The sequence below is a fragment of the Anastrepha obliqua genome, chromosome 5 (genome assembly GCF_027943255.1).
Source record: "Anastrepha obliqua isolate idAnaObli1 chromosome 5, idAnaObli1_1.0, whole genome shotgun sequence".
NCBI classification, from domain to species: Eukaryota; Metazoa; Arthropoda; class Insecta; order Diptera; family Tephritidae; genus Anastrepha; species Anastrepha obliqua.
The window spans coordinates 69,442,719-69,731,076 of record NC_072896.1 but is presented as its reverse complement, the minus strand read 5'-3'; the positions used below and the strand labels follow the sequence as shown (position 1 = coordinate 69,731,076).

At 37.6% G+C, this 288,358-nt stretch overlaps 8 protein-coding genes across 10 annotated transcripts; 1 reads left to right on the top strand and 7 right to left on the bottom strand.

Annotated features, from left to right (window-relative positions):
- Nucleotides 1–150,146: 150,146 nt before the first annotated feature.
- On the bottom strand, nucleotides 150,147–153,159 carry LOC129248284 (protein sly1 homolog). Its single transcript, XM_054887771.1, has 5 exons — nucleotides 153,016–153,159; nucleotides 152,695–152,854; nucleotides 151,944–152,635; nucleotides 151,176–151,885; nucleotides 150,147–150,969 (listed from the first exon to the last, which is right to left on the bottom strand). The coding sequence occupies exons 1-5, from the start codon at nucleotides 153,041–153,043 to the stop codon at nucleotides 150,640–150,642; spliced, it is 1,920 nt and encodes a 639-aa protein (XP_054743746.1). The 5' UTR covers nucleotides 153,044–153,159; the 3' UTR covers nucleotides 150,147–150,639.
- Nucleotides 153,160–157,480: 4,321 nt separating this feature from the next.
- Nucleotides 157,481–276,457, top strand: LOC129248411 (out at first protein). Of its 2 annotated transcripts, XM_054887952.1 has the most exons (6): nucleotides 157,481–157,628; nucleotides 157,832–158,087; nucleotides 176,049–176,162; nucleotides 176,277–176,595; nucleotides 180,945–181,537; nucleotides 275,582–276,457. In XM_054887952.1, the coding sequence occupies exons 2-5, from the start codon at nucleotides 157,938–157,940 to the stop codon at nucleotides 181,220–181,222; spliced, it is 861 nt and encodes a 286-aa protein (XP_054743927.1). In that variant the 5' UTR covers nucleotides 157,481–157,628; nucleotides 157,832–157,937; the 3' UTR covers nucleotides 181,223–181,537; nucleotides 275,582–276,457. The 2 variants fall into 2 exon arrangements, with proteins under 2 accessions (XP_054743927.1, XP_054743926.1); XM_054887951.1 differs by having other exon boundaries at nucleotides 157,481–158,087.
- On the bottom strand, nucleotides 167,107–169,154 carry LOC129248410 (uncharacterized). Its single transcript, XM_054887950.1, has 2 exons — nucleotides 167,377–169,154; nucleotides 167,107–167,312 (listed from the first exon to the last, which is right to left on the bottom strand). Exon 1 carries the CDS (start codon nucleotides 169,035–169,037, stop codon nucleotides 167,532–167,534), a length of 1,506 nt encoding a protein of 501 aa, XP_054743925.1. The 5' UTR covers nucleotides 169,038–169,154; the 3' UTR covers nucleotides 167,107–167,312; nucleotides 167,377–167,531.
- LOC129248815 (ATP-dependent DNA helicase pif1-like) lies at nucleotides 197,240–198,892 on the bottom strand. Its single transcript, XM_054888429.1, has one exon. It carries the CDS (start codon nucleotides 198,890–198,892, stop codon nucleotides 197,240–197,242), a length of 1,653 nt encoding a protein of 550 aa, XP_054744404.1.
- LOC129248814 (piggyBac transposable element-derived protein 3-like) lies at nucleotides 228,661–229,668 on the bottom strand. The gene has a single exon (XM_054888428.1). The coding sequence runs from the start codon at nucleotides 229,666–229,668 to the stop codon at nucleotides 228,661–228,663; it is 1,008 nt and encodes a 335-aa protein (XP_054744403.1).
- Nucleotides 242,181–243,457, bottom strand: LOC129248413 (uncharacterized). Of its 2 annotated transcripts, XM_054887954.1 has the most exons (4): nucleotides 243,114–243,457; nucleotides 242,808–243,043; nucleotides 242,587–242,740; nucleotides 242,181–242,514 (listed from the first exon to the last, which is right to left on the bottom strand). In XM_054887954.1, the coding sequence occupies exons 1-4, from the start codon at nucleotides 243,217–243,219 to the stop codon at nucleotides 242,405–242,407; spliced, it is 606 nt and encodes a 201-aa protein (XP_054743929.1). In that variant the 5' UTR covers nucleotides 243,220–243,457; the 3' UTR covers nucleotides 242,181–242,404. The 2 variants fall into 2 exon arrangements, with proteins under 2 accessions (XP_054743929.1, XP_054743928.1); XM_054887953.1 differs by having other exon boundaries at nucleotides 242,181–242,740.
- Nucleotides 244,257–245,664, bottom strand: LOC129248813 (uncharacterized). The gene is made up of 3 exons (XM_054888427.1): nucleotides 245,300–245,664; nucleotides 244,324–245,240; nucleotides 244,257–244,265 (listed from the first exon to the last, which is right to left on the bottom strand). The coding sequence occupies exons 2-3, from the start codon at nucleotides 245,212–245,214 to the stop codon at nucleotides 244,257–244,259; spliced, it is 900 nt and encodes a 299-aa protein (XP_054744402.1). The 5' UTR covers nucleotides 245,215–245,240; nucleotides 245,300–245,664.
- Nucleotides 255,097–258,804, bottom strand: LOC129248812 (uncharacterized). The gene has a single exon (XM_054888426.1). It carries the CDS (start codon nucleotides 258,802–258,804, stop codon nucleotides 255,097–255,099), a length of 3,708 nt encoding a protein of 1,235 aa, XP_054744401.1.
- Nucleotides 276,458–288,358: the final 11,901 nt, after the last annotated feature.

Sequence of the window (288,358 nt, the reverse complement as noted above, 5' to 3'; positions counted from 1 at the left end):
ATGGCTAAATCGACTTCGCTCAGCATTCTAAGCATTTTATTTAGTATTTACGTATATTATATATTTATATCCATGGTACCCTCGTACAGAAGTGCGTGGGTATAAAAATAAGAAGAACAGCAACGCGGATGCACATACACGCAGTATTTGCTCAGCAGCAGCAGCAGCAGAAATTTATGCACATTGCACAGCCAGCGAATTTTCACAGCACAGACTTGCGCCGAAACAATGGAAATTCCGCAAGCCAAACGAAGCGCTGAAAAAGAGTGAAGTGGAGCTGACATTTTGCATTTCGCATTGCGCATGCCCGCATTCCTCAGGGCGGTGGGTACGGATGGTGTGGTGTAGTGTGGCGTGGCGTCGGCACAAGCGTCACACGGGCACTTTGTGGTTGCTCTTGTTGTTGTTGCTGTCGGTGCAGTACATACCTTGCAAATCCAAATGACACTGATGAGCTACACTTTAACTGCTACGCTTAAATAGTTGTTTACATTTTTTCGCTTTTATTTTATTGCTGTTTATTGTTGCTGTATGTGCTTTTTTTGTGGTTTTTATTATTATTGCAGCTATTATTGTTGTTGCTGTTGTTGTGCTCTTTCGACTGTGCTGTTTGTTCTGCTGCATTGCTGGCAGTCGATCGTGTCCGCAGGCTTTGAAGTTGCATGTTGCATCTGGCAGGTAGTAGTAAACCGCCGCTCGCGCTCGCTACCTTCACCAACACCATGCAATCGTCTGACAATGCCACAATTTTAGACCACAACACGCACTCGATTGTGGCCTGGCTGCTCGGTTAGCTACGAGCGCAGCAATCCAGAGAGCTGCCCCATCCGCCAGTTTGTCTGTCTGCCCTGACCGTATGGTCAGCATGTCTGCCTGGACTCAGAGGCTGTACAGCAGTGTTTGGGGGCTACGGCCGCACGGTCCGTTGATCGGTCGATTGGTAGGTCGACTGGTCGACCAGTTGCATTGTAACTTCGTAAAACAATAAAGAAATAAATTACTTTCAATTCTGTGCGCCTCAACGCGGCGGTCCAACAAGCAAGCAACACGCCTTACAGCGCATGTGCAAGAGGAAGAAGAAGAGGCGCTGAAACAAAAGTAGCATAGCAAAGGAAGAAAAATAGCGTAGCAAAAAAGAGCCAAGTGAACAGAACTGAATCAGCACGGAACACACACAAAATGCACCAAAAGAATCAAATTGTAAAGGAAATGCTAAAATCAAAAAATAAATAGCCAATAATTCGCATAAGACACGATGAAGCTCTGTAATCGTGGTTTGTCAGACGCGCGTGCGCATCGCTGAAAAGTAGCGCTGACCACCATCAACAAGCCACCCTCCGCTTGCTCATTTTCGAAGTATGCCAATAAACACTGGACAATCATTTTCGTTTTCGTTCATGTATATGTATGTGTGTGTGTGTGTATTTTTCTGTATATTTTATAAACTCACAACACTCCACCCAGTACTGTTGGTGAACTTTGTGCGCCAAAATTGCAATTTTAATGCAATTCGTGAGTGCGGTCAGCAGTAAAAGCTTGTAAAGGTAGCATACTCACACACACATATATAAAATGCATACAAAATAGCAACAATTGTTTGCATTCGCGCGAAAAATAAAGGTAGCAAAAAAGCATGCTGCATATTGTCCAACAATAACAATCATTTCCAAAAGAGAGGTAGCATACAAAATGGCCCACCAAACGGCACATAAAAAGGACCAACGAGCTGCAATTGGTGGTGCAGCCAAATCGTTTCGAATGAGTGGACCACCCTGAATGCCAATGGTGATTGCCGTTGGCTGCCATAAGGCGCATGGCACTCAAACAAACGAACATATTTACGAGAAGCTATGCCAGTTGTATGTACAAACTGTGGTTAGGCAGTGGTGTGAGTGTGTGTGTGAGTTACAGCCTCACAAAATTCTATTCGAATAAACAACAAAGCAATATAATGTTGGCAATGATGTGGCGGAAATGTAACAATAAAATAAAGGCGATTATATAAATTCAAATTGCAGCATAAAAATCCAAGAATAATAAAAACAGAAACACTGTACCTGTCATAAAATATAGCATTCAAATGTACAGCTGTGATCACAATAATAGCAGCAGCTGTGATCACAAAAATTTTGAAATTGGAGATTTTCTGCACTAATTATTTTAGGCCATTTTTAACTGAACATGTCAATATTTATATATTTCATAACTGATCATAATAGATTTTGAATGTGGCACTTTATATTTCGACCTTAAGACGATTTTACTCTGCTGACCCTCCCACACTGCCCGATCATCATGGTGATGGTTCTTTAGGAGAATTAAAGAAAAGGGTCAGCTCGGGTGACCTAAGTATCTTCGCTTCCACGAACTTTGGCCACCCTTTTGGGACCCACTAAATCCCCGACTGGGATGTCTGCCAGAGGGCTTCAAACTAAGAGGGGAACTTAAGGTTCAAACCTGATTGAAAAATAATCTAAAGGGATAGTTGCACCGTGGTCCCGCCGCGTAGGAAGAGCGGTCATAAGAACTTTTGGCGTGATAAATGACTTTTTAGTACGTTTTTAAGTTGAGACATGTTTTTATTTGTTAAAAGAACATTACAACATATAAAAAGTAATATATATATAATAAGAATATATATAAGATATAATAATAATAATATACAAATTACAAATTAATTTCAAGGGTACATAAGATGTAACAATTAAACTTCCATCTTCCGTTCTCGGATCAGAAAAACTTTGCTTGTATTCGCTCTGTCCAGTGCTGCCATCGAAGCCCCATTTACCTACTAATTCATACTCAGTGCAACTTGATTGAGATATATTTACCAATACTGGTTTTTGAGATTCGAGAATTCGAGAGCAAGTGTGGTCCAACAAACATTTTAAATTAATTTCGGCAGATGATTCTGTAACGCCAATTCCTGTTGGGTAACTCCGTTTTTTTGTGTCAAGAACTTTTTTATAAGATGGTAAAGCGTTAGGCAATTTTGAACGAATAAAGTCTCTCAATAACAAATACTGATTTTGGTGAGTTTTGCCTCATTAAATAGAGACAAAACTTCGTCCGTATTGAATTCTAAAGAATTTGAATTTGATTGCTTTGAATTACTTAGCATTGCATGAATAGCGGAACTATCAAAATTAGCTAGATCGGATAACCTGCGACTCTTTGTCCTCTTGCTGCAATCCTCAAAATCTTTTCTGTGTCTCTGCCTGTGCTCGCTCGGAGAAGGATTCGTAGAGTTTGTTACTTCGCCCGACTCCCGCTTTTTCAACACACATAATTCGGTTTCAGTTAACCAATTACTGTACTTGGCAATCAGCCTTGTTTTTGATCTTTGCACTTTTTTCCAGTATCGAGAAATCCGTGAACAGATCCAAGAAACACGATTTTCAACGTCTTCTAAGGTTAAATTGTCAGAGTTTGGTAAAGCTTGAATTATGTTCTTCAGTACGTGGCGACATCTATCAACATCATTTTTAATGCTATTGTTACATAACCACGTGTCCAGAATATGCATGCGCGTAAATGAACACTTCAAATTTACACCTAAAACAAAAAAGATCTTTATTAGCAATCTTGGTAGAATCACATTTTTCAAAATCCTACACATAGGTACAGATTAGACCATATATCAAGCGCAATCGCAGGTCATCGCAGCTGGAAATTATTTTTCTTTAAAGAGGGCATACGTAAGAATATTTTAATGTATGTTTCATTTGTGCAGATTCGTGCGAATTTAGTTAAAATTTTACAAACTTCTTATAAAAAAAAATAAACGGCAAATTTTAAAGTACGTATTTCGTACGGTCTGAAAACCTATTAAATAATAATTAAAAAAGATAACAAAACGTTTAACAAGTCGTACATACCTTCAACTTGAATTTCCATTGTACAACAGGTCATAAACACAGTAATGCTTAGAAAAATAACACTTCACGGAACTGCGTAAGTACGGAGCGGAGACCACGCTAACTATCACTTTTCAAATTCTCTTACTTTGGAGGCACAATTATAAGTGAATTGTTTGTGCAGTTGAAATTTCTTTTGTACTCTAAGTTACTCTGACTAATTAACTAACATTTAGCTAAATATTGTTGCATAATTTTAACATGACTATTTTCATCCAATGTCCTATGGCGGAACCACTGTGAGTTGGAACCAAAAGGTGACAAATATTTATAAAGTGGGTGCTTCATTAACAAAACATAGAGATAATTAATTATTTATTATTATTATTATTAACATAGGGTTAATAACCGATTGATCATTCCGACGATGTAAAACAATATCACGGGACTCCAAGTTTTCTCCAACTACAACGATGGCAACTTCATCAATAGTTGGTGCATTAAAACGTCATTCATGTTGGCCAACAGGCGTTTTATCAGCTCTGATTACAATTTTGTGATTATCAGATGGCATCAGATCCAGTGCAGTTTTAAGCAACATAATCAATTGCGTTCATGAAAAAAAAATTGTAATTGTTCTACAATAGACCTCTTTAGTGAATTGTTATGCGCACAACGCATATCAATTTCTTGTGGTGAATTACCCATGAAATAAATTTGCAGGAATTTGTAATTGCTATCTGACACGGGCAACATTGAACCTGCTGTATGATATATTTCGCCTTGTATCTGTAAATTAAAAAAAATTATTCGACCAAATATAAATAATATTTGTTCTTAAAGTATATCTGTCTCCTAATTTGAATCACCAAATAATAATTGACATGCTTAGGTATGTCAATATGTAATAATTAATTGTAACTAATACCCATCATCAAATACTTCTGTAAATATACAAGATTTTGCGAAATTTAGTTTCAACATAGGATCTGTGCTATCTGTACTGAAATTAATTGATTCTTGTAGTGCATTTGAATTAATTTTACACTGTTCTTTGGTGAAATCGTGCCCAATTTGGTGATTTGTATATTTTCTACTTAACATTGACCAAACGAGGCGCCATCAAAATGTGACAGCTGCCAAAACAACACACTGCTCAAAAAGAAACTCGAACTTGAGAGGCACTATATATGTAGATATGTATGTAAATCAAAACCTCAAATTAGCTACCTGGATAAGACAAAATTTCGACCGCAACGCGTGGACAAATTTAAATTCCCAAACCGCAAAATTAGCGATAAACGTCAAAATTATTTCAACGAATAAAGTAAATAAAAAATGGCGTAATAAGCAAGGCAGCAGAAGTTAAAATGAAATGAAAATAAACAAAAAATATAAGATAAAATAAATATTAAAACTTAGATACGAATACAAGTGAAAAATATTTAAAGCAAAATCTTGAGTAATTAAAATAAATATTTTTGTAACGAAAAAAATATATTTTTATAAAACATATAACAGAAGTGGATAGAGCGACAGGCAGTATATGCCAGGAAAGCACTAAACATCAACTGTGCAGGAAATCGTGCTTATGAAGGCTACAAAAATAAAAAACAGAATGAGTGAAAAAAAATATTGTTACAAAAACAAAATAGCGAAAATCCACATAAACTACAATACAAAAGCAATTACTATTCCATATCAAATTATGCATGAATGACAATTACAAAAACAAAAGCTTAGGGTTTGCTGATTAGCCATGACAACAAATCAGCTTAAGCGGCATTCAAAACAGTCAAAAACAATAACAACAACGACAAACAAAAATCCAGCGCAATTCCAGCTTTGTTATCTTAAAAGAGCCAAGAGCCAATGTAAAGCGACGAAAATGGTTAAATAGACAACTGATGAATTGCGTGAAATAGATTAACCGAAATTGTCGGTCAATAAATTTCGTTTTTGTGAAGCTTTCGGCAGCTTGGCATTAAGCCAAAATAGGAAAGTGGTTGTAGCCAAATAGAGGAAAGAGGTGTGCGAATAGGTTAAAACGTGTACCGTTACATATCATACATGGCGAAAAAGCATACTTAGTAAATTAAAATTCAATTCACTAAAGCAGCCAAACGAAACTGTTGTCGGTTGTTGAGGCACGCGCGCGCAAAAGCCCACACCAGACACATTGGCTCCTCATACACAGACACATACGCACGCATACATACATATAAATATAGACACTCACGCGAATACACATAGAAATCACGATTTTACTAAGTTTTAAAATTTTTTTATGTTTTTTCTGTTTTGTTTCTTGCCTTTGTTCTACTGCCTCTGGAGCGCTCATCGAAACGCTAATGGGAGTGGCGTTGGCGTGAGGAAGCGTTGACAGGTTAGCAACATAGTTAGTAACAATTTAAAATAACTTTGAGCTTTAGCATTGACCGAGCGCAAAGCAAAAAAAAAATTATATATGCGAATTACCAGTTTATTAGTCTAAACGCTTCACTTCCCACTGCCACCACGGCTTGCCTCGCGAGCTACTCCCCAATTGGCCATTGTTGATGGTTGTGGAATTGACATTTGATGGCCAGACGTTGGCAGCAGCACTACCGCCATCGGCCACCACAAACTAACAACAATTAGCATTTGGCTACAAGCAGCTTTCAGCAACAACAACAACAGCACTTATATACCTACAGCCAACAGCTCTTAAGCCGCTTAAGCTGTTTTCAAAGTCAAAGCCTTGACTGCGAGCACACGTCTTTTGTTTATGACAAATACAAATATAAACATTAGGGCGAATATATGCACTCACATATATTTGGGTATGTATACATAACTACTTACATATACATACACATGAATTGTGTGCGCTCATATATTAAAGATTTGGTCCGAACCTCCCAACTGTCTAACTGTCAGCGTGTTGATCTTCTCATTTCAAATGGCTAGCAATTTATTGATTTTATCTATAACCATATTTGTGCTTATATGTTTGTAAACGTGCGCGTGTGTGTCTTATTTATTGAGCTTAATTTATTGTTATTATTTCTTTTCTGTTTTTCTTTTTTTTTCAATCCAAAATTTTGTCAGCTTTCTTGGTGGTAGGTATAGCAAGTATTTGAAAATTTAGCACGCAGTAATGACGGTTTTTATATCTACATACGCTGGTATACCTGAGTTTACAACTTCATTCACCTGAGAGTCGCTTTCAACAACATAAAGGAAATATGACTGATATAGAAATAGAATTCCAATATATTTGGAATAATGGGAATATTCACTCGGTCTATTTATCCGTAACGCGAAAACGTCAACAAAAATTCAGATATTTTACCAAAACTTGCTAAACTGGTTAGCTGAAAATCTCTGTAACCTCTTCGCTAACATAACTTCAATCTTTGCTGAAAGTACTGACAATGAGAGTACTAAATGCAAAATTTTACATCACTAGTTACATGGCTTTCGACTACGGGCTAGTATCTACAAATTACAATCTAAATATTTTATTCATTCACATATATATTTACATACAGTGAGGGTTCGACTTCGATAAAGAAGTTGGAAAAAGTGCCTCGTTAGTTCTACGGTTTCGCTATATTTATAGAATATCAATCGGTATCATCATCGGTAAAACGAAAAATGGCTAACAAAGAGCAAACTTTGTTTGTTCAAAATTAGCTTTATTCATCAACGTAATTTTCATAAAAAACAACGCACACATTCCAGCGCCACTCTAACATTTCAATACCAGTTTGTAGAACGACTTATCTTTTGCCTCAAAATAGGCCTCAGTTTCAACCATAAACTCTTCATTCGAGAGAAATTTCTTACCGGATACAAACGCTCCTGTTCTGAAGGTATTCTGTGCGGTATAAGCTGGTAGCAACAAAGGAAGAGGAAGGCCTCCTCTGCGTTGGAAAGATTAGGTTGAGAAAGATTTGGCTTCACTAGCGAACTGACACCCGCTAGCATGAAAAAGAAAACAACTGGCGCGCTTTGTTAAACTCGGCCAAAATTGCGTAAGCGGTTATCGACCCAACCAGGAAGAAGTGTTGATGGCGAAAACTTTAAGTCCAATGAAACTCCCTTGCTTGATTTTTGGGTCTTATTTCTCCAAAATTAATTTTTTACTAAAATACCGAATATTCGATGTATGTGCAGTTAAATTTAAATCACCATTCCTTAAATTATTTTTATTGGTATTAAAATAATAGGCCAAATGAGGCGAAATTAAAGACAATACACAAAAAATGCTCGGTTAACTCGTTGTTAGCAATTGTGACTTGGAAGTTGTGAAGGACTTTGTTTACTTAGGCCCCTACATAAATACCGCCATCATCGTCCACCTTGAGATCGAGTAAGAATAACTGTAGCGCAACATGCACCATTTTCAACTCGTTAGGCAAAAGAAATACAGAGCTCTTTCTTGCCGCACTTGTCACATCTCACTTTACAAGTATCTCTCATCCCCGTCTAGCTATGTAATTTGTTTGGGATTTTATTGGCTCCGAAAATTTCGGGATCTTTTTGTAATGTCGGCATCCCGGGTTAGTCCTGAAATGAATAGATAGGTTCTATTGGGTAGGGGAATAAGTTCATAGCGTTTTTTACTTCCATTGCAGTTTTTTAGCACCTCCGAGCGGCAAATGGTTTTCATGAGCCCCTTTCTTTTGACAGGATTGCACTCGGAAAGGGAACATAGCCCGTCATATGCCACATCGGCAATTATAAAAACAAGTAAGCATGAACGTGGCACCAACACTCGACTACGGCGGCTGTCCTACACTACCCTATACCATTTATTTTTTATGCATACACTTTTTTCAAACGAAGTTAACAAAACTAAATATATAAATGCAATAAATATATGCATTTTTTCAGTGCTAAAGTTTTTCTATTTTTTTATTTTTTTTTCATTACAACCGCCGACATTCTTTGTTGAATTCTATACGTATATATGTACATAGATTTGTATTTATGAAATATGTCCAGGAAATCAAGCGCGCTTTTGCATCTGCGTCACTGGCACATTATTGGCCTCACGTCCATATATGGGCATATTCGCAAGAGCAAGTGGCTGACAGGTAGATATTTTATTGTATTTTAATTGTCGGACCACACTAGTTATTTTCGCGCGTCATTGCTGCAGTGAAAGAAAAAGTTGGATCCAAGAAGTTAACTAAAAAAGTAATGCATAAAGTATAATATTAAGTGCATGAATTTATTTCAAAAGCTCTTAATCGAACCATATGACTGCAGGACCACCCGGAGAAAAAATTTTATTGAATTTTATATTCCTGAAATTATCGAAAAGTGGCTAACGGTATTTTTTATAGCCGATAACCAACTTTTTACATATACTTTAACCCAAATAAAAAAAAAACATTCTTACTAAAATATTTCATAGTTTGATTCATTGGTCCCCCAAATATTCTTCCAAATCATAATCGGAAAAAAGGAAGTAAAAAATCCACTTTCAACAAAGAATAAAAACTTTTCGCTCAGTGTACATATGAATGCTTCAGATGTCAGTCTAAATGTCAACAACTTTGACATTAGTGGCGCGATTCTCGAGTGTCACATTTATAATCAGACAAACGTTTACAAATAAGACAATAAAATGTGGAATTTCTGACGACGATTTATGTGATAACAACCTCACCCACAAATTGTGATCAACAGCAACAGCATTAAAATGAAATAAAAGTCCATATAAATATGTAAGTAGGCAATAACTCTTGGCAAAGCCTAAGCTCAGGTGGCGTAGAAATTTTTTAAGATGAATGCTTAAATAAAAAGGAAAATAATATTTTAAAAAATATATTAATCAAAGCGATTGGGTAAATAAATATTCAGTATTTAATTATTACATATGTCCAAATAGACTTTAGTATCTTAAAGATAAAATGAAACATAATTTTTTCTTTTTTTGTTTGTAGTGGTTGTGATTGTTCTAGCAGTTCGTCAACCACTGGCAATGCGAAATAATCACCGTTTGTCTAGTTCTAGGTATGTTCAGTCCCCACACGGCTGACGGAATATAGAGAGTTTCGCATTTCGCGATACCGGTACTCAGCTCAATGAATTTGACAGGACCAACTGTTTTTTGTTTAAATTTTTATATTTATAAACAACTTACTTACCTTTTATTCTCACTTCACGAAAAAGTTACACTAGTTTTCTATTAAAACTGGTCAATATTGTATTCTGTCCTTCTTGCTCCCCCCTTTTCTCGTTTCCTTGTCCCACTCTTTGGTATTCCATTAATCTCTGCTTTAGGTTGAGTTGAGGTGAAATATTTGGTGGAAACACGTAGATAAAATACCTCTACTTCTCTTAAAACCTAAGGGCAAAGCGAAAGAACTGAAAATAACACCAGCGCCTTACAAAAGTTTGTCCGCCTTCTCCACACACGACTAAGAAACAAACACAGATGAAACCACAACAGATAGCAACCGGAAGTAACCTCAAATATTTAACCGGAAGCACATGTAACCTGGCTAAAGAAATGTTGTCGTCAAAATACTAGCCACCAGTACCAAATTGTGTGCGGCTATTTGATCGCTAGGGACTATGGACGTGGCAAAGCACCGTCTTTTGGTACCCCAATGAGTTTATTGCTGATATCTCCATTTGTATACAGCATAAAACCATGCTGTACAAGCAGTTCCTTCTGGAATTTTACTGCAGAGACAACCCGAACAGAGCCTTTCTAAAATTGAAATTGAACCAACTCCTACATATATCAGAAGATTTCGCTGAATACAGTACATCTACTGGTCTTCCAGACCATTAACTGGGAAACAATTACCAATTCGACCGAGTCTGCTCCGATTAGTGCCGTAAATAGGGGCCAATCGCCTCGACTTGCAGGCAAAGTGCTTCAGCTGTCCCGTGAGAGTTGCGTTACTATAACAGATTAAGCTGCTATCTATCCAGAATTACCCCGAGGAACTCAGTATAAAGTACATATGTCCCACTTGTAAATCACCTCCCACATTTCCTGCAAACTAAGAAACTTTTCCCTTTTCCGACCCAGCCAAACCATTGTGTTTCTTCTGCCCGTCGATGATAACAACACTTTCAAAGGGTTTCGAAACTGCCATTTTCTTCCTGTTTTGCAGGCAGCAAAATTTATTTTCTTAGCCAAATATATAGAATTTAGCAATAAGTCCGCAACTTGAAAATTGCACTGAATTGTAGATCAATTTGACCATACGTGCTTCCGCAGAACCTCCGCAGAAGAAAGCCGGTGACATATAACCTACGTCTTTTACTAGGCTTGGTGAATATTTTAGAGTTAAAATCTCTAATTGCGGACTATTGTCGACTGCGTAGGAAAGATCCTTTTACGTAAGCATCTAAAAGTCATCCATCCTCCTTTTAATTCTAACTGGTAGTAAGCGGTGTATTTTTTAAGATACTATAAATAATGCATGTTTTGGTCCAAATCTTAATTAAATTTTATTTCTTCCTGTCGGATTATTGGTTCACATGTTGCCTATTCTCAAGTATTGTGGGCAAATTTTTGTGGGCTTTGAAAATGCGATTTTCCACGATTTTATTGAATTTTTTGTTTTAAACAAGCCAGCTTAAACAGAATTCTTATGATGTCTTTTCTCCACTTCACTCGGTTATATTCGACTCTGACTTCCATACATAAATTAAACTTATTTATAAGTTTCTTAGTCTAAGTCTCTAAGAGCCTAAGTTTAGAGGTGTCTAATGAAATTATTGAAAATCTTTAAAAGCTAAAAAACTCGTGGACAAATTAAACACAGTACTCGGGAGTCATATCGACAGATCGTCTGAGAATTTAAAAAATATACATACCTAGAGTATTTGCTTCAATCTCCTCCAAAGTGCTCATCTGACTAGTTTTGCTCGCAAGTGGAGTTGACCATATGGAAATTTATATTTCACATTCTACAAAATAATTAGAATGATCTACAACTGACTGGTGTCGAAAAGTCATCAGCTCGATACATAAATAAATAGTCAGACACTGCAAATATACCAATGGAAGGTTTCCCATAAAAATCAGCTATCGTTCGTGGGAGTTACGGAAATTTAGTACGTTCACTTATGGGGGAACATCAAGGCGTTTGTTATATAAATATTTCAATAAAAGATCAGCTTGCACCAGTATTTTATTATTTATACCTCAATTTAAATATTTAAACATATGAACGAAATAATCTTCGGACACTTTAAAAAAGATTCAAATCACAAGCGTACTCTATTTATACTATCACTAGCAAGAAGAAATTGTAGAACTATGATAGGCATGTTGACGGGACATAGCAACAAATGCTTATAAGATAGGAGTCTCGGGCAGCGAGGAATGCAGGAAATATAGGGAGCAGAGCTCAAGGGAAATTCTAGAGCATCTCATTTGCGTATCTCTTGCGTTATTCGAAATACGCTTCAAAACTTGAAGGCACCACAGTTTAACGGATTGGAAGACATCTCAGCAGTTGGTTGAAAATCCCCCTTTAAATTCGTAACACAAACAGGCACCACTAAACCGGTATATATGGGAGACTACAAGTTAACCAGGAGAATCTAACCTAACCTTAAAAATGATTCAACAGCTCTTCAGTATGACGGGGGCTTAGCTCAACAAAGTAATGATTTTGGCTTGCTCATATGAAAAACGCATAAAACTGGTCTTGTAAAGGGTCCGCCATATAACTTTACGGAATTAAAAATGCTATAAAAAAGAAACTACTCAATATTTTTCCAAACTGTTTTTTTTTATTTTGAAGTACAATCCTTCCGGTTAATGATGGATCACAACTTCGTTCATATGGCTGCCTCGGCTAGCCATGCACTATCCCATACGGCATCATACCAAGGTCTTTACGCAAAATTCGTCTCAATGATGTCTCCGAAATGTCCAATTGTTGAGAACGACGGTAAACTGATGTTCCTGGTGATTCACGAACACTCTCGGCCACAGCAGCCATATTTTCGGGTGTACGCACGGTTTTTGGTCGGTCACGCGTTGGTTTGTCAATAAGCAACCCAGTTTCTCTTACTTTTTTCGCAAAGTAACGCACATACGCTTCATTCGGTGCTTTTCTTCTTCCCATGATTTTCAAAGTAATGTCGCAATATTTCCCAGCTTTCTTTGAGCGTATACACAACCATTTTCGTTCAGCGGAAGAATAAAACTAATTTTCTGTCAAATCAGATGATAGCTAAGTGTTACCATTCTTCAAATAATACCTAGTTCAAATCCGTAACGATAGATGGCGTGCCCTGTATATGCACCTGAAGCAAAAACTTTACACAATTTTTTCCCACTAAAAAATTAAAACAATTATCCTTATAAAAATATTTCCAAAAACTTTTCTGACTAATCGATCAGACTCGACGGGTTCCATGACTTAACTAATCTATTCAACGATTGTTCTACTAGAACGGATCTGTTAGAATCAGCGTTTTGCTATTGTTCTTAAAAAGTAAAATCTTTTTTGAACGCCTACTTCGGCGTTTCATGTCGGCCGCAGAATGCGCCGAGTTTTCTCTTTTTTACCTCCACTTCCAACTGGATGCATCAAGCACAAAACTGTCAAAGAACTTTTTTTAAAGATTAATAACATATTTAAATCGACATAAAACCGATGTATTAGGTATATAAGTCATGAGATATGGGTCACGAAAGACATGCAGTGGAAAACATTCAGAACTTTTTACTTCACCTAATACATACAAACATACATATAATACAGCGTGAGTCGTGAAAAACTTAACAATTTTAGAAAAATTAAAACAGCAGAAACGGCATGCATATATGTGTTATACATGTACCATATAAGTAATATGTTGAGCAAATTATTTTTCACGAGCATGTTGAACAATCGTTAACAAGTTGCACGTATCGATAATATGTCAAAATAGTGACGGCTCGTTGCAATCGCAGAATAGTAATGCCGCCAGCTAAACAACTATAGCAATAACAATAAAACGAGCAATAGTAATAACTGAGAACAACAACAAGAACAATAAATTTCTCAGCACAGTAGCAGCAAAAACAGTAGCAAACTAAGGCATGTTGACAACAATCGCGCGGTGGAAAAGGCGACAAAATCTGTGACCCTCAAGCTACGAGCGACACGAGCATTTAGTGAGTAGGCGTGTGTGTGATTTGTTGTATTGCCGCTAATGTGACTTTCGTTATTACTAGACTTCTGAGCTTTTGCACCTAACAATAGTCAACAATTAGAAAAATCCATAAAATGCAATTACGTGTGAATGGTATGCGCCGGTGGTCAATTGGCTGGTTAACAGCTTCGCAGTCGTACTGGCTAGGCATTGCGAACTTCTGGGTAGGTGCGAGATGTGCCTTGAATTTTCCATACCTTGAACGAGTGTGCGTCGAATTTAAATAAAATTGAATTGGAAGCCATTCAAAAGCTTTTGGCTAGCGCCAACAATTATAATTGTACCCATTTAGGGTATGGAATTTTGCAATGGCAATGTATAGGTTGCGCAATTAATTGAATTGCAATTGTGGGTGGTTGTCCCTTTAAAGGGAGGAAGACTAGATGGATGATGTAAACTTTGCTTGAACTCTGAAGTTATGTCATTGGAAGGGTTTAAGTCTCCGTTCATAATGGAAAAGTGTTTTTGCGCGTACGTCGACAGGTGGACAAATTTGGCCATCAGTTCCGTGGTCAGTCCTTTTTGTGTTTTTTGTTGAATGTTGTTTTTTCTCATATTTTAAAAAACCAAAATATCGACAAAAGCGGCTTTAAAGTTATTGGGTTTTAAATTCTCTCTAAGCAAAAATAAATACATAATTTTTCTAATAAGCAATTCTTGGCATATATCTACGGAAATTTTTATACAGAAGTTTCTACATATATCACTATGTAACTTAACGGATCTGTTCTGTGGTTCGGTACCAAGGCAAGCTACATAGGTTTAACCCTTGACAGCAAACTTTCACGGAAGCTGAATGTTCAGGACAAAGTAAAGAAGGCTGCTACGTCGCTCTACTCATGTAAAAGAAGTGTAGGCTTGAAAAGGGGACTAGCCCCCAAAATAGTTCACTGGCTACATACAGCTATTATCAAAGCAATCATGGCCTACGGAGTTCTAGTCTGCTGTCCAACCTTTGCTAAAAACACGGCAATCATGAGACTAGATAGTATTCAATGGTCGGCAACCCTCAGTATTACTGAGGCGCTAAAAACAACGCTACTTCGGCTATAAATGTCAAACTGCATTTATTGCCAATAGACCAACTAGCCGTCAAAGAGGCGCTAAGATTCAGGGAAGCATCAATGCTCATGACAAACAATCGGGGACACTCGAACTTAGGTGGCGTAAATCAGTCAGAGAAATCTTCCTTTACTCCGATAGTCGGGCAGTTATGAAATCGGTCCTATCATGGAAACACTTGTCTAAGGCATTAAACGAGTGTTACAAATTATTAAAAATAAGTACTTCCACAGTATTTTTCCATTAATCCAGTTTGGGTGCTAGGACACAGTAACATTAAAGGTAACTGTAATTAAGTTGAGTTAGATAGATTGGGCTCCTCACTGGCTCAGAACATGGCTCGCACTAAGAGTATACTTAGATTAAGTAGGAGGGATCTAAGAATCGTATTAGGTATCCTATCTGGGCACTGTCTAATAGGAAGACATGACAGTCAATTATAAGTACCATCCAATGCCTATTGCATAAACTGTCATGATATATGTAGAAGAGGAAGAGACAGTCGAACACTTTCTATGCGGGTGCATGGCTCTGTGTAGAAGATGGTTGAGATTGCTCGATCTCGCTTTTCTGGACAAAATTGTGGATGTAGCGAATCTCAAATTGGCTAGTATAGCTAGTTTTTTTAAACGGTTTAAAGAGGACAATGTAGAGTAAGGATAGAAAAGTTCCACTTGTATCACAAGGGGCCTACAACTGGCCTAGGTGCGTTGAATGACAACCACTTCAGCTAACCTAACTCAACCTATTTTAAACGAATGTGTTTTTTTGAACAAGACAATCTTGCTGCAAATACGCGATAGGGTAAAATGTGACATAGTTTAGTACAGTAAGGTATGGAATTTGCATTCACCATTTTGAATCTCGTAAAATTGGTGTCGGATTTGTAATCACTAACCCCAAAAATCTCCGAGTAGTAATTTTTATGCACTTACCTCACAATAATTTGCAAGTCGATCGTAATCACTGGGCCTTAAGGGGTTAACCTCATTCAAATTTGTTTATATTTTTATTGCGACCTACAATATGATTATTATAATGCAAGATGCAAGCCTTAAATTTACTAAAGATTTCAGTCTCTAGCAATTAAGGGTTTTTAAAAGAGTAGAGGTTAAAACCCATAAAAACGTATTTTTCGGGTGTTTCTGCACCTACTTTTCTCCAAAACATGAAGTGCTAGACGAAATTTCGACGTTGTGTAAGCATTCGGATCCCAGTACCGTATTCAGTGCACAAGACTTCAGCGGACACCCGTTACATATCAAAAAAAAAAAAGAAAAGAGTTTTGTAGGCCTGTGGACACCAGTCACCATCATCTTTATTCTTGCAAAAAATCGCCCTGGCTTTAAAATCTTCTGTCTAATATTTTAGTAGAAAATTTCTGCTCTCAAATTTGTGTCCTCTCGCCTCTATTATTATTAAACATCGTACTAGACGTCATAATGAAAAACACTACTTCTAGGGCGGAATCACCCAGCGGTTTCCAGCGCCAATTAATGGACCTTGACTACGCGGACGATATCTGCCTGCTGAGCCATAGTTTTTCAGATATGAGTATTAATAGTTTTTATTCATGGGAACAAACTGAAAAATGTGCAATCTTTTTGTTATATGGGCAGCATTATGTCGGCATCAGGTTGCTCAAGTAAAGACATCAAAATTCGCATAAAAAAGCATCAGCGACATTTGGTCTGCTTCAGTTAGTTTGGAATGCTTCTCTTCTTCTTAATTGGCGCTATAACCGCTTACGCGATTTTGGCCGAGTTTAACAAAGCGCGCCAGTCGTTTCTTTCTCGTGCTAACCGGCGCCAATTGGACACACCAAGTGAAGCTAAGTCCTTCTCCACCTGATCTTTCCAACGCAGAGGAGGCCTTCCTCTTCCTCTACTACCACCAGCTGGTACCGCATCGAATACTTTCAGTGCCGGAGCGTTTGTATCCATTCGGACGACATGACCCAGCCAACGTAGCCGCTGGATCTTTATTCGCTGTGCTATGTCTATGTCGTCGTAAAGCTCATACAGCTCATCGTTCCATCGTCTGCGATATTCGCCGTTGCCAACGTGCAAAGGTCCAAAAATCTTGCGCAGAATCTTTCTCTCAAACACTCCAAGCGTCGCTTCATCGGATGTTGTCATCGTCCAAGCTTCTGCGCCATACGTAAGGACGGGCATGATGAGAGTCTTGTAGAGTGTTAGTTTTGTTCGACGAGAGAGGACTTTACTGCTCAGTTGCCTACTTAGTCCAAAGTAGCACTTGTTGGCAAGAGAGATTCTACGTTGGATTTCAAGGCTGACATTGTTATCGGTGTTAATGCTGGTTCCTAAATAGACGAAGTCTTTTACAACCTCGAAATTATAACTGTCTACAGTGACGTGGGTGCCGATACGCGAGTGCGCCGACTGTTTGTTTGAAGACAGGAGGTACTTCGTTTTGTCCTCGTTCACCACCAAACCCATTCGCTTTGCCTCTTTATCCAGTTTGGAGAAGGCAGAACTAACAGCGCGGTTGTTAAGGCCGATGATGTCAATATCATCGGCATACGCCAACAATTGTACGCTCTTATAAAAAATTGTGCCTGAGCGATTAAGTTCTGCGGCTCGTACGATGCTCTCCAACATCAGGTTAAAGAAGTCACACGACAGCGAGTCACCCTGTCTGAAACCTCGTTTGGTATCAAACGGCTCGGAGAGGTCCTTCCCAATTCTGACGGCGCTGCTGGTGTTGAGCAACGTCATCCTACATAGCCGTATTAGTTTTGCGGGGATTCCAAATTCAGACATCGCGGCATACAGGTAACTCCTTTCCGTACTGTCGAATGCAGCTTTGAAGTCGACGAAAAGATGGTGCGTGTCGATTCTTCTTTCATGGGTCTTTTCGAAGATTTGGCGTATTGTGAATATTTGGTCGATGGTAGACTTTCCAGGTCTGAAGCCACACTGATAAGGTCCAATCAGTTGGTTGACGGTGGGCTTCAGCCTTTCACACAATACGCTCGCTAGAACCTTATAGGCGATATTTAGAAGACTAATCCCGCGGTAATTGGCACAAATTGCAGGATCGCCCTTCTTATGGATTGGGCAGAGCACACTTAAATTCCAATCGGCAGGCATGCTTTCATCCGACCATATTTTGCATAGGAGCTGATGCATGCACCTTACCAGCTCCTCGCCGCCATGTTTGAATAGCTCAGCCGGCAGTCCGTCGGCGCCCGCGGCTTTGTTGTTCTTTAGCCGCGTTATCGCTATTCTCACCTCGTCATGATCGGGTAGCGGAACGACAATTCCGTCGTCAACGATTGGGGTATCGGGATCTTCACTTTCTCGGTGACATGCGCAGCTGTCACTGTTTAATAGGTTCGAGAAGTGTTCCCTCCATAATCTAAGATTGCTCTGTACGTCAGTCACCAGTTCGCCGTCTTTGTTCTTACAGGAAAACGCCCCGGTCTTGAAACCTTCTGTAAGCCGCCGAACTTTCTGGTAGAATTTTCGGGCGTTGTTCCTGTTGGCCAGCATCTCAAGCTCTTCGCACTCACGTATTTCGGCCTCTCGTTTCTTCTTTCGGATAATACGTCTCTCTTCCTTTTTCAGCTCTCTGTAGCGATCCCACATGGCTCGCGTTGCGCCCGATCGCAGCGTGGCTCTATAGGCGGCATCCTTTCTTTCTGCGGCAGCATGACATTCCTCGTCGTACCAATTGTTTTTTCGGGCTCGCCGGAATCCGATTTCTTCTTCGGCGGCGGTACGTAGGGAACGAGAAATGTTGCTCCATTGCTCGCGCATGCCGGGTTGTTGGGCAGTGCTCTCCGAGAGCAGGAGTGAGAGTCGAGTGGCGAATCTTCTGGCTGTCTGTTGTGATTGCAGCTTTTCGATGTCGAACATTCTTTGCGTAGGTAGATGTACGTTTTTTGCTGCACAGAGGCGGGTGCGCAGTTTGGCTGCAACAAGGTAATGATCCGAGTCGATGTTGGGTCCTCGGATCGTACGTACATCTAATACACTAGAAGCGTGTCTTCCATCTATCACAACATGATCGATCTGGTTTCGCATTTTTCGATCAGGAGACAGCCAGGTGGCTTGGTGAATCTTCTTATGCTGGAATCTGGTGCTGCAGACTACCATGTTTCGGGCCCCGGCGAAGTCGATCAGCCTCTGTCCGTTACCGGATGTTTCGTTGTGCAGGCTGAATTTTCCGACTGTGGGACCAAAAATTCCCTCCTTGCCCACCCTGGCGTTGAAGTCTCCAAGCACGATTTTTATGTCGTGGCGGGGGCAGCGCTCATAGGAACGTTCCAGGCGCTCATAGAAGGAATCTTTGGTCGCATCGTCCTTCTCTTCCGTCGGGGCGTGGGCGCAAATTAGCGATATGTTGAAGAAACGGGCTTTGATGCGGATTGTTGCGAGACGCTCGTCCACCGGAGTGAACGACAGTACTTGGCGACGAAGTCTCTCTCCCACAACAAATCCGACACCGAATTTGCGCTCCTTTACATGGCAGCTGTAGTAGACGTCGCAAGGTCCCATGGTTTTCTTTCCTTGCCCCGTCCATCGCATCTCTTGGATGGCAGTGATGTCAGCCTTTACTCTCACGAGGACATCAACCAGCCGGGCAGAGGCACCTTCCCCATTAAGGGACCGGACATTCCAGGTCCATGCCCTCAAATCATAATCCTTAGTTCGTTTGCAGGGGTCGTCATCAGTATAGGGAGGTCTCATCCGAGGCTTTTTAAAACTTTTCATTGGGGGCGATTTTTAAGTGGCGGGTCCCAAACCCAACGCACAACCAGCTATCCTGGAATGTTTCGCCTTCTCACGTTAGCTCACTCCCGAACGGATGTTCGGAAGCTACCCAGAGGATACGTGGGCTAATCCCGGCCGTTGTGAGCTGCTTGAACCATATGCAGAAGAATCGTCCTGGCCATTCCCAAGTGAATGGCGATCAGTAACTTTCCCCACTTGCGTGGACTTCTACACATGGAACCATCCTCATTGGAATGCTTCACATAATTCAAAAACGCACGAAATTGAAAATCTTTTCACCCCTGCCTGCTTTATGGAATGTCTCAACAGCTCACAGGCGAATCTTGAAAATATTCTGGATGAACCTTATATCAACCGTGGACTTATGGAGAAAAACTCAACAAACGCCCGTTATTCTTAGGATACGAAAACGAAAATGGGGCTGGATTGGCCATGTCCTGCGCCTCTTATGGTAGCCGCGGACAAAAAAAACAGAAAATACTTGGAGACGGCTTCTAGAACTGGAAATATGCTTCACGAACCTGAGCCGGGGTGAAGTGAAAGCTTTGGCCTACAACCGATTCGAATGGAAAAGTCTTGTTATGGCTCTTTGTTCCAACTTGGAACCTTAGGATATCCATTATTTTTGCGTAACATTTTGCGCAAATGATTTAAAACTGTTTTATGGTCGATCCTTATCTCTTCGGCGATACTACGACTACTAGCATGCCGGTGAACTTCGATTATTACTGGGATTTTATCGGCATTTTCTTTTCGGCCATTCACAATTTCAGCAGCTTGGCTTGCATTTTCGCCTTTACCAAAGAAAAACTGTTGACTTCCATTATTAACACCCTGTAACTCACAAGTGAATGGAATAAACAAAAAAAGCAGCATATGTTTTTTAGTGTGAAATGTCACCTTGACTACGAGCGTAAATTTTAAATTGTTTTATTGCTACTTTACGAAATATCGATCACTAGAGCCATCTACCGATAAAATAGGGGATTTTTCCCCCAAACCAATATGTAAATCAAACTATTATTTAGTCAAATGAGGGTTAAATGCGTCAGACAGTTAATTGTACTTGTAGATGCCTCTCGTACCATTTTCAAAATCCATAAATCTCATACTATTTTTTTAACTATTAACAAGAATAACCATAAAGATATTAACAGCAATAACAAGGTTTACAGGTTAGTCGCCCGACAATGCTGGTGGTCTAATTCACATGCAGTTTCTTGCCTCATTTATTTCCCCCCATTTGAGGTTTCAGTCATTTGTGTTGCTCACGATTTGCGCATTCGAAGACAATTTGAAGTATTTCAAAATCTAATAAACCAAAAACAAATAGATTGCGGCAAGCAATAAACCAATAATCACCATCATCATCATCTGCACTGAAGCAAAGACACCAAACCAGCCAATGGTAGCGGCAACTAATGATGAAATGTGATTGAGGTTGCCGCTGGCAGCAAAAGCCTTTTCGTATAAGCAGCACTCACATTTGCATCATACAAAAAACAGCTAGCAAACATACGTATGTATGTATGTACTTGTGTGTAACAAAATCGTGATCACTGCAGCATGTTGCACGCAAATGAGTTGTGGCATTGTTGCTGTTCGCTGCGTCGTGCAGTGCGCGTCAATGTGTGGCATGTATGACATATATACTTGTGTGTAGCTATATTTGTAGGTACATATGTGCATGTATGTAGGCAGGTGAGTGGATCTGAGTACGTTCAGTGCGAACAACAGCAACGTCAGCAATCAGCAACAATGTTGCCACCACTCAGTAACTCAATTGTGTTTATGTAGTACTTCCTCTCTCTCGCTCTGTGATTCCCCTTTCTACTATACATACACTGCATCTCAATTTTTTGTACTTGCATACATACATTTCCCCAACCCCTGCTGTTATTACAATATTACAGCTTTTCTTTTTAGCTGCAAATAATTTAACTTGAATGCTTTCGCTTTGCCAACTCCATACTGACGACTTGTTTATTTATTTTTTTAAATTTTTTCTCGAGTTGATTTGTTTGCTTGTCTGTGGAATCGCTGAGTTGTGGAATTGTTAGAAACGTTCACCATGTGCCAGTACTTAAACTCAGCGCTTGAGCGTATTCGTGGCGCTGCTGCGACATTTGCAATCAGCAGCGACTAACACGCTTTTGATTTTTGTTCAGCATTTGGCGCGCTTACAACGCCACAGAGCCACGCTGTCTCGCACAAAGTGCTGGCGCTGCCGCAATTGCTGTTGTCGCCTAGGCTAGCCATAATGGCAACAACGGTTACAGTAGAGCGTTTTATTAAACTTAATAGATAAATTATAAAAAAAAATAATTTAGAAGAAAAAGAGCTTTCATAAACTTTCGGTAGGCTGTCGGCATTTACATTGATCCGCTTTGAATTTTACCAGTATTGCCGTTTTACCAATTTTATTGCCCGATTTCTCTTTTCTCTTGGCAATTTAACTATAGAAGTTTGACTAGCTATTAACTATTTTTTAGCTTTTTTTAAATAATTTAATTTTTCAATGTTCCCAAATTTCACGCAAAATTTCATTACTTATGTTTTGAGATCACATTTTTTCACGCTATATACAAGTTGGTATCCTAGCAAATCTAATTTATTGAATATACTCGGTTCTTCAATAAGTTTTGTGGTTCAATATGAGAGGACATTGTTAATAGCCCAATTTTTGAAGTTTAGTGTATGTGATATTTCATTGCAATCTGTCAATTCATTCTTTGTTTACAAGCCATTTAGTATCGACTTGTCACAGTACTTTCTACTTATATATGTGTATGTATGTAATTGGCGCGTACACTCTTTTTGGGTGTTTGGCCGAGCTCCTCCTCCTATTTGTGGCGTGCGTCTTGATGTTTCAAGCCAACTCCAAACTGCAAATATTTTTATGAGGAGCTTTTTCATGGCAGAAATACACTCGGAGATTTGTCATCGCCTGCCGAGGGGCGACCGCTATTAGAAAAAATGTTTTCTTAATTTTGGTGTTTCACCGAGATTCGAACCTACGATCTCTCTATAAATTCCGAATGGTAGTCACGCACCAACCCATTCTGCTACGGCGGCCGCTTCAATGGAGAATATCAAGTATCGTGCAGTGATTGAATTTTTATTTTGGAAGGTTTAAAAGCAAAAAGAATTTATGAGCGAATGTTGGAAGTGTTCAACGACTTTTCGTCATAAATTAAATTATTACAGTAGAAAGATGGGTCGCTGATCGTACTAACCTTGAAGGCGATCCACGTCAAGGACGCCCAAAAAGAGAGACAACTACAGAAATCGTAGAAAAAATGCAGGATAGCTTATTGGAAAATCATCGAGTGTCTGAACGACTGAAAGGCCTTAGACATCTCATTGGGCAGTGCAAGCAATATTTTAACTGAAGTATTGGGTTTCAGAAAACTCTATGCTCAATGGGTGCCGCATTCGCTAACAATGGAACAAAAAACATTCGAATGCGACTTTTTCAGCAACATTTAGAGCATTTTCGAAAAGAAAAGTGTGTTTTAGGCATCGATTTATTACTATGGATGAGTCCTGGGCCTATCACCATGATCCTAAATCAAAACAAGAGGCTAAAGAGTGGTGTGAACCTGGTTCTTCGGCTCCCAAACGAATTTGTGTCCAGAAATCGGCTAAGGAGATGTCAGCATCAGTTTTATGGGATGCGAAGGGAATTTTGTTTATGGATTACTTGCAAACTGTTAATACAATAAATTCTTAATATTATTGTAGCCTGTTTGGACCGGCTTAAGGAAAAGGAATATATATGTACATAAATAATTGGCACGTACATCCTTTTTTTGGGTGTTTGACCGAGCTCCTCCTCCTATTTGTGGCGTGCGTCTTGATGTTGTTCCACAAATGGAGGGACCTACATTTTCAAGCCAATTCCGAACGGCAGATATTTTTATGAGCAGCTTTTTCATAGCAGAAATACACTCGAAGGTTTACCAATGCCTGCCGAGGGGCGACCGCTATTAGAAAAATGTTTTCTTAATTTTAGTGTAGTCACACACCAACCCATTCGGCTCTGCGCTACAGCAGCAATATTCTCGATAGAACATCCCGTTTTTGGTCTATCAGTCTTTTTTCCATCCTTCAAATTCAGTTTCATGAACATTTTTCACTAACCTTTGAATTGTCGAATCGTTCGGATGATTATTTCCACCAAAAAAATTACGAATTTTGCAATATGTTGTTGTTAAAGATCGAACATTTTCATAATAACTTTCAATAATTTTAACGCGTTGTTCTATCGTGTAAAGTTGTACATCAACCTAGTTGGCAAATGTCAAAAATGACATAAAAACATATAAAAAGTATTCACTACTTAAGTCTACACAAGGGAAACAAAAAGCCTGGTGAACCCGAATCTTATCGACCGATTTACTTACTAGATACTATGGGAAACAAGGAAATCTCGCTCAACAGTGGAAGTTATCAAATGTGCGGTGAAATAGCAACAGACAGTGGCGTAACAATAGGGTGGCATCGGTGGCAAAATGCCACGGGCCCCCGACCCAAGAGGGCCTCGGGCCAACAGGCCGCGAGCTGAAGTTTTTTTATATTGTACATGAGTAATTTATTTTATGTGAAAAGAATATTTTTATAAATTCTGCTTAAAATCCAATCAATAAACCGTTAAGCATTTCAATCGAACTTAACAAAAAGATGTTTATTCATTTTTAGAGAAGCACGCGTGCCGAGTAATTTTACTTACTTATGACCGTGAAAAATCCGTCAATCAAAATACCGATAATTGCAGGTTCGTATTCATTTTAAAATTCATCCATTGGTTTCTACATATTTTGGAGCGAAACGTTGGCAGCGCGGGTGAGCATTAATAATCGGGGAATTCCCCATTTAGTTTTTTTTTCGTCTCGCTACTGCGGGGGTGAGTTGGCCACACTATGTTAGGGGAATTCCGGATTTGATATTTTTTTATAAGGGCTTCACTGACTGCGTATTCTTTGTGCGAATATTTTAACGATTCGTGATTTGTATGTTTGATTTTGTTATTTTATTGAATATGAAAATAGTGGCAAAGTAAAGTTTATTGTGAAAGTTAAATATTAAAATGTCTAGTTCCAAAAATATTTAAGTGGGAGCGAAAAAGGAAAGAGAATGAAGGAAACTGAAGAAAAAAATAAAAATCTTTTATAGAAAAACATTACTATACTGTTTCCAAGTCTGGCGTCAAGCTTGAACGTACATGGCTTTCCTATTCTTTAATACTTCAGAGTGCGTATTGGTAACCGTGTTGGTTATTCGCAAATCGGGCATCTAAGAATACACAAAATGTTTGGATTGAGGGCTATGACGACTGGAAACATATTGTAGATGGCATACAAAGACACGAGACATCAAAAATTCATCTGAATTCCTGTCTTACGTATCAACAGTGGCGACTACATGGAACACTCGATGAAGAGCAAGAGTCTATAATCAAAAAAGGAAAATCCTTTTGGCGACATATACTTTCTAGGCCCCTTGATGTTACTCTGATACTTTCAACATGTAATTTAGCCTTTCGTGGTCACAGAGAAAACGCAGATAGCAGTGATCCAAGCTCCAAAGGAAACTTTTTGAGTATAGTTGAGTTATTAGGAAAATACGATCCGATTTTGCAAGAGTTGTTAAATAAACCAAAGGGCCAAACAAAATATAATACTTAAGTCCGAAATTACAAAATGAGTTAATTTCTGTCCTGGTTTTAAAAGTAGAAAATGCACTTATAAATGAAATAAATGAAGCACCATTCTATTCTATCATATTCGATACAACGCAAGATATTTCAAAAATTGATCAAATGTGTTAACTTTACCGTTATTGTATGATCGCAAAAGATTGTAATGGGATCCCTAAGGCACTTGTCATTAAAGAAACATTTTTGGGATTTCAGGAAGTTAAGGATCTAACTGTCTTAGCAATGTCCAAGCAAATTATTAAATCCGTAAATGACAAAAACATTCCTCTAAATAAGTGTCGAGGACAAGGATATGATGGTGCTAACACAATGAAAGGGACTTATGGTGGAGTTCAAAAACTCATGAAAGATGTTGAGCCAAATGCCATATATGTTCACTGTGCTTCTCGTAATTTAAATCTAGTACTCAATGATGCAGTGAGAGAGGTTATTGATATGCAAATTTTTTTTGAAACAATTCAACAAATTTATAATTTTTTTGGGCATAGTATCAACAGATGGAATATTTTATCAAGTTTGATATCTAATGAAGAAAGTGAGTCTTCAAATTCAATAACATTGAACACCTTAAACCCTACTAGATGGGCAGGACGTTATGATGCTGTTTTTGCTTTAAATGTTTGGTTTGTTGAAATGCCAAAAGCGCTAACGAAAACAATCCTGTTAAATTACAAATCAGATGAAAGAAATGAAGCTGTTTCACTCAAAAAGAAGATCGAAAACTACAATTTTGTTATGTTACTGGTTTTCCATTATGAGATCCTACTTACTATCGATGCAGCCTCTAAAGCACTTCAGTCTAAAGCCACCGATCTTTCAAATGCCGTAAAGCGTTTGAAAATCTGCCTAGAAGTATTGGAAAGGTATCGACATGAATTTGAAAATTTGAAGATGGAAGCAAATAGTGTAGCAGAAAAATTGTCCATCACCTCCATCACGTTAAAAGTTTTAAATGACACTGATCTATTAAAGAATGCTCTAGAATTTGTTGAATTTTATAAAAAGGACATATCTGAATCATTTGGCAGAGAAATTCTAAGTTTTCGATTCACCTTCAGAGACGAAATAGAAAAATTGTCGTGTATTAGAGACCTTGCTGATTTATTAATAATAAAAAATTATTTTATGTCTTGCAGCTTTCCTGAAGTATGCATTGCATTAATGTTATTTTTCACAATTCCTGTGACTACAGCTAGTGCTGAACGATCATTTTCAAAACTAAAATTGGTAAAGCCTTATTTAAGAAACTCTATGAGACAAGACAGGTTATGTAACTTGGCTATTGTGTCTATTGAAAATTCTATGGCCCGATTTCTAAACTTCGATGATGTTATAGACACTTTTGCGGAACAGAAATCTCGAAAAAAGATGTTTCTTAATAAATAACTTATTGAAATTAAATTGTTGTTTTGTTTATTAAAATCAGCTGTTAAAATTAAATTTGTTTCTTTTAATCAAACTGAGTACAACGTGACGATTTTTATTGATAGGACCCCATCATAAGAATTTGCCACGGGCCCCAGATGTTGTATAGGGTTTTTCAGTAAGAGCGCTTCAACTTTTGAACTTTTTTGAATAAAACACAAACGGTTTGACTTTTTTAACTAATTTTTTTTTATTATCGAGTTTGAACACATACATTTAAGTATGAAATTCGATTTCTTTTGCATGACCACCGCGTGCACGTTTTACGAAGTCCAATCGTTGAACCCAATTTTCGACCACTCTTTTGCATAAATCGGCCGAAATTCCAGCTATTTCGCGTTCAATATTGGCTCTGAGCTCACAAATCGTCGCCGGCTTGTTACTGTAGACCAATGACTTCACCTAACCCCAAAACGGGACGGAAAAGCGACAAGCGAAAAATAAAAAATATTGCGTCGTTCGCCCTCCCTATCGGAAAAAAGTTGAAGCGCACCTATTGAATAACCCTATAGTTACGCCACTGGCAACAGAAGCAATTGAGGGCAAAAGATGGGGTAGCAGGAAAGAAGAATATTGCGCTATGGTTACTCTGGACGTTAAAAATGCTTTTAACACAGCTAGATGGCAACGTATACTAGAAGCTTCCAGTAGGGATACCTAGTTATATTATCAGAATAATTGAGACCTATTTTTTCGGATCATAAACTGAGGTTTAGATCCGATAAAAGTATTAAGAATTACAACCCAATAACAGGAATAAGCAAAATACATCCAAGATATTGAATCAAGGCTTGGATGACCTCCATGAACCTAGAATTAGCTGAGAAAAAACTGTTGCGGTTTTAATAAGCAGAAGAAACGCAGTAGAATATATAAAAGAAAATGTAGGGATTGTAATTAACAATTCAAAACTCGCTTTTAAATACCTTAGGGTAATCATTGATAGTCGTTAAAACTTTAAAACTCACCTAGAATATGCTGTGAAGGAGCCCCTCGTTACGGGCGTCTTCCCGAAAAATAGATTTTCCTAGAGTACTATAAAACAACTTCAAAGTGTATGGATCCAAAACAGAAGAGATTCAGAAATATGATAACGCGTAGATAACGGTACAAACTTTACGGTATATCTAATATGCGAGCATTTACTGATATTCAGAAAAAGGAGGATTCACACGTACCAATCATGCAGTTTAACTAGTTTACCTTGAAAGACAAAGGAATCACGCATGCTTTTAACGGCGGCGTAAGTCCTGAAGAGAAACAGAATTCAGTGTACTCTCTCCTAAAGGGCACCTCTCTTAAGTGGACATCTCCCATAAGCGGACACTTTTTTCAGTACATGTCACAAATCCTTAAGAATTTTTTTTTTTAATTTTTTTCGCTTGAGAGGGATGGTTCCCATAAGAGGACAAATTTTTCAGCCCCTTAGATGTCCGCTTAAGAGAGAGTACACTGCACTAATTCAAGGGTCATTTAAAAAGTCCGTGCAAAGTCAGCGAGATGACACTACTGGCGCGTATTGAGGTTATGTTTAGTTAGAAGGATTTCTTGGAAGAACTCATACAGCCAGATTGGTATATTTCTTTGTGTTTCGCTTTCATTTGAATCGAGGAAGTCGAGTGTTTCCTTTTTCATTATGACAACTCACCAACTCACGCCTCTGCAGTTGTGATCGCAAAATTAATGAAAATAGGGTTTCAACTCATTCCACATCCCTCTTATTCTCCAGACTTGGCTCCTTCGGATCCCTCGGACTACTGTTTGTTCGCCAATTTGAATAAATGGAAAGGGTTTGTAGAAAATAATGGCTATATTTCAGACTTGGACAAATCCTATTCTTCTAAAGGGATCAACAAGAGCAGCGTTGGACGAAGTGAAAGGAGACTCTGCCAAGACCTAAAAAGGTTTGCCCCAAAAAATTAAGTAGTTTTTATTTTCGCGTGGACTTTTCAAACGACCCTCGTATCATTAATAAATAAAGTAACCTGTAGAGGTCCCTGTTTACTTCTCTGAAGAACACCCGAAGTCGCATTATAAAATACTATGAATAAAACGCGTCTCCTCTGAAGAAAAGTTTAGTGGAAACCCATGCTAAATAATTTTCACACAAAGACCTTGTGGGAAACTCTGTCGAATGCTTTCGCAAAATTAGCATAAGCTGTGTTGACTTGATAATCATCTTAAAAAGCGGTCATACAGTCCGCCGTAAAAATTGCAAGATTGGATACTGCAGACCTACCGATTGAGACAAAATGAACTGCTAGCAGAGAATAACAATTCCCCTTCGAAAATTTGCATGATTCTATTCAATTTCTATATCGGATAGTAAATAGTTACATAATTTTTATAGTCAATTTGATAAATCTGGTTTATATATATTATAATAAGTTTTCATCCGGTTGTTCCTTTTTTTTTTTCTTTTTGTCAAACCATCTGCTAGGCATCCTGAATACTCCTTATGCTGATACTACAAGAATTTCGAAATTTTTTTCGTAGCTATTCGAGTTCGAACATGCACGTCTCTTCGAATTTAGGAAAATCGAATCAAAATTCGGATTCAGTGAATCAGTTGTAGCTCTCTACCGTCCCACCAATTTACGTAATTAACAACCAATAAAGAGTTCTAAATGTTACACTGTGCAGCAGCGACGCTCTAATGTCTGATGAATTAACAATAAATGCATTAGCTCGCAATATTATTAATGCCGTTGTTCGTTTTTTTCCTGTTTTCTTATTTTTCTGTTTTTTGCGAAAAGCTACTAGCACGCGTGCACTTACACATACATACATACAATTGTGCTTATGTGCATACCTACATAAATATTCTCGTTATGAGTATTTACCATAATCTACGAACTTGTTAAGTGCATATTTTGTTTAGTCAATAATTACTGCGGCTTTTTCGCCAATTAATTTGTTTATTTTCAGCATTTGTTATTTTTATTAGCCTGTTGTGTTAAGTAAATACTCGTACACGCTTTAATGCCCACAAGTGTTGTTGCTATTGTTAGTGCTATTTATTGCATACTATTTATTGTATTTATATGGAAATATGTGAATATGTATGTGTGAGTGCGCGCATATTAGTTGTGTTGCACATTCTTTGTTGGCACTCTTCATTTGTTTTTGCGCTAAAGCAATAATAATATTTTGCATAAATATTTAACAGCTCATATTTCACTATAAATCTGTGCATTATATTATATGTTTTTGCGCTTGACTCTCAAGCTAATTCTCTGTAGGTTAGACGTACACGTCTTTATATATTTGAAGTGATATTGTTGTTTCTTTTAATTAAAATTAAATTACTGCCAATTCAGGGACATTTACGCATACAAGGTGGCGCAAAATTTAAGATCTAACCGGAAGATTTATAATTTTCCATACTAGCAACGAAAACAACTGCAGTATACAAGCAATGAAGCGCATAAAGGTCAAAATAACGTTTCAGTCAGCTAAAATTAATTTTTTGTTTTAGTAAAAAACTTATTCAAAAACAAATTTGGATTGTTTCAGTTTGCGTCACCTTGTAAAGGGTGATTTTTTAAGAGCTATAGGAAAATTTTTCAAAAAAGCACAGGTAAAATTTAGAAAAATGCATGGAATTTTTATTTAAATCGATAGAACAGTCCATATATATTAATTTAATGTTTGAAGATTATTTCATGCAAATGTTGACCGCGACTGCACTTCAAATGCTCCATCCGCTTAGTCCAATTTTGGCATACTCTTTCCAATGTTTCGGCCGGTATCTCACATATAAATGTTTTAATATTGTCTTCCAATGCGTTAATTCAAGCAGGCGTATCTGAATAGACATGACCTTTAACATAGCCTCACAAAAAATAATCTAAAGGCGTTATATCGCACGATCTGGGTGGCCAATTGACAGGTCGCGAACGTGAAATAAAATGTTCACCGAACTCGCCTCTCAACAAGTCCATTGTTACACGTGCTGTGTGGCATGTGGCACCGTCTTGCTGGAACCACATGTCATGCAAGTCAAACTCTTGCATTTTGGGCAAAAAAAGTTGGATATCATTTCACGGTAGCGCTCACCAACTCACCAAACTGTGACCTTTTCTGGATACATTGATAACTCTTGCAATTCTTCTGGCTGATCTTCACTCCAAAATCGACCATTCTGCTTATTTATGTACCCATTGATCCAAAAATGAGCTTCATCGCTGAACACAATTTTTCTATAAAAAAGTGGATCTTCGGCCAACTTTCCAAGAGCCCATTCACCAAAAATTCTGCGTTGCGGTAGGTCGTTCGGCTTCAATTCCTGCACCAGCTGTATTTTGAAAGGCTTCACACCTAAATCCTTTCGCAAAATTTTCCGTCAGCTGTTTAAACCAACTGATTAAAAAGATAATAGCTAAAAAATCACCCGTTACTTATTATGTAAGGAAACTCTATATGGCGAAAAATATAATTCATCTTACAGTGTTAGCAGCCATCTTCTTCTTCTTTTTGATTGTCAACTGTTTACGCGACTTTGACCCAGTTTATTAAAGCGCACCAGTCACTTCTTTCTTGTGCTTACCGGCGCCAGTTGGACACACCAAGTAAAGCTAAGTCCTTCTCCAACTGACCTTTCTAACGCAGAGGAGGCCTTCCTCTTCCGCTGCTACCACAACTTGAAATCGCATCGAATACTTTCCTAGCCGGAGCGTTTGTATGAATTTGAACAGCATGACCCTGCAAACGAGCCAATAGATCTCAGCTACGATACTCGCAGCGCTAACGGGCAACGTTCCAAAAATTTTCAAATACTCCAAGCGACGCTTCATCGGATACTGTCATCGTCCACGCTACTGCGCCATACGTTACGACGGGCATGATGAGACCCTTGTAGGGTGTTAGTTTTATTCGTCGAGAGAGGACTTTACTACTCAATTGCCTACTTAGTCCAAAGTAACATTGTTGGCAAAAGGGATTCTCCGTTGGATTTCAATAAAGTACCCTGGCGATCTAGTTTAAAAATTTTCTAGTTAAAAGCAACAAGTGAAGCTAAGACCCTTTCCACTTGGTCCTTACGTATCAAACGATGACTTTAACTTTATCAACTTCCACTAACTATATTAGTTCCGGAATCGCGTGACTGTAACAACCATACTCCCAAAATCTCGGCATTGTAAATATTTTAAAAACTTGCATTCCTCGTATAATAATAATAATTTTGTATCTATATGTGCCTAATGGCCGACACTTCGACCTAAAAAAGTGTGTGTCCTCTATATGATTTAGAGGTAGTTAATACTAGGCTTATTGACAGGTGCCTTAAATATTTTACATCAGATTATATTAAACTTAGATGTTCCCGACCAAATTCTTTCAGTCCCTTGCGGACAAAGTTCAGAAAATCTGCAACATTAGCATTTTTGATTTCATTCGGATCCATTTGATCTCGATGAAAGATGTGCTGTTTTATCTTTGCCAAGGCAATACAGTTAAACAAGATGTGCTCTGTGGTTTCATCATCCTCCAAACAAAATCTACACCATGTTTCATTCCCAATGTGCATTTTCGAGAGATGGTTTTAAAGTCCTATTTTCCTTATGTCTGCTTTACGTATATTAAGCAATTCCCTATTTTCGATAGGTGAAAGGTCTTATGTGCCTTTTGACTAGACGGAGCTCTTGTCCGACTTCCCAATGGATAATTCTTTGAGTGCATTTAGCTTCTGCCCAATTGATACCACAGTATGGTTCTGGACCATAAAAATCTGCAACTGACCCCGCGATTACGAGTTTATCAGCAATTTCATTACCTTTTATTCCAGATTCGCACGGAACCGAGTAAAGTACGATTTTTTTTTGTTGCACTGGCTTGTTAAGACATTCGTGCACTAGCTTCGATTCCACAGAATTTGAAGCGAATGCTTTTAATGCAGCTTGGCTATCCGGGTATTTAGCTATTTTTGCACCCTTTTTGCCCCTCATATGATTTATTCTCACACAGAATTGCTTGAATTCCAACCTGAAAGACGCTAGGCCATTTTCTCATTGGTTCGAGGACTCCAGTATACGACTACCATAAATGTTTCGATGTTTTTTATCCGGCTTCTACGACTATTAAGGGGAAGTACGAGTATGGCTAAGCATTAGATGTATTAGATTTTGAACTGCTATTAAAGGCATTCATGCTAACGGTTCCATTCATACTTTTCACTCGGTTATGGAAGTTCAGGAGGTGGGTTATCTTTCATATAAAAGCGCGGTAGAGTTTCGTTGTAAAAGCCTATTTGACATTTATGCTGATAAGCTGACTTTTGAGGATACGCACCTACTTATATATGTATGTCCATATATACAGCGTTTTTTTAAGGCATCTGCACATACAAACTTGTCACCGGCTACAAATACACAGCCTGCGGCCTTCAAACTGTTGGATGAGCTATGGATTTCTATCCATCATTTTATTTAAACGCAACTATCATATTTTTTCAAATCCAAATCAAATGTTTTATTGGCGAGTTACTGACTAGACGATTTGGTTAAGCTTATTTCGGTTGATGGCCAATTTATCAAAATTCCTAATAGGAGTTGAGAATTCCTGGCTTTTAAAAATCAGTTATTTTCTAACTAAATGTTAGTAGCTCCCATGCGCAAATCAAAACGTTAGCAAATAATATGCAAAACTTATTATTATGCATCTTTATTGCAAATAAATATCATTTGAGCCATTAAGCAGCTCCACGGCATTTTATTTGTTCACTTGCCACTTAGAGCTTTTACCCCCCGTTGAGATTCTTTTGAACAATACTCGTAACTCAATTCACCCATAACTTCCTTATGCTCACACACGCATGCACACACAAACATACGTACATACATGTACACATGCATTCACACACACACTCCAAGCTGCCGCGCCTATTTTAGTTTTATTTATAACGGCGTGCTTCATTTTTCATATTTCATTTTCATTTTTGATTTATTCATATTTTTATTTTCTTTTGTTTCTGTTGTTGTAAAACATTAGTACATACATACGTTGCATGTCACAAATATGCTTGCATGTGAAATATTGACTGTCACTTGTGCGCAACCACTTTTCAAATTGATTCTCAGAATAATCCAATAATTCGTAATGGTTTTCAATCGAGCAATGCAGTTTTCGATTTCAGTTGTAAACAAGTTCATTTGATCGCCATAGAAGTCAATGTGTTGTACATTATTTACTGCCAGTCACAATGGAATTTCCTATTCCAAGGAAATAAAACAAAAATCGATATTTTAATCAAATTGTCAGCGAAAACATTTACTTTCTGTTACGGAATTGCGAATTTCTAATGAGCCATTTGAGTTTTACTTTTATTGTGTAGAGTGGAAAATGTTTATTAATTCTATTGAAAATGTTTGTTTACCTCATTAAAAAAGTGCACAAATCTATTCCAATGGAATGTTATATAGAGAACAATTTTCCGGAAAAATTCAATGAATTCTAAAAAACGGATAATTTTTGGCGGTTAAAGTAAAATCTGTAAAATATGTAGCCCCAATGGCTACGATCAATACTAGGGTGGCTACGTAAGTTTTGAGTTAAGTAACTGAACATAAGTATCCATAATTCAAGATAGCTTCACTTTGAATATCAATACTTTTGCAAGCATTTAAACCAAATTTCGTAGCAGTTTTCCCACGCCGAACGTGGACTAAAATGCAAAAATCGAAAGTCTTGGAAATTGAATCTTGATTGAATTGTATCATTTGAAAGCCGATTGAGGTACGTAACTCTTCATATGTAATTTGAGCGCAACAACAACTTTTTAAGGTATCGTAAAGTTACCTTTACATTTATTTTTAATCTACATCAGCACCACGATAGAGAAAATAATGAGATGGTGCCTATTGTGGTTCTGTTACTTTGCTCTCAGCGAATTTGACAACGAGTTACGTGATTTTAGCTGCAGTATGGCCAGATTACCATTTTCGTAACTTGATTTAGCATTTTTTTTTTGTTATTTAGTCTCGGAGTTTTAGTTCTTTCTTCATGACATTTTTCTAGCCTGTTCTAATTAAAATGTAATGTTTAAAATTTTTAAGAATTAGTTAAATAATTCACTCAGTTTTATTTAGCTTTACTTTTTTTTACATCTGGTGGCATTGCCCGCGATTGCAGGTGTTGTTGATGTTCTTCTGCTTTCGGCAGTCAAATCTCTCTCTCGCTACTGCAGAGTTGCCTAGCTTTGGATGTAAAAACGTACTAAAATGCCCATTTAAAGAAAATAAAATATTAATTTTTTGTTAAATTACTTCAAGAAATTTGAATGCGTGACAAATTGTGTTTAAATTGTGCGTTTTTTTAAATAAATGGTTTATAGTTATGTACAATTTAATTTATGAGTTTTTTGTTAAGAGAACGACTTTTTTGATATATTTGAGGTTATGTAACAATATAAGGTACTCTTTTTGTAAAAATGTCATTAAATCATTAAGAATTAAGGACTGGAAGAAATGATTACACCTCTATGGTTTTAATTCGCATTTAGTATACTCAAACACCTTTTAAAATGTGTAAAAAGGTTTTCAATCTTAAGAAGAGTTGAGAGAGGGACATTTAATACTCTTGCATAATCTTAAAAGGAGCAAACAATTAAATTCACCCTTTCAAAATATCTAATTTAATAAGATCCAACTAATTTTCATTAGCACTAAACTCTTCTCAGAGTGGCATTTTTTAACCTTCCTTTGTATAATAATACAGTTTTTTCTAACTTAAAGTTTCGGTAGCTTTAAATTAAAAAAAAAAGAAACAAACACGAAACTTGAAAATGTTCGCATTTTCGGTATGAAAAAGCACTAAATTTATTGCGAAGAGCAAATGGTTGGCAATACTGCACAACTTGGAAAAACGTGACGTCACGCACTCTTGATGGGCGCAATCTTCTTTCTATCATTCTTGCATCAGCACTACACTACTTTAAAAAACTAATAATGAAACGACTTATTGACACGTTTTACCAACTTATTTACTTCTCGTACAATCTAAATATACTTTTTTGAAAAAATGTAGTTCACAAAAACAATATAAATGTGAGTAGAGAGAAATTTACAGAAAAAAATTTTAGTTTTCATCAAAATTTTACAGTTTTCGATCAGAATTTCTAAAAAATTTCACGTACGCAGTATTTGGATTTTGGTATAGTAAAATGCCAGCTTGAAGTGGCTCAAAGATTGTGTTGATGTTTCTCCTGGGTGTTTCTTCCATAAAAAACAATTTTAAAGTTTTTCGTGAATATAATCCACTAAAAATTTTGTTTCAAAGCCTTAGCAAATGTGCCAATTCAATTTTTGTCAAAGCATTTACATTCTTGTATTCGCAAAGTGATGGTGCTGCACTTCATGAAAATGGGTCTCCTAATATCGGTTTAAGTAAAATCTAAAAGACAAAATGAGTTCCCATTTGAATTCGCCCATATATGAATACATACAAGGTGGCTCAAAATGAATCACCCAATTTTGTTTTTGAATAACTTTTTCACTAAATAAAATCAAATTACTTTGAGTGATAGAAATCTTAATTAATCAAATATGATTGGCGTACGGCGCCATTTACAAAAATTAAAAATCTTCTGATAGGATAATTAGTTTTTCCCCACCTTGTATATTATATTTACTTCTACAGCATTCAGAAACTTAACTATCGCATACGATACTCACCTTAGGATGAAAACGTCAGCGTCGCAAATGTTCGCTAGTTTCACACAGACGGCTTGTAAAGGAAAGTCGATCAGCTCCGTATGGTTTCTGCGTGCATCACTGCTTTACAAAGAAATTTTAATTTCGGTAAATATTATATGTAGCAGATTGTAACAACAAATGGAACAATACCAGCTCCAACTTTCCTCTCATACGAGGTGTGTTCACAAAGTATCGCGAATTTCGTATATTCGGATTTCGATCTTTTTGTGGCGATACCAACCAATCGAGTTCGGCCATTTTGAATGTTCAGTTAATTGTTGACCGCTGCTTTGCTTGCACGTGTTTCGGCTATTCAAAAAGATGGATCAAAGAACCTGTATAAAATTTTGTGTGAAAATATTGACTGTGTCATACAGAGAAGCTACTTTGGACCAAAGCAATGTTTATCGGTGGTACAAATGTTCTCAGAAGGCCGAGAAGATGTGAACGACGAAAATCACTTCAACAACAGACGAAAAAATTGATGAAGTGGGGAAAATGGTCGTCGAATAACCGTTAGAGAAGTTGCTGAGGACCTAAACATATTGATTGGCTCGAGCCATTCGATTTTTTTCAATGATTTGGGCATGAAACAGGTCGCCGCAAAATTCGTACCAAAACTGCTCAATTTCGACCAAAAGCATTGCTCATTGCTAATGAGATGTTGGACTCTGTCCGCGACTACCCAAATTTGCTGCAGAGGTTCATAACTGGTGACGAATCGAAATCGAACCAAAGCTCAATCATCCCAGCGGAAGCTGCCGCACGAGTCAAGACAGAAAAAAGCGCGCCAATGTAAAAGTTTTGCTTAACGTTTTCTTCGATTGCAGGGGCGTTGTGCATCATGAGTTCTTGCCGCAGGGTAAAATGGTCAATAAGGAATATTACCTGCAAGTTATGCGCAATTTGCGCGAAGCGATCCGCCAGAAAGGCCCGGATTTGTGGAAGAACAAAAATTGGCTCTTGCATCACGATAACGCCACTGCTCACACTTCGCTGCTTGTACGCGAAACTGAAGAGGCCCATGAAAGGACGACGCTACGCTACGATTGACGATATAAAGACGGCATCGATGGAGGAGCTGAACAAGATAAAAAAATGATTTTTTGGAGTGCTTCGAAGATTGGAGAAAACGTTGGCACAAGAGCATAATATCTGATGGGGATTACTTTGAAGGGGACAAAATAGATATAAATAAATACTTTTTGAAAAAGCACAAAATTAGCGATACTTTTTGAACACACCTCGTATATCCTGAAAGAGCCGCTGCCAACATCCAACATTGAAAATCACAGAAAACTTTATGAACTCAGCAAAAAATGGAATTACAAAAAGGCTAAAACCTTTATTGCCGAAAAATGCCGAAAGATTGCTTGTGGGCAGCCTTCTAGATTTCAGATTCGCGTAAATCTTTGTGCCTTTTATTCATTATTTCCTCCTTTGTAAATATGCAGGCCACGCTGGCTGCTTGTTTTTTTCATTCAAACGGCACACCACTGCACCTCTCAAACCGCTTATGAAATAGTATTTCATATTGAAAGCTTACAGTGTTTGCACAGTACATCTTTATCTTATCACGCTTATCCCTTTCAAGAAAAATATCCCTCACAGAGTCACTTCGCTGCAAGGCAGCCGTTCCCATGACAGTCGGTTACCGGACCGCTTGACGTTACCGGAATGACCCGGATTTACGAGTATATCCGGCCAAGGACTGTCAGACTTGTCAAGATCGGGCCAGATCGGAAGAGAACCAAGTTGTATGCGGAAGAGAACCAAGTTGGCGCATATTGGTTAATGTGTCTACGTTAATTGTTTTTAATTAAAAAATTAAAGAGTATAGCTTTATTTAAACGACTTTTAATTTAGATCATAAACTGATTGCCGTGTATTTCACCTGGAAAAATAATATCTAAAATTCTTATATATGGGTTCAGTTCTTTTTAGTATAGTTTTAAAGACACATATGTGTTGTCAATGCTTTGTCAAACGTACCGAAAGTAGCAGAAATTGTTAAAATCCAACAATTAAGTTGAAAATACTAACGTTAAGCTGTATTTTATTTCTAAATGGGGTGGTCTATTTGTAAAACAACACCAAGCCGCACGCCACAAATAGGGCAGGAGCTCGGTCAAACACCCAAAAAGGGTGTAAGCCCCAATTAAATATGTGGGAGCTAGTGTATAGCGAAAACGATGTGTTCAACGAGACCGAAAATTATTTCGTTTATTAGCTCAACAGTACAAAGCAAAAGAATGAGAAGTTAAAAGCAAATGAAAAGTCACACATGGTTGCATTTCAAAGTATTAAGAATGAATAAAAGTATTTCAACAAATTAAAGGATAATTATTAAGAATGTAATAAGCTTAAACTAGTTGTGGTGTCCCCACATATGGACTATGAATAAGTTCGTGCGGTTTTTTTCGAAATTTGAAACTTTATTGACGTAAAATGGTTACAAATTTAATATTCAAAGTATTGTCCATCGCTTACTACTACTTTTTCCCATCTTTCTGGCAATTCACGGATTCCCTTTGTGAAAAATTCGGTCGGTTTTGCCGCAATCCACGAATCGATCCATTTTTTGACTTCATCGTAATTACGGAAGTGCTGGTCAGCCAGGCCATGTTGCATCGATCGGAAGAGATAGTAATCGGATGGCGCAAGGTCTGGACTATACGGCGGGTGGGGTAGGACATCCCATTTGAGCGTTTCTAAGTATGTTTTGACCACTTGTGCAACATGTGGCCGAGCATTGTCATGTTGCAAAATAACTTTGTCGTGTCTATCGGCGTATTGCGGCCGTTTTTCTCGCAGTGCTCGGCTCAAACGCATCAATTGTCGTCGGTAGACATCCCCCGTAATCGTTTCATTCGGTTTCAGTAGCTCATAATACACAACACCCAGCTGGTCCCACCAGATACACAGCATAACCTTCAGGCCATGAATATTCTGCGCCGACGTCGATGTTGAAGCATGGCCAGGGTATCCATACGTTGCCCGACGTTTTGGATTGTCGTAATGGACCCACTTTTCATCGCCAGTCACAATTCGATGCAAAAAACCCTTTCTTTTGTGCCGTTGAAGCAGTTGTTCGCATGCCATAAAACGGCGTTCAACGTCTCTTGGCTTCAATTCATACGGCACCCAATGGCCTACCTTTCGGATCATTCCCATGGCTTTTAAACGTTTGGAAATGGTTGATTGATCAACTCCCAAAGTTTTTGCAACCTCTTCTTGCGTTTGAGCCGGATCTTGATCGAGCAATTCCTCCAATTCGGTATCCATGAACTTTGGCGGCGCGGCCAAAATCACCACTTTTAAAGCGTGCAAACCACTTCTGGCACGTTCGCTCAGCTAGAGCATGCTCACCATAAACTTCCACCAAGATACGATGACTTTCGGCTGCTTTTTTCTTCATATTAAAGAATTCCCCGCAAAAACACATTATTTGGCATTTCGACATTTTCAAGTGTGGTAAAAATATTGTTGTTTACGCTTCAAATAAAAAACTTATACTGACGTTTGTGCCTTACGACAGTAGCTCTCCAGTGAATGTTTGGAAATGTGGATCGATGGAATAATAATAAAGTTACGCCATCTGTTGTAAAACCGCACGAACTTATTCATAGTCCTATTATATGTACATGGGTTTGGATATCACAATTGTTTGGATATCACATAGAAAATTCGGAAAACATTACTAAATTATAGCTGGCATTGTCAATAAATGTACATATGTATATGCGACAAATCCACCTCTTCAGAAAGAGGATAAGCTTATGCCTCTTTTTCCCCTTACACAACCTTTTATTACTGAATCATGCTAACGAACGAAATATTTTACATATTGGCTTCTCAGCTCTTTCTTGAAGCTCTGAAAAGGTGTAAATTGTCTTAAGCTATATATTGTAACAGGTGGCGCTAAAGTAATCCTCCTATCAGAAAATGCTATAAATTTTGCGATTGGCCCCTAATGTCAGTTCTGTTTTGATATTTGTGTAGTAAACACATGCGAAATACACGTTAATAAACAATGTTACGCTACACTGCTCCAGACTGACTATTTATTTGACCAATAATCGGTCGGTGACTTTGACACAACGTGAATTTCGTCACAGATTTCCTCGCCGTCCAACGCCTACTGGTGAAACACTGCGACGTTTAGCCGCACGCCTCGAAGAGACTGGCACAACACGAGATGCTGCCAGGTGTGGCAAACCCCGGAGTAGCCGTTCTGCAGAGAATATTGCTGCTGTAGCCGAGGATGTCATGGAAGCGCCGTCGACATCGACCAGATGACGTGACACGCAAATGGGTATCAGTCGACGGTCTTTACAGCGAATTTTGGTACAAGATTTGAAGATATTTCCGTACAAAGTCCAGACGGTGCATCAGCTGTTAGCTGCTGACCGCCAATCGCGTCTAACATACGCTCAAGCCATCCTTAATCACTACCAAGAGGAAGATGATTTTTCATCAAAAATAATCATGAGTGATGAGGCCCATTTCCATCTTAGCGGGTACGTAAATAAACAAAATTTACGCTTCTGTGGCACTGAAAATCCGCGTGTAACCCACGAAGAGCCATTACACCCGCTCAAAGTCACTGTATGGTGTGCCGTTTTCGCTGGAGGAGTCACCGGACCTTTTTTCTTCGAAGACGGCGCGGTCCAAACGGTTACTGTGAATGGTGAGCGCTACAGAGCAATGATCAACGAGTTCTTTTTGCCGCAACTTGATGAATTGGGATTGGAAAGCATGTGGTTCCAACAGGACGGTGCAATGGCACACACTGCACGTGCCACAACCGATATGCTGAAGGATGAATTTCCCGGGCGCCTAATCTCCCGTTTTGGCGATTTGCACTGGCCAGCAAGATCGCCTGATTTGACCGCTCCAGACTTCTTTTTGTGGGGCTTTTTGAAGTCGCGGATTTATATCAACAGCCTTGCAGCTCTTAAAGACAATATCCGTCAAGAATGTGAGGACCTATCGCCGGAAGTTTTGGCCAAAGTGATGGAAAATGCCATAAAAAGGACTCAAATGGCAATCAACTGTGGCGGCGGCCATTTACATGTTATCATATTCTCGACTTGATGTAAAAAAAATTAAAAGACCAAATAAAAATAATCCACACGAAGAATCAAAGTTTTTCATTTTTTTTTTAATTACAGCCAAAAAACATCGCAAGGTTACTTTTGCGCCACCTGTTACTATATGGACGGTTCAACGTTAAAATGCCTTGGTGCTTATGTTCGTTTGATTCAATCATTGTTGCCAAGTCATCAAGACAAGTTACGGGATTGAACACCACCAAATGATAAAATTGTATTATGAATGATTTATGTATAAATATATATGTATTTCTCGTGGAAAGGATCAAAGGGCCTGAAAAAACAAGTTAAAGTTCAGTTTATTTAACGCAAGAAATTTTATTCCATGAACAGTCGTCTCCATGTGTTGGATGGTCTCCCGCGCCTGCAACTTCCTTGTGAGCACTAGTCTATGACTGATTGTGCAATATCGCTATGAGGCTTCCGAAATGTATGTCAAATCCATTTCCATTTTCGTCGCCGAATTTTGAGATGAACAAGAACCTGCTTCGACATAATCGAAAGATTAGTGTTGGAGATGGTGTTTAACCAGAAAACGCACACAAACTTACGGAGGCAGCGACTGATGAATGCTTGAAGAGTTTATTTATCGTGCATTCCCGTATTCCATACCTTGCATCCATACAGAACATTTCAGAGGCCTTAGTTTTCGACGCCTGGATATATACGAAGATCACCAAAGTAAACGATTTAAGGATGTGGTTATCTCTCGCGCAGGTGATGTGAATTAACCGCCAACACCACGCAGCTTCAAATCGCACATCAATGCATATAAGCTGAAATCGGCCCATGCACTCAAAGTCGATCATCCCCATAGGTCATTGCTCAAAGTAAGCCACATCTATGGATCAGAGTTGTTGAAAAGTGAATCTCTCCGGTCTAAGCCGCCATGTGCACTACAGCGTACATTCGAACGATGCACTAAGTAAAATAAGAATTTTATTAATACCTCAAACACAACATAATGTACATATTCCATTCACTTTTATCGGAAAGAAGACAGAATATTTTGTTGCATTATTAGTCGTAGACTTTTTGGCCAAAAGCAAACCCAATTTTGATTTTTTTTTTGTTTTCGTTTTCCGAATTAACTAATGAAAAAAATACACCAACTGTGTCTCGTCGCTATTGACTTCTGTGGGATCGTTTTCAGTTTGTTTTCGTAATCTGTCTATTTTTACTATATGCTGACACGAAATTCAGTCGAAATCACCAAAACTCTTGAATTAATTGATATTTATGTATGGAATGTGATTAAAGCGGCACGGCAATTAGTAGCGCAGTCATTGCGAAATATAAAATGCAATATAAATGTAAGTATGTGTATTTTTCAAATGTAAAGGGTGGTTTTTAAGACTTATGCAACTTTGGAGCATTCCTGAGGCATTTCTATCAAACCTCCTGTCCACGTAAAAATTTTTTGACATTTATGTGGGGAAAATTATAAAGCAGGGCTCAAACTCGAACAGCGTTTATAAACTATGGAAACTAATATCTAAAGGTATCGCTAAAACTGCAATGCAAAGAACTTCTTCCGTGCCGTACAGTACCGTGCTACTGGACAAGTTATGCAGGAGAAATTTCATATGCAGCTAATAAAATGCATGCTAAGCAAAGCATGATGATGTCCTTTGAATAAAGCATCCTTAAATATCCTTAATATTTCCCTGCTATAGCTGATGTAGATCCCGGAGGCACAATTTATTGGAAATCTACACAAATTTGTGCCTATATGGATGGCATCGTAAATATAGCCCGGCTCGGTTCTGTAAAAAACTTTAAGCGTCTCGAATCATCTGCTAGGATGGTAGGACTTATCGGCAACGAAGAAAAAACTAAATACATGTGGAAGGTGCAGCGCGAAACGCAACACATAACTTACAAATCAGCAACTATATTTTTGAAACGGTCAATGAATTTAAGTACCTTGAGATTATGCTGAGCGCTCAGAAAAGCAGAGTACAAGATGCAAATAAGTCTTACTTCGCGCATACAAAGTTGATGAAGTCGAGGCTACTTTCTAGAAACCAGAAACTACGAATTTACAAAACTCTCATAAGACCTACACTCACATACGGGTGCGAAGTCTGGATGCTGAAATTCAAGGAAACCTATCAGTTAAATTGTTTTGAAATAAAGATTCTAAGAAAAATATATGGACCTGTACCACTCGAAGCCAGTACTCACGCCATTGGTACAACAACGAGTTAGACATATTTACCAGGTGTGCAAATGTAATCAGGTACTAGTACATCACAGCGCAAAGGATTCGATGATATGGTCACATTTTACAAATGAGCAACGATAGAACTCTAAAAAAGATATTCGAAACAAATCTCCAAGGTGACAGCAGAAAAGCCCGTCAAGAAAACGATAGAAAGATGACATTGAAGGCGACTTTGGAACTATAGCATATCTGATATCAAACGAAAAGCTGATAACCAAGTGCCGTGGAGGCCAATTGTAACGGAAGCAATGGTTCACCCCGAACTTTGATGCTACGATGAAATATTGATATTTTTATTTTTTATTAATATATATTTATATATTGGTGGTCGCCGTAGCTGAATGGGTTGGTGCGCGACTACCATTCACAATTCACAGAGAGAACGTCGGTTCGAATCTCGGTGAAACACCAAAATTAAGAAAAACATTTTTCTAATAGCCGTCAGCCCTCGGTGTACGCGCCAATTATATATATATTAACTAGGTAGAGTGCGGTCCGCGCGCTCCTATACCTCAAACTTTAAACTCATTTACCTCGAAACGACTTTTTTCGGCCTGGTGTTGTCAAACCGAATCGTCCAAAATTTTAATATGTTGTTCACAACATCAATGGCTATCGCCCGTACTAGAATCAATTTATTATTTCAATTATTTCTTATTTTTTTATTAAGAAACTGGATAACTCGATTTTTAGAGTGTCAAATTCAAAACCGCGCTATTTTATCAATTTTTTTTTTTGATTCTAGTACGGGACACAGCTTCAGTCATGCTGATCAATAATTTTTTTTGGTTTTTGTGTTTCAGATAAACAGAAGCCAAAATGGACTACTCCGGCCAGGTCCAATTTTTCGAGAGGATCAACTTCAGCGCCATTTTTAAAATTATTAAAATTAAGAATTTTTTTTTTCTAATTTTTGTATGTAAAAGAAGTTAAATAAAAGGACTAAAAAATTTAAATATCGTTTTTAATTTTTTTATATTATAAAAAAAATCCTGTATATACATTAAATTTTCGAGCTCTAGACCACCGGGATCCCTTTTTTCTTAAAAGCGGTCACTCCTAAGCAGACAATGACAAATGTCTGAAAGTGTTTTTGCCATGAAAAAGCTTTTCATAAAAATCATCTACCGTTCGGAGACGGCTTAAAAATGAAGTTTCCTCCATTTGTGGAAAAAAATTCAAGATGCCGACCCCAAATAGGTGGATAAACTCGGCCAAACACCCAATAGAAAGGGTGTCTATAAAGATTATATATGTATATAAATGCAATAAAAAGTGCTTATAAAGCCCTTAGCTTACCCATTTCATTGACTTTTTGTTTTTTATTTAAAAGAAAAGTTGGATACCACTCAAAAGAACACCCATTCTAAATGGCTTGACTTCGCTAGCTATTTGACTGATTGTCGCATATCGGCGAACAAAAATCACGGCACATTCGTGTTATTTAATTAATTTTTATTTAATGACATTTTATAGTCAATATTTCGTGTATGTCCTTTTTAAGTTTATTTACATTACTTTTTTTTTGTTTTTGAATTTTTTTCGTCGAAGCACCACAGCAATATGTCATAAAAATTGATAGCTAACATGAAAAGCATGTAACATACAAATGCATTAAAATTGTCAAATTGCCAAATGTTGATAAAAAAAAATTAGTAAGCAACAAACAAACAAGCAAAAACAAATACTACCTATATTAGCATACGTGAGCATTAGGGCGGTGTGAAAACTTTTTTTAATTGCTTGTGGCAGATCTTCATATAAAGTTGCCTTGTAAGCTCAAGACTAAGGGTACAAAATATTTGATGCCTCAAAGTATATTAAGAGGTGCCCCCGTCATAATTAAGTTATGAATAAAAAGGAGAAAGCAAACTTTCATTTTGTATTGTAATTCGAAGATGAGCGAATCTTCAAAGCGCGCTTTTGATATCTTTTTCTTTCTTTTCCTCCAGTTAAAGTGATTCAAGTAAAAACGTGAAGAATGACAAGCTGTTCTTTACTTGGCTAGTCAGGACAAAAGAATAGAACATCAATGTTTCGTCCAATTTTAATTGCTTTTTTTTGAATTTTTTTATACAAGTGTACCTCATTGTCCAACAAAAACTATAAAATTCAATTTTCACATTTTATACAAAAACTAAGAAAATTCCAAAAACCTTCCATCCCAATTCCGCGGTTTTTAAATACAATTTCTAAAGAGATTTCTGATAAACTGGCTTAGGTCAGGTTAGGTTTTTGAGGAAGTCGGTTTCGAATACCCAACTCACTTAGACCATGCAGGTCCATTGTGGTACCACTGAGCAACACGGTGGTCAGTGGCCTGGATGATTAGACTCTCTCTCATGGGAGTCGGAGGACCTTATCGAGACTACAACGCACTGTGGCCATCTGTTGCATCGGATGATTTGATTACTTGTGGTAGACTTCACTTGCCACTTGATGTTTTCATCCAAGGAGAGGTCTTGAAGGCCGTCTGCAGTCTTAAACACAATGAGAATAGGTACGGCCCCTGTCCGACATTGGAAAACAGAGAAGGCCCCTTGACTCCATGCCATCCAAAGTCGTACTTGACAAAAGATACAGTGTGGTACTGCCAGAGGCTCAAACCCAGAAAATGAGCCCAGCATTTTTACGGATGGCTCCAAGACCAAGTACGGTTCCGGCTCTGGTGTATACGTGGAATCAAGCGGGACAAAGCCACACTTCACTTTTGGAAAGCACGCGGAGATCTATGCCGTTTGTTATGGAAAACAGATAGAGAGTCAAATCTGTATGAGTCTGCAGCGACAGCAAAGCTGCGCTCATGGCCTTAAACAGCCCCCCAACCACTTCAAGAGTAGTTGAGTACTGCAAATCCAGATTAAACTATGTCGGCAGACATAATATCCTGATGCTAACATGGGCCCCGGGACACGGGGGTATCGCGGGTAACGAGATCTCTGACTCTTTAGCTAGAATGGGTTCTGAAGCAAACTTCCTTGGCACGAGGCCAGATTTAAAGAGTCCGTTCTGCCACTCTCTTCTACAGCCATCAAAGCCACGGTTAGCAAACGGGTTACTCTAACCTACACGCGAGCTTGGCAGGCGGAGAGAGGCTGCAGATGGACCATACTGATAATACCTGTCATGTACGACCGACTGTCGCAGTTATCATACTTCTTTCACTAAGCAGAAGGGATTGTAGGCAGCTGGTTGGACTGATGACGGGCCACTTTCTATGAACAAAGCACATGGAAAAGGTTGGCATCTCAAACCGTGCACCCTGCCAAGCATGTGGAGAGGAGGATGAGACGGCGGACCACTTTCTATGCGTCTGCCCGGTCTTCGCTCGAATCAGGCTTGAGGTCTTTGGCACTGAAGTGTTAAGAAGCGCCCACCTTGGCTCCTTGGCACCACAAGATCTACTCAGATTTCTTCGGAGGTCGAGCAGATTTAAAGAAAATTAAAAAGGAAGTCTGAGTACAGTACAAACAAAAAAAAACGGGAACCTCAGTATTTATTAATCATGAACCCATTTAGATGCAATTATGAAACGTAGGATAGGTTTTGTTCCAACACTAAATAGTTCCGTAAGAGAGTCATAAGAGTATTTTCCTAACAACCTTGCTCTACTCATAGCTAAGACTGGACAATTACAGAGGAGTTGCTCTAGTATTTCTTCCTCTTCCTCGTCTCTACAACTTCCGCAATTTTCGTTTTTTTTTTTATCCTTAATTTGCAAGTTGCCATAGTCAGAAAGAACGTAGGTTCGAATCTCAGTGAAACACCAATATTAAGAAAAAGTGTATTTGCGCCATGCAAAAACTCCTCATAAACAAATAGCTGCCGCTCGGAGTCGGCTTGAAACTGTAGGACCCTCCATTTGTGGAACACCATCAAGACGCACACCACAAATAGGAGGAGGAGCTCGGCGAAACACCCAAAATAGATATATGTATATATATATAGGAAGTCCAATAGTGGATCTATTTTCAAGAAGTGGGAGATTAGTACCCTTTCTGGCTAGCTCATCGGCCTTGCAATTTCCTTCAATATCTCTATGTCCTGAAACCCATATAAGACTGACCTTGAAGGCGGTGCTAATATATTTTAAAGCAACCTTCGATCTTAGTATAACTGCCTCCATTGATTTAATGGCCTCCTGGCTAACCGAGAATATATTTAACATAGTTTTTGTTACGGTATGTGTGTCGAGGTACACAGTTACCTCCTTTATGGCTAAGACGGTAGACAGAATAGTAGTCCGGAAATTGGACAGATAATTTCAGACCTATTTATTTTGAGAAAACTCCATAGCCTACTTTATTTATCAGCTAGGATCCATCCGTGTAAAAACTTATTTCCCCTCTTCTCCATGGTCTTTGAGTTTGCCACTCTCTTCTTGACGAAATGTTAGTCTTGAAGAGTCTGTCGAAGATAGGTTTCGGGAAAGAGTAGTCAATTTCTTGGTTATAACTGCTCATGGTTTGTACTATAGAAGTGTGACCAAACCGCTGAGTCTTTCATAGCGCCATACTATTACGTCTGAGCGCTGAAGAGTCAGCCATGTGTTTTTCTACGAGATTTAGAGCAGGCAAGTTGACTTTGTTTAGTCCTTAAAGCGCCGGGGATGCATAGACACGCAGTTTCTTGAACTTTGCGCAGCAATTTCATATAATTCGCCTTTAGAGTTGGTGGCCACCACACAAATATTCCATATAGCAAAATAAGCTGAACTACCGAAGTGTTAAGCCAATGTGTAATACGAGGTGTTAGCCCCCTTTGATGAAACCAGTAAGATTTCTTTGTAACTTCGCAGTTAAGCTTTATTTACTAAAAGTTTAGGGACTTTAAAGCTGTATACGAAAAACCCGTCTAAAAATTCCAAATAAAATCCTGGAGTTCGGATGAAAACTTTGCGGATTTTTTTCAATATTTTTATAAAGGTGGAAAATTGAATTTGTATGATTCTAGTTAGCCAGTGAGCTATACTTTTATAATAAATAATGAACATTGAAAACGCAAAAAAAAAATTGTTTAACTGGTAAAATTGTTGATGTGCTATCTTTTGTCGCCGACTATCAACTTCAAAGAAGAAGACGGAAGTGTATGCCAACTGTCTAAACGCAAAGGTTGACATTACAAAACAAAACAATTATCACTCCACCTTAATAAACATGCATGAATACGTATGTGCATACATACAACTACTAAGCTTTCACGGTTATTCGTCGCAATTGCTTTCAAAGCCAAGCGCTACGCAAAAATCACAAGCCAAAGCTTTGAAAAAAGACGCTCGATTTATGTTCAGTTTTTTATGAGTTTTTATTTTAGCACACTAACAAATTTATGCATATACATATACATACGTATGTAGTTACACATTTACAATGGCTTGTGTCGCTTTATTTATGTTTGTAAGTATGTATGTACGATTGTGCGATATGCAAATCTGTACTTTTATGTTTGTTTGTTGGCAACGCAAATTATGAAATTGAATGGCAAATTTCAATTTGGCATTGCAATCAATTTTGCCGCAATCAAATTGTGCACCGGCCGCAACGCTCTTGTGCAAACAGCAATTCATTTGGAATTATGAGCGATGATCTATTAAATATCGGTGATAAAAGTCGCACTTCATATTCTTGGTTTATGGCTCGATACTAAGAGGATTTCGTAAATGGCTTTGTGTCATAAAAAGTAAAATGCGAAATATTTTTTTCACTTTGTTTTGTGTAAATGTTACACTAATTCAACTTGTTTCCCTTCTGCTTGATGGGCTCCTGAGCGACTTTGATTCAGTTGAGTAGAAGTGCGTTAGTCATTATAAAGGGTTTTTCAATTGGCGCGGGTCGATTTTGGCGCCCTGTGGCAGCCATTTTGTTTTGGTGACATCTGTCAAATCTTTTGTTTATTATTCAGTTTTTTATGCCAAATCATCATGGCAAGTTACACGATTGAACAGCACGTTCAAATGATAAAACTTGATTATCAAAATGAGTGTTCATTAACGCAAACGTTGCGCGCATTGCGCCCATTTTCCGGTAGACGTGGTGGCCCTTCCAATTTCTTATGGCCCATATTAAACCTTATGGACCTAGACGACATGTGGTTCCAGCAGGACGGCGCTACGTGCCACACAGCAAACGCCATTTTATTCCATTTCAACATCTACCCGCCCTTATTGAAAAACCCTTTATTTGCTCTCGCGAACAATCAGTTAGTACTAGGAAAACTAACAATAAGCTGGCTGCTCTGCTAAACTTTGTTTTTTCCTCACCGCCAGTGTCAGTGGCCCGTTTTATTCTATTCTATTCTATTTTATTCTATTCTATTCTATTCTATTCTATTCTATTCTATTCTATTCTATTCTATTCTATTCTATTCTATTCTATTCTATTCTATTCTATTCTATTCTATTCTATTCTATTCTATTCTATTCTATTCTATTCTATTCTATTCTATTCTATTCTATTCTATTCTATTCTATTCTATTCTATTCTATTCTATTCTATTCTATTCTATTCTATTCTATTCTATTCTATTCTATTCTATTCTATTCTATTCTATTCTATTCTATTCTATTCTATTCTATTCTATTCTATTCTATTCTATTCTATTCTATTCTATTCTATTCTATTCTATTCTATTCTATTCTATTCTATTCTATTCTATTCTATTCTATTCTATTCTATTCTATTCTATTCTATTCTATTCTATTCTATTCTATTCTATTCTATTCTATTCTATTCTATTCTATTCTATTCTATTCTATTCTATTCTATTCTATTCTATTCTATTCTATTCTATTCTATTCTATTCTATTCTATTCTATTCTATTCTATTCTATTCTATTCTATTCTATTCTATTCTATTCTATTCTATTCTATTCTATTCTATTCTATTCTATTCTATTCTATTCTATTCTATTCTATTCTATTCTATTCTATTCTATTCTATTCTATTCTATTCTATTCTATTCTATTCTATTCTATTCTATTCTATTCTATTCTATTCTATTCTATTCTATTCTATTCTATTCTATTCTATTCTATTCTATTCTATTCTATTCTATTCTATTCTATTCTATTCTATTCTATTCTATTCTATTCTATTCTATTCTATTCTATTCTATTCTATTCTATTCTATTCTATTCTATTCTATTCTATTCTATTCTATTCTATTCTATTCTATTCTATTCTATTCTATTCTATTCTATTCTATTCTATTCTATTCTATTCTATTCTATTCTATTCTATTCTATTCTATTCTATTCTATTCTATTCTATTCTATTCTATTCTATTCTATTCTATTCTATTCTATTCTATTCTATTCTATTCTATTCTATTCTATTCTATTCTATTCTATTCTATTCTATTCTATTCTATTCTATTCTATTCTATTCTATTCTATTCTATTCTATTCTATTCTATTCTATTCTATTTTATTCTATTTTATTCTATTTTATTCTATTCTATTCTATTCTATTTTATTCTATTTTATTCTATTCTATTCTATTCTATTCTATTCTATTCTATTCTATTCTATTCTATTCTATTCTATTCTATTCTATTCTATTCTATTCTATTCTATTCTATTCTATTCTATTCTATTCTATTCTATTCTATTCTATTCTATTCTATTCTATTCTATTCTATTCTATTCTATTCTATTCTATTCTATTCTATTCTATTCTATTCTATTCTATTCTATTCTATTCTATTCTATTCTATTCTATTCTATTCTATTCTATTCTATTCTATTCTATTCTATTCTATTCTATTCTATTCTATTCTATTCTATTCTATTCTATTCTATTCTATTCTATTCTATTCTATTCTATTCTATTCTATTCTATTCTATTCTATTCTATTCTATTCTATTCTATTCTATTCTATTCTATTCTATTCTATTCTATTCTATTCTATTCTATTCTATTCTATTCTATTCTATTCTATTCTATTCTATTCTATTCTATTCTATTCTATTCTATTCTATTCTATTCTATTCTATTCTATTCTATTCTATTCTATTCTATTCTATTCTATTCTATTCTATTCCATTCTATTCTATTCTATTCTACGTCTCCAGCTCGGTCAAGCACCTAAGTATCAATTACATATATAGGGTGTGTGCAGTATTTGAGGAAAACTTGAGAGCAAAACTAATTAGCTTTTATTTAAGAAAAAATTAATGAAACTCCACGAATTCTTTACACAGCATTAACTTATTATATAGTATATATAAAAATCATTTTATAAAATTTTCTTTAGCTGCAATAACTTTTTCGATCCGGGTTCGGAAATGATTGCATGCTCGAATCAAATGCTCCTTATTCATATTGAGCACTCAATGAGCATCGATTAAGATTTCCTCCCGTATTCGTGACTCTTTGGATCTGAGCGTTCCTGGGAGCCCGAATGGGTATCGCGAGAAAGAATGGTGTTATGAGGCTACTTGTTGGTTTCACGCTCAACTACGCTCGTGTGGTGGTAAAGCAGGGGGTTAAGGTTTCGGGAGTTAGGCGGCCATAAGTTCGGTGTTATATAGTCATGGAAATTTTCAGTCATCCCATTTGGGCTCTCACTGTGTACACCATCAATGCAGGGTCTTAATGCTCTCTCTAGAATCTCGATATATGCAGCAGAATTCGTTTGAAATCCTTGAGCAAAGAGAGCTGATGGCATGACATGGTGTTTGAGGTTCACAATACCTCAAACCATAGCAGTGGCTGGAAACTCAATGTGCGTGACAACAGAAACCTCTGTAGGCTCGGAACATAGGCATTTGTCATGTGGTTGGTCTTTTGCTGTTAGCGCTTCAGATGCTTAATTTGATTTAGAAAGCGTTTTGATGGGGTAACTCGCTGTTCTCGTATTTGCCCCGATATAAACTGTTTTCTGTGTATAACTCCTCGTCAATGATCGTCTGCACTTGTGAAAGAAAATCTGCTAATTGGACAGTGTTAGAACGTCCCTCGTTTTTTTTTTTTTTAATAGATTCTACACGTCGCCAATTCAAGGCGAACCTAATGAACAAACGGACGAGCCCACTTAAGAAAATTAGAGATTTCTAAATCGGTGTGATTTCCACATATAGCGACTAAAACTGCATGTCTCTTTATTTCTTGAGTTAAGTTGCAGTCCTCCATGTCTTTTCTGAAAAAGAGCGAAAAAGAATAATAGTTGGTTCGGGAAGTTATAGACACGTATGCGCATGTCCTCAAATACCGTGTGCACCCTGTATATATTTCATGACATTTAATTTATTATTATTCATTAGGGGGCCGAGGTGCATATTGTGGAAAGCCATCTGATTTCTACACACTTGAGCATGGCCAGACGCGATTATTCTGTTGGCTAATCCAAGCAGCTCACAACCTCCAGTTTCGGCTAGGTGTTCCTTGGATAGCTTCTTGATAAGTGAGCTTCTTTGTATATCACTTTTTGACTTTCTACTCAGTCCTTCTAAGGCATAACTCCGTCCCCGGCCTCTTTTCCAATGTGTCATATCGTGAAGCAGGCTAACAACAAATTTCTACGAAAAATCATCACTCTGAGTGTTCTCAGGATTCACAGCTAATTGAGTGCTACTAATTTAAAACCAATTCATCACAGATCTTCTCTGATACAAGTGAAAAATAAAAGATATAACCGAAAAACAAAAATAAAATAAAAAAGCACTTCCCATCTTATCGCTGAGCTTTCCCCCAATTTAGGGAGGGCACATCAAATACTGTCCGCGATTGTAATTCACACAGCTCAAAAATCAAACGAGCCGTAAACAGAAAAGGATTGAAGATTTACGCAAAAAGCAGGCCGCACGGATGTTAGTCAGTCAGTGAGTTGCTTAAAACAAAAGGATCACACAATAACCGACAGACAACTTGAAGCAAGCTCAAATCGCTAAGCGGATCTGCATGTCTGCTTGGCATGCTGCTGTTGCAAAATGCGGCATTGATTTTGACGGATCAAATGATAGAAAAAGGCAGGTAGGCTAACCAGAAGAATATGGTGGGCAAGTGCAAAAGCGAAATATTGCATAAGAAGAAGAAGAAGCGGTGTACATGTGTTGTATTCGTATATCTGTGTATTGACTGATAAATGAGACGTGCGATCGGATGGTATGACCATTGAGCGACACAAAGTCTATTTCACTAAGCTGCACTCGAAATTCACTTTGTGCAAAACGAAATGGAGATTTGATCAATGAAGTGGACAGGCGGCAACGCTTTGTGGCGCAACTTCTGAAAGTTTTTACTTTTTGTCTTTTTTCCGCTTTTAATTCTTCAATAATCTCACTTGCTTACCTTTGCGTTATCTACCCAAAACCAAAAAACAAACAAAAAAAAACAACAACATATTTGAGCAGACAATTAGGCTTTCGCGTTAATATGAGCACACAATGAGTACTGAGATGCCGCTGGCAAGCAAGCAAACAAACACAAAATAAAAAACTTACAAAAAATATGCAAATTGAGTAATTTGAATAAAGCGACATTTGTTTGACAGCCATGGCAGGATTCAAGAGCGTCCTTTCGCAGACATTGTCCGCCAATCGTTTCATGGGAATGCTGTCAAATCAGACTCACTGTCTGACCGGCGGATATGTGTGAACTATGCGGTCCTGTGAGAAATTCGCTTGTTACGTTTCTATATATCATTACTTTTCTAATTTTTCTGCCGTTAATTATTTGCCCGCCATATGCGCCACACCCTATATACTTATAATAAGCGGGTACTGACTTTATTGTCACCTAGCAATAAATTGATTTTCATTAATTCAACAAAAATCACAAAACGTTAATTGAGTTATTTGTGATTGCAATTCATTAAAGAATTAAACAACAACAAACACACACACAAACACTTGCAGAAAAAATGTCAATAATAAATGAATAGAAATATTGTTATAAAGTGGATTATTTATTGAAAAAATAACAAGTACGTAAACTACAAAAAATAACACAATCAACACCTATCATAATTACAAAAACAACACCAACATAACATCAGCTAGCGTAGTAGATACATTTTGCCATTGTTGTTGCATACGAGAATTAGCTACACTTGCGCTGGAACGGTGAGCAAAACATAGTTGGCGACAAGTTGGCTGTTGTTCCTGCTCTCTTTGCTGCGTTCTTGTACGATTGTTGTAAATTTATTGTTGTTCATTAGCGCAGGCGATTGTGATCATGAAATCTCGTTTTGATATGAATGACAGAGGGCGGAAGAGCTTCTAGCGTCTGAGGTGCGAACAGAAAAAATAATAGAGCTTGAGGAATGGAAGGTAGCTGAGGTTTTTTTGTTATTGTTAAAAAACAAATTAAATAAGAATATGACGTAATTTTTTTTTTTTTTTTTTTTAGAAAATTACTTGGGCTTCACTATGCGTCATTTTCAGTACAAATTACATTCGATGAGCTAACGCTGCCAAGTCTACGAGTATGTGCGCCAGCCTCGAAGAACATGAGATCCAGGTAGAAGCGAAAAGCTAATTCAAGACACGAATTTGAAAATTATAATAACTTTGTTGTATACGAAGCCTTGAAAGGCCTGTGGTGGTTCGAATAAACAAAAGTCACGTTTTATGTGTGAAAAATTATCTCTATTCTAAGTTTTATTAGGTTAAATGAATTGAAACGTGTCTCGATAGAAGTTCTATTTATAACACAAGTGACGTCCATATATATGAGCGATCGGTTTAAGGGTTGCCAATTTCAGCAGCTGAGAAAGCGTTGGAATTTTATGAGATCTATCGTATCTGTTGTGTGAATACCAGCTATTCGTGGCATGGATTCACATTATTGTTGTACCGGGTAACACTGGCAATGAAATCAGCGGGCACACTGTAAAATGAAATCAGAGTGGCGGATTTATGGTACCCCACAGACCTTGGTATTGACAGGTATTTGATTCATCAATAAATATTGTTAAAATTTTTAGTTACTATAACTTCTTCAAATGAGAGCCAGCCTTCTGGAGCTGTATAAAATCTAAAAAATTCAACTCAAATATTCGCTCCTCGGTTTTTTTAAAACAGCAAGTGGAATCTCCTGAAGACGATGTGCAGTTCTTTGTCCAAGGTTTTCGCACTAACGTCTTTGTGGACTGGGATCGCTTTATTGATGGTTATTACATTGCCGAATCGGTACTCGCTTTTGGCTTATCTGATTTAATTTCTTTACTAAGTCTATGATTACAAAAGCCTTACAGATTAGTTATTACAGAAATTTCTTAATGCTAGTATCTAATGACTACCGAAACAATTTATACGGGCTTTTCGAAAGCATTCGACAGAGTCTCCCATAAGGTTTTATTAGACAAATTAAAAAAGTTTGGCTTTCATTTCAGTTTCCTTGAGTGGTTTAAGTCTTATTTGGAAATTAGAGATTCACATGAATATTATATTCTTCAAGCTGAGCTTGATAAGCGTCAGACTAAATGGATTCGGGATCAGTTGTTTCTGAATGTGAATAAGTGTTCCCATGCTACTTTTCCTAGGAAGTTCATTTCCTTACGGTTTATCATATTTCGACAAAAAAATATCGAATTCTAAACTTATGGGGAAAAAATTTTCTCCGAAAAATTGCGATTGAGAAGTTCGAACTTCAAACTTTGAAACAGCTGAATGGTGCATTCTTGACAGTTGTAAGTAGTGTGAATTACCTATGCAGCCAATTAAAAAGCAATTAGTGAAGCTATGCTTCGTTTCCTGAGGTTGGACATCAAATGGGGTTAGAGAAAGATCCAGGCATTTATTTCGTCCAATCCACTGTAGTCATTATAAAGGATAATAATTTCAAGAATACATGTGTAACAATTTATTTACAATAGACCTTCTAATTTTGAAAGAAAACTACTAATTCTAAACTACTACTAAACTACATTCCGCACATGTTCTCTCACCAAATTCATTAATAAAACTGAATTCTGACAAAAACCTCGTTACCTAACAAGACACCGGATGTGGCCAAAATCAGCAAGCCAAGGCAAAAAAAGCCGCAAATAAATAAAATAAAAACCAAAATAAAACCAACAGAACGAAAATGTAAGTATAAATAAAATACTAAAACCATGAAATATTTAACGGATATAAAATGTCTACCGCACAGATGATGCGGATGAGTTAATTAAAGCTGTCAATACCTACATTGGGCCAATAGCACTAAGACAGCTATACGATCGCATTAACCAATATTTAGGTTTTGTGAAGCTGCCACCAACGCTATAAAATGACAGCATCACCGACAACAACAACTGCAACAGTAATAGCAACTGAAACCACGGAAAAAAATATAAAGTCATTTTTCAAGTCGAAGCCATGAGTATGAAGGAGTCAGACAAGGAAGCGACCACCGCAACTGGCTTCTTCAGTGAAGCTGGCCATGGTCTTTCGTTCGGTTGTTTGGTCCATCGGTCGTATGTAACCTGATTCCTATTAACTCATTAACTCACCAACCGACTCAAAGGCAACCGAAAGGCAACCCAAATGTTGTGGTTAAAGGCGCTGATTGAGCTAAAATCGATGTGCTTTCAACAATTGCTGCTGCTGCTAAGCCGTTGACTTTTTTCATTTGCATCAACGACCTCAGCCATGGGGACTTGGGCCACTTGGAATTTCGGATGATTGCGGCGGAGATTTGGGTGTTCACGCGGACAAAAAGCGGCAAATTGTTGGCTCTGGTGATGTGGTGTGGTCCTTTGGCATGCGGACAACCAAGCAGACACGCATGTGTGTATGTGTGTTTATTTATATGTTCAGTTGTAGACTTGCACACCTTACTAATAGGCCATAAATAATAAGCAAAGAGGTCACTTTATCATAATATCGGCTCTTGGAGGAACACACAAGTGCTTCTTCGATATTCTACATGAGGGTGTGTGAGTGCGTTCGCCACATGTGTCTCAATAATGGCATGTAGCAAAATGTTATAAAACAAAATATGCGAAAAATTAAGCAAACATTAAAAAATGGACCGAAACGCAAAGCAAAACAAGGAAGGGCAGACTAAAATGCACTGAAAAAAAAAAACTTATTTGAATGAAGCCAAATTTTAATTAAATTAGAATGAATAAATCTCTTAAAAAATGGAGCGGAATTGAATTAAATAAAATGCAGTGAAATGAAACGAAGTAAAGTGAAATTTTAGCTTCATTAAATGGAAATAAAAGCATATGGGAGTAATATAAAAAAAAAAATAAATAAAATTGAATTAAAATAAGTAAAAACTAAAACAACACAAAAAAATACCTTAAATTTAAACAAATAAAAACAATTATAGAATTGGAAAGTTATAATTAAATTAAAATTAAAAAGATAACAGAAATTAAACAATATAAAACAAAATAAATAAAATTAAGGTAAATTAACTAAAAATAAAATAGAATAATAATAAATTAAAATTCACAAAGTAAAATAAAAATAAAATAAAATTAAGAAAAAATAAAAAGGTAAATAACAAAACCAAAAAAAAATAAACTAAAATAAGTTAAACCAAGGCAAAAGAATTATTACAATAAAATAAGTCAAAATTAAAAAATAAAACTTAATAAAATGTATTAAAGCAAGCGAAGAAAAAATTAAAATAAAATAAGGTGCAATAAATTAAACTGAAAGAAATAAAACAAAATAATGTTATTAGATTAAATCAAAAATAAAAGAAAAAATTGAATTTAATTAATTAAAAAAGAAATTAAAAAAAATAAAACTAAATGAGATTAAATTAAGTTTAAAATGCAACAAAACATAAAACAAAATATCATAAAATAAAAGGAATAAAAATAATCTTAAGCAAAATAAAATAAAACAATAGAACTGAAATGAATTTAATTTAAATTCAAAAAATATATTAATAATTTTATTTTGAATTAAATATAATTAAGTTAAATAATTCCCCCCTTGATAATAAAAGGTCTTCCTAAAGACGCCCATGTATATTGTTTTGAAAATAAAAAAGTAAAAAATTAGACTCTTCCAGGATTCACTATCTTTGTTCAAAATACGGCTCTTAACAATTATACTTGTATGTGAAAAATGACATCATTTAAAGTAGTATTCTGGTTAAATACTCATATTTTTTAGGAATTTTTTTAAGGTGGAAATCAGACTGTAGTATGGAAAGGTAGGGCTGAAAAGAAACGAAAGTAGCACCTGCCAGAATGACAAGCCTACAGAATACGATTCAGTTTAACGTTTTCGTTTCAGATGTCCTAAAGAGCCAAAATCCTGTTGACAAGCCACCTATCTTACTTTGATGCCACCCTATGTAAAAAAAAATGTTTTTGTATACTATTTGATGTCAATAATAACATATTAGCAGCAATATTCCCAACAGAACATCCAGTGTTTGGTCTGTCAGTCCTTTTTCTAATCTCGACAGAACCAGTTTCTTGAAATTTTTTAACCTACCTTTAAATGATCGAATTATGCGGACAAATCACGAACTTTGCGATATGCTATTCTTAAACATCTGTCGGGTAAAATACAAGTAGTTCAAAAACTACTATAAAAAAAAATTTATCTGCACATATTATCGCTCCTAGCTAGGGCATAGGACTCAAATTAAAATAAATAAAGGGTGATTTTTTAGCTGTTATCTGTTTAAACAGTTACACATTATTGGACATCAAACCACCAACACACTTGCGTAGAGTGCGAACTGAAGAAAATATCGCAGCTGTATCGGCCAGTGTTAATGATGACCATCAATTATCGATTCGTCGCCGTTCGCAGCAATTGGGCCTCTGTTACTCAACAACGTGGAAAATTTTGCGAAAGGATTTAGTTGTGAAGCCTTTCAAACTACATCTGGTGCAAGAATTGAAGCCGAACGACCTACCGCAACGCAGAATTTTTGGTAAATGGGCTCATGGAAAGTTGGCCGAAAATCCACTTTTTTATCGAAAAATTGTGTTCAGCGACGAGGCTCATTTTTAGATCAATGAGTACGTAAATAAGCAGAATTATCGATTTTGGAGTGAAGATCAGCCAGAAGAATTGCAAGATCTACCAATGTATTCAGTAAAGGTCACAGTTTGGTGCGGTTTATGGGCTGGAGGTATCATTGGACAGTACTTCTTCATAGATGCTGCGAATCGTAACGTAACTGTAAATGGTGAGCGCTACCGTGAAATGATATCCAACTATTTTTTGCCCAAAATTCAAGAGCTTGACTTGCATGACATGTGGTTCCAGCAAGACGGTGCCACATGCCACACAGCACGCGTAACAATGGACTTGTTGAGAGGCGAGTTCGGTGAACATTTTATTTCACGTTCGGGACCTGTCAATTGGCCACCCAGATCGTGCGTTATAACGCCTTTAGATTATTTTTTGGGGGGCTATGTTAAAGCTCATGTCTATTCAGACAAGCCTGCTTCAATTAACGCATTCGAAGACGACATTAAAGCATTTATATGTGAGATACCGGCCGAAACATTGGAAAGAGTATGCCAAAATTGGACTAAGCGGATGGACAATTTGAAGCGCAGTCGCGGTCAACATTTGCATGAAATAATCTTCAAACATTAAATTATATGGACTGTACTATCGATTTAAATAAAAATTTTATGCATTTTTCTGAATTTTACTTGTGTTTTTTTCAAACTTTTTCCTATAGCTCTTAAAAAAGCACCCTTTAGTATTACGTTAAATTATGACTGAAATGGCAATAAATTAACTAGAACAAATCAATTAAGTGAATTTAAATTAAATTAAATGCGAACATCAATGGGACGCGAATGACATAGTCTTGGTAAAAATTCAGTTAATTAAGAGGTTAAAAATTAAGCTGAAAAATATAGAAAAGTATAGACCTAGGCCAATAAAAACTAAACCAGTAAGGTTTACAAATGAAATGTGGTCCACTGTAACAGAATTTAGATTTAAATTAAGTAACACTGATCATCAGACATCACTCCCGTTTGAGTACCTGGCCATATAAAGCGAGAGGCAGAAGCAAGCTGTTGACAGATGGACCAACACCGATACCTGCGACATATTGAAAGAAATGTGGCCAGATTACAACAAGTCCAGAACTAACGAATTGTTAAAAACCCAAAAATATACATCTTCAGAATTACCTCTAAAATGGCACCTTGCTAATTGCGTCTGGGATGTGTCACTCAGACAGCACCCCTGCCAACCAACCAACACTGATCATAAATTCATTTCCAGTAAGGAAATGGGAATATATGGATGGAACTTGTATGTATTGTCCCATGCGGCTTATTCATCAAACATAGCTTCATCTCAATATTACTCCTATAGCAACACTTTATTCTTGAGAAAAGGAGTTTTTAGAGCGAGGCGGGCAAAAATTACCTGAAACTTCGACTACTTGACTTGAAATACAATATTTCTGCTATTTTATAGTCAAAAAAGTGTACTTTCTGGTACTCTTGAAACGTGCTCGCTCTGTTGTTGAAAAGCTTTTTACGGATCGCAGAACCCATTTTCACCTTTTATCAATGCACGACCTTAAGGTTTTTCCAAGTAATTTCAAAGTGAAATTTTATCAGTGTACTTTCTGAAAGGACAACAAATTACCGCAAACCATAGGGACAACAGCTAAATTACGTTTAATGGAGCGTTGTGGCAGAAAAACCGCAACATAACTTAATCACATTGCAGACCGCAAACGACCAAAACCAAAACGAAAACTAATAAAAACAAGAACAAGTTATACGGCAATGCAGGCTGAATTTACAAACACTGAGAGAAAACTTACACGTACACATATAAAAATATATATATTCAAAGGTGAATGTGTGTGTATTGAAAATGATTTTGGCCACCTAATGAGACTGATTAACCACACACACATATGCAAAATTGCACTTTCTCTAAATATTGCAGTGGCGGGGAAGCTGAAATATCAAGAAAGCTGCAGTGAAGAGCTTTTTGATTTTTTTTATTGAAACTCTTTTGTAAAAACAGATTGTGCCGAATATTCTGCGCTCTTCTGACCTTCCTTTGTTGTAGAAAATAGCTTTTATTTCTGTCTCTTTGTGTGTGAGTGTGAGTGTTTGGGCTAAATCGTTGTAGTACACCAGAAAAGTGCCCTTTGTCATTGTAGTATTTTTCAATTTACTTTTATTAAAGTTGCTGCTTTCATAGTCACCTCTTATGGTGCTATAACTGTTGTTGCTCATATGATATATTTTTATTCATATGCTTCGTTTCTAAGTCAATTCATTATTGTTGGCTTGGCACCCCTGTAGTCAAAACCTACTAATTTGTTCTGAAGTAGTTTACAACTAGTTTGCTTCGCAGTTCAAGTAGTTCGTCTTCTGCCTTTTTTAATGCTAACAACTGGTATTTTAAAAATGGCGGTGCCGTGCCAAACTCAATTCAATAAGGCCGCAGATTTTCTTTTATAAAAAAGAGGTTGTCTGTAAAGTCGGTTTACTGACGATAGTTTAACGTGACAACGTCATAAGAAAATACTGATGTAATGGTTGCAATTTTCAAAACAAAATTTTAATTTTATTTGTTTGATAGATATTTTGTATGGATATAAAGAAGGAGGTAAATGGAATCGCAATGGAATAGGTCAAGTTACATTTACACAAACTTGAAAAATGACGAAACATTTATCAAATTCATGAAAGATATCTTCAATTTCGATTGTGCATCAGACGTTAATAAGTCAACAACACTAAGAGGCAACATCATCGATTTGACTTTTTCAAGACACATTACACTCGAAACACCCCCTTTCATTTCCTACTCTTCCTATCATCGTCCTATTCTCAACAGAGAAATGGTTCATTACCATGCACACAGGAAGAAGGCATATGCAATACATACATATATATGCACACTCAAGTAGGAGAGCCAGATGCCGAACGTTGCCCAACGCGGAGCCGATTGTGCCTCTTTGTCGTTCGTTCCGCGCTCTCGCTTGCAGTTCAAGCAAGGTAACGACGCATGAGCAAGATAACGACAATTGAGCAAGATAACGACGCATTTTTTCGTGCGTGCAGCCGGCTAAATCGAATTATAAGACGTTATCACGTCAAAAAAACAATACAAATTTAATTATGGTTTTTAGTATACTTCCATGTATGTATGTATGAAACTCAAAACTTCTCTGGTAAGACGGAATTGTCGACATCATCATCAATTCCTTTTGTCTCTACCTCCAAATCAAACGTACATATTGCCATAGCAGGTGGATTTTCTACATTTCTGTGGGTACCACTTGGAGACGGTTTTCCCTGCGTGTTTCAATTCATATTTTGATATATGTAACAAGAAAGACGTAGTGTACATTCATACGTTACAAACCTAAGGAAGATCTAGTGAGCTCCACAAGTAAGATGCCCAGATATGCAATAGCATCAGACCACTTCTTACCTGAAGAACAAACGCCTTTTGCAGCCGCTCCCTCCGAGACAGACGTTGCGAACTGCGGGAGTCGTTTAAACTGTATATGCCAAAGTAGCCTCCTCTAAGCTTCCTTCTCTAGCACTGAGCATGCCTCCCACGGGGTTTGGGTACTTCGTTTTCAGCTATAGTTGTTCAGGTTCCCACGTGAAGGTGAGAGTAGGAATTGAGGTTTTAGAATGCTGATAGCTACTTCCTCAGATTCCTAAAACCTACTTATAGCCCCGGCAACATAGAATACGCATGTCAAAAATCTAAAATAGTATATCATTTAAAACGCATATGATTTCATTCTCCAGCTTGGAAAAAAATTCAGTGGAGTCAAATCGTAAGATCGCGGGGGTTATTTTTCCACGTTGTTTAGTGAAAATGCATGCTGAAAGCTTTGCTTGTAATAGGATTAATGTTTCAGGCTCTCTATGGCAAGTGGCACCGTCCTCTAATTCATTCCATACAAAGTTGTTTATCATGTCACGATAACTTTCACCACTCACAGAAAATCACCAGCTTTGAACGAGTTGAAGAAGTAAATAAAAATTTGTAAACGAAAGTTTCTAAGATCTTTTATTATAAATAAAAAAAATTTACAAATGGTTTCATAAAATAGTTGTTCAATTTATTATGATTTTATTTTCAATAACTACATTTCATGAAATTTGTATTTAAATTCTGATATTCAATTCATTTTTTCTCTCACTTAAATACTCTTTGTATTTGACTAAAACTCCCTACATGCATAATTAAACTTTGAAATATTCTTATTTAATAGCCGTTTCGCATACACTTCTAAATGGTCATTTTGCAACTGGCACAATTTACGCCATTCTCGAACTAGTATGATTTCGTCCATCAACTACTGTTTCATAAATTAAAATATTTGCTGGGTGTTTATCCTGTCACTGCTGCACTGTTCACAGCTGCTTGCTACGTGCCATTACTCCTGCTACTTTCGTCAATGGCCTCACTTCCTTTGTGAAGTTCTATATTGGCTCTCTGTCCACTTGCTTACCCTTTCACATTGTCCGATGCTTCCCATTAACGTTGAACTCCCAACCCTTTCTTCACTTCTCTATCATCCTGTTTCTACCGCTATTAATATATTGTCTTTGTCGTAAATGATGTCATTAAATGGGTTTATCTTCGCACTGCGGCGGTTTCACCAACACGAGCACCAACTCCAACTTGAACTAAAATAATTTTATGCACAATGTTGAGAGCATAAATTGTACATCTGCTGACAGATGTCTTAATTGAAATTTAAGGTGCTTGTGGTTTGCATATGCATATGCATAAATGAGTATATATTGGTGCAGCTCTTTTGGCGAAATATGGTATGTCTTTGGTGTGGTCCTATGCGAAGGTGTGTGCATCCAAGTTGTGCTGGTTGGAAAGTTATTCGAAAATATTGCATTCTTATACCATTAGTCATGGCAGAAGTTGCATTTAGCTCAAAGTGAGTAAGCTGGTTTGAGAATTCGTAAGCTGTGGGAACTAATGTTTGGACAATATCCTATGTGTGTAATACATAACTTCAAATACAAAACGTAATCTACTTATATGATTCCAACTACTTTAAACTTAAACTTTGTGCGCGCTTAACAAATCGATGTATTTATTACTTATAATAATTCACTATTAGAGCAGTGGAATTCAGATGGGCAATACTTTGTATTAGGGTTAAGTATTGTACCAACTGCAAAATTTTCAAGATTTGTCTATTTCCTACGATTTTTCACTATACTTTGGATCTCTAAGCACAGAAACTACAATTCAACATATTCGAAACATGTTCGTTCGACATCCAACGGCTACATAATTTCTCACTTATTTATGTTCAATATTTTTCGAGTATGATTATGTAGTATAACGCCAACATCTTGCGAGACCACCTGCTCGTCATGTTATTGAAAATAATAAAGCTGTTCGGAAGTGAGTTGGCTTTGTGTTACCGCTGAGATCAACAGCCAGGCAACAGCGATCGATATCGGCGATATTTACAGGTAACCTAGATTTAGCTCTACAGGACTCCTTCTTGTGAGAAATAATAAAACGAACACAAATTTTTTAAATATTTCGCAAGTTATGATTCGTAATTATAAGTATTTGCTGGCAGTAATATTACAGAATATTTTAGAATATAGACTAAAAAATTAGTGCTCATTGCGAATATTACCAAGCAAACGAACCAGCATATTTGTACTTAAAACATTTTTCTTATTTACTAGACTCAGACGACGAAACAGTGGTGACCGAATGGGAAGTGTTAAGGCTGTCTGGAAAATGATCAAAAAGATAATTTAGTTATAAGTGATGTTTGCGAAAAAGTTAGTAAAGTTTAAAAAAATGATTTGAATGAAAGTGTCTTTAATAATTTACCAAATTTTTTAATCTTTCTTCCACATAGCTCAGCTGCTGCGCAACGTAAATTTTTTAAACTAAATTTAATTAAAACAAAGTTAAAAAATATACTTGGGTTTTCATCTTCTTCTTCTTAACTGGCGCGATAACCGCTTACGATATTTTGGCCGAGTTTAACAAAGCGCACCAGTCGTTTCTTTCTCGTGCTAACCGACGCCAATTGGACACACCAAGTGAAGCCAAGTCCTTCTCCACCTGGTCTTTCCAACGCAGAGAAGGCCTTCCTCTTCCTCTACTGCCACCCGCTGGTACCGCATCGAATGACCCAGCCAACGTAGCCGCTGGATCTTTATTCGCTCCGCTATGCCTATGTCGTCGTAAAGCTCATATAGCTCATCGTTCCATCGTCTGCGGTATACGCCGTTGCCAACGTGCAAAGGTCCAAAAATCTTACACAGAATCTTTCTCTCGAACACTCCAAGCGTCGCTTCATCGGATGTTGTCATCGTCCAAGCTTCTGCGCCATACGTTAGGACGGGCATGATGAGAGCCTTGTAGAGTGTTAGTTTTGTTCGTCGAGAGAGGACTTTACTGCTCAGTTGCCTACTTAATCCAAAGTAGCACTTGTTGGCAAGAGAGATTCTACGTTGGATTTCCAGGCTGACATTGTTATCGGTGTTAATGCTGGTTCCTAAATAAACGAAGTCTTTTACAACCTCGAAATTATAACTGTCCGTCAATCCGTCTTGTTCACGAGAAAATGGAAGTTAGATCGATTTAGCCTTTTAGCACTGAAAGGTGTGACACTCAGTCTTGCTGATGAAGTTAGTTATCTAGAAGTAATCTTTAATAAGAAACTGACTTGGAAGACACATATATCGCTCTAACTTGGAAGACACATATATCGCTCGTCTATTAAAGGTTTTTCTACAATGCTTTAAAGCCTTTGGTAAAACCTGAGGTCTGGTCTTGTGACGGCGGACCGTGGTTAAGTTCACACGTCAGGAACTATACAAACTTTACTGGCACAAAGTCGGAACTACGGGACACAAAGATCTCTTTAAGATGCTATCTGAGCAGTATCCACTATTTTTGACACCTAAAAACGATCCTATACCCATAGTTTCATTTTGAAGAAAATTTGATGTCAAATTTCAACGAAATTTGACGGATATTTTATTTCTAAGAATGAAATAGGTTCTGTAGCCGAGCTTCGAAATTGACTTTGGATGCATTATCTAATAAATTTTTCTGCTTAGAATTGTATGTGGAATTCGAATCAGCAAATAATGTTGTCGGAAAGAGATGTTTCATACAAATTGACCCACCCTAAAGTACATAAATTCTTATTTTCGTTTTTGTTAAATCAATAAAACTGTGTTGCGAACTTTTCGGTAATTTTTTTTTATTTTTGGACACTTTTTTTAAGATTGCGATGCTTTTGAGCATAGCCAATTCATTCATTCGTTAATTCCATTGAGCAGATTGGAATGGCGCATCCTGTACCACTTTGATACATCTCTATCTTTAAAGAACGTAGGCAACCTCCGCCGTAGCTGAGCGGTTTTTGCATGGCTTGGCGCGTAGACTCAATGTACACTGTAGACGTTAAACAGCAAATAACAGAAAAAAATGTCTAATGGCGATGGCTCCACGTCTTGAAGTGTTAAATCTGCGAGCGCTTTTTGCCACGAAAAAAATTTTCTTATATACTTTCCGCCATGCAGAAGCTATATAATTGTGTACAGCCTTCCAGTTGTAAGTCCAACGAAGTTTGAACGCACCAACTATAAAAAAATTCTGTTTAATTTATGTTTTTATTCAAATCAATCACAAAAGTCTTGCGAAGTGAACGATATACTTCCTTCGACAGCCTGGGGCAGTGCCCCAACCTACATCCGAAATAAAGGTCTCATAATGTTATCAAAACGGCGCTTCAGTGCTACTTGGGGAGTGCCAGAATGGTACTTCAACCATTTCACCTACATACCTATATACAGGGTGCATACTGGACAACTTGAGAGTAAAACTAATTAGATTTTATTTTAAACAAGTTTTAATGAAACTTCACGAATTTTTTACACAACATTAAGGTATTATATTATATATTCATAATAATCATTTAATAAAATTTGCAATAACCTCCTTGATCCAGGTCTGGAAACGATTGCAAGCCCGAATCAAATGTAGCTTTCAGAGACGAATTGGTGTTTTGAGGATGTTTATTGGTTTCAATCTCAACTATAATATGTTCCATACATTGTAATCAAGAGTAGTAAGGCCTGGAGAGTCAGGCGGCCAAAAGTTCGATGTCACCACATAAACTATCAATCCAGGGTTTTACTACTGCCTCTAGAACATCGAAATATTCAACGTAATTCACACGAAATCCTTGCGTAAGGAAGTCTGACGGCAGATGGTTTTTTCAGGAGCTTTTTTATGGAAGGAATTTACTCGGAGGTCTGTCATTGTCTCCCGAGGAGCGATCGCCATTAGAAAACCTTTTTCTATCAATTAATGTTTCGCTAAATGATTTCTCTACCATTCCCCCACCTCCATGAGCTGCATAAACAGTTAGAACAGCTGACTGGTCCCTTAGGAGGACCGGGTACTAAAATACAGTAAACTTAGAGCCTGTAGTCGCCTCGACGCTGATTTCGCGGTGAATTCATTATCGTAATTTATGCACTTGTTTGTCTAACTCGATAACGCAACTCAAAAGGGTGAGGAATAACGAAAGAAACTACAATAAGCAGCAACAATAAGATAGCGACTACAATAAAAACACTTGAGCATTAAACCACAATAAAAGCGGTAACAAACTACATAGATCTTATCACGCGGCGATCATCAGAACGAGAGCATGCCACAATAGCGCATACGGACACACACACACACACTTACATGCACTAAATAAAAGTGTAGAAAAGGTGGAGGGAAAGAAATGTTGGTATGTAGCTGGAGAAGAGGCTTTGTATGTAAAAGGTTAAGACTGCACCCAAGCCTAGGCGCAGGCACAGCATTTGGCCAACCATTGAGAGGAGGGCTCGGAAGTGGGTATACTCGTACGAGTAGCAACCAAACCACTTGCGCTATAGTTCCTAGTGACTTTATCGTAGTTGTTGCTGCTACCACTACTGTTGTTGTTGTAGCTGTTGTGTTTCGTTATCGATGGCATGTTCTTGGATAATGGCTGAAAAGGATCCCCCATTATGCGCTACAATAACAGCTTCATAAATGTAAATTAGAGCTCGTTTAGCAAGCGATAGCTAACCCTAACTCCCTCCTCGACCAAATTCAATGGCCACTGAGCTCGTAAATAAATGCCAAATGACATCATTATCGGTTGTTCGCGTTGCCCATTGTTATTGTGTGTGATTGGTGTTGTTGTTGCGCGAAGACATTGTTAGTGTCGGTGGCATTGTTGGTGTTGTTGTTGTTGATTATGTTTTTTAACTGCTTCTGTTTCATGTTGCAATGATTTTAAATGTTGATGCTGCTGATATGAATGCAACTGGCAGAGAGATAGTGACATATGATGGTGACGGTGACGATGACGATGCTGGTGGTGATGGTGGTGGTAGCTGAGCAGTTGATGGTGGCAACAATGACCGCACAATGCGCCAACACGACAGAAACGCATGTGGCATGACACCACTAACTCACACAGCCGCTTGTACGAATACTTCTATAGGCGTGCAGAGCAGTTTGGCTGTGTGTTGTTGATTGCGACACGCGCTTTTATCATACGCTCGGATCAGTGGAATTGGTGATAATGGCATGTAAGTACAAAATGGCTTGTCAAAGCGATAGTCGGTTGAGCAGGTTCTGGATGGTCAGCCTATGAAAAGTTTGTTTCTTGAATGAGGTGAGTATTTTAACAAAATTTACTATTTTTTTGAATTGATTATATTAGGTGGCCACCGTAGACGAGTGAGTTGGTGCGCGACTACCATTCGGGAGTGCGTATTTCTACTACGAAAAAGCTCCTCATAAAAACCTTTTACCGTTCGGAGCCGGCTTCAAACTGTAGGTCCCTCCATTTGTGGACCAACATCAAGACGCATGCCAGAAATAGGAGGAGCTCGACCAATTATTTATTTTTTTATTTTTTTAACTTAAGCGGTGAGAAATTAGATACAGTTAGTTTATTTTTACTGTCTTCTCTGATTGGAGCTATGAAGGATTCTGGTCAATTTGAGCACTTTCTCAGGTTCATTCGCAGACGATATGCTCTGGTTATTATCTCTCAGCTAGCAAAGACGACAAACGCTTTATTCTATTATACTAATCGTATTTCCTAAAATTATTACGAAGGCTGTCAGAATTCATAAAGTGTCTCTATATCTATATGTAAGGGTATACGTGACACTCCTCAAGAAGGAAGGATGAATTGTTTTAACTGCTCTGCCATGAACTCTGAGTTCAGTGTCGTATGAACTTCGTGTCTTTCCAGTTGCTAACATTTTCATTTATGTGGCAAGCTCGCAGATGGGTTCCAAGCCGTGGAATTTTTATGTATCGCCTAATAGTACGTAGCCTAGCAAGACGGCGTTCCTTGCTCTCAACGGTATTGAGTACAGTGGAACACTTCTCAACGATTTTATATATTTATATTTTTTATTGTGTAAGGAGGTTGAAATTAAAATGTCAAAAACATATGGAAAGGTGCCGTCGCACCAGAGGTCTGTAGGGCATGCTCCCAATAACACTATAATATTCTTTCTCCTCGACTGATTTCCACTCTGGAACCGCCAAGCTGTTTCTACTGCTGCTGCCGTTGTTATTGCTGCTGAAATTGCAACGGATACTGTCATTTCTGGGTTTTCCTCTCCCAGTCTACGTGGTTAAGTCTCATCACAACTATATTCGCGAAAGTTTTTACGGCGTCCCATTTAGCGATGGACGAGCACATATGCAGGACAAATCTTAGGTGAGACGGCGGATGTTCGAATGCATTCCCAGCAATGCACAAGATTACTCCTAGATATTTAACTTCATCGGAAACACCAAGTCTCGAACCTTTCAGTGTTGGAAGACTGGGTCCATCCAATTTCTGTTTGCTCGTAAACAAAATATGGTTCTTTTGTTCGGATTAATGGAAAGCCTTGTCTCATGCACCAGTCATCGATTTTATCAAGAATCCTCTGCACTTTCGTGCAAAGCCTTCTTAGGGATGTATCCGATGTTAGCTCACAGACATCGTCCGCATATATTTGGACTTGAAAACCGAGTTCCTGCATCTCCACTAATAGGGAGTCTACGACGAAGCACCACAGCAGCGGAGAAAGAACACCCCCTTGGGGACATCCTTGCTTGGCCCTGACTGTGATTAGTTCGTCACTCCTCTCACCAGCGGCTAACAGTCTCTCAGAGAACATGGAATATATCCATTTTACAATAGTTTGATTAAATCCGTGTCGTTCGGCAGAAGAACATATCGAGCCGAAAGTGGCATTATCAAAAGCCCCATCAATGTCCACGAACACGCCCATTGTGTATTCGTCAGCTTCCAGCCCGGCTTCAATCTTGCTAACAAGATCATGCAAGGCTGATTCACATGATTTTCCACTCTGGTAAGCGTGCTGATTTCTACTAAGTGGACTTCTCGGCAATACCCTCTCTCGAATATGTTTCTCCACCACTCGTTCTAGACTTCTTAGCACGAACGATGTCAAACTGATTGGTCTAAAACTTTTTGCTAGGGAATAGTCATCTTTTCCTGGTTTCAGAATAAATACTACTCTTACGCGTCGCCATTGGAATGGTATATAACCAAATGCACGACAGGCTGTAAAGATCCTTTTCAGGGCCTCAATCAGCCCGTCTCCTCGGCGCGTCTTTTGACTCACCGATAGCTTTCCAAAGATAGCTTGCCCTTTGGACAGTATACCGTCTTGTTTGTCGGTATGTATCTCCACCGTCATTGCCTTTACTGCCCTTCTCGCGAATGATCCGCCAGACGTTGACGGAGGAGTGTCATTCGACATTTGAGGTCCCTTAGCCTTTGCTTTGTCAGGTAAAGGTTTATCTGCCTTGGATTGGGTCGAGGATGCAGGCATTTCCGAATTCCGTCTCTCGACTTTCCTCTTCTTTGCCTTTCTCCTCTTCCCGGTCGTTAGCACAGACCCCGTTTTGTGCAACGTTGCAGAGGAATCCTCTGTTCTGCCCCGCTTGCCCGTTTCCATTACAGGTGTCGAAGTTAATGGAGCTTGAGTACTTACCTTAGCTAATGATCCGGCTTTCTTCGCCTTCTGTTTTTTTTGTTTGATCTGTCTTTCGGATAGACCAACCCCTGCTTTCAAATCTCCAATAACTTCAGTCTTTTACCGGTACTTATCTGATTCGCACCAGGTTTGACCGTTGTCAAAGACTTACTCGGTACCGGTCCATCTGAGTCTACTGAGAGATTGTCCGCCATCTCCACATCCTCCACTACTTGTTCAGTTGCTTCGGAACGTTTCGACGACGGTGTATTGCTCACACTCACTCGGCTCTCCATTGGCATAGCCAATGTGCCATGTTTCACCAATAGTAGTTCGCTTCCTCCGGAACCCTGGGTCAGTTCGGGTCATAGCGGGGTGTGGGGTTCGGGCCTGCACATCCGATACCCGAGCCGTCGATTGCTCCACGGGAGGATTTCTCGAAAGTGGGTTACCCCGTGCAAAAACATCCATCGTTAACCTCCACATTGTATAAAAATGCATTTTTAACCTCCTGCCATGTTGTCGGTACGGTACTCTCAACATAGTACTTGGGTGGCCACCAATTCCGCCGTTCCGTGGATGGGTGGAAACCCAATTACTATATGGAGCTGCCCTCTTAGTTCGTGGTAAGTTAATCTCCATAACATGGGGTTAAATCACCACTTAAGCCTCATCCTCACGGCAAGGAGACCGACATGACAAGGGATCAACAGTTACTCCGACTTATTCGGATACTCTAAAGCTTACACTAATCTTAAATCGTGGGGCAAATTTACATTTCTCGTACTAGTCTGGAGTAACTAGTCTTCTCCCTAACTTGGGACAGGAATTTTAGAGGCGTTTGGCTAGGTTTCCCAGGTTCGGTTGGAGACCTTTTTTTAAATACTCGTCTGCTTCCACATTCCCCGGAGCACTTTTTGTATGTCCCGAGGTTCAGAAAATGTTGAAACTGAACTCTTGAAAAGAATGTAAGGATATTCGGCATTCCTACTTACGAAGTTTTGTAAGATACCCTAATTTTTTTCCTGTTATCTGACAAACAGATGGATAGCTCACGTCTACGAAATAGTTCATGATAGGGGAGGCAAATTTCCAAAAAACAGAGGTCAACACGAATACATAAAAAAATGTTTGCAGCTCTCCGACCAGCACATATTTATTTGCTCTTATATCATGTCCTGAGATCCCTTTTGAAACAAAAGTTCCAAACGATAGGGGGATAAACGGGAGACTACACCACTCCACGTAATTATTTAGAAATTTGCATGTATGGCTTCCAGCTTATCGCCAACAGAGGAGAAGTGTCCCACCTCTGGCTTTTTAAATGCACTTGAGTGATCACTACAGCGTCTTTCAGGCGGAATCAAATGTTTAAAAAAAGATTTGTTACTTTCAGTAATAGTCAGACTATAATTTAAACTCCGAATTCATTCGGGTACGAAACTGGACGACTACTAGGGAAATTCACTAAAAAGTTCCACGTTTCCAGGTAACATAGATAGAGAAGATCTGCATGGAAGACGAGCTCGGAATTATCCCTAAAGCAAGCTGATCAAAGATAGAGCCAGTGCACTGCTGATCAGACTCCAAGGCGAATGCGACTTAAATTGTACAGCAAACAAATACAGGCTTATGATGAGACTTGGTACTACTTAAAGTCCTTTATGCAACAGCTGTCCGGAGGATGAAGTGGAATTATCTAAACACATCCTAATCAGCTGTTTTGCTGTTGCTGGGGTGAGACTTCGGCATCTTGGAGCTCGGTGTTTTGCTACATCAGCTTATATAGCAGGCTGGACATCACAGACCTGATGCATTTTGTCGGTAGTATAAAGCGGTTAACACAACCGTAAGTAGTCACCGTTCATTCTTCTCCCTCCTTCTTCTCTCTGCTAAAAAAATTCGTTTTATTTCTCTATTTCGCGTGTTGCTATGCGAATTCACTTCTCGCCATGATTTATGCGGTACTCATCACCCAAAAAGCCAGAGGCTAAGTATGAGAAAAATATTTCAACTCGCAGTATTTTAGCTTTAACTTTTTGGGTGGCCGCGCACGAAACAATGCGAATTGTTCTTTAAACATTTAAAATACCAATAAAAAATGAAAATTCAAACTGCTCTTTATCTACCGACCAAAAAAACCAAACGACACAAACAAACACTAAAAAGATCCATTATACTTATTATATTGTATCATTGTAAATATATCAGCAGCGCAAAAAACCCAAATGTGTTTGTGCTCGCATTGGAGTATGTTTGCCTGTGTGTGTTTATCTACAATACCAAGAGATCATATCAGCTGAAGAACACCAAGAACAGCAGCCATAACCATCATCAACAACTGAAAAGCGCAACCAAGCAACAACCACAACACACGCATACATACTAACACATACACCCATATTAAGTGTACATTGAGGGGGCGTTACGCATGCCCAGCGCTTTTTCGCTTTGGTAGTTTGTTTTAGAGAGCGAATGCGTGAAAAAAGCCCATTCATTTTAAAAGATCTGACAACGGGATACAAAACGTTCTGATTTGGTTGCTCTTTATGTCTTAATTTGCTGGGTAGTAGCGTGGTGGGCCACCAGCGAACTCCAGAAAGAAAAACAGCCGTTTGTTGATGGCTAACTTGATTGCGGGCACTGTGTGGTATTGCAAATATTTCTTTGTGGTTTTCGAGGTGGCCTCTGTCTCGTGGAAAAAGGATTGATGTTGATAGTAGGTATTACATCTGTTGAGGGAACTAACAACAATAATGGTTTAATACATAGTTGAGATCAGAACTGATAAAGGAGTGAAGACTAATTTATTTTATTTTGAGATGCGAAAAGTTGATGCGGTAAAGACCCTGACGTCAAGGTTTGATCCATGAAGACTAATAACACCATATAAACTTTAGAGCGACTATAGCTGGTGAATCTAAGTCCTCCTTTCTCTCCTATACTAGCTGTAGATGGCGCTTGTAGAGCCCACCTTTTGTAAAGGTCTGATGGCTTACAAGAAGCTACGCAAAATTCTTACATAGTATCGCGAAAAACTTGGTCCTGTTCGACTGTCCACAAGAATTCCTCTGGGGAACAAATGGACAGATATCGTATATATAGATTCAGGTCCCACCGATGTTTTCATACAAGAATCTCAACTAAACGGCAGGGTAACTATAGAGACACACTCCAGCGATCTCTCCCTAAATCTAATCTTTGTCTTATCTGACCACTGTAGCGTGTTTCGGGCTGAATTGCCAATTAAGCAGCTAGTGAGCGATCTATTATTACAATCAAACCGCAACACCTCGGCGATAGGTATCGAACGTAAACGAGTTTTGAAAAAGCTGGAAACGCAATATATGAGCCTAGTAAACTCTGCTCGAATGGTAAGCATCTCACTATCTCAAGTATATGGAAGACCCCCAAAAGAGTAGATGTTGCTCGTTTCTCTACAAAATACAAGTTGATTTTTCCAGACGCTAATATTAGTCCCAGGCTTCAAGGGAACATCAACCAACCGGGAAAGTAAATCTTCATATTAAGCATTTGTTCAAAAGTCATATCCCTTAAAAGGAGTTGGTTCGAGTGTCAGTGCTTCACACTAAAAAAAGCTTCCTTTTAAGTACCAACAGTAAATGTATTTTTTATAAGAAGGGATTTAAAATAATGAGCTTACTTGAGGGGTTTAAAATAATGACTTTTGTTGATTAACAGGTGCTAATAGATTTAGTAGAAACTTCCCATTTAGCAGAAAGATCCCATTCAAGACCTCTGGAAATCTGACGTAATTAATTTTTTAGGAATTATATGTATTCTGCTAAACTAGGACAAACTACCGACGGAGCGAATATTAAGTTCCATTCCATAAACTTATCTCATATAGCAAAAAAGTAAGTTAGAGAAATTACAGCTAGAAGCAACCACAAACAAAAGCTAAAGAAAAGGCCCATTGTGATGACACAAGAAAAAGCCCTCAGATACCGTAGTCTGCTATTTTTCTCATGACTCTTTAATGAGACTTGACTTATTAGAGCTGCAAGACAATGAGTAAATGATCTCTTCTCAGAGCTCAAACGCTTTGAACCATTAACCGTCCCATTTCGGTCACGTTTCCGAAAAAATTTGAAAAGACCCACTTTGATTTCATCGTTCACCAGAATTAAGCTTGAAAGATTCAAAAACCCGCCCTGGTAGCAGATTCGATAACGCTTAAGCTGAATATATATATCCCTGCCCAGTTGTTATATTCCTTGTTATTATACAGTTGCCATAGTCAAGCTAAAAGACTCTGCTGAGATCCGCCAATCGAAAAACGAAGTTCAAGCAGGAAGTTCTCTCTCCATTCTTCCCTACTTTGCGTTCTTAAGCTTCCAGGAACTGAGACTAAAGCATAACGATCTGAAAAGAAATGAAACATTTTTAATATGCAATGGCGCTTTAAGATTTAAGATCCCCGCGCGGATCTTAAAAAATATAGTACAGAGTAGGAATAGTCTCTGAATAGTCACAAACAAGAAATAGACTACTCTATCCGTAGACTCACCTTTGAAAGGCTCTTCAAGACAAGTATACCGTCAAGAAGGGAGTGGCAGACACCAAGACCATGGAGAAGGGGGGGAATTAAATTTTTATACAGATGGTTCCAAGCTAGACGATAAGGTTGGCTACTTCACTAACGCTCTTTAGGACATACTTTAATAGACCTTAACTTGGAAGCGAAATGTTAAAAACTATGTATTTGCTCAAATTCAAAGAGAGTTGAAACTTCTGGCACCATAAGTCAAGATTACCTATGTATATATATAAAGGTCCCTCTGAAGGTTAATAACATCAAAAAGGCCTTTAGTCACCGAAAATATCTTTAAGTCACCTCGCAAAGTAGGATTTTTTCAAAGGAAAAACAACCACAATATTTATAAAAGAAGAGGACTTAGCACCAATTTTATCGTCTCTTTTATAAATTTATTATAAGACCTACCCTTATAGTAACGGTTTCGAAGCGCAGCGCTATATTTACCAGCTCTTTATCGAGAAAACACCCAACAAATTTTACTTTGTTTGGAAATCGATAGCATTTCATAAATTTTCGTAAAGCCAGTACATTTCACCTCACTGGAGTTGATACATCCTAAGGTCTCAAGGAATAAATTAATCATCGTTGCTAGCGCGACGGTCCGGGTTCAACCATGGCCTCCTTCAATAACTGTGACCAAGAATCTGGATTTTTGCAGACATTTTCCAGTTTTTCAATTCAGGGCGGTGGTTGATGTGATCTATCCGCACCAGTCCACGGATGCGGCGTAGAATTTTTCGCTCATATATGTTAAATTTTTCTTCATCTGTCTTACGCATCTCCCTGATTTTAAAAGCATAAGTATCACGGGGCCTAATTATTGGTTTATAGAGTTTCAGCTTGGTTCGCTTAGAAAAAACTAGGAACCTAAGATTTGTATAGCAAAAAGAAGACCACGTTCCTCGCCTGTAGCCGCGCATTAACTTCTTGTTTAGGTGTCGCGTCCGCAGAGATGATATATCCAATATATTTGTACGACACCACCCGCTCAAAAGTGTAATTGCCGATCAATAGAGCAGGTTTACATTTATTTGAAGCTTTTCTAGTACGAAAAAATATAGTTTTTACTCTCAAGTTTTAGAAAATACTTTTTCAAAGGTGCTGTACTTTTGCATTTTAGATCGATATCATCCGCGATGTGCACTTCATCATTTCACAGAAAATTTCCGAAAACTTGCCTCTACATGAGATGAACGCGATTTGACGAACTTAACGACATCTTTCCCTTTGCAAGTCCCCAACGGCCTCCAGTCAAGCCTTGGCAAACCACTCTTCAAGAGTCTCGAACAATTGTGTGAATTAGACTTCAACGACCTAATAAGATTTTAAAACTGCACAGATTGGAAATAGTTATGCTGTAAATGAGCATGTGGCAACAAAATAGTGCAGAAGCGCTAGTTGGATTCTAGCTGAATCACCACCTTAACCAAACAACCCCCATGGCAGTGTTGACATGGAACCCAACATCCTTTGCTTTTTTCTACGGGAGAGAAGAGTTCTTCCATGTACCTTCAATTTCAAGCGGGAATGGCAATCTCATCAGTATACGCGATGGTTGGACCGGAGCAGCTGAATAGATGACCGGATTTCACATGGCTCTCGATTCCGTAGTGCATAAGCAAATTAAACAGAGTTGTTGATAAAGTGCCTCCTTGTTTGACACCGCTCTCAATCGCAAAGTGCTCCTAGGTTAACTGTTGCACCAGAACTTTTTCCGTCACTCACTCAAGCGAACTAAAGAGCAGATTCGACATTATAAGGAACTCCTTTATGAGCTGTTACATATCCAGATGTTAAGTTTGGGACGTACTATCCCACGTTTTAGTCATGAATGGTGAACTTCACTAGAAAATCGTCCACTCGTAGACTTTAAGACCTTTTTACAAATAGATTTTCAACATTTATCGAAGCGAGCTTAGGTTCGCTTACTATTATGACATCTGTGGTTCCTTTAATGTTGTTGTTGTTGTAATTGCACTCGCCTTTGAAACTCCTACAGTAGTTCTTGTTATTGTTTGTTGTTATTTTCGTTGCTTCCCATCGTTGGAAATGCTTCAACATTAACTATGCAGTTATACCACAAATGTGCAAATGTTGCAGCTTGCAGTGGTCAACATACACACATAGAAGGTAGACAGACATGTCTGGCAACACCAGCATTGATACCCGTACGCACATACATGCATACATATATTTAAATACAGATACACTCGAATGCATTGCTCCGCCGCATTTCTGTTTGTCTTAACCACACTTAAAGCGAACAACAGTAGAGTGGAGTGCAGGAAATTTCAATTTCAATTTTTACTTAACAACCAAATCGTGCAATGGCGTCCGTTTGTCTAACTCCGACCATTATTTGTGGCGGCATTTGTGGATGCAGCCGCACTTAGTTGCCTTCAAGCAGCAGCAGCGACAGCAATAAAAAAATGCAAAAAGGCAAAAACACGAAGTGGCAGTGTGGCAGCAATAGGAGCAACAACTGCAAAATCATCACCAACTTAATTTACAGCTGCAAGCAAACAACAAACGCAAGCAACAAATCCAGCAAAGGTAGCTTGCGACATTATCAACATCATTATTATTTGCAACATTTTTGTCATGAGTATCATTTTTATGATACTCTTCCCCTTCTGTGGTCCCACATGTGTTTTGCTTCATCATGTATGCATGCACATATATATGTACATATGTATATGAGTGAGCGTGTGTAATAAATGTTCGCATCATTGTGTCTGTAGCATGAAAAATGCAATTTCAATTTTGTTTGAATTGCTTTGTGCCCCCCTGTCCCGCCTCCAACCATTCAACTACCAAACGCAACAGCTCTTCCTGCATCTTACCATCCATACCTCAGCATTGCTTAGCCTTCGTCTATTATTATCTGTTCGTATTTACTTTTCGCTTATTTAAGCTAATGCAGCAGCACATCTGCCATTCAGCCATTTGGCCATTATTGCAGTAACAGACTGGCAGTCTCGCTACAACAAGCCCGTGCAACATGTGGATGTGAATGTGGCGTATCTTAAAAGCGGTTACATCTGCTGCAGCCACATATGTGTATACACATAGACATAACATAGCATAAGCGCTTTTAGACAAGTGGCAGTTGTTGTTATTGCTGCCGTTGGTACTTCTCTTGAACAACATATGCAAGTTGATACTGCATACATACATACATACATACGTTCATAGGGGAGTAGCATAACGAGAGTTAGAGGGTGTGGAATATGAAGAAGCTGTGTACTGTGTCGTTAGAGTTTCGAGAGAATAAGATTGTGGTTGCTGTTAACCCATCGAAGAGAATACTAGCAGGTGGGTACGCCAATCAGGTCTAAGCTTATACTGATCTCGTAATCTTGAGAAGGCCTCTAGTGGGTCTTTCAGTCAATCCAGGCAACGCAAACTTGGCACTGTTTATGCGGAAAAGGTGCTGGGATGAGATTCCTCAGACTCACAATCCTGTGCCTTTCAACTGAAGTGCAATACCTACCAACAGTGCTGTCAACATAATCATATGTAGTAAATCAAAAAAGTGTTTGCGATCGTTTTCCAATTTTTGTTTTTCAATATTGGTATGGTGAATTTTTTCTTTATAGTGAACTGAAAGGGTCAAATATCTTCGCTGAGCCTCAGTGGGTTCTCATAATTTAAAGCTCAGAAATACACTGGTAAATACAATAGTCACTTAAAACGATATTCAAAATGGAAAATCTACAAAAGTTTCTTATGCATTTCCCAAGATTGGCGCTTGGGGCTGGTAAGGGCTGTCCATAAAAAAGCGACAAAACCTCCTGTGAAAATTTCCACATGACATTTTCGAGACTTTTAGTTGCAGCAGAAAACATTTTAAGTGAATACCAAGGTGGTTTCCCTCTAGGTCGTTCAACAACAGACTAAGTTTTCTTGCTTAAAAAAAATGTATGCTCGCATCTACTATTCATAGCGTTCGACAGCGTCCACCGCTATAAAATCCCTGAAGTTTTCGTAAACCTGAGCATCAACAGCAAATTGACCAATTTGGTTATGGCCACCCCGAACAAATCTACCGGAAAGTAGTAGTCCAGCAGTCTGTCTCACTTCTTTGACATTCCCTGTGGAGTCAAGCAAGGTGACTCTCTCTCTACAACCGTTTTCAACTTGCTACTGCATTATGCAATTATGTAGAGATAAGGTAAAATTTGGCAATCTCTTCAATCCTCTGGGCTAACCATTGCATATGCCGATGACTTTGTGAAAATCACGCGAAATATTATACAAAAAACCCTGGCAGGAATTTTCCTCAACACCAAGAAAGATGCTGAAGTAGGAGGTCTCCAAATAAATGCAGAAAAACCCATATATCTCAAGATTTCACGCAAGGTGGAAAGAAATATGATAATTGGCACTTGCCGCTTCGAGGGCGTACAATCGTCTAAATATCTGGGCGTTATGATACAAAAGGACAATAGCTCAAACAGGATTGCGGCAGAAAACGCACCATATTTCGCTCATACCAAACAAAAATCTAATATCTAAAATTCTTACGAGAGATTTCGAACTACGCCCACACCAGTCAATAATACGTCCAGTTGGTGGTAGCAGAGGAAGAGGAAGGCCTCCTCTGCGTTGGAAAATCAGGTGGAGAATGACTTAATAATTGTTTACTAAATAACACAAAACACTTCACGCACTCCATTGCTTGCACTGCTTGTATACTGCACCAGTCCAGGTCAGAAGTGTCAAATATGATTGACGTACGACGGTATTTGCAAATATTATAAAACTTCCCATGGGGTAACTAATTTTGGGACACCTTTATAACCACAGGGGCTGTTCTTAATACTTTGTTCGACTTGCTTTCTCTAGATCTATGGAACTAAAGATTGAAGAGTAAACAATGAAAACATAATGTCCTATAGAGAACATCAATTTTCTAACAGGTTTCTCAAATTCATTAAAGAATCAGGAAAGTTTGAAGATAAATTACTCCTACTCTACTCGTTTTCTCATTCAGATTTTCTGTTTTCGGCTTCAAGTACCAAAACCTTCTACACTTGAGGTCAATTGCGATTATGATCTCTCCTCATCTATCTACCATCCAGCAACCCATCTACCAAAAATCATATAAAATGTGGAGATTCCAATATTTATTTACTATGAACGTGAAATTTCGAATGAAACCATAGCAGAAGCGCAATTGAAGGCTTCTGCCTATTGAGAGGTCCTGTAAAAAGTAAAGTTTTACACCAATTGAAGTTTCAAATCTACAGTAGGCATAGAGCACGGGTCCTATGATAGTTACAGGTAATCAAGGTCAGTGAACTCCCTTCTTCACTTTTTGTTTTATCAAGCAGAAAGTAAGGCGCCTAAGGCTATTTTATTCTCCTTCAGCATACCACATTAAGTCTAGCTGGCCTCGAGTTGCCCTGCCTTGAGTTATCTTGTTGTCCGAAGAATTTGCAGTCTAAGACCATTTTTTATTAACGGAGTTTGAAGAACACTCCTAGGCATCTGTTCACAAATTGTTTGGGGAAATAAGAGTCTTGCTAACCAATAACACACGCATCGGATTCGCCTTCTTAATTAATAGCTGCGCCATGCATCACAAGGAACGTTATAACAGAAAGCAGTGTAAGCAATATTTTGACTGAAGCATTGGATTTCAGAAAGTTGTGTGCACAATGGGTGTTGCATTCGCTAACAGCGGAAGAAAAATACGTTCGGATGCGACCTTCTCAGCAACATTTAGAATGTTTGCGAACAGCTAAAGTGGATTTTGCGCATCGATTCATCGCTATGGATGAGATTTGGATCTGCTACCATGGTCCTAAATTAAATCAAAAGGCTAAAGAGTGGTGTGAACCTGGTTCTTTGGCTCCGAAATGAGTTCGAGTTCAGAAATCGGCAAAAAGGAGTAAGAATCAGTTGTTTGGCATACGAAAGGAATTTCGTTGGTGGATTACTTGCAAACTGGTAAAACAATAAATTCTTTATATTGTTGTAACTTTTTAGACCAACTGCAGTAAAAAATTCGTGAAAAAAAGAGTCAGTTTGCAAAAGAAAAAAATTATTGTTCATCCGGACAATGCTCTTGTCGCAAGAGCATTTTGACAATGGCTAAAATCCATGAATCCAAGTTCGAATTATTGGAGCATCCACCGTCTTCACCAGATTTGACCCCTAGCGACTTCCATCTGTTTCCAGAAATTCATGCGTGGAATACGTTTTTCATCAAGTGATGAGGTCTATAACCTGTGGAAACGTATTTTGCAGCCTTTACAGATAGATAGAATTCATAAATTGGATTCTCATTTCAACAAGTGTACTGATATTCAGGGAAACCGTACTGAATAATAAAGTGTATTTTGTTTTTCTTATCGAGCCACAAAACTTATTGAACAACCTAGAATTACAACTTTGCTGCCATCTTACATCTAAAAATTGATATTCTGGTCCAACTTTCTCATTCTTCTCATAAGTTTTTCTCATTTTTTAATTCTTCTGTGATAGGTTGCTAGGGATCCCGCCTCGAAAACATTGAATTTAAAAAGTTAAGAGCGCACTTCGCCAGTGAGGAAAACTTTTAAGTAAAAAATATATTTTCAGAAATCTTGAAAAATTTTAGAAATTACAAAAATGCAGGATTTTTTGGTATTTTGGTATATTTTGATAAAATAATATGTCAAGCAGTAATTAAAAATTTCCGTATTTTAATTTTCTATCTAAAAGTGATAAAATAATATGTCAAGCAGTAATTAAAAATTTCCGTATTTTAATTTTCTATCTAAAAGTGACTCTCCGGAATCCACATTGGTGTTAAAAAATGCACACAACTGCACTTCTGAGCTAGACCACCTTTGAATTCTTGAGGCTTGTAAGTGGGATTTGCAACAAGTTGCCGCTCGACTGCCATCAAATTGTTGTTTTAATTTATTTTCATGTATTTATTTAGTCTTTATAAGCACTTTTTGTTATCCCAAGCTGGCAGCCAGCCTTTCTACTCATGCACTTCCCCATACAAATAGTCATATAGGCATATACATGCATACATACATATGAATATATGTACACTCTTGGTTAAAATAATAGAAACTCCAGTTTTGACTACTTTTTTTTAATTTTCGGAAATTTTCAATTTTTTTTTATAGTTCATTCTACAAATATCATGTAAACGATGGTTTCAAACCTTTTGCAAAATGTACCTATAAATATCCGACAAGTTTTAGCATAATTTCAAAGTTTTTAATCAGAATTGAAAGAAAAAATTCTCGTAATCTTTTGTTGGTTTTTCTTTATATGCTTATGGTTGCCGTGAAAATATGCCCAAGTGATTCCATGTTAAGCGAGCCAAGTATTTTGGACATTGTCGTTAATTTTTTTCGGCGGTCCCGTGTATCCACTACTACTCAGTCTTTCACAAGTTAAACCTTTCCATTTCTTGTTTTAAAATTTTTTTACATTATTTATTTTGTAAATTTATGTATTTGCTCTCACTTTCTAAAGCAAAAGATTTTAATTGTGAAAGATTTTCCATTGATAAAAAATTTCACCTTCACTACGACCACAGATGGATCTATTGGGTATTTAAATATGCTTTGCAGATCTCAGATATGGCAGAAGTTACAAACCTGAAATTTCGTGGGGCAACTTCTGTGGCCTTTATAACGACTAGTCTCCTTGTAGAAAGACTAGGGCAAAACTGACCATCGTTTGTAGAGCTATATCTTTTAGATGAGCAGTTACATGGGAAGTAATCGAAATATTTTGGATATTGTCATCAATTTTTCTAAAGTATTTTTCTTGAGTATAATTTAATAAAAAAAATTTTAATACTTAACTAAAAAAAATTTGAAAAAAAAATTATAATTTAATAATTTTGGTACATATACATAGTTTTTGAAAATAAAATATATTTGCTTCTTTTTAACATTTACATTTTTTTTTTGTGATTTTTCAGTATAAAATATATACTTACCGGGATTAAAATAAGGATAATGAAATCTGAAGGAATGGTTTCGACAATGAGAAAAAAGTTTTCCCAAAAAAATTTAAATAAAAAATTTTGTTTAAAAAGTATATTTGATTCTAACAAAACAAAAAAATATAATATATAAAAATATTAAAAAGCAATTAAAATATTTTTTGCGTTTTGCGACTCTGCATCGCCGCCTGATGCTTTCAATTCACGGCGCTTTTAAGGAAGTTAGATACTTCTAAATTGAAGTGATTTGCGCATGTAGCGTCGATAACTGCATGCCCCTTCATTTCTTGAGTTAAGTTGTTGTCCTCCATGTCTTATCTATGAAAAGAGAAAAAAGAAAATTAATGGTTTCGGGAAGTTATAGCCACATCTATGCTTGTCCTCAACTATCGCATGCACCCTGTATACCAAATGAGCGCAGTAAGAATTAAATTCTGGTGAAAATGACACTGATTGCTACTTACTAAATGCACTTCCATTTTTTTAACCGCCACTGTAAGTATATATTTGTTGCATATTTCAAGCGGTTAAGCGCAGCATTCTCTATTCAATTTATTTCTGTTTGCATTTCAACTTTTGGTTTTAGCTTTTTGTCCAACAACTCAACTCAATCGCCCACAAAAACCAAATAACACTACAACTAACAACACGACGAAAACAAACAGCAAGCAAAAAACAAAAACAAACAGAGGGCACACGCGTAAATGCCGAAGGGCCAAGAATATGTGCAGATAGAGTAGCAGCTAAAGGACTTCGCCAGCTCTGTGGTTAGAACAGCGTAGTCACTACAAGAGCAGAATCAGCATCAGCTTCAACTTCATGTCTACTTACTTGCGATTCCCCTTTAATTTTCAACTGAATTTGCAATTGTTGCTGCTGCCGTGATGATAGTCAGCACGCTTGGCTTGATGTGGCATTATAAAGCCAATAACAACAAGAAACATTGGTGAAAATGCAACTATTTTAAAATGCTACATTCATCGGTATGGCTATGTGTGTACCTTAAGACAATAAGCATGAATATAAATTGCGTTACAACAACGATAGTATCAACAAGTAATTGTACAAAAAAGATTGCAAACGGAAAATGTTGCTGGCACACAGTAGCTGGCAACTATTGCAATGCAGTAGGGTTATAATATAACAACAACTCCACACAACAAAAGTCAACAGAACTAACTACTGATTATTGAAAAGAAAAAAGTAAGTAAGCAGTAAGCAAACGATGTTCGAAAGACGACAACAGCAAGAATTAAAGTCAAAGTTAATGATGCTTTTAAGTTGGTTCAAATGGATTTGAAAATAATTATCTCTGCGTGCCAATTCACGGATATTTAAAAAACGCAGTCTCTTAATCCCCAAGACAAATCGATGTACCTCAAGCTTGGCAAATTCACTTAATAGTTTCCTAATAAAATATTTGTCATCACTTGCAGAAGTATTTGAAGCTAGATTGTTCATATCAACTAGCACGGCGTGAGGGAAAGGAACTGCTGGAATTTCAGTGAAAAAACTAAGTAGGTGCCTTCATAGAGTTGATATTACAAGCCAACCTACCATATTCTGTGGTATTCATGGTCGATAACACCATGTCCATAACTCTTCCTAATAGCTTGTCTCTTGAATCCCCACATGAACGCACCTTGGATCCTCTCACCGTTCAAACTCTTGCGTCATCGAATAGGATAGAGTGTGTTTTAATTCGGACCGGTAAGCATTCACTCTTTCTTTAAGTTCAGACTCTTCACCTCTGAGACGATTGCTCCACAGGGCAGTATGCATAGCGGTTTTTTTAATTCAAAAGACTAAAAAAAATGCTAAACTTTTTTGGTATATTATTGAGTTATTCGAAAGAGCAAATACTTAAATTGTTTATGGAACACGATCTCGTTCATGTGGCTGCCTCAACTTACTCCGGAGCAGCGCAGAATTTTAATCAAGTTTTGCAAGACCTTGGAGACGGTTTCTGGCTCCATCTCGCAAATGGATTACTCGATTTGCGCCTTTAGGGCCTGAATAATCAATTGATTGATGCCATAATCCGAATATCCGAATATTGGCTTCTCTTTGATTACCTGCGGGTTTTACGATACCCAGATACTGCAGTTTTGCAAACATAACCGGCGAAAGAAAAATGCGCTTGGTCAGAAAGAAATGCTTTTTCAAGTAAATCGATGTCCATTTCGAGCTGCTCTAAGGATCGAAGAGAGAGGCCGTCAGTCAATTAGACCTTGTTAGTAAATAATGTGCAAAATTTGCTAGGTTAGGGGCTAGGTGAAATGTTGAATTTTAGGGATAAGCGGCGAGTCGAAGTTGCTGAGCCGAGTCGCACACTCTCGACTGCAGCAACCACAATCTCGCCACCAGTTGTCGACCGAGCTGCAAATCATCGCCAATATTTGACTGTTTGGTGCAGTTTATGGTATGGCAGTATCATCCAAGCTAAGTTATTTTAAAATAACGAAGGTTACAATGTTACAGTCACTGTTCCTCGGTATAGAGTCATGTTAACCGACATCCTGTGTTGCCCTCTAAATGAAGGATCCTATAGACTTAATCCCCCTTCAAGGGATAGATGGTTCTGCTTGATAAGTTATATTCAATGCACTTGTGATCTACTCAGTTAAGATCAACAACAAACGAAGCAGATAAAAAACGAACCAAATAAAAGCGTAATTGGTCTGAAGATGTTCCTGATATCTTTTTTTCACATTCATAACCTACCTTCCCGATTATCACTGGTGAGAGTCGTGTAGCATTTGGTGAGCCTTATTCACCTTACTGAGCCATATTACGTCCTTTCGAAGAAATCTTGATTGAAACATTCGAATTCCACTCGGAAGTAGCATCATAACTTAGTCAGCCATTAATTAGCCTGTTGGATGTTTTCATGGTGTTGCTTGACGCGTAATGCGCTTCGCCGACGCCAACGCTGTAACCCTTGGGTTGCCACCCAAAAAATCTACATACTCTGCCACACGGGTACCCCAACGGCAATTTTTGGGTATAAGTCCTCTATATCCCGAAATAGTAGTATACATTCGATAAATATTTATTTATTTTTGTTGTAAAAACATATTTCTAACTGAATACATAAATAATATTGTATACAGCAACTCTCGTACTCCTATATCAGGTACACAACGCAGACAGCTGCACCCAAAATTTCTCGTTTTTGTGAAGGCCAAGTGGATTGAACTTGAAAGGTAAGCGGAAAGGTCTGTCTTCCTAATCTTTTATACCTAAGGTATGTTCGAGAACACTTTTGAAACCAATATGGTTAAACATTTATTTTATGTGATTGTGTAACTTTATATTATGTGACTTATTTTCTGAAATTTGTGTATACTTTTAGACGTTTTTTATCTAAAATAACAAATAAAATTGCAATAAGTGCAAAACCATGGAGGAGTTATCGAGATTGGATTTTTTGAGGTAATGTAAAGAATATATTATATGTAAATAGGATATCAAAAATATTTATAATACATTTAACTTTTTTTTAGATTGAGTGAAGCTGAAAAAGATGCGTATTTGAAACAGCTACTAGGCGAGGACGATGACGATAGTTCGGATCCTTCGGACAGTGACGACGAGTGCTTTCCAAGCAGCAATAAAACGCGTAATTCTCGTGGTACTGAAGCGTCAGATAATGAAGAATTATAAAATGAAGAGAGTGCAAATGTTACGTCATTTATTATGAAAATAATAATATGCTGTCCAAACAAAAGCAATCGACGCAGAATCTCTTTCAAGAGCGAGCTTCCAACCAGCAGGTTATGCGCAACGAGGCTTGCAGTCGAAAGTTACTTCAAAGAACCAGTAGCGGTGGTAGTACCTGCTGACAACCAACGTGAGACGTCACTGGCAGAAAAGTTGTAGTTGGGTCATGCTACATTTCGTAAGCGAAGAAGGACAAGGAAGTGTTGTGCCGAGTGCGAGAAGCCCGTTTGTGATGAGCACTCAGTAAAGATCAATAAATGTTTACATTGCGATCAGTAATTTTTAATTGCGCTAAAGATTAATCATTAAGATTTAATTATTTATATGTATTTCTCTATTTATTGCTTTTATTCCTTACTTTTCCTAATTTTTTAAGTATTACAAATAGTGCAATGTCGATATTTTTTTCGTAACAATCACATTGCGAAACGTAATAATTATTATTACATATATGCAGTATATTTATTTAATAAACAATTTAAAAAGAATATAATTAATAAATAATTACTAATAATACTTATTTACTCTTTATTTGTATAAATAAAGATATTTTCATGACATAAGAATCATGATGGTTTCTGTATAGGGGTACCCGGGTGGCTTACACATTTAGTTTTTTGGAAATGCAAAAATGTTTAAGTCAAAAAATTTTTCAAAATATGTTTAATGTATATTTCGATACAAAATAAGTTAAATCATGGGGGAATAATAGCCAATAATAACACTTAAATAGTTTCTCTTTTCCGCAAGAAAAATTAAAAAATATTGCTGGAAATAACAAAACAACAAAACTACTACGAATTCTTACTGTACCGGGGCCGAAGCGTCTGGTTTGAATTTTTGGATAGTTACTGTCAAACATAAAACAGGTTGAACACAAGAATTAAGTTATAAAAAGTTAAGTTACGGTAGAAAATAAAAATATGCCCACGAAGAAGCGATACACGCCCCCAAAAAGAGGAAAGCATATAACTAGCTACCCATACATAGATATGTATGTATATGTATGATTACCACGAGAAACATAAAATTAAAACACAATTGACTGCTCATCCTCCATCAGAAGTTGTAAATGAAAAGATGATAAATGAGAAGTTAAAATTTATACAAGAAATCCGAGCAAACCTTACTTCGGATGAGGTACTCAAAGCCGTGATTAATGCATACACTTCATACACTGGCGATCATAAAAATAGTACCATTGGCAGAGCTTTTGAATTTTCCATAATATTTCACATCACCAATTTAATTTAACCGCAAATGATCGTTTCCTACAAATATTTGAGTGTGGATCTGGTGGTCTAGAAATTTCAAAAACTCAATTTTTTGTTTTTTCAATATTTTTCAAGTATAGTATCATAAGAATATACTGCGGAAATTCCCAATATTATAGCTTTTACAGTCCATTAACTTGGCAGGGAGCCGTCCGCGCGCTCCTGTACCTCAAACTTTAAACTCATTTATCTCGAATAATTTTTTTTTTTCATTTTTGTGTGTAAAATAAGTTAAATAAAAAGCCTAAAGACTTTAAATATGGTTTTTCATTTTTTTATTGTAAAAACAATTCCTGAAATTACCCTAAATTTTCGCGCTCTAGAGCACCGGGACCCCTTAAGTAAATTGGACTACTAATTATTGACGTGGCTTAGGTTCAAAACAAGTGGCTATGCTTAATACTAAAAGGTAGAATATTTTGTTTCAAAGAAACAGGTAGAGTCTAATTGTAAAATAGCTAAAAAAATAGGATCATCACATTCAAGTGTTCTTAAGCTTATTAACAAAAGGAACCATTTCAACCATTTGAATACAATGTCAAAAGTGTCAGGAGGCCACGCCTTAATGAAAATAGGGTTCAAGCTCGTTTCGCATCCCTCCTATTCTCCAGACTCGGCTCCCTCGGACTAATATTTATTCCCCAATTTGAAGAAATGGCTGTCGGAAAAGAGATTTTATTCAAACGAGGAGGTGATTGTAGAAGCGAGTGTCTATTTTTCCGACTTAGACAAATCCTGTTATTCAAAAAGGATAAGTAAACTAGAACAGCGTTGGACGAAGTATAGAAGCCTAAAAGGAGCACACACAATTAAGTAGTTGGTATTTTCGCACGAACTTTCAATTGACCCTCGTAAATATTAAAGTAAAGGGTTTTTCAATTGGCGCGGGTCAATTTTGGCGCCCTGTGGCAGCCATTTTGTTTTGGTGACATCTATCAAATCTTTTGTTTATTATTCAGTTGTTTATGCCAAATCATCATGGCAAGTTACACGATTGAACAGCACGTTCAAATGATAAAACTTTATTATCAAACGTTGCGCGCTTTGCGCCCGTTTTTCGGTAGACGTGGTGGCCCTTCAAAGTCGACTCTTCAACAATCAGCCAACACCCGTACATTCAAGGAACGCAAGATCAGCCGAGAACATTGCCGCGGTCCGTGAAAGTGTACAGCAGAACCCGAAGCAGTGTATTCCTCGCCGAGCACAAGAGCTTGGCCTTTCGCAGACTTCAACTTGGCGAATTTTGCGTCGGAACTTGGGCCTACACCCGTAAAAGATCCAACTGACCCAGGAACTCAAAGTTGATGACCATAGACAACGCCGTTTGTTCGCTGACTGGGCTTCGAATCGTTTGGAAGAGAACCCCAGTTTTGGGCGAAAAATCATCTTTAGTGACGAGCGCATTTTTGGATGAATGGCTGTGCTAACAAACAAAATTGCCGTATATGGGACGACACCAATCCACACGAGGTTCTCCAGGTGATAATGCATCCTCAAAAAGTTACCGTTTGCTGTGGATTTTGGGCCGGCGGCGTCATTGGTCCATACTTTTTTGAAAACGACGTTGGTGAGGCGGTCACCGTCAACAGTGAGCGCTACACAACGATGATAACCAATTTCTTATGGCCCATATTGAACCATATGGACCTAGATGACATGTGGTTCCAGCAGGACGGCGCTACGTGCCACACTGCAAACGCCACGATTGACATTCTGCATGAACGATTTGCGGGTAAGGTTATCTCTCGCAGGGGTGATGTGAATTGGCCACCAAGGTCATGCGATTTGACCCCGCTAGACTTTTTCCTGTGGGGTTTCTTGAAGTCTCAGGTCTATGCAAATAAACCACAATCGACCGATGCTCTAAAGGTGAACATAACACAGGCCATCGTTCAAATTCAGCCGGATCTATGCGGAAGAATCATTGAAAATTGGACCACTCGGATCCGTTCCACCGTAAGAAGCCGAGGCGGGCATTTGAATGATGTCATATTCCACACTTGATGGCATATATGCGCCTTTGAAATAAAAAAATAATTTTGTCAATAACTCACACACAGCTTGTTTTATTCCATTTCAACATCTACCCGCCCTTATTGAAAACCCCTTTAGATACCTCTTGCAGAAAGCTACGGGAATGTAGGCCATATTACTGGGGAACGGCTATAGATCAAGTTGGAATATACGAGTACAGTTTTTAGATATTGTTTTGAAATAAAACATTTAATTATCCAGATTCTTTCAGGTTTCACTATTTTTACTCAAAATACGGCTCTTAATATTATAATTATATGTAAAAAATGGCATAATTTCCACCCTGAACACATCTACAGGTAAACAGTGGATTCATAAATGTTGTTCAGCAACACTTTGCGCTACAGCAGCAATATTCCCAACGAACCATTCAATTTTTGGTCTGCCAGTCCATTTCTCGACAGAACCAGTTGCTTAAAATTTTTTCACCATTCTTTGAATTGTCGACTTCTGCACAACAAATAAATCACGAATTATGTTCTAATGGACCGACCATTTTCTTAATAAGTTTCAAAAATTTGAATTTGTAAATTTATAAACGGAGTTATTCACTACTCACGCCACTTTTGAAAGATCTTTTACATTGGACCCAAATTTAAAGTAAATTGATGAAATGTTTCATGACGTTCTGTGCTTTTTTATTTTGTAAATTATCATATCATTTGATTATAAAAGCAATCATTTAGTAGTTATAAGCCTTCTATCCACGCTTTTTTTCAAAAGGATGAGAATTTTTATAATTCAAAGGAACTGATTGGAACTGACATCTATGCCTTCATGAAGTTATGTGGAACATAAAATTCATACATTTTTTAGCACTTGCCGCTAAATATCCGTTAACCTCCATTGGCCACAATATTAAAACAGCTTTGGGGTCATTTTGTTCCTGGAGTGTACACTTTAACCACTTTTTGCTACTGCTAAGATTCCCATTCCAAATTTAGCCTTTACCGTTTCTATGTTACTTAGTCTGGGGTAATTAATAATCTGAGGTCAGTTTGCTTGTCTTGTAACGCCTGCAGATCGTCGACCTCCATATATGTGGATGTTGCAGTACTATTTTTAGAAACCTTTTTTGTTTTTATTTTTTTAATTTTTATATATTTTTTATTTTCAATTTTTTAAATTGTCCATTTTTATATATTTTTAGTTATTAAATTCTTTCTTTCTATTTTTATAAATGTTTGGTTTTCAATTTTTATAATTTTCCTTTTATATTTATTTTTTACTTCTTGGTTTTTTTTTTGTTTTTATATTATTATATTTCTGAGGGTATTTTATATGCCGGTAAACTCAATATTATTTAATTCATTTTCGGAATGAGAAGAATAGTTAATTATTTTTGAATTTTTAAAAACTTCAAATTTCTAATCAGTGATATCAAAAATTCCTCTCCGCGAATTTCAATTAAAATCGAATGACTATTTCTAAAAGTCGTCCGCCATTTTGAAATTTAAGAAGCTAACTGCAGATGCGTAATCAGCATTCCCAAAAACCTCTCTATGCGAACTCTGATTGAAATCAATCAATTACTTGATATTTTCTCCACTTTTGAGGAACTTCTGACCTACAGGGTTTGATTGAAAAGTAATCAGCCTTCCCGCGCGGAGCGTCTGCCAAGCGATCAACCGAATCGGCTGGTGGGGGAAAATGATCGTCGGATCTTCCCCTTCCACTAGAAACCGGTCCCAGTTCGCTGGCAACAGCGGTGCAGTCAACAATAGGATTTTGCAGTGGCGAAAATGCAGCGATCGTTGGAGCAACGTTACTCGATCAAATTTTGCGTAAAGCTAAATAAAACGAGTACCGAAACTATTGGGCTACTCAAGGAGGCTTACGGGGACCAATCTCTGTCCAGTGCCCAGATAAAACGGTGGCACAAGTCGTTCAAGGAAGGCCGTGAGGACATCGAAGACGAACAGCGATCTGGAAGGCCTTCGACGACGCAAACAGACGAAGATGCACACCGCCTTCCTCTGCACCTCTGCATTGGCCAAGATGGGGGTTTCGGTGCTTTCTCACTCTCCCTACAGCCCAGACCTGTCCCCTCCGGACTTCTTCTTCTTCCCGCGCCTGAAAAGAAAGCTGAAGGGGAAGCGTTTCGACTCCATCGAAGCGATTGAAAAAACTGTCACAGCCGAATTGAACGCGATTCCGGCGGATGAGTTTAAAAATGCTTCCTGCAGTGGAAAGACCGCTACCAGCGGTGTATTGACGCTTAAGGGTCCTATTTTGAAGAATATTAGTTGTATAAGCCAAAAGGTTTAATAAAACTACTTAAAAAAAACGAGGCTCATTACTTTTCAATCAAACCCTGTGTGATGAGTTGGTGAAATAAAAAAAAAATATTTGTACTCATTAAGAAAGAGCTTTGCAAACTATGTATTCTTACGTTGCACCGTTTGTATGAGTCCCAGTGTAGAAATGCACTTGAGTCCAATATTTTCCAAGAGTTGCATTTATTTTCCGCCCTTTATACACACAATTACATGCATACCTTTTTAGGCACTCTTCAAAAAGCGCCGCTAGTTATCATATAAAAGAATAAAATTTAGTAAAAAACGACAAGCTACATAAAAATAAAAAGAATGGGCGCATTAAACAACAACAACATAAACTATGATAGTCATAATAAAAATAACAAACAAAATAACCATTAACTGTTCGACAATTTCACTGATTATGCGCAGCTAATTGCCCTCAAACTACCCCAAACAAATCGTGGTAGAGAGCCTTTGCTCTGAGTTACGTCAGATGCGTGCGTGTGCGCAGTTGTGTGTATCTTTTTATGTGTGCAGTCACTTCCATACCCACTGCACTTCGCTTGGGTCTACTAATTTAGTTATAATTTTTCTTTGAAATGAGTAGCTCAAGTCATTTGTCTTATACATTTTTTTTCCATGAGCCCCTTTTCCTTCTTCCTTTAATTTTATTTACTTTTTTTCCATATCTATTTTGTATTTTTTTTTGTTTACGTGTATTTACTGTGTAATTTGTGCGCTTAATGACCAGCGGAAAATTGAATAGCAAACGAATTCATTGGGTGAATAGATGTGGTGGAGGGGAAAATTGTATATGGCAGCTGGTTGAGGAAGGTAAGAAATGGCCACTCATTCGATAGAGCTGCGAATATATTTACATATCCTATTTTTCCTATTTTTCTTCTACTTCACGCAAATCTACAGATATTGAAGCAAAATTATTTCTTCTCGTTCAATTCTTAAGGATATTATATATATTATGGGGGGATTTAGTGGTGCAACCTGAAAGGTTTATTGTTGTCCTTTCATAAATTTAGAATATTTCTAGGAGCTCAACTTCCGCAATAAATTTTACTAAAGGGTGGTTGAGTTTCAAGGACCGGTGTTGATTTTGAATAAAATACAATTTTTTTTAGGAAATTATTGTCATTTCTCTTTATTACGATAATATTGGTATGGAACAAAATATCGGCCAAATGGCCGCCGCGGCTTCGGCGGCACACCTCCATCCGATGGTCCAAATTTTCGATGACGCTGAGGCATAATTGAGGTTCTATGCCGTTAATGTGCCGAATTATCTCATCTTTTACCTCTTGAATTGTTGCTGGCTTATCGACGTATACCTTTTCTTTCAAATAACCCCAAATAAAGAAGTCAAACGGTGTCGTTGACGTATAGGTGTGGTTCACATTCAACATTGGCCCTTGAAATTTAACCACCCTTTATTTGTTCCATTTTATTGAGAATACCAAAATATACCAGAACAGAAATCTATTAAAATATGCTTACTCATACTTACGTGCTAATACCGCTTATGTACAAATTCTGGGCACGACACCAGCACATGCTTGGCGGATTCATCATCCTCCCTAAATTCCAGTAGAGCTTGTAAGATGATTCAATCTACAATCTCATAAAGGCATATTCCCTGCAATTAGCAGTAAAGGCCAGATATTATGTTAGGTTCGGTTGAAGCCATTGTCCACTACGGGGCACACTCAAGCACACGTCTCATTGTGATACCGCGCGGGGAATTTGTTCATATCTCTCCTAAAACCAGTGTGTACTTTTCAAAACTTTTAGAATATCTCTGATTTCCACAGTACAGAGATCTTCCAATTCATTCAAAAGTTGCTTCCCTAAAAAGGTAAATTTTCTTTTGGATAGTAAAGGACACTGGCCTAGGAGGTGCGAGTTCGACTCCTCTTCTTCCTCATCTACACAGCTTCTGCAGAAGTTAAGCTCCTCTGGGCGTGTCTCTCTACAAGGCAGTGCCCCGTTATAAAGGAAATTAATGTGATCAAACTATGCCTATTGCTTAGCAGAGATTCTGTTCGTTTAGCATTGAGATTCATTATGACCGACAAGCGATTCTGTATGTGGTTTCATTGCGGCACCTTTCATTCGCTGCTTTTACAATTTCCTCAAAGATAAGTGGCTCACAAGTATTAAAGCCATTATATGTGTACTCATTAGTCAGCTTGGTGCCGAGCCTCTCTAGTTCATCGGCCCTGTAGTTACCCTCAATGTCACAATGGTCAGGAACCCATGTTACCTTTAATTGAACTCACTCAGTCATCACGTTAAGGGATATACGGCTACCTTGATAATTATCGATAATTTTGTGAGGGACTGTATCACCGGCTGGCTATCAGTGAAAATGTAGATATCATCTCCAGGTATAGCATCACACCGCATGTACCAGTCTCACGGCTTTTATTATTGTCATCAATTCAGCCTGAAAGACACTACAGTAGTCGAAATGCCGAAAACTAAAGGAGAACCTCAGATGTTCGGAATATGCACCTGAGCCATTTGAGCCATTTGTGTACACTTGAAGGAACCTGCCCTGCCTTACATCGTCTCGTTCCCACGCTTGCCTCAAGGGAGAAGGGGTGTACGGTATAATTGCAATTGTAGGTAGGAGTGCCCGCTCGAAAGGCCAGCTAGGATTTTACAGTGACCGTAGCTCATGTTTGACTACTTACTTAAGGTGCTCAACCTTATTGCCACACGGCGAGTGATATATCTTGCCTGCAGATCAAGTGGAAAGAGGTTTAATGTCACATATAATGCTTTCAACGATGTGATTGATATTGCACTGGGTATGAGAACAGATGTGTTGTTGTTGTAGTGGTTTAGTATACCCGCTGAAATATTCGTAATTAGCGACTAGCGCCGTTTCACTACCACTATTCTCGTGTGATGATGTCTTGTGTTTCGTGATTGAAAGGGAGGTTAAGTCTGATCCTCTACCTTCCAGTGACCTGTACGGGTTGCAGTTACAGGTGAAATGTTTAGCCGAGAGCATCTTAACAGATAATTCGTCCACCGGATGTTGTACCACGGCCATGTTCTTCTTGTAGTACTACACGTATTTATTTGCTTCCACCTTCTTAAAAGAGGTAGCAACTGCCACTGCCTCTGTTATGTCTAGTGCCGAATCTTTTCTTGCTAGCTCATCTGCCATCTCATTACCCTCTAGGTTCCTATGATCGGGAACCCATATCAGAGTAATTTGCAGCCAGTGACCAAGCAGCTCTAGTTCCTTTCTGCACTGTACAACTAACTTGGATTAAATGGAATTAGAATCTAAGGCCTTAATAGCTGCTTGGCTGTCTCATAAGATAGCTACTTTTGCACCAATTTCTTTGTAGTATTTTAGTCATTTGCATGCTGCTCTGATTGCTAATAGTTCTGCCTGGAACACGCTGGCATAGTCAGGAAGTCGGATTGATTTGGATATGTTGAGCGGCTCCGAACAGAGGCAAGCGCCAACACCACAGTTCATCTTAGAAACATCAGTATAGCTTTCAATGTTGAATGTACCAATCACTTTTCCTTTCCTCCATTCGGCTCTGTAGGAGGATCTTGCTGTGACTGTACTATCTTGTTGTTCAGCTTCCTATATCTCTGAGTCTCACCGCGTTGCAAGTACCGATTGTTTTTACATTATATATCAGTCTAATAGTAATAGATGTCTTGGTACATTAAGTGCTTCCGTAGGACTGGAGCTAAGCGCTCTGTATCTTGTTCAGCTTGGTTTGGTTGTATTTCTTTTCTATGGCGGACCACCAGACTAGTGCCGCATATGTTAGTATTTGCTTACAATGGCTGTGCAGGACCAATTGGATTTGGCTGGAGACCCCATTTTTACCCAACATTCTCTCACACGTGTAAAGTGTGTATATTCGCTTTCTTTACCCTATACTCTACGTTGGACCTCCAGCTGAGTTTAGATCTAAGACAACACCTAAGTATTTTGCTGTTGGGTTAGAATAAGACTAATGCCGTTTAATTTTGGGAGATTAAAGTTTGGTATCTTGGTTCTCTAAGTGAATAGCATCACTTCAGTTAAGCTCGGGTTTACGCTTAAAACACAATATGTGGCCTAATTGCTGTGTAATCCCAGAGCTCCTTCCATAATCTCACTTATTATGGTTGGAAACATTCCTGAAACCACAAGCACTATGTCATCCGCATTAATTCCCTTTCGGTTGAATTTGATAAAGATATTGTTCACAACTAATAACCACAACAAAGTGTATAAGACCTATCCCTGCGGGGTTTCCCTGTTGACAGAGCATTTTGCCGTGCTACTGCCTACCTCACCGATGATTATTTTAGTTTTAAGTATGTTCTCTATCCATTTGTTGAGACCTTTGTTTGTGCCTAACATATTATATTAAGAGCCTCAATTATGGATCTTGTGCTAACGTTGTTAAAAGCCTCCTCTATGTCGAGAAAAGCGACTAGTGAGTATTGTTTCTATTCTATGATCCTCTCAATCGTACTTACAACCTCATGAAGCACTGTCTCTGTAGATTTCCCTTTGAGGTATTCATGTTGGGATGATGAAATAGTTGTGTTTGTAATCTTTTCTCTGAGATATACATTCAACAAACACTCGAGAGTTTTAAGAATAAAGAAGGATAGACTGATGGGTCTGAAATCTTGCGCTGTATCATGACCATGTCTACCAGCTTTGGGCATAAAAATCATCTCAACCGTCCTCCAGTTTTTTGGTATATGTTCTAGCATGAGATTTTTTTTTTAAAAGGCCTCCAGTCACGGAATCGGCGCTTCTCGAGTATTCCACAGCATGGCAGGCAATATCCCATCTAGGCCGGCTGCTTTGTTTGGTTCAAAGTTTTTCGCCCATAGAATTCTAGATATCTTAGGATACGATGTGGTTGATTGTATTGGATGACAAGTTGGACGTTTGAACACAATTAATATTGTTCTCAATATATTCTGTGTTGTGTGGGAAATGTGTGTTTATGAAATAATCGAATGTACCGGCCGAGGATTTTGTCCATTCTCCCTTGTCTCTCCTCAAGAAAAAAGGACAGGAGTGTTCCTCGTATAAAAGCTTACTCAGTCTGGCCGTATCTTTGGTTGATTCTATGGAACGATAGAAATCTTTCCAAGCTTCTCTTATTGCTTTCTTGTATTCCCTAAGACAGTCTTTGTAAGGTTTAAAGTACTTACATTCATAGCAGATGTTGCTCTTACTTTCTCATCTATGTCTTTACTTGACGTTATGTTTTTATTTATGTGTCGAAGTTAAGACTGGATTACTCTACGGAATATGTGCCAGTTTGTTCTCTAGGGTATCTATATGGAGTCGGTTTCTCAAGCTTGAGATTAATATCGAGGAGAATCCAACTGTGGTCCGAAAAGGATTTGTTGTCTGATACGCTCAATTTTTTAATTTTTTGGGAGCTGTTGTTTGCACACAAAGTAATATCTAAGACCTCTTCCCAACCTGGGAAGTATTCCAAACTCGGAAAATTGAAGGTTGGAGTGGTCCCTACGTTACATATGTTAAGGTTGGTGTTTAAAATAAAATCGAACAGTGACTCACCTTTATCATTCGTGTCCAAGCTGCCCCAAAGTCCATTCCTCGCGTTTGAGTCGCAGCCCATCAACAGAACAGATGTGAGTCTTTGAACCTTGTCAACTCTTTGAATGTTCACACACTTCTAAAAAGCATTCCACCATCCCAAAATACCATAGTAGACAATTGCCCTAGCTACCGCTGTGTAGACCCTATGTATTACTCTAAGTTCCAACCACCATTTTTCCCCAATTAGCCTTCCGCAGGAATACAACGCCGTCATTAGTCCCCAATTTAGCTTCCTATCCGATACAAGGCCTAGATATTTAGTAGGGTGGTCCAAAAATGCATGGGAAAAAATTTATATTAAAATTTTTATGCTGCCGCCCCCCATAATGGTAAAGAATGAAAAATAAAAAGACCCGTATTTTTTTTTTTTTTTTATCAGACCATATTTAATGGTGCCGCCGGGGCTTTGAAATATCCCATGTATTTTGCATGGGGAAAAAATACTTTTTCGTAGATTTCATGTAAAAACCTGGAAAATGAATATATTTTAACCGGACAACTCAGTTTCTCTTCATAATTGGTCAGGGAATAACAACCAATTATGAAATAATTAATTTTCTTGTATTAACTATTTTTTATAGAACCCCAAAAAGCCCCCATAAAACGAAAATCTAAGAAAAAATCGAAAAACAATATTTTATATTACTTTTATGAAAATAGTTAATACAAAAAAAATTAATTATTTCATAATTGGTTGTTATTCCCTGACCAATTATGAAGAGAAACTGAGTTATCCGGTTAAAATATATTCATTTTCCAGGTTTTTACATGAAATCTACGAAAAAGTATTTTTTTCCCATGCAAAATACATGGGATATTTCAAAGCCCCGGCGGCACCATTAAATATGGTCTGATTAAAAAAAAAAAATACGGGTCTTTTTATTTTTCATTCTTTACTATTTTGGGGGGCGGCAGCATACAAATTTTTTTTGGACCACCCTAATATTTAGCCCTTTCTGTTACTCTAAGGGGCTTTCCCCGAGGAATATTTGTTTAAGAGCAGGTGTGTTATGTCTCCTGCTAAACAGTATAAGATCCGTTTGTTACCGGATTGACTTCTAGTCCTTGACTTTTACACAAAAGTGATCGCCTAATTAGAGATATTTGTTGAAGATTACATAATGTTAGAAGGTGTTCACCCGAGTTCCTGAAAAATATTATTGACAGTCAAATACCACAAAAGTGGAGATTTTACACCACCTTGCAGTGTGCCAATGACCGGAAATTGGCTTATCGTCAGTCCGATTAGCATTCGTTCTATAAACGCACCGTTTACTCCCATTTCCGTTAGCGATCTCATGATTGCTTCGGGATATAAGTTATTGAAGGCACCCTCGATGTCCGAAAAGGCGGTACCCTGGCCGCTTATTGTTTATAGTGAAGTGATTTCTCATTTGTAAAGTGCCGTCTCCACTGATGGTGTTTTTATATGCATGTTGGGAAGGTGATAGCTTCTTGCTAATCTTTCCTCTGATAAGAGCAGATATTCTGATCCATCGTTAATTTCCTAACAATATTAATAGTTAATAGTACAAATATTGTTTGTATTTTTCCTAGGATGCGAAATATAAACACATGTAAGTATATATTTCCACACGATATTCTTGTGTACTATACAGGTAGTATGTATATCTACATATTAAAATTATTACATAAAAAACATTGTTGCCTTTTTATGGATATCAACCACTTTCGAGCCGTATCAGCGCCAAAGATCGCTTAATTACTTAATCATAAAATTCTCTACTCGTTTGCTTGCACGTTTCGTTTCTCCTTTGTTCCTTTCTTTCACTTCCATTTTCAACATTTTTTTATAGCAGTCACTAATTTACTAATTGACTACCAATAAGATGAACTGATGAAATTAATTATAATGAGTTTGCAGGTGAAGGTGACATTCCTCGCAAGCCAGTGCCCCATGAGAATGTGAACAAGAAGAAAAGGAAGAAGAAATACCTATACGAGTACATATAGAAATATTAAAATAAGCAGTATGAAGAAACTCATATGAATCATATAAAGCACCAAATATACATATAAAGAAAACAAGATAAAAAAAAACAGTTTTATTAAAAGAAAGTTTTATTAGAATTGAAAACAGAATATTTGGAAAATTAATATTCCTTTTTTTATGCATAAATTCGAAATGTGGCTGTTAAATAACGAAACTTGGACTGCTTATCATTTTAGTCTGATTTCATATATAGTTGTTGCGAGCATCCCCTTCAATGCAAATACCTCCTTTATCTCTAAACCGCTCCATTCTTCAGAACAGTGCAGTAAATCTATTTTCTTTTTATTTTCAAGCTAATTGTGTTATGCGGGCGATTCCATGTCAAGTAATCCAAGGGAAAAAAATTATTTGAGCAATTTTGAAAACACACAAGTTTCTTTTTTATTTTTCTGAATAGTAGTCTAGACTATAAACTTCTTATTTATTTATTAGCATGAAATATATTTACACAAAATTAATTTTAGTAAAAAAAATTGTTCCCCTAATTTTGTGTTCAATCAGAAGTAGACTAAAAAGTATTTAAAGAAATTTAATAATTTTGTCATTTGTTCATTGTTAAAAATTATGGTAGAGTTGAAGTGAAATATCTGCGGTTCTTTCAAGATTTTAATAATTTTCCTCATTTTATTTATGAAAAAAACATTTTGTGAGAAAAAAATGCACTATACTTTTGTTCAAATTTATGAAAACATTTTCTTTTTTTTACTTATTCAGGATAAATTATATTACAAAAAAAAAATTAGAAAAACAACTTTCATTTTTCCCCCTAATTTTCACTTTTGAAAACACCCCTCAGATTTTTTCTTAGAATGGCAAACATTTCTTTCGCCTAGCACTCTTGTCTGCAATTCTCAACGGGCTTATGGAACTGTTTATTGGAGCAGCGAGTATTTCTTCTTCTTCTTGATTGGCGCGATAACCTTTTAAGCGACTTTGACCGAGTTTAGCAAAGCGCACCAGTCGTTTCTTTCTCGTCTTAACCGGCGTCCTGACCAAGTAAAGCCAAGTCCTTCTCCACCTGATCTTTCTAACGCAGGAAGGCCCCCCTCTATTACCACCAGCTGATACCACATCGAATACTTTTGAATTGTTGATCGGACGCGGGCGGTATTATTTTTTAAGCACGCAAATGGGCAAAAATAAAATTAAATTCGCGCTTCCCCCTAAGCAAAGTTTTTTAAACAATAAATATCTTTACAAAACAGTGAAGATTTTTCATGATAAATAGAATCTCTCTCTCAAACACTCTAAGGAACGCTTCCTCGAAAGACCGCGAGTAGTAGCAAATTATAAAAAGGCTATTTTCCCAGAACTCCGGAGGAATAGGGCTCACCTCAACGAATAAATAAAAAATACGTTTGTCACAAAGGAAGTAATCAACGACTGGGAAAATCGTTTGCCCTTCCTTCATCAAGTAGGCTCCTAAGCCAAGACAGTGTGAACTTACGAACTCTTGCTAGTTCCTCTTGAACTCTTGAACTCCTATAGTTTTCGTTATTATTTCTGGAAACTAAAATTAGTAGAAACATGCAAACTGAACGACGAAACACCAGAGCACATTCTCTGCGAATGTGTAGCTCTCGCAAAACGGAAACTCGCTTCGACTCTAAATCCATTGAAAATTTGGAACCAAAAACCGAAGACAATGATATGGATAACAGCTTTAAAGTCTTATAAGATATTTCTCGTATAAGTATTTTTAAACTGAGTCTTAGAGGATTGGAACCTCAGAACTAGATTTCTATTCACTTCTGGTAGAAGAATAGCGATAAACTTAGAAGTTTGTCCTTTAGTTGACTCCTTCTAAGTCTTTACTATTTCAGTAATCCAGCATATGTCGGCTCTTCCCAACTGACTTAAGTACCGTAACCGAATAGCTAATCGAAAATGTATGAGTTCGAAACACTGGGCATGAAATATCAAAATGATAAAAGCGGTCCCTTCTCGGCAGCCCATGCCAAACCTCCGAGCATATTTCTGCCAGGAAAAAGCTCGTCATAAAGAATTATTTACCTTTCGGAGGCGGCGTAAAAAGAATACATCAAGACGTGCGGCAAAAAATAGCAGGAGGAGCTCGACCAAACACCCAAAAAGGGTGTAAGCGCCAACTATTTATAAATATGTATGTATTGAAATATTGAAGCCGAGCAGTACGCGCGCAATGTGGCTCATCCCAGAGGCTCCGTATCGAAAGACTCATTTTTTTTTTAAATAATATTAGATAATTAAATTACCATTCTGGTAGGGGCTAGCATACCATAAGGGCTCTTCTTGATAGCTCCATGACTTACAGTCATGCGGTGGAGGTAATTTAAGTGAAACCCCTAATGAACCTATTAGGCAGTAACAAACCGCTTCCAGCTAGCATCAAGCTAACCTGTGCTATCAAGATAATTAGACAGTATCTGAAGTATCTGAACCTACTCGCATGCCACGCGGGACAGTAACAGGGAAGATGTTTGACGGACTCTTGCTCCTCCTCATTCTTGCAGATTCTGCAATAGTCGAAATGAGGTACGTTCAATTTTTGAGTATGTCAGCTCAGGACACAGTGTTCTGTGATCAAAGCAACTAACATAGAGAGCGATTAAGTAGCGTCTTTGAGCGCCTGAAGTTCTACTTCTGCCGAATTCTTTTTGTAGCGTTACACGTCAAACTATTAACCCATTTCGTTTTAGCTGAAGTGGTAATGGTACTTGTACCACATAGTTTTTATGTCTTCAATCTCCATACCAAGATGGAGACGAGTGGCAGTGACAATTTCCATATCAAATGGAGGCGGAAATATTTCGCCACTTCGTTACGAGCATTTACGACCAATGATGGAATTAGTGACAACCCCTCCAAGAGATTTAGTGGCCACATGGCTATTAAAATAAATATAGACTTCTGTAAAGGTCGACACATTTTTGCCTAACAAGACAAGAAGCTCAAATAAATAAAGTTGTATCAAAAATGGAAAAATACATACAGCTTTCTTTACCACAAGGCTTTCTCTTTCCGCTCTAAGCTTTGGTTCTCAATCTCCCAACATCTGAATCGGAACAAACAAAATAATGCAGCAATTATGAGCTTTTGCTGCAAAGACGTGCAATAAGGACAACTGAAGACTCCACTTTGACTGTGGAGTACCTCTACACTTTCAGAGTATCTATAGGCCGTCCTACCTTTAACAGAGATCAGATTTCACTCCACTTTCAACAACATTTTAATAAGAAAACCATAATCTTCAGAGTTTTACATGGAGATTGCAGAGATATCGGCCCGACTTATCTGCAACTCAGAGCACTTCTTTCACATCTATAACGTTTTACCGCCCACCTGCCTTAAATCATTTTCTCAAAGAAGTCCCCTATACCAATTACGTGTCTTTCTGCTTGAGGAAAGTAAATATTTTAATTATTTGCCTCCCTTCAAATCTTCTTTACCCACAGACATTAATGCCGAATTGCTCAACAACAATCAATCAACAACCACTACCGCTACCGCGCGTTTGCCCTTACCCGAACCATTATTTAGCCAGCCAAGTGCGCGCACGTTGAATGAGCCAAAATGATTTCCAGATAAATTACATGCCAAACAAACATACGAAATAAAATTGTTACAAAACGCAGCAGTAAAGGAATATACAGAAGGACCGGACAGACTGCAAGGCAGACAACTCTGATGCAAGCAAATAGACGTTGAGGCAACAAAATACGGCACGCGGTATGTAAGTTGATGGGCAAGGCAATGCATAGCGAACGAGACACACACACTCATAAATGCGAACTACGTTTTGGGACCAGCAGCCAGAAAAGATATCTTGGGCCATTAGGCCTATTAAAACAAATAAAACGTAATACAATCTACAAATGCCACAATGGCTACGGGCCAACTGCGTCATGTGATCCCACTAATGTGCGAGTGCGCGAGAGTGATCCTCGGCATGTCAGCAAAACACAAAACAAAAAACAAAAAAACAACGACGAAAACATTTTTGTGGCAGCAAAACCAAAACCACGGGAACCTCCCAAGCGTGCGAGCTTTTGTGAACGGTGCGGCTAAGGTTAAGGCTGTGCGATTGTGTCTGAGGCTGTGACTATAGCTGTGGCTGCAACTGAATCTGCGACCGTTGCGGCTGTGACCGCGAGTTCGCTTCACTTTATGATCGCGTATCTCAAGTTTATCGCTTCATTTTCCATGTTTTATGCACATTTTATGCTCGGTTGCAAAAAGCCACTCACACGCACAGAGTAGTACGGGCATGAACACACTCACACAAGCATACCGTCCGACCACCACAAGAGCCTGGCTAGCCAAAGTGGCCACACCAACTGAACAATTCGCTCTTGCCTTGTCGTTCATTTTTCCTCAACACTTGCCCTGCCTTGACGCTGACGGTCGCATGCGAATTGCTTGTGTCCAAACAGTCTGCCATCACCAGGTCTGCTGTAGCCACAGTCGGGGCATGGCAAATGCCAGTCACAGCTAACAGCCACAAAAATACTCAATAAAGAGACATATAAACATTGTTCAGCGAGCAAAACGGGCGCGCCGCGAAATTTTGGGGGAAAAGGAAAATATCTGCAACCATAATATATACATATGTATATATGTATGATTGAGAGCCAAATAAAAACTGAAGCAAAAACTAAAACAAAATTATAGTAGAAATCCCGCGCATAGAAAAAATGCAATAACAATAACAATCCCGGTAGGTATGGCAGTCAACTTTGCCTTTACCTCAACTTGATATTTCGGGCTCTTATTTGGACTCGGACTTTACTTATTGGCTTTGCTATATTCGGTGAGTATGTATGGCTTTGTATGTACATATATGTATGTATTTCCACACAATAATTCTGTAGCTGTTTCAATTTTATTCGTGCATAATAAAGTTGGTTAACATGCGCCGTCATATGCCCCTTGGGGGTGAATTTTGAATGAAATATTTTGGACCCACCAGAAGCACCAACACTATCGAAATGTGAAATGAACTAATACTCGTAATAAACTGAGCAAAAAGTTACAAACACTTGCGCATGCGCACTTCTCCATAAATGTTAAAAGATGATACGGAATTATTTATGCATGTATGGAAATATATGGACATATGTATGAAAGTAAATACCTGGATGTATGTATGTGCACATGTATTTTCTGTGCGTACGACTTTGTTCGGCCGAGTATGAAAAGTGATCACTACAATTTCTTTCACCATTTAACTTGATGTGCACTTCAAAATTGTGGAGGCAAAGTATAGCTTCAGAAAACCCACCTGCTATTTTGTAAAAAATATACAAAATGAGATGTGGCAGCCTGTGTATTGTCGTGATAAGAAAAACATCCAGTATTGTTTCTCCTCAATTCTGGCCTCTGGTAACCTACCATTTCCTTGCCTTCCACACGCGCAACAAGGATTTTTTCGCGGAGTCCTTTTGCATAATGTCCTCTCTATGTTTATATTTAATTATTTATAATAAATCAACAAAAAACGATTTTTAATGAAAACAAATTAAATCCAAATGGCAATGGCATAAGTAAGTACATTTAGTCGCATCCAAAACCTATAATTTGACTTCGACTCGCAACTTGTTTTCGGCAAATTTTTTTTTAAATTATTTTCGCCGCGGAAGTTAGAGTCTCCATAGATATAAGGAAGGAAATCATTCATCCAATTTTATTTTTGACTATCTTTAGAATAGTATAATTGGCTGTCCAAGCGAGGGCCCACTTGGACAAAGAATAAAATTCGGTTATTGTGATGCCATACAGGGACAAACATAGGAGGAAACCAAACAAGTGGGAAAAACCAAACAGGGGAGAAAAAGGAAGAAGGGCATATAGATTGGGGGATGACGATCAAATATTGCCTTAAACTGCTAATGAAATTCACCAGGTGTGCAATGTTGAAACCTGATATATCCGCTGGTGTAGAAAAAAAGAGAACTAAGATGTCTAAATCTTGATTCCACATCATCCTCCAGACAGCTTCTGCAGAAAGTACTTGAGGCAATCCCAACACTCACCGCATAGATACCTAACGGACAATGTCTGGTAAGGACACCCACCGAACTCGTTAGCTGTGGCTTTATTAGCCTCAGATATTCCCTCGAGCGCCCCCAGTCTAACCGTGGCCAAAATGATCTCGCGACAGTGGTCCGGTAACCTTAATTGAGCTTAATAGCGAGCTCCTCACAGAATATTTTGTCCCACCAACCTTACCGCCCAACGTCGAGCCATCCATTAACGTGTTTGTCTTGAGGCAATACCTATGAATAAAAAATGTACCGCTTGGGCTCAACGAGGATACGCATTGATCAAGCACCATGGGGATGTACTCTAATTTTATAAGAAAACTCTAAGTTTGACAACTTTATTAGTAAATAAAATCCATAATTTTGAGTGATGGAGATCTTAATTTTGAACTTTACGAGCTTCATTGCTTTTCTCTTTGTATACTGCGGCTATCTGGTTCTCAAGGGTTAAATGTTCTCAAGACCTTAAAATAACACCCGATAGATCACGTCTTCCATTTCTCGGTTGTCAATTATCTAACTTTACATTTGCTTGCTTATGCTTCGAAAGACTTGAATTCCTTGCGAATTGAAGCGCGTAAAGATTTAAGCAAAAAAAAAGCACTCAAGTATTAAATCGGTTCTATGTATGAATGCAATTTGATTTTAAACAAAAATATTTTCAGTGTACTTATCTACATACATATATACATATCTTAATGCAAAAACGAACATTGAATCAGTGCCGACACTACGACATCTAGCCTACCGCCAGCCAAGCCCTCGTTGTCATAGCCAATGCACAACAATCAATGGCAATCATCGACGAGCAATTTCTTAATATTCGCCGGCAACGTATATACATAGGTACACATGTAGCTGTATGTATGTAAATGCCCAACGAAGCCAGCCTCATCCTGAAATATTTAAGCATTGAGCCACAATGTTACGGTACGATTTTCCATAGACTAAGTGATTATTTGTTTTATGGATTTTCCCAGCGAATTCCATGCTTCTTGTGAAGTTCTTCCGCAAAACATACACACGTATGTATAAACATGTGTGCAGATATGTGCATAGAACTGTGCATATAAATTCGAAGGATTGAGTTATGCTGATTTCTATGTGTTGGCTTGGGAAGCACTTTCATGGGCCACTATGCGAATTATGCAAGAATAAACAGTAAAGACAGCGAGTGAGTCTAAGAGATTTCAGAAACCGGAAATAGAAGTTATAAAAAGCATTTAATTTGGAAAGCAGCTTTATGTTTTAATAAATCGTGTGGTGTCAAACATGAAGTTTATAGTTACAGCATACACCTTGATCAACAAATCCCAGAATATATTCAGAAAATTCGAAATGAAATTCCTCAAACGAGATATTATCGGCTTCAAAGTACTCCCCTCAACTGCAACGCACTTGCGACAGCTTTCGATCCAGCTCTCGAAGCATTTCTGGAACTTTATTTTCGGTGTAGCTATAAGAGCTGCCTTCGATTTTTCCATTACTTCACTTCAGCTGTTAAGATGCGTTCCCCGTAGTGGGTTTTTAGCTTTATCAAACAGAACAAAATCAAAAAATCGCAGGAAGCCGCTGACTCTGTCGCAGCCCACTTTACTGGTGATTTTTTCAAATGATATTTCCGGAATAGAGCAAAATGTAGCAGTTGGTACTTTATCTAAATGAGGAAAAGGTCTTCTGGGCAGTTCCAAACTGAATATGTAATTTTTGAGCATTAACAGCACGGACATCAACATAGCAGAAGTGTAATCATCATCATTAGCATTACAGTCTTGTGCAGACCATTGCTTCCACAACTACGGTTCTCCACTCCGATCGATTCTCTGCTACTCCTTTCCAGTTTGTGATACCCATTTTCTGCAGGTCGGCTGTGACCTCATCTACCCAGCGTTTGTTTGGTCTCCCTCGACATCTCCGTCCAATTGGTTGTCTATGGAACGCTATATTGGCAGCTCTCCATTTGGGCATTCGGTACATGTGCCCCAGCCATCTGATTCGTTGACTTTTTATAAAGCGTATTGCGTTTCCATTACGTATCAATGTGTCTAGCTCATGATTGTATCTTATCCGATACGTTCCGTCATCTCGCCGGGAAGGACCATATATTGTTCGCAGTATCTTTCTTTCAAACCTTAGTATTTGGTCCATGTCTTTTGTTTTAAGTACCCATACCTCACTGCTGTATGTTAGTATGGGTCTTATAAGCGCTTTATACATTGCCATCTTTTGATCTCTTGATAGCAATCGGGACTTGAATAATTTTATGTGAGCAAAGAATGCTTTATTTGCCGCACTTACTCGGTCATTTATTGCCACGGAAGTGTCAGAATTACTGCTGATGAGAAGACCTAAGTATTTAAATTTGTCGACCTTCTGTATGCATTCACCATCTATTTCAATGTGTGCATCTTCACTCGGTTTCTTTGCGAAGTGCATATATTTCGTTTTATCTATGTTTACCCGTAGACCCACTTCTAAAGCTGTGTTTTTCAATCGCATATAAATTTTCTTAAGCTCATGTTCATTCTGTGCAATCACGACAATGTCATCGGCATAAGCTAACACTTGCGAGCTGCAATTAAAAATCGAATTGCCACATTTCAGTTTGCATACTACCTCATGTAGTAATAAATTAAAAATTGTCGCTGATAGTGAATCGCCTTGTTTTACACCTGATGAAATGCTGAATTCGTTGGTAACATCTCCATTTATCATAACCTTGGCATTAGTGTTTGATAGTGTCATCTGAATTAGTTTTATAATTTTTACCGGTATACCTTGTTTAAGCATTATGTCGTTCAGACAGTTTCTATTGATGCTGTCGAAAGCTTGCTTAAAATCAATGAACAGACAGTGCAGATTTAGTTCGAACTCTCTGTGTTTCTCAAGAATTTGCATTAGTGTGAAACATTGGTCTGTTGTGGATCTACCCTGGCGAAAACCGCACTGGTAGTCATCCAAAATTTCCTCAGCATATACGCTCAACCTTTTATTGAGTATATTTGTAAAGACTTTATAACCAGTGTTGAGGAGAGATATGCCTCGATAATTATTACAATTTGTTTTGTCGCCTTTTTTATGTAATGGTACTATAAGGCTATTGTTCCATTCTTCCGGTAGATGTTCGGTTTCCCAAATTTTGCGTATCAGTTCTGTTATCATGTTATTGAGTACTTCACCGCCGTATTTTAGAAGTTCTGCATTTATTTGGTCGCTTCCGCTGCTTTTATTATTTTTTAACTTTTTCAGACTTTCTACCACTTCGTTACGACCCGGTGCTTCTATGAAGTTTTCTGCTGTAAAGTATGTCTCATCTATACAGTGTGGACCGTAGTCTGTTGCATGTTCTATATTCAGAAGATCACTAAAGTATTCTTGCCATCTATTCAAAATTTTTTCTCTTTCTGTTATTATTTCACCTTCCTTGTTTTTGCACAAATTTGTTCGTGGCTGATATGTCTTTGTTTGGCTTCTAATTGCGCTGTACATATTTCTTACATTTCCTTGACTGAAATCATTCTCGATACGCTGAACTTTGCTGTTGATGTCCTGTTTTTTCCTTTGTTTTATAATTTTCTTTGCGGCTTGCCTTTTTTCGTTATATTCAAGTAGGTTTTGTCTTGTTCGTTTGTTTAAATATTTTCTTCGCGCTTCGTTTTTTGTTTTAATAGCTGCTTTACACTCTGCATCGAACCACTCATTTGTGGTGCATCTTTTTGTGCCTATTTTCTCTTTAGCTGCTCCAATAACCGCATTTTTTACTTTAGCCCAGATTATTTCTGCTGAGTCTTCCTTTGTTACGATTAGATTACTCTTTATGATTTCTTGGTATGCACGACGCTCTTTCTCATCCGCTGAAATTCGCTCAGTACTCCATTTTACTTTCTTGAACCTGCGATCGTTGCCTATATTTGAAATTTTTTGCCTTATCCTGGCAATCACCATGTAGTGGTCAGAGTCACAGTTTGCGCCTCTAAACGATCTGACGTCAATGATCGAGGTTGCGTGTCTTTTATCTATCAATACATGATCTATCTGGTTCGATCCTCTCCTTCCGGGCATTTCCCAGGTTTGCTTATGAATTTTCTTGTGTGGAAAAGAAACGCTGCTTATCCACAGCCCGCTGCTTAGACAAAAATTTATTAGTCTTGCACCATTATCGTTCGATTCGTCGTGTAGAGAGTGCTTTCCCCCAACGTCTTTGCTAATATTGGTGTTTCCCACCTTTGCATTTAAATCTCCGAGGAGCATTTTTATGTCATATTTACATGATTTTGACATCACATATTCCAGTTCTGCATAGAAGGAGTCTTTTGCAAAATCGTCTGAGACATCGGTAGGCGCATACGCGGCTTCAACTGTTATGTTCTGAAATCTTCCTTTGAGTCTCATGAGGCAGAGTCTTTCACTAATTGGCTCGAAAGCCATTATACTTTCTCTAAGTTTTTTGTCAATGTAAAAGCCCACACCTAGCTGTCCTCGTTTGTTTGGACCACTGAAGAAAATTGAATAGGCTTTCTTTCTTATCTCACCATGATCCGCAAAGCGTATCTCTTGTAGAGCTGCTAAGTCAATATTATATTTCATACACTCATCCGCTATTTCGGACATCTTGCCGGCTTGTAACATTGTTCGTATATTCCAAGTAGCAAAACGTAAATCATAGTCCTTAATTCGTTGCTTGGGTCGATATCTTTGGATTGTATCAGTTATCCGAGGCTGTTGTTGTGGATTCGCGACAATAAATACTGGTATAAGGTTGTCAGCCTTAGGACCAGTCCCCTCTAGGAGACCCAGATCACCCACTTCTTTTGTTCCCTTTCCTTCCACTGGGGTTTCCCACTTTGTGAGGTACCCAGTCTCTGGTTAGGGTTAACAGTTTCACCGCTCGAAGGATTCAAGTTGGGAGATTGACAGTAAGAGGTGATATACATCATATCTCAAGATCAGTATTCCAGTTGCACATTACTGCCCTTTGCGAAACCTGTAATCAAAGAAGCGATTTTTTTCTTTTCATTAGCAAGGCACGTCGAAGTTCTATAGGGATTCTACGACCACGTACTAACTTCCTAGATTAGAACCATTTTACTTATATTTATAGAAATTTTAAGCAATAACTATAAATGAGAAAAAAATATTTGTGGTGTTGCATACTAAGTACTAATCGGCAGTATGTAATTAGCCTATTAATCATCATTTTCTTTTTAAATATCTTTTTCGCTAAACAATAAAAGTTACTTTGCGTGATAGAAATCTTTATTTTGACAACTGTCGAATTCACAAGTGTCAAATATGGTTGACGTACGATGCCATTGGCAAAAATTATAAATCTTTCGATAGGGTATCTAATTTTGCGCCACCTTGTATATATATATATATATAATTGGCGCTAACACCTTTATTTGGGTGTTCGATCGGCCTTCTCCTAATTGTGGCGTGCGTATAGAAGTTCTTTCACAAATGAAGGGACCTACAGTTTTACGCCGATTCCAAAGGGCAGATGATTTTTTTATGAAGAGCTTTTTTCTAATAGAAATACACTCAGAGGTTTGCCATTGACTGCGACTGCTATTAGAAAAAACTTTTTCTATCATTTGGTATCTCATGCCAACCAACGCAAAACTCAATAGGTTATAACCCGCGTACTCAAAATTTTTTAAGTATTCTGTTTAAAAATGTTTCATAAATATTTGTTTAATTCTTTTTAAACCTACACAAAGTTTGGAACTCGGATTTCTTTGGTTTTTATAGACGAACGAACTAGAGGGTGTCCGGCGGCAAACATTTTTTTTTTCTTTATTTATTGAATCTTTCTTGTGAAAGAAACTAACAATAAGTTAACAAATCTTATGTGCTAGAGTATTATATTTCCCTACCAGTGCTAAGAAACGAATGATCTAATTAAATTAAAATCGGATGTGAATGTGATGGAAGTGAATGAATGGATGGAGCTAGAAAGGACGGGTTTCCAGTTTCCGATTCTTTGTAACTGTGAGCTGGAAAGGCCTAGTTTCCAGTTTCCCTTAAAGATTCCGGTATCGCTCATGCTGCTTGTGCAAGTTTTTTTTCGGGTGTGATAGATGAGGATGCGGGGAGCTGAAAAGGACGAATTTCCAGTCTCCGATTTTTCATAGCTTAAAGGCTTGGTTCCAGTCTCCCTTGAAGTTTCCGTTGTCCCGATTTTTTGTTTTTTTTTATGTGATGGAATTGGATGGATGGAGCCGAGAAAACCCGGTGTCCGGTCTCCCGTGAAATCACATTTATCTCTCTTGATGATGAGGCCGTGCTAAAAGTCGAAATTGCCAGCATAATTAAGTTTTATATTTAAAGCTCCTCTCGAACCACAGGTTATTTATAGGTATTTTTTTTCGAAATTTGAATTTCGGATCATTCCCATGGCTTTTAAACGTTTGGAAATGGTTGATTGATCAACTCCCAAAGTTTTTGCAACCTCTTCTTGCGTTTGAGCCGGATCTTGATCGAGCAATTCCTCCAATTCGGTATCCATGAACTTTGGCGGCGCGGCCAAAATCACCACTTTTAAAGCGTGCAAACCACTTCTGGCACGTTCGCTCAGCTAGAGCATGCTCACCATAAACTTCCACCAAGATACGATGACTTTCGGCTGCTTTTTTCTTCATATTAAAATAATGAAGAAGAATTCCCCGCAAAAACACATTATTTGGCACGAAATTCGACATTTTCAAGTGTGGTAAAAATATTGTTGTTTACGCTTCAAATAAAAAACTTATACTGACGTTTGTGCCTTACGACAGTAGCTCTCCAATGAATGTTTGGAAATGTGGATCGATGGAATAATAATCAAGTTACGCCATCTGTTGTAAAACCGCACGAACTTATCCATAGACCTATTATTAGTCACGATATGCAGAGGTCGAGTGAAAAACATGCATCCGCAATCGAAGCGTATTTCGAAGCCAATGATGCGAGTGGATTCTTTTCACATTAGAATATTCGATGTTTGCGTGATCTCGCAAGTGAATATTTGATTCCTTCAAATTCGGTGGCAATTAGCCCGGAGCCCACCCGGACATTAGGAACAAATGAATATCTGCGTCAGTCCATGGGCAAGAGAGCGGCTACCTTGGGGCTTCCAAAAACTGTTGTGATTGAAATATTCATGAAGAATCTCAGACTTCATCACTTCAAATTTGAAATCATGCAATCGCTTAAAACTTAACGTTTATAATTTGGGCAAAGATTTCTGCGAGACAATGTTGGAGCGGTTTGGTACCATAAGCACTGTCCTTTGGAGTGATGAAGCCTATTATCATTTCAAGAAAAGTCTGAATAAGCAAAATTATAATAATTTATTAGTCACCTAAAGGACAGAACCCACTATAAAAAAATCAATAACCACTTCCCAGTCGCAAAGTGCCAATTTGGTGTGCACTGTCACGCAGGGAAATAATTATACCTTTTTTTTGAAAATCGTGAAGCGCAAGTAATTTCTGTGGATGCCGGGTGCCGCATGCTGAATGATTATTTTCTGCCAATAATGACAGAATATCCTTTCTTCAGTACACACACATGTTTTCAGCAAGATGACGCCACGCCGCTCACGGCCAGAGAAACCATGGCGATACTGCGTGATTTCTTCCCTAACAAACTAATAAGCCGTTTCGACGACATATCCTGGCCGTCTCCCGATTGTACCCCTATCAACTTTTTTCGATGTAGGTTCCTCAAAAATAAAGTCTATGAAACAAACCGAGCGACCATCTCAGTATTAAAATAAGATATCGTTTGCGAGCTTAACGGCAACCCAACATTACTTCTCAAGCGAGTGGCACGGAATACAAGAGTTTATCCGACGTAACGGTCAACACTTAGAAGAAATAATAAAAAAAAAATTCCGCAATTGTCTTTTTTGTTGATCATTTCTACTGAAATATTCATAATTAGCGACTAGCAAAGTTTTACTACCACTGTTCTCGTGTAATGTCTTATTCTTGTTTTTTTTTTGTGAGTCAGATCCGTCTCGTGAAATCCAAGTATAGCAGTAAATTTTGTATCCCTATGCCTGAGATTTCATTAATTTACTGTAAGAAAAGCTTACCGAAACAGCAAAGATCGGGTTTTTCTACCTCAAAGAACATGAAGATCACTGAGGCTCTCAACAATTAATGTACGACTTGCCCCGCTAACACGAACTGATTACTGGACTATTGACGACATTGTCACCCTCGATTCGATAGAAGTTGTAGACGTGAGAAGAAATTAAAAGCCGTTCAAAGCTTTCTATGGGAAAGATACTAAATATTTTTCACTAGGAATTCTTTTTTAATTTAGCGTTTAACTCCTAGTCCTGGAACAGATCACCCTGCATATATTGATAAAAAAAATTAAAATTAAAGGCACGTATGTGAAACTTAGAAGCATATCTTAAGGCCTATAAGACTTCTTAAAGCATCGCTATATAAAAAATATATAAAATATAATTAATTATCCTAATAAATCCCAAATAAAAAAAGCATCAAAATTTCACACCTTTAAATCAGGATTTTTTGTGTTGGTGTAGGTAGGTTGGTAGATGAAATGGTTGAAGTACCACTCTGGCGCTCCCCAAATAGCACTAAAGCGACCTTTTGATATAATTATGAGACCTTCAATAGGCAGATATTTGAATTCAGCCAGAGCTGTTGATGTAATAGAGAAGATTGATGGTTGATGGGATTTGGGTTGGCGCACTGTCCCAGGTTGTCGAAGAATGGAGCATCCAGGGTTCTTAATCGTCTCACTGCCAAACCCAGACATTTACAGAGAAAGTGCTAAACAGTTCCATTCTCTGAAAGGTCCCCACAGCTTCTGTAATGAGCGTTTTATGGTAAACCTCTCTTTTTCGCGTGTATGCCGATCGTCCAATAGGGGCTTACGAAATAGCACCTGAAGAAGTGGTGAAGAAGTGGAGCTCCATCTTTTCTATGTCCTAGAACGCAGATCAGAAAAATGTTACCTGCACACTAGGCCGGGTCGAGTTGGTCGAGAGGTATGGTCCCTTCAGCAAAGTTTCTTATTTTGATCCCTAGAATACGATTTTCACAGAGCAATGAGCGATTTTTAAATCGACCCGCCCTACTGCACACCCAAGAGATTTCATCTCATCCTTACAGGAGTTGACTAGTTTGGTTCTGCACCTGGCATCGCCAGAGTCCTGATCGCGGCTTGAGTATTGGAAAAGATGTTAATATCTCCCTCGCTCACACGTTCCCTGAGTATTTTGCATGATTGTAGGATCGCAAAGACTTCTGCCTAGCAGTATTCGGTAATTTTAAGGAAATATATAAATTGGCTGATTTAGAGAAAAAAGCCTGCTCTGACTCCCGATTCCATTTTAGAGCCGTCAGTGAAGACAGAGGCATCAGCTTCGGTGCAGATTTTCCCCTTGCTCCAGTCCTCAGTACTTTTCCCATCCTGAGTGTTTCATGTGCTTTTATATCAAAATTCAATGGTCTATAAAACTGCATACTCGACATTTTTTAAAGATTCTGATTAAATTTGCACAAAGTTTAAAAATTAGATGAAAGCCATATGCTTTTGCAGAAGTATCAACAATATTCTCATACAAAAATTATTAAAATGAAAAAGAAAAAGGAAAAAATGGATGGTCAGGACTTTCCAATAAGTTATTGTTCTCTATAAGTTTCCGGGAAGAAGTCCCGGGCTAAACTCAATAAATAAATTTTACAATGTTCGACCCACTACTTGGCTTTGGACGCTGACAAAGTAAAGTTATGTCAAACATTCGCAAAAACATTTTATTCATGAAAAATAAAATGTAATAAATCTATAACAAGTCGAAGTTCAGAAGCGGATTCTGCCAACTCAAAATTTGTGTATGCGAATGAACTTGTGTAGGTATAATTGTTGTATATAGTAAATATTTATTTTATATACGGGGTATATTTTTCGTATCAAACATACATATACCACGCCATGCTTCTTCTGGCCATAGCACGCATTCCTGCAAGCTGTCCGAAGCATCAACACCGCCGCCCATTTATTTTCAACTGACCGCAAATTTATCCCGTATTTTATGAGTAAAGGAAATGGCCAAAGTCATAAAATTTCAGCGAACAAGCTTGCACACAAACATACATACAAACCCAACGTCGCATAAATGTGCATAAATATATATGCACAAACAAGCCGACAAAATGGCTAACAAGTTGCTAACAATATGATCACCGTCACCGATACAAGTCCCGTAGCCTACATACACACAACCATATACGAGTACAATTAAACATCTCCTTCAAACGATTGGTGCGCATGCGCGCCGCCATAAATGCTGATTAAGGCGGCAAATAAAACGCGGCTTACTCACACGCATGCAACACCTAAAACACACATAATACTTGGGAAGATATATGAAGCAGAAAGTGTTTGTGTATTCGTGTTCTTTTTCCTTTTCTTTTTTTTGTATATTTTGTTTTGAGTAATAATTAACGAATTTGTGGAAAAAGTCCAAAAAAGGACCACCAGCGTGCCGAAAATAGCAACAAAAATATAACAAGATGAGTTTATATGAATGATCCAAATATCCACATGACCAAGGATCTACCACCAAACGGAAGCTTCTGTGGCAATTTTTGACTGTATGAGAATTTTTTGTGTCAACACATTGAACAAACAGACAAACAAGTCTAATGTGGCGTACCAGAACTAAGGATTAAGAAAATTGGATAAGAGTGAAAAAAGGTTAAATGAAACTGTAGCTTGCGGGTTTACTATTCTCATGAGTAGTGATGTTGCATACATAATATTTATCACATGTAGCACCTTATTATCATCAAATCAGTGATTGGTCTTGTTTTTATAAACTCCTCACGGACGTGGCGGACTTTAAAATAAGCTGCAAGTTCGGTCAAAGCTGGAATATTTGTCAGCTACCTAATGGGGCTCGTAGGTAGGTAGGTTTGGCAGCCGCATCGCACATAGAGACAACGACGCCACTTAGACTACGGAATGGGTCCGTTGTGAGCCGCGGGGGCTGGGCTACATTTCCCTCTCCATATTGAACCATCCTGAGCTTTTGACAAAGCATAAAAGGTTGTTGATACCTAATGTGTATAGATTATCTATATTCGTTAAGAAGTAGGAGTTTAAAAATCGGTTTCTGCTTCTGGCTAGAGCCGGGCATGTGCAAAAAAGGTGTTGACAGAAATCATGCGTGTAAACGCCTAATCTCCTTGCATGATTTCCTATGAGACAATGTCCTGTGAGGGCCCCTACTAAGGTCCTGATTTGAAGTCTACTCAGTATTATAATACTCTTGGACAGACGTAAATTTAGCCTTGGCCATGTTTGCCTAGCAATTTCGCAGGTGTTAGCGCTAATCCATCTCTGATTTGCAGAATTCAATAGTGCGTCCTTAATGAGAAGCTTACAAGTCGCGAGAGGTATCTCCATAAAATTACTTATGTCTGGCATACAGGTACCTTCTCTTGCAAGTTGGTCTGCCCTACAGTTCCCTTGTATATCTCTTTGGCCTGGGACCCAGCATAAGATTATACGATATTGCTTGGCTATCTCATTTAGAGATTGGCGACAACGTAAGACACTCCTTGATGTTGTTTGGAATGCATTCAGGGCTCGTAGGGCAGCTTGGCTGTCTGATAGAATGCAGATATCCGTTGATGATATTCTGTTTATCTTTAACCATTTTAAGGCTTCATGAATAGCGTTTATTTCCGCTTGAAAAACGCTACAGTGATCCGGTAATTTAAAGGATTCACTAATAGAAAGCTCTTCGCAAAATAACCCTGATCCTACACCTGTGTCCATTGTAGTGTAGATCTTAACGGGTGTGTTGGGTGTTGGATCTTCTTCAAGCCATTCCAGACTAGAAGGGATTTTCATTAGGAAATTCCTTTCGAAGCAAAGAATGGGAGGGTGATAATCACAGTCACTGGGTATATCCGTGTAGGAGTCTAAAATGGTCGAATGTCCATGTGTGACAGTTCTCCATTGTGAGCTCGCTTTGAGCCTTAAAGCGGAGCAGGCCGCTGAGTATTTGCAGAAAAGATCTAGGGGTGGCAGATGTAGCATGATGTCCAAAGCCATGGATGGCGTGGTTTTCATGGCGCCACATATTGATGGTTCCGCTGATCTCTGCACCTTATTCAATAAATTAGAATAGATTTTTTTCTGCATAGCACACCACCAGACAACATTTCCATATAGAAGAATGGGTCTGACGACAGAAGTGTAGAGTCAATGAGCAACCTTAGGTTTAGGTTTCCTGACTCTTTCTAAGGTGTTTGACTTCCAAGTCAGTTTCCTATCTATGTTTAGTCCCAAGTACTTGGTTTCTTCCGAAATCACAAGAGCTTCCCCTTTGAGCATAATTCGACTTAGCTGAGGGATTCTGTGTTTCCTCGTGAACAATATGAGTTGTGTTTTGTCTGGGTTGACTCCTAGACCACGCTTTCCTGCCCACCTAGAAAGTATATCTAGAGCATTTTGTATTAGGTCTCTTAATGTAGATTCAAATTTACCAGAGACAGCAATAACAACATCATCGGCGTAAGCTATCACCTTACAGCCCACCTATTCCAGTATTAACAGAAGTTTATTTACAACTGCGTTCCATAAAAACGGTGAGCGGACTCCACCTTGCGGTGTACTCTACTTACCAATCTCCTGAGCACCGATTCTCCTTGTTCCGCTTCAATGATTCTGCTATTTAGCATTTTGCCAATGAAGCCTACCAAGCCCGGTTCTACCCTGAGATCAGTGAGTGCTGCAGTAATTGCCCCCCCTTCAACATTGTTAAAGGCCCCTTCAATATCAAGGAAAGCGGCTAAGGTAAATTCCTGTTTGTGCAGTGAACTCTCTGCCGTGTAAATAAGGTTATGTAGAGCTGTCTCTACCGATTTCCCTTTCGTGTAGGCATGTTGTGACGCAGAGATAAGATTTCTATCTATAGTTAGGCTTAAGTGAAATTCTATCAACCTCTCCAAAGTTTTCAATAGGAAGGAGGAAAGAGATATCAGTCTTAAGTCTTTTGGATGGGTATGTGAGTTTCTACCAGCTTTTGGAATGAAAACAATTTTGACTTGTCTCCACTTAAAAGGTATATGACCGTAGAGAAAGCAACATTTGAAGATTGTTAGTAGCCCGTGTGCTAGATATCCGGCGTCCTTTTGCAGTTCCACCGGGTAAATACCATCTGGGCCCGGTGATTTAAAAGGTTTGAAACTTTCAATCGCCCATAAGACCCGATCCTCAGATATAGCATCTATTCTGACTTCACGACAGTGTACTGTATCTTCCATGTCATGCCCAGTAATGTCTGAGCAGCCTGGAAAATGAGTGTCGAGTAAAAGTTCTAGAGACTCTTTACTGGTTGTAGTGAAAGTACCATCACTTTTCTGTAGCAGCTCCCAATTTTGAGGGCTTCCCGCTAAAATCTTACGAAGTCTGGAGGCCTCAGTTGCCCCCTCAACCTCTTCACAAAAGGACTCTTCACAAAAGGGCTCGTGACTTTTGTGAAATTAAATAAAAAAAGGGGTTGTAAGACGTGACTAAAACATGTGGAGCAAAGGTTAGGTTAGGTTGGACTTGGCTGTTTCTGTAGACCGCACATAGACCAGAAATTGATCCATAGTATTGTCAAGTGTTTGTATGGAGAGTTTAAGAACTTTAAATTTTGTCTTTAATACACAGGTTTGATAATGTAAGTAGGCTGCTAATCTTTTGATCTGCCATGCTTTCTAAGGATGAAATAAAAAGCAAAGAACAAAATCAAAATAAATTTAAATACTGAAAATATCTGCTATTTTTAAACTGATGTCTGTATCTTAGATATATTTAAAGTAACTTATACAAATGGAAATTGGATTGGAAGTTCCCCTTCTATCTCAATCATGCTCGGGTGCCGATCTATGATGATTGATGATTGATGTATTTCATCCAGAATGAAAAGAGGCCCATTTATACAGATGACTTTTTAATATATTAAAATTTAGATTACAAAAATATTATCCAAATACGAATTACAAATATTGTTCAAAAAAAGAACTCTCTGCCTTTTACTACACTAACTTTTTCAGTTAGTTTTGTGTTATATCGGGTGTTTTTTTCAGAGCTTAAGAATATCAGATGATATAGGTTAGATTAGGATAGCCAGGTTGCTTATCTAAGATAAGACCCTTGGTGGCTCTAAGACAAATTGTGATACCTGAATCTTCTTAAAAAGTGAGGAAACTAGCAAACTGCAAATTTCCCAGGTTTTCAAAGAAATAATAAGCAAAATATTTGGCGTGGCCTTTTGAAGTCCAAGATATTCACAGAGGTGTTGTACCGACTCAATTTCTTCATTCAGTCAGTGCAATTTTTTACTCCTTTTCCAATAAATCTGTATAATAAATCTAAAGAGCCCAATCAACAAAAATGCGATGCAAACTATGGTAACTTGGCTTCAATTCACTTGGATTCAATTTGAGAACGACGACGAATAAACCTTTCAGCGCTCTTCGCTCTATGAACTTCGCGAACAAATTTTTTTACAAAGTGAATTTCCACAATGTGGATGCGTTGTTCTGGCGTTGAGCAATTCATGACGACTTGCCAAACCTTACTGAACAGAAGTGTCAACACAGTTTGCCAGCTGTCAAACCATAGTTATCGATATCGAATGTTCTCCATCAGCCAAAAAAAAACAAAAACTTTATTAAAGCTTCACTAACAGCAGCAAATGTTTTTCTTTCAGATTCAGAGTCCAATTACTTATAGTTAACGCTATTCTCGACATGATACGATTTTTTGAAATAAGTATCTCAACTCTAAACGCCACCTACTGGGATCATTTTTGGCAAAAGAGCGATTCCATGTCAAGTGATCAAAGTACTTTGGACATTGTCGTAAATTCTTTTAAAAATTGGGTTGTTTGTAGGCAAGAGTTTAATAACTGAAAAATTAAAATGTAATAATTATGAAAGTTTTTCATTTCATTTTTCAACATTTTCATAATTTGTTTTTAAGGGGGTAGTATGGTATTTTTTTTTTTCATTTTTTTTTTAAATTATTCTATAACATCTTAAGATTATTGTGTGAAAGTTTGAAGTGCATTAGAGTAAAATTGATAAAGACACAAAGGATTAAGTATCTACCTCTCCGGATTTCACGCTGCCGAAAATAGCTACCTAATCTTTAAACGCGTTTTTCTCACACTTGCCTTTTTTACGGTCGGTGTTCACTGTAGATTCATATCTACTGCACCGATTCTTTTCAAATTTGGTTTTTTTGTTTCTTTACTTTATTCACGAGGTAATGACGTCGAGGATGGTTCCATGTGTAGAAGTCCACGCAAGTGGGGAAAGTTACTGATCGCCATTCACTTGGGAATGGCCAGGACGATTCTTCTGCATATGGTTCAAGCAGCTCACAACGGCCGGGATTAGCCCACGTATCCTCTGGGTAGCTTCCGAACACCCGTTCGGGAGTGAGCTAAAGTGAGAAGGCGAAACATTCCAGGATAGCTGGTTGCGCGTTGGGTTTGGGACCCGCCACTTAAAAATCCCCCCCAATGAAAACTTTAAAAAAGCCTCGGATGAGACCTCCCTATACTGATGACGACCCCTGCAAACGAACTAAGGACTATGATTTGAGGGCATGCACCTGGAATGTCCGGTCCCTTAATGGGGAAGGTGCCTCTGCCCGGCTGGTTGATGTCCTCGTGAGAGTAAAGGCTGACATCACTGCCATCCAAGAGATGCGATGGACGGGGCAAGGAAAGAAAGCCATAGGACCTTGCGACGTCTACTACAGCTGCCATGTAAAGGAGCGCAAATTCGGTGTCGGATTTGTTGTGGGAGAGAGACTTCGTCGCCAAGTACTGTCGTTCACTCCGGTGGACGAGCGTCTCGCAACAATCCGCATCAAAGCACGTTTTTTTAACATATCGCTAATTTGCGCCCACGCCCCGACGGAAGAGAAGGACGATGCGACCAAAGATTCTTTCTATGAGCGCCTGGAACGTTCCTATGAGCGCTGCCCCCGCCACGACATAAAAATCGTGCTTGGCGACTTCAACGCCAGGGTGGGCAAGGAGGGAATTTTTGGTCCCACAGTCGGAAAATTCAGCCTGCACAACGAAACATCCGGTAACGGACAGAGGCTGATCGACTTCGCCGGGGCCCGAAACATGGTAGTCTGCAGCACCAGATTCCAGCATAAGAAGATTCACCAAGCCACTTGGCTGTCTCCTGATCGAAAAACACGAAACCAGATCGATCATGTTGTGATTGATGGAAGACACGCTTCTAGTGTATTAGATGTACGTACGATCCGAGGACCCAACATTGACTCGGATCACTACCTTGTTGCAGCCAAACTGCGCACCCGCCTCTGTGCAGCAAAAAACGTGCATCTACCTACGCAAAGAATGTTCGACATCGAAAAGCTGCAATCACAACAGACAGCCAGAAGATTCGCCACTCGACTCTCACTCCTGCTCTCGGAGAGCACTGCCCAACAAACCGGCATCCACGAACAATGGAGCAACATTTCTCGTTCTCTACGTACCGCCGCCGAAGAAGAAATCGGATTCCGGCGAGCCCGAAAAAACAATTGGTACGACGAGGAATGTCATGCTGCCGCAGAAAGAAAGGATGCCGCCTATAGAGCCACGCTGCGATCGGGCGCAACGCGAGCCATGTGGGATCGCTACAGAGAGCTGAAAAAGGAAGAGAGACGTATTATCCGAAAGAAGAAACGAGAGGCCGAAATACGTGAGTGCGAAGAGCTTGAGATGCTGGCCAACAGGAACAACGCCCGAAAATTCTACCAGAAAGTTCGGCGGCTTACAGAAGGTTTCAAGACCGGGGCGTTTTCCTGTAAGAACAAAGACGGCGAACTGGTGACTGACGTACAGAGCAATCTTAAATTATGGAGGGAACACTTCTCGAACTTATTGAACAGTGACAGCTGCGCATGTCACCGAGAAAGTGAAGATCCCGATACCCCAAACGGTTACGACGGAATTGTCGTTCCGCTACCCGATCATGACGAGGTGAGAATAGCGATAATGCGGCTAAAAAACAACAAAGCCGCGGGCGCCGACGGACTACCGGGTGAGCTATTCAAACATGGCGGCGAGGAGCTGGTAAGGTGCATGCATCAGCTTCTATGCAAAATATGGTCGGATGAAAGCATGCCTGCCGATTGGAATTTAAGTGTGCTCTGCCCAATCCATAAGAAGGGCGATCCTGCAATTTGTGCCAATTACCGCGGGATTAGTCTTCTAAATATCGCCTATAAGGTTCTAGCGAGCGTATTGTGTGAAAGGCTGAAGCCCACCGTCAACCAACTGATTGGACCTTATCAGTGTGGCTTCAGACCTGGAAAGTCTACCATCGACCAAATATTCTCAATACGCCAAATCTTGGAAAAGACCCATGAAAGGAGAATCGACACACACCACCTTTTCGTCGATTTCAAAGCTGCATTCGACAGTACGGAAAGGAGTTACCTGTATGCCGCGATGTCTGAATTTGGTATCCCCGCAAAACTAATACGGCTATGTAAGATGACGTTGCTCAACACCAGTAGCGCCGTCAGAATTGGGAAGGACCTCTCCGAGCCGTTTGATACCAAACGAGGTTTCAGACAGGGTGATTCGCTGTCGTGTGACTTCTTTAACCTGATGTTGGAGAGCATCGTACGAGCCGCAGAACTTAATCGCTCAGGCACAATTTTTTATAAGAGCGTACAATTGTTGGCGTATGCCGATGATATTGACATCATCGGCCTTAACAACCGCGCTGTTAGTTCTGCCTTCTCCAAACTGGATAAAGAGGCAAAGCGAATGGGTTTGGTGGTGAACGAGGACAAAACGAAGTACCTCCTGTCTTCAAACAAACAGTCGGCGCACTCGCGTATCGGCACGTCACTGTAGACAGTTATAATTTCGAGGTTTTAAAAGACTTCGTTTATTTAGGAACTAGCATTAACACCGATAACAATCTCAGCCTTGAAATCCAACGTAGAATCTCTCTTGCCAACAAGTGCTACTTTGGACTAAGTAGGCAACTGAGTAGTAAAGTCCTCTCTCGACGAACAAAACTAACACTCTACAAGACTCTCATCATGCCCGTCCTAACGTATGGCGCAGAAGCTTGGACGATGACAACATCCGATGAAGCGACGCTTGGAGTGTTCGAGAGAAAGATTCTGCGTAAGATTTTTGGACCTTTGCACGTTGGCAACGGCGAATATCGCAGACGATGGAACGATGAGCTGTATGAGCTTTACGACGACATAGACATAGCGCAGCGAATAAAGATCCAGCGGCTACGTTGGCTGGGTCATGTCGTCCGAATGGATACAAACGCTCCGGCTTTGAAAGTATTCGATGCGGTACCAGCTGGTGGTAGCAGAGGAAGAGGGCGGCCTCCACTGCGTTGGAAAGATCAGGTGGAGAAGGACTTGGCTTCACTTGGTGTGTCCAACTGGCGCCGGTTAGCACGAGAAAGAAACGACTGGCGCGCTTTGTTAAACTCGGCCAAAATCGCGTAAGCGGTTATAACGCCAATTAAGAAGAGAAGAATGACGTCGAGTTTTTTTTTTTTTAAATTTTGTCATATTTTAAAACAACAAAGTTTTCAAGTTTTTTTTATGAAAAATCGGTGTTTTGACTTCAAAGCGCTTTAAAAAATTTAAAAAAAAAAAAAAAAAAAAATTCGACGTTGTTACCTGCGAAACTTTATTAGCTGATGAAATCAATTTGGTTTTTTGATTTTAGTTGATCCAGTAATGAGTTCTGAGGGACACCGCAATAAAACTTTTTTATGAGACGTCCGCGAAGATTCGCTGCCACCAACTCATTTCTTCATAAAAATCAATGAAAATTTCACACAATATTCTTTAAATATGACTTTATAATGAATTAATTTTAAAATTTTGAATAAATCAACTGTGTCGACAAAAAAAATTTCGAAAAATATGCTTGTTTTACACCGAATTAACCATACTACCCCCTTAAGTTCTTAAAGGCAAAATATGCTCCTTAAAACCAAATTTTTTGCTAAAAAATTTTTTTTTGTCAAAATTGTTTTCCTTAATTTTTTCGAAGAAAAATATGTAAAAAAAAATTGTTGGGTTAAAGATTAAATTTTTTTGTTAAACATTTTTTAGAAAAAAACATCGATTCCCGAAGCCTGGCGTTAAAACCGCAATAAAAATACAACGTCTAACTCCTAGAAATTTTCCATATTCACCCGGCAGAAGACTGTGTACTATGAACGCGGAAGAGGCCAATACCTCTAGCTGGGTTTGCTATCAACCATCAATATACTCTTTATGTGGAATTACTTATAACTATCCCCATATAATATTTATGAATCTTAATCCAAAAAAATGCATTCGATTCACAAACATCAACATAGAAAGCGGAAGCGGAAGTGGAAGCGATCCCAACCCTGTCTTCCGCAATGCAATTTCCCTCTAAATATATTATACTCCATTGTTTGATTAGCCCTGTGACACACCTTATTTATTTAGTCTTGGGAGACATTTGGCTTTCCCTTGTCTAACCTTCGTCATAATGACGTTACGGTAGATCAGAAATAAACGTTTGTATAAAATTATCTACCTCAAATGTCACTTCAGTATCATCAATGAGATCCAAAATTTCTTTCGGATCCTCGTCTTCCACCATTTCGGAATTCATTTATTGTATTTCGACGAAAAAATTATATTATATTTTTAATTTCCAAATAAGAAATGTATTAAAGCATTGTGCATGTTATTTTCAAGTCGGATGAAAGGCGAAGATCAAAGGGTTTTGAGGGCCCGAAATTGTTCTCCTATAAATATGTACATGAATTTATTCAATTATTTTTCGTGGTGGTAAAATCAACCAAGAAATAATGCGTAATTATTCACTCTTCACTCCCTGGACTTAGCAATTAATATATGTATATGTACATGTACAAGAGAGCGGCTTCCCTGGGATTTCCAAAACCTATTGTGCATGAACTTTAATATTCAACACGTTAGCAACCTCGTGGCTCCATAGTCGCGAGAAATAGTTCTTGATCTTAAGTGGTTATCTCTAGCCTTTTGGAGATCAAAATAAAAACATGAAATATGTCAAGAATATTTTCTCATCTCATTTGTTAAATATACTCGTACATTAATACAGGGGTTTTAAAAATGTATTTATATTTGTAACACCGAAAGGTAGTAAGTATTAAGGTAGTAAGCACTAAATAAAGCTTAATTCATATACTCGAGAAATCCTCGTCGTACAGTTTATCTTAAGATTGGAAAGTCTTGTGTTTCATGTTAATTCAGAAAGATTCTTAAAGAGGAAGGTTTTTCAAAATCATATTTTTTTAAATTCTACTATCAATTCTGAAGACTGCAACAAGTAGTGTTGCCACCTTAAATCGGACATTTTGCTTATCAAGAAACATTTCTCAAAACACGGAAAATACTTCACTATAAAAAACACTATACCATAATTTTTAATACTGAATAAATCACAAAATTGTAATTAAAAAAACTTGTTCAGCTTACTTCTTATTATACTTAGGCCTACAAATAAACCAATTTTTAGGAAAATAGACAACTATGCCCAAAATTCTGGAACCACTTGACATAGAATCGCTCCATAGCATAAATTTGTGTGAGTTCAAAGATGCTACACTTCATGAAGCCAAACGCCCTTTAGTCTCATCCCCATCCTTTGTAATTTTCCTCTCAAACAACTACGAAAACGCCAATATACAAGTAATAGCGCTATCCAACATCATTCGAACACGGAGGAGATCGGCTTGAGCACCACTCGCACAATCTCATCAACAAAAGGCCAGCTATCATCATTTTGTGTGGTGTTTTATTATTGTTGACCAGTCAGCGGGCGCAGCAGCGTCAACAACTACCACTTCGTCAATGGTGGCGTTGAGAACTCAGCGCCACAAAAACAAAATGAAACAGAAGTTATGAGATGTATGCTTGTGTGTACATAGATATGTATGTGTATGTGCATATGCATAAAAAGAGCCACACAAATTGTTGTTGGAAGTGCTTTGAAATATAAAGGTTGCCCATGCGCAAACAATGCGGCAGGTGGGGGGGACTACATACTTGTATACATATGTACGAGTATGTATGTTTGTATCTGTGTTCGCTGCACTTCTCTGTGGCAACCATTGCGCGGCTCAAATATTTGTTTATGCGTTTTGGTTGTTGTAGCTGAATTTTGGAATTCGTTCTGGCTTGTTAAGAGTTGTTAAGATTATGATATACAGCAGTCCGCGTCGATGATGTTATATACGCACACACGTATGGCGCAAGGCACGGCGCATGCGGAGAGCGGCCATTATTGTGCACAGCAGGCTTGTGGGAAACCGTATTTGAGTTGGACATGGGAATGTGTTTTTTTTTTTTGTGGTTGCTGTTTCTGTTTTGAATATATTTTTTTCGAAATTTAATTCGAGTATGCTTTTCACATTTGAATGAAGTGTATATGATTTGTATAACATTTGTATGTTTATATGTATGCAACTTGTCCAATATTTACCCTTTCGACGCCCTGTTGCTGTTGCTCTGTATACACATAGGTATGCTTCAGTTGCAACATATAATCGATTTATAATTTTTTTTCTGGTTATTGTTGCTATCGTCTCACCATCATTCTTTTTCCAAGCTTCGGTTATGCTGCGCGGGGTAAAAGGTGCTCTATGATTTGTTTGATCATTTCTTTTATTCATGTTTTTGTGTATTTTTTTTCTCTTCTACTTCCACTATTGGTTTTGGACCACCAGCGCTGCTGACCCCTTCAGCCCGTTTGCCATGTTTTATATTAAGAATTCTTTATTCCACTTTTGTTACCTTCATTATTTGTATGTGTATAGTCAAGTGTTGTTGTTATTACTGCTATTGCACTTTTCGGCGCTGTTGTCTCCTCCCCTCACTCGGCACTGATTTTTATGGATTTTTTTTGGCTTAAATTGCTCTTGTTTATGGTAACATTTAAATTGTGTGTAAGCGCCTGCGCCTGCTCTACCTATTATACGAATTGATAACCACGCTACTTTTATTTGTTGCTATATTTAAAAAAATTTTTTTTTGGGTTTTTGAAATTTATTTCCAGCTCCCTGGGTAGCCATTATTGAGTAAAAACATCTGTGGTATTAGTGTCGATGGCAGTAAAGTTGCTGCTCTGTTGCTTCTTCATCTTTGCGTTTTACTACTGTTGTTGTAGTTGTAATCATTGCTGGTGGTTCATGAATAATCATTGGCCATCAACGGCATTTCATCGCCGCAATCACTCTTCACTGTTTCGAGCTTAAGTGTTAATTAAAAGTAATGTTGAAGTTGTACATTTTCCAGGAAATTTTTCATTTAGTTTTCTGAATGAGTGCTTTTTGGTTGATTTTGTGATGAGACTTTGTTGCTGTAAAAATTTAAGAGCTGCATAACAAAAGGACTCAATTCACATTCGTAAAAGCTATTGCGTCAGTGGGAATATGTTTTTTCCCACTACAAATTAGGAGACAGCGATTTGGTGCAGTTTGAGAAGGTATGACAGGAAATAAACGGAATGTGTTTGGTTGAGGGCATTTTAATTTAAATTTTATATCTCAACCGAAGGCCTTCGTTGCTGGCGCTGCTGAGCATTTATTTGTTGAACAATTTATTATTGTACAAATTTTTATGAAATAAAAAAATTAAAAATAACTGATGGTCCGGTCTAGAACGCTGCAGAACTGCAAAGTGTTTTGCGACAAGTCCGAACAGAACATAGAAAACTGACAAACTTTCTACTAAAACTTAGAAGGAAAGACATTCGGTTGACGGTCGGCATCATTACAGGACACAACCCAAGGGGTCAGCATATGACCACCATTGGAATCATCGAGGACCCGGTATGCCTGTCATGCTTGGGGGAGGCGGATAGCACTGAGCACTTTCTCTGTGAGTGTCCTGCCTTTGCTAGAGCACGACTACGAGTATTGGGTTCCGAATGAGAATGAGTAATATTCGTTCTCTAAAACTGGAGGATATTTACAGATTTGCCAAAGAATCTGGAAAATTCTCACAGGACTAACTATCTCTATCTCTGTCTCTATTCTTTCCTATCTCTTTCTCTGATACTTTTCTCCTTCCTTCTTTGACTATCTACCCCCTTTCCAGAGCTTTAAATACAATGGGCTCTTTAGCCTGAGTGTTTTAGGAGCCACCAAATCTCCTGGTGCTCCTTGGCTCGACCTTTTCAAATTCATTCATTCATTCAGGTTAGGCACACCCATAGACGTGACAAAGAACGATTTTGATCCCCAAGAAAAAAATACATTTCTCCAGTTTGCCCCGCTTTTATTTATTTATTTGTTAATGACCTTTTAAGGCATAGAAAATATATTTAGTACCTTTTTATATTCAATCCGCCGATATGTTTACAGTTGTGATATAAAACATTTTTAAATTCATTTAAGCCATTGCTCGTACGGCATTTTGCCGTATTGCGATAATTTGGTGGTTCAATAAGTAACTGAAAATAAAAGCAAATGATGCTGCTCCATGAAGCAATAATTGAAGGTAATGTAGGTTCCATAATTTTCACCTTGTGTCGACCACCTCGAGCTACTTAATAAATTCGTGATGTCCTCTTGGAAAAGCTATTTTTTATTTTAGAGTAAACTCCAAATATAAAGTAATCAAAAACATGGAAATGAAAACTTTTTCTAAAAAATAATTTGGAAGGCAATACCCTTTTCATTGTGTCACAAAATATGGGCAAAAGAGTTTGTTCATATCGCGGCACTTCATTGAAACCAGGCAAAAAAAATCTATCACTTGCGGCAACGGATTTTGAGATCAGGCTAGATCGGAAGAGAGCGAAATTATCCAATGATACTCTTGTGATGCCTATTCAAATTTTGATTGGTGAAATGAGCCCGAGATGGCTCCTTTTTTGTTAAACGTATATACATATGCATACACATATATTGAACTCTTATTGCGGCATAGGACATCAAAAGAGCGTTTTATTTAAAAACTGCAATTTTATTAAGACGAATTTTGATTTAAATCATATACTGATTGTCGCGTGTTTCACCTGGAAAAAGAATTTGTTAATCTTAAGGAATGACTTGTGAAACTGGGTAAAAGCAAACCCAACGTCATGCAAATACTTTCTGAGGGAACGGTTAAAAATTTGAAGACCCAACCAGAACAATTCATTTGGCTTGGGACGATATGGCCCAGGCAATATCCAAAATTCTTTGTGGGAACTTATATTTTTTAAGATATATGTATGTTGTCAAAGCTGTTGTGAAACGTACCGAAAGTCTTAAAAATTGTTAAGTTAGTTGTTAAAAAATAAAGCTGTATTTTATTATTAGTATGGTTTTGGTTATTACAATTATTTACACGCTGGCAAACTTTAAAAAAGGAGTATGAAATGCAATGCCATCAACCCATTATTAAACAAATTTAACAAAACAATTGTGGATTTAAATTTAAGTAGATAAATAACGCGGCCGCTGTAGCCGAATGGGTTGGTGCGCGATTACCATTCGGAATTCAGAGAGAACGTCGGTTCGAATCTCGGTGAAAACACCAAATTAAGAAAGACATTTTTCTAATAGCGGTCGCCCCTCGGCAGGCAATGGCAAATCTCCGAGTGTATTTCTGCCAGGAAAAAGTTCCTCATAAAAATATCTGCCGTTCGGAGTTGGCTTGAAACTGTAGGTCCCTCCATTTGTGGAACAACATCAAGGCGCACACCACGAATAGGAGGAGGAGCTCGGCCAAACACCCAAAAAGTGCGCCAATTATATATATATATATGTATATAGATAAATAACGCCGATGAGTCTGGCTTACGTATTTCGTTTGCTCTTACCCGATAAAATTCTTGTGCGCGCAAAAGAAACCTCGGCTCAGTAAGGAGAGAATAATGTTCCTTGCTTGTACAAATGCTACTGAAAATCATAAAGTAAAACTAATAGTGAGTATTCGTCTAATTTCAGCCATAAAAGGAAAGCCAAGAGGTAGCCTAGATTTTCAAATTCCCTTTCAAGTGCAGATGTACTCCAGTTTGCAATCAACATAGAAACGTTTTTCCTTAGCCAATTAAGTAGCGCCTTTAAGCCCTGATATCCCATTTTGGCCAAATATTTTTTGTAGGAGACAGACTATCAATGCATCTGGTGTTGGCTGAAGTGACAATGCAGCTTGTACCATGCAGTTTGTAGGTTAAGAGGGGTATACATACAATCTCCATGGCAATTGCGCGGCGAGTGGTATGTCACTGTGCCTTGGCACTCATACGGAAATATTCCGCCATCCGTCAAGAGATGCCCGCCATTTGTGAACATTGGTGGAATTAATGGCAACCTCACCAAGAGATTTAATCCTCGCTTGACAATCAGATTGGTTGGACCCATAAAAGGTTCCCAACACCTAAATCGCGCCATTGATTAGTTGTGGCAAGCCGAGCAGCAGTGTTACCTGCATTATGTTTACCAACTAAATCTAGGGGAGGTAAGAAAAAAAGATAACTCAGAGCATAAGACGGTGTGGTTCTAAGAGCGCCGTTGGTTCATATAAGCTCCATACGCTGAACTTTCTAGTCCCGTCGAGAGGCGTCCAGCAGACTATAATCCCATAAAAGATGATAGGTCTGATAACGGTCCTATACAGTCAGTGAATATTCTTCGGAGAAAGAGCCCACCTGCGTTCTCTGACCTGAAAATAGAGCTACAGTAGCTTTCCTTACTCTGTTCCCCACATTCCTATTCCAACTTAGTTTCTGGTCGAGAATTACACATAAATATTTAGCGCTATCTCCTTCTTCTAGCTTTACAACATATAATGTTGGCTTAAAAATTGTGGAATTTTGTATTTCCTTGAGAAATGTTTTCTGTTTTCTGAGGGTTCACACCCAAACCGCTATTTAGAGGCCATCTATACAGCTTATTAAGAGCGGTATGTATTAGATCACTTAGAGTTGAATGATATTTAACACATTTGGCAACAACTATGTCGCCAGGTTCCACAGAAGAGGAGAAAGGACACCACCTTGAGGAGTTCCTCTGAAAACTGTGTGAGTGGTGCATAAAGCAACTAATTTGAAAATCATTTTTCAACTAACTAGCAAGATACGTCCTAGTTGTCTAATTGGCATATCAATTCCAACCGATCAAACGTTCCAGAGTTTTTAGAAGGAATGATGACTAGTTGATTGGCCTCAAGTTATTCGGAAGTACACGCGAAATCTCCCTTGCTGTTGGAATAAAATCAATTTGGTTTCTCTCCATTTATCGGGGATATATGACAACCTAAAGCAACTTTTAAAAACGATCAGGGCCATGGTATCGCCAAATCAATCATTCACTGAAGCTCTACTGGAGCGCTCCCGTCAGATTTATAAGGACTGAAACTATTAACCCACCATCACATCTTGGTTTCAGAAACGATTTCGTCGACCTTTCTATTTTAATGTTCGTTATTGTACACCCCGTTATGATGTAACGCTGAAGTGGCAGTTCCAGTAAGAAAGCCTGACCTACTAAGAATGTCAGTATCTAATAGGAGATCCAGAGATTCCCTACCGTCCACGAACCGGCCTGCCTTTTTATAAGACCTGGGACATATGTAGGTGTCTAAGCCAATACTTTTCTGCGCCTAGAGTTTCCGTACACCCATCAACAGAGGTACAAAAAAAACACCTAATGCACACATAAATTTAAAGACTATGCTTGAAAGCTGCGTAAGTGGATATTTATAAATTTATTATGCATATTTTAAAGCAATTCAAACACGACCAATAAATGGATTCTTTTTACCTTTTTTGTACAGAATGTTTTTGTTGGCCTAGTGCCACCACCTTTAATAAAGTCGCCTTGTGTGCGTACTTGTATTCCAACATTCTATTGCATTTCCCTTATATGCACTATACCAATTCTTCTACACACATATACATATATACAAATGTATGTGAGGAAATCTGGCCTTAATGCATACACAGAATCCACCACCACCAGGCAGCCAGAGCTATGAAAATCTATTTGGCAGTTAGCCACCCCTAAATCGCATTTCACATTTTCATTCAGATTCTTTCACTTCATACACATTTTGCTGTAATTCACAGAAGCTTTTTCGCTATCTAATCAAATTTATAACATCTACGATATAAAAATAATTGGCGGTCCGTTGTCCCACGGTTGTAAGGGTTGACTGCACTCCCTCCCAAATTGCAGTGCGCAACAAATACAAAACTCAGTAAACAAAAATTCATAAGAATTAAAAAACTATAAAATTTGAGAGAGGAAAGGAGAATTTCAAATTCTCACGCTCTCTCTCACACTCTCGAACAAAATGTTATAATTTCTCATTACTTTGAAATCAATAACAGCAATGAGCAAAAATAATCAGTAAACCAAAAGAAGAGAGGGTGTATAGAAAGCGCTATAATTTCCAAAGAGCCTTTGAACATCCTCAGTTAAAAACAAAAGCGTTATAAAATACAACATACGCAATTTAGAATCAACTATGGAAAAGCCATCTCCTCTCGCCATTGCGCTCATTTGACAGTTTGTGTGTTTGTGGTCTATAGGCCGAGAGAAAGTTGCTCCACGCCGCATAGAATTTGGTGTGAGCCCTTGAGCAGCCAACTGGTGGGCGGGTAGGAAAGGAAGGTGTGTAGGAAAGGAAAGTGGCGATTCCGACCGACGCTCTGAGTTACAACACACCACGCTTTCTCAAACCGAGTCCGGTGGTAGCGCAGAGGAATGCCTGAAATCTTCGCGGGAATGTGTGACATTATCGCCTAACTAACAACAACAACAACAACACAAACAACCCACATAAATTATATCAGTGGGTGTGCTTTAGTGTCAAACGCGGCAGGCTTTCAGGCGCAGGAGAAAAGGGCAGAAACATAACAACAAAAAACAACTTAAAAATATGCAAAAAGCGTTTAAGATAAAAATCAACAAACTGCAATAAAAAGCAAAAAAGCATCATAAATAAGCGAGTTTACAAAATAAGCGAGCTGCAACAAAAACAAGTAAAAATACACTAAAAAAATTGATGATGAATGAAAAATTGTACTCCTCCTAGTAGAGATGAAAATAATTTCAAGAAATAAAAATCGAAGGCGATTTGCCATTAACCGTAGGCAAGTTGCGCTCAAGTAATGAGAATTTCTAACGGTACCGATGGGAACAACAACGACGATGAAATGTGGTGACCGCTTTTTTGAAAAAAGTTTAAGAATAAATGTTAATTTTTTTTCATCCAATTTAATGAATTGATAATGAGAGAAAAATTTTCATTAAAAAAAGGATTAACACTCAGTAACAGAATGACTCAATGTTTATTATTTAAATCATACGAATAAAATGAAAAATCATATTGTAGTTATCAAGTGAATGGCTTACCGATGGCATTGAACCGAAAGATTTTTTAATTAAAGTTGCTTAAAACACGTTTTATTTGTTGGTCATATTAAGATATTTTACTTTATTTCTTAAATAGAACTACTCAACACTAAAATAAAATTATCAGATTCATATTTCATCACGTGACAGTTGGTTATATACAGGGTGAACGATATGAAGTGTAACCAACTTCACACTGCTTGTATCTGTAAAACAGCTCATGACATCAACGTCAAATTGTTCTAATGACAGTTCAATATATTGTTTATAAGCCAGCAAAAGCATTTGCGTCTCAGTTTTATTGATTTTTTTCTGTGATGGAATTCAAACGTAATAGTGTGATTGCGTTATATTTGGCTGGAAAATCACAACTAGCCATTGTTCGGGAGCTCAGTCACCTCAAAGTGAATAAAATGTTTGTGTATCGCACTATAAAACGTTACAATGATACTGGTAGCATTGCAAAACGCTATGGAGGTGTACCAAAAAAAACCGCAACAAGGCCAGAAATGGTTCGGAAAGTGAAGGCTCGACTTGAACGAAATCCACGTCGAAGTGGAAGAAAAATGGCCAAAGAACTGAAAATATCGCAAAACAGCATTCGACGCATATTGAAAACTGAGCTCAAGGATAAGGCTTACAAGTTCCAAAAAGCACACGATCTTTCACCCCAGCAAAAAAAAGTTCGGTGCGAAAGAGTAAAGGAGTTACGCTTGCACGAACGTCGCGAATTTCCTAACATTGTGTTTTCTGATGAAAAAAATTTCCCAATTGAGCAGTTCATAAACACTCAAAACGATTGTGTTTACTTGACCGAACGCTCATACGAGAATTTGAGCCTACATATGGCCACTCGAAGCAATTTCCCATCGCAAGTAATGGTTTGGACCGCAGTGACCGCTGATGGATGCTCTCCAATCGTTTTTATCGAGCCTGGTGTCATAGTGAATGCGACTTATTATCGGGAAAATGCTTTAGAAGCTGCTTTAGAGCCGTGGACACGCAAACATTTCGGTCGTAGACCATGGGCGTTCCAACAGGACTCGGCACCGTCTCATAAAGCTTGTGTGAACCAAGAATGGTTAAAAAATCATGTTCCACACTTCATTTCGTCCGCACAATGGCTTTCGAATTCGCCAGACGCAAATCCGATGGACTATTCCATCTGGTACATTTTGGAGAGCAAGGTGAGGACTAAAAAATATGCCGGTATGGATGCGCTGAAAAAAGCGATTATACGAGAATGGACCAAAATACCTCAAGATCACATTCGTGCAGCATGCAACTCATTTTTTGACCGTTTGAAGACTATAGTCAAGGCAAAAGGTGGCCATATCGAGCTAAAGTGTATATATGTTAAAATTGTAAACATTTTTGAACAATTTTGTCTTTGAAATCAATAAAAACTAAATAAAAAAAGTTACGGTGTTTTGAATAGGTAACACTTCATATCGTTCACCCTGTTTATGTATATATATAATTGGCGCATACACTCTTTTTGGATGTTTGGCCGAGTTCCTCCTCCTATTTGTGGTGTGCATCTTGATGTTGCGAACGGCAGATATTTTTTTTTATAAGGAGCTTTTTCATAGCAAAAATAAACTCGGACGCTTGCCATTGCCTGCCAAGGGGCGACCGCTTTTAGAAAAAACTTTTTCTTCATTTTGGTCTTTCATCGAGATTCGAGCGTTCTCTCTGAATTCCGAATGGTAGTCACGCACCAACCCATTCGGCTACGGCGACTGCCGTATAAGCTTAAAAATCGCATTCATTTTTTAATTAATGTTTTTTTTGTCTATAATGTTGAGCATTTCCCTCCATAGAAAAAGGTACAGTCCTATCTGCAATGCAAAGTTCAAGTTGGTATAAACTTGTCGACGCCTCCAACTGATTTCAATTGAAGCATTTAGGGCCGAGTTACACAAAACTCCCTGCCAAAGACGATCAAGTAGAAGAAGAATAAGTTATTTACTCACTAAACGTATATTTTATAAGAATAAATTGTTTAATGACTCATTCAACCTACACCGAAAAATTATATTATGGTTTCTTAGTATCATTATTGTTGCCCACAATGTGCGCATTGCTTGAGCCTAAATGATTACACTTGAATTTTCCAATTAACTGACTTGGAAAGGAAAAATTCTCATCACTGCAATTAACACAATGCCAATGATAACTAAAATGTAGACTGGCTAAAAAAATAACACAACAACCATACATATGTCAACCACGACTACAACAAACAACTGTGTCTAGTACACACACACAAGAACACATGTATCTGTGTATGTATAACTATGCGCCACTGAAATTTCACACTATTATTGCCTGCTAACGACCAAAAAAGGCACTTCGCTTACCGCATTCCATTTAAAGAGTTAATCACGCTTGTGGTATGTGGTAGCAACGCCATGGCATGAGGTGTTAAATGCTAGCCCCACACAGCCAAGCAAACTTATGCACCGGCACGTATGCATTCAACAACATGTTGCAACAACATTTAGAACACTGGTAACACAATTGAACGCAAAAAGCTGAACTGCATACATACACACATGCATGCGTGTTTGTAGCAAAACAAAGAGAAACAATCTGGCTTGGATTTGATTGAGTGAGCGTTTAGCTATTTTAGACCATTGCACTTATGAATTATACTTACATATAGAACATACATACATGCATATCTATACCACAATGACACAAATATCACTACTTAAGGGATTTGGCCGCGCATCTCCCTCAATTTGTCAAGGCGCAAAAACTTAATTTTAGGCTAAAAATAGAGGCTTCTACAGTTTCGTGCCATTTCTGAAAGGTAGCTGGATTTTATGAGAAACTTTTTCATGACAAAAGTTTTACCCGAGACTGTCACTGTCTGCCGAGAAGCGACCGCTATAGTAAAAACTGAAATTGAAATTTTTAAAAAGGCGAGTCGAGAAGCACCGAGAGAGTAGTAAATCCTAAAACACTCGGACTAAAAATCCCATTGCATTCAAAGTTCTGGAAAGTAAAAGGGTAGATGGTCAAGGAAGAAAAGAAAGAAATGACAGAGATAGGATAGAATAGACACAGAGACATAGATAGCTAGTCCTGTGAGAATTTTCCAGATTCTTTGGCGAATCTGTAAATAATTAGCCTCCAGTTTGACAGAAGGAATATTACTCATTCTGATGACAACGGAAGCTAAAATTCGTGGCCCGGTCTTGCACCTGACGGACACTCACAATGAAAATGCTCAATGTTATCCGGCTCCTCTAAGCAAGACAGGCAAATCGAGTCCTCAATGACTCCAATGGTGCTCATATTGTGTTGTGGCCTGTAATAATACCGACCATCAATCGGACGTCTTTTCTACCAAGTCTTAGAAGAAAGTTCTTTGGGCTTGTCACAAAACACTTTGCAGTTCTGCAGCGTTCTAATACCATCGTACTTTATGTAAATTGCATTCATAATCGCTGATCGAATTCATGATTACTGAACTGATTCCAATTATTGCCTCTGGTCCTTGTGGGGTAACTGCTAATTCGCAGTTGGCCAATTCATTAGCAATTCCATTTACTTCAACGCCGCGATATCCTGGAGCCTAGATAGCTACGAGGGGGGGTTCAATAAGTACCCGATTGATTTTTCGGCATAATCCCCTTTTAGAAAAAGGTACATTTCTCCCACCGCTCCAGCAATATTTTAACTCCTCTAAAAAATAAGATGTATCAAACTCTCCAAAATACGCATCTGTCTCGGCAATGACTTCTTCGTATAAACTAAATTTTTTTCCCGCGAGCCATTTTTCCTATTAGGGAACTAGAAAAAGTCACAGGGAGCCAGATCGGGTGAATCCGGGGGTGCGGCAGCAATTCATAATGCAATTCATGGAGTTTGGCGGCGACAACTCCGAACGAATGTGCTGGTGCATTATCGTGGTGAAACAGCACCTTCTTTTTCGCCAAATGCGTCCGTGTCTCCTTCAATTTTTTGTGAAAGCGGTCCAATAACTCACAGTTGTATTGTTCAGTGATCGTTCTTCCTTTTTTAAAAAATCCATGAAGAAGACGTCGTTCGCATCCAAAAAAATCCTCGCCTCGATCTTTCCGGCCGATGAGACTGTGTTCGCCTACAAGTTTCACCGGGAAAAACTATTGTTTTGATTGTTGCTTAGTTTCTGATGTGTAACGATGAATCCAGGTTTCATAAACGGTAACAACTCGACGCAAAAATGTTTTCGGATCTTAAATAGCTTCAAATACTACCGAAGTTAACAGTCGTATCCGCTTGTTGTCCACCGTGAGCAATCGCGGCACACATCGAGCTGACAATTTTTTCATCGCCAACTTTTCATGTAGAATATTAATTTCCGTTCTGGTCGACACACCTATGGCCTCTATTACGCGCACTTTCATTCGTCGATCAACGATAATAATGTCGTGGACTTTTGAATAGTTTCCTCGGTAATCACGTCTGCCGGGCGTTCTGATCGCTCCTCATCAAAAACGGACGCTCGCTTACATTTCAATTCGTTGAACCAATATCTAACTGTGGTCATAGATGGAAGCGCCTCCATAGACAGCATACAACTTTGCTTTTATATTCTCACATTTTTCCCTTCCAAAACCAAAAAGCGAAAATCACGAAACACGTCTTACTCGTATAGCTGCTAAATACAAAATGGCAGCCATTTTCTCTTAGGAACGCCCTCTGTTATCAAACATTGGTACTTATTGAACCGCCCTCGTGCAAGCGTATTCCGTCTTGCAACAGAATTAAGCTTCTTCTTACATTCTTTAACAATCTTTGAGGTTTGCGTTGCGTTCTCCAGGGCCTTCAGTGCATCTTGACTGTCACATCTGCCCTCAATTATCCATTCTGCTACTTTCAGAATGGCAACAATTTGCGTTTTGAAAACAGTTCCTATTCCTCCCCTAGCGTAATGATACTTATAACTATTGTTTAAGTACCATCCAGCTCCAGAACCTATTTCATTCTTGGATCCATCGGCTCTCTATTGACATACTCAATGTGCCCTTTTTCACCGCTGGTAGTGTGTTTCCTCCGGCTGTCAGTTCCGGTCATAAGGGGATATGGGGTCGGGCCCGCACATTTGATGCCAGAGCCGCCGATTGCTCCATGGCAGGATTTCCCAATTTCCCAAAGGAGGGTTACCTCGTGCAGAAATATCCTGGTTTCTCCACCACATTTTTTTCGTGTTTTAACCATTTCTATAATTTGATATTTCATGTTCGCAGTGCGTATAGAACCGAAAACCAACTGAATGGCGTTCACGCACAAGGCCAATCGACTATAATCGACTATGCTGGTCTGCAACACTGAGTTATACCGAAAAAAATGTCCATAGCGCGCACATAACTTAAAATCCCCCAAAGGATAAGCGAAAAGGAATGGCAGCTAGCTTATCCTAGCGCGACATACATACAACAAGTACTCGTACATACATATACACATATGCCTGTGCATGCAAACATGTTTTTGTGTTTATAAAAATGTCCGCTATGGGAGAGTAAGGTTTGCTGCGTTTCATCGGGCTACGCTTGCGCTTACCTGGAACTTTAATGCATTAAAGTTCCAATTTCAATTGAAATGAAAAATTCCAAAACGATCCTATTTCATTTTTCCCCCACTCTGTCTACGACTGCCCCCGTCCATGTTTGCGCCACACACAAGCCATAAACAATTTGACATGTTCGTCTGATATCTGCTGCTAAGGAAGCTTAATGGTGCTACTTGCTAAGGAACAGCAGCAACAGCAACTTAGAGTCCTAAAAATGCGCACTTGATGTGACAGTGACAGTTTTCACATTTCAAATTATCTGACAATTATAGTAGGTTAATTTTTTATGACTCCAAGTGTTGCGAAACGAAATGGTGTGCTGCTGTTTGTATTGACCTGGCGTGTTAACAAATTGAAACACTGCTTAACGTGTTGACTTGAGTCGAACTGGAATTGATGAGCATGTGAATAGCGTGTAGATGTTTATTGAGTTGGTTGCAAATAAGATCGCTAGTTTATTAGTTGTGGACTTTAATGCGTTGCTAATCGAATGGTAGTGTTGGAGGGCGAGGAAATATTTAAGTGGAAATTAAAAAACTTTCGATACAAAATCTGACGTCAGGGGAAAAATTTAAGAAATGTAATGAATCAGAAATGTAGGGGCAACTCAGAACTCTTTAGCATATAGGCGTGTGTTATAGGGTGAGTTTTATTAGATGTGTTAGACTATAAATCTTATATATGTATAAATAGACCTGCCTTTTACGGTTAAACCATTTCTAAGGTATAAAGAACTACGTATCACTCGAAAGGTATTTCGATGCTAAGGCGAAAAAAAGCAATCAAATTCCAAACTCATTTAATATAAAGCGAAAAAATCAATTCTAAAAATATTTTAATATCATACAAAGGCCAAAAGATGTATGTGAACACAAGTATGCCTCCTAAATGTATGCTTTAGTATTGATACTGAATTAAAGAAACGTGTAAAGCAACGGTTTAAGGGGTTAGGTGAGTTTCAGAGGTTGAAAAAAAAGATTTTGAGTATTTTTTTTTTAGTATATAAAATCATATAATATATTTTATTTAAACAATTCATTGTATCGAAGATACATATATAAACAGTATTTTGTGAAATTTGTATTTAAAAATTTCGAAAACTCAGCCGTTGGTACCTCATCTTCCTTGACGTCTCAAAAAAAGAATTGTCTTGCCGTGGACAGCATGACTCATTATTGGTTCATCTAAAATCAAAAAACCAAACGGATTTCGTTAGTACATGGATAAATCTCGTTGTTGTACGAAGGAGAAAAAAATCAAAATTTGAATTTTTGACAGGCTTTGAACCAAAAAACACATTTTTTAGTGAAATTTTCGACATACATTGGCTCAAAAAAAAATAGTTGTACCTAAAAAAAAATCCTTCGTTCAATAACTAGATAATGTTTGTGATTTGTACAAAATTTGAGCTAAATCGCTTCATAATCGTGTCCACCGACTTAAAAAATGGAGTTTTGAGATAAACACGTATACCTGCGAAGCGCTCAACTGACGTGGCCTAATGGGCGGAACTTCTGAAGGGTCTATCTCTTAGAATTTTACTCGGATCGACTTAAAATTTTAGGAGAGTATTTTAAGCATACTGTACTATTTAATGAATCAAAAAAATTCGATTTTTTGAAATTTTCAAACCCATCTAACCCCTTAAGGGGTCCCGTTGGTTTAGAGCTCGAAAATTTAGGGTATTTTCAGTTCTTTTTTTTAGAATAAAAAACAATTAATTTATTTTTTAAACGGCTTTTTATATTATTTAACTTATTTTACATGCTAAAATTAAAAAACAACTTGTTAATTTTAATATCTGAAACACTAAAACCAAAAAAATTATTAATCATTATGACTGTAGCTACTATTTCCCGTACTAGAATAAAAAAAAACATTTGACAAAATGGCGTGGTTTTGAATTTGACACTCGTTTTTTTTTTCAGTTAAAAAAAAATTAATTAAAAACTAAATACTTGAAATATTAATATGATTTTAGTATGGGCGATAGCCATTGACGTTGTGAACAACTTTAAAATTTCAGACGATTCGGCTGAATTATTACTATTTTTTTTTACAACACCAGGCCGAAAAAAGTCGTTTCGTGATAAATGAGTTTAATGTTTGAGGTACAAGAGCGTGCGGACCGCTCTCTACCTGTATAAGCTATAATATTGGGAATTTCCGCATGAAAATTTCACAGTATATTCTTAAAATACTATACTTTCGAAATATCGAAAAAACAAAAAATAAATTTTTTGAAATTGCTAGACCACCGGCTTTCCTTAATGTTGTATAAGAACACTCTCTGGTATAGGGTCGAAGTCATAGAAGCAGAGAGTGCTAATGCAAGCATTCTAAAATGTTTTAGAACACAACAAAAACTGTTTCATTCATAACACTGACGTTTTTTCATAAAACGGGCCCACCACGTCTTCCCTCACGCATCTGAGTCTTCCTTAGGGCAATTTTTCTCGACGAAGACTAAATTTAAAATTAAAGATACCACTGACAATCACTCGAGAACATCACAATGTCGTTTATTATTTAGAATTATTTAGTGAATAGTGAATTTTTGTTATGGCGAGTGCCCCCAGCTCCGCATAAATGTATGTATGTATGTAAATATGTATTCAAATGCTCGACTGTCGCAGCTGCTGCTCGACAAGTGCGCGTAGAAGCTAACAGTAAGATGAACAAAAACAGCGATAAGTAGCTTATAAAAAAGTTCTGTCTCGAACATTTCGATACAACTGAAAATATCTAAGTCATTTTTTTTTGGTCTTTCGTTGCAGATAAATATTAAAATAATCAATTCCTCATTTTTCTGTGCCCATCCGCATATGGGTGGGGAAAAGAAAAGACGGTCAAAGCGAATAGTTGTTGTTCTTTAGATGCACTGTTTCAAGTGCGCGCAGAAGCCTATATTCATCGTTTGATGGAAGCTTGTATACATATTTACCTACATATATTTGCATGGGAATGAAATTTTCTCATCAATAAAGTTTACCTTTGACCGAAAATAAAAACAAAAACTTTTTAATTGCATCGCAGATTAAAATTTTTTGATGAAATAGAATATATATATATTTTTTGTTTTTACATGGCTAAAATATTGAATCGAGATAGGTGAAGTCCAAGTTCAGCTACAGAATTTGCTCACCACATAAAGTAAGAGCCATGACATTTTATTATTACTATTATAGAGTTACTCCATCTCGGTAGAGTTCGCAACTACCGGAGATAACATGTGTCCCGGATATCGGTATCAAGGGACAATGCTCTGTTGTTTTGTGTTACAATGTAGTAATGTTGTAAGAATGTAAAATTTTAATGGATCTGATTTAGAAAGGACCTTACTATATTACAAGTTTTCAGTATAACAGCTTTTTGTATTTGTGCGTGTGTTTTTTCGTTTATATTTATTGATTTTAGGTTTTGTATGAAATTTCGTATGTTGTGTAATATTCCTGTTGCTGAAATAATAATTGGTACTATTTTCACTTCATTTTGTTTTCATATGTTTTTGATTTCTTGCGCAAGCTCTATGTATTTTTCAATTTTTTCTGTATATTTGCTGTGTATATTAACGTCATTAGGGGCACTTATTTCAATTAGCTGTGTGGTTTTTTCTTTCTTATTTATTATTGTTATATCTGGTCTATTGCATATTATTGTCTTATCGGTGTATATGGTTCTGTCCCAGTATAGTTTAAAGTCTTCGTTTTCTAGTATGGTTTCAGGTGTATATTCATAATATGGTGCTGTGTCATTGGGTAAGTTGAGAAATGTGGCTATTTACTTGTGGATGATTTTGGCTACTGTATTGTGTCTTTGTGTGTATTTTGTCCCAGCGAGCATTGGGCATCCTGCTGTTATGTGGTCTACAGTTTCTGTGTATATGTTACATTTACGGCATCTGTCGGATGTGATGGTTGAATCTTTTATTATGTATTTTCTGTAGTATGATTTGGTCCTGTATTCCAATGATGAGTCCTTCTGTTTCTGCTTGTAAATCTCCTTTTCTTAGCCACGTATGTATATCTGTTTTGCTGATCTACGTTGACATTGTTAACTATATGTGGATGTTTTCCGTGTATTTGTTTTTGTTTCCATGCTGCTAGGGTTTCTTCTATTGTATGTTTTAGTAGAATAAGGCTTTAGTTGTGGAGCTTAAGGGGCGTTAGTTCTTTGTCTGCTAGTCCTATTGCTTTATTAAGGGATGTATATTGGTTGTAGAAGTACTAATTTTATATCGGCTGGAATTTTTTTCATGTATTGTTGAAATTTATTAGAATAAAAAAAATAGTCAGCTGCGCCGTAGAGGGGGAAAATACGTCAGCTGAACAGGCGAACTTGTAAAATAAATTAAAAAATTAAAAAGTAAAACTACTTTATGCCGATTGAAATTTTTTTTACATAATTTTGGACGCATATCGCGCGACGCCGAGATGTATGAATGCAATGATACATTCTTGGCTCTCGGACTAGTAGGTGTTTGGCTGAATTATGGCCCTGACGTTGGGATGGCTCGACGAACGACTGCAGTATTTCTGTATTTGTCACTGAACCCTGTTATCTTTTCCCGTATTCAAGCTATCATTGTTTTGTTGCGTATTAGCTCGTTGCCGCTCCCTATAGTTGGATGCCGTAAGTCCAAATGGGTTTAATTACGGCTTTGTACAGAGACAGCACTGAGCACGCTATCCCAGTGGGGTGATTGGTTGCGTATGTGTTGTACCGACTAATTTTGAAAAAACTTTTTTTTGTGATGTGCGTCTCGGATAGTATTATGACGATTTCATGCGCTGCTAGAAAAGTAAAAATCGAATAGCATTAAATTAATATAGCATACGTAGAACGGATACCTTGAGTAGAGATATGACGATGTAACCAAACTTAGATGTTTGCTCTTCATTCATCACAGAGATTGATATTTACAACAAGTTAATTACATGGCCGCCGTAGCCGAATGGGTTGGTGCGTGACTACCATTCCGATTTCGGAGAGAGAATGTTGGTTCGAATCTCTGTGAAAGACTAAAATAAATAAAAAAGTTGTTTCTAATAGCGGTCGCCCCTCAGCAGGCAATGGCAAACCTCCGAGTGTATTTTTGCCATGAAAAAGCTCCTCATAAAAAAAAATCTGCTGTTCGGAGTTGGCTTGAAACTGTAGGCCCCTCCATTTGTGGAACAGCATCAAGACGCACACCACAAATAGGACGAGGAACTCGGCCAAACACCCAAAAAGGGAGTAGCCGCCAATTAAATATATAATTACATTTTATAGCGTTTTGTGAGAACAGGTACACTTGCCCTAAAAATTGGTCATAAGTAGATTACACTAATTTTATTTCACATTTTAAGTAAACAACTTTTTTTTTCTTGAAGCTTCCCGATTGCGAAATACCTCACGCGAATTCTTCATTTTTCACGGTCTGGGTTGGACATCAAAACTCGCGCTGAAGGATTCTCGAAACTCAGATTAAGAGGCATTAAAAAGTCTACGCCAATTAGTACGCGCCAATTATATATATATATAAATATATATATGTATATAAAAGTCTACAGGGACTCCGCATGATACTTTTTGCTTTGCGGTTACCGCATCGCTGCAATTTATCGATAATTCGTAGAAATTCGTAACACTGAGAGTATTTCTTTTGATAAGGCAAAAAACGTTATTTCTTTGCTCTGCGTTCGCAAACTTCCGATATTGTATAAGATATTTTCTATTGTTTTTTCTTTCGTATTCGAATATTTATGACTTCATCGGCGCCTGAAAGTATTCTTCACCGAGAACATCTTCGCCGCTCTTGCCATCCGTGTTGATGTGCGCGTAGGCGAAGGCGCATTCCGCAAGCCGATCATCACTCCTGCGGCTCGTTTCATCGCAACTGGAAGGCTCCAGGACATACGTCCAAATTAGCAGCAGAATCAGCCGTTGTAGCAAGCGAGCGTGACCACCTACGCCAGGCCATTCTTACGACGTGTTTAAAAAGGAACCATGGGGAAACCAACTTCCACCTAACCCAATTTCTTTCAGGGCACGGAGTATTTCGAAAATACCTCCATAGATTCGGCCATGACAGTTACCCAAACTGCCCAATCTGCACGGATAGGGAAGAAGACGCTGATCACGTCTAGTTCCAATGCCCACGCTATGCTCCCGAAACTTGTGGTATATTAAACGGAGAAAATATTATAGAGTTTATGCTTAAATCGAGCGATAACTGGGAGCGAATCTGCGCGCATGCAAAATATATCCACAGTGTTCTAAGACGATCGGAGGTTCGTAGACGAAATAACTAGCAGCCTATGAGCTAACCAGCCCCGTTAGGTAATTTCTTTTTGGACAATTCCGCGGGGAGAGTGGTAGATAGTGGAGAGGTGTTTAGCACGTAGGTGTAGCTGTGAGGCTACAAGTCGTGCATACTGTTCTGCCGGTATAGCAGTACTCATGAGAGTTCCCTCTCCACAGGCATCATCCCGCAGAACAAAACCTACCTACCAGGCAGATCCTTAAATAAAGGATCTCAATTTGGAGATTTAGAAACTGGTTATCCAAAATAAGCGGACTAAATGGGCTGAAAAGCTGCTACTTCACCTCTGGTGTGAGTAAGCTTTAGTCCAACGTAAGCCCGATGAAGCACAACGACTGGGGGGTAATCACTTTCGGTGGTTGTACCTCATCGGACCCGAAGAGACGCGCGAGCTTTTAAAGCCGGCAATTTATTTCGCATTCTCCGGCCGATGGATTTAAGCGTCGTGCCACTGTACGGCTACACAAACTGCCGAACAACTATGCATCGGTTGCTTTGCCCAACGATGAAGTGCAACAAAGCAAAAACTCCCAAACCCATGGCCCCGACGGGGTTAACATATTGATGCCGAAAAACTTGTGTTTATTGGGAGTAGAATACCTTACAGGGGTCCTCAATCTGTCATTAGCCATGACCTGGGAAACCCCTCAATAGTGAAGACACTTGAGGTCCTGCTATTCCCACTCTTCACGAAACACCTGACTCCAGCAACACATCAACATAGTTTCCGAAGAATGAGCACTACCACCACAACATTCACCGACATAAACACTCAGATTAATCGCGACCTTACACAAAACCGCTCCTGCGAGAGGAATGTCCTAGTAGTGTTGGACCTGTCGAGGGCTTTCGATACAATCAGCAGTTCGACCCTACTAGACGTGGCTACAACAGTCAACCCTCCCGTCGATTCTGAAGAGCTGGTCCTGAACTACTTGTGTGGTCGAGTCATCTTTCGAGACCACAGATCAAAACAGAGGAGCATAAAGTAAGAAGTGCCACAGGGTGGTGATCCTTCCACCTTGCTTTAGAAACATCTATATTTGGAAGCTCCGCAACCACCAGAGCGAGTTTCACTGCTCTCCTAGGTTGACGATTATTCGATAATGGCGTCGGGCAATGAAATTGATGACTTCTGTTCGTAAAGTACACGTTTACCTCGCCAATCTTCCCCCTTTTTCACTGCCAGGAATCACCAGCTTTCCCCCACTAAATACACAGCGACCTTTTTTACCACCTGGACGAAGGAGGTGAAATTGAAACTCACATCAATACGGACCTTTAACAACCTCAAAATTTTGGGTGTAACATTCGACAGTTTGCTCTTATTATCGGGGCATATAACCGCAAGTGCCACTAATGTCCAAAATCGCGACAAGGTGCTCAAATCGCTAGCCGACAACACTTCGGACAAAGATGAAAAAATGGTACTGGCGACATTAAAGCCAGTCGGTACTAAATTACACTGCGCCCACCTGACCGCCTGATACTATGTAGTAAGTCGCAGTGGGCAAAGCTCCAGCACTGCCAAAATACTGCTATCAGGACGGCCCCGAGATGCCACCTGATGTTTGCCCTGCAGCACCCTCACAATGAGGCTTCCATGCTCACGGTCAAGGAGTACAGTAAAATGCTCAGCAAGTAATTCCTGGTAGAGTGTTACAGCAAGAATCTCCCTTGCAGATACTTGTTAGACCTTGGGCCACCTCCCAGGCGAGTCAGGAGACAACTGTTCGTCTACACCGACGAGTTCCAGGACCAAACACAACTGCATCTACTGGATCGGATGGCGTGTATAGATAGAGAGCTCCAGCTACCCCGAAAGACCCACGTGATTTTGGTCCAACTACCTTCTGGATATTGTAGCAGGTCAAACTCCTACCAATCCAGAATCCAATTCAAAATCCACCATACTCAGTATACGTCCAGCATGTGAAGGTACTCTGCACGTTACTCACCACCTATTCACATGCCTTCTCAACCCCAATCACCTCACACCACCCTTGCTCTGGACCTCTGCTTCATGAAACCCTTCCCACGGACCGATCTCATCCGCGAACTCTGTAGCAGTCGTACAAGTAAATGTTGCATGATTGTGTCACGACCAAAATGCTTATGCCATTTTTAAATTAAAAAATAAAAGATACAAATTTCAGTATTTTTTTATCAATTTGTGTATCCATATATATATTTTATATCAAAACACCGAGAAACACATCTGTTATCTTAGGAAACATCAGGGCTAAATCTTTGGGCACATAATCGCCATCTGCCTAGACCTGAGAATTGAAGACGATAATGAGCTGTTCGTTGATGTAACAGTTACGATCCCAACAACTGTCTGCTTCACAGGACGTGCTTCCTAAATATATATACTACGTGAATACTTCAACTCCAAACCAGGAAATTTGTATTCATTTCTATTTGTATTTCTTCCACCTTCACTCTTAAGATACCCACACTCCGCCTTTACAAATATGCCAGAGCCATTCTTTTTTATTATAGTTTTGCTAAATGTATTTACTTCCTTTCTAATATTGAAGAATAAACAATGATTTTTATCAAGCTACATAGTCGAATAAGGCGTGGTTTTTAAAATAATTACTATAAACTTTAATGCTTTAAATGTATCAACTCATATAGACACTTGTCTCCCCTCAACAATAAGGTATATGTATATATGTAAATGTATTTATATTACTGGAAGTTGTACAAAACGAAAAACTATGTTTATAGATAAACACAAAGCCGCAAAAATAACTAAAGTCCTATCTTCAGCTGTCATTCATTTAAATTAAAGCATAGTAAGAATTAAACAAATGGTCAACACTCCACTTTTTTGTTATTTTCACCGTTCAACAGCATTTCAATTTGGCATGAACCTTGTCATATTTGCTTTGCCGTTCCTAACTCAGGACGGGCGCTTGTATTTCACGCCCCAATGCTGACAGCTCCTTGAGGAATAGTTTCGCATTGCTTAGTGTTGATGAACCGTAGATGATGCGTTTATTCACATTGGCCGTTTGTTTTTGTTTGATGTAATCGACTAAATTTTGGTATTCAATATAATTACCGCCACCCACTATAAAAACGACCGCATCTTGGAATGGTGCTCGATTCTTTGGCAATACATCTCCACCTTTTAATAGTTTTGGATCTAAGTAAAGATAGTCATCGGTTTCGGAATTACTACGGCATTCCATCACCTGTTCGGTGATCTTTGTAACCGGGAGGCTCTGAAATTGAAAAAATTGGCGAGTAATTAATAACACAAATATTTGAAGGGAAATTAAGTGGTATTAAAGCGTAAACTTGAAAGACATTTACAGCATCGCGCATTTAATCTCTTTACTTATATTATCTGTGCCATTTCGAGAGTGTATCAAATAATTGACATTGACGATCTAACAAAGATTTGCAACAACATTTTCTCACCACTTACATGCCTCTTGACGACTAAATTCTTAACACCTTCCATCACAAACGACGAGCCTTGTGACACTAATTTTGAGAACATAGATACAGTGCGAGTACCGCCACCTTCATATTGTACAGCCTGATTCATTGCCGGCGAACGGTTTATGATGCCCTTCCAACGCTGCACATACGCAAGTGGCGAGAGATCACAGCCAGCCTCTTGCAGGGCTTCTTTCATACGTTCAAATTCGTATTCGGGCACGTTTTGCGCACAAATATAGTAGATGATGTATAGACGAATTTTATCTTCTGGCAGTCCAAATTCTGGATCTTTCAGCAATTCCAAAAGCGGTCGGTCGAGTGTTTGCTTCGACATAATTTTCTCTTCTAATTCAAAAAAGGAATCCAAGCGACGTGCTTTTATGTAATTTAATATCGATGTGGCGATTTTTGTGTGCATGTCAATGAGACGCTTCTTTTCCATTAATTGTGGTAACGAATTTACAGCGTTCGTGAGACGTGCAGTGGTATCATTTACCATAGAAAAAGCCACTTCGGTTTCGCCATCTATTCCCATGGATGTTTTAAGACGCTTGATTTCCTCTTCTGAATTCCGATAAGATTCCAACTCCTCTTGTATAGCTTCGGCGACCGTGGGAAACGGGCTGCCTTTATGTGTCATCCAGAAGCGATCATTGCGATCTAAATCACAGGCTTTTGGTTTCTTTCTTGTGCCTGGAATGCCGCAATGTTTGAGTACAATAATTTGACCATGTAAAAGAGCTTCACATACCTGTATTCGTTGAGCCATCATCCTCTACATATACCAAGTTCAGACCCAATTCCAAAACGTCATGCACCAACGCTTGATACGACCATGTGTGGTGTAATGGGGTCGCTAAATCTAAGTTTCTATCCAACAGTAGCAGCACAGGGCGCTGGAAACTAAATACACCACCACCAGCTTGTGTGGCATCCATATGGAAAAGATTGGAGCGAGAGTCCCATAGGTTTTCACGCAATTTCTTCTCCAATTTACGTGCTACCATCTCTGCAGCACTATTGCGTGGACAACGTATAATTGGCACATTTCCTAATGTGACAAATACAGCAAATAGCGAGTCTACTATTGAGTCCATCAATGCTTCCATCTCCTCATCACGCGTATTAGCACGATTTATTGAATAGTATGACAACTGCTCGCTCTTTTGATGTTTCAATATAAAAAAGTCATCCTCTAAGCTAATGAAATTTACGTATTGATCGTATACACGATGTATATTAGCGACGCAACCGGCTTGGAGTGCCGCAGCCGCTAAGTCTTCAATCTTTTGACGTGTAATGGGCGCTAAAAAATTTAAGTGATAAACATCGTACAGGCCATTTCCAAAATCCTGTTGAATACGGTCCAAATTCTCATCGGTGGGCAAACAAAAGTAAATGGCAGGCACATCTGGTATTGAATCTCGGTCGGAATGTAGTTGACTAGAATGGAATTATTATATGTTGTCATTTTCAAAAGTGCTGTTCCTAAATATACTCACACGTGTAAAGTCACACCTAACTCGCGTAATTCTTTGATGGAAATAATAGGCGAAATTATGTCCTGTCCCACCCTATCGAAAATTAGTATTTTCCAAACGGGCTCTGCAGCTAGCGCTTTCGGCTGTTGGGCATTTAAATTCAGCATCTGCTTGATAGCGTCTGTAATTGCGTATATTGAGTTATAATTATATTTATGAAATTATATGTTATATGAATGAACTATTTTGCAGTTTCATCGTCATGAACAATCGGGTGCGATACGGAAAATACGTCCATTTGTCGATAATGAATATTCTTCGCTTGTATCCGGCATAACTTACTTATTTGTCTATCGCGTAGCGTTAACATATTGTGTTTGAAATAAAATTCAATTTTTAATTAAAATTATATGTACTTCCGTCAAAAAAACAATCACAATTCTCCAAATAATTTCTACTACAAATCACTTTTTCACATATTTGCCACAGCTGTGAGCTGTCAAAATAACCATACCACGTATTCATTCTAACAAAGCGCAGGGTTGCAATGACACAAAATAATTATGCTTTTAACGCTAAAGGGTCCGTCCAATTCAAAGAACAAGGTTAAGAAATTTCCAAATCCTGTTTTCAGTTCTAGTTTAAACTCTAGTTACACTAAGTTTACTTAATCGTGGTTTAAACTTAAACTAGGTTTAAAAAGCAGAGCTATTTCAGCTTATTTTTACTTACACTTTCGATGTCATTTTATACAAAACCTTTTAATTAAATTAATAATAATATCCATGAGAGTCAATAATTCTTCAAAAATAAATTAGACATTTTGCTAGGAATAGTAAAAAAAGCAAATGTATGCTAGAGCGAAAAAATATACAGGATACTGAATGTGTTCAAACAACTTCCATGAGACAATCAACAACTGATACTTGACCTCAGCTAGACTAACATTTAAACTTTATGCGTTTGTATTATATTGAATTGATTAATTTAATAATTGGTATGATAACCGTTAGCTTCAATAATATTTTGCAGGCGCTTTTTCAAGGAATGGACCGATTTGTTTACGTCGTACGTTCGGTATATTCTGCCATTCCTTCATTATTGCAGTTTTTAATGCTGTTGCAATTTCTTTAAAAAGCCCACAACTTCATATTTTCAGTCACGTTTATGTCGGAACTCTGGGTGGGTGTAGCAACAACTGCGCATTATGCTCCATTAGATCGTTATCTAGCTAATATTTAAAATTTGTTTTATTCTCAGTCATAAACAACAAGTTCCTACTCCTTTACTTGAAATGCACCACCAAACCATAAGAAAATGTTTCCAAATTAAAACCGTGGGAATTATATTTCGTTTTTGTAAAGCTTGCCATACTCCAGTTGGTCTATCGTTGTAATAGAGCATTAGCTTTGTCTCGTCTCAAAATCAAATGTCGTCCCAATAATCTTCTGGTTCGAAAATGTGGTTCAAAGCAAAAGACAGGCGATTTTCTACATTTTGTGCAGACAACAATGGTTTCTTGCATGCTGATCTCTATGAATAGAGATGAATATTTGTAGCGCATGACCTGACACGCTGCTTCATGAGAGAAAACAATACCTCCTCGTTAAAGTCCTTTGCAAGTGTTTTCAAGAAAATTCTCGGACTCAATTTACGGATCATCAAGCGTTCTGCATGTACAGTAATTTTAGTTTTAGGCCCACCTGCACGCTTTTACTCTAATCTACCCTCTTTATCCGCTCGATTTATAACATTATAAACTATCTGACGTTTTACTGAAAACATTTCAGACAATTCCTGAACACTTTTACCCAAATGGCAATTATAATATAACTAGCAAACCCGGCCCCCTTCGCTGGGCACACTAAAATAGAATAGATATGGTTTAGAACAGAAAATATATGGTTTTCATATTATTTATTCCTTTATTTTTTATTCAAGCGCTTTGGCATAAACAATATTTTTTGTTTTTCTATTTGTTTTTGAGTAAATATAAAATATAAATTGAAAATCAGGAAAAAAGAAGATTGTTTTTAAATTTCAAATCAACGCATATGAATAAACAATCGTCTTTTTTCCTGATCATCCATGAATTTTTCGTTTCAATTTATATGTTTTATTAAGCATTGGAGCTTTTTTAACCATTATCCATTTATATTTTTCAAAAAAAAAAAAAAAAAAAGAAAAAAATTGTTTTTACCACGAACACATAATTTCATTCGGATTTCACATTAAATTCTCAAATTTCGTAAGAAATTATTCACTGTTCCAAAACCCACTCCAAAAAAATTCACAAACAATTTTTACATGTTGCACTTACGTTTTTTCCTTATGGCATCCAAATCAGAAAGAAATATTGACACATTGTAACTCACACTGTCAATTTGACAGTTCAGTTCCGCCCCAAGCGTTAAAAAAGTAAGCGACATTATGGCTGGCTCAAAAGAACGCTGTACCCGTTGCCACTGCTCCGAATTACAACCAAACTTTACGAAACCCATTTTCAATACTTACTTAACATTGTGCATAAGTTTGGTTTAATTCGGTGCAAAGACACGGCGGGTCCACGTTTTGGCATATATTTCGAGACCCTAGTCATCAATAGGTATGAAAATTACCCCGTATTAAAGCACTTATCAACAGCTTTCATTTGATAGCCATATTGTACATACACAACCAAAGGTTACCCTGGTCCACGTTTTGACCTATATCTCGAGACCCCAGTCACGTAGCGGCATGAAAAATACTCTGTACTAAGGCATTCACCAACAGCTTCAATTTGATATCCATATTGTACAAACACATTCTAGGCTCCACGTTTTGGTCTCTATCTCGAGACCCTAGTCACGGAGCGGCATGAAAAATACTCTAAACATACTCTACATCCGAAGGTTATCCGGGTCCACGTTTTGACCTATATCTCGAGCCCTATCCACCAATAGGTATCCAAACTATACGGAAACCATCTTCAATACCTTCTTAACAATGTATGTAAGTTTGGTTTAATTCGGTGCAGACACGGCCGGTTAGCGAACACACACAAAAGGTTGACTTTATTTTATATATAAGATTTTTTTCAGTTTGTGTCCGAAAAATCCAAATATCTTACGGAACCCTATTTTTTCCAAAATAAAATGTAATCCATGTTACTCGTGGATAATGTAGTTTTCGAATGGTGAAAGAATTTTTAAAATCGGTCCAGTAGTTTTTGAGCCTATTCGTTACAAACAAACAAACAAACAAACAAACAAAGTTTTCCTCTTTATAATATTAGTATAGATAATGTAGTTTTCGAATGGTGAAAGAATTTTTAAAATCGGTCCAGTAGTTTTTGAGCCTGTTCGTTACAAACAAACAAACAAACAAACAAAGTTTTCCTCTTTATAATATTAGTATAGATATTTGCGTAATATCAAAGGATAGTCTTTTGTCAGGCATTTTAAAAGCACAGTATTTAAATTTTTCACTGAATGATAAAACGAAAGTCACAAATTGATCACTGCAAAGCAAAGTAAATCGAAATGAATCGCTCAACACATTCTAAAGAAATTGAAAATGTTAAGTTTTTTGTTAATTCCATTTAAATGCAGTTAATAACCTTGAATCAGTACAAAAAAGAAGTCAAGAATTTTTCGCTATTGAGGTTGAAAAATTGAATTTATTTTCTATGTCAAAACTTATTCTTGACATACTGTATGTATATACTGTTCTATAATTTGCCGAGTTTCCTAATTTCTGAAGTGTGTCTTGATATTGGGGTTGTAAATAAAGGCTTTCACAATTTGATGTTAATGCATATATCAGCTAACAAACTTGTTTAAATTAATATTGTGTAATTTGTAAGCAATAAGTATTTTAATAGCCAACATGATTGAATTGATTTCCCACATGGGAACATGTTGTATGTATCGACTCTCTTTGGATGTTACATACATCTGCTCTGTGAAAAATGATATAATATTCGAGCTTAAAAATATGACATAAATTATAATATTGCACGATTATTCCTCCACGGGATATTTTTTCAAACGTGGGCCAAATGTGGTAAATTTTTACACTAAAGACTAAAAGTAGACCTTAAGGTTAAATGTTTCCAGTTGCATTGAGCAAAATGTTAATTTTATAGGCTTAACCTAGTTTAAAAATTTCATCACAAAATAGCTTGCAATTCGGAGAACTCTATTCAACTCTATTTTATTTTCAGGATTTTGTTAGGTATTATTAAAATATTATTTTAATTTACGCTTCACTCAAATGTAAGGCTCAACAAATCGAGGTCAGAGCGAGTAATGTGAACGAAATGACACTAACGGCTTAAAAGAGAATTGTTTTTGAAACTATTTGATCATGTCCGTTACACAAACGAGTTTTCTCTATTTTCCCAGCCATAACGTATTTTCAATTGTGCTCAGAGCATTTACTTGTGGAAGCCCAATATTATGTTTAAGATTTATTGGAATGCGATTTCTGTTGCGCTACAGATGAATATCATATGAAAATTCGAGCTGATATTGTGGGCCACTCAGGCTCAACAGTCATCCTATTACAGCCAGATCCAACTTATTGGAATTAGTGCACCATAAATTGTAATTTTAGCAATGTTCTCAAAACCGTTCAACCTATAAATAAAATAAATTGAGGAGCCTTTCCAAGCATATCCGGTAATATTTTTAAACGAAACTCAGTGGCAGCATGAAATTACAACATTGGCACTGAAACAGAGGCAATTCGCTGGTGGAGACTTTTGGTAAAAGATTTTGCATTTTGCTTGCCCTGCAACTTTCTGTCAGTCTTTTGAAACATGGCGGATTAAATGGTCGTAAAATTATTGTGTTGTGCTTCTCAGTTCTAATGAAAGTGATATAGTATAAAAATGGATGTAAAATAATTAAAGTACGAATTTTAATAAATATATCCACGCACTTTTTAAAAGCTGATTAAAATAACCAGGAAAGGTATGCGTGTTTTCAATAAAGCAATTGAATTATAGGGCCGACGCGTATTACGAGACTCGTGTTAAATCGTGATTCGTGTATCAAAGGAGTATAATCATTGGAAGTGCACTAAACGACAATAGTTCGGGAAAATGTATTTTTAAATATATATTGCGGAATTACAAGTGCTTTCTACAATTATACGATATCAAATAAAATCATAGTTTTCACAGTGAGTTGAAGTTGAAGGCATCTGTTAAAGAAATAGTACAAAAGCCTACGTTACGATTCGTAGTTTAGTGCGGTATTTGTGCAATTCGTGAATAAAAAATGTGTCTGAGTATCACCAATCGCAGCATCAATCCATTGTCCATTGTGCCATGCATGCGAAATGGAGTTAAATTTAACTTGATACTAATACTGTTCTTGAATCTGTTGCTGAATTCACGCAGTCAATTGCTGATAAACGTACAAAATCAAGTAGGTTGAAATGCTTTTTATTGACTTTATTAGTTTTAAGCGTTTTCAAAAAAGCTTTAATTAACATAAACTATAATAATCTAATATTAATAACTGCATTTATGAACATCAACTGCCTGCTAGGGGCGGATCGCACACAATAAAACTCATTACTTCGGTATATGTTTGCAGTGGCGATGGGGCTCAAGAACTCCCTTTATGGAATTCGAGCACATTTTGGCACTATAATAACCGGTATACGTTATATCTAAAAACCGGCTGAATGGACGCAGTTGCCTTCAATGAAATCTTCCGTTCTAAATGGTTTCAATATGGTCTTACATATTAACAGCGGTGCATTGCACACCATCCCTGTTTTTTGAAATCTGCCGCCATTAATTTGCACATACATACATTTAACGCCATAAGTACGTTTGTTTATATAAAATTCCAATGCGCTATAGTTGCTTTGATGTTGTGAAAAAACAAATAAGAAGATATAGCATACAAAAAAAAAAAAAAACACAGCTGACTGCGGCAACAGCAAAACATCCGCTCTCCAACACCTCTAAAAGTCTCCACCAATTCGCCGTGCAACGAATGAGAGGACAAAGCAATTTGAGGAGAATACTATCGACGTTAGCCAGACAAAATATTCTTATTCACTTTGCTATAATCCCGTATAAAATTTTTAATTTATAATGAAATTAAAATGCTTTGAATATTTTCTGTTAGTGCTACAAACATTTCGCTCCTGTACTCTGCGTACCATAAGTGAATATATTTCATTTTCACAGCCTTCGATACCGGCAAAAGGATGCTAGTTCCGTCGTTCTACTTTCATATTTTGCACAAGTGGCAGCTATTAGATTTCTTTGTAGTGCTACATTTGCGTACAAGGGCAAGTAACGTGAGAGAATATCTAAATAGAATATGTTGTCCTTGAACTTATGTCATTTGCAAATGAGTTCTTAATTTGTATGCTCAAATCTTATTTTTGTTTAATGATTTCTCCTTGTAAGAATACCATGACAGATACATGCATGTAGGATCTTGTTTGTTAAAACAGGCGGTGTTAACGTTTCACACTTTGCAAACTTAGAATTCGGACGAATCCGATTATTATTCACTTGTGTATTTGAAAGATGCCTTTTGACTTAAAATTCTTTAGTCTGCTTTTGTTTTTTTTTCGTTCTCACCTGCTGAAAGATGTCTTTTAAAGTGTATTCACACCACCGTGGGGATTCTACGTAACCGGAATGACCCGGATTTATACCTTTATATATATAAGGCCAGGACTGTCACTTTATCACTTTCGAGCATGATTCAATGATAAAAGGTTTGCTCAGTAAGCAGCTTTCTCGTTGTCTCTTGACAAATCGGCTCCCTTAGCAAGACACTGGGTTGCTGGCTCTAAAAATTTTGAGTGAAAGTGGAGGAAAAGTAAAATTTGTAGAAATGGTTTACTTACGATCAACAAATCGCTAAAGAGTTTTCAACGGTATATTCAGGGCTATGGTAGTATGACATGAAATACATACCGCTTGAGTCAGGACATGATAGAGTAATTGAGGCAATCCGAGATCGATGAGTGGAGAATTTACAAAGATTTATTTCTTATGCTGTGGTGATTTAGACAGAGTTCATGTTTTTGCAAAAAGCTAGCATTTCCCAAAGAGTTACGACAGGGAGAATAATTGGATAGTCCCGACGCAATCGATAACATTTCAGACCTCATCATAAAAAAGTTGGGATTGACGGAACTTGTTTCCAATGAGCCCATCTTCCCATGGATGGATGAAGTGTCCAGAGGAGGCTTAGCAAAGCACAGTACCAGCATGAAAAAGCTCCATATAAAACTGTAGGTCTTTCCATTTATGGAATAACATCAAGACGCGCGTTACAAATAAGAGGAGGATCTCGGCTAAACACTTAACAGACTTGTACGACCCCATTATTTATTTATTTTTAACAAAAAAGTTACATATTGGCGAAACTTCGCTACCTCGCGATCGGTTTTAAATTTAAAAATTAGTTCAAAAAATAAAATATTGTATTAAGTGAAATAATTTCTTGATTTAATATTAGACTTGACGTATATTAGGCTAATAACTTTTATTTGTACCATTATCCCCTTAAGGGGGTCTTCTACCGTCGCGCCTTAATCTCGGGCCTATTTTTGGGAATTAATTACAAAGCAACCACTTGAGATAATGAAATCAAATTTTTTTTATTTAATTTGCACAAGTTTGCACTATTTAAAAATATATTTTTCAAATCGAATTCTTTGGCCCTGTGTCCTTGAACCGTCCTCGAGGTTGCCCTTGTAAAAATGTCCTAGGCGACTTTGTGGCACGCGATCGACCATTTTACTTATCTGAAATCAAAAAAAATTTTTTTTTTATCATAAAGTGTAGCGTTGGCTATGTTTTCCCAGTGGCGATTTTAAATATTTTGAAATTTGTAAAAAATGCGTGATTTAAAAAAAAAAGTTTGAAAATTTCCTCTTTTTTTTACACTTTAGAGGCCCGCAAAATTAAACTAATCAAAAATTGAAAAAAGTGGTCTGGGAAAACATAGCGAGATGTTCACTGAATAACTGGAAAAAAGATGGAATGAATTCGACAAATATTTATAGTAGATGTGTGACCAGAAAGTTGAAAAAAGTCAACTTTCGGGAAAAGGCGTTTAAAGATAAAGAAACGCTCGAAAATGCCACGCGCATGCATGTATTCTCCCCGAAATGCTCATGAAGGAACATGTTTTTCATAAAACCCTCTTTATAGCATACTCTTAACATTAGTAGCTTTTAAAAAATCTAAAAAAAAAAAAATCGATTTTTTCAAACCGTGACGGTAGAAGACCCCCTTAAGTGGAAATGACGAGTGTCGCCCGCAAACATTTTCTGTGCCAAATTCGACATTGACGGGCTATGCCCGCCGCATATTTAAATGTTTCAAAAGCAGTAGTAGTAAATTTAATAAACTTAAAAACAACCGTTATAATATTTTAGTTTTATTTTCTGATAACAGCCGCACAGAGTTGCTTTAAAATTAAATAGTCTGAGCACGCATGTTTCTTCGAAATTAAATCGTAAGGCAAAGGGTTATTTACATCTAAATATAAATTCAGATTTATTTTTTAAACCGTTCGCAGTTTCTTTCAATTTAAGTAAGAAAATACTTTTTTGCTACATTTTTACCAAAAAGGATTTAATATTTTCCACTTTATTCACCTTCTTAAATACAACCTTTTGTAAGAGAGTGTCAAAAATCGAATGCCACTAGTGAGCAAACCTTTAATAATTGAATCATGACTTTCGAGCACATGAGCAAGTTTTTCCTACGTATTATTGGGCTAAACCAATGGAATTGATTTTACGTGCTTGTATACATTATGATCAAGTTCGATAGTTGAAAATGTATCAGTTTTGAGTGGCGGCATATAGAGATCTCGCATGAGATCAAATCATTATTTGAGCCGCGAAATTCACCAGGAAAATGTGGAAATGAAAAAATTTTAAGGTGTCTTTTAATATTCGCGGTAGCGAGTAAAATAAAAAATAAGTGTAAGAAAAGAAGGAAGTGGCTAAATCTTTTGGTTAAATTGGTAACTGTGAGTCAGTGGACTTCAAAAACTATTTTAGAGTGTCTAATGAAAACTTTATTTATTTACTTAACCTCAGAGTTTCATTTATAAGAAAGGAGGGTACGAAAATGTATTACATTTAACAAATTATCACCTTATTAAATTTTTCTGTCTCGTAAAAACGCTTAAACAATATTGACAATGTTGGAATATCTACTGTTCTTCTGAATTTTCGCTCCCAAAATTGTTTTGGGCCGGCTACTATTTGGCTTCAGGGAAATTTTTGCTACACACTATCAGTCCACATTGCCACAACCACAAACTTTTGTGTTGTCTGACACAAATAAGCGGCCACACTGTCAAGTAAGCGAAATTTGAGCAAAACTGTCGAACTTGATCAGTAATATGTGCAACACATTAAGATTGCAAGCTATTTTTACACGATTTAATTCATGTAGCCAAAAAATTCGATTGCTTTAATTTTGATAATTTAATTTGAATTTTAATATTTTACATAAAATTTTTTTATATCAAAAATGCTACGTATTTTTCGTTCTATTTTCTTAATATAAAATTAATAAGCATTATTTGAATTTCTATAAGGGCATTATTGGTCAATTCTGTAAACTCAACACAATATTCTTATTGCCATGGTGAAGAAAATACCGAAAATAATCTACTTGGTACACAAAGATATATTATTACACTGTATCTTGTTTAACAATGCTAAGACAAACCTCTTATAACGCTTCATTTTCTTTCCACACATATGCACATAAACATTTACATATATACCGTTCCCCATTCTTGGCGTAAAATGCACTCAAGGTCATATAACATATTTCCCTACTGTTGAAAACTTGAGATTTGTTTGCCTTGTGGCCGTTTTGCAGGTGTACAAATATTTGTATTTTATAAATCTTATAGTAAGAAAACGAGCAGCCATGAACTCTGCTTTGTTTCACCTTTTAGCAGTTCATTTTGTTACATTTGCTTATCTGGCAACGCCTAGCATACACCGCCTACCGCACGCCCAACCCATTAGTTTCATTCAACACACGTGGGGTAGTATTCGCTGTCGCTGGTTGCCTTAATGAGCTGCAGTACTCACCGTTCATCCTTTTCTTTATTTACGTCCTTAAATGCCTTTGCATGCAGTATTGTTGTGTACCGGTCTTTTTATTGTTGCGACCTAGTATTTTCACTGCGGACAGCTTAAATTAAGCTATTGTGTTCATATTAAAGTGACAATATTTACACATATGGTTAAAATATAATATTAAGTTGACATGCATATCGTATGCATAGTATCCATAGATAGTTTTTTGCACCATGTTTATTCAAGTTGTAATAGAAAATATTCCTAAAACATATGCAAATTAGCTTTATTCTCACTCTCTCTAACTCATATTGTTTGTCAAACTAACGGAAATTTAGAGTGCTTGCAAAATTCAAGTTTCGTATATGTTGTTATACTTAAACCGTTGCTTTTTAAATATCAGGCTTAAAACATTTTGATTTAAACACATCTGAATAAGGAAGTCGAAAAAATTTAAGTTAATAAAAAATAACTGCTTTTTTGCGTTAAATTGGTAATTGGAAATTTTTTTAACAATTCAAGTGAATAATTTTTTTAATAATATGACTTTTAAGAAAATATCTTAATCATTCTGGTCCAAAGGTCCAAATCAACCTGTACCACAGGGGGCACTATTAATGCTATAAATCGACAGATTGGGCGAAGAATCGGAAGATTAGAGGCAGTGATAGGCCATTTAAAACAAACAAAAGTAAAATTATGGAATGCCTATGAACGGGGAAAAAACCGGTGAGTCTGTTTAATAAATAAACTAAATTAAAAAAGAAGCCATGAAAAGTTTTTTTTTAATTTCGACCCAAATAAAAAAGAAACGGGTCTTCCAGTAACAACCAGACACATCGCGCACATTTTACGCAACACAGATTACGTAAAATGAAGAAAAAAAGCCGGTGTGGAAGCCTGTGTTGAAAATGCATCACAGAAAAGCGCGTTAGACTTCACTTAAAAAACACTTGCCCTGGGGAACTAAGTAAGATAATGTTATGTTCTCCAATGAAAGAAGCTTCATCCTAGATGGCCTAGACTCGTACAGTTGTTATTGGTATGATTTGCGTAACAATGACGTACGTACTCTAAAAAAAAAACAAAAAGCTGTTGGTGGCAGCGTTAGGTAGGTAGGTAGGTTTGGCAGCCGCATCGCACATAGAGACAACGATGCCACTTAGACCACGGAGTGGGTCCGTTGTGAGCCGCGGGGGCTGGGCTACATTTCCCTTTCCATATTGAACCATCCTGAGCTTTTGACAAAGCGTAAAAGGTTGTTGATACCTAAAGTGTATAGATTATCTATGTTCGTTAAGAAGTAGGATTTTAAAAATCGGTTTCTGCTTCTGGCTAGAGCTGGGCATGTGCAAAAAAGGTGTTGAATTGTTTCCAATTCCTCCTCATTTCTGCAGCTACGACAGAAATCATGCGTGTATACGCCTAATCTCCTTGCATGATTTCCTATGAGACAATGTCCTGTGAGGGCCCCTACTAAGGTCCTGATTTGAAGTCTACTCAGTTTTATAATACTCTTGGACAGACGTAAATTAAGCCTTGGCCATGTTTGCCTAGCAATTTCGCAGGTGTTAGCGCTAATCCATCTCTGATTTGCAGAATTGATTAGTGCGTCCTTAATGAGAAGCTTACAAGTTGCGAGAGGTATCTCCATAAAATTACTTATGTCTGGCATACAGGTACCTTCTCTTGCAAGTTGGTCTGCCCTACAGTTCCCTGGTATATCTCTGTGGCCTGGGACCCAGCATAATATTATACGATATTGTTTGGCCATCTCATTTAGAGATTGGCGACAACGTAAGACACTCCTTGATGTTGTTTGGAATGCATCCAGGGCTCGTAGGGCAGCTTGGCTGTCTGATAGAATGCAGATATCCGTTGATGATATTCTGTTTATCTTTAACCATTTTAAGGCTTCATGAATAGCGTTTATTTCCGCTTGAAAAACGCTACAGTGATCCGGTAATTTAAAGGATTCACTAATAGAAAGCTCTTCGCAAAATAACCCTGATCCTACACCGGTGTCCATTTTGGATCCGTCCGTGTAGATCTTAACGGGTGTATTGGGTGTTGGATCTTCCTCAAGCCATTCCAGTCTAGAAGGGATTTTCATTAGGAAATTCCTTTCGAAGCAAAGAATGGGAGGGTGATAATCACAGTCACTGGGTATATCCGTGTAGGAGTCTAAAATGGTTGAATGTCCATGTGTGACAGTTCTCCACTGTGAGCTCGCTTTGAGCCTTAAAGCGGCGCAGGCCGCTGAGTATTTGCAGAAGAGATCTAGGGGTGGCAGATGTAGCATGATGTCCAAAGCCATGGATGGCGTGGTTTTCATGGCGCCACATATTGCTAGTTCCGCTGATCTCTGCACCTTATTCAATAAATTAGAATAGGTTTTTTTCTGCATAGCACACCACCAGACAACATTTCCATATAGAAGAATGGGTCTGACGACAGCAGTGTAGAGCCAATGAGTAACCTTAGGTTTAATTCCCCAGGTCTTCCCTAAAGCTCTCTTACAGGCATAAAAAGCTAGGTTCGCTTTCCTGACCCTTTCTAAGGTGTTTGACTTCCAAGTCAGTTTCCTATCTATGTTTAGTCCCAAGTACTTGGTTTCTTCCGAAATCACAAGAGCTTCCCCTTTGAGCGTAATTGGACTTAGCTGAGGGATTCTGTGTTTCCTAGTGAACAATATGAGTTGTGTTTTGTCTGGGTTGACTCCTAGACCACACTTTCCTGCCCACCTAGAAAGTATATCTAGAGCATTTTGTATTAGGTCTCTTAATGTAGATACAAATTTACCAGAGACAGCAATAACAACATCGTCGGCGTAAGCTATCACCTTACAGCCCACCGATTCCAGTATTAACAGAAGTTTGTTTACAACTGCGTTCCATAAAAACGGTGAGAGGACTCCACCTTGCGGTGTACCTCTACTTACCAATCTCCTGAGCACCGATTCTCCTAGTTCCGCTTCAATGATTCTGCTATTTAGCATTTTGCCAATGAAGCCTACCAAGCCCGGTTCTACCCTAAGATCAGTGAGTGCTGCAGTAATTGCCCCTCCTTCAACATTGTTAAAGGCCCCTTCAATATCAAGGAAAGCGGCTAAAGTAAATTCCTGTTTGTGCAGTGAACTCTCTGCCGTGTAAATAAGGTTATGTAGAGCTGTCTCTACCGATTTCCCTTTCGTGTAGGCATGTTGTGACGTAGAGATAAGATTTCTATCTATAGTTAGGCTTAAGTGAAATTCTATCAGCCTCTCCAAAGTTTTCAATAGGAAGGAGGAGAGAGATATTGGTCTTAAGTCTTTTGGATGGGTATGTGAGTTTCTACCAGCTTTTGGAATGAAAACAATTTTGACTTGTCTCCACTTAAGAGGTATATGACCGTAGAGAAAGCAACCTTTGAAGATTGCTAGTAGTCCGTGTGCTAGATATCCGGCGGCCTTTTGCAGTTCCACCGGGTAAATGCCATCTGGGCCCGGTGATTTAAAAGGTTTGAAACTTTCAATCGCCCATAAGAGCCGATCCTCAGAAATAGCGTCTATTCTGACTTCACGACAGTGTGCTGTATCTTCCATGTCATGCCCAGTAATGTCTGAGCAGCCTGGAAAATGAGTGTCGAGTAAAAGTTCTAGAGACTCTTTACTGGTTGTAGTGAAAGTGCCATCACTTTTCTGTAGCAGTTCCCAATTTTGAGGGCTTCCCGCTAAAATCTTACGAAGTCTGGAGGCCTCAGTTGCCCCCTCAACCTCTTCACAAAAGGATTTCCAAGATTGCCTTTGGGCAATTCTGATTTCCTTCTTGTAGATTCTCAGGGCATCTTTATAGCCTTTCCAATCTTCATCGAGACGTGTTTTCTTTGCCTCATTAAAAGCGCTTCGGCTTGTTTTTTGAAGCTCGCTTAGCTCAACCGTCCACCACTTAGGCTTGGGTTTACCCCTCAGTCTTCTTATGGGACAGGCTACCGCCAAGGCAGCATTCATGGTGTAGGTAATCTTGTCAACCAAATTTTCTAGTCCTTCTATGCTTTGTGGCACCGCTGATGGACATGTTCCTAGGGTAGCCCCGATACAATCTATATACCTTTCCCAGTCTGTTTTCCTGATATTTCTACCAGGCTTAGGTTTCGGTAGATTTTTGCTAACCTCAAACGAGATATATCTATGATCAGAAAAAGAATGTTCTTCCAAAACTTTCCAGTTCCTAATTCTGTTAATAACGGAGTCAAAAGCAAAAGTAGCGTCTAACACTTCCTGTCTATTACTAATGACAAAAGTAGGTTTATTACCTTTATTGCAAATCTGTAGTCTAGTACCTATCAGATAATCAAAGAGACACTCACCTCTAGCGTTGGTATCAGTGCTGCCCCATATCTCGTGATGCGCATTTACATCCGCACCAATGATTAGCTTTGCGCCAAGCTTCTGCGCCTGCGCTACCAGATCTTTGAATATTGATCTCGGTAGCTCCTCGTGGTCATGTGCGAGGTAGCAGGAAGATAGCCACATCCGTTCATTTCCCGACTCCAGGCTAATGGTCAATTGATCGGTGTCGCTGTAATTAGAGAGCATGAAAGCATTTATCCCTTTTCTTATTAGTACGCACGCTCTAGGGTTACCTTTGTTGCGAGCATACATCAGTTTATATTGTTGAGTCCTTAGTCCGCACACAAGTCCATGTGATACCCATGGTTCTTGAATCAGGACAATATGATGTCCACCTTTGGCCAGGTGGATTATGAGGTTGGCGGACGCAACCTTTGAGTGGTGAAGGTTAATCTGAAGAACCCGTAACATCATGGTTACTGGGCTTCCTCTCCACCACCGTTTTGTTGGGCTCATCTGAATCTGACGCCAGTAGCTCTTCCTCATCAGTGAGAGTAGTATCAAGTACTCTATCTAACAAGGAAGAGATACTGCCGTCAGTAGATGCCTTCCGTAGCGCTGTAGCAGTGTTAGGACCGGAGCCAGATTCCGCCGTGGGGCCTATCTCAGCTCCAACCGGGTCCTTTAAGTTAGGCGCCTTGTCCTTGTTGTAGACCCTCAGAGTTATGGACGAAAACCCATAGCTTACTACACCGTCCGATCGCGCCAGTGCGTCCGCCGAGTCCTTGCAGACTACGAAAGTAGCGCTTCGGTACTCGCCCTTGGGATCGTCCAGCTTTGTGACCTTCCAAGACGATGTAGGAAGCTCTGGATTGCATACCCGAAGCATCTCAAGGATTTGTTTAGGGTCTGATGGCTCCGCTGGTAACCAGGCCCTAGCTCTTGGTAAACTAGGGATGTCATCCCTTGAAATTACCTCGAGTTTAGACCCAGGCCATACTTCGCCAATCCTTGAGATGGCTATTTTGTATAGATCAGTGGATCTCTGATCGGCACAGGCGATTAGCTTCACATGACTCTGATGCCATCCACTATCGCGACAGAAAGGAGCTGGACCAGGATGCTCCTTCAGAATTTGGAAGAAGACGCTTGAGAGCCTGGCTTCCACTTTCTTCCAATTGTCAGGCGAAATAGTGCCGTCAGGGTTGCTTTTATCAACCACCGCCCATAGCTGTTGGCCTTTGACAGCTTCGCTGTACGTAGCTGGAGAAGTCTTGTTGATTCGGGGCTTCTTCAACGTGCTGGGGTTGCTGGGTGGGTCGTCCGACAACTGACGTTTTGGGTTCGGTTCAGAGCCCCGAGGGGACTCCTCCGTTACCCTTGTCGCCCAGCTGAATGAGTGCTTCTGTTTAACAGACCACTCCCCCTCTGGAATCGTTTTCAGGCGCTCCAGTAGCCTGAAGGCAGCACGTCTCTCCTTGTAGCCATGCCGTGCAGGCTCTGCTACTGCGGAGGTATCAGTCGTTCCAGACTCAGCTTTGCCACCTTTACCAGGGCTAGTCCCGGTATTGGTGGTAGAGGAAGTTGACTTCTTGGCCGTAGTTTTGTTGTGAGTACCGCCACTTCTGCTGTTGCCAGGTTTGTCCTCAGCACCAGCTTCCGCCGTACGAATTGGGCTAGCCGTGAAGGGCTTCGATGTACTGTCACTTCCACTAGGTTTAGTTATCCCAGCTTCCGTCGTACTAAGAGAAATCTGGTTTGGTCCAGATTTGGGGATGGAAGCTATAGCTTCCTTTGCATTTAGGGACTGCTTGTCCATTGAGGTTTTTTGATTGAAAGACTCCATCTGTTTCTTACGATCACCGTCCACCGTGGCAGACATGGTGATCTTATAAAAAGGAAGGGGAAACATGATGGTCGACCGTGGCAGCGCCCCATACCACGGCAAGGTCATGGTTATACCCCGAGGTGACCCGGTATCGAGGTAGCTCCGTAGAAATACAGTCGGACAGAGAACCCCCTGACTGCAAACCACCCAATAGGCACGGGTCGCATGACACCTTGGGTTAGGGGGGGGGTGAGGAGAGGAGATGATGGGATGATGAGGGTTAAGGATTAACAGGTGCGTCGGTACGGTGATCTTCATATGGTGATTGGATGGCCACCAATTTTGCCATGATGGCTAGCCAATCCTCATATGGAGCTTCCCTCTTAGTTCGTATTGGGTTGGTCCCCATGATATGGGGGTCAAACCAACACTTAAGCCTCATCCCCGCGACAAGGAGACCAACATGATGAGGTGGTGGCAGCGTTATGGCATGTACAAAATGATTTCCAAAATATACACCGACCTCTTGGACGATGCTTACATCTCATTTTTGGTGGTTAAAGTGGATGAAGACAGTATTTTCCAACAATATTCCGCTTTGAATTCAGTGGAGAACCTCTGGGAGTGCATGTCGTGCAAAAAGTATAAACAAGAAGCGCAAGGATACCACTATAAGACTGTACTAGAGCTCAAATTGGTCACTATGTAAGCTTGAGAAGATTTGGAGCGTCCTTTGGTGCAAAATTTAATGAAATCATTGCCAGGATGTATTTTTAAAGTTAGTAATAAAAATACAGAACCAATTAATCATTACAAATTCTAAATATTATTACGCAAATTTAAGTTGATGGGTTTATACGAAGATGATCTTATTTTTGATGTTTAAAATGCAACTATTAGTCCTCACTAGTTGGACCGCACCGAATTTATGCAGATCTAAAAAAGTGATGGGGTGAAATTTACCGCATTATGTAGTTCGCCTAGTTTTTTTGCATATACAGCCAACGTCAAAAGAAAGTGTACACCATATATTGACAAGTCTAGGCCGCTATCATCACTATCAAAATCCTTTTTTCATCATTCAAATCCGATAAAAAAATTGTCCACCTCACTTTCTTTTAGAGACTGAGTTCTCGACCACATAGCTATTATCTCTCGAAAAGAAAATCACTCCTTATAGAAATGGCGGCCGCCATAGCCGAATGGGTCGGTGCGTGATTACCATTCGGAATTCACAGAGCGAACGTTGGTTCGAATCTCGGTGAAACCAAAATTAATAAAAACATATAATTCTAATAGCGGTCGCCCCTCGGCAGGCAATGGCAAACCTCCGAGTGTATTTCTGCCATGAAAAAGCTCCTCATAAAAATATCTGCCGTTCGGAGTCGGCTTGAAACTGTAGGTCCCTCCATTTGTGGAACAACATCAAGACGCACACCACAAATAGGAGGAGGAGCTCGGCCAAACACCAATTTAAAAAAGATAAAACTTATTGTATAATTGTATACAAAAATGTAGTTCATACTATTGTGCTACAAAATATATTGAAACTAACTAGTAATTCACGAACTAAGTTTTATGAATTTTCTAGTTTCTTACCACTTTATTTTTAGTTTATATAGTTTTCTAAAGTCCAAGATTGTTTTCCGACGTAGTTTTTTTTTTTTAATTAAAAATTTTCTTTATGTGAATAAAATCCAACCATGTTATTATATTATCTAATATCATTGAATAAATTAAATTAAGCAATTAATTTTATCTAAATACTTACAAAAAGAAGGTAAAAACTTTAACTCTGTTTGTGGAAAAAAGTGTATGACTTGGGGTGAAATTTAATCAATGGAAATTGCCGCTTCGATGGTTGTTTCATCACGATGATCCGAAAAACATCATCAAAGCAGAAAAAATGATGGTTCCAAGATAATAATCTCAATAGTTGCCAAACTTAGATTCTATCGCGTTATAAGAGTTAGAAATGTCTCTAGCCCACCGTTGGTTGCATGTGTTCAAAAGTAAGTTCATCTCTCTCCTCTAAGAATTTAGGCAAAGTTTATGATGACTCATACGTTCCCACGACAGTCGGAACGATCCGGATGTATATCCGGCTAGCACTGTCATTTCTCCAACCTTTCCTGTATATGTTTGTGGAATTTTCATGTTGCTACAACAACAACAACAACAACAACAACAACATAACTTATAAATGTTTGAGAAATGCTGCTGAAGTGACAGTCCTTGAACCGATATAAACCCGGGTCATTCCGGTAATGTAGAACCGATTCTGGTGTCTATTTGAATTGCCTTTAAATTTACTGCCGAATTGCAAAATTTAACCCACCGTTGGTTACCCGGGTCTGGTCAATCTTTTCTGGCTTATAGGAGTAGCTAATGTCTTGAGCTTCCAATTTAATTTATTTTTTTTCGAGTTATAACCTTTTAAAAAGGATCCTCGAACAGGACAAAAAAAGGCCAGACCTGGGTGCTCAACCGAAGATTTTAAAAAAGATGTTCAATGGAAGATTAAACCTGAACAAATAAAAAATAAGAATAAAAACGCCTTTTCTTTTGTAAAACCGGTTGAATAAGATTGCGGTATCAGTATATTTTCCTTAGTGTATATTATTTTGGCTGTAGGTGTAAATATATTTAAATGCTAGAAAATTTTGCTCACCCTTTGTTTGCTTGCTCTGTTGGCTTGAATTAAGACTTAAATACCTTCTTTCGTTTCGCTTTTGATTTACCTTCCATTTGTTGGAAGTTTTTTAGATTTGGTTCATGGACACTGCTTTTGTTTTGTGTAATCTTTGTGTTTTGGTGCTTCTTTGTGTTTTAGGTAGTTTAACTTTTCTCGCCAATTACATAAGTACTCGCTATTTGACCTTTAACGCTGCGGTTGTAGGAAAAGGATGTAGTGTTTATTTTAATTTAATCTTAGTGGCCCACTTCAGTTTTAATTTTAATTTCATATCGCGAAATAATTAAATCTACATAGGGCGAAATTAAGGAGATTTCATTGACGGGAAAGAGTATTTAAATTTTACGATATATAAAAGTAAGAAAGAAAAGCAACAAAAAATGTGTGTTGCATTATTTTAACTGCGAATACAAACAAAAATTATATTGAATGATTTATTGTTTAGTGTGTTTTAATAATTGTGTTCTATCGAGGAAATTGTATTTAATTTAAAGTTAAGATACTATTATCTACGCACCCGATGAAACAAAAAGCTTATGTAAGCCGGGAGACGTTTCCACGGCAGTCGGTTCTACGTTACCGAATCGACCCGGATTTATATCCGGCCAAGGATTGCCGTATATAAGTATGGGGAATGTTTATGCTGTTACAACAACAACAACAGCTCCCAATGTCTTCGGCGCACAATGAGGATGTTTTGACACATTTTGTTCAAAAATGGCTACAGGACCCAATTTGGATCACTTTTAATAATTGTTTTTTAAATCGTCGTTAATGATTTTGGAAGAGATGGCTTGGGCTTGTATTACATTTTTTTTTATTATATCACAACACACCCTTGAATAGGGGTACTTTTATAAAAAATTCAGAAAAACTTTAAAAGCAAAAAATGCTTAGTATTCAAATTCGGCTTGGCAGTTTTTATTGTACATAGTTCTAATCAACGCTAATACCACTGGTTAAGTACGCAAATTTCCAAATCTCCTTAAGAGGTGAAATCATCCCCTAAGTACTCAAAATTACTAAGAGCTAATTTTTTTCAAGGACAAACCTAGAATATTCACCGGGAAATTTTCAAATACTTATATACACGTTTTTGTGGTTGCTGAGTCCGAATTCGTTATCCATTTTTCCTTGTGGAGTCAAATTGAAGGTCAGTTCAAGGTCAAACACACAATATTCACCGGAAAAATTAAACAAATAATTATATGTTTTTGAGGCTGCTGAATCAAAATTCGTTGCCAGTTTGTCCTTACGGGGTCAATCCTAGCTCAACATATGTATATGCAATCCGCCACTCCATGTAGGTAATAAATTATGAAGAACACCTCACTCTCGCCCCACTTCTTATTTGGCTTTTACCTATTCTTTTTGGCCGGTGGGGCCCCTCTTCCCTCATTGACATTTAAAAATTATAAATAAAGCTTTTTAAATATAAGGAAATGCACAAAACTTAACTCTCCCAACACACCAAGTAAAGCCAAGTCCTTTTCCACCTGGTCTTCCCAACGCAGAGGAGGCCTTCCTCTTCCTCTGCTACCACCAGCTGGTACTACATCGTATACTTTCAGATCCGGAGCGTTTGGATCTTTATTCGCTGCGCTATGTCTATGCCGTCATAAAGCTCATACAGCTCGTCGATATTCGCCGTTGCCAACATTCAAAGGTCCAAAAATCTGGCGCAGAATCTTTTTCTCAAACACTCCAAGCGTCGCTTCAGCGGACGTTTGTTTGATGATATGAGGTACATTGTTTTGTCCTCGTTCACTACTAGACCCATTCCCTTTGCTTCTTTATCCAGTTTGGAGAAGGCAGAACTAACAGCGCGGTTGCTAAGGCCGATGATGTCAATATCATTTGCATACGCCAACAATTGTACGCTCTTATAAAATATTGTGCCTGAGCGATTAAGTTCTGCGGCTCGTACGTTCCTCTCCAACATCAGGTTAAAGAAGTCACATGACAGCGAGTCACCCTGTCTGAAACCTCGTTTGGTATCAAACGCCTCGGAGAGGTCCTTCTTGCATAGCCGCATTAGTTTTATGGGATACCAAATTCAAACATCGCGACATACTAGTAACTCCTTTCCGTACTGTCTCATGCAGCTTTGAAATCGACGAAAAGATGGTGTGTGTCGATTCTCCTTTCATGAGTCTTTTCCAGGATTTGGCGTATTGTGAATATTTGGTCGATGGTAGACTTTCCAGGTCTAGAGCCACACTGATAAGGTCCAATCAGTTGGTTTACGGTGGGCTTCAGCACGTCCACCGCGAGCTTATCTACAGATTTAATCCAACAAACAGTCTCTTCATGAATGCGTAATTGTAGAGAACTTTGAGATATCGAGATTGAAGGTTATGCAGCAACACTTTGCGCTACACCAGAAACCCTCTCAACAGAACGTACAGTTCTTGGTCTGCCAGTCCTTTTTCTATCTTCGACGGAACCCGTTTCTTGACGAACGATTATTTCCATTAAAAAATCACGAATTTTGCGATATATTTTTCTTAAAGATGCACCGTTTTCATAATAAGTTTGAATAATTTTAACGCATTTTTCTATCATGTAAAATTGTATATCTTCCTCCCTGCAAATCTCAAAGATGACATAAAAAAGGTGCCGTCTAGGAACTATTCACTGCTGGCATCTAGGCGTCACTTTTGAAATACTATTTACAATCATAGCTCGCGTTCTATTAGAAAATATTTGAGGTAGTAAATGGCAGTCCTTCCGCCACAAACAAAACTCATAGTGCCGCTTATCAATCTGGGCATATGATGAAGGTTGAAGGCGCGATTATATTATTTTGAGAGAAAATGAGGAAGATTAACGACGACAGTATACGCGCTGAGCACTTGCGTCCGGCACTCGTATCTATCAGGTCAGTCCATAAGTTCGTGCGTTTTTTAAAGGTGGTTTTAAAATTAATAAAAAAGATGTTTAAAGTATTTATTATTCAATAATATATTTTCCTTCATTATTTACAATGTTTAATTCATTATTCCCAAAGTTTAGGAAAATTTTTAATTCACTGCTCAAAAAATTTTTTGTCCTTGGAGCCAAAATACGCTTCGATATCCCTTTTTATAGCATCTTTTGAGGAGTAGTTCTTGTTACTCATATGGGATTGAAGTCGACGGAAAAGGTGATAATCACAAGGTGCAATATCCGGAGAATATGGTGGATACGGCATTAGCTTCCATCCGAGCTCGTTCAGCTTGCCTAATGTTTGCCTTGCGGCATAAGGTCCTGTCGTAGTGAAACAAAACTTTGCGTCTATTCATTACAGACGGTCGATTTTTTTAAGTGCCTCATTCAGGTTTGATAGCTGATGGGAATAATAATCAGCAGTTATTGTCTGGTTTGGTTCCAGAAGTTCGTAATAAACAATACCGGCCATATCCCACCAAATAGACAGGAGAATCTTCTTGGGGTGAAGGCCATCTCTAGAGGTCGGTTCTGGTGTTTCATCTTTATCTAACCATTGGCGTTTGCGAACAGGAGTATTGTATAGGACCCATTTTTCCTCACCAGTAACGATACGGTTCAAAAACTTTAATTTTCAAGCCGTTGCAGCAGCTGAGAACACACATTCACTCTCTGCTGAAGGTTGGCGACGGAAAGTCATGTGGAACTCATTTTCCCAGCTTTGAAACCTTTCCCAACTGAACCAGGTGCCTGTGAACTGTTCCATGCGATGAATTTAACCTCTCAGCTATCATATCGACTGTCAAATTTAGCTCCGCTTCCACGAGTTCGAGCAAGGCGTCGGAGTTAAAGACTTCAGGACGACCAGCGCGCGGGGCATCTTCCACGTCGCAGTTACGACTCGGAATTTTGAAAATCACTTATGCGCAGTGCTTACACTCACGGCATCCTCTCCGTGAACAGTGTTTATTTCTGCAGCAGCAGTTATTGCATTTTTACCACTTTAAAAATTTACTTCTAAAAATACAAAATATGCCTCTTATACGCGTTCGAAGATTCCATTTTATTTTTAACCAACACTTGCTTCTATCCGCGATTAAAATCAATTGTTGAATGCACAATATATCAAAGAAAATATAAATAGTTCCGTTATATTCCGCGAATTATGTATGCAAAAATCGTACAGAAGTGAAATTGTGGGTAAAATACGCACGAACTTATGGACTGCCCTGATACTTATTTGAATGATAACCTCGACGAATATAACCTTTGACTATATTTATTATTTGTTCTGGTTTTAAGCTTACGACTACAACTACAAGCTAATTGCGCTGATTATTTCATCTACCTAGCATAAGCATATGCTGATTTTTTCATTAAGCTCAATTGTCACAATGTTTATAAGTATTCGTAATTGTGCATTAGTTGTTCATTGCCAAAATGTTTCTGTCATTTTTCTATTTCTAATTTTTAATAAATTTTTTTATTTCATTTTCATGTTTCCCTCTCAAAAGGGTGGCGAGGTCATTCAAGAAAGCATCACCTCCAATGTCAGCGAGGACATAATTACTTTAGAATTTCAAAAAACGGATGGTACACTTATCACACAAGTCATTGATTTTCGAAATGTAAGTATTGAAAAAAAAAATATCTAAGCGTATTTGAATATTATTTTTTATCTTTGTTTACTTAACTTCCTATGATTAAAACCTACCTTATTTTTTTTATCTTTTCTTTTGCAGGAGGTCAAAATCGTCAAAGCTCTCGTGCTGGGTGAAGAGGAACGTGGCCAAAGTCAATATCAAGTCATGTGCTTTGTGACGAAATTCAATAAAGGCGATTTTATCTCCTCCGACGCAATGGCCAAATTACGTCAGAAGAATCCCAGCACGATACGTACACCGGAGGAGGATAAGGGGCGGGAGTCGTTTACGATGACATCGTGGGTTCATCTAAATCGCTCTTTACCAATAACGCGCCATCTGCAGACTTTGTGTGCTGAGGCCGCTGATGCGACATATGTACGCAGTGCCGATTTGAAGGCGTGGGCTGAATTGCCAGGTTTGTATTTTTATTAAATACTGAAAAGGTTTTACATATTGGATATAGAAGAATCTTTACTCTTGGGCCACAGTTTTATTACGTCTCTGCCTTACATAGGTTAGGTTAGGGTGACCTTGGTGGCTGAAAGCCAACTCATAAACGTATTGGTCCTTAGTGGTACCAGATGGTACTTGTAGTAGGCTTCTTGTAATAAGCCTACGTTCTTTTGCAAATCTAAGAACTGGAGCTCTAACCCCGAGAGACATTCTAACCTAATATTACGTTGTCAAATTCCGGACGACAGAGCAACGGTTTTTTCAAAGTGCTCCGGAATTTGAGATCTCCTGCACGTAAACGTCCTCGAATCGTGTATCTGGATCTATTAACATTACTTTTCCTTAAAACTGCTTCAGCTTCACGCAACGATAAGTTCGGTTTTGTCACAAATAAAACAACGATCTTCTGATCTTTGATTTGGAGAGGTGCTATTTTATAACGGAACTGTAAACTTGAGTTTTGCCGGTCCCGCTTCCATTAGACAGACTGCACATCATTTTCCAATCATATTGATTTTATTGTCTCCAAAGCATTCGAAATGATCGCTTTATATTGCCTTGGTGAGAAATCATCTCGAATATTGCCCGTTAATATAGAATCTATACTTCGAAATCCATTAAAAAAAAATCGAAAAAACACAAAAAGTTTTTACCGAATTCGCTTTGAATAAGATTAATTGGTCAAATGATCCTTCCCATTACATCGACAAATGGAATTTGTTAGGCCTACAATAATTGTCTGATAAAAGAATTTATATCTCATTAGTTTCTGTTTACAATCTTATCTGTCTTCCAAGTTCATAGCTCGCTTAGAAATAATCACTTGTTTGTTCATTCAACTAACAAAACCAAATTTCAATGTTAATATTCAAAAATTGAAACTTAATCTTTTTGTAACATGCAGTTGGGTGTCTGCTTATTTGATGCAAGAAAATTATCAGAGATTTAGGTGCTACAGCTTATTAACTTAATGTTTTTTGTCAAAAATAAAGACACAGTTCTGAAGAATTCTAGTATTGGGTATGGGGATAAGTTTCCGCCCTCGTAAAAGAACTGTCGCTGCTGATGCTATTTTTGTGTTCGCTCTAGTAATATACTGGTGATTTGAAGGTGTATATGTGACGTAGTTGACATTCATTTGAAGCGTAAATATCCTTTTTTATCTGACATCAAAAATGTCTACGTTCGTCCCGAAAAAACAGCACTTGCGGGAAGTCATGCTCCATTATTACATTTTAAAGAAAAGTTCAGCTAAAACGTGTCGTAAATTGATCAGTATTTACGGTAATCACGATCCATCAAACACAACTTGTAAAGAGTGGTTTCGACGGTTCCAAAGTGGCAATTTCGACGTGAGTGATAAAGATCGCGAAGGGGCACCGAAAAAATTTGAAGATACTCAACTACAACAATCATTGGATGAAGACTTTACACGCGATGGGAATGGTCCAGAAAGCAGGTAACTGGGTAATGTGGGTGCTACATCAATTGAAGGAGAAGGATATCGAGAGACGTTTGGTGTCGTGTGAGATGCTTCCTGAACGGCAGAAAAGAAAAGGTCTGCATCATTCCCATGGCAGCCGGTTCTACGTTACCGGAAAGACTCGGGTTTTTCCCGACCAAGGGCTGCCGCCCCAGTAAACTAACCCTGTCTAGTGTACGTATCCCACCCCAAATCTTTCGTCACAGGAGCAATCCCTTGCAGCAGGCTTCCTCCAAATATCAGGTCAGTCCAAAAGTTCGTGCGTTTTTCAAAGGTGGTTTTAAAATTAATAAAAAAGATGTTTAAAGTATTTATTAATCAATAATATATTTTCCTTCATTATTTACAATGTCTTCCCAACGTTTAGCACAATTTTTAATTCACAGCTCAAAAAATTGTTTGTAATTGGAGCCAAAATACGCTTCGATATCCCTTTTTATAGCTTCTTTTGAGGAGTAATTCTTGTTACTCATATGGGATTGAAGTTCACTGAAATGGTGATAATCACAAGGTGCAATATCCGAAGAGTATGGTGGATACGGCATTAGCTTCCATCCGAGCTCGTTCAGCTTGCCTAATGTTTGCATTGCGGTATGAGGTCTTGCGTTGTCGTAGTGAAACAAAACTTTGCGTCTATTCACTAAAGAAGGTCGATTTTTGTTAAGTGCCTCATTCAGGTTTGATAGCTGATGGGAATAATAATCAGCAGTTATCGTCTGGTTTGGTTTCAGAAGTTCATAATAAACAATACCGGCCATATCCCACCAAATAGACAGGAGAATCTTCTTGGGGTGAAGGCCATCTCTAGTGGTCGGTTCTGGTGTTTCATCTTTATCGAACCATTAGCGTTTGCGAACAGGAGTATTGTAAAGGACTCATTTTTCTTCAGCAGTAACGATACGGTTCAAAAACTTTGAATTTCAAGCCGTTGCAGCAGCTGAGAACACACATTCATTCTCTGCTGAAGGTTGGCGACGGAAAGTCTATGCGGAACCCATTTTCCCAGCTTTGGAACCTTTCTCAACTGAACCAGGTGCCTGTGAGCTGTTCCATGCAATGAAGCTATCCCTAAGCTATCATATCGACTGTCAAATTTAGTTCGGCTTCCACAAGTTCGAGCAAGGCGTCGGAGTTAAAGACTTCAGGACGATCAGCGCGCGGGACATCCTCCGCGTCGCAGTTACCACTTCAAAATTTTGAAAACCACTTTTGCTCAGTCCTTACACTCACGGTATCCTCTCCGTGAACAGTGTTTATTTCTGCAGCAGCAGTTATTGCATTTTTACCACTTTTATAAAAAAAATACAAAATATGCCTCTTATACGCGTTCGAAGATTCCATTTTATTTTTTAACAACACTTGCTTCTATCCGCGATTAAAATGACTTGTTGAATGCACAATATATCAAAGAAAATATAAATAGTTCCGTTATATTCCGCGAATCATGTATGCAAAAATCGTACAGAAGTGAAATTATGGGTAAAATACGCACGAACTTAAGGACTGACCTAATACTTCTCTTCAGGGCTGGCGTCGAACCCAACCCTGGACCAGAGGTATTTTACTGCTGCATCTGCCAAAAACGGCTCTACTCGAATTCCACCTTGGTTAGGTGCCCTTTACAGGGGCGTTAGAGAGTTAGAAAGGTTGAATTTGCATATTTAAAAGTCTCCAATTCAAAATAGAATAACTTTTTTTATATTAATCGTAAAAATATTTTTAAAAAGGGACCTTAAAGCTAAAGAGTATTACTTTGCGATGCCGTTGTGGAAAAGTAAAAAAAAACTTTACCTTGCTCAAAAAAAAAAAACATTAAAAAAATGGCCAAAATCTGCTTTTTTTCACAATTTAACCTCAAATTGCCAAAAAGTCTTGACGTTTTCAAAAAACCTTCAGGAAACTGTACCTCGCAGGACTGTGTAATTTAAAGTATGAGTCGGCGTAACACAACAGAACAACGCGAATTGCTCATTCACCGTTATAAAACAGGCAAAACGTAGCGTTGAATAGCTGAAATAGTGAATGTACCATCATCTACAGTGTAGCATATAATAGAACGTTTTGTGAAAGAAAACAGAGTAAAGAACAAAGCAGAAACGCCCCAAACAAAATCCTTACTGCAAGTGACGATAGGTGCATGTAGTGCATCGACAATATCCCGTCTCTTGTGGTCACATTATTTTCATGGTCAAGTGTCACTCCTTGAAACCGTACATAAGCCAAAAAATATAGAGTTTCCCGTTTAAATTTCGCAAAGATGCACATTTCTAAGGACTCAGAGTTTCAGAATACCCTAATTTTCTCGATTAGTCCAAATTTGGCTCAGATGGCAGATCTGTTGTGTGGCGGAGGCCCAATAAACAGTTAGAGCTGAAGAATCTGAATGTGACTGTAAAACACAGTAGTGGAGGTTTAATAGTTTGGACTTGCATGGCAGTTGGCATTATGGACCAAAACATGTATCTGGGAATACTAAGAGCGTGCGGAAAAGCTGGTTCTATGACGAAGCTTCAGGTTTTATCAAGTCGCATAAGTCGGAAATAGTGCAGACCTGGCTTATATGAAAATGCTACCCCAGTCTCCCTACTTAAATGCAATAGAAAATTTATAGGCATTATTGGAATTGGGCTATTATAATTTTTTTATTGCTTTGAATAGATATTGAAATATCTTTAAGCAATTATTCAATAAAATGTGCCGTTTTAAATAATATTCGGATTGTGGCATATTCAGTGGCAGAGTTTATGAAGCCGTCGTTCGACAAAAAATTTTACTTTTATATTTTTGTTTTGTATTAACTATTTTCCTTCTTATTTTTCTACTTCTAGGTTCATCTATATCCAGCCTAGAGGCAGCCACAGAGAAATTTCCCGACACACTTTTCTCGCGTTGCAATGAGGTTAGCGGCTTATGGGCACCATGCCTATGCACATTAGAAACCTGCATCGGCTGGTATCCTTGCGGCCTCAAATATTGCAAAGCTAAGAATGGCGGCGACTCGTCGGCGGCACAACCCAACTATCGTTGCGGCATTAAGACGTGTCGCAAGTGCAGTCAATTTACCTATTATGTGCGACAGAAACAACAATGTCTATGGGATGAATGACGAGGGCTGCATATGGGCATTAACAGTTACTGCAACCATAAAACTTGCTCAGTGAATAAATGGCCAACAACAACAGCAGCCAGCAATCGTTATCGTTCGTCATCACCGCCACATCGACGTTGGTATGCGAATAAGAATATATTTTGTGGTAGCAATAAACTCTGCGTTTCATACAACAATCGAGACTTTGCCACGGCGGTGGCAGTCAATCACGAACAAATGTTTCTGTTACAATTGCCACTGCTCTTCGTAGTATCATCGTCATCAGATGCGGTAGCAGCGACACCAATAAACTATTGAAGCCGTTGTAACCAAGTAATCTTTTTTGATTTACTAATATATTTTTGTTCAAGTTTAGCATAGTGTAAATACTTATATATGTATATAAATTAATATAAGAAAAATTTTGATTATTTGTGGTTTACCTTATGCCATCAAAAGTCGAACTTTAGTTCTTTGTATTTATGCGTATTTTTTGAAACATCTTCTTGTTTAAACTCGTTTTGCCATTTCAAAGAAAGAAATTTCTATTAAAGACTGCTAGATATGTTAGTGTTAACAAAAATATAATGAAAGTTATGAGTTCATATTGAGAGTACATATTGAATGTTGTGAATATTGTTTTGCGTTTTTTGCTGCACACTAGTTGAATATCTGCGTTTCAAGAGATGTTTTACTTCCCAGTAGACAATTTCAGTTAAAAGCCTTTCCAAAAGACCTTCCCTCTTCTTTTTTTTTATGGAGCGGCACACATTGAAAGGCCCTCAGCGGGGCTTCCAGAGGGTCTTTGTATGACGTACCATAGGAGGCCTTCTTCGCTACCTACAGAAGTGCTGTCAAAAGGACTAGACATACTTAACGATGCCTTTTGAAACAGTTCTTCTAGAGTTGGTTATTTAATTCATAAAAATCATACATACCTCAAATTTTCAACACAGTTGTAATTGAAAATATACCTTTAAACTATTTTGTAACGCTAAATCTTATTGGCTAAATAATATTGACTTGTATTGTTTTCGGCAGCACCTGGAATATATATGATAAAAAGAAAAAATGATTTTAAAACCTTAATAACGCTATCAATCTGAACTTATGTAATTTTACGCTTTCATCATCGTCATTAGAAGTTTTCAATTTATGGATGGTGCTTAGTTTTCTCTTTAATTATTACCTTCGCATCGTACAACAAAGAAGTATTAAATTATTGTTTACTTTTTCACTTTATTCCATTTATATAAAATAACTTCTTCTGAAGTTAACGCGGTTTTTATATTCCTGAAGGCAGTTAGGGCGTGACTATTGAACGCAACTAGCTTTTTGCTGGAGGCATTTTTGGACACTCGTCCATCTTCCCCTCTCAAAAGCGAGGTCAGAGGTTTTGCCAGCTTGACATAATCTCTGATAAAGCGCCGATAATAGCCTGATAGTCCGAGGAAAGATCTAAGGTCTTTCAATGTTTTTGGACATGGAAAATTTTGAATTGCACTTACTTGGATGGGATTGGTTTTTATACCTTGCGGGGATATGATGAATCCTAAAAATTCGACTTCCTTTCGAAAAAACTCACACTTGTCCAATTGGACTTTTTATATTCCCTTTTTCTAGCGTGTGAAAAATTTGTTCGACATTTTGGAGGTGGCTCTGTTCGTCTTTGCCAAACACTATGATGTCGTCTATATAGACATAACATGTTTTACCGATATGTTCCTTCAAAATGTCATCTAAAGCTCGCTGAAAAATAGCGGGTGCATTCTTTAGACCGAATGGGAGTCTAGTAAATTCATATTTTCCGTTATTAATTGAAAAGCCTGTCTTCTCAATGTCGGATTCCTTTAATGGAATCTGATGGAAGCCATTTTTCAGGTCAAGAACGGAAAAGTATTTGTTATTTCCTAGTTGTGAGATGACTTCGTTAATTTCTGGGATTGGGTATTTGTCGGCTATAGTCAATGTATTTAATTTCCTGTAATCTATTACTAACCTGTATTTCTTTTTGCCTGATGCATCTAGTTTTTTGGGTACAACCCAAACGGATGAGTTATACGGTGAGCGGGACGTAGTTCCGTCCTTTAACAAATTTTTTATTTCTTGCGTAACGAAGTCTCTCATCGCGAGGGGGTATGGATAGTACTTTGTGTAAACTGGGGTATCTGAAGAAGTCCTGATTTCTCCAACTACCGTAGTGGTGTAAGTAAGTTTTTCGTCCAGTTCGGTAAAAAGGTGTGGGTGCTTTTTTGTTAAGTTATTTATATGTTGTTTTTGTGTAGTTGTCATATGGTCAGTTCTAACATCTTTTTTATTAACTGTAGGGGAAGGGCTCTGTTGAATTTTAATTCTAATGCCATTACCTAATGTCAGGGTGTCGTCATGTATGTTAATTGTAGCACGAAGTTCTTTTAGACTGTCGTTTCCTATAATACCGTCTGTTTCGAGGAGGAGCTGTTTTGCACCACCTATGTATGCAATTAATTTCGAATAAAAAATAAGCGCTAACGAATGATTTACAACTTTATTGTTTCACGATCGCGGTAGAAGTGAGTTTTTAAGTTGTCACAATATAAATTTATGCTACACTTATGTATGTTGGTACATACTCGTATATATGTTTATAAGAATGAAATAAGAAGGAAATACGAAGAATTTTAGTACATTGAGAGAATTACAGTTGTAGTTATGATCACGCCATTTAGTGATGCGAATATCGAAAATACCAATTAGTGCTGCTGCGAACACCGTCAAAGGATTTTAATGTGGGAAGTATGAAAAATTTTAAGCTTGTGGTATTTTTGCCCAAAAGATTGACAATTGTATGATGAGTGATTTGGATTTGTCCTGCAATGGAGTTTGCACAAATGGTTCGTCATTAGGTATATGTGTTGGGACATGGCAGGGTTGGATATAATTCTTGCTTGACCCTGTATCGATGAGCATTTTGAGGATTTTTCCGTTCTTTGTTTTGCATTCTACGTATGGCAACGAAGAACTGTTCATTCTAAAAAATGAATGTCGATGTGCCCTGGGTTTCAGGGAGTGAATTTCCTTCAGCTTATGTCTGAGTTGATTGTCCGTTTTCTTCAGCTGTTAGTGCGGCTTCATACACCTGAGGAGTTGGAGTCCAGTCTTGTTGGTAGTACTGATCTGTATCGCATTGTCTGTCTTGCTGATAGTCTTGTTGTTCGCCTGCTTCTATGTGGAAGTTTCGCTGTTGTTTAAAAGGAACTTGTTGTGAAAAATTTGTTGTTCTTTTCATTTGGTTATTTATCTGTGGTCTGTTCATATAGTTAACAGTTCTTGAATGAAGGGACTTATCGACGTCCATTGGTTCTGGCCGAGGGAGTTGAGGTTCAGTAAGAGGGTGATTTAATGCTCTGCAAGGTTGGTTATTGCGATAGTTATTAATGGGGGCCTGATGATAGTTATTCATAAGAGCCTGATGGCGGTATTGATTTGGAGGGTTTTGTTGGAGCATTTGGGGTCTTGGCATATATGCCAATTGGGAATAAAACTCGTTAGTCAATTTTTTGGGTGGGAGAGGTGGTCGGAAGTCGTGAGGCTTCCTATTTTGACTACTGCTGTTCAACGCGTAATGAGAACGGAAGTTTTGGTTCTCTAGCTTTAGGCAAAGGTGAAGCGCTTGAGGAAGATCTACTGGTTCTCTCATAGCAAGAAGTCTTGGCAAGTCACCTTTTAGTCCTCGTATGAAGGTGTCGAGGGCTTTGTCCCGATATGTCCGTGTTAGTAGGTGCATGGAATCTGAACCCATTTCCATGCAACCCAGCTTATTTAGACTGAGGGACAGGTTGGAATAAACACGCTGGTAGAATTCCTGGATAGTGAGGTTGCTTTGCACTAACGAAGTCATTTGGTATCTATATCTCGCTTATCAGCGTAATAAAGGGTAAGGCACCTTGAAATGGCCTTCCAGTCTAACGGAGTGTTATAGGATTCGAGAGCAATGTTGGCGTTGCCCACAACTTTATTCCTTATAACGTTCAGGATGCCGTAGCATTTCGGCGTTCCATTAAGAGGTTCGTAGATCTGAAGGCTGCGATCTACACTTTTCTTCCAAGAATTATACTCTTCTGGATTACCGGAAAATTCGCGGAGGCATCTAACTACGTCTGGTATTTTGTCAAGCTCTGTGATATTATTTAAGTGACTTGCGTCAATAGTTACGTCCGTTATATTTGCAAAATTTGCATTGGGATTAAAGGCTGCCTGGACTAAATTCCGTCCTTCTTGTCTTATAATATTGTACACTAGTCCTGTCACTAAGTTAGTCAGTTGGTCCATGTTAAATGAATTAAAGTTGGAATTGGAAACACCTGGTTGTAGGGGTGCGTTAAGAACAGGGGGTCGGACAAGATTATTGGGGTTTGCCATTGTTAAAAATTTACTTAATTTTGGCTTTTAAAAATTAAACTGAAAATTTATTTAATTTTTGTTTTAAAAATTTGAATTGGAAATTTTAATTTCTTTATTTTAAATTTTTACAAAATTTGGTGTATTTTTTTCCTTTCTTAAGGTATTTGTTATCATCGGAGTGCGACGCAATGGGCGGTTTAGAAATGTGGGGCCTCCACGGTCCTCCGATGATATATTTTAGAAAAATAAAAAAGCACAAAGGCGTGTCAGTGTATAGTCATTAGTATTTTATTTGCAGTATATACATATAGCTTTAAAAGCGTTACAAATAGTATATATAGATATGTATATGGAAATACGTTGCTTACGTATTATATTAAGTAAAATTAATAATTGATAATAAATTACCTCTAAGTCGGCTGACACGTCCTGATGCTAGGAATTAGAAAATCGCAGTGAAAGTTAGAATTAAAATTGAGGTGAAAGTAACCTCGCCGAACAACGTTTAACACGGTAAACGTTTTAACTGTTCGGCGGGGAAATGCCAGGGTTAACGGCCTTCGCGTTGCAGCGACTGGAAACGGTGGTTAGCAACAGTCGGAACGGTAGGCGCAGTTACCATTAGCGTGGCTAAAAATTTATATTAAATATTAGGGTGTGGCCTAAACAGTATTTTTTATTATGTTTTCCTTTATACTTCTCTGGAGGGTCCCTTGGGTGGTGAATCGCAGAGTTTATTTTTTATTATAAGCTGGAGGGTCCCCCGTTAGGTGGTGAATCGCAGCTTAAAATTATATTGTATTTGTTTAATTCTCTGGTAAATGCTGCCTTGTTCCTAATGAACGTGGCTGCAAATTCATCGCGATTGTTGGCGTCAAGTTCATTAGGGTCTTCCTCTTCTAGTTGAGATTGCGTTGACTCGAATTGATCTTGAATACGATCTAGCTGCTCCAATCTCACTGATAGCTTTGCATGATCCATGGCGTGCAGTTCCTCTACACTAGGTTGATTTAAATTAAGTTGGCGTAGTAAGGCTACGCTTTTCCGTTTTAAGAACGACATTTCTTAAAAGTTAGTCCGCTTCTCTATTAAAAACTCCCAAAGTCTTTTGTTGATTCAAAAATGATTTGTACGCGGCAACTGTTTGCATGGCAAACATCGAAAAAAAATGCGACTATTCAACTCAGGTAACTGTTGAGTCGCGAGATTTTTGTACTGTGCTTATGTAAGATAATATTCACTGCCTTGATTTTTCAAAAGACTTTATTCAAGCAATACTACGTATTTCGACTGAACTTCTCACAAGTGCTCGTGTCCAAACTCGTGCAATGAATGCTCTAATTTTTGCACAATCAGCAGCGCTTTGGTTTTTCCCATACCCGATTGTCCATCTTTTTTATGCCGATCACTCCCGTTGCATTTTTGTGTGTAGCAACAATTCATTTCCCTCGATACTTGTTTGGTCGCTTTGCATTGCAGTTAGGCTGTACTTATTAATACCATTGTTTTTCCTAGCATAAGGTGACAATTCCGTTGGAGTAAACAATGCCTTTGCACACGGTGCCAATATCATTATCATAATTATGTGCATTTTATATCCCAGCATCATCTTGGTTTACAATGCAACCCAGTAGTGGCGTACTGGAGGGGAAAATGAACTTGTGGATCATTGTCGTTGTTAACTTGTACAAGCAGTACGGTGCTTATGTGCAATATACAGCAAATTCACATCGGCAAATAGCGGTGCCTATGTGATCACGTCGGGGTCACCAAAAATGTTGTCGTCGCGCAAGAATTTTTGCGCTCGATCGAGTAGCAAAAAATAGCAAAAACAAAGACAAACAAGAAATGATACGCAGATGTGCAGGTGTTCACAGAATGAAATCCAAAATCAAAGTATATTTTGTTTTACAGCTTTGATATAAAGTTAAGTAAAATGTAACATAGGGTTGCGGTGTGCAAAGCTAAAAATGTAGTAGGTGATGGCACTTAATTATGCTATGGCGCTCTGAACAGTATTATTGGCTGTACAAGCCCGATATTATATTTGTGAGTACTATTAGTTGATGAGAGAAGAAAAAAAAATCTCGTTAAATAAGCGTTTTTTTCCTTTCTTTTCCTTTTAGATATTTAACCAATATTTTTGGTTGCACGATTTCCGATGATTCTATATTTCTAAATAAGTTTTTACTTTTACTTTTTATTACACAAAATTTTAATTTCAAATGTGCAGTTAATGTTATCCTTGTTTAAAATTTAATGTTACAATTTGTTCACCATTTTGGTGAGCTTAATAACCTTCTTGGTTTAAATTTTCCTTTATTAGTTTGTTCAAATACATTTTTTACACTTTTTCACAATTTGTTAAATATTTTCTTAATTTATATACTTAAAATAACTTACTTAAGTCCTCCTGGTGTTGCGGTATAATTTCCCTTTTGCTGCAGCTGCTCGTGGTACCACCAAACACTCTTTGAAGAGGAGTGCGTTTCTGGCCTACAGGAATTTAACGCTGCTGTCTTCTGGACCGGCTCTTTTGTTCACGTTCCTTGGGGGTATTCTTACTTCGCATGCGTGGTATGGAATTCCTTTTGGGATTATTCCACTTCTTTTGCACGCAAACCAATGTCCTTGTTGCAACCTATTCTACTTTATATGCGTGATGTGAATTTCCTTTTGTGAGTGTCCGCGCGTTTATTTTTTTCCACTCACTACCGATACGCGAACTTTAACCAGTCCCTGCTCGGGCGCCAGTTAATGTTTTACATTTCGATTTTAATTTTTAAAAAGGACAATCGGACTATTGTCCGATTCATTTGTCTTTATTCGTTTACGCTCAACTTAAGATTAATTACATAATGTTTCTTACTTCTACATTACACCTATTTCGACCATCAATATGCTGACTGTTGTTGACTCATTATTGTTGCTGATCGATATATTTACTAATTTGATGTAAATGTTCATGGAATGCTGATGCAACGTCAGCGGTTATAACGAATTCACCGGATGTATTATCGGTGCCACTAACTCATGGGGTTATTGTCCAATTCGAGGTTTTGTAAGGTGTGGTGTTAACTTAACTTTTTAAGAAAAGAAAAGCACACGTGGATGGATTTACAACGAATTACTTAAACTTTATTTCCAGGTTTTGACAAGTACATGAAAGGTTGCCAGATTTGATAACTACATCATTAGTTTTAATACAAATATTTAGTACTGGATGATGTTAGAATTTACATTTTGATATACATTGTCAACAACTAGCTTATACCTGTAGGTTTCACCCCACATTTCTATCAAAAAGTATGCAATGTCAATAAAACAACTTTAACTTTTTTAAGTCAGTTTAGGTATTATTTAAAACGATCGGAGATACGACATTTTTTGTTATATTATTTTGAGTATAAATAAAAATGTTTTTCGGTGCGCCAACTCTGGAGCAGGCTACATATAATTGGCCATGGGTAAAACATGAGTTGGTTAGATTGACTCCTGCTACAGCTAATGATTGTCCCTGAGCTTTATTTATGGACATTGCGAAAGCCAGTCTAATAGGAAATTGGAGGCGTTTAAAGTTGAAAGGTATATCCGTCGGTATCATTGGATTTCTTGGTATGAAAACTTTGTGGTTTTCAAAATTTCCTGATAAAACCATAGCTTCTATAACATTCGGTAAAAGTTTCGTGATGATTAGCCTTGTGCCATTGCATAAACGTGGAGGATCCAAATTACGCAGCATAATTATCATGGCCCCCTTTTTAAGCATCAGTCGATGAGGAGGAATTCCTGATGGGTCCAATTAGTTAAGAAACTCAACGGGATAATGAACAGCCTTGGATTCTTCGACGACTGTGTCAATGGAATGATAGTTTGAGACAGTTCCTGGTAGTATTTCTTGAATTTTGGAATTAATGACATTTACATCGTCATTCTTAGGTGCCAAAATGGCCCTTTCTCGAAGCCATCTATAGTTTGTGTGATTGGCTGAAATATTTGGAAATACCCTTTCTATCAAAGCATCGACTGATAACATAAGTTGACAAAAATCTGGACGAAAAGAAATTAAATTTGGTAGTAAAGAAACTGTTATTTTTCCATTGCATATTGTGAGTAGTTGTTCAGAAAAAATGCTAATGACACAACATTGTCAGCATGTGCAAAGTATAAATAATCCGGACTATTCGGCGGAATGTAGGATGCACACACATAAACTGTTCCAGATGAGCCATAAACACGTACACAAAGCTGATCGACGAGTGTGTCAGAATTGGTAAGTGTAACCAATGATGCCCGAAATTTTCTCCGAACAGCAATGAGAACACCACCACCTCTGGAACATCCAGATTTGACAGGGTCACGGTCTTTACGGAAAACGTCGTACAAATTGAGGTCAAAAATTTCACAGTCAAAGAAGTTTTCATTCAGCCAAGATTCAACGAATACAAAAATATCAAAGTCTAAGATAGAACTTTTCATATACACCGAGGAACATTTAGTTCGAAGTCCAGATATATTTTGAAAATACAATTTTAATAATTTACTACTAGCGATGGAGTTAGCTGTAGAAGTTACGGAATTAGAGATGGAGTGACGTCTTTTTCAAAAAAAGTAAATGGCCTAATTTTTACGTTCGTAGGTCATATATCCGCATTTAAAAGCTTATCATAGGAAAATTCAGATACGCCTAGCTTAAAATTGATTTTCTTGAAATCCTTTACGAGGGTATCCTTTTTTATAAGCATATAAAGCAGGAAAGAAATTCGCGGTCAATTTCTGCATGTTTCGCAACATAGTCCACAATATCGGCAGCTGTCACAGTGTTTGAGAAGGACGATACGTGCAGCCACTTCATGTTAGGAACTACACTTAATTCACTATTTTGGTTTGAACCGATAACTAAAGGTTGTTTAACCTTTTTTCTATTAGCTCTCGTTACGGTTTTCCATTCACGTGTACGATTTGATGTAGGTGCCAGAGAAGTCGGCATTGCCGACGCTTTTTCGCAAATTGATGTTGAGGAATACGAATTAGTCTCACCATGCAGAGCAGCAACAATAGATGCGTTTGCAGGCGACGTAGCAGCAGTCACTGGTAGTAGTGGCTCCTGTCTCTTCGATTTGCTTTTCGCATTTTTTGTGTTCCTTGCATGACACTCACATGCAAGAACACAAGCACTAAGGTCCTTCACCTCAGCGGTTAGCTGTGCAAGAGCAGAGGAGACATCAACCGTTTGATGTTTTCGTAGCTCCTTTACTTCTGCACACAATTCACTTATTTGCGAAATCAGCAACTGCTTATCCTCTTTGAGAGAGCTAATTGCAGCCATCGCACGAGCATTTTCTGATTTCAGAGCAGCAATCTCTCTGATAATTGTTTTCAGACTGATATCTGATTTGTTTACGTCATCAGCTGATGTTGATTTCGGCAGTTGTTGATGTGGTGATAACTGTGCACTTAGATTAGCTGGATTCACAGGTACATTATCAGCAGAGGCAATTTCGTCATCCAGGTTGATGGGAGTTGATGGTGCTCGAAAGGATTGACGTCGAACAGCGGCACACTTATCACAGATAAATTGATTATCCATTTTAAGTAACAATTCCAAGTCAACAGGTTGTAGGTTGACACAATTTAAATGAAAAAAATTTTTGCACTTGGCGCACTGCACTTTCTCTTGTGTACGCTCAACCTTGTTGGCACAGAGACACGGCATTCTTAATTCGGTATAATGAAAAAATGTATTGTAATTAAATAGAGTCACTATCTCATAAATGAAAATTACACAATTTTTAATTTATGGTGGTTTCGGTTCATAATTAAAACTTCGATAGCGGAGCAATCAAAAACACGACCGTTCACGTTTGCATGCACTTTGTTTAAGCAGGCATTCACTTCATCTGCGGCGGTTCCTTTCGGAATAACTGGAAGAATTTGTCGAAAATCCACTGCCAGTAAGAGTAAGGCACCACCCATGGGTTGACCATTACCTCTCAAGTCTCTCAGAGATCGGTCTAAAGCTTCCAGCGACTTTTTATGGGTCATTGTGCACTTATCCCACACGATTAGCTTACATGTCTTTAGAACCCTACCTTGACCTGAGTTTTTGCTTATATTGCACATCGGTGTGTCAGATATTTGCATAGACGGTGGTAACTTAAAAGCTGAGTGAGCTGTTCGTCCGCCACACAAAAGGGTAGCCGCTATTCCTGAAGAAGCAACTGCCACAGCGATTTCTTTCTTTTCTCTTACATCAGCGGTTCCTCCAGGCGCATCCAAAAAAATCAATCCTCCCTTATTTTCAATAATCATTCCTTGAATAGTTTCGTATGCGACTTTTTGATCCGTAACCAATAGAGATTTGCTTTTGCTTATAAAAGTAAGGTTATCTTTGTGATTTTCCTATAGTGCTTTTGGATCTGATGGCGAGCAGGTTGTCAATATTATTGCCAATAAGCTGCGAAGCTGAGAAGGAAGGCATCACAGTCCAGCTTCAGATAATGTAATTTCCCAGTGATTATCGTTTCCCAGTAGACCTAAATGTTGGCAAGCTTGTCGATACGTGGAACATAATACCCCATCCACAGTTCGCAGAACTTGAAAGGACACCGGTCCTTTAACTTTGTGTAGTAATAGCCTTAGGTAGAAGCACTCAGCGTTACTTGGATGGATTGTATAAACACGTCCTAGAGAGTCTCCTTGGCGAGCTTCTGTACCGGACACAATTGCGCCTTATTTTCTCTTTATGAATTCTTTTTTGGAGGAATTCCAGGTATAAAGCTTAGGAACTTCCACATACAGCAATGTTCTGGCAAAACTGTCATGCTGCACAACTTGAAAAAGCAGTCAATGTAGTGTCGGGTGGATTTAAAGCTCGTACTGTCATAATTGTTATATTGTGGAAGATAAGGTCGGACCTTATTCTGATTCTTAAACTGTTCAAAGTTTGTTGGATTTTTTTGTGGCCAGGTTGGGATGTTTGTTTGTCGTAACTGGTGTAAGTAAGCTGCTTGAGGGTAAAATTGTTTGGGCAACATGTGATTATTTGAATTATTTCCACGGGGTGGGATTAAAGGCTTTTCATCCGCAATATTATTATGAGTGTAGGCCGAAAATTGTGCTCTAAATCGTTGGTTCTCAAGCTTAAGGCATAACTGAAGTGCCTGTGGAAGATCTACCGGTTCACGAATACCTAATAGGCGAGATAAGTCTCCTTTAAGCCCCCTGATGAATGTGTCTAGAGCCTTATTTCTGTATGTCCTAGTTAATATTTGCATGGCTTCCGCTCCTATTTCCATGCAGAAAATTTTATTAGTTATTAATGAAAGGTGCATGTAAACCGCTTGATAGCAAACTTGGATTTGTTTTACTGCCTATCACCATTGTTGTTAACTGATACTCTAAAGTGTTAATATCTCTTTTGTCTGCATAGTGCAGGGTTAGGCATTTCACAATACAATCCCATTTCAGAGGTATATTATATGATTCTAAAATGTTGTCTGCTCCTAAAATTATTTTATTTCTTACAACACTTAAAATTCCATAGTACCTAGGGGTGCTTCATTGGGTCATAAAGAGCAAGGATACGCTCAACACTTTTCCGCCAGGAGCTATATTCAATAGGGTTTCCAGAAAAGTCCCTGAGGCAACATACTGCATCTGGCACCTTCTCTAAATCGCTAACGTTAATTGAATTTATTTCGTCTATAGTTTGGTCAATTTCCGACAAATCGTTATTTGGATTAATTATTGATTCCACTGTACTTCTACATTCACTGGCGACAATTCTCCTGACAATGGTTGAAATTAATGCCTCTAATTCCGGCGTTGCATTAAATCTAGTTATGCTAGGATTATCGGATTGCGGAATAGCATTACTAGGGCCGAGCTGATTATGATTAAGGACCGGTGGTCTTATAATATTAGGATTCATTTTCACTCAACTTAAAAGTATTAAAATTTACACGATACCGCCAATTATTTACTTATAAGTTTTCTTATTAAGCTTTCTTATTTCAATTTAAATTTTATTAATCTTCCATTAAAACTTATTTTTAATTTTAACTTTCACTTCTGAGATTAACTTTTATTTTGTTTAATAAATTCTTTATTTTTAATTTTAACTGTAAATTTTAGTTCATCAATTTTCTTGCTTTTTATAAAACTTTAAAAAATTCTTTCACAATTTTCATTTGCTTGTGATCCTTATGTTAAACTTAATTTACAATGAAATCACCAGTCTCCACTGAGCCATTTGGTTGTATCCTGTTTGTCCGTTCATATTCGGTCTACTAAGGTCCTCCTGGATTTCTTCGTGAAGGTTCCTGCGAACTGATACTACAGGTTGTTGGTGTGCGCGTGGATTCGTACTGCTTAAGTACGAGTACGCGTTGGTACGTACTATTAAGGACGGTTTTAATATGCGCGTTGGCACGTACTAGTAAAACACGTAAATTGAAATATACGATTTTAATATTCGCGTTGGGCGCCAGTTATCCAGATACAAACACAAACTTATTACAATTTTCAATCTTTAACAAAAGTAAATTTGTTTACAATTAAATTCATGAATTTGTCACGTGGATGGGCCGCGTGACTGCAGTAAGATGTAGTAGAGCGATGTCAGCAAGTTCCAGCAGGTATCTTTCTCACGGTTCGATGTCTGTTTGCTCGTGAGCGTTGTTGTTGTTTACGATTCCAGCGGAAGCGGTGTTTGGTTACTTTTATTGCGCGTGTGAATAACAAAGCGGGCACTAGATTTGTGTGAAGTTAACTTGTATAAGGTAACGATCTCCTTTTTTGAAAAATATTTCAACAAGTATGCATCATTAGTTTGGATTTTTACTTGCAATAAATATAAAAGGTTGCTTCTGATAAGCACAGCACTCTATGTATTAGGTTGGGGAGTAAGTTCGTAGGTCTTTTCAGTCGAGTGCGGCTTTGATGACTTGTGCAACATGGTGCTTGTCGTGAAGTTGTATGGTTTGACCATGTCGATCATGTCTCTTCAGTCGAATAGCCTTAGCTCGTGAGGCACTCAGGCTCCCAATTTTTAGGCAAATTCCATTAAATTAAGGGGATTAATAATCGTTTTATGATTGCAGTTCATTTTTTCCGCCAATTCACGACTGGTTTGGCGACGGTCTCCTTCAAAAGTGATTTGAGACGTTCTTCATTGAATTTAGAAGGCCCTATGCTGCGGGACGTGTTATCGACCTCAAAGTCGCCATTTTTGAATTTTGCAAACCATTTCCGTGATGTACACTCGCCTATGACACCTTCTCCACACACGTCGCAAATATCCCAAGTTGCTTCGGCAGCTTTTTGACCTCGATGAAAGTTCAATTCCGATTTCATGCCATAATAGTTACTGTTGCAGGTAAAAGCAACAATGGCTCAAATGTACGAGGCTTTCGAAATTACAATAAACGACTCTTTAACCGAGTTCACTGATTTTTATTTGTTATGGCAAAATGAAATATATAAGTTAAAGTTTTATTTATTAAACTTTATTTTTAAAAACCCGGGGGACTTGCGTCCGCTTTCGTCTTTATTATTTTGAATCGAACTTACGATTAATTCCAATTACTTCTTTAACTTAAAATTATAGTATACCTCTTGTTATTGATCGTTGTTATGGAAGTGCGGAATATTGAATGTAGTATGTTGAAAAATATGAGACAGAATAAAATGCTGAATTAATCAAAAAATGATTTATGGATGGCGCAAAAACTCGCAGACGAAATTGCTTCGCACTGTTGCATTTGTCCAACATTAGTAATGCTTAATTAGCATTTTGGAAGTTTTTATTAATTTGTCAATTGGTTTATTATTAATGCAGTTATTTATAATAAATCTTATGAATTTTACCTTTAGTTCATTGACTTAGCTATTTACGTTTAATCTTGGTAGTTTGGTTGGTTGTTGTGTTGTTGTTAGTGTTATGGGAGTTCCCATAACTCATCCCCCCTTAGAGTAAAGTAAAGGCCACAAGAAAAACGTAGAGGCTGGAACGTTTAGTGGTAGATCAGTCATAAATGGGAATTTAGTTCTTTTCCTTGCGATGTAAACAAGGGCGGCGGTAAATATGATGCTCAATGAACAGGTTGTTAGAATAATAATATTGTTTTTTTTTTATGTTGTTTCGTGACTTTCTATTTGATAGCTTCTAAGTTTGTCGAGGCTTAGTTTGTTTGTTATGTGGTTTTTGCGCTTACTTCGGAATAGCTTATGAGTGGTAGAAAAAATTCGTCTCTGTAAAACCTGGGGTGGTCTTTGTAGATTTCGCCGTTGACATTGATTAAAGAGTTGTTGCAGTAGAGGAGAGCTGCCCCCTTAACTCCGTAAGTGTCGTTGTTGCAGCTAGTTGTTATGGTAGTCTTGTTTGTTTTGATGAAGAGAATATAGTTTGGTTCAGGTTGCATGGTTAGGTTTATATTGACAACATCTTCTAGGGCGCACAGAGCATCTTTTTTGTTTATTATTTGTGCAATGCAGGTGGAGTTAATTGAAAATTAGTACATGGTAATTTTTTGCAATAGTAGCTGTTCTCGACTCTAGGACAAGGTTTGTTAAAAAATTCGATGTGGCTTTTATTGTATGTTAAGTATGGTTATATTATTCTCTTTTTAGTGTTATTTAAAGGGAGTGGAAGTATATGATAAAGTTTTCTTTTGATACATTTGGTATCTGTAAATTAAATATAATATTTGAATTATAATAATATGCTTGTAGTCCAAGCAGTTCGCATATTTGCTCTTTAGAGCTAGTTCTTATTGACTGATTTTCCATATAATTATTATATACATATTTGGTATAGCTCTGTAGTGCTTGGTATGAACTTCGATATCACATTTAGTTTTGCTGATTCCGCAATGCTTTCTAGGTGATTGCTTAAAATGTCTGTATTACAATTAATTTGGCTGATATACTGACAGTTTTAGAGTATTATTATGTGTTGTTATTGTAATTAGTGATTATCCTTGCGGGTCCTAATCGGAATCTAACTACCTTATGCTGTTTGTTTATTTCTGTTATGTCTATCGTTTGAGGAAATGCTAGTGGTATCCAAATCAAGAGTATGGCTCTAAACATTGTTGTTCCTGGTAGTAAAGAGTTGAAACTCTCCGATTTCTTATTTAGATTCCTCCGATATTCCCTCCAAGTTTTTTTTTGCACTTTTTTCCTGTGATATTCCTTCGCAGTCCTTCAGGAAGCACTTTTAATGGAATTTGAAATCGTCCACCAGGCCTAAGCCGACTACGCTAGTTATAATTTGAACTCCAAAAGATGGAAAAAATAAAAACAAAGTACTTCTTTCTTTCACCACTGAATTATATTACAATTGATTCTTTATTGTTAAAAATGTTTAAATGAAACTTATAAATTAACTAGCTGACCCGGCAAACGTTGTTTTGCCATGTATGTTATTTCTAGGAATCATTTTTATAGTTAAATAAAAATAATTATCTACTATAAGTGTGCGGGGAAGTGCATTATAAAGAATAAAAGTACGTTTTATTTAGGTTAATAAATAAATCTTTATTAGAGTAACGAATATATTTGAAACAACAGTCTTTGATAGCCATCCAAACATCAAAAATAAATATTTATATTTTCACTATCAATTATGGCAGTTGAAAAAAAAAAAAATTAATCTCTTAGCGCAATAGAGTGTACAATATTTTTGGTTAGTCCGTCTTTAGCCAACACAAACAAACTGGATGGTTTTCCCACGCGAGAACATCCCACATATAGTTGTCCGTGGGAGAAGCACGGTGTTTCCAAATCTAAGCCACATACAGACAATGTTTGTCCTTGTGACTTATTGATTGTCATAGCGAATGCCAATCTAATTGGGAATTGAGTGCGTTTGAATTCAATTGGCACATCTGTAGGAATCATAGGGATTCGTGGCAGCAACACATTTTCGCCTTGAAACTTGCCATTCAAGATGGTGGCTTCAATAACGTTTTTCATTAATTTTTTAATGACTAATCGTGTGCCATTACATAGCCGTGGTGGGTTTAAGTTTCGAAGTACAATAATCGGAGATCCAACCTTCAATTGTAAATGATGTGGTGGCATGCCTGGCAAATCCAATGAATTTAAGAACTCAATTGGATAATTCACAGTCTCGTTGGTATCGCAAACTGCATCGATAGATTTATATGACACCAAGTCCCCAGGCAACAGCTGTTGTATCTTTAAATTTAACTCATTGACGTCCACATTTTTAGCTGCCAAGATCGCTCTTTCTGCCAGCCACTTATGATTTGTATATTGTGTGTGTACGTCGGGAAATATGTTATCGATGAGACTATTTTGCGAGTCGATGATTGTGCAGAAGTCAGTCTGTAATTTTATGCATCCAGTATTTTCATGTACAGCAACTTTCCCATCGCCAATATCTAACAGTTGTTTAGAGAAAGTTTCGGCGGATGGATCCTGAAGCATTTGAACGCGCATGTTCACCGTCAGTTGTATTTTTTCAACATTACGCCATAGTCGCGATGATTTTAAGCACGCGTTGATTTCATCAGCGTAGGTTGAACGCGGAATAACGGGAAGTGTTTGTCTGAAATCACCTGAAAGGAGTAACAAAGTGCCGCCAAATAGTTTATCGTTGTTTTTTATATCCTTTAATGTCCTATCCAATGCCTCAAGCGAATGTTTGTGTGCCATAGTGCATTCATCCCAGATAATAATTTTACATTGTTTCAGCACTGTGGCCATAGACGATTGTTTTTTTATGTTGCACACTGCATCTGGATTATTTTGAATGTTTAACGGCAGCTTAAATGCTGAATGAGCTGTTCTGCCTCCATCTAGTAAAGTTGCTGCAATGCCAGAAGATGCAACGGCCAATGCGATGCCATTTTTTGATCGTATCTCGGCAAGAAGTAGCGAAATAAGAAATGTTTTGCCAGTCCCACCTGGTGCATCTAAAAAAAAGAATCCTCCTTGTCCTGCCGAAACTGCCAGCATGACGCGGTCGTAGATAATTTTTTGTTCATCATTAAGTAGTGGAACATTGCGGCTAACAATGCTTGCCATTTGTACAGTATCGTACTGTAGTTCACGATTCATATCTGTGTTGAGTAAATCAGATGCACTTCGATTCGGTGAGCCCATACCGAAATGACTGATTGGTAAATTCGCAATAGCAATGCAAAGATCCTCGATAGCAATCAATGCTTCATTGTACATGGCTTCACTGAATGATATTGTTAGATCGTTGCACCTTGTACGATGTCGATACAATATATCATCAGTCATTGAATCTTTGTGATTATCCCACAACATTTGTGCTCGGGCTGGGAAACATGTAGTCAGTACTATAGCAAATAGTAGACGAATTTGTGTTCCTGTGCAGTTTAATGCTGCTTCAGTAAGCATGCTGTCCCAATGATTGTCGTCTTCTAGCAAGCCTAGAGCAAGGCACGCATCTTTATAAAAATTTATGAGGTTCGTTTGACATTGGCAGCAATGAGCCCACTTTGTGATAAACTTGGCCTTTGATTTTGAACGTGGAATTAAATTGTTGACCGTTTGCAGCAGTATTGTTAACTATTTCTGTTGCTCCAAATGATGTCATTTGGAAACATAAATTGAATGTGCGAATTGACTTCAGGAACAGGCTAGAATCTGGATTTGTACCGGTAAGTAAACCGTGCAATGGTTCAGGTGGTGTTTCAATTTCGGTTAGTTGTATTTTTCCTGATGAGCAACACATCCCAACTGGCTCATTTTTAAATTTAAGTGCATGGCAATGCGGGCATTCTTTTTCCAAAGTACCAATAATCACTTTAGAATGATTATAATATTCAACATCCGGCTCGTACTGGAACGCTAGTCGAAGAAATAAATTTGACGTAAATGCTCGATGAACTTGTTGGCGTTGTTGGTCAATTCCTCTACGTCCATCGACTATGAATCTGCGAGTTTCTCTTCGTTCTAGTTGTCTTTGTTGATTTCGTTCATCTCGTGCCTCTTGTGATCGTAATTCACGTAACTGCGACATTCTCCTACGCGCATCAGCATTGACTTCTTGAATTTGTTCGCTTGATCTTCGTAGTCTTTCATCTAGTCGGGCTCTAGAATTGATCGTTCGACGACTCAAATTGGCCCCTTTGCGTTTTTTTGGCATTGCTGACTGTACGTACACGTTTTCGTTTTGATTTAAAACAATGCCCAAAAAATGCTAAGTACAATATATACAGGTACGGTAATGGCCGTTGTTGGCGGGAGCTTACAACACGTGTTTATTTATATGAGATCACTTAATTAACTGAGAGTTAAAACTGTCTCTGTCAGATTAATAAATAGTAAATAAATTATTGCACTGGAAATTAATGATAATTTTACGATGACAGTGAAATTAATATGAGAATTGCAAAGGAAAATTCAAATAATAGGTATAACAGTAACTGCTACGATTGATACACATATAAAACTAAAAAAACATGGCTGAAAAATGTATAGTGAGTAAGACAGGAGACCGGCTTCGTCCTCATCCCTACTACGTAATGTTTGCTGGATAAGTGGTGACACCTGGCGGGAATAACTGATCGATTGATAGTTGATGAGTAGTCGAACGGTGAGGGCGGAAGATCAAATTGAATTTAAAAAAAAATCATAATTAAAGGAACTTGAAATTATAATATCTGGATAGGAATTAACATATAAAAAATAGGGGTTGATCGTAGAGGGGTGAAAAATTAAGAGTAATATGAGATTTTTATTGTAAGTCATCAAAAAATAAAAAAAAAATTTTGCCAAAAAATTAAAGTTTATAATTAACAAATAAAATATAAGGGTTGATTGTAGAGGGGTGAAAATTTAGGGTTATATGTATTTTTGTATGCTGTGTCATAAAAAAATAAAAACAAAAAATTTTGCTAAAAAAATAGAAAATAAAATTTAGGGGTGGACTACCCTTAACATTTAGGGGGATGAAAAATAGATGTTGGCCGATTCTCCACCCTGGCCGACAATCACGCTAAGGATCACAAAAATCGGTCGAGCCGTTTCGGAGGAGTTCAAGTTCGAACACCGTGACACGAGAATTTTATATATAAATATCCTTTAATGTCCTATCCAATGCCTCAAGCGAATGTTTGTGTGCCATAGTGCATTCATCCCAGATAATAATTTTACATTGTTTCAGCACTGTGGCCATAGACGATTGTTTTTTTATGTTGCACACTGCATCTGGATTATTTTGAATGTTTAACGGCAGCTTAAATGCTGAATGAGCTGTTCTGCCTCCATCTAGTAAAGTTGCTGCAATGCCAGAAGATGCAACGGCCAATGCGATGCCATTTTTTGATCGTATCTCGGCAAGAAGTAGCGAAATAAGAAATGTTTTGCCAGTCCCACCTGGTGCATCTAAAAAAAAGAATCCTCCTTGTCCTGCCGAAACTGCCAGCATGACGCGGTCGTAGATAATTTTTTGTTCATCATTAAGTAGTGGAACATTGCGGCTAACAATGCTTGCCATTTGTACAGTATCGTACTGTAGTTCACGATTCATATCTGTGTTGAGTAAATCAGATGCACTTCGATTCGGTGAGCCCATACCGAAATGACTGATTGGTAAATTCGCAATAGCAATGCAAAGATCCTCGATAGCAATCAATGCTTCATTGTACATGGCTTCACTGAATGATATTGTTAGATCGTTGCACCTTGTACGATGTCGATACAATATATCATCAGTCATTGAATCTTTGTGATTATCCCACAACATTTGTGCTCGGGCTGGGAAACATGTAGTCAGTACTATAGCAAATAGTAGACGAATTTGTGTTCCTGTGCAGTTTAATGCTGCTTCAGTAAGCATGCTGTCCCAATGATTGTCGTCTTCTAGCAAGCCTAGAGCAAGGCACGCATCTTTATAAAAATTTATGAGGTTCGTTTGACATTGGCAGCAATGAGCCCACTTTGTGATAAACTTGGCCTTTGATTTTGAACGTGGAATTAAATTGTTGACCGTTTGCAGCAGTATTGTTAACTATTTCTGTTGCTCCAAATGATGTCATTTGGAAACATAAATTGAATGTGCGAATTGACTTCAGGAACAGGCTAGAATCTGGATTTGTACCGGTAAGTAAACCGTGCAATGGTTCAGGTGGTGTTTCAATTTCGGTTAGTTGTATTTTTCCTGATGAGCAACACATCCCAACTGGCTCATTTTTAAATTTAAGTGCATGGCAATGCGGGCATTCTTTTTCCAAAGTACCAATAATCACTTTAGAATGATTATAATATTCAACATCCGGCTCGTACTGGAACGCTAGTCGAAGAAATAAATTTGACGTAAATGCTCGATGAACTTGTTGGCGTTGTTGGTCAATTCCTCTACGTCCATCGACTATGAATCTGCGAGTTTCTCTTCGTTCTAGTTGTCTTTGTTGATTTCGTTCATCTCGTGCCTCTTGTGATCGTAATTCACGTAACTGCGACATTCTCCTACGCGCATCAGCATTGACTTCTTGAATTTGTTCGCTTGATCTTCGTAGTCTTTCATCTAGTCGGGCTCTAGAATTGATCGTTCGACGACTCAAATTGGCCCCTTTGCGTTTTTTTGGCATTGCTGACTGTACGTACACGTTTTCGTTTTGATTTAAAACAATGCCCAAAAAATGCTAAGTACAATATATACAGGTACGGTAATGGCCGTTGTTGGCGGGAGCTTACAACACGTGTTTATTTATATGAGATCACTTAATTAACTGAGAGTTAAAACTGTCTCTGTCAGATTAATAAATAGTAAATAAATTATTGCACTGGAAATTAATGATAATTTTACGATGACAGTGAAATTAATATGAGAATTGCAAAGGAAAATTCAAATAATAGGTATAACAGTAACTGCTACGATTGATACACATATAAAACTAAAAAAACATGGCTGAAAAATGTATAGTGAGTAAGACAGGAGACCGGCTTCGTCCTCATCCCTACTACGTAATGTTTGCTGGATAAGTGGTGACACCTGGCGGGAATAACTGATCGATTGATAGTTGATGAGTAGTCGAACGGTGAGGGCGGAAGATCAAATTGAATTTAAAAAAAAATCATAATTAAAGGAACTTGAAATTATAATATCTGGATAGGAATTAACATATAAAAAATAGGGGTTGATCGTAGAGGGGTGAAAAATTAAGAGTAATATGAGATTTTTATTGTAAGTCATCAAAAAATAAAAAAAAAATTTTGCCAAAAAATTAAAGTTTATAATTAACAAATAAAATATAAGGGTTGATTGTAGAGGGGTGAAAATTTAGGGTTATATGTATTTTTGTATGCTGTGTCATAAAAAAATAAAAACAAAAAATTTTGCTAAAAAAATAGAAAATAAAATTTAGGGGTGGACTACCCTTAACATTTAGGGGGATGAAAAATAGATGTTGGCCGATTCTCCACCCTGGCCGACAATCACGCTAAGGATCACAAAAATCGGTCGAGCCGTTTCGGAGGAGTTCAAGTTCGAACACCGTGACACGAGAATTTTATATATAAGATTACAAAATTGCTTATTCTGTATTTTAGTAATAAACCAATTTCTTAATAATTTTAGTTTCCCAATTGTCTAAATGTTAGTATTGCTTAATTAGCATTTTGCAAGTTTATTTTGTTTTTTATATTTTAATTCAATTTCTTAATAATTTTAGTTTCTTTATTTAATTGTTAGTAATGCTTAATTAGCATTTTGGAAGTTTTTTTTAATTCGTCAATTGGTTTATTATTAATGCAGTTTTTTTAATAATTCTTATGATTCTTATGATTTCTTATAATTCTTATGAACCTTTAGTTCATTGACTTAGCTATTTACGTTTAACCTTGGTGGATTGGTTGGTGGTTGTGTTGTTGTTAGTGTTATGGGGGTTTCCATAACTCGGGCAACCGTATGAGCGTCGCAACAAATGTGACTGGTGCGCTTGAACTTATATAAATTAATAAATTGTAGGATTATTTAAGGGATAAGGGATAAACTAAGCATATAATTTTGTTTAAGCAAGATAAGACTAACTAAAGCATGTATTTGATGACCATTGTAGTAACTCTCCGCGGATGGCGGCTCTAAGCACCGAAGTGTTTGCATCACTTCATCCAACTGGGCATTCAATTCTCTTTTATTTAGCTCATTTTGTTGTCTCAAAATCTCGATTACTTGTTCCCTAGTTACACTCATTTTGGTAAATTTTTTGAAACTAAAGACTGCTTACTAGATTTGTAGACCGTAAACCCGGAAGAAAAAATTCCAAAAAAAAAAAAATATTATTTTCTCCCTTAGTACCCTCGGAAAATATTTCTTTTCTTTAATTGCACTGGATCACACATTAAAACCCGAACAATTACTTACAGTATTATTATAGTGCAATATAGCATTGTAACAAGCTAAACGGTTCTTTGCCAGTTGTCCCTGTGTTGATGGATTTTAGGGTTTTCTGCCAGTTCTCTTTGTGTTAATGAATTGAAGGGTCCTTTTCTAGCTCTCCTTGCGTTGATGAATTAAAGGGTTCTTTGCCAGTTATTCTTGGTTGATTAATTGAAGGGTTCTTCGCCGGTTGGGGCCACTTTTCTATTTTCGACTGTTCTTTATTAATATCAAAATCTCAACTAAAACTATGTTTTTACAATCTACCCTAAATCCCTACTTGCGGTGTAGCTATTCAACAATAAGTTTGTATTGGTATAGATGCGCCGGCAGCTTTGTTTGTATGTTGGTACAAATGTATTCTCAGCTGCATTCCTCAAGCTGCCCAAAGTCACGTACGTTAATTGACGATCAGCTTGACCGCTGTGAGGTTTATTTACAAAATCTAAAAGCCAAGCAGGCGTGGGAGTAAGCTGTGCGATCTAATTACAAACAGCCAGTAACGTGGGAGTGATTCAAGGGAATCATCAAACCTCTGTTTTAGCATTGCAAGTGTGCAATGCGCTAACTTACATATATAAAATGTATAACTCTTCAGAGATCTTAAAATATTCTTATAATGTATTTTAATTATGACAGCATATAAACTACTTACACGATGAAAAAGATGTTTCAAATTCTATTATAAATAAATTCCAATTCGAATGAAAATAAATTCAAAACAGCAAAGTTATTGTATAACTTAGCCTCTCATCAGATTAAACTTTTTAAAAAATTATGTGCTCGTAGGTACATCTTTTCTTTATTGAGTCTAAAACGAACTAACTTTAATTTGACATTTTATTCTTAACCTAAGGCTGCGGCGTAATGTTGTCACATGCATCCTACATGTGCCATACCTGTTTCCCACGATTTCTGACTTTGGGTGCTATGACACCCAAAGTTAGCAGACATAGCGTCAGCAGAAATTGTCTCGCGCGAATTAATACTCTTCGCATTGAAAAATACAAAAAATATATTTTTTAGTTCTGTCCGTATATTGGATCAGAACGTTCTTTTATTTATTTTTTCTGCAACAACTTACTGCTAAAAATATATAGTGACAAAAGACGTTGTATGTTATGTTGGATTAGTTATTTATACTAATGATAAGCTACAAATAAAGTGAATCTATAGATAAGATGAAGTTACAAAGAAAGTGAACTTTGTACTAATGCTAAATTAAAGATAAAGTGAAGCTACAATAGTTGTGGTATGATGTCATGCTACAAAAGTATGTTGTACTTGTTGTTGAGCCAGAGATAGGGATGGTGTTATCATGTTTAAGGTTAGAGTATTAACTTCCCCCTCCTTTCGAAAGATTAACCTTCCTCGGTTAAACTATACTTATAGCATCCTTTCTGGTAAGGTGTCCCATGCCTTGTTGTTTAAGTATTAGTTCATATTGTAGCTGTGTTTTTTCTTGAAGTTTGATTTTCTTGAATTGTATATACATATAATAATGAGTTCGAACGAGCATGAATCTTTATTTCAAACTGAACAACTGATTCTCATTTCCTTAAGAGTAGAGCTTAAAAGTATTACAATTTTAACCGTGAGAAAGAATAAATGTGCATAATAAGCACATTTGCCAAACAAACTTCATGTTGTAATATTAGAAGTTTGTTTGTTCGCTAAACCGTTGTAGAATTTTGAAGAATACGCTGACGTCTGCGTCTAGCGTATTGTGGGAATAAAAATTAAAGCATGAAAATGAATACGTGAAATATAAAGATTACATGTATGTGACTATATGAAGACAGGTAATGCTCCAATTCCAATCGATTCACATCCGCGCAACTTTTAAATTTTAACAGTTCTATGCCGCTGTTAAAAGTAAGTCATGGGTCCCTGTCTCAAAGTCGATAATTCTTGTTCTATTAAATAAATCGGGCGTTTATCCGAAAACGCGAACTCAAGTCTAGCTATTATCGCTTGAAAATTCAGTACCGTGTTAAAAGAAGCCAACGAGGCATCGGCGCGACCTACAATTTTATTTCTTACAATTGCAACCGCCTGATAATATTTAGAGCTGCCTCTATACGGTTCAAATAGTTTGTACGTCGCAAACGCCGCACAGTGGGCGATTTGGCTGATCTAGCGTAACGAAATTAATTACTCAAAAAATAAAAACAATTTTGCAATAATGGTAATGTTTATATTATTTAGACCCTTCAAGGCACAATATTTAATAACTTTTTGCAACTTAAAAATTTTTGTTATGCTTTTTTTTTATTTTTATTTACATGTTTTTAACATTTTTATTGTCTGCATTTTTAACTATTATTAACTATTCTTTTAACTATTATTATTATTAATAATATTAGTTATACGATTCCGAATCGGAATTTTCTGAATCTGAAGGGTAATTTAATAGCAGACTTCGAACTTCCTTATCAAACACTATTTCTTTACTAGATTTATTTCGTTTGTTTTTGCACAAACTTGTTATAAGTGGGTCTGAAGCAACTAATAATGAATTCATTAAATCCTCCATTGTATTTACACGCGAGTTCTTTCGTGTATGCTTGAGCCGAAAATTTCGTAAATTTTTGTTATTTGCTTCCAAAGCTTCTTCCGACATCATGCCAATCGGAAGTGGTACACATTCGATAATTTCGGCTCCGTGAATTAATATTTTGTGCAATGAGCTGGGCATGTAAAACCAAGAATATTCTTGCACAAATATCTTCGCAGTTTCTATCGTATATTTTCTAAAGCTATCGGCATTTATTGCACAACACCAATAAAGACATTTCGATTCTGAATCTTTCTTGGATGACTGTTTTTTGTTTATCGACTATGCTCTTGTCCGAAGCACGAACTTGCCACTTTTTAATTGGTAGACGATAGCCGATATGTAGCATACATTCAAAGCAGCGAATCCAACAATGCAAAGTCGATAATCCAAACTTCAGCAAGTCCTCATTTCTTGCCAAGTTGTTAATTGCATTTAAATCGTTCATAGCCTTGGGCGTTGCTTTACAAATACCACATGTTTGCGATGATGTTTCGGCAATCACGCTAAAAACTTTGCCATCGATCATGGTAAGTTGCAATTTGTGGTAAACTTGAAAGCTACTTAAGCGCGTAGGCACAATTTTCAATATCTGTGAATTCATTTTTTCAATTTCCGCTCTAACCAATTCTGTAGACTCTTTGGCAAACATTATTTTTAATGGTCTACAATACCGAGTCGATGCCGGGCGAGGATTTTGCCAAAGTACGCTGGTTTCCAATTGTAATTGTAGCGGCACTATGCATATGAAAAATATGTGCTCATCTGCCATCTTAAGCTCCGAATTGCTGAAGCGCTGCCGATATGTCGCGTGTCCCGAACTCCCATCGCAACCCCATTTAGAAATGAGGCTCAAAGACTTATATTTATCGCCATTATCCGAGAGTTGGCTAAAAACTTCGGGATGCGCACCAACAATTCTCGTAATGGTGTGGTCCAGCATTTCTTGTAAAGGAACTTCAGCCCAACTTTCTTCCGTTCTGATGCAATCCGGATAGCACATTTTTTTCGCCGATCGCAAAACATCATATGTTGGAAAAATATTAGCTTTTCGCGCTTTTGTGCCTGCTTGCAATAGCTTGTATGAGTTTTTTGTGTAATCGCCATCAATATAAAGCGCCAATGCTTCTTCTGGAGAATATTTAATGGGAAATTGTTGTTCTGCACCCAAACTTTTTTTATTTTTTTAGATGCGTCGGGATCTGCTTGTACCATTGAAACAATGTCCGATGCACTCCGTTTACCACATTTATATAGGCTTATACGTGTTGCTCTCATAAGGTCATTGCAAGAATTGTTTTTCACAAGATGTGATAATTTTGTGCACTGACGGTTGGGGCGGCAATTTTCAATATCTTTTGGTTTTCGCCCTGGAGCCAATTTTTCTTCAGGACTCAGAAGAACCAAATCATCGTTGAGCCAGGCTGCGTTGTTGCTCTCCAATCGATTCTTATCTCTGTTGCTTTTTTTCCACTTTTCAGACAATTTTTTGTGGAAAATTTTGAGTTTATCCATAATTGAATGGTAGTCCTGCTCACTACAGTCCGATTTCTTGAGAACATTAGAAAAAATGTAGTCGACAAGTGCGGAATACTTATTTAAAGCGCATTTTTCCTCATGCCATACTATAAAAAGTTGCCGCTTGCAGACCGACATGGTTTCTAAAAAAAGGTACTTTGTTAGAATGGGCAGCTCAGGGCAGCTAATGTTGGACAATTCACATAGTGGACGAACAATATAATATCACAAAAATAAAATTTTTACGGGCCAATACCGGCCTCATAATTTTTTATTCTACAGAAGATGAAATTGGTTAACAATAGGGTATTAGAGAGACAGATGGTTAAAAGTACAATTAAACAACACAACATATATTCACAGGTCACAAAACATTTAGATTCTTAAAATACATACCTTCACTTTGTGAAATACAAAAAAACTGGATAAAAAATGAATAAAACAACGTTTTTTTCAACAATCTAAGATCTGTGTAAACACGTGGGTAAAGTTCAACGAACAGCTGTGTTTCGATATTTTGTGTTTGTGAGCTCAGGTCTGATTAACGATATACATATTATCGATATAAATGCTATCGATTTGCTAAATGAACATATTACTATCGGAGGGAAATCAAATGGCGCATAATTTTAAATGTTGAAAATTGGTATTTCGTTACGCTAGATCAGCCAAATCGCCCACTGTGCGCCGCCTGCCTCCATGAAACATAACGCGCTTCATAACCGGTTAATTCAGGTAATGTCTTGACAATATCTAAAGGCTGATCCGTGCACAAGTACTTTGTGAAGTGTGGGTGTCATTGGGTGCCACGGGTAAAGTTGCACGTATAAGCAAGCAGTTTCTTCTGCATATTTTTCATATTTTTCTAAATTTATATCGTATCCGCTCGAAATCGTTTCCAAAATCACTTTTAATCTATATATTAACTCGTAATCTATTCCTGTAATATCTGAGGATAGTTTTGGACCTTCAAAAAATCTCCTGCTGGTGTTGCCGTCATTTGTGTTTCCGAAGTTTGCTTTCGGCATGTCAACCAATAAGCCAGTTTCATTGCGAAACCTGGTCTGTATTTCGACTTTCTTATTCAACTCCATTTCTTTTTCTTCCGCTGATTTTCTCTGCCGGTACTTCTTCACGGGCAATTTATACGATAGATGTAGAATGCTTTCAAAAAATCGTATTCTCGCATGTAAAATGGAAAGACCGAATTCAGTAGCATCCTTTGAAATTCTCCTTTTGTCTTGTAAATTGTTGAATTCTTTGGAAACTTTCCCACAAATGTAGCAACGACTTGTGGATGTTGTGCCAGTAGCTGCGTTGCATACCTTTCCATCGACCATTGTCATTACAAATTGGGAATACACTAAAAACTTTTCTCCGTCAATATCCACCTCAGTCGCAACCAAATTACCAATGGAATTTTTAACATAATTGATCTCTTCGTTTGTAATATCAGTTGTCTCTTTTACGAAGCGAAATCTTATTGGACGACAAAATCGGGCAGATGAAGGTGTTGGATTTTCCCATAACACCTTTTGTTTGTCCGTGCCGCAAATTAATCGCACAGGTACAAAGCAGCTTTGAAAAATATTTGCATCAGAGTCAATCTCATCGTCTAGTTTTTGTTTGTATTGGGCTTGTTGGGATCCGTCGCAGCCCCATTTACATAACAATTTCAAAGTGTTCCGCTCTTGTTTGTTTATTCTCAATAAGACTTCTTCTAAGAATTCTGATAAACGCTTGACAGTAATATCAATTAATGGTTGCAGTTGGGTTTCCGCGCAGGTACTCGTTACCGTGGTCGTTTCTGGAGGAGGATAACATTTATTTTTGGCTTCTTGAATTAAGCTATAACAGGGAAAAAACTTCTTGTTTGTCTTTCTTATGATTTCATATTGTCCTCGTGTTAAATCTGCATCTATAAACATTTTTAAAGCTTCCATAGGGGTTAGACGCGATGATACTCCACACTTAGAGGTATCGAAAGCTTTTTTGTACTTCGTTGCACGAGTCGGGGAGCTTGTTATATCTTGGAGTACGCGAGAAGCATCACGTTTTCCAGATTTTCTTAATTCAACTTGTGCTGCGTGAATTAAAACACCATCTTCTACAATGGAGCGAATATCTTCGGTTTTCCTCCTTTTGCTCCTTTCGCTAGATTCACCAAATGATTTGCGAGGGCGACCTTGACGATTTGTAGTTGTGACTGGAATTTCGAAAGTACCTTCCAGCCAAAGATGGTTGTTTTTTAAGAAAACCCCTCTTTTTTGTGCGCTTTAATCCACCTTTGCTTCAGTTCTGATTTAAGATGCGCAAAATTGTGTTTCAGTTTATTTAACTGACTTTCAGAAAGGTCGTCTTGAGTGAAAAGGTGGTCTCTTAAAAAACCCAACTTTTCTTCAAAATTACGTAAATTTTCATTCTTCATCTTATCGAAGAGTGATTTACGAGTCACTATTCTCACTCCAGAGGTACCCGCTGAACCTAAAATAAATTTTAAACATAAATTAATATTTCAATAATTTTGACTTTACAAGATAAATGTTCTCGGCATTAGTGTATCCGCGCTATTCCGCGGCTAATTCAATTATCATTTGATACTTAAGAATGTATATTTTTAACATGAATGTCGAAAAAAGCCGGATCTACCCCGATACTTAAACAAATACATCTTTGAAGATAAAATTCTTTAAAAAAATCAACTAATTTTAGACATTATTTCTCGATAACTAAAAATATATTAAACAGAATCAAATTCTATTATTTAAATTACATTTGGATTGCTACATACCTGAAGTATTCGAATCCATTGCTTTTTTTAACGAGGTTAACACAGGAAACTGCAGTTTAGTTCACAATGGTAACGTTTTCTAAAAATCGCCGATAATTGACACAAGCTGCCTGTTCGATGATCAAGTACCGACTAAGGTTGCCAGGTAACGCGTAACGGGATAGGGGTGGGGACGGCGGCCTATTGTTCGTTGGAATGTCCCCTGCCTCAGATAGTCGAATGTCGTATCATTTCTTTAAGTTTGTTATATTGACTTTTGGCCGCGTAGATAATGAAAATACTCCTATGTGCACCGGTAACTACTGAAATTGGTTCGTATTCCTTTATTTGATTTGGTATTTCTAACCTGCCCACTCTTTCTGTTAATTCACTTATATTTGCTTGCACTGCTTGTGTTACCTTATTTGCGAAGGCATCAAATAATTCTTTTATTTGCGTCTCATTCATTTTGAGCTTATTTCACTTTACCGAATGTAATTTTTCACTAATTGAGATTCACAATTTCTTGTTACAAATTCACTTTCTTAATAGCTAAATAAGAGCTTACAATAAAATCCACATCGTTGGTAAGTAGATTAGGGCTTCCTGATTCTCTTATGACGGGTCAGATGAGTTCCTTTCCGTTGGACGCCAGTTGATTTAGTTTATTGGTTGATTTATCTTTTGATACACTGGGGGCTTCTAACCGATGCTTGCTGCTGGAGTAATTTCACAACTTCAATTGTTGGCTGCTTGAATCTTACTAAATTTTATTCATATTTTATTTTTGACGCTAGCCTTTTCAGATTTGCTAAAAACTAGGAGTACAATAAATCCTTGCTTAATTCTAGGAATACAATATTGTTTTCTTAATTCTAGGAACTTAGTTGCAGCTGCACTTGCAGCCATAGTGTTGAAAAACTAGAAAATTGTACGCAGTGAAATAAAACACAACACATTTGGTAGAAATTCAGGACCGGAAGGGAAGACATGTGTATTCATTAAAGTTGTAGATACATAGTATGAGCAGGGTTGCATTTAAGAGTATAAAGGGTCGTTCTATTTTTCACTTCAATACTTTTCCTGAACGACACCTTTTTTTTTAGATTATTTAAAAAATTTATCGTTAATTACATTACATGTCAATTCAAATTAAAGCATATCAAACAAATTTTATTTACTTTTTAATAAGACAAAGTGACTTACAAATATTGATATGATTCACCTTAACTATACCTTTGGTCAGGATGTCAGCCAGCATGTCGTTAGTTGGTATGTATATTAATTTAATTTTACCGCTGTCTAAGTGCTGTCGAATAAATTTACCTTTTATATCAACGTGTTTTGTGCGAGGTGAATATGAATTGTTCATAGCCACTTGTATGGCACTTTTATTGTCGCAGTAAAGAACCATACCATTCGCCATATTTGGTATCAGCTCTTGTTGTAATCGCATTAGCCACGTTGCTTCTTGGATTGCTGATGTCATGGCCATAAATTCTGCCTCAGTTGATGACAGCGCAACAGTTCGCTGTCGTCGAGTACACCAAGAGATCGGACCTCCTTGAAACGTGAATATATAGCCTGTCGTCGATCGCCTTTCATCGAGGTCACTAGCCCAATCTGCGTCGCAATACCCAGTAAGATTGCTTGCTTCTCTGCGAAATACAAGACCGCTGTTTACGGTACCCTTCAAGTAACGCATCACGCGCTTTGCTGCAACCCAGTGTGCTTTTCCTGGATTTGTCGAAAAACGACTTAGAACGTTCACAGCGAAACTGATGTCAGGCCGCGTTACTTTTGCTGCATATAATAAGCACCCAACAGCTTGCATATACGGAATTTTACTCATCTCACGCTGCTCCGCTTCGTCAGTAGGGCACATTGTGGCGCTCAAACGCTGATTCAAATCGATTGGTGTTGCAACTGGATAGCTATTTAACATTCCAAACCGATTCAACATATCTGTGATATACTGCGACTGGTCGGCCGCGATGGTGCCCGCATTAATGTCTCTGGTGACACGCATACCCAACACTAAGGATACTTCACCAAGATCCTTCATACTACATTCTGATGAAAGTTGCTTTTTTAGCATATTCATGCTGCACTCGTCGTTTGAAAACAATAAAACGTCGTCGACATATACGGCAACAAACAGCATCTCGCCGTTATGTACTTTGAAATACACACACTGGTCTACATTGCTACGTGTAAGACCCAACTTTAGTAAAGCGTTGTTGAACTTTTCATTCCACAGTCGGCTTGACAGCTTAAGTCCATACAAAGATTTCAGTAACTTACAAACACGGTCAGAACCATCTTCAAATCCGCTAGGTTGTACCATGTAAATTTCGTCGTCAATCTCAGCATTGAGAAATGCTGTGACTGCATCCATCTGATGGATAAGTAGGTCGTGTTTTGCTGCTACCGCCAAAAGAAAACGCAAGGAAGTGTATCGAACTACAGGAGCAAACGTATCCTCGTAGTCAATACCTTTTGTTTGATTACACCCTTTGATCACCAGCTTAGCTTTCCGTCGTATTACTGCGCCATTTGCGTCTGTTTTAGTTTTAAATACCCACCTGGACTTGATGGCTTTCTTACCAGATGGCAGTTCACTCAAACACCACGTTTTATTCAAATAATGAGAGTTCATTTCACTATCAACTGCGGTTTTCCACTCATTCGCATGCTCACCAGCTAGAGCCTCTTCTAGACTTTGAGGGTCATCTGATATGAAATCAGTTACACAAAAGTTTACACCATCTCTTTTTGCCGCGATTCTTTCTGAACGTCTTATAATATGACCACCCGAAACTTCAACTTCATCAGAGTCATTTGCACTTTCAAAATCTGATTTTGTCGGCTTTTCTTCAACAATTGACTATTCTTTATTATTTGCCTCTTCTGAATTGACAATGTTGAGTAATTCACCCGCATCTGGTATTTCAAGCGTACAGTTCATTTTTCTCGTATAGTTATCTTGTGTTTCAAAAAAAACAACATGCCGACTAATTATGATTTTTTGTGTTTTAGGATTGAACAACCTATACGATTTTAATTCGCTGCAATAACCAAGCATAATACACTCAAAAGACTTAGCATCTAACTTCTTTCGTTTTTCCGGTGGGACATGGACCATGGCTTTACATCCAAATAATTTTAAAAATTTCAAGTTCGGTTTTTTGCGTGTCCATATTTCGTAAGGGCTTTTCAAATTCATCGCATACGGAACACGATTTAATATATACGCAGCCGTATTTGCAGCTTCAGCCCAATCCGTAGGTTGGTGTCTTCTTATTGTTTCCAAAGCTGGTCCTCTTGTTAGTTGTAGTATGTAGTTGAAAAAAATACTTCTCTCGTTGGGGGGAAGTTTGGCAATTTCTGTGATCAATGCTTCCAATGTGTTCAAGAAAAACATGATATCCTCTCTACTTCCATCAAATGGTTCGATGATCTTCAAATTTTCAAAAATAAACGCACGTGTGGATTCGGTCATGTTGTTTCGTTGTATATTTTCCTCTAATTTGCTGCTTCTCAATGATAATTGCTCCAACAATTGGTCTATGCTTTTATTTTCTTCGATGCTCATTTAAATGTTATGCGTCGTGTTAAATATAAAGGCACTAGTCCGTTTGACGGTTACCTTTGAGCGACTGCGCCAATAATAAATTGACCCTCTTTGGTTCGAAGCGAGTTTATTGCTGAAATATTTTTCATGCATGGAATTTGTTCTGGAAGTTCGAATCACTTCTTTGCTTAAAAGTTTGTGGCTGAGGAGTTTTATATAAATGACCAGAGGTATTATTTTTAAACCCAGTCTGCCGCCTGAAGCAGGAGCTACCTGGATCTACATCCATCGGTGTAGGGCTAGGAGTTGAAACGTTTTGGGAGCTATTTGGTTTGGAAGTTGTGCTACTAAAGCGCTTTTGTTTGGGTATTTTGTGGCATTCTTCCTGTGGCATAAGTCTGAGCGAACTCATATCTTTGTGATGTAGCTCTTGTGCGAGTGCAAGTGCGCTGGGCAAGTCTGGAGGATTAGCTGCGAAAAGGGTGTCACATAATGGGCGTTTAAGGCCAGAAATAAATACTCTTAACTCATTTTCCCTTGCCTTTTCATTAAAAGCATTGGTGAGTTTGTTACTATGTGTCATTATTACTTTATTTAATATCAAAGTAAGCTGCCTATCAACCGCATTATAGTACTCGCTAATAGACAATTTGTCCCTGTCTCAATGTGTTAAGCTGATTTTCTAATATATGAAGGGGGCGCTTATCCGCGTAGAGCTGATCTAATCCTGCAATAATAGCTTTGAAATTTAGTGGGGTATTAAAGGCGCTAAAATTTTCGTTAGCCGAGGACGTTATTTTATTCCTGAGAATTCCCATCGCGATATAGCATGGCTCAGAACCCTCACTGTAATAGCTTAACGCAAATTTTGCCTCATCTCTCCATGCCGGATATTCCGACATTTTGCCTTTAAACTCTGGGAGTGACTTGATCAAACTAAGATCGGTATGAGTACTGTGCACTCCATCGACTATTGTTACCGGTTTATGTGGCTCTATTTTGAATAGCTTGGGTTAGTTCTAAAATTTGTTGGTTAAAACTTTCTCGGACTACTTCTACCGCGGATTGCACTATGCTATTAACCATATTTTCATCCATTGTTCTGTATTTTTTTTTTTTTAGTTACGCCTTTTTCTAATAGAAATATAAGTACCTATTTGATAAGCTATTTTATACCATGCAACAATAGTGATCTTAGGGCTATTAGATAACTGAATATCTTACTTTAAATTCCTTACGATTTGGTTCAGTGATAAATAGATTTCGTCACTTCTTGGCCGCAAAGTTTATGCAAATGCTCCTACGTCTGCTGGTTTAGTCTCGAGTGGTCGATATAAATATTTTTAGTTTTTAGTTTAAATAAAGACGTTCACATTCATTTGTTATGTTTTCGCCCTTTTACTTTTTACTGTTTTTTAACATTTATTGATTTAATTACGAGGAGCTGAGCACCGTTTTGTAGCACAGTGTAATTTTTACTTAGCGTTTTTAAGCGTTTCTTGATGACTTTATATCAAGTCCACTTTATGCAATGCTCACTCGCTACTCTTATTTGATTTCAGTTTTTTACAACGATTTTGGATTTAGATCACTTAATTTATTGTTCATTATTAAGTTTTTTCTGGGCACGATTTTTTCTCGTTTTATAACGATTTTTGCTTTTGGAATTCGTTCCCGTAAGTTATAAATTTCTTTCATTCTATATTTATTTTTTACTTTCATGAATTTATTATTGTTTAACTTTAATTTTTCAGCAAGATGTTTTAACTGTAAACTCAAATAAACTTGAGAAGTGCCAGACTGACACTTCAATAATTTCACCTAAACCCAAATAACAATTATACAAAAATACATTGTTTTATGTTGTGACAATGAACTATTTGTTTTAAATAGTGTATTATAGTTATTTTCTATAGTGTCTTTTTTAAAACTTTCAATATTTAAATCTATATGAATTAGTTCACAATTGCCTATAATTTTGTTGCTTCTTCATCTTACTGTATAATAGTAATTTTTTTAATTTCTTTTGTAATATTTTTTTATCACTATAAAGTTTATCAAGACGTTTAATTAACTACGGTGTTTTTAGTTTTTTACTAAAGGGGGGAAGTAACTTTAGAGGGCCGAAAAAAAACAGTTTTTCGTGATTTATTTTTGGGAAAATGAAAACAGTGCACATGAAATTAATATGATATATATTTAGGGCAATGCTCCAAGAAGAAAAAAGCGTATTTAACATTATTATAAATAAGCAATTAATTGAGTTATGGCGGTTCACGTAAATCGTGTCGCCGCTGACATCGAATTCGGCGAAAGCGATCCTGACCGCAACTTTCATCTGAAATCATAAAATCAAACATTATTTTACTCAGGAGGGTTTTTTATCCTAGATAGACTACAATCTCTAGCAAATTCGAAGATTAACCATTAAAATGAGGCTTCAAAAAAAACTTTTGGTTTTTTTTGCAAAAATTTTCAAACATTTTTGTGTTAAAAAGTATCTAAAAATTATTTTTTCTTTTCGTCCGTAGTCTACCTAGAGTAGCTTTTTATGCCCTTTAAAATGAAACCTTAATGAAGAAAATTGGTTCAATACTTTTTCCGTAATCACTTACGCCAATTTGAAAAACATGGCTTCGAGAAAACGCCGTTTAAAGTTCGCGGTCAAGGAAAAAGAAACTTACCGAAGTTGGACGCTAATCAGCACCACCAGGCTCATAGAGCAAACCCTCAGCTTCCTCAAAGTATTCGTTTTCGGCGAGTTGTGCCTCCCTACGAGCACTGCGGGCCTCCTTCGTGCAGTCGCTGTGACGTCGGTCTGCGCGCGCCAGTCTAACGTCGTCCATCTGATCGGCGAACATCTTGCACTGATGCCCAATGATGCAGTCCAGAGATCCCATTAGCCTCAAAATCGAACTGTAGCCTTCATTAAACAATCCGGCAGCGATGTACGCGGCAATGTCAATAAGTTTTTTCCCGGAATTGAGATGTTTTGGAGTCATGCGCCACACCGTGGCGTTGAATGACTCGTTCGCGTTCTGTGTATTCCCGCCCAAGCACCTATTGAGGAGATCATTCGTTGAGAGAGCATCATAAATGGGACGAATGCAGGTCTCAACGTCGGGTGGAATAAGACGCGGCGAGTGCTTGTAGGACTTCAAGCTTTTGGTGGCCTCGGCCCTACGCCACTCGCACCAGGTGTCTTCGCCTGCGGGGCAGTTTCCATGTCTGGGCTTTTTGTCTGTCGAACAATAGTGATCCAGTATCGACATTATAGCCTTTCTCATGTTCTCCACAGAATTTGCATTTCTTCTTATTGCTAGGCCGTAATAAATTGTTAATTTTTTGATTACACCATCTTTCAACCGCCCCTTGCCACCGAGTTTGTTCGTCTTTTTAATATTTCGCAGTCGCGTGCCCATTCTTTTTTGGACATGGCCCATACACCCGCTTTTTGTTACCGGAAAGTCGTCACCATACGGATTGCTTTTTAAGATGTTCGCGAAAGTCTTGGAGTCTCCGTCGCCGATATAATTTAAATACTTTACCCCGTGCATTTCTTCCGACCTTTCGAACATGTCAATGATGGCATCCACCTCCATCTTTCCTGCTGAACCTTCGTGATTTTTCGTACATAATTCTTCGTGTTGTTCATACCAGTCTTCATATTCTTCTGTGCCCTTCTTCGGAGCCCACGCAGTACAAGCTTGGCAATAGGAGCTGCATTGTGAATGTGTTGCACCACTCTATTGTACGTGGTATTCGATAACCCCTTGCAAAAATCCATCAGGCCACAAAAAATGTTGATTCCTTGTCGACCTATGCCCAGTAGTCGAAAAACGAAGACAATTCTCCTATTGATTTCATAGCCCGTATTTAGAGTTGGCCCCGAATTTATTTCTCCCCGACCACATGAACATGAAACAACAATCTTAAAACCCAAACATCTTTGTCCACATTCCGCGAATTTCACTTCTTTTTTACAATTTGCGCAGATAAGAATGTCCGAGAGCGCGCCAAAAACTGTCAAAAATTCGATTATTCTGTACGTGTGAAGCACATTCACAATCACAGATTCTACACTTGAACTTGTAACTTTTTTTCGAGCAGAACTTGCATTCGGATCGTCCTTAACGTTTTTCGTAAATCGATTTCCATAAAATTTACGTTTTCTCGAAATCGAACTACGCGTCGCGGAGTCTTTTTGGGATACATCTTTACTCGCCAAGAGTCGAGGCAACACTGAAACTAGCCCGAGAAACTGACGAAAAAGATGCGTGAAGAAGAAAGGGAAGGGAGAAGAGTATTTTAAGAATGTAAGTTCTTGGAAAATAAAACAACACGGTATTCCGGATTACGCGCGCAACGGGGATCCTTGACGCCAGGCGCGCTCGGTCGGCTCGGCGCGCGCCACTTCCAAGTGGCATATCTTCCATAATTTTCAAGATCGGCTTTTGAAATTTTGCAATAATATTCTTAGAGCATATACCTATCGGTTAAGACAATAAAAAAAAATCGATTTTTTGAAACGTCTAAAGGTACTTCCCCCTTAAAGACTTTTTTAAGTTGATTCATTGTAGTTGTATTGTCTTGAGTATATACATATATAAAATGTATAACTCTTGAGGGATCTTAAAATATTCTTATAATGTATTTTAATTATGACGCGTATAAACCACTTACACGATGAGAAAGATGTTTCAAATTCTATTATAAATAAATTCCAATTCGAATGAAAATAAATTCAAAACAGCAAAGTTATTGTATAACTTAACCTCTCATCAGATTAAACTTTTTAAAAAAATATTTTTTATGTGCTCATAGGTACATCTTTTCTTTATTTATTCTAAAACGAACTAACTTAAATTTGACATTTTATTCTTACCTAAGCTTGCGGCATAATGTTGCCACATGCATCAAACATGTGCCATACCTGTTTCCCACGATTTCTGACTTTGGATGATATGACACGCACTACTAAAACTAAACATTTTTTGGTCGAAATATCCGTGGTCTCATCAATTATTAGCGAAAATTTTGAGTTTCGCATAGCACACATTATTTGGTCCACAGCCTTGTTGCCTAATTTTTCTACCACTTGAGTGGATTTTGTTCGTCCACATTTCAACGCTTTCGCAATTTTTGAGTCTGGACAACATGCCATTAATAAATTTGGTAAATAATCCATCAGCAAAAATGGAAGATTGTGCATAACAATAAACATTACCAAAATTTGCTCTGCATTGCTGACTTGCCTGGAAAGATTATCCTGTTCACCACTTACGTACGAATGTAGTTTTACCTGATTCTTTTTTTGTTGCTCTAGTTGAATGTGCGTAGGCTTTTTGCTATGGCTTGTTAAATGGGTGAAGTGGTTGACCAAAAACTTTTCGCATACTTTGCAGAATGCCTTATCCTCCGTTTCCTCCAGCTAGGAAAAGGTTTCTTTCCATTCGTGGTGTAGTTTTATCACTAAAACATATTCGTGAAAACAATGCTAGAGAAATATTCACACACTTAGGTACAAACGTTTTGCTTGAGACGGCCTCATCTTTTTCCTGATTTCCGCAGCTATTAACTTCGCCTTTCTTTTGTTTAACAACGAATCTAAAAAAATGCGGAGTAATAATTATTTGTGTACATTAACTAATTTTGGTTAATAGGTACTTACCCATCCATTTTCTTCGTCAAATAATAATTTTCTTCGCCAGAAATAATTTACGCGCTATTAGTGATGTGAATGAACATTTCAGGCACATGTTAGCGATCAGAGTTGCGTTCAACTACAATTGCAAGCAACTGACTGCTTATAAGGGTGCATATACCGATAACAGTCAACATGTTAATGGTAACTAAACCTTGCATAGTTCAACAATGTATCTGTGTATCGATTTATAATATTTTAATCGGAGGTAAGCTCTTCTTCATTTGCAGATCATCAAAATTATTTGCATTATCAATGTCTGATAGTCAATTTTTGTTTTATACCAAAACTATGTAGCAGAAAAAGTTACCAAACGCAAATTAAAGTTGCCAAGTTACCAAAGGCGAAAAAAGTTACCACGTTTGGTTACTAATTACCAGGTTCGGCAACCGTGGTTTGGTGTTCGTGTATGCTTTATTTGTAGTCTGTTGAGTAATGCTGTCGTACCTATACCTAATAAAGGGCTGCACAAATACATTTGAATATCTCAAAAAGACATTTGTTGGCAGGGCAATTACTTACTCTCTTTGTCTCTCCTTTCTCTTTTTAAGTGCTAGCAAATACAAATCATTTGGTGTATGTGTAACTAAGAAACCAATCAACGGCAAGACAAGTAGTACTTGCCTTGCAAGAGTTATTATCTTGTATCGATAATTGAGTAGAAGAATATGTTGTTACACTAAGATGTGCATTCTTTATTCATAATCTTAGACTGACTCGTTTACATGAATCTTAGAACTATTTATGCCATTGATATGCGTACATAGGTCGTTATCTGTTTGTCTTAGGGATAGTGTATTTCTATTGTTATATTGTTTGTCCGTCGTAGTTCGGTAGTGAATCATATTGAGATAAGTTTTGATGTTTTGCACATCATTATCACACAAGGTTAAAGTGCATACGAGTATTGTTGTTTGTCGGTATAGACAATGATGAGTAATCACTGATTATATAAATTATCGTCCGGAAAATTGGATGATGGAAAAAAAACAAATTTTTCTTGGTCGAAAGACCTTTATTCTATAAATTCCAACTTACAACTCAAAACTTAATTACTAAATCTCTCCTTAATATAACTTATTTCTACTTGTGTCAGCATTTTTGACAACTGCTTTACATCGGTGCATGCCGGATGTTTATTGCTTAAACTAATTTTGCTGATCAAGGTGTCAGTATATTTGGTTTATTGTAATAGCATTTTTGACAACTGCTTTACATCGGCGGATGCCGGATGTTTATTGCTTAAACTAATTTTGCTGATCAAGGTAAGGTATATTTGGCTATTGTAATATTTATTGCTAAAGCTAATTTTGCTGATCGAGGTGTCAGTATATTTGGCTGTTGGTTTAAATCGGCGCATGCCGGATGTTATTCCCAACGTTATTGGGTTTGCTTATTCAGCGTCTGGGTCATGTCGCAATTGCATTACGGGTATTGCTTATAGCTTAATTCGTGCTAACTTATATGAAGGTTAAAGTGCATACGAGTATTGTTGTTTGTCGGTATAGACAATGATGAGTAATCATTGATTATAAATGTATATATGTATGTAAGCTTGAACAGTTTTTATTATTCCAAAATAGTAATTAACGTATTCATGGAAGTTTTCTGTTGCTTGTTTTCGACGTTGAATTAATAGCTTATGTACCTCTGCGCTATTTAGTGGTTTGTCAAATTCCTCTATCAACGCTTCACACAACGAGTTATAGTTGGAGACTATAATCGTTTCCAACAACAAAGCTGCAGTGCCCTTCATTTTATTTCGCGCATTGTTTTGCTGTCAACTCATAAGCCTCAGCATTCTCGTCAAAATTAGATATCCATTGCCGAATTGGAATAGATACCCCGTCAAAATTAGGTACGACTTTTGCGAATGCATCAATAGTGACATTACCTTTACTGGCATCGTTTTGGTTCATTTTCTCGATAAATGATTTAAAGAAAATTTCCATTTTATCTTCCATTTTGGGTAACCCGTGACTTTTCTCGCTGATCTGCTGCTGTTCGTGTGTAGTTATTCGGCTGTTCGTTGCTTCGCCTTCTCTGCCTGCTTCGACTGCGTTTCGTTCAGCTTGATGTTCTGCCTTTGCGTTTTCTTTTGTGTTTTTTTCTGCTGCTTGCTGCTTATTGGAGGTTTTTGCTATGTTTTGCGTTTCTCTGCTGCTTGGCGGCTTTCTGATTTCTTTGCCCGAGCGTAGCATTCCGATTTAGAATGCAAAAAATGTTATGCGATCGGTTATGCCCCCATGTAAGCTTGAACAGTTTTTATTATTCCAAAATAGTAATTAAATATGAAGAAAAATGTATTACAAAGTTCATTAAAAAAATGATGGGGAAAAAAATGACTACTGTTACTGCTGAGGTTACGCTGACGACTGACTCTTTCCTTCTTCGTACTGGGGTATTACAGACGATTCAGGGCTGCCATCTTACATGTATATGACTAACGTCGTTAACTCAAGCCACAATTACATTGCCTGAAAAGTATTCGCAAGTACAGAACTCTACTTGCAAGTACTTGAGTATTTTCATAGAACTGCTTATTGTTGGTAATTTTGTTTGGCTAAATATGTTCTACCTAATATGTATGTATGTACAATACATCGAAGATATTTTTGATGTTTCCAACAATTGCTGCGCAAATAATGTGTTATTTTATGTAAAAAAATATGTGTATAAGTTTGCGATCAATACACTTTGATACGATCGCTTAAATTTATCCCCTTTATAAGGGTCAGTTAAACACGCGTTTATAGTTATGTTTATTTTATTTCCCTTGTTAGTACAGCCGGTCTCAGCGGAAGAGTTGTTACAACTGATTTACATGAAGGCGACGTTAGCGTCTAAATACCTGCACTTCTACCACTAACACTAGTTACTGCACGTTATTAGCCGCGTGACTTCTGCTGCAATATTTCCGCTTATTATGTTGTGCTCGTTTTGTTGTTGTCACGAGCAAGACTGAAAATATTCAATCAGCATTATTGGTATAAGTGAAGTTGTTATTTGTCTCCACGCGCAAAGCTATAGACGCGTTGTCAGCGAAATCGTTGGGAAAGGTATTTTGACCGGATGAGTGTTTACCTGTGTTAATTTGTATTTTGACCGGATGGGTGTTTACCTGTGTTAACTACTCCCCCTCTTGAAGTGTAGGCGTCCTCGGCTTCCTTTTTGACCTTATTCAGTGTTACCTTATTTTTTCGTCGTTTCCCCAAAAAAATTGCTATGCTCGTAAGTGTAGCCAGTAGGATTAAGAGTAGGGCGCTTCCTGACTGTATGGGGCGGGTATCAATAAGGTTACGTAGGTGCGTTATGTGTTTGAGGTTCTTTATGTTTATTCTCTGTAGGTATGGGAGTGATAATAAATCGATGTGCTCGGTGTAGTTAACATGTTGCGCAGGTACAGCTTCGGGATGTGAATGTATTACCTCGTTCCAGTTACATTTAGTATTTGAAATATTCGTTATTTGGTTTTCTTTACAAATTATTATTTTATTATATTTTTCACAATCATTTATTATACCATATATAGTGTTATCATTTTTTGTAGATTTATAACTATTTCGTTTTCTAATAATACATCTTTTCTTATTACATTAGAAATTTGATTTACTGTATCTGTTAGATTTTTTAATCTTTTATTAAAACTTCATTTACGTACACTTGTTTATTATTATTTTTGTTTAGATCATTTAAGTTAACGTGTCCCGCAGGACATCGTTTAAAAAATTAAAGTTGCGGGCCAACCACTTGGCCCGTTACGTTATACTTACTTTCTGCGTCCTATAATTAATTCTCCTTTTTTAGGTATTGAACAATATATTTTATTATATTTGCTGGTTGAAGAATACCGATTGAATGCTACTGGTTCAAGACTGCCCGCGCAGCGCCACACTCAGAACCTTTTATACTTAAGCTAGCCTTATTCCTACCCTGACATAGCGATTCCCACGATGTTGTGCATTTCAGGTGAAGTTGCTGTCTGCTGGATGCGCGTGTGGATCACGTCAGCATATTTCAATAGACAGGTGTGCTTCTGCTGCAAGTGAGCGAGTTAACCGTGGTGTTAACTTTTATATTACTAACTATTATTTCAAAGTCGTCGTGATCTGGAGATCCTGCGATATATTTCCAAATAGTACCTATGGCATTTATTGCTCTCTTATTTTTTATAGTGGGTGTTTTATTTTCTAAAATATTTTTGGTAAGGCTTAATTTGTGAATAAGGATGGGATACAGGTTATGGTGATTTGGGATGTTTTGTTGGATAAATTTGTGGGTATTGGATATGGATATTGCGTACTGTGCCAGATCTATTGAATGTAAAATAGTAAAAGTTCCTTGCTGGATTTTCGCTGTACCTCTATTAATTGTCACGACATACGAAGAAGTGTAATCCATAATTTGAACTTCAGTTTTTACAAAGGTTAAATACAATACAATAATTAGAACTGCCGATGACATTATTGATGTTGTGCTGCTGCTGCTTGTTGGTTGGAATTGTGGTTTATTAAGCACAGAGGGTCGGATAAGGTTGTTTGACATTATTTAAAACTTTGTTAATTCAATAATTATTTACCATATTTTATCTATATATTGTTTTTTTATTTTATAATTCTCTGGAGGGTCCCTTGGGTGGTGAATCGCAGAGAATGTTCTGGAATGTTATAAGCTGGAGGGTCCCCCCGAAAGTGGCGAATCGTAGCTTCGAATAATATTATTTTATTGGCTGTACAAGCCAGATTTTATTATAATATTTATATTTTTTTTTCTTTATAACTCTCTTTATATTTTTGGGTTTTTTAAATAATTCAATGAATTTGTATTTTTGTTTTAGTAAGACTTTTATAATAATATTCAACTTTGTATTTTCCACAAATTTGTTTAATAGTTCTTATTTAATAGTAATATTCGACTTTGTATTTTCTCAATAATTTTTTTAGTAATTCTAATTTAATAGTAATATTAAACTTTGTATTTTTTCAATAATTTTTTTAATAATTCTTATTTAACAGTAATATTCAACTTTGTATTTTCTCTATAATTTTTTTAATAATTCTAATTTAATAGTAATATTCATTTTGTATTCTCTTGATACACTCAAAAGTTTTCGGAATTTTTTTTTTTAATTCTTAATATTACTTAATATTAATATTCTTACTCTAACACTTCCCGGCGGTGGGGTGTGACTCCTCTTTGCTGATTTCCGTTACTGGGGCACCTCCAAGTCGCACTATTGGAAGCGAGCGTTCCTTTCCTATCGGATTCCAACGCTGCACCGGCTCACGATTCGCGTCCTTGTGATTGCACTCTTTTTTGCACAACACTTCACTCGCGAACTTTAAAACCGGTCCCTTGCTCGGGCGCCAATTAATAAAATACTTGTTTATTTTATTTATTTTAAAAAGAGAGGGCTATGTCCACTATATCTTTTATTAATAAATTATTGAATTATTTGCCGGAAGACTATGTCTTCTTAGTCGGACTGTTGATTACTTAATAACTTTGTTTCTTACTAGCTACTTAATGTTAACTATCGAACAGCAATCATCACGTTGAATGCAACGTGAGCTTATTTGAGGTCGTCAGCACTTTGAGTTAATAAAATAATTAAATTTGGAGCAAGCGGAACTGTGTCAGCAATTGATGCATCAGCAATTGAATTGCGACCAGGGGTATTAAACTTTATTAAAGTGAATATTTTAATTATTAACTTGCATATGTAGTTATTTCAGCGAATGCCTTTTTGCATAAGGTAATGAGAACTAGTTAAAATTTTAATGTTAAAGAAAGTTTTATAGTATATTTATTAGACAAAAATAAGTGCAATCTTTCAGAATACTTAAGAAAAGAAAATACAAACTTGAAATGAAACGCTTTTCAAAAATAAAGATCATAAATTAAATGAACTCGAATTCTGGTTTTTTTAATATAATTTTAATCTATATCTGTTTATTGCACTGTCATTACAACTAATACTGTAGCGTTTGTCGGTGACAATATTCCGGGCGACTGAAAATACTCTTTCAGACGCAGCTGAGGATGCTGGAGTTGCTAAAATTCGACAGCTCAGTTTATACAAAATTGGGAAATCACTTTTATGACCGTCCCACCACCGTACAATATCGAAATCATCGTAAAATTCGACGTCAGAGCTCTCGTACTTACATATGTATTTCCCTGATAATTTTGCTTTCAACATTAAGCGTTTGTCTTATTAGAACAAAATCTGTAAATAACAAACTATTTTCAGTAGAACACGACGGCGTAGAATCTCACTCAGTATCTGCAGTGAATTCTGCCATTAACCGCTTACATTCACTTTTAATAGAAGTTTTGCAGGAACGAATAGAAAAAGTGCAATTTTATGAATAATGCTTAGGGTTTCGATGACTGTAGACTGTATAAATGCGCACAACTTTGTCTTGAATTCTTTGATAAGTTCGGAATCGGTGATGGTAACAATACAAACTTTTTGTAACCTATGAATTAAAACATGTGCGAGATGAATTGTAGCGTATTTTTTCCCCTGTAATTTTTTAGACGTTTGTTCGAAATACTCCAAAATAGCAACTAAAGCGTCTAAGTTATTTAGTTGAATACTGCTTATTTTGTGTAGATTATTTTCCTGCTGTAATATACTTAATACTTCGTCCCAATTTCTCTGTATAGAGATGAGCAAATAATAAATAGTATTGAATTGCGTTGGTGAAAAGCTTTTCAAAGTGTTTCTTAAAGACGAGTTGTGACCAGATTTTTAAAATATTTGACAAGCTTTGTGCAAGAACGGGGCAGTTTCGCTATATCTTCAGTCTCTTCAATCGATTTTACATTACTGAATTACATTATGAAGCAAATGATTCACACAGAACAGATGGCACCACTACACGATTGCTAGCCGCGGAAGAAAGAATTGAAAAATGTCTAAAGTCGACGATTTGGATCTCTAAGCATGCCGAGTAAGCTTCCGGCAATGTTTTAGGACGCTGTACAAGCATCATTCTCGACATTTCCCCATTCAATCCGCGTATGAATACGTCTAGCGCATGGTTGCGGTAAGTTTCAACTAAAACTCTTACTGTTTCGTCCGTGTAGGGCTCGGTTTTTATCTTGTTAATAATGAGAGAGAATTGATGATTCACCTTTGCATAGAATTCATCAATTCTCATTCCCTTTTGCTGAAGTTGATGCAACTGGTGCTCAAGGGTGCGAATATTCCTTTTATCTGCATAGTGCAGAGAGAGGCACTCCTTGATTTTCGACCAGTTACTATCGAAAATGTTATACGAAATTAGTGCGAAATAAGCAGCACCCCTCACATTTTGTCTAATGTGCTGTAAAATTGCCCGATATAGGGGCTTACCCCTCACGACCTCGAAGTCCGAAAGGATGACTTCTACCGAGTGTACCCAGGACACGTAGTGAAGAGGATTCCCATCAAAAATCTGCAGCTCCTTGACACAGTCAGGGAGTCGACTGATGTCCCTTATGTCGGCTTCCGTTGTAGGGGCTTGTGCTATCATCTCTTCACTGGGTTCCGTCTGGTCATTGGCAGTTGGTATGAACATCCTGGAGCTTATTGAGTCCAGGCGGGATACCTGTCTTTCGATAGTGTTAATTTTATCAAGCAGGGCGTTAACCCATTAGAAGTCAAATGAAAACTAAAAATATTTTTTTAAAATGTTGTTTATTTTCATATTATAGTAAGTACAGAGGAAAACATAAATCGATAAAATTATGGAAAATTTTGTTTTTCACGAAAATATGGGGGTGTACTTAATTGAGTACACTGACCGCCTAAGTATGAAAATTTTCGAAACACGCTTTTTCAACACACAGTGTTTTCAGGCACTTCTTACATTGCCAACGCACTCTTGAACTGCAAACTACACACCGCAGCTGTTTTTCAATTTTGCGGGGATAATGTCCAACTCCATCTTGAGGCAGCCCTTCGACAATTGATCCAGCTTGCCTTGATTTTTTTTGTTCACCTTGGCGTAAATAAAATCGTGCAATGTGACGTCGGAACATGAGCTGATCCATAGGATTATCATTACACATTACATGTAAACGCCAGGCATTAGAAACAGCCATATCTATCATATATGTAAATAACATCCACCACCACTTTTTTCCGTGGACAGCAATTCTATATAATGAGACAGACTGGTCAAGTTCATCAACACCTCCCATATTTTTATTATAAGTTTGGAACAAACGTGGTACGGCTACGTCTATCTTCTCCTTTTTGATTGGACACCAGCGTTTGACAGTTCCGAGAGGTTCGATGGTATCGTAGTTAGTTGCCATGGTACACACACTATTATCTTTCCATCTTACCAGTAATATTTCACCTTTCTTGTCAAATCTGTAGTCGTAAGTAGCACGATCTAACTTTTTCATTTCCTTTGTGCTTTTCAAGGGACATTTTTTCGTCCTATTTTCTCGTACAGTTCCTGTAGCACGGTAGCCTAGGCTTCTCAATTCTAGTAAAAGGTCGTAGCTCGTAAAAAAGTTGTCAAAGAAAACTTCATGATTAACTGAGGTACAGTTCAGTTTCTCTAACTAAGTTTTGACTACGCGAGAACCCAAAGGATCAGAAGTTGGCGATTGCGATTTTCCACAGTAAAAATCAAATGAGTAACAATATCCGGTCGAGCTAGCTGCTACCCAATTTTTGTATCCAAAACGAACTGGTTTCCCACGAATAAACTGTTTGGCGGGATGGTGGCCATAATATTTCACCATTGATTCATCGATAGAGATACGATCATGAAACACTCCCCACTGCAAGAACTTCTGCATAAGTTTATCTACCAAAGGTCTTATTTTGAACATTTTGTCGTTTGATGTAGCTGCTGCGTCGTTATCTACAAGATGAAGGTTTCTTTTTATATCACGAAACCTACGCCTTGACATGGCTTTGCTGACTAATTCTACACCTATGTCATCATCTAATGACCAGTACATTGGTTCTCGAGGTAGCTTGTGGTAGCCAGATAATATCAAAATCCCAAAAAACTTTTTAACATCAGTGAAATCTAGTTGAAACTCGTGTCTATTGTTTTGGTTAGCGTATAGTTTGCTATTAGAAATGATCATATCGATAATATCATTGTCCATCATCTTTTCAAATATTTGTACAGGGTTGAGGCCCTCTAGTTCTTCCCTAATAGCACTTTTCTTATCAGAGACTTCTGTTGAACTCTGTAAAGTCAAAGAATATGAAGGGGTACATTTGCGCCAGATTGGGTTCAAAATCGAAGAAGATTGGCGGGTAGCATCAAGTCGTCTTTTTTTTGACGCAAGTGGTTCATCATCACTGTCACTGTGCATAGAATCCTCGCTACCATTATCCTCTCGACTTACCTCAATAGTACCAGGTACGTCTTGCGGTATGGTACATGCCGCCATATCCTCGTCAGCACCCTCCTCTTCATCAGTCAATGCACTTGGATCAGGCGGTATGATAGCCAAGGTACATTCGTCATCTTCGCTATCCTGTAACAAAGCTTCGATAGCTTCCTGAAGCCCACGGTAACTAGTTTGAGCTGTAAATCGCTGTTTCTTCATTGCAAAGTAACTGAAAAAAAAACAGTAATTTTAGGTTATGTATGTTGTCAGTGTACTCAACTGAGTACAGTCACATTTACAAGATTCTAGTTTTATTTTAGTAATATGTAATTTATTAAACAGTTTTTAAAATCTTTCTTTTACATCTAATGCATCAAAATAAATCAAAATACTACACTTAAAAGCACTAATTACTTGAAAAATTCTAAAATTATTTACTAACCTCAATGACGTTTCCAAAACACAACTTCAACTGGCACTTTTTAATGAAAAATGTCGCACTACCAACTTATTATTTATGAATACACTTAAAGGGTCTTACAATAAAGTAAAATAATAAAGTACCCCACGCACACCTAACGAGTTATGGAATTTATGACAAGAAATATAGCTGTACTTAAATGAGTACGGTGACTTCTAATGGGTTAACTGCACCTGTTAAATTTGTTACCGTGGCCCTTAAATCTTCCATCTTTAAAAGAAAAAATAAAAGGAAATGCTTAAATCAACTTACGCAAGGATACACTCTAGTTTCATCAGCGCCTTTTTTGTATGTTCAGCGTATTGTGGCTCTCCTTGGCCTTACGTCCTATGATCCTTTAATTATTTGCTGAGCAGGTTTATTAAAAACCCTTTTTCACTTTTCACTTTTTAAATTTTCCCAATCGATTTTTTATTTAATATATTTTTTGTTATTATTTAATATACTTTCTTTTATTTCATCCACTCCCACTTTTATCACTTCCGAGTCCCTGCTCGGGCGCCAGAAAGGGACTTTCGGTCCGTTACACTCAAAAAACTTAAGGGCCAGCTGCCCAGGAAGGAAACACTTATAATTCTTTTACTAATTAACAAATATTTTATTATACACAAGTTACTTAGTCTAACACAACTAACTCAGAACCCCTCTCGAACTCCATTAGCTGATCGTGGTGACGGTCGCTTACTTTACACCTTCATTCCCCAGCTGCGGCGCAGTCGTTGTGTAATTTGTCTGAGCCCGGCCTTGGCCTTGACTTCCCATGGGTGCATTATTGAATGCAATTGTGCAACAGGTAACGTCTTCTGTTACGTTGGATTGTGAAATTGAAATATGCTGACATTGCGGCTCGAGAAGCGAGGCTGATCGTAATGATTTTTCATTGTCAATAACTATATTTTCCGGTATCCTGAAACACATCAATAATCTTCTAAGATGTTCTTTAATATGTTGCGTAGCTCTTGATTTAACTAATTTCGCCTGTGCATATTTAGAAAACTTTTCTATTGCGGTCAGTATTGCTCTGTCAATTGTAAAGTAAATGTCTAAATGTATTGGGGGCGTATTGCGGAATTTGTGTCGGTTGAATAATTGGTTTTGGAGGGTGTCTTTCATACTTTTGCGTTTTACAAAATTTTACATTGTTTTATTATGGAGTCCAGCGTCGCCAAAACGGTCCGGTGGACATTTCCTTAATTCAGCTCGAAACGTGTCCCTCAATTGTTTCCATTTTTTTTCAAAACCATAGCTAAAAAATACATATTAGAATTTTATTAGGTGCGTAACATTGTTTTAAATTGTTTTGTTATTTTAGATATCTTGCTACTGGAACTTCATTCAGATCAATCTCTTTTAACTTTCGAATGGGTGCTTCAACGGTTCGTTCCATTGTTATAGAGACATGTGAAGCTTTGTGGACAGTTTTGCAGGCTATACATATGGCTGTGCCCACAGAACAAAATTTAAAGAAAGTTGCGGACCAGTATTGGAATCTTTGGGAATTCCCAAATGGTGTTGGCTCTATTGATGGAAAGCACATACGTCTAAAATGCCCAGCGAATTCAGGATCAATGTTTTATAATTATAAAAAATTTTTCTCAATAGTGCTGCAGGCAGTCGCTGACGCAAAATGTAAATTTGTTACTATCGAAGTTGGTGGTTACGGATGTCAAAGTGATGGTGGAACTTTTGCTTCCTCAGCGATTTACACAATGAAAAATTCTGGAGACTTAAATTTTCCGAAGGATTCCTATTTGCCCAATACCACAATATCCATGCCATACGTGTTGCTTGCAGATGAAGCTTATCCGCTTTTGGACTGGGTTCTTCGACCATATGCCAGAAGAAATCTAACATTGGAAAATGAATATTTTAATAGTCGTTTGTCCAGAGCGCGTAGGTGTGTGGAATGTGCATTTGGCATAATTAACTCGAAATGGAGAATATTATGGAAGCCAATTGAAACGACGCCATCTAACGCAGAAATTATTGTTAAAGCAATTTGTATATTGCATAATACAATGCTAGATTTAGAAGATCTGGACACGCACATGGCAGAGGGAGAAAAATTTATAAGCAACAAACCAAAAAATATATTGGAAAGTTCAAAGAAAAGAGGTCGAATAATCAGAGACACGTTCCGTAGTTATGTTTGCAGCCATAGAAATGCTGAGAGTATTTAAATTTTCCATTTTTCCAATCAACATTCAATTCGTTTGAAATTTCTTTCCAATTTCGGTCAATTATTTGCCTATTGTGGTAGAGTTTGTTTTGCTGGCCCCATAAACAGGGTTTTTTTGCTGCAATTAATTCCTCGTTAATTGCAGACATTTTCACAAAACATGTGAGAGATGAGCAAATAATAAATAGTATTGAATCGCGTTGGTGAAAAGTGTTTCTTAAAGACGAGTTGTGACCAGACTTTTTAAAATATTTGACAAGTTTTGTGCAAGAACGGGCCAGTTTCGCTATATCTTCAGTCTCTTCAATCGATTTTACATTACTGAATTACATTATGAAGCAAATGATTCACACAGAACAGATGGCAGTGTGACCGGAATGCGGCAACCATATTGGATCCTCTGTCTGTCACAATAATTGCTTTATCGTCAAGACCCAGGTTGAACTCTTCAAGGATTTCGGAGACTTTCGTATGGATATTTATACCTGAAATTAATACAAAAGGACAAAAAAAACTAAATACATTGAAACGGTAAATTTTTTACATAACTAACATATGTGTAGTTTGGGATATGTCGCAAATCGTTACAATATCCATAAATGAGCAGATGAGCACAACTTGCCATTGCAGGCTATGTGGTAAAGGTTCACAAAATTCTTGGAAGGCTATGTGTCCTTTTTCAACTTTCAACTAACCATATGTACTAATTCATATGTACTCAAACCCAAAGTAGGTAGGGCATTTTTTGATGAAAATTCCTTTTAAAGGGGTTAAAATATGTTTATTAATGTGTTGAAATTTGTTAAAAATATCCTTGAAAGGGGCAACAGCACCCAGGCAATTTTTTGGAATTTCCCTTTTAAACACAACTGACTACTTTTCATGTATGTATCTATTTCCAACAAAAAAAAAATAACATCATTGGTCATGTGACTAAAACATTACCTGTCTAGCGTTGACTGTTTTCGTACAGTTTTATAAAAGCACAAAATGAATTTGGAGATTCATATTCAAATTCTAATATGTGTGTATTTGTAGGCAAAATGTTTAGCTGCACATTCTGTCGATCTATTTTTTTTATTTGGCTGTTACTCTTGAACGGAATTCAGTTCAATTTCTAAATTTATTTTAAGAAAATTCTACTTGTTTGCTATTTTCTATAGTTAATACATACAAGTTATATTCTTGTATTAATCTTAATCAAGATCTTGGTCGATTTTATCATAAAACTATAATAGCATAATAGGCAAAAAGTGGTTGAAATGTTTGATACATACTAGGTATGCATGATAGAAACGTGTTTTTAAATCTTCGAAAATTACTTACTTGTATTTTTTTCTTCGCCCATAGATCGCAAGCCAAAAAGTCTGTTTATAATATTTCCATTTTTAATGTATTGTACTGTTACCGCCAAATAAGTTTTCCTTAAAAAATTATTTGTCCAAAGATCTGTTGTCAGTCCATATCCATAAAATTTGCAATATCCAAGGTCGGCTCTAATATTGTTAAAACATTTGTCGTATATATTTTCTATCTTTCTTGATATTGTAGTCGGATGCGGCAGCGCGCTTTGCACATTGATATACTGGCCATATGACACACCAAGATGAGCAAAATATTGCAATAATTTATGTAGCCCACTGTCTTCAACTATTTTGTATGGCCTGCAGTTCTTTATGACCCATTCAGTTATAATTTCCAGTGCTTCTTGTTTACGTTCTGCGCTTATATCCACTTTATTGATATTTTTGCTGTTACTATTTGTTGAATAATTTATAAAGCACTTGTGTTTCAATAAGTTCGAGGTTGATTTTTTGCAGTGCTTAAATATATTGAAGCACGTTTTGCACGCTACAATATTTGGAATTTGTTCATTTACTTCACTAACTACTATTCCATATACCTCCCAAACTTTGCTTTTTCCAGTAACTTTAGATATTTTCAATTCGCCTTTAATAATTTTTTCTCGTATGGCACTATTATTTAAACTGCTATTAAAACTAACGTTTGTAGCAGGTGAATCACTGGTAAATGACTGCAAATATTAATACATTAAACGAAAAGAAACAAAATATTTAATAATATACTTACGTTGTCAAGTTCCATATTGTTAATTAATACTTATGAAATTTCAATGGTCACAGCATATGCGGTATCAGTTAAGCTGCAAACAAAACTAATTGTAAATACACAAGTACTTCCGAGTACTGGTATTCGTGATCAGAGTATATGGTATTCGTGATCAGATAAGACGCGTAAAAGTTTGCGATCACTTGTTTGCGATCACTTTTTATTTTATTTCCCTTGCTAGTGCAAGGGCAGCCGGTCTCAGCGGAAGAGTTATTACAACTGAATTTACATAAAGGCGACGTTAGCGTCTAAATACCTACCCTTCTACCACTAACACTAGTTACTGCACGTTATTAGCCGCGTGACTTCTGCCGCAATATTTCCGCTTATTATGTTGTGCTCGCTTTGTTGTTGTCACGAGCAAGACTGAAAATATTTAGTGAGTGAAGTTTTTACTTGTCTCCACGCGCAAAGCTATAGACGCGTTGTCAGCGAAATCGTTGGGAAAGGTATTTTGGCCGGATGAGCGTTTACCCATGTTAATTTTTATTTTAAGCAGATGAGTGTTTACTTGTGTTAACTACTCCCCCTCTTGAAGTGAAGGCGTCCTCGGCTTCCTTTATGACCTTATTCAGTGTTACCTTATTTTTTCGTCGTTTCCCCAAAAAAATTGCTATGCTCGTAAGTGTAGCCAGTAGGATTAAGAGTAGGGCGCTTTCTGACTGTATGGAGCGGGTATCAATAAGGTTACGTAGGTGCGCTATGTGTTTGAGGTTCTTTATGTTTATTCTCTGCAGGTATGGGAGTGATAATAAATCGATGTGTTCGGTGAAGTTAACATGTTGCGCAAGGTACAGCTTCGGGATGTGAATGTATTACTTCGTTCCAGTTACTGTAAGTGGTGGTATTTATCATAATATCACCTTTGAAGGTTATTAGAAAGGTTCCTTTGGTCAATATTGTCACGTTATCACTCTGTATTATCGCCGGGTGGTCGTTGATTAAGATTATGCCATCATCGATTTCCTCAATAGCGGACACATGATCAGCGGATTTGGACCTGCATTCTGTGTGGTGTTGGTTAAGTAGTTGTCTTACACATGGACTTTCTTTCAAAGGTTGACAGAAGTTTGCTATTACAGCCTCTTTGCATTTCCAGAGTGGAATATATTCTTCCTGGCATTCGGCCACAAGGTGTGTCTCCAAAGAGATAATCCTTCCTTCATGAACAACGGGCAGTAACCTTACACTATTACAATTTCTAGCTATTTTTGGGAATTTTATAATGAAATAAATAAACTGTGTATTTTGATATATTTTAACTTTAGAAACAGAAAGTAGATCGCTTATACTAGTGTTTGTAGAGTGCTCAGCAGCCAGCATATCATTTATTTCGATGCCATTAAGTAGGGCTGGATTGATTACGTTTACCCTTCCTAGAGCTATTGATGTTACAATGGTTTCTAGTTCCATTATCACCGCTCTATTTCTAGTACTCATTAAAGAAAAGAGATTTTCAGTGTCAATTTGTGTCTGTTTTGCCTGAGTTAGGAGCTTGTTAGCCGTCGTTGTCAATTCATTAATTTGTCTCTGTGTAACCAAATTAACTGCTGTCTGCTGTTCATTTGCTTCTATTAGAGCTTCGGCTCTGGTCTCGATTGATTGAAAGTCATCAAAGTCCGGGGTACCGGTTATGTATTTTAATGCCGTTCCTAAGATATTAATACTTCGCGCATGCCGGTGATGTATTTTGACTGCGTCTAGTAGGTTTAATATTTCATTAGCGTCATTTCGGAGAAGTTGCCTAGCGTGCGAATGTGGAAATTGTTCTAATATCGGGTCCGTCTCTTTGGCTATCGTTTCGAATTCTGACAAGTTTGTCTTGTGGAGTAGAAACTCATACTGTTCATGGATGATTACCTTTCCTGTCGTTATCGGAATGTAGTGGAAGCTGGTGTAGTTAAATATTTTTGTGTTAGTCCAATGGACCTTTGTCAAGAGTAAACTCACCAAATATAAAAATAAGTCCATATTAAGATGCTGAGTCCTTGTTTAGGTGGATGGTTGTTGGATTGTCCCTCGCTGGTTGTTGGATTGTCCCTCGCTGGCAATGCCTCTGCGTGGCGTGCAAAGCCTTCAACGTTTTACTTGGTTTTCACTTATTGTGGCACTTTTTTATATTTATTGGCACTGCTTATGGTGGCACTTGTATAAGTTATATTAGTTCAAACTTCCCTCTGGAGCAGTATTGATGCCTTGGTCCAGCGGCGGGTGTTGCTGACACGTCTCAAGTTATATGTATTCAACTTCCTTCTGGAGCAGTATTGATTCCTTGGTCCAGCGGCGGATGTTGCTGATACGTCTCAGCCACTTCTTAATTCAATTAACTTTAGGATGGTTATGTTGGGGGATTTGACTTCGTCCCCTTGTTGGACTATTGGCCTTGTGGCTCAACAGTGTAAATTAATAGATCAAATATTAACGGCGGCGTGCCGGAGTAAAGCCAATCGTTCTTTATTGAATAACTGTCTGGACAAAACTGATTATAAGAATGGAGAGTATAAAAGACTAAAGCTAAGTACATAAATGGAAAACATGAATCTAAACCTAAATACATAATAAATATATAAAGATTATGCCATGGGTTTGTGTGTGGTCAGTAAAACCGACTCAGCATATTTCGATCAGAATTCCAACGCTTGCGACATAACGGAAACGGCTGGCCGTTGCTCCGACTCACATTACTTTGTTTATGTTGCATATGTGGTCGGGTTCAACGACATTGTTTGCGCGCGGGTTGCTCGGTGAATTCATTGCGAGGGAAGTTCGATGACTTGGCTGTTAACTAGCCCCCCTTTAAGATTGTTGCCGTCCTCGGTGACACTTAACTCCTTTACCAGTTCTTGCAATTTGATGGAAGATCTTCTCCGGTACCAACATTGATAGATGATGCCAATACAGCCAAAGGCAAGGCTGAGTGTTACACCAACCATGAACCAGACTCTGGGAGTCCCTCCGGAAAACATATCGTCTCTTAACTTCTGAATTATATGCAGATTGTGCTCATTCATCCTTTGTAACATTGGTAGGCTGAGCACTTGGTCGTGTCCTGTAATATTCAGCAATGGTGACGCCACGATGCCTGGACTCTTGTTTACAACACCATTGTAGTTAATGTATGTGGTCTCGTTTATAGTCGCAATACGTTCAAATGTGATGAGATGAGTGCCTTCAATTGTCATCACTGGGCCGTCATCTACTCTTACTCTTGCTGATACTTCGTTGACAACGATTATTCCTTCGTCTAATAGGGTAATCGGTTCCAAGTGGCTTGGCTGTGTGTGGCATAACGCTGAGCCTCCGGAATATAATCCGCTGGCGCATGTGTCGTAAGCAGATTTCTTGCAGAACGTCGCAAAGTTGGTTGTAGCGCATTCTGTCACAGCTAGGACTCCATCGTCGCATTCAGCTACTATGTTATCATGTACTTGCAGAATGGTGTTATTGTGGGCAACAGGATATATCATAACTTTCTTACAAATAGTCTTAACATTAGGATATTCAATTATTATGTGGATTACTCTATTTGATTGAAATATTTTTATATTTGATACTGCCATTAAACTAACTATTGGGACCTCTGCGAGCTGTTCGGTAAAAATTGATTTTAAATCTTCGTGGTCGAGAATTGCGGGGTTTATGATGTTAGATTTGGCGAGCGTTATAGTGAGCATACGGTTTTGGATTTCAGTGGTTAACGTTCTATTTCGTGCAAGTAAAGTTTCATACAAATGAGGAGAGTCTACGAACTCGCCTTTTTTTCTTTAATTAATTTATTTACTGCATCAGTTAAAAGGTTAATTTGTTTCTGTGCTTCAGTGATTACTATTACTTGTCTGTTGTTTGATTCTATGAGCTCGGCTTCGGTAAGTTTAATCTTTTCTAAGTCTGATGCATCAGGCGTACCTGCAACGATTTTTAAAGCTGTTCCTAGAAAGTCTAAACTTCTGGCCATTCTATGGTGTACCGTTAAGCTAGATAAAATATTCTGAATATGGTCGATATCTACATCTAACAATTTTCGCATGTGTGACTGAGGGAAAAGTTTTGATAATTTAATTGTATCATCTATAATGCTCACGAAATTAGATAAATTTGTAGAATGTCTCACGTAACTATGTTGTTCCCATACAAAAACGTTTCGGTCCAATATCGGAATGTAGCTTGCGTGCGAGAAATCGGTGATGCGTGCGTGAGTTGTGGATAAGAGTATGAGGGTCACTCCGATGAACCTGTATGAAATCTTATGCGTTATGACCTATGTTTACCTCACATTGTCCTTATGGACCACCCTCCCCTTAACAAGTATAGACGTTCCCAGGTCTGCTTGTACGGCGTCCTCTGTGCACAAGGGAGATAGTTTGTTACCTAATCTTTTGTTATTTTTGAGGTAAACTTTTTCTCCTACATCAAACATCCTGTTCTGTCTGTTCGGGTTGCATCTAGCTAATTGATCTTGCTGAGCTTTTATTAGTCGATCTTTGTCAATGACCAGCCACTTATTCTTATTTCCGTTGGAATCTATTCCTTTCTTATCAACAACCCAGACTGGGCTATTATACGCAGATCTTGATGGCCTTATGATGCCATCTTTCAACAGCTGTGCGACTTCGTTGTTTACAAAATCTGACACGCCTACTGGGTATGGATAGGGCTTTGAATATACCTCCTTATTGTCTACAGTCCGGATCCTGGCGACGACTGAAGTATTGTAAGGCAGTGCCTCGTTAGAGGTCGCGAATGCACTAATTCTCTTCAGTATCATTTTCTTGAATTCGCCTTTTACGGAATTTGGGACTACGATATCATCGACACGTGTAAAGTTCACGTTATCGCACGGATGGTGATTGAGTATTTCCGAAGTATTACCGTAGTTTATGCTGTTTTCCATCAGGTCAATAGTTACCCCCGCCTGCGTGAGCAGATCGAAGCCTATTATAGCATCAAAGGTGTCAAGGGTATCTAATATGAAAAACGTGGCAACTTTCCCAAAAATTACTATTGAACATTTTTTTTGAATTTTACTGGACCCGTGAATGGAGTTCACAGTAAAAGGGGTGTCGACTGGTGTTACGTTTTTTAACTCCTTTACGGGTTTAATGTAACTTTTTGCCGCCCCGGTGTCGATAAGAATCTTTAATGTTTTGCCAGCCAATTGACGCTCGACGAACGGCAATCGGGAACGACCTCTTAAAAAATTCAATAAATCGTTGTCCTCGGGTTCGCCACTTTCGTCATCTATTTCAGCACGCGCAGTTTCGGCCATTTCTTCGTATTCTTTCTCGTCTTGGGTAGGCGCTCGTTGCGTAATATTGTTAATCTTTTGGCGCCTATAGCCTGACGTGCGTTCTGAAGTGTTATGCCTTTTGCGAGCCCCGTCTTGTGTAGAATAGCCCTGTGGCTTTCCCCAATTGGTCTGTTGTCTTGACTTGGACATCGAAGGATCAACGTCCATGGGTTGAGCCTGATACTTTGATTGTGGCTCTTTGTCATTCGCTAGCGTTTTAGGGTCAGCTTGCTGTGCCCTGCTTTGGCCTTGATTTCCCACAAAATGTGGATTTCTTTCCTGGCCCCTGCCTTGTCTAGCTTGGTTACGATTGCCAAATCTAGTATTATCGCCGCTATGGTTTCTTTCTTCAATTACTTTAGCATAAGATGCAGCAAATGCGCTTCTTTCGATGCTATTTTCAGCCTCACGGGCCACTGCTAATGCAGATGGCAAATCCTTGGGCTTCGCTGGGATTACTAAAGATTTTAGGGGCCTCCTAAGTCCTGCCATGAAAGCGTGTAGTGCATCGTCTCTAATTTCTGCACAAAGAATGGACGCAGCTTGCTCGTCATGAGTCATTACTATTTTATTTGTGACCAGAGTGAGCTTCTTTTCTACCTCATCGTAATATTCCATTAAGTTTAGGTCACCCTGCCTAACCAGTTCTAGTTGCTGCCTAAGTACGCGCAAGGATGTTTTGTCTGCGTACGAGCAGTCGAGCCTAGCGATAATGGCGTCAAAATTAAGCACTGTATTGTGCGACGTAAGGATGGCACGAGCTGGACCAGTTACTTTGTTTTTTAAAATGGCCACAGCCTCGTAATGCGCCTCGCTGCCTACGTATCTTTTGAAAATCTCATATGCGTCTATAGCCGCCTGTCGCCACGACACGTATTCCTCATGATTTCCATTGAAGTTAGGCACTGATTTTACAATGTCTAACTTCACCTCACATCCCACACTAGGGTCAATTGTTACTCTCTGGTATGTTTCAACTTGTGGGGTCTCTATTCTTAACGCATTAACCTGACCTCTAACTGTTTCAAGTTCCGCTCGGAACTCGTCTTTTAGTCTCCTCTCTTGTTCGAGGAGCGCACTGTTTACCGCACCTTCTATTAACGCTTTTAGTAATGCCGGCTCCATTCCTAATTGATCGTTTCTTCCTGGCCTAAATCCTATTTCTTGCTCTTCGTCACTGTCGTACTCTATCTTTATATTTCTATAAGCCCAAGTCATGAGCAGCCAATGAAGCGAAAGTATCAACTTGTTTCTCTTAACAAAAAAAAAAAAACTGCACTTGCACGTCAATAATTTCGCGACTATACCGTAATGGTCACTTTCGCATTGCCAATTTATTCACAATTTTTTTTATTTAAAATAGTTTTTCGTAAATACTTTTTCTGATTTTTACCGAACAGTCACTTACATGTTCTTGTTTAGGGCCATGGTGTTCCTAGCTTAATAGATATCGTAAGATTATCTAGTTCCAGTTAACTCTGTTGGGCGCCAGTTATATTAGTTCAAACTTCCCTCTGGAGCAGTATTGATGCCTTGGTCCAGCGGCGGGTGTTGCTGACACGTCTCAAGTTATATGTATTCAACTTCCTTCTGGAGCAGTATTGATTCCTTGGTCCAGCGGCGGATGTTGCTGATACGTCTCAGCCACTTCTTAATTCAATTAACTTTAGGATGGTTATGTTGGGGGATTTGACTTCGTCCCCTTGTTGGACTATTGGCCTTGTGGCTCAACAGTGTAAATTAATAGATCAAATATTAACGGCGGCGTGCCGGAGTAAAGCCAATCGTTCTTTATTGAATAACTGTCTGGACAAAACTGATTATAAGAATGGAGAGTATAAAAGACTAAAGCTAAGTACATAAATGGAAAACATGAATCTAAACCTAAATACATAATAAATATATAAAGATTATGCCATGGGTTTGTGTGTGGTCAGTAAAACCGACTCAGCATATTTCGATCAGAATTCCAACGCTTGCGACATAACGGAAACGGCTGGCCGTTGCTCCGACTCACATTACTTTGTTTATGTTGCATATGTGGTCGGGTTCAACGACATTCCCTATAGGGCGAAAAGCGCTTCGGAAGCGCTTCAGAAGCGTTTCGTAGATGCGTTAAAGCGCATCGCTCTTGTTTCACATACCGCATCTTTTCCCATTGGCATGTCATTGGAAATTGGCGCATCACTTTCATTTGAATGTTGCGCAGATAATACGCTTCCCGAGATTCGTGAAAGAGGCGCTTGTAAATGCCAACTAATAATGCAGGAGTGATGTGCATCGAATATGTAACTAATAATGCAGGAGTGATGTGCATCAACTACGCGACTAATACTGCGCTATAGAGACGCATCTAAGAATGCGAAGGATATGTGCATCGAATATGCATCTAACTATGCTGGAGTGAAGCACACCAAATGCGCGGCTAATACCGCGGTGTAGAGGCACATCATTTTGTTATCCAATAATGCGAGTGAGATGGGCATCGTTTCCTACGTTTCTATGTACTTACATTGAACTAAAACAAAAATTTGGGTTGTTATTGTTTTATTATTTTTTTTTTATAAAGATACAAAATACTTTTAACGAAGAATTTACTTCTGTATTTTGTTACACAAATTAAATGAATGAGATTTATATTAAAATAAGGATGTTTTCATTACGCTACGTTAATGTTCATATATGTACATACATATATGTTTCAAAATAAATTTTTTTTACATAAGGACACTGGAATTCATTTTAAAATAAGGAAGTTTTCATTACGTTACATTAACGTTCATAAATGGTTAACTTAAAAATGGTAAAAAAATGTGATGAAGGTTGAGTCTTACATACAAAATAAATTATGGTAGATTAAGATATGCTTCGAAAATAATTAAGACTGGTTGGATTTGTTTTTATACATTTTGTTTTTCGCGGATCGGATCCCCTTCCGCATTTCACTGTCAAATTTGGAGAAATCCATATCGGGACCTTGAACTGCACCTGTTATATGAAAATAAGGTAAATGTATAATAATACTTCGACATTGAGTATATAATTTATCAAATATCGTACGAAAAACTATTTCGTTGAAAAATTGAAGAGATTTGATTGCAAATCTTTGGTGACGACCATCCCAATTAATGAAAGGCATAGTAGATTCAGCAAATAAGAAAGGAACAATTTTTCTTATCGGAGTAACACCTACGGTATTGCGTACGTATGCCACCTGAAATTATAATAAATACCTAACTAGTTAATAGTTCTAATATGACAAGGTAAATATTAAGCAATACCAATTCGTCCCGAGGATACTGCGATAAAATGTTGTCTGCAGACTTAATCTCTTCAATCGTTTTGAACGGCAAAATGGTTAAATTTGATGTTTTTGGTAAGACCTTCTGAACAAGTTTTTCGAGAATCACACCTTGGGTTGCCGTACTATTTTTTATTGTTGATACATCTGTTTTTAATTGTGAGATATCTGCTCTTAGCTCTTGCAGGAACTTAGTTAGCTCCTCGTTCTCAAGTTCTGCCAAAAGAAGTATACAATTTTAATAAAAATTAGGTATTAAAATAAAAAGGACCGTAATGATATTTACCAAGTTTTGCACATTTTGCTTTTAGCTGGTTATTCACCTTATCTGAATCGCAGAACATTTCCTTTTGCGATGCCTTCGTTACAAAACTCTTCTTCATTCCCTTCATTCTTCAAGTGGTCACCCTTTTTTAGAAATAATGTAAAATTGGTACAATGACTGCCCTATCCCCTATTGGCAAAAAAATACATTTGCTAATTAAGTTTGTGATTGCAAATATTTCTTCATTATCACTGAGATTGCTTACATATGCAATCCCTAACGACGACATTGAATGTACAGGTTCAGTGAAAAAACTACTTTTATTAAGAAAAACCCTTCCTACAATATATTCCCGACCTGCCTTATCTTTGAAAAAACCACAAATTTTTATAGGCACAAATGGTTTGAAGTAGCAATAACAATCAGGTACATCGATACTCAAAAAGAATTCGTTGAAGTTGTAACTTGTATATAAAGGGGAATTTGAGTACGCAAACCTATGAGAAACTATTTTCTTCCCCATGCCGATTCTATTTTTAATTGATACTTCGTTTCGTTCATTAATTCTGTTACAAATTTGTTGTAATATAAAGTTGGGCTTTCGGCAATCTTTTTTCAGCACTTGTAGATAGTTTTCATACTTGTAGGCTGAAAATGAATTAACATTTCCAAACAGTTGAACACAACTTGCAATATGAAGCAGATTATGCACATTATAGCTTACTTTGTTTTCGCAATAAATATATTGAAAATTATGAACAAATACCTCCAACATACTTTGCACACAATCTAAATTAGCTCGACATTTAGTAGATGAAATAAGTCTATAAGAAGAATGAAGTAGAAGGAAATGTGTGTACAAGGTATCACATAGGAAGTTTTTAAAAAGAACAGGACCTACATATAGAACTACTAGCCTGAACTCTGTAGCCTTCCAGCGGCATAGCTCATTGAAGGAACGTGGTTTCCTTTGGAACTCCTTTGGAATGCAGTTTCTTAAAGATAAGAAAAAATTATCCATATCTTGTTTTCTTTCTCTTGAAATCTTCTGAATCTTTCCACTACATAGTTTATCATTCCATATCAAAAGTAGCATTTTTCTAACAACCCCCAAGTCAATAAGATGCATCACGTCCAAAGGGAACTGACTGATCATTCTAACATTTAACTTTTCTAAAATATGTTCATTGTGTATAAACATTTTTAAATGGAATTGTGGGTCCCTTCTTGCCCTGAAGTCGTCGTCCGTTCTTAAGCTCTCAACTGTTACGCTATATGTCAAGCGCTTCTTTTTTTGTAAAGTTTGTTGTGTGCAATTGGAACATTCACTTTTTTGCATAGCCTGTTGAGTGCACTTGGAACATCCACTGGCAGAAGTATGACCTACTGTTCCGCTAACGAAAGCGCGAGCGGGAGCATCGCATATAATTGCTCGTAGCTTAATAAACACTGTGGAGCATCCCAGCTCAATACCTCTTTCCTGTAATACCAAAAATTCCTGAACAAAATCAAATAGGAAATCGTTAATATCTTCAGGTTTTTTTTTCCCAATTAAAAATGGAGACATATTGGTGTGGTTCGCTACTGATCCGAGAATTGGCCATAAGGAATTCGAAGAACTTTTATATAGAGGAAGCCCATCTATACCAATATCTAATTCTAAAATATTTTGACCCAGAGGAACTTCTAACTGTAAACATTTTTTAATGCCCTGCTCTAACCCATAATGAAAATATTCTCCAGGTTTTACTTGACGCGTACAAATCGCTTGTTTCTCGAAAAGACCACTTGTCGAAATGGGGACATTAAGACCAGATTTTTTACACAAAACAAGCATATCATTAACAGCAGCTCGCCTTATTTTATGCTTCACCATCCATTCTTTAAATCCCGAAATAATATCGAATGACGGTTGCATTAAAGGCATAAGAATCCTCTCGTATTCTGGATTTTCCGGAACAGAAATTCCATTGACTTCGACATTTTTCGTATCGTTGCTTAAATTAGAGCGATTTGATGAATCTTTCGGGGCTTCCTCGTCTACAGTTTTCAAACCATTCAATTCTTTGGCTACAAGCCGCTTAAAATGTCTTTTGCTATAGCCCAAAAGCGCATAACTCATTTTACCTGTCTGATGCACTTACTTTCCTGCAAAATAACACTTTAATTAAAAGTGGTAAAGTCTGGTTTTGAAATGAGATGTATACCTATGCTGTACTAAACCGGAATGCACTCTGCTCACCTAGGAATATGCCAAAAATGCAGCACACTGTTTGGCTCCTAATGCCAGGAGTTTTTGCCAAGTGAATATTTACCTACCAGATGTTAAATAGGTATAGCAAATGGGATATATTTATATCTAATTTATACTTCAACAGAAATATACTGTACTCACCTTGAAAACGCCAAGCCAACAAGAATTGGAAAAAATCTGGAAAGTTCCCACTTCTAATCCAAACCAATCTGAATTTGAGAATTTAACACTTTGTACATTTATTAATAAACCACACGTATTTGGTTACAATATTTCAATTTATTGACCTATTTTTATTAATTTATTTATTCTGTAAGTCGCAAGAAACACGCACGTGCAGAAAACTGAACTTCTCAACTCAAAAAATGAAAACAAAATGCCAGAAACATATGTTTGTTTCAGTATGCTCCAAATAAGCGCTTGCTGATTTTCTGCGCATTAGGTAGTGTATACGAAGCACTTTGCGGTAATCGTTTGGTTCAAAAAAGCCGACGATAAACGACACAACCAAGTGTCTATTTTTCATCGTGTTTGGAAGTGAAAAGGTAGCGCTTCAAAAGTGAAGTTTAGAGAAGCGCTTGAATAAATTCTGCTGGGTTGTTTGCGCGCGGGTTGCTCGGTGAATTCATTGCGAGGGAAGTTCGATGACTTGGCTGTTAACTTATAATGTTAGCGTTCTTTAATTGTTTTTTTAAACTATTTTTTAAAACTTTCAAGTTTTTTTTTATTAGGAGGTGGGTCCGAACCCACGGCCAAATTCGCGTCCTTTTATATAAGGATTTTATTTGTTTGGCCCCACGTTGGGCGCCAGTTTGCGATCACTTGTTTGCGATCACTTTTTATTTTATTTCCCCTGCTAGTGCAAGGGCAGCCGGTCTCAGCGGAAGAGTTATTACAACTGAATTTACATAAAGGCGACGTTAGCGTCTAAATACCTACACTTCTACCACTAACACTAGCTACTGCACGTTATTAGCCGCGTGACTTCTGCCGCAATATTTCCGCTTATTATGTTGTGCTCGCTTTGTTGTTGTCACGAGCAAGACTGAAAATATTTAGTCAGCATTATTGGCATGAGTGAAGTTTTTACTTGTCTCCACGTGCAAAGCTATAGACGCGTTGTCAGCGAAATCGTTGGGAAAGGTATTTTGGCCGGATGAGCGTTTACCCATGTTAATTTTTATTTTAAGCAGTTGGGTGTTTACTTGTGTTAACTTACACAATTTACTTCAACAGAAAAAGTACGATTAGTATTTATACTGCCAATGCAGAGTAGCGGCCTTGCGCGAAGAGATATTTGTATTCTACCTTGAGTAGAGTACAATGCAAAGAGTACTTGAAAGCGTAGAAGAAGCAAATGTATTTTTGCAGCCCTTTAGTGTGTACTATAGCTATTGACCAATCATTTTTTACCAAAGTAAGCTGTTGGATTTGTAGGAGAATTAAATAAGGCGTGTCTTATTTGTCTTTATTTGTTAACACAAATTCGCTAAACTTGCACGTGTAACTATTTGAATAGAGCACACTGTTTAATACAAAAAGGCTTAACCATACGCAGAGGCTTCACCGTTACTACATGTGCGTACTGATTTTTTAAACAAATTGTCGGCAATTTTAAATTTTTTTCATGTTGTGGGCATTTATATTCACTAGACTAATAGTACTACACATTGTTTAAGATTAATTATAAATAATTATTAACTATATTGCAAAATATATGGAGGCTTCCCCGTGACGATTGTGTTATTCCCAATACAAGTTTGTTACATCCAAGGTATAAAAACCCAAAAAATCAATCATGAGATAAATTTTTGCCTTAGTGGATCTAGTTAGCAAAGTTAAATGTTGCTTTTACTATAGAAAAACTAATTGGACATTTTATTTTTATGTAAATAATCCAATTTTATTGATAGGCTTCACCGTGACGCAAAATACTGGGGACAAGAAATGTCAACCAAAAAAGCATTACATTTTTATTTTAATAAGTGTTTTATATTTCTCAATTCTACTACCTTGCACAATACCAAAATATCAATAACAGTTACAACTGTTATACTGATTATTATACTTCACTAAAATTCTGGTTTTTATTTTATAATTGATGCTGGGGACAGGCTTCACCGTGACGTTGACACCTTAAACTGCACTTTTGAAGAAAATTCTATTTTTTTGAATAGATATTACTGGTTTTTGTTTGTAAACGCAGAAATTACTTTTTCTCGTTGGATTCATTAGTGTAAATATTATTTATTTATTTAAAAACGTCTGGGACATGGAATTCTGCGCTACGCGGAGAATCACGCCATAGTTCCTTCTGCTGGAGTATGTTTTATAAGTTAGTATACCAATAATTATGGCAGGTATGATGAAATTAGTGGTTAGACTTCCACCGTATTTGTACTTGATTCCTCTCAACCCTTGGGTATTAGTAATATGTAATTCTTTCAACATCTGTAAAGATAAGGCTTCCTCGAAGACATTTGTTGCATTTGAGGTAAAGGTTTAGCGGCTGATAGTTGTTTGCTCTTTGTGTTTGTGTTTGATTTTGTACCATGGTAGTGGAGTTACTATGGTGAATTAGGAAGGTTCCTTGTAGTGAACCGGATCTATTGCCAATAGTTAATTCTCCGCTTCTTCTAAGAGATGCGTTATCGAGGCTGATCCTAAAGATTTTTCATTGTCAATAACTATTTTTTCCGGTGTCCCGAAACACATCAATAATCTTCTGTAATATGTTGCGTAGCTCTTGATTTAACTAATTTCGCCTGCGCATATTTAGAAAACTTTTCTATTGCGGTCAGTATTACTCTGTCAATTGTAAAGTAAATGTCTAAATGTACTGTCTGTCCGGGGTATTGCGGAATTGGTGCCAGTTGATTTTGGAGGGTGTCTTTCATACTTTTGCGTTTTGCAAATTTTACATTGTTTTACTATGGAGTATAGTTTTGCTTGTATTTTAGGGAAGTAGTATGATCGTAGAAGCTGTCGTTTATTTCCACGTGAGCTGCGATGTGCTCGTTTGTGCTCATTTAAGATTTCATTCCCTTGCTGAGCTTCATCTGTCAAGTCAGTTAATAACCTGCGCGTGAATCTGATTTTATAGTTAGTGAAGTGTAAATGGTAAATTTCTTGTATTTTGCCAAGAGTGGGTTCGTCTGTACTTAAGCCATTTACGACTAATGGATTTAAGTATCGTTTTAATATTTCAATAATTTTCTCCTGATAGTAGTCAATTTCAGTTATGGTATGCCTGTGATATATGGGGAAATTATATTGAATCGATAAGAAGAAAGTACATCGACATTTAAAAATATTTGAATTTTAAATGCATTTATAGGTGCTTGCGTTATGGGTATTAGATTACGATTAGAACTTTCATCGCTATGTATAGTTGCTGCCAGTGTATTTATTTGAGGCGGCCGTGAAAGTGCATCAGCAACCACATTTGCCTTTCCTGGTTTATATTGCAGTTCGTAATCATATTCTTGCAGGATGGCTTTCCACCTTTTAATTTTATTGTTGTTATTCTTAGTACTAATTGAATACGTCAGCGATTGGTGGTCGTTAAATATCTTAATTTTGGTTGATCCGTAAAGGAAGTTTCGTAAGTTAAGGCCCAGATAATGACCAATATTTCCTTCTCGTTCGTTGCGTAATGTTCTTCTGACTCAGTTAGGGTTCGTGAAATTAATGCAATGGGTTTATCATTTTGCGAGAGTACTGCTCCGACTGCGTAGTCAGACGCATCTGTTGTTAATTGGAATTATTTTGAATAGTCGGGGTGTATGAGCATCACCTCATTTGCAGTGAGAAACAATTTAATGTTGTTAAAGGCATCATTGCTTTTTCGTCCAGAGATATGAGTGTTTTTCCGAAACGTTTTTGGGCTACAGCAGATGGGCTCGTGAATCTGTATTATCCTTTCTACGCTCTTTTTCCAAGAGCTGAATTCCTTTGGTTCACCAGAGAATTCTCGAAGGCTTTGAACCACGTCGGGAATTTTATCAAGTTCTCCTATATTATTTCCGTTGGTCATGGTAATTGTCTGATCAACCCCTATTGTTGGGGTTTGTCTTTGTCCTAATCTAGCTTCAACTAATCTTTTTACTAATTCTGCAATTGGGTACTCATTGGCATTTCTGTGCTCGGTTGTAATTGACCAGTCAATACAGGTGGCCTAATTATATTATTATTTGTAGGAATCGTAGGCCGTGTTTTTTTTTTTTTTTAAGTAAAAAAGATTTGTCTTGTTTTTTGTTTTTTTTTTTTATTTTTTATCCCCAACTTTTTTGTATTTTGTTATTATTATCCTATTAATTTAACAAATTTTAATGCCCTTGTTTAAACAATTTTACACTATATTATTACTTCATTATTTTCACAAATTTTGGCTTTTTTTCTTCAGCAATTTTGTGTTATATTATTATTCAATTATTCTCACAAACTTTAATTTAAAAAATTTCTTATTTCTAATTTTTTACTCTTAATCCCGCGCTGATCCTGGCGGCGTTGTCCTTTTTGTGCTTTTTATTTTGCTCTACTGGGGGCCCTGGACAGGAGACGACGTTGCTAGGTTGCCTGCGGACGGATACAAGAGGCTTGGTTCGTTCCGGTTAATTTTTTTGGCGGGGTATCCTTGCAGTTCGGCGATTTTTCTTTTTTATTTTTGTTTTTTCACGGGCTAGCTTAATTTGTATAATTTTATGCGTACGGTACGGTGGCTTATTTTTGCGAACTGACCGAAATAATTTAAATTTTTTGTATTTTTTTATCACTGATACTCCTTTTAACCAAAACTTTTATTTACTTTTTCCGCACTGTAACCGAAACACGTTGGGCGCCAGTTAACCTCTCATCAGATTAAACTTCAAAAAAAAAAAAATATTTTTTATGTGCTCATAGGTACATCTTTTCCTTATTGAGTCTAAACCGAACTTAAATTTGGCATTTTATTCTTAACCTAAGCTTGCGGCACACAGTGGGGCAAAAAAAGTGCCCGTGGACAAATGAGGATAGAGGTCACAATTTTTCTTCTTTTTTAACTTTTTTTTTAACTTAAAGCTGATAAAATTAATGTTCAAATTGAAAAAAAAAAAAAAAAATTTTCCACTTTATACAAGTATATTTTCTTGTAAAATAATATTATTGTCTTAAGGAAGCTTAAAATATTTAAAACAATTATTCACAAATAAATTTTGATATTGGTTGCATTGTTAAAAAATTTATTACATTTGTTATAAACAAATAAGTGGACAAAAGCTGTTTTGCTCGAATTATGAATATTTAATTAGTGAATTCAGTTGGATTTTCAATTTTTTAGTCTAACAGTGATTATGAATGAAACTAATTATTATAAACAAACAAATGTAATGTTATTAACAATTTTTATAAACATTATAGTTGTCGAAGTTGTTTATCGCACAAAATTCCTAAAATTTTATCAACCATACACATAGTTATTGCTCAAGATTGACTATATTTATTTTATTTAATAAATTTTTATGCATAGCTTTGTTTAAACAAACCTTAATTAACAAATGCCTAGTATTGTTGTTTTTAGTCGCATTAACTTTGGTTTTTTTTTTAATTTTTGCTTATTTGTAAAATATTTTTTTAATCATTTATATAATTTGTCAACTAATAACATTTAGTATTGTTATTAACAATTTAATAAACAATTTTTAAGCATAAACAATTTTAGTTTAAATCAGGTCATTTTTTCAGCTTTAATTAATGACGTCAAGTGGAAAATGAAGCTACTTAAAGAAATTTCCTTATTAGTTAAAAATTAGACATTTGTTTATATCTTGCCTAATTAACAAACGTATACTCTTAAAATTTGTAGTCTTACAGTCTTCTTCTTTTTTAATTCAGTTCCTAATATTGATAATATTTTTCAAAACTCATTTCATTTCACAATGTTATAGGTGTAGATATGTAATGAAAGGCGTAAGTTTACAGCTGTTCTTGCTAATAAAAGCAACCGCATTTTTTATTTTTTTTTTTATTTTATTTTATTTATTTTATTTTATTTATTTTTTTTTTTGCACGAGCTCTAGCAAACAAAGGGGAAGCTATCAATATGAGGCTTTAAATATTTGATATTTTTTATGAAAATCCCGTACGATCATTATACATATACACACATACCACACACACATATAGACCCCCTCTACCCATTCCTGAAATAATATTCTTCTTCAAGCTATTTGGGGTGTGAAGTAATCGCCTGCAAGCGACGACGCAGTTATTCCCAAAAGTCACGCTGGCGTCAGTCGCCATTGCAAATACTTTTCAAATGCCACTTTTTATACAAGTTAATTATTTTAATAAAACACCAATTTATTTTTGATGTAATTTTTATTTATTTCCCTTGCTAATGCAAGGGCAGCCGGTCTCAGCGGAAGAGTTATAACAACTGACTAACTCGGTGACTGCACCTGAATACCTAACTTTGAAATTTAGCTATTGCATGTGGACAACGCGTGACTTGAAGTTGCTGATAGAGCGTCTGCCATATGTTGGTGATATCGGCTTACGCTCGCTGCTTGAACGTGGGATCGCTGCCTAACTGCCTGCTGCAATGTTGGTGATATCGGCTTACGCTCGCTGCTTGAACGTGGGATCGCTGCCTAACTGCCTGCTGCATTGCTTGCTCTGCGGATATGGTGGATATTGTTACATTTATTGTTGCGACTACTTTGTTATTAGAGCCGCAACATGGGTTATTGCTGGTGTTGTTGTCATGTGCCAAAATTATTATGTGTTAACTTATACCACCGTTGACCCGCTCGCCTGTCGTCACACGCCGCCATTTGTCGTAAGCAAACATTCGAAAATTTATTACCGCTCATGTACTAATGATTGCCATTACACAAAATTTTATTTATTGATAAGTAAAGCAATTGCTTCTGGCAGCAAGGGTTTTTGTACTTTAGGATACTCTTTTCTTAAGTTTGATATGTACATGTCTGCTGAAATCAAAAGGTAATGAATTAAATCGGTATTAGTTTCAATACGAATGCTTTTTCGGGTATTATCTTGTCTGCATCTTTTGAAATCTTTATTTTTAGCTTCTTGAGCTTCCTCAGATAATTGGCCGATTGGCACAACAAGAGAATCGATAATTTTCGAACCATGAACTAACATTTTGTGCATGGACGCAGGCATAAAGTACCAATCATAATTTTGTATATATAATTTTGCGGTTTGTATTGCAAAGTTATGATAAGCTTTTGTGCAAATAGGTTTTCCTGATGCTAAAGTTTGCAGGAGTACATACAAATTTTTTATAAGAGCTTTATCAAAACCAGTGATTTTTGAAATTGTTTCATAATTTTCAAAGAATCTTCGTGCCGTGTTGCCATCATTAGAAGACCCTGTACCTTGTTTTGGTGTGTCTACTATTAAGCCAAGTTGCTTTTTAATTTCACCTTTAATCTGTAATTTCCTTTTGTCACGATTAGATTTTTCTTCTGCAGTCTTACACGACCATTTTTTAATTTGTATCCTGTAACTGATGTTCAGCACACATTCCATTAGACGAATCCACAAGTGTAAGACTTGTAATCCAAACGAAAATGATTCTATCTTTTCTTCTCTATGCAAAATTTGTGACAAGTTATTCATTTCACTTGGTTTGGCTCCACAAACTATACAATTTGCTGCAGAAGAGGTCTCTGTTAAATGCTGACAAACTTTTCCATCCACCATTGTGCACATTAATTGATGCTCTACATAATAAGTGGTATCATTAATTTTAATTTTACTTGGTTTTAATTTTTTTATTTAATTTTTAATATTCCTAAATTCAGACAGTATTTTATCTTTTGATTCTTTTGCGTGCTCAAACATAATTGGTAAGCAATTTTTTGGCGAACAAGGTCGAGGATTTTCCCAGATAACAGAGGTCAAAGTATTATTTCCGTATTCAAGACGAAGAGGCACTAAAGACATCAGAAAAATACTTTCATCTGAATTTTCTGAATTTTCAAATCTTTGTTTAAAACAATTAAATCCAGACGTACCATCACCACCGTATTTTGAAATCTTTACTTTATTTGATTCTAAAGAGGTGTTATATTTTCGGTACTTAATAATCTCGACGCAGTGTGGTCCAAAGGAGCTTGTAATTTAATAGAAGCTCTAGTTTCAGTAATTTCTATTGACGAACTTGGTGGATAACATTTACTTTTTGCAGATGTTATATGCTTATAGGGAGGTAGTATGTCTACATTCTTTTTCTTTAATGCTTCCCTCAAAAGCTCATATGTTCTCTTTGTCAAAGATAGGTCTAGAAACATTGCAAGTGCCTCATCATCAGTGAAGGGAATTGCTTTATCATTTTCGGTAGGAATTTCTTCATTATTTTCTGAATGAATCGATAATCCTCTTTTTACTATGTCAACAGCTGTTTCATTATCTACTACTTGCAATGTTTTCACTAAATCTATTTTATCATCTGATAAGGAATGCCTCAATACTTCAATTCTCCTTTTTTTTGATTTTTCACAGCATTGATCAAAACTTTTTGATTTTTTTAATACCTGTGAAGAAGACTGTACAGAAATCGATAACTTTAAGTTTAGCCAATCTTTGTTTTCCTTTAAAAAATGGTCTTCTCTACCTTTCTTAATTGGCAAAACTTTCATCCATCTCTTATGGAAGTATGGCATAAAACTGCGGCATAGTTTAAGACGAAACGATTCCACTAAATATTCAGGAATATTGTATTTTTCTTTAAAATAATTTAAAAGCACTCCTGCATTCGTTACTTTTGAAGCCAAAAGTACATTGCACATTTCTCTGTACTCAATCTCAATCAGATCTATATGAATTAGTTCACAATTGCCTATAATTTTGTTGCTTCTTCATCTTACTGTATAATAGTAATTTTTTTAATTTCTTTTGCAATATTTTTTTTATCACTATTGTTGACGACGGCAGTGTGACGCGGCTAAATTCCCTTTTAGCAAGCCCTGGTGCAGTAAATAAAGCTCCGTTTGTTTACTGATTGGAAAGGCTGAAAACTTTATTTAACGATATAAGTTTGCAATATATAAGTTTACAATTAATAATTGAAAATATGGTATGTGTCTTACAATTGTTTTTATGCGCGTCCATGCGCTTTCGTCAACGGCTAGAATAGAAAAGAAAGCTTGCTTCTCTTTGACAGCTAAGCTTGCTTTTCTTTGGCAGCTGTTGATTTGGCGAGTGAGAAAAACAGAGAGGTGAAAAAATGCGAAATGGGTTGCCAAAGTAACCTTTCGCAACACCCCCCTTCGTAAATCTTATGCGGTATTATGCATAATGTTTACCCCATGTTTTTCAACCTCGACGTCCAATTTCGCCAACTTAACTATCGGTCGTGTACATAATCCATTTACTGTCTTGACTACTGCGCTACGAGCTTGGCCATCTTTACCAAAATTCATATCTATTACTACTCCTTTCGGCCACGAATTTCTCTTGGAGTTTTCGTCTACGATGATCACCACGTCGTTCAATTTGATTGGGTTTGCTGGTGGCTGATACGTCTGGTAAGACAGGGGAGATACTCCTTAACCCAGCGTCTCCAAAATTGGTCAGCCAACTGGCTAGAAATTTTAAAGTTTTGCCGTAGAGCCGATCCAGAGTTGGTATTATCTGTTAGTTCTCGAATACCGCTAGAGTGTCCCGTCAGAAAGTGGTCTGGCGTAAGAGCTTCATCTTCGGCTGAGTCAAGCGACACGTACGTCAGTGGCCTTGAATTTAAAATGTTTTCGATGTAATTTCCTCACCATTACGCAGACGACAAATCTCTTCATGGAACACCTCGCTTTGACAATTAAGCATAATTGCAAGCTCTGCTGTCTCTATGTTGTCTGGGTTGAGTAGCTTTTGAAGAAACTGAGAACGTGGCTTTCCCTTCGTAACTAATCGTAGAAAACGTAAAACAAATCGATGCGCACTGCGAAGCTTCTCCCATGTACTAAATCTTTTTACATCCGGGGTTATTTCTGCGGTCGTACCCAATGAGTTGTTTGCGAAATCTATATGCTGTAGAACCTCAACTGTCTCTTCGTCATCATCTGGAAATTGTATAATTGGCCAGCTTGATTCTCGTTCTAGTAGGAATTTAGGTCCACTGAACCAGCGTTGGTTGTCGTCGAATTCTCGGTTGCTGCTCCATTTAGTGCCTTCGTCCGCAATATTCTCACCAGATGGCAGCCACCTCCATTCCCTAATAGCAGAACTCTCGAGGATCTCTCCGATTCTCAGCGCCACGAATTGATGGTATTTTCTTGTGCTCGATCGCAGCCAAAACAACACATTTTTGGAGTCTGTCCAGAATACTCTGCGATTTACTGTAATGGACAGTTCATAGCTAAGAACATTTGCCAGCCTGAGTCCCAAAACAGCAGCTAACAGCTCCAACCTGGGTATGGAAATGGGCTTCAATGGCGCAACGCGAGTTTTCGAAGCCAAAAGTGAACAAGATATTTGCGAGCCTACTTCTGACCGGATGTAGGCCACCGCAGTGTAGGCTTTTATGCTTGCATCTACAAAAATGTGCAACTGATTATTTTGGTTTTCGCTGGCAAGTGAAAGGCAACGGGGAATTTTTATGCCGTTGATCGCAGGAATGCGTTTTACCCAACGAAACCAGTTGCAACGTTCTTCTTCTTTAATCGGTTCATCCCAACCTACTCCGGAGCGCCAGACATCTTGTAAAATAATTTTTGCCTGTACAATGACAAAACCGAGCAAACCCATAGGATCGAAAATCGTCATTATTGTTCGCAAAATTTGTCGCTTCGACACGATCGTATTTTCATTAAAAACTTCCTTTGGAAAATTTTCAATGTATGTTAATTCATCCGAAACTGGCAGCCACCACATCCCTAGTACCTTTTCTATAACGGCTTCTGGTTCTTCAAAACATTTGGCGGCTGGAACGTCGTCAGCATCTAATGAAAATAGTACGTGTTTGGAATTAGATTTCCAGTTTCTCATTTGGAATCCGCCCTCCTGATGAACCCAACGAACTTTAGTTGCTAGACGAGCCAATTCATTTTCAGAGTCTGCACTCTGAAGCCAATCGTCAACAAATGTGTTACTAACGATGGCCCGTTCGGCGTCGGGATGAAGATCAGCAAATCGGTGAGCGTTACGATTTTTTATGTAGTTCGCCAAGGAGGGCGAGCACGAAGCGCCGAATGTCATAACCCTCATCACGTAGATATCGTAGTCGCGAGACGAGCCATCGTTTCGCCAAAGAAATTTTTGCGCCACTTGATCTTCTTTTATAATTTTAATCTGGTGGAACATTTCGCGTATATCTCCACAAACTGCGAAACGTCGGTCGCGAAATCGGAGCAGTACCCCCAGTAGAGACTTTAGTAGATCGGGCCCTTTCAGCAACATATCATTGAGCCCGACACCCTTTACCCTTGCTGCAGCATCCCAAACCAATCGAGTTTTCTTTTTATTGGCATTGAGAACAGTAAATATAGGGAGATACCAAGACCTAGCGCTATATTTTATTTCGTTTTTGTTCAACTTACGTACGTAGCCTTTTTTCTCATAATCATGTATTTTGTTTATAAGAAATTGACGAATTGACGAATCACGCTTCATTTTACTTTCTAAGCACGAGAGTCGCCGGATTGCCATAGGCAGCGAATCGGGAAGCTCGACAGCTTCGTGCTTCCAAAGTAACCCGGTTTCCCATCTCTTTTCAGCGGAGATAAAGCGCGTGGTCTTTTCCATGATTTGAAGAGCGCGTTCATCATCTTTAGATATCAACGGCTTAACTGGTGCATATGATCCGATGGCATCAATAGAAAAATATGTTTTCAGTTGCTGGTCCATACGATCGTCTCTGGTTGTATCACATTCGCAGGTATGCAGTATTCTCGGTTGTTCAACGCAGTTAGTTTTATCGCGCCCGTATACACTCCATCCTAGTCGGCACTTTGCGGCAATAAGGTCGGATCCCCTATCTTCTCTTATTTCGATAGGGATTCCTATTTTAGCGTTGTCCAAACCTATCAAAATTCGCGCTCTTGCTTTATTATAGGGTCGAATCGGCAGACCCTTAATGTGTGCGTGCTTACTAATCGTAGAGCTGAACAGCGACTGCTGAGGAAGTAGTAGATTAGCAACGGTTCGAACGTTTCGAAGCCTGTATTTTTGAGAGGGTAATGTAATCGGTGAAACACAAAGATTAACAAATTTGGAATTTGCCTCATTTTGAGTAATTTCGCCCGTCCAACGCAAGCATAACGATTCAACTGGCCCATCTAAATCAAGCTCGTTCGCCAATTCAGACTCAATTAGCGTACAGGAGGCTCCTTCGTCGATAAGGGCGAATGTACGTATTGCTTTGGTACCACTATGTAAAATAACCTCCACATACCTGAAAAGCGCCCTTTGCTTTTCTTTATCAGCTGCTGTGCCCAACTCGTGGTATAATGTTGCTTGTTGTTGTTTTCCAATCGCCAACGAAGTTCCATTGTGAAGCAGTGGATGGTGAGCCATTCTACAATCATCTACGCCACAGCACCTTTTCGAATTACAACGACGAATGAAATGACTTTTGAAGCAGCGTAAACAGAGTTTATTTTCACGTACAAATTTCCACCTGTCACTTTGCGATAGGGCGCGAAACTCATAGCAATCGGACAGCGTATGGCTCGCACCGCATTTCAGGCAATTCATCGACTTTTCACTCTGCTCATTATTTTTCGGAACCACATCGTGAATCATTATTCTGCCCTTTAGTGATTCGCGATTTCCCCTTTTTGCTTCGACGTTGCTATTACACGATGCTATCGCCGATGTCTGGATGGAAGTGACCTGGCTAGCGCACATGGCTAGACCGAAAAGCCAGTCATCGAATGCAGCAATGTCAGCGCGTCTCAGGGACATACATTGCTGGCCCCAACTCAACCTCTGGTTACATGGCAGTTTAGCTACCAGCTCGTTTAATAGCACTGGATCATTTAGATAATCGTTTAGGCCTACCGCCTGCATTGTAGCGCGATAATTTTGTACCGCTAATGAAAATGTTACTAAAGTTTCTAATTTGTCTGGCTTTACAGATGGTTCCTCCCTTAACCTACGCAGCATTACTTGGTGAATTACGTCTGGTCTACCATACAACATGCGGAGTGTATTAATGGCCAATCCAACCGTAGACGGCACCATAAGCCTACCACGAACTGCCTCTAATGCTTGGCCCTTCAAGCATTTCTGCAACCTAATAAGGTTTTCTTGGTCCGTGAATCCGCACCGTATGGTAGACTGCTCGTAGTTAGTAATAAATACGGGCCAGTCTTCAGGCCTACCTGTAAAGGTTGGCAGATCTTTCGAAAGCACTTGACGACTAGCTATATGTGCCGCAGTCAAATTTAGGTCGGCTGTCGTAGAGTAACTATACGGATTAGTAACGGTCGGATACCCTCCACAAGGCATATTTAGGTTAGGGTTAACATTTGGGTGTGAAAATCCTGAAGCAACCGATGTTGGCAAACTGTGGAAATTGTGCATTGATGTATATGCAGAAAAGGGTTGAGATGAAGACATAGCTGAGACTGTATTGCTGTTTGAGGTTAAGTTGGGCAGCATGGTCGTCATCCCGTTCGTAGTCGAAGTATACGGAAATGTCATCACGTTAGCAAGGTTAGGGACGACATTGAACGAGGTCGATGGAATGTGTGTTCCCGTTATACCTGCAGTTTGGTTGCATTGCAGTTCTATAGGTTGTGGAACGCCACATGCGTATGGCTATGCTGTACTGTAGAAGTGTGTAGTCCTAATCCCGGAGGTGCCTGAAGTGCAGGGGGGTGCAAATGGTGCAGTTTGACGAACAGGTGTAGATGCGTGTCGATCTGGCGCGGTGTCAGCAGTAGGCGTTTCGGTGCCAATTGTCACAGCATGGCCAGTTTTGTCAGCCTCATCCAATAAACCCTCGACTGCGCTTATTGTATCCGCGTTTCCCCGTGGCGATGCAGCTTTAGAAACATCCTCCATTTTTACAGCTTATTAAGCGAAAATCTGTTTAAAGCCAATTTTTTCAGAATGTTGACGACGGCAGTGTGACGCGGCTAAATTCCCTTTTAGCAAGCCCTGGTGCAGTAAATAAAGCTCCGTTTGTTTACTGATTGGAAAGGCTGAAAACTTTATTTAACGATATAAGTTTACAATATATAAGTTTACAATGAATAATTGAAAATATGGTATGTGTCTTACAATTGTTTTTATGCGCGTCCATGCGCTTTCGTCAACGGCTAGAATAGAAAAGAAAGCTTTGTTCTCTTTGACAGCTAAGCTTGCTTTTCTTTGGCAGTTGTTGATTTGGCGAGTGAGAAAAACAGAGAGGTGAAAAAATGCGAAATGACAGCTAAGCTTGCTTCTCTTTGACAGCTGTTGATTTGGCGAGTGAGAAAAACAGAGAGGTGAAAAAATGCGAAATGGGTTGCCAAAGTAACCTTTCGCAACAACTATAAAGTTTATCAAGGCGTTTAATTAACTACGGTGTTTTTAGTTTTTTACTAAAGCCTTTTTTAAGTTGTTTCATTGTAGTTGTATTGTCTTGAGTATATACATATATAAAATGTATAACTCTTGAGGGATCTTAAAATATTCTTATAATGTATTTTAATTATGACGCGTATAAACTACTTACACGATGAAAAAGATGTTTCAAATTCTATTATCAATAAATTCCAATTCGAATGAAAATAAATTCAAAACAGCAAAGTTATTGTATAACTTAACCTCTCATCAGATTAAACTTTAAAAAAAAATATTTTTTGTGTGCTCATAGGTACATCTTTTCTTTATTGAGTCTAAAACGAACTAACTTAAATTTGACATTTTATTCTTAACCTAATCTTGTGGCATAATGTTGTCACATGCATCACACATGTGCCGTACCTGTTTCCCACGCTTTCTGACTTTGGGTGCTATGACACCCAAAAATTAGCAGACATACCGTCAGCAGAAACTGCCTCGCGCGTGTGAACGTCAGTTTTAGCTTTTGTGGTATTAACTTTTATTGTAAAATGTGCATGTACGCTTCCTCTGTTTTATGTGACATCAGTACATATATAAATGGATAAGCCTGGAAGATGAAATAGCCATGTTTAAGTTATATTATGTTGGTTTATATAAAAAACATATAAATAAGTGGCTTTAAACTTATGTGGTCGCTGTGCATTATGTGGATTAAAAATTGTTTACATTTATTTGAAATGGGTATCATATTGAACGTACCATCAACAATATAATTACATCTTTCTAAATTACTTTTTTCTCGTATAGTTTTAGAAATTGTGGGTGAAATAAATAATGTGTACGTAAAATTTAATTCAATTATAGTGTCTATATAAAAGTGTTTTCCAGTATCATATCTAGGCATTCCAAATTCATTATTAATTTCTTGATTTTTGAAAAGTTCAATAATTTCTTAAAAATTCGAAGGTGCTTTGGGTAACTTCTTTTGTTTGATTCGTAGCAAATTCCTACGCATTTTACTATATTCAATTAACATCCCACCTGCTTTATGCTTTTTACAGTTATCGTCAAACAATTCGCGTACACTTGATCTCTTCAAAGTTGCAGTTTTAACATCGTTTTTAATTGAATTTATTACTTTTAATTTATCAAAAAGATGATTATGTACCTTTTCCTGTTCGCCAATTTTACGACTGTTGAACTCAATTACAACTGCCATATTACAGTTCTTTTTATAACAATAATAATAATCAGCATTATTATATTTGTGTACGTGTACATCTATTATTTTTTTACTAACCATTGCCTCAAGATATTCTTGTTGCAGCAGCTTTTTTTCGAATTCCTTAGCTGTAGCTAACGTTTGCAATGATAGTGTGGACGATATTTCTGTTTGTATTTCAACTACTTCTTCGCCAGTCATTTTGCAAACAGAATGATGAGTCCTGCGGAGTAGGACCTTACATTCGCCAACCGTCTTAAATTGAGTAAGCTGCTCACTGGTTTAGATTTTCTGTAGTTGTCAAAATATGAACGTAAATAGCTTGATGCGACAGTGGTACGCCGCTAAACACGTGCATTTTCATTAAAAATGATTTCTAAATTACTTAGCCGCTTGGCGAAATGAAATTGGTCGACAATTACTTTTTGGTTTTTCAATATTTTTACTGGGTTTTCTAAAACCGTTTTTGACAACTCCTCAACTGCTGGGGAAAAATTTAAAATTTAAGTTTACATTAACAATATATGTACATATGCATTTAAAATACCCTTGTAGTCAACTGGCTGCTGACCCTCAATGCCAATACTTTCTTCACCGAACAAAAACTCCATATCTAGTATTATACCTAGTGCCAGAGACGATTGTACCGGTTGGTTAAAATAGTTTTCAAATTTGCCAAAACTGTATCCTATCAAATAATCATCAATACCTATTATTTTGACAGGCCCAACTTTTCTTCTAAAACAGTAGGAATCTTTTTCTTTTTTGTGATCAATTTTGAAAGCACCAATTTTTGAAATATTCTCGACATCATTTCCTTCTTCTAGCCTAAAATATATTTGCTCAAGAATTTTGTTTGACTTTTTTAATTTTCTTTAAATATAGTTTTATAGTTTTCGAACTTATATGCCGAAAAACTATCAAGAGTTCCATACTGCCTAGCACAATCTGTTATGTGCAACAACCCATGCACATTATAACTAACTAAATATTCTGGGCTACGTCTGCTTCAGTTTCTAATGATTTTTGGCTTAATAATAGCCGTATTCCAGTGTGCAATAGGAGGAAGAGAAAGCAAAAATCGCTACCAACACAGTCTTTTAATACGAAAATTCCTATATACAATAAAAATTTTCTATATTCCGTCGATTTTCAATAATTGATTTCATTGAAGTCCCTGTACACACGATCAAATTCTGTAGGAACATATTTTGACAAAAAATTAATTTTTTGATTAATTTTAGTTAATATTAATAAGTTAGCTTTTTTCATTAACAACTGAGTCAACTTTTAGTTACACCAACATCGACTAGGCGAAATTGCGACACAATTTTAAAACCTGATTTTTCTAAAAAGCTTTCGCAAGTTCTAAAAGTATAACTATGGTGTGCCGGTTCTGCTATATATTAAAAAGACACATCAGAGCGTAGGTTATGAACTTTTTTCGAATAACAAATCCTTTTATTTACATAACTTCCTACTTGATCACACTTTGAGCAACTACATATTTATGGAAAAATTATAATTTTTAATTGTTATTGTTAGTAAAAAAATCGCAGTGAATCGAATCAGTACATTAAACCGCGTGCGAAACCAAGCAGGGTTGAATACACACTGACTGTGTATAGTAGTTACAATAGTATGAGCATTGCCAGACTACATTTTGAGCTTACCACTATAATTTTAACACTTCTTCTTACGCTAATATGTACGTAAACTAAAAATACATTTCAATTTGAATCAAGTAGTCTGCAACGCTTTTGTTTACATAACTTTTTAGGTACATTTTAATTAAAACCAAGTAATTTTACGAAGCAACAATGCTTTTGTTTACATAAGTTCTTAGTTAATACATCTGCAACATTTTTATTTGTGGAAACGTATTTTAATTCAATTTCGTTATTTGCAACTTTTTCTCTTATAAAATGATACTTAATATCTATATGCTTTGTACGTTTATGGTGAACAGGATTTGTAGAAATATGCTGTGCACTTATGTTGTCGCCATAGATGACCATTGGCTCTTCTTGTGACCATCTTATTTCAGCTAACAATCTGCGTAGGTACACCGCTTCGTTTGCGGCTACGGAGAGGGCAACGTATTCTGCTTCTGTGCTGCTCAATGCAACGACACTTTGCTTTGCTGAAGACCAGGAAAACGCGCTGCCTCCAAGAAAAAAAACGCCCAATCGGCGTCTGCGAAACCTCGCACTGGTTCGCCTGTTTTGCAATAAACGATGTTCAGATTTATATGTAGTACCGGATAGGTATCGTAAGATGTGTTTCGCTGCAGCCTCGTGCTCAGCGTGCGGATTTGTGTTGCGCTGCGACAATTTGCTAACTGCGTGCAAAATGTCAGGTCGACTCAAAATTGCTAAATAGATGAGAGAACCGATTAATGATTGATATTGCGTAACATTTACCTTAACACAGCTATCATCATTACAACCAACATGGAAACCGGGATCGAGCGGTGTTGCAACAGCTCGACAGTTTTGCATGCCATATGTGTCTAAAAGGTTTCTGATATACGTTTTCTGGCATAGTGACACAGAACCTCGTTTGCCGTCTCGTTGTATTTCTAACCCAAGGAAATACGAGAGAGGATCGCCATCGTGCATTTCAATTTTTGATGATATCTTCTTCTTAATCGCGCTGATTTCGTTTTCGCTTGGTGAGATGATTATCAAATCGTCGACGTAAACTGCGATGTAGCTGCTTTGCTGCTGACTGAACTTAACGTATAGGCACGCCTCGAGTTTGCACCTTTTGAAGCCTATGCTTTGCAAAACTTCATCTAGAGTGCTGTTCCACGCGCGGCCAGATTGCTTAAGCCCATAAATGGCTTTGTTTAGCTTAAGAACTTTATTAGGTGTACCGCACTGACAAAATTTTGCGGTTGCTTCATGTAGACGTCTTCAACTAGTCTGCTGTTCAAATATGCGTTAGAGATGTCAATCTGGTGCATGTATAACTGTTTTTCTGCAGCTATAGCGAACAGCATTCGGATGGTTTCATAGCGTATAACAGGAGAGAATGTTTCCCAGTAGTTCACACCTAATTGTTGCCCGCAACCTTTTGCGACCAATCTAGACTTAAATCTTTCGATTTCACCGTCCTTGCTTCTCTTGATTCGAAATACCCATTTCGAACCAATTGCTTTTTCCCCGGCAGGTAGGTCGACTAAATCCCACGTGTCGTTTGCTAGAAGTGCGTTGTACTCCGACTGCATCGACTCTTGCCAATTATTCGAATATTGGCTCTGCAATGCTTCTGCTAATGTTTGTGGTGTCTCTATGTCATCTGCACAGTTTAGATTATTTAGCATATTGTACACCTTTTTGGGTCTCCCTAGTGTACCCTTACTCAATATTTTAGGTCGCCCTGGACCACGTCGACCAACATTGTTTTGATCATCATCGTTCGCGCTAGCAAACTCCTCCCCCTCTTCGTCGGAGTCGCCGTACTCGTTATGTGTCTCAACACTCAGCTCATCATCGGGTGTATATTGAATGGATGTTGTTTGCTCTTCTGAAGGCGTTTGTGACTCAAGACGAATAATGTTTGTCACGAAATCATCATTTCTGTCTAATATGTTGCATTTTTTAGTAGTTATATTTTCAAACTCACCTACAACAAATTTGACATCCCTGCGCTCTATCACTAGACGTTTTTCTCGATCGTACAAGCGATAAACTTTTGCTGCAATGGAGTAGCCTACGAAAATATACTCCTTTCCCTTAGCATTGAATTTGCCCGTTCTGTTTTTATCTAGGGCAAACACACGTGAACCAAAAACTCGAAGATGCTCCACCGACGCTTTGCGACCCTTCCACATTTCGAAAGGTGTGCACTGATTTAATACCTTTGTTGGACACCTGTTGCGTATATATGCGGCTGTAAGCACGGCTTCAGCCCATAAAAACTCTTCCAGTTTAGCATGAATTAGTAAACTTTTAGCCATTTCTACTATGATTCGATTTGCGCGTTCAGCAACACCGTTTTGCTGAGGTGTGTACGGAACAGTGTTTTGTTTCTTTATTCCACAATTGTTCAAAAAAATTTTAAAGTTATTGTTCATGTATTCGGTGCCATTATCACTACGCAAACATTTTATTTTTTGGCCCGTTTGCAGTTCAACATAGCTTTTGAAAAGTTTAAATTTTTCGAACACTTCACTCTTGGCACGCATAAAATAAACGTACATTTTTCGTGAATAGTCATCAATGAATGTGACGAAATAGCGATTACTGCCTATTGATTTAACATTCATTGGACCACAAACATCACTATGTACAAGTTCAAGTACACTTTTTGTCACACGCTTTCCTTTATTAAGAAATGGTAACGCACAGATTTTTGCCTGATTGCACGTATCACAGTTAATATCCACAGGCACACTCTCAATGTCCATACCTTCTACAAGTTGTTTTTTACTTAATAGTTTTAAACTTTGAAAATTTAAGTGGCCAAACCGATTATGCCATTTTTTTACGTTTGATAAATCATTTAACATATGAACCGCACTATTTTCTAAGTGATTTGTATACAAATACAAATTTCCTTCCTGCGTTGCCCGTAACACTATTTTGCCGTATTTGTTTTTTATTTGCGCTTCTTTATCACTAAATGTAAAAAATTTTCTTTTTGTGCTGCTTTACACCGGCACATACAAAACGTCATGCATTTCGACTTTCGCATTATTTGTCTTTAATATAACCGTACCTACACCGGGTGATTCGACATATTTATCAGCTGCCAATTTAACTAAAGTATATTTTTCAATAAATGATGCGAATAAGTCTTTGTCACAACACATATGCATCGTTGCGCCACTATCGATACACCAGGTATGTTTTCTTATTTTCGCGCCACTCACATGCATCAAACAATTTGACTGTTCTATTTTTCTGGAATGTTCACCTTGCGCTGTCGCTTTCTTGCGATACTCACTTGCGCGATGCCCTACCCTGTTACAATAAAAACACTTGCCCTTGAATTGTTGCTTACTGTTCCGTTTCTCACATTCGTTATAAGAACCGTTTGCTTTTCGAAGCTTGCTTTGCTGCGTTGGCGTTTGCGCTGGCGTGTGCGCTGGCGTATGTGCGTATACCGAAGCGACCGAACTTTCGCGTTCATACATTTCTGCTTTTCGCACCCCTTCTTCTAGCAATTTAAATTTTACCGTTTCGAATAGCGGCAAACTGTCGCGTGTTTCAATAGCAACAACAAAATTTTCAAAGGAATTTGGTAGGCTTGACAAAAGCATAATTACTTTGAGTTCATCACTTATTTTAATATCCAACTCAGCCAATTTGTCTACTATATCGACAAATGTTTTGACGTACTGTGTTACGTCATCTCCTTCCTGCATCCTTACCCGTAGAAGCTTTTGGTAAAGCTGTACTCTGGTCCCGTTGGCAAATGGACCTCACGCAATTTTTTCCATGCGTCGGCTGCAGTTGTACACGCTTTTATGTGCATCAACTGCGTCGGTTTTATGTTCAAAATAAGGCACGCTAACGCCTTTTGGACTGCTGTGTCCCACTTCGCGGATTCTGCATCAGTTGCTGCCACAGGCTTTGCCTCGGTGATCACTTGCCACAAATCAGCCGTTATCAGCACACTGCGCATGGTCATGCACCACACGTCGTAATTGTCTTCACCAAGCTTCTCAATTTGGTGGACGACACTCATTTTGCTTTGCAAAATTTAAAAAAAAATGTAGCACAAATTAAATTTTAGTCACTTGTCGCTTTCAACTTTTTAGTCACTTCGAATTTTTCACACGGGCGTTTTCTAGTCCCCAAGCAATTATTAAATCCGATCGCGATGAGCTGGGCCCATAACCATTTGTTGGTATAAAAATCGCAGTGAATCGAATCAGTACATTAAACCGCGTGCGAAACCAAGCAGGGTTGAATACACACTGACTGTGTATAGTAGTTGCAATAGTATGAGTTGATGCTAAAGCATTGCCAGACCTACATTTTGAGCTTACCACTATAATTTTAACAGTTATCTTGAAATAATAAGACACTTCATTAGATAGATATTCCCTGCCATTATCGATATATAGATTCACTATTTTCAAATTAAAGTGAGCTTCACTTTTTGCAATGAAATCTTTAAAAACAGAAAATACATCCGACTTATAAGTTATTGGGTATGTAACACAATAATGTGTGAACTGGTCAATAAAAACAACATACTAGTTTTTGTTATCAATTGTAGTGGGTGTGATTGGACCACAGACATCAGAATGGACTACAAACAATGGTCGCTGGATATGCTCTTTATTTTTACTTTTTTTTCAAATTTTAATCTAGATTGTTTGCCGCTATACAAGCCTCACATATATCACTGTTTGACTCAATACGACTTAAAAGATTGATATCTTCAAACAAGTTATTTTGTTTTATTTCTGAAAATTTTCCTAAATTTATATGACCTAATCTTTTATGCCACAAGAGGTACTCTGCACTTTTTGAATTATTTGACGTGTATACTTTTGCATTTAATTGAAATTTTATAATTGGTACATTAAGCACCAAGTTACCGTTTTAAGTGACTTCTATGCCTTCAGGACTAACTTCAGTTGTTAGGCCAGCATCCTGCATTTTCTTTACTGATAATAGATTGTGTGGAATTTCCTTGCTATATAGCACATCTTTCAGTGAGATTTTGTTTCCAGCACTGCTTAGGTTGACCACTCCTTTGGCGGTAGCATTGATATATTTTCCGCGCTTTGCAATCTCAATTGCAATATTGCAGTCCAAGTGTTCATACTCTGAAAACAACGCTATGTCTTTGATGAGATGGTCCGAAGCCCCAGAGTCAAGAATAAAATCTACCTCACTTGCAATTGCATTATTTTGTGTATTTCTTATCATGAATGCAAATCCGCGATCTGACTGTGTAGTTGTAGCTATTTGAGCTTGTCTCTCTTTGCCATTATTTTCGTTAGTCTGATTCCCTGCCCGCCTTTTCAAAATGAAACAATCTTTCTTTAAATGTCCCAATTTGCCACAGTGAAAACATTTTAGAGGTGATTTAAACTTGTTTTTAAAAGGCTTCTTAAATTGATTATTGTTATGTTTATTTTTGTATTTATTGAATTTAAAAACTTTATTTCCAATGGACTGCAACACCTTAGCACTTGTGTCCGTGCTGATACCTTTTAATTTAATTTCCTTGTCTAAAAGTCGTGTTTTTACAAATTCTAATGTCAGGTTTTCCTCTGACAGGGTTTCAATTGCCGTGATTACTCGTTCGTAACTTGGCGGAAGGCTTAAAAGTAACTGTGCAATTTTATCCATATCATCCAACTTGCCTCTTGACGCAATGAGGTCAGTTATAAGGTCATCAAAAATCTTAAAATGATTTAGAAGTGGAGTATCACCCTTTAATTTTAAAGCAAACAACTGTTTGTGTAAGATAGTTGAGAAGCTAAACTTTTTCTCTCATACAGTGCATCTAAATTTGCAAAAATCTGTTTGGCAGTATTTTTTCTGCTCGCAAGAACAACAAACGAATCGCTCAAATATTCCATTACAATATTCTTTGCATTCCTCTGTGCCTTTTTGATTTCATCTGTCACCTTTCCTGCTTCTTCATCAACTACTCTTAATAAATCTTGTTCTTCTAATAGTCCCCTTACTGTTAATTTCCATATGTAATACTTCTCACCGTCAAACGGTTTTATGTTTCTCTTTCCTTTATCCATTTTTTTTTCTCCTTGTCTGTTGAAAACTCAAACCTTATTATTTTTAATTGACAAAAAAACAATTTCAGAATTTGTTTAAAATATAACAATTTTTTTTTTTTTTTTTTTTATTATGCGCTAACTGGGCCCATAACCTATGGAAAAATTATAATTTTTAATTGTTATATATATACTCAACACCAACTTGAAATAATAAGACACTTTGTTATTAGTTTTCACAATCAATTTATTTTAAGGAACCACACGCACTCGCAGTCAGAACTTAAGTAACTTCTCGAACGTATACTGACGCTCACACAAGCGACAAAGTAGAAAGAGAGCATTTTCGGGAAAGTCCCGTTTTCAATATCGAATTCAGATTTATGCATATACATGTGACTTTTGCTTGTACAAGTTAAGCAAGTCATATTGCTTATAAAATAAAACAACACTTTGTTTGAATTAAATAGGTACTTTATTAACTTTATTATTTAAGTTGACTTTGCAACTCCTGCAACGTAACAAGAACTGTCCTCGACAGGCAATGATACCGCCTTTTATACCCTCGCGATCAGTGGTAATCAGCTGTTGTTGCGCGAAAAAGGTTACTTGGACTCTACCGCTAGTAACACAATTGTGTTGTTGCATGCGCATGACAAGTGGTACCGCTGGCCTGCCTACCAAGCATGTCAACCATGCGTTGCTATGCAATCGGTGGTTCACTAAAGCAGGCAAGCACCGTTGTGTTTTGAGCTACCTACCCAACACGACGCTGCTAGGGCAGGCGCAATGCATTGATCGAGCTGGTGTCATGCAGTTGATCTGCATGCTAAGCTCACGCATGTTGTGTTGCTATGCAGTCGGTGATTAGTTGGGCCAGACAACAATTGTTGTGTTTTGGTCTGCCTGCCTAACATCCTGTTGCCAAGCCAAGCGCAAGCAGTGATCACTGTTTGTTGTTATGCAGCGGGATGTTTTGTGAGGCCAGGCGAGAGTCTTTCTATTTGCGCTGCCTGCCCGGCATGCTGTTGCTAAGGTAAGCGCAGGTAGTGATCATCATGTTTGTTGGTGTTGGGCTGCATCGACTGACAGAAAAAGCGGTAGGGTATGTGAGGTTTTGCAACGAAATGCTGTTGCTTTCGTAGGTTTCGGTATCATGCCTTAACTTACATATGTATGTACACTTTCAGCAATATTTTTACCGTTATGAGATTGTACACCTGTGACAAAGGCACGGGCAGGTGTATACAGCAAAATAAACGGATATCAAACATTTTCTTTTCTAAATTAATTCCTCACAAAAATCTTTCAATAGTCTAGGAGCTGGCTACATGAAAGTGCCCGCATCAGATACGTGGCTAATTTATATTGAAAATAATAGTATTAGTGTAGACGAATATAAAAATGAATGTCTGCCATTGCAAAACTGGGGCGCAAAGGGGGGATACGCAGTGAAAGGGGTGAATTTTGGGTGGGAAAAAATTCAAAAGGTACAGGGATTCTATGTACGGGAAAAGTTTGGTTATATATTTCAGAAAGTGTGAAAAAATTGGCAGACATTTTGCGAGGGGCTAACTCGCCGGCAGACTGTGCTGAAGATTGCAAAAATTAATTAAAAAAAATCATAAGGTACATGAATTCCAATTATTGTATTTTAAAGTTTAAACATTCCAAAAGCCATTTACAAAATGGCAGACAAAAAAGTGAGGGCTAAGGCCGCGGCAGACGACGTTAAAAAGTGCGCTACACATCAACATTTTTAGTCACATTCGCAATCGGAATCTGATTCGGATGTGATATCTCCTTCGCTATCGCTATATTCATCTTCATTTGATTCGCTTTCTGCATTAACGTTTTCATTGCCTGTAACAAAGCACAAAGCAAAATGATTTTTAGACATTTAATAGAATGGAATAGTTATATGTTCTGTGGATAAATATATTACCTTCGTTTGTTCCAGGATCAATAATATCTTGTATTGTACTAGGCAGCTGTGGTCCGTGGAACCATTTAAATGTATACTTTCCCTCTACTAATATCCATCCGCAAGTTTCTGGTCGTAAATATGATGCAATTTTCTTATGAGCATTTATCCATATTGTAGCAATATATTTGGTCCTCAATAAATGCTGCGTTAATTCAGCCTGGCTAGGAGGCAAAGTGGATGAGTCAAAATTCTGCAATTTTTTTTTCTGGAAAGGTTCCTCCAAATCGTTGACCTTATAGGTTTTTATATCTATGTAGCCAGCTCTCCGTCTACAAGTAATCATTGACGTTTCACGGTTTTTTTGTCTCAGAAAAGAAAGCAATGGTAAAAGGGGACTCGTTTGGAAACCCAACGATTGCTCCAAGGATGGGCCACAAAACTTTACTTAAACTGTTTTACAACTTAAGCCCATCAATTACTACGTCAATTTTTACTTCATCCTTATCGTGAAGAAAAACAAATACGCCTATTTTAAAATTGTGTTGGGTACCGCGATATAAAAAATTCCCACTTGGAATGGATTGAATCACAGCTTTTTTATTATTTAAGTTTCAAAAATAATTTTAGCCTAAGCACTTGAAGTATCTAGATGTGTAACTACATTATGGGACACCCTATTTGCTATAGCCCATTTGTTTATTTCAAACGCACTATCACATTCCACCGTATCATTTTCGGGATCACTGTCGCTAGTTTCACTTATGGACATTACTGACAAATTGGAATAGTCTGAGTTACTCTCCTCCAAAAAAATTTCACTATTACCACCTGTATCATCACAAGCACTAAGCCTTCGCGAATATTGTTCCGCACTTGCCCCCCACTCCCTATTCTCGCAGCTCATTAAATTTGCACATGTTTTTTTATTCATTACTTACCTCTTTTTTAATCAGCAAAACACTTTTGAAAAATAGCACAATACGGTTGTATAATAATTAGAGTTTAAATTAGAAAACTTTGAAATTAAAGAGGTTGTACACAGAAATTCGCGCGCACAATATAAATTTCAATCAGCTTTTGACAATTTGATTCTCGGCCTACTTTGATCTTTTTGACATATTGCTTTGATAGCTATTTGTCGGTTTTCTTTTATTTTATTTCTACTGATGCAAAAATGAGAAGAAAGATGTGAATAAAGTTTGCTTACCTCTTACACATTTTCCAAAGGTGACGTAGAACCAAAACAAAAGTCAATTTTCAAACAAATACGAGTGCATATGTTGTTAAAAATGTTAATTGTGTTGGAGTTTCGGGTACGCAGGTTTTGCTGGGTAGGTTAGTATTTGGTGGTGGTTGAGGTATACTCGTATATGCAAGTTCTGGATAGAATTTTGTCTGTGCAGGCTGTCGGTTTGGAATTTGTGGATACCGTGTTTGAGTGAGTGGTTGCTTAGGATATTGCTGTTGGTAGTTGAACGGTGAGTTAAATGTAGTTGGGTTTTGATTTTCTAGCTTGAGACATAGATGGAGGGCTTCGGGAAGGCTTTTCGGTTCTTTTATGCCAAGAAGCCTGGGGAGATCGCCAGAAAGTCCTCTAACGAAAGTGTCGAGGGCCTTAGCACGGTAGTTGTCTGTTAGTAGATGGACTGCTTCTTCACCAATTTCCATGCATCCTATTTTGTTTAGGATTAGGGATAAATGCCCGTAAACTTTTTGGTAAAACTCGTTTACTGTTAGTCGTCCTTGCTCTAGGCACGTCATTTGATATTCAAGTGTGCCTGTACCTCTCTTGTCTGCGTAATGAGTGGTCAAGCAGCGAGAGATTGCTGCCCAGTCTAAAGGCGTATTGTATGACTCTAATGCAATATCTGCCTTGCCTATTATCCCCGTAGTGAACGTACTACGTCTGGAATTTTGTCCATTTCGTTCATAAACTGTTCTATCGTTTGGTCCATTATTATTGGGGCTATATTATTATTAAGGGCGTTTTGGATTAGATTTGGTCTGTTTGTTCCTAGGGTTTGGTTAACCATAGTCCTAATAAGGTAAGCTAAATCTGCGGAAATTTGGGGAGTGGAGGTGGAAGGTGCAGGAGTTAAGTAGTATTTAACACTGGTGGCCTAATTAAATTATTTGGGTTTGTCATTTTTAGTTTTTTTTTTAATTTATTAATTTATGATAGGGATTAAATTTGGTAAAGAAGAATATTATTTTTTATATAATAGTTCTTTTTCTTAGAATTTTTTTTTTTCAAAAGGTAAAAAATTTAAATTCTTTTCATAAAAATTTCTTCTTTTTCTTTTCTTTTTTTAATTTCTGTTTTTTTTTCTTTTACCTCTTGTAAGATTTATTAGAAAAGTTTGAATTGTTAGCATTTGTTTTGTAAATTCTTCTTTCTTTTCGTCTACAAATTTGTGAATTTTAATTTCTTTTATAAAATTTTCCCGTGCCAGAGTCGTTTGTTTACCTTCACGTATACAACATCTAACTTTTCATATGTTTTGTATTTATTTCTCCTATTATGAAATGTTAAATCTCTTGTCTGGTTTTTCCTAATTCTCTCCTCTATATCTTTGTTTCAGGTTTCCTTTCCATAAATTACGTCTATGGGCTTATGATCCGTGACCGAGTGGATCGAATTGTTGTACTTAATTCTTGCCAACAAGATCAACTCCACGCATCTAGCTATTTCTGTCAATGTACTGTGGAATCGTTCCACCTGTCCATTCGACTTGCTATGGTAAGGCGGGACCTCATGTTGACTTATGCCATGGACGTTTTTAATGGTTTCCGACTTAAGTGATGGTTCGTTATCACATACCATAATTTTTGTTTTCAGAAACATGTTCAGCATTTCCATAATACCCACCTTCACATCAGGTATAGTTCGTGTCTGTAGTCTTTTTACCACTGTATGGTTATACCCATCTGCCCTGCTTCTGCCAAATGGCTTTCTTTCCACTGCGGTGTTGGTATTAGATCTGCTAAAAGGATCATTAGGTTTGTTACCGAAACCAAGACCCCTGTTTGTATTTGCCCTATATCTCGAGGTGCTGTGATCTACGTCCATAGGTATTGGGCGTTCACTTGCACCTGCAGTTTGTCGTAAGTTACTCGCAGCTGCTTGATAATTTGTAGTAAAATTCCTGCTTGCCCTGTTATCTAAGCTGTGAAAAGCCATTTGCAAACGCGAATCGGTTTTGATTCGATACCAATTCCTGCGCCAGTGCCAGTGAACTTGGCAAATTGAATATGATATGAATACTCGAAGTGCGTCTGCCCTGTATTTCGAATTCGTCTATTAAGCCTGAATTGCCATCATGTGACTTGGCTACCTTGTTTATTATTTATACCGCACGGAGTTGTATGTGCAGTCATCGAAGTAATTAACTTCATCAAAAATATATATATCATTGACAAAGTGTTTTGCCAATGTTGCGGCGTGTTCTTTTTTTATTGATGCTCGAGTGAACTCGGCAGCAATATTTTGGGGCACACATTCCCAAACTTTCCAAAATTTTCAATTTTTCTCTCAACAAATGTCGTTTCACTGTTGTCACAGCTGCAGTTGCGGCTCGTGTTTCATTTCTGGAGAATTGCAAGCTATCGCTTGAAACTTAAAATTGCAGGTGATTCAAATTCTTATACTGTTATTGTGATGTTTACATGGAACGTACGTCGGCGTGGGAGTCATGAGTTAACTTATATATAAAACGTAAAATTTTAGGAACTCCACTTACCGCCCTTTTTCGCATATAAGGACGGATGTCCTCAAGGACATTGGTACAAACTTCTTCCTCTTTTCCGAAAGGCCTCCCTTTCGCTAGGCTCTTTCAAAGATGTGCACTTTTTGCGAAGGCTGTTCCTGTCCTTTGCGAATCTTTTGCAATACGGCACGTATATCTGTAGGAATTCTTTATTATTTAGCAATTATTTACAAAGTTTTTAGTCATATTAAAAGTAAATCTATTACATAGTTCATTGTTCATTTAATACGTCCACTATTGAATCGCTCACATGTACCTCACTGTTCACCACTCCGTTCTCCAATGTCTATTGTAATCTAACATCTTTGGCGTCCGTTCAGTTTGATGTTTGTTCGTCGTGTTAGGGTTGCCGTGCAGGGGTGCATTTTATTCTACATATCTTTGTAAAGCACTATGGTTACGCTATAAGGAAAAATATTACGAACATTGAGACTGCTTTATTTTTGCTACTACTTGCTTTTATTTTCACTATTTATTACCAAAAAGGACTATTAAAATACAACTAAATGTTGGCAGGGGCACAGCGCGCTTGGGTGCCTGTGAAGATAACAATATCCAGAAGTTGAAGAAGTGACACGCGAGGATATTCCACCAAAGCGTGAATCTCCAACTATGTTTCGTGCACGGTTAGTTAGCCAAACGAAGAACACTGAGGTTTCGGTTGCACCTATGCCTGTATATTTTAGTGTTTTTTTATTTTGATCAAACATTCAAAACTAAACAGCTGATTGCTTGTTACCTCCTATTGCGTAAAGCCCGCGAAAAATGACAACATTTCAGTATTAAGCTAACATCGGCAATCGAACTAAGTCACACTATGTGCAAAGAAAACCGAGCGAAAAGGAATTTAGTCTGAGCATGAAATATAAGCAAATACACACATAAATAAAACCTACACACGAACGCTATTCTATTTCATGACTAAATTTTATTTCTTTAATTAATCTCTACATTGCTGTATTTATGCTTGTAGCCTGACTGCATTTATTTAGTTGAGTGGATAACCATTTCTTAGGAAATAACTGTTACCGTGATTTAAATCTATAATTTCTATCTGGATTGTGATTAAGTTAAGTTGTCGCTCATTATTGTGTTTACTTTTCTCTTTTCAGCTGGATGTATGATGATCTTCCTTGTTGGAACTCTTTGTTGAGGGAGATCCATGCTACGAATTATCGTCCTTCTCGAGATCCTTTCTTTTTCCATCATAGCTATTAAGTGCTGATTTTCCGTACATCTTGTAGGGATTTGTTTTCGAGTTTCAAAATTCGTCATTGGTTTGTGCGAAATTGATTTATTTAATTAATTAATTTTCGAGGTAGCGCGAACGCGAAATTAGCTAAGATATAATAATATTGTTAAATAATTCGCCTTATTTTCATCTTAAAAAATCTTGTGTAAAATTTTTCTTTGTTTGTTGTCTTCTTTGGTTGCTGATTGTACTTATTTTTATATGTTATTGTTTTGTGGTTGTTGCTTTTCGCGCCATATGCTTTCAAAGCACGATACCAAAACCACTAGAAGTGTGGGAGGTATAAAGCAGATCCACACACTCACTCACATTGAAAAAAAAAAAAAAATAATAATAATAATTGAACTCCTTTTTTGAGTTCGACTCCTTTTGCATTAGACAAATTAGGCTTCTCATCTCTTTCAAGTAAAGGAAACTCATTTCTGTCGTCTCATATTTAAATATTTTTATTTTCTTTTTTCTGAATATACGTAGTTGGGCCATTCTTTGTATCACCATGACTTTTGTTGTTCTTCCGTGGTACTTTTTGTTCTTGCGGAACGGACGTTTAATGGACGTTTAATATGTATTGAAAGGAAATGTGATCTGTGTGCAGTTGGAAGCTATTAGTCAGCTATACTAATATATAAATTAGGCAATTCTATTTATTAGACAATTTTATTTTACGACACGATCACTTTCAAAGCCGATCTTCTTCTGTTCTTGTTTTACAATATTTTACTTAAGCTAAGCCTATCCAATTTCGCTAACCGTTAATCGAAAATATGTTTTTGCTAATTCAATCAAATACCAATCATAAAAAACATTTTCCAGGAATTTAACTACCGCCTTAGCGTGCCGTGTGCAAAACCTTTTCAATTCCCGCAATTTTCCTTTGCAATCAATGAAGATCATTCATATAGTTGTAGTTACAGCTTCGTTCTCATTTAACTCTTGTTGTTGTCGCTCTTACTACTTATCTGTCGCTTAGCGTGCCGTGTGCAAATGAATGAAGATCATAAGCGTGGTTATAGTTGTAGGTAGCTTCGTTCGCATTCAACCCTTGTTGTTATCACTCTTACTATTTTCTGAATGAACTTTTATCAATGCGAGCGCGTAAATTCATTATGAGTATTTAAAGGTGATAATCAGGAAAACATACAGTGGTGGTTTTAATAATCCTTACTTAATAAGTTGGGGAAGTTAGCACGTTCCACTAACTTATACAGGGAGATTCAATAAGACCGCAATGCACGACCATTTTCATAAAACATTTGGATCACTTGTATACGTTGTTCAACTGAACATCGCTTCATGACTAAGTTTGCCAAAGCCTTTAGTGCCAATCGTCTGAGAAAATTTAACATATCACAAATAATTGTTGCATCATTCTCGAACGTAACTCTTTCGTATTTTTTCTTACAACTGTGGGAAGTTTTCTTTTTACTCTGGGCTAGTGTTTTCTTGATTGTTTTGAACAGGCGTTTTCTTACTGTCCTGATTTTTTTAATAATTTTTTTAACATTTTTTTTCATAAAATTATATTTAAATAAATAAAAAAATTTTTTTAAGACAAATTTTTATTGAAACAAAAATAAAACTTGTTTTTTGAATACATGTTTTTTTGTCAATTAAAATTTTTATGAAAAAAAAAAAAAATTTTTTTTAACTTTTAATTATATATTGTTTTATGTGTTTTTCTTTCTCGAAACCAAATATTCAACTATTGCGCATACTCTGTACGATTTATTCTATGTATTGTATGTAGATATCAATTAGTCATTTATTTGGTTGATTCCTTCGAAACTAATCGATGGTCAATGGTAATTTGATTTGTAAATATTTATTGTATAAATAACAATATTCGTACATATAATCTATCACAACAACAATATGTGTGTATTTAAAGAGTGGCCTTAGCACACGCGAAAAGCATAAAAATTTAGGTCGTAATTCCAATCCAAAATCAGTGTTCATAGTCTAAAATACAGCTGTAGTAAGGCGAGACCGCCGTTAATCTAGTAAACATCGCGCGTAGCTGTACGTAGTTGAGCATTAGTTGACTCTGTTTAACCCGAACAATGTACATAATACAGTAATAACATTGGGCATTACTGCAGCTGAGGTAAACCTAATAAAAGTAAACATAATTAGTAGAACTTTCTCAAGTGCAATTCTATTGACTGCCCACATCTCCTTCGCTTGACTGAGTTTCCGCTTTTTTCCTACCAACAGTCGCCTTCGTTTTAATACTTCGCAATCCGTGTAATATGTATTTGTGTATGCAGTCAAGAGTATAATAGGACGTACTAGAAACACTTACACATACATGCACATATATGTACATATATGCGTTAAGAACATAGTTAGAGCAACAATGGTATTTTGTGCTTTTTCTGTCTTACCCTTAGTCACCTTCAAAACGAAGGACGAAAAAAGTCAAATAAGAACAAGAAGATGGTATTTCAAATACTTCTATGCGCAATAAATGAACAATAAAAACTACAATACTACTGTCGTATATACAATAGCTATAACCATGTATGTAAACAACTATAATATGTATACATATATGTAAGTATATATATTTAGTAAGTAAATGAAAGTAAATATTAAATATCTAAGTAGTTTAGCTTTTATTCTGTATAGGCGACATGCGAACAAATTGTAGTCGTTATTAATAATTTCCTTGAAAAGTTAAGACATAAAAAACTCCAATATATAAATTAAAAAAAAAAAATCATCTTTTAATATAATTGCTTTATCAAAACCTAATACATTTGTCTAATCTTTTACAAAGGATAAAATCTAATAAAAAAAAAATGTCAACACGATTTTTTTGCTATATTTTGCAAAATTTCAATATTCTTCAAATCAAGGTTTAACACAAAAACGAAATATATTTATATAAACAAAGAAATTACATATATATATATATAAACAACGTGATAATAATTTTACTCCACTTAACGTACAATTATACAAATGAAATGTGGGAAAAACTATATGTATATACCTATTGCTAATGTAATCTAATGACCCTCATTGTATGCTCGTTTACCTATGAAAACTGAAAATTGAAGAAATAAAAAAATTAACAAATTAAAAAACTAAAAAATAAAAAAATAAAAAATAAAAAAATAAAAAATATATGTATCGTTATAACTAACTACAGCTTAGAACGTACCAATTTCACTGCCACCGTTTTTTAGATGCCACTCGCTATTATCTTTCGCATTAAAAATCCCTATATGAAACACCAAAATCTATGGCGAATACTCGTAAATATCGCGATATTTGGATTGTAATACTGGATTCTAACATTTATTGCTCGCGTAGGGTGAATAACTGATGAATCCAAAATATTAAAAAATTTTGAAATCTGAATCACGATCACGAGCCACGGATCACGTGTTAAATATTGAACGTGTAGAGTGCATGGTGAGCGCAGTGTGATCGATCAATATCGTTTTTTTTTTGTCAATTCAAATTTCGTAATATTTATTAAACGTGTAGCGTTTGCCTATAACGAATTCATTTTTAATTCTCTTTAATTGAAATAGAGACTAATTAATAAACTCGCTGAAAAAAATCGCTTATATATTGAGCTGTAAATTAGATGACGCGAATTTAAGCTACTAGCGAGTGCTGCATAAAATGCGCGGTGTGTAATTGAATGTTGTTCCACACGACAATGGATTGCGTTTTTAGTATGTATTTAGTATACAGAGATAGTACGTAGTACGTCAGCTCTACTGTAGATAACTGTAATTTAATTAACAGAAAATATAAAAATATTTAACTATTCTAAGGCGTTTAGAAATATATGCGCGTGATGTAATGTAATCGAGATTTAAATATAACTAGAATAAGAATATAAGAGTATACAAACAATACTTAAATATACGAAAATCAGATTAAAAAAATGAACAAAAATAACAAATAAAAATCTATGCATTTTGTAAAAACAAAGAAAGAAAACAACTAATAAAAAATACTTAAAAGAAAAGCTGTGTTTATTTGACAAAAAACAAAACAAAATGAAAGGACTGTAACTCTTCATAAGTGGTAAGTACAAATATTATATGTTCAATAAGCGTCCCATATTTTTTTAGACTACATAGAAGAAAAAAAACACCAAAAAAGAAAAACAAGAGCATGCAAAAAAAACAAACCAAATAAAAAAAAGACTACTAAAAAAAAAACAACAAACCAAAAATAAGTTGAGATAAACGTTAAATTTTTCTTAGATTTATCCATAATGCGATGAAATCTGTGGATGCAAGCAATAACCACGTAAGTCGAAAATCATACTTAAAAAAAAATGAAAATAATGATAATAAAAATAACTGTATACATTGGCTCACTGCTTCTTTTATGAAGCAGAAAATTTCGAATTTTTTTTAATACATATATGTAAGTATATTGGGTTGGGGAATAAGTTCATAACATTTTTATATTTTGTTTTATTTTACAACCATTTGTTTGCTGTTTGAATTTGATAGAACTCTCTGCCCTACAAAACTATATTAATTTTCTTTTTGAGTTATTTAAGTTTTTATAAGCCATAAAGGCTTATAAATGGAATACCCAGGAGGCAAAAATTAATATTTTATACACCTGCTCGCCTTTGTTTTTCATCAAGGTCAAAAAGCTACCGAAGCAGCCCGGGACGGTTGCGACGTGTATGGAGAAGATGTCATAGGCGAGTTTACAGCACGGAAAGGGTTTGCAAAGTTCAAAAATGGCGACTGAATGAGGCTACTCGACTGAAAATACCTGATCGACAAGGTCAAACCATATTCCTTCATCACAACGCCAGACCCCATGTTGCACAACTCATCAAAGCTGTACCCAAGAGCTCGAATGGAGTGTCCTTCAGCATCCGCCGTATTCTCTGGACCTTGCACCAACCGATTACCATATTTTTCGCTCCCTGTTGACCTTTGATAATAAAGAGGCAACACAAAATATAAAGCTTTTTCATTCTTTTTTTTAATATGTCTTACTGATAATTAAATAAATCTATTTCCATTTTTAAACAGTTTTTTTTTTATATGCTTTATTAAATCATGCAGCAAAGGGATTATTAATCTAAAGCCCGTACTCAAGATATATCTGAGGAGAGGCAGAGGAAACAAAAGAAAAGGAGAAGCAGAAATGAAAATAAAAGTAAAGTAAAAAATAAAGGCGGGATTTCGTTTTTGAATAACTTTATTACTAAATAAAAAATATAATTTTGAGTGATGGACATCTTTATTTTGACCTTGACGCAGTCTATTGCTTGTCCATTTGTATACTCCAGTGTTAAGTTCACAAGTGTCAAATATGATTGACGTACGACGGCATTTGCAAAAATTATAAATTTTCCGATAGACATAAATGGTTGAAAAAAAAACAAAAGGAGAATCACAGAAGAAAGAGTGTACGAGAAAGAAGTTTACAAAAGTGATAAAAATTAAAATAAAAAACAAGGCAAGGTAGAGAAATCATCATGAAAAGCACGTTTTTGCGTATATACCTTCACGTGCTGCTGAAAATAATCATAGCCAGAGTTAACTCGGTATAATCAGCCGGTATCAGAGAGTCTGTCGACGAAAAGTTTCGAATACCACCATCGGCTATGACTGCGAAAAGTTTGTTAGCACTAGAAATTGAACTAGAAATAAGTGCCAAATTTTTATTTTACTCAACAGCTGGTACGAAGTAAATAAGCCAATTTTTGCTTAAAGAAACATGTCTTTAGCATTGCTTAGTAATTATTTTCCTTTTCTTGCGAATTAAATGAATTCTGCTTATATATTTATAATAATATTTTTGAATGAAGAAACGTAGTAATATTTAGGAATATTTAAAATGCAGTGGAAGGCATTGTGAGATGAATTTAATCTGCTGGAAGCTGTAATATATAATTTTAAAAGAGCTATAAAAGTTCATATCAAAAATATATCTAGAAATTCTAACTAAAACCCGTGGAATTTAGATGAAAAGCTTGTGAACTTTTTTATAATTTTCGTATATAATTTCAAAATTGGATTTATATGATTTTTGTTGTCTATAATCTATACTTTCATATAAAAATAATGAACACTCAAAAACAAAAAGAAAAGTAGTTAAAATTGGTAAAAATATTATCGTTTTATTGCGTGGTGCTTGTATTGCGCAATCGCCCGTAAGAAAGACAAAAAAAAAACACTAAATATAGCAAAAGTTCAAATAGGATTTACAAGGATGAACTAAAGGACTACGAATGTACTACGAGTGCTTTTAACAGTTATTACACCAGCATATCACATTTATGTTACATTTTAAATGTGGTGGAGTTTGCATAAATACACCCACCTTTACCTTTACAAATGCATTGGTATGTGTGTACGTACATATTCGCTTGCTTCAGAGGAAGAATGCGTGGTAAAAAGGGATGATGATGAAGGTATTCTTGTAGGAAAATCTGTTACTATTGGTACTATCGCAGCAGTCAATGGAGCGCTCATTGCTTAGGAGAGATTTAGGTTAATACACGAAGATATTTGTTCAATAAAACGCATGGGCTAATCTTGAGAGGTAACCACATTTGGTTTTGAGTGGAAGAAAAGGTGACACAATAAAAAAACTACAGTAATAAAATAAAAATTGTAGGGAAATCATAGAAAATGGCGCCAATTCGAATCTGGAAAATAGAACCAAAATCTTTTCTGATTCTTTTCTGAAAGCCCTGGCTTCTTTCGAACTTTCCATTCTTTTAAACCTGCTTCCAAAAGCCTTCTTCCAGCTGTTCGTGAGAGACTCGCGTATAAGTTTTCGCTCTTCCCGTACACTAGTGAAGCGTTTTCTTCCACTTTTGAATTATTATGGTGGAATCGCTTAATAGCACATTCGACTGGGCATCGCAAAGATCGCACCAAATTGGCAGTATCAACCTGAGACTTCCCTTCTTCACTTAAAATTAAATACTTCCCTTCTTCACTTAACATTAACCAATTAACACTTTCATAAATTGTTGCCACCCGAAGCCATTATCGGTTACCCGTTACCTAGGGTCTGAGTGGGAACACTGGCACAAGTACTGCCACATGGTTAGAAATCTCCCGTGAACATGAAACGGTTTTATCTAATAGCGGTCGCCTCTCACCACAATAGTAAACCTCCGAGTGTATTTCTGCCAGAAAAATAAGTTCTTCAAAATCTCTCTTAAACTCACTTCTATTCCATGGCGGCATAAAACTGCCCCTCCATTTTGGAAACATTATCAAGGTGCACACACCAATTTAAGAAGGAGCTCGACTACATGGCTTGCAAAGGATATAGGCGCGACTAACATAACTAAATATAATTAAATAACTATAGCACAGCGACTTATTTTCAAGTTTTGACAATTAATTTTTGTTGTATTTAATTTTAATAATTTTTTATGAAAATATGGGTAATTCTCTTGGATACAGGGCGTGGTGAGCCTGTTCACGGAAGGCTCGCAGTTAGAAGTAAGGGTTGGGGAGGGAGTAGGCGCGACTAACATAACTAAATATAATTAAATAACTATAGCACAGCGACTTATTTTCAAGTTTTGACAATTAATTTGTGTTGTATTTAATTTTAATAATTTTTTATGAAAATATGGGTAATTCTCCGCAATCAAAGAAGCAGCTTTTTAGCTGCCCTGCTCTCGCGGGGCTAAGATTTAGGTATCTTGGTTCTCATTTCTTTGCTACGGCTGCTGATATAGCGAGCCTTAGTATTTAAAATCTGATGAATTTCATCAGTAGTATAAAAGTTTTCAAGAGTTAGCACAACCGTGACTTAGTCATTGTTCGTAATCCACAAGTACTCAACCCCTCCTTCTCCCTACTCCCCTTCTCTCTCTTCTTCCGTCTTATCGGTTTCCTCCACCTTTGGCATCACAAAAGATGAATTAGAAAAAAATACAACAAATTTCCACAATAAAATTTCAGAATTTCCAGAAAAATATCGAGTATGTGGTTTTAAAGCTCATTAAATTTAGGAGTAACCGAATGCAAGTTGGAACTGCCTTTAAAATCGCGTCGATTTTCGACAGCTTTTTCGCTTATGGAGTTTCTGAATTCTTCCACAGTTCAGATTTTTCCTGCTGGGTACCAATATCGGTCATGAGAAATAGTCACTGCGTGTCACCGCATTTCATTTACAAACATACTTACATATATACATATGCATGCTCCTTATGCGCATTATAAATCTTTAATATCATTTCGAATTCATGAGTATGCATCTTTTGCCTTTTATTTTAGTGCGTTCAAATGCCACAAAACCACAAACACACACATACGTGTACACACACTACTTCACTCATTCGCAGTGATACTTGGCATTAGTGAACGTTGAGCTGCTAAATCATGGTGTAGTAAATTGAATTGCTGCTTTTGTATTCATGTGAAACTAAGAATGTACATACATATGTGTGTGTGTGTGTGGGTGAACGCATGCACACAGTGTCATATGCAAAGAAAATGGCTGCTGAATAAGTTTACAATGAATAATTGCATATTTATGATTTGGCGGCAGCGTGAAACAGAGCAAGCGCCTCAGCAAAGGAATGGAGCAGCTGCTGTCACACCACAAATGCCGCCACTAACTTTGGTTACAACAACGGTAGCAATAAAAGCAACAAATATCAGTTGCATACTATACTCCTACAGCGCCTTGAGTTATGTTATAGCTGCTGCTGCTTGTGCTGATGCTGCTTTTGTTGCTGCTTAGTCGCGTGGTTCCTGTTGCTCCATCTGTTGTCATTGCTGCCAACACATTTGTGGTCCTAACAAATGTACATGTATACATAAATATGTATGCATGTATATACACTCTAATACACATAAACACTTTCATTCGCATTAACGAGTAAGTAACGACACACCTACAAACACATAGCAGTTCATGATATGTAGGTGTAAGTAACCGCATACTGCTTTGCAAATGTATTGGTGTGTGAATTTCTGAAGTGTTTAGCAACCTGCGCATTTAATTTAGCAGAATTTGGGGGAATAGAGGAACAGCGCACTGCTTTTGGATGCGTTTGCCAGAGGGTCGACAATAATACGGGCGAAATTCCGCATTTGGATGTCCTTGATGGAACAAGAAAAACATTTCTCACTACAAAAGTGTTGGGACAATTACAAATCCAAGGATGAACCAGGTGATGCTGTGACTACGTCGTGAATAGCAGCAGTGAAATTTAAAACTTCCGATATACTAGGCAGTTCAATAAGTTTTGTGGTTTGATGAGAAAAAAACAGTTTTATGGTTTGAAATACATTTTATTATTCAGTATAGTCTCCTTGAACATCAACACAGTTGTTGCAACGAGCCTCTAATTTGTAAATTCGATGCGTGAAGTGGAAATCCGGAAGGGCTGCAAAATAGGTTTCATCATTTGATGAAAAACACTTTCCTCGCATGTATTTTTTCGGGTATGGAAGTCGCTAGTTGCCAAATCTGGCAAGTACGGTGGGTGCTCCAACAATTCGAACTTTATTTCATGGATTTTAGCTATTGTTAAAATTCTCTTGTGACACGGCGCATTGTCCTGATGAAAAATAATTTTTTACTTTTGCAAACTATATCTTTTACTATGAATTTTTTCCTTCAGCTGGTCTAAAAGATTTCAATAATACTCAGAATTTATTGTATTACCTGTTTATAAATAATCCACAAATAAGGTTACTTTTGCATCCCAAAAACTGATGCTGACACCTTCTGGGCCGAGTTCTGAACACGAATTCGTTTCGGGTCGAAAAGCCAGGCTCACAGCACTCTTTAGCCTCCTATTTGATTTAGGATCATTGGGATAGACCCAAGTCTCATCCAAATTAACGTAAGGAATTCACTTTATCTTTTCAAAAACAGTCTAAATGTTCCTAGAGAGTCGAATTCGAATGTGCTTTTGTTCGATTGTTAGCGAATGCTTCAGCCATTGTCCTCACTGCTTTCTGAAACCCAATACTTCAGTCAAATTATTGCTTAAACTGCCTAAAGAGATGCTTATGGATTCTACTAAATCACTTTCAGTTACTCGATATCCTAGTTTCCAATACGATAACGATTTCTGGTGTTGTTGCTGTTTTTGCACGTCCTTGACGATGACGAAAAGTCCTTATACACTTTCAACATTCGTTCATAGGACTATGAATAAGTTCGTGCGGTTTTACAACAGATGGCGTAACTTGATTATTATTCCATCGATCCACATTTCCAAACATTCATTGGAGAGCTACTGTCGTAAGGCACAAACGTCAGTATAAGTTTTTTATTTGAAGCGTAAACAACAATATTTTTACCACACTTGAAAATGTCGAATTTCGTGCCAAATAATGTGTTTTTGCGGGGAATTCTTTAATATGAAGAAAAAAGCAGCCGAAAGTTATCGTATCTTGGTGGAAGTTTATGGTGAGCATGCTCTAGCTGAGCGAACGTGCCAGAAGTGGTTTGCACGCTTTAAAAGTGGTGATTTTGGCTTGGAAGACGAAGAACGCGAGGGTGCGCCGCCAAAGTTCATGGATACCGAATTGGAGGAATTGCTCGATCAAGATCCGGCTCAAACGCAAGAAGAGGTTGCAAAAACTTTGGGAGTTGATCAATCAACCATTTCCAAACGTTTAAAAGCCATGGGAATGATCCAAAAGCAAGGACATTGGGTGCCGTATGAATTGAAGCCAAGAGACGTTGAACGCCGTTTTATGGCATGCGAACAACTGCTTCAACGGCACAAAAGAAAGGGTTTTTTGCATCGAATTGTGACTGGCGATGAAAAGTGGGTCCATTACGACAATCCAAAACGTCGGGCAACGTATGGATACCCTGGCCATGCTTCAACATCGACGTCGGCGCAGAATATTCATGGCCTGAAGGTTATGCTGTGTATCTGGTGGGACCAGCTGGGTGTTGTGTATTATGAGCTACTGAAACCGAATGAAACGATTACGGGGGATGTCTACCGACGACAATTGATGCGTTTGAGCCGAGCACTGCGAGAAAAACGGCCGCAATACGCCGATAGACACGACAAAGTTATTTTGCAACATGACAATGCTCGGCCACATGTTGCACAAGTGGTCAAAACATACTTAGAAACGCTCAAATGGGATGTCCTACCCCACCCGCCGTATAGTCCAGACCTTGCGCCATCCGATTACTATCTCTTCCGATCGATGCAACATGGCCTGGCTGACCAGCACTTCCGTAATTACGATGAAGTCAAAAAATGGATCGATTCGTGGATTGCGGCAAAACCGACCGAATTTTTCACAAAGGGAATCCGTGAATTGCCAGAAAGATGGGAAGAAGTAGTAGTAAGCGATGGACAATACTTTGAATATTAAATTTGTAACCATTTTACGTCAATAAAGTTTCAAATTTCGAAAAAAACCGCACGAACTTATTCATAGTCATATTATAAAAATTCATTCAATGCACGATATCTGATTTTTTTAGAAATTCAGATTTTTGTAGAAATTACTGTGACACGTCTATACTAATTGGCTTGTAAACAAAGAATGAATTGACAGATTGAAATGAAACTTCACATACGTTCATATGAAGGGTGTATCACTTGACCTTTAAATAAAATACCACACAGTGTTTTAGAGTTTAAACGTCGTTGTTGAAGCGTCCACTACGTAGTGGACGTCCAAAATGTGCAATAACACTGGAAGTTAGTGAGCAAATGAGTGATATTGCTTACGATCAAAGTTTGATTAAGTGCAAAATTGCATAGCAGGGTACGCCTGTCCGTCTACATCTGTCTCCATGAATAATTAAACAGCAAGTAAAAATTTCAAAAATGGCTTAAATGAAAGTAAGCGAAACAGCTTCTAGGAACTTTGCAATGAGGCGGAGAGAAACTCTTGGGGATCCGCATATAGAATAGGAACCAAAAAGTTCGTGGAAATCAAAATATCAGCAGCTGCCTGTTCTTCTTTCATGTCTACCATAGCGGAAGCGCAACTTCTAAAACAGCGATGCCCTCAATTTTTTATTTATTTGTCTTTGAATGGATACACTTTTACAGACTATGTTAAGAAATGCACAATTGTTTAGTAATTATAAAAAAAACGATTTAAGATGCTGGACTAAGATGCCATACGGCCAAGTAAAATTAGCACCAGAAGAATTGAAAAAAAAATTAAATCGGCACATGCCCTAAATCTGCAGCATGCACCCCGTAATTGGTTCTCGGGAAGTCAATTTTCAAGGTTTCGTACTGTCGAAGTTTCTTATTAGGAACATTAAATTTATTATTACGTTGTGGTTCACTTATGTAGCTTACCAGACGCAAAAGTAGCTGGTCCGAATGGAGTACTAAATAACTGCTTGAATCCTGCGACTAGGCAACAGGCCGAAGTTTTTGTTAATCTGCCTTTCGGAAAGTTCTTTTTCAGCAGTTTCGAAACGCCAAAACCTAATTTTACCTCCAAAATCAGGCGAATCAGCAGCTGAGACGTCTAGTTATAGACCAACACTAATCGATTCTGCGTATTTATCCTATAGACTTATAGAAGGATAAGTCGTGAAGAAGTAAAGCTGATATCAGAAAGCCAAATCGAATGCAGATGTCACTAAAGAAACTGCCTGATTATCACCCAAGACGTAAGAAATGAATTTAACTAAACAAGTCAAAAATTGTGGACGA

What these genes read in the sequence shown, in the direction of transcription:
- LOC129248411 (XM_054887952.1), top strand. Translation starts at nt 157,938, where the DNA reads ATGTGTCTGAGTATCACCAATCGCAGCATCAATCCATTGTCCATTGTG. An exon ending in AAGTCATTGATTTTCGAAAT is followed by an intron (nt 176,163 to 176,276) that starts GTAAGTATTGAA and finishes TTTCTTTTGCAG; the next exon opens with GAGGTCAAAATCGTCAAAGC. An exon ending in GGCGTGGGCTGAATTGCCAG is followed by an intron (nt 176,596 to 180,944) that starts GTTTGTATTTTT and finishes TTCTACTTCTAG; the next exon opens with GTTCATCTATATCCAGCCTA.
- LOC129248284 (XM_054887771.1), bottom strand. Translation starts at nt 153,043, where the DNA reads ATGTTAACGCTACGCGATAGACAAATAA. An exon ending in GCTACGCGATAGACAAATAA is followed by an intron (nt 152,855 to 153,015) that starts GTAAGTTATGCC and finishes ACGCAATTACAG; the next exon opens with ACGCTATCAAGCAGATGCTG. An exon ending in TTAGGTGTGACTTTACACGT is followed by an intron (nt 152,636 to 152,694) that starts GTGAGTATATTT and finishes ATTCCATTCTAG; the next exon opens with TCAACTACATTCCGACCGAG.
- LOC129248410 (XM_054887950.1), bottom strand. Translation starts at nt 169,037, where the DNA reads ATGACCTTGCCGTGGTATGGGGCGCTGCCACGGTCGACCATCATGTTT.
- LOC129248413 (XM_054887953.1), bottom strand. Translation starts at nt 243,219, where the DNA reads ATGAAGGGAATGAAGAAGAGTTTTGTAACGAAGGCATCGCAAAAGGAA. An exon ending in AGCAAAATGTGCAAAACTTG is followed by an intron (nt 243,044 to 243,113) that starts GTAAATATCATT and finishes TTCTTTTGGCAG; the next exon opens with AACTTGAGAACGAGGAGCTA. An exon ending in AGTATCCTCGGGACGAATTG is followed by an intron (nt 242,741 to 242,807) that starts GTATTGCTTAAT and finishes TTATAATTTCAG; the next exon opens with GTGGCATACGTACGCAATAC.
- LOC129248813 (XM_054888427.1), bottom strand. Translation starts at nt 245,214, where the DNA reads ATGAGTTATGCGCTTTTGGGCTATAGCAAAAGACATTTTAAGCGGCTT.
- LOC129248815 (XM_054888429.1), bottom strand. Translation starts at nt 198,892, where the DNA reads ATGTTGTGGGATAATCACAAAGATTCAATGACTGATGATATATTGTAT.
- LOC129248814 (XM_054888428.1), bottom strand. Translation starts at nt 229,668, where the DNA reads ATGAAGAAACAGCGATTTACAGCTCAAACTAGTTACCGTGGGCTTCAG.
- LOC129248812 (XM_054888426.1), bottom strand. Translation starts at nt 258,804, where the DNA reads ATGCCTTGTGGAGGGTATCCGACCGTTACTAATCCGTATAGTTACTCT.